The 287,161-nt window shown below is 46.5% G+C and overlaps 7 protein-coding genes, 1 non-coding gene and 1 pseudogene across 16 annotated transcripts in view; 2 read left to right on the top strand and 7 right to left on the bottom strand.

Annotated features, from left to right (window-relative positions):
• Positions 1–91,104, bottom strand: part of CRTC3 (CREB regulated transcription coactivator 3) — a 104,527-nt gene extending 13,423 nt beyond the window's left edge. The window contains exons 1-10 of the mRNA XM_070400668.1: positions 90,839–91,104; positions 79,968–80,066; positions 28,220–28,339; positions 19,304–19,365; positions 17,031–17,093; positions 14,673–14,773; positions 7,514–7,549; positions 5,030–5,115; positions 2,927–2,976; positions 1,226–1,443 (exon numbers count right to left, since the gene is read on the bottom strand). Of these exons, the coding sequence (XP_070256769.1) occupies positions 1,226–1,443; positions 2,927–2,976; positions 5,030–5,115; positions 7,514–7,549; positions 14,673–14,773; positions 17,031–17,093; positions 19,304–19,365; positions 28,220–28,339; positions 79,968–80,066; positions 90,839–90,970 (967 nt within the window). The 5' untranslated portion in view covers positions 90,971–91,104. The remainder of the gene's footprint in view (positions 1–1,225; positions 1,444–2,926; positions 2,977–5,029; positions 5,116–7,513; positions 7,550–14,672; positions 14,774–17,030; positions 17,094–19,303; positions 19,366–28,219; positions 28,340–79,967; positions 80,067–90,838) is intronic.
• Positions 91,105–93,646: 2,542 nt separating this feature from the next.
• Positions 93,647–99,014, top strand: LOC138998549 (large ribosomal subunit protein uL18-like; annotated as a pseudogene).
• A 2,299-nt stretch (positions 99,015–101,313) lies between these two features.
• Positions 101,314–202,669, bottom strand: IQGAP1 (IQ motif containing GTPase activating protein 1). The gene is made up of 38 exons (XM_070400530.1): positions 202,549–202,669; positions 200,502–200,601; positions 166,335–166,491; positions 164,686–164,763; positions 158,869–158,945; positions 151,055–151,122; positions 149,765–149,878; positions 148,804–148,982; positions 147,349–147,433; positions 144,841–145,004; positions 143,466–143,550; positions 142,117–142,280; positions 141,552–141,712; positions 140,338–140,462; positions 137,472–137,635; positions 132,405–132,495; positions 132,061–132,228; positions 131,149–131,291; positions 130,213–130,383; positions 128,747–128,830; positions 128,579–128,650; positions 128,417–128,486; positions 127,863–128,071; positions 126,357–126,512; positions 125,930–126,093; positions 124,749–124,973; positions 123,753–123,893; positions 123,577–123,661; positions 122,059–122,291; positions 120,892–121,024; positions 118,688–118,790; positions 117,380–117,515; positions 116,908–116,995; positions 113,592–113,804; positions 112,800–112,966; positions 109,977–110,099; positions 106,912–107,020; positions 101,314–103,657 (listed from the first exon to the last, which is right to left on the bottom strand). Exons 1-38 carry the CDS (start codon positions 202,601–202,603, stop codon positions 103,544–103,546), a joined length of 4,974 nt encoding a protein of 1,657 aa, XP_070256631.1. The 5' UTR covers positions 202,604–202,669; the 3' UTR covers positions 101,314–103,543.
• Positions 194,145–194,251, bottom strand: LOC138998717 (U6 spliceosomal RNA). Its single transcript, XR_011469223.1, has one exon. It is a non-coding gene; the product is annotated as a U6 spliceosomal RNA (small nuclear RNA).
• Positions 202,670–205,704: 3,035 nt separating the features above from the next.
• ZNF774 (zinc finger protein 774) lies at positions 205,705–231,075 on the bottom strand. Of its 7 annotated transcripts, none has more exons than XM_070400472.1 (6): positions 231,041–231,075; positions 228,047–228,216; positions 223,183–223,289; positions 219,849–222,369; positions 219,331–219,603; positions 205,705–207,012 (listed from the first exon to the last, which is right to left on the bottom strand). In XM_070400472.1, exons 2-4 carry the CDS (start codon positions 228,142–228,144, stop codon positions 221,150–221,152), a joined length of 1,425 nt encoding a protein of 474 aa, XP_070256573.1. In that variant the 5' UTR covers positions 228,145–228,216; positions 231,041–231,075; the 3' UTR covers positions 205,705–207,012; positions 219,331–219,603; positions 219,849–221,149. The 7 variants fall into 7 exon arrangements, with proteins under 7 accessions (XP_070256573.1, XP_070256574.1, XP_070256567.1 ...); XM_070400473.1 differs by having other exon boundaries at positions 219,331–219,436; XM_070400466.1 differs by having other exon boundaries at positions 219,331–222,369.
• Positions 231,076–242,386: 11,311 nt separating this feature from the next.
• On the top strand, positions 242,387–259,998 carry ZSCAN2 (zinc finger and SCAN domain containing 2). Of its 2 annotated transcripts, none has more exons than XM_070400356.1 (3): positions 242,387–242,490; positions 245,462–245,975; positions 257,227–259,998. In XM_070400356.1, exons 2-3 carry the CDS (start codon positions 245,573–245,575, stop codon positions 258,666–258,668), a joined length of 1,845 nt encoding a protein of 614 aa, XP_070256457.1. In that variant the 5' UTR covers positions 242,387–242,490; positions 245,462–245,572; the 3' UTR covers positions 258,669–259,998. The 2 variants fall into 2 exon arrangements, with proteins under 2 accessions (XP_070256457.1, XP_070256458.1); XM_070400357.1 differs by lacking the exon at positions 257,227–259,998 and adding an exon at positions 247,218–247,666.
• LOC138998372 (TSC22 domain family protein 1-like) lies at positions 244,425–245,072 on the bottom strand. The gene has a single exon (XM_070400465.1). It carries the CDS (start codon positions 244,890–244,892, stop codon positions 244,707–244,709), a length of 186 nt encoding a protein of 61 aa, XP_070256566.1. The 5' UTR covers positions 244,893–245,072; the 3' UTR covers positions 244,425–244,706.
• A 6,718-nt stretch (positions 259,999–266,716) lies between the features above and the next one.
• On the bottom strand, positions 266,717–281,781 carry WDR73 (WD repeat domain 73). Its single transcript, XM_070400496.1, has 8 exons — positions 281,711–281,781; positions 280,643–280,710; positions 280,304–280,392; positions 277,722–277,810; positions 277,047–277,111; positions 271,790–271,954; positions 270,876–271,241; positions 266,717–269,676 (listed from the first exon to the last, which is right to left on the bottom strand). The coding sequence occupies exons 1-8, from the start codon at positions 281,749–281,751 to the stop codon at positions 269,441–269,443; spliced, it is 1,119 nt and encodes a 372-aa protein (XP_070256597.1). The 5' UTR covers positions 281,752–281,781; the 3' UTR covers positions 266,717–269,440.
• An 875-nt stretch (positions 281,782–282,656) lies between these two features.
• NMB (neuromedin B) lies at positions 282,657–286,246 on the bottom strand. 2 transcript variants are annotated; one of them, XM_070400553.1, is made up of 3 exons: positions 286,082–286,246; positions 285,321–285,493; positions 282,657–282,929 (listed from the first exon to the last, which is right to left on the bottom strand). In XM_070400553.1, the coding sequence occupies exons 1-3, from the start codon at positions 286,239–286,241 to the stop codon at positions 282,768–282,770; spliced, it is 495 nt and encodes a 164-aa protein (XP_070256654.1). In that variant the 5' UTR covers positions 286,242–286,246; the 3' UTR covers positions 282,657–282,767. The 2 variants fall into 2 exon arrangements, with proteins under 2 accessions (XP_070256654.1, XP_070256655.1); XM_070400554.1 differs by having other exon boundaries at positions 282,825–282,934.
• Between the last annotated feature and the right edge of the window lie 915 nt (positions 286,247–287,161).

The following is a 287,161-nucleotide window of genomic DNA, read 5'->3' as shown; positions in this document are numbered from 1 at the left end:
TGACGTGACCTATGTGATCGCGAATGTCTTTTTTCATAGAGAATGAGCAGAGTCACATAAGTAAGGCAGCAGGATAAAAAAATGACCTGAAGAACCAAGAATAAAGGTGCTCGCTGAAATCCCTTCTGCAAACCTAGAGTCATGTTGCACCCCGGCAGCACGACTGCAAATCATCAGGGCCTTCCAGGGACCCTCCAGAGAGGGCCACTCTCCCGTGAGTGGTGAGCTGATCCATGTAGACACGTCCTGTTGAACCCAGAGTGGAAACCAGCAAGCACTTTCCCACAGACAGACCCTCACCGAGGACCTTCCAAAGGTCCACACAATCCTTAGGACGGTTCCTGCCTGGGCCGTACCGCACACCGAGTGTGAGAGGGAGTAGTAACACCTGTCCACACACTGACAGCGCATGTCAGGGCTCAAGCAAATGTAGTCCCATGGGTCTGAGGTGTGGACACTTACATTCATACCAGAGGCCCGATGCACGAAATTTGTGCAAGAGTAGGCCTTCCTTCCCCCAGCTGCCAGCACCAGCTTCCCTCTGGCACCCGGGACCCAGGCTTCCCTTGTAGCCCCAGCTTTATCTGGAAGGTTGTCCTGAAGGACGTCTGGTCTAATTAGCATATTACGCTTTTATTATATAGAAGATAGAAACACCCAAGTCACATTATGGGTAGCATTTTAATACAGCCACCTGCCACATCTTTTAGCCCTTCTGAAAATTTGAGCCAATTATTTGGAACTGTAGTAGATTTCTATTAAATATATGCATCTATTTAAGTATAAATATTGTCATGGTATTCACTGTAAATTTTCTAAAATTCAAAACGTTCTCTTTTGAAATCCAATGGGAAATTGGAGGAATCTAGAGATGGCTGTAATGATTACGTATCATCACGTGATATTTAATAAGAGCCACTAACACTGCTCGGCCAGCACAGACTAGAACTGACACTCATTTCTTGACTCTCAAGTCTTATTCTCCAAGTCCCCAGGATACAGGGGCTGCTGAAGACGATAAAGAAGGAGGCTGAGCAGAGCTGTTCCAGGCGTACAGTGCCCAGCAGACACTGGGCCACCAGAGCAACATGTTAGCAGGGCAAGGACCTACAAGAACAGGATGTGGTCACTCCACACTCCACTACCAGGCCACCTGGCTGGGCCCCACCTGTGAGGAAGCCACCAGTGGGCATGGGCAGGGTCCCACAGAGCAGAGGACACTTACCAGAAGAGCTTCTGATGCCCAGGTGAGTCATAGCAGCAGGAAGGTTGCCCACACTGTTCCCCATACTCATGCCACCAAAGAGGGGGTTGCCGGTGTCCAGGGAGGCCGGCAGGGGCGTCGAGTAGTGCAGGTTGGTTAAGTCTGGCAGGGACCCTCCGGTGTTCAGGGTCCCCAGAAAGGGGGAGAGGCCCATGTTTGGACTGTTGTGTGGAAAAGCGCTGAAAAAGGGAAGATAAATGTTACTTTCTAAAATCGTTAGGCTTTGGGGACTAGGACAGGTCTGATACGTTCCCTCATCAAATAAAAGCAGTCAAAGATCCAAGTCCTCGTGTAAGCTCTGCCTCCGCCTCGTCCTGAGAACTTGCCTCCATGGCTCACCCCCTCTGCAGGGCCACTCCTTACCTGCTGGGTTCGATGGAGGATGCATCTATACCCACTTTATAGTTTTCCAAGACCAGATGAAATAATTGATGTAAAAGCACTTTAGAAATTATAAAGCACCTTATAAAGGCACTGCTGTGCAATTTACACGGTTCTAAATTCTCTTTCCTACACACACACACACACACACACACACACACACACACACACAGTATCTCTGTATCAACCAGGTACCTTCCAGGTTATAGTTTTTCAAATACAGTGTGGAGGATGGCTTAAGGGAGCAGAAAGACAGCAGGGAGACCCAGTAGGAAGCTATGGCTGCTTCAGGAAGAGGCGGAAGGGAATGAATTCAATTGAGGACACTCCACTCAATACAGCATGATCAGTAGAGCATGTCCCCGGTACCAGATACTGATAATGGGGCCCCAAGAGACTTGGCCAAAGCAGGGAGATAGAGCCCAAAAGAAAATAACTTGCTTAAAATAAAATGAATAGGTAAGTAAATAAATAGAAAAAAACTTGCAATGTCATACAATCCAGTAGTACAGTGACAGAGCCTGGTAGCATAAGGCGTGGGGACAACGACCAGCAGGCTGGAGGGGGCTTCCTGGGGAAATCCGAGCTCAGTTTGAAGGCCAAAGAATTCACATGGTGAATTTATGCAGGAAAACCATTCCAGGCAAGTTCACAGCGCGGGCAAAGCAGAAAGGCGCGAAGCCACAGTGTGCCCAGGAACTCAGACACCACAGGAAGGTCAAGTTTAAGAGGGGCGGGTGCTGACGGGAGACTGCCCTACAGCAGAGAGCATATGAGGCGGAAAGCTATGCGCTGACGGCAAGAAGCCTGTGGAAGGCAGGAGGCAGGGAGAGACATGCGCAGTTGTTCTGAGGACAGTGTGGCTAAGACTCGGGGCGTGGAGGCCGGGGTGCAAGAGGCAGAGCCTGGAGGTGGAGAGGCGAGTTATGATGCGCTGAACAGTCAAAAAGGGTGCCAGGGGCCCACCGCGTGCGGCTGGTGGGTTCACCACGCCTACACGCTTCTGCTTCAAGTCGTGTGTTTACCAAGAGTCAGTTGTGTTATTCACAAACATATGTATGGCAGTTTTATTTATTACTGCAGTTATGTAATATAATTACTTTAAATAACTGAAATATTGAGTACCAAAGAGAGCTGTTGTTTTCATGAAAATCCCGTTGTTTTTCAATGTACACATAACGAGGGAAGTTTCGCAGAGTTCTGTGCCGAAGTAGCAAGATTTCCCTTTCGGGAAAACCTTGGGACAGTCCCCGAGCCATGAACAGAAAGAACATTACTTACCTGCCACCTGCAACATCACAGGATCGAGGGCGCCCCGACAGCGACTGAATCTGGGGAGAGACAGAAGCTGGGCTTACTCACTGAAAAGCCAAAATCAAGCTCTTAGAAGTGTCTTTGTAAGTATCTTGGGGCTCCAGTCAGTGCAAGCGAGAGGCAGTTAGCACCTCACACAGCGGCCCTTTAAGTTCTAACTAGACTTCTCCAGGCACAAGGGAGGCAGAACATTAACATTTTCTTAATTTGATGCTTTATTAACTTATCTTCAAGATGAATAGTATTTCCTTCAGAAAGGCCAATGTTTTATATACAGAGCTTATTATTTTCTGGTTTGTTCATCCTCACCAGAGGATATTTTTCCATTGATTTTTAGGGAGAGTAGAAGAGAGAGAGAAACATCGATGAGAGAAACACATTGATTGGTTGCCTTGTGCACGTGCCCCGATCAGGGCCCGAGGTATGTGCCCTTGACCGGAACTGAACCCAGGACCCTTTGGTCCACAGGCCGACACTCTATCCACTGAGCCAAACTGGCCAGGGCCATATAGAGCTTTTAAATAGACATTCCTTTTCCATTGGCCTGAAAGGAAAAGAATATAAAAAATAAAACAGGGTGAAGAAAGAATAAATTACTGTCATAAGAAGATATTTCAACTAGAAAATAAATTGGGGAGGGGGGCAGGGAGTTTTTGGTGTTTGTTTACTGCAGAATCCCTGGACCCAGAATGTCTGGCAAAAGGTGCTCAATCAATGTACTGTATGGTGAAAACCATGAATGAACCCATTGACGCAAGTCTTCTCCCAGAAATGATTGACGGAGGACAACAAATCCTTAAGAATTAGGGAGAGGAGTGCCTCCTCCCAGGGAGAGGCCGGGCACTCGGGAAGCAGTGGCTGCCCTGCCTTCTCTGCTGGAGGAGACGTAACTGTCCTCGGGGTAAAGCCTCCAAAAGGACTTGTGTCTCCACAGCCAAAAGGACCACGTGCGGCTGCTTATCCTCTGCTTAAGGGGATGGATTTTATTTTATTTATTTATTTTTGTTCATCCTCACCCGAGGATATATTTCCCTTGATTTTTAAGGCGAGTAGAAAAGAGAGGGAGAGACAGAGAGAAATACTGATGTGAGAGCAACACATCGATTGGTTGCCTCCTGCACGAGCCCCGACCAAGGCCCGGGCCGGGGAGGAGCCTGCAACCAAGGTACATGCCCTTGATTGCAATTGAACCCAGGACCCTTTGGTCCGCAGGCGGATGTTCTATCCACTGAGCCAAACCGGCCAGGGCAAGGAGATGAGTTTTAAATCATATCTCTCCCCCCAATGATGAAACATCAATGCATCTCACTTTTACAAAAGACCTGTCCAGCCCACGCCAATGCTGACGAGGACCTTCGTGGACGTGGCAGGAGAAAATGGAACTGGACGGAGGCAGCCTAGGCAGGCGGGCAGTCGAGTACAGAGGCCAGACGAGCAACTGCATCACTAAGGGCTGGGGGTGAACGGCTTTCTTGCAAAGGCAGCACAGCTTCCCAGGGGAAGCAGAGCCCAGCCCAGCACCGTGGGACCTCCCCCCTCCACAGCGGGAGCACGGTGGGGGGCAGCTAGCACAAGCGGACACAAATACTCATGGAAATCCTAAAACAGATGACTTGTTTACCGACTCCCTGAGGACTCAGGTCAAATGCCCTTGACTTAAAAAAGGGATATCTGGTGAAGCAGCAGCTGTGGACAGAAGCGGGTCACTGGTAGAGGGTGTTGGCCACAAAACAGCAAAGTCTGCCTATGGCTTGTAACCAGGTTTCAGCGCGTTTAGCGATAGGAATGATATATGGGGGGGCGGGGGGGAGGCTAATAGTTTGGTGTTTTTTTTTAATGAGTCCATTCACATGCAAATTAGGAAGCCAAGAGATCAGTGTACTAACTTACCAACAAAATGTGATCATTCTTACTCGAGCCATCATTCCCTAGTGTGTTCTTCCTAGCTCTGTCCCCAGAGAAATTACCTTCCTTTCCCCCATTTCCTCGTTTCCCCGCCGCAGGACGCACAGGGACCGCTGAAGGGCAAACATTCAGTGACAACAAGCACAGTGAGGACTGCTCACCCACCTCCTTGGTCTCCCACAGCTGCTTTGGCAGTGGCTTGGGAACGTTTAGCAGATTCTCTTCTTTCAATGAACCAGGGAAACACATCACTAAAGTGGGGGGAAGCACATTCATTGCGTTAGATGGCAGCCAACCCAACACTGGCCGAAGAAATGATCTTCGAGAGAAAAAATGACTTAGTTCACAAATATTCATTGTTGTTCTCAGAGAGAGACCGGAAGACAAGGGGAGGGCCAGCCCTCAGGAATGAGGGGACCTGATGCCAGGCAGGGGGTTCAACATTAGAGACACTGGTGACTGCTCGGACTGCACATGCAGTTAGGGATTGGTGACCACGTGCGCTCCACTTTGACTGTCATGGCATGACTGTCTGTTTTAGCCCCACACAGGAGACCCACAGGTAACAAACCCCAAAAAGAAGTCACTTAAAACAGGGACCAGCCCGGCCGGTGTGGCTCAGTGGTTGAGCACTGACCTATGAACCAGGAGGTCACGGTTCGATTCCTGGTCAGGGCACATGTCTGGGTTGTGGGCTGGATCTCCAACAGGGGGCAAGCAGGAGGCAGCCAATCAATGATTCTCTCTCATCATTGATGTTTCTCTTTCTCTCTCCCTCTCCCTTCCTCTCTGAAATACATATATATATAAAAAAAATAGGGACCAAAGTTTCAGAGTCAATTCTGAGAAAAAGATTTGAAAAATGAAAGAAAAATTCTACAATAAGTTTATCTTATTTTTACTAACACTCAGGATCTGACTGCATCGGTGGCCTCTCAGCATGAGTTCAGGAGGGTGGGGGCGCTGTAACAGAGCCCCATTCGGTGCCTTTACAGTCAACCTCACACCGTCAGGACAGGCCGTTCCTACCCAGATATCCAGGCTTATCACCGGTCCCAGGTCTCTCTCTTAATCAGGATACTCAAGCCACTCTCTTCTGAAGAACTCATTTTGTCCACATCCTTGTTTGATTTTCTTTTCTTCAAATGCTACCTAGTCTGATCCTTAATAGGAACGGCTTCGGAAATGTGAAGTCTACAAGGGCAGGGCCTTGATTCTATTCAGCGACGTTCGGCACAGGGAGTGCTGGAAACAGTGCCAGCTCACCCCCGGCTCTGCAGCTGACTCGCAAACTGGGCGGCAGGAATAATAGGTTTGAGAGCCTTTATAAAGCAATACAAGGAGACACTCGAGAATAAACAATCGCTCTCTGCGGCACTGATGGATGACAGGAAAAGTTTCAAGGGCTGAGTGAGGCGGCTTCATGCCTCAAGGTTACTGCTCATAAGAGGCTGGTCACAGGAATATGGCTGGGGAGACGCCAAGGCCTTAAAGGGGACTGCTTCCTTAGAGAAGTTCACTGATTTGGTCTTCATTTCCAAGATTTGTTGAGAATTCCTCAAAGGATCCATTGGGGGGATGAAAAGAAGCCTGAAGCCAATTATTTATTTGTCCTAGTGGATGTTTACTGATGTTTCAACTTTTCATGAGGTTACTCATGGCCTAAAATGGCTTGCCCAGAAAAGGACTCGATAGGATGATGGTGGAGAATTGTGCCTCTGGTGAGAGATGCGCCTCATATAGCATACTCCCGTGAGTCCTTATCTCTGCAATTTATTGTAGACCTAATTTAGTTGTTCACTTTCAGATTGCGAAAATTAAATTTCAGATGATGAAGATTTAGGGAAAAGAAAAAAGTGTCTGGCACTGAATGAATAAACGAATTGTGTCAGATCCTCACTTATCACTGGCTTTGAGCAACATTTCAGTAAATCTCCAATATCATGTGATCGGTTTTATAAATCTCAGTATCTCCTGCAATTTCATTTTGCAATCAATTTGCATTTTCCTCGCACTGCTTATTTACATGTGTCAATCACAGAGTCTCAAAACTTTATAAATGGGCAGAGACAGGCAGCTGAGGAGGGAGGAATACTGGAATAACTAATGGTGTAAGTGACCAATTCATTAATATTTTCTTTTTCCTTAAAGATTTCTTATTGATTTTTAGAGAGAGAGGAAGGGAGAGGAAGGGAGAAACATCGATGTGAGAATGAAACATCAATCAGCTGCCTCCTGCACACCCGCTACTGGGAATCCAGCCAGCAACACGGGCATGTGCCCTGATCCGGAATAGAACCGGCAACCTCTAGGTACAGGGGGAGATGCCCAACCAACTGAGCCACACTGGCCAGGGCGACCAAGTCATTAATATTTTCATGTGATGACAACCTCTGCTTCCCTGCACACCCCTGTGACTGGGACTATGGGGAATCAGATGACGCAATCTCACCATACGTTTCCTTTCTCGTGGCCTTGGTCATGGGTAGCCCTAATTTAATAGAGCATCTCAGACAACTAAACTCATTGGTAGTTGTCAGCACTTTGGGAAGTTCTGAACCATGAGCATCAATTAGTTCACATGTTGAAAGGAGGTCATGTAACTACCGTCAGCATCCCGCCCAGCCCAGTGGCAGGACCAATCCGTACCTTCCCCATGTCCATTGTTCTCGCCATCACAGAAACCTAGGGGGAAAGAAAACAAATACTTTTATGTGGCGCTTTCCTTTTCCCTTATTCATGAGTTTGTCACTCTTTCTGATTTGAAATTGAATTTTTAAAATTCTATCCATTTTGGTACATTGATTGAGGTCCAGCTAAGATACATTGGGCTTTTTGCTAAAATTAAGACAGATACGGTTAATTTAAGCCTAAAGTTGGTTCCTACCTACTTTTCTTCTCCTTTAAAATTATCTTACTCTTAAACTGTCCTGAGGGAACAATTTTCAAAATCTGAGAACCTCTATTCAGCTTACAAAATAAGGAAATTTGGATCGAAACCTCTTCCAAATGCATCGCCCACTAGGAAGGGCAGGTAATTGCTTCCCACTCACCACGCGGGCCCAGCGGAACAAACGGGAAGTTCCGTGCTGTATGTAGTTATACATATATTTCTTGCAAAGACTCAAGTTTCTTTAAAAAATAACTTATCTGAAGTCTCAGTCCAACTTAAATAGGGGATGTGATAGCTATTCACAGAAATTTAAAAATTTGACTTTAAATACATTCTAACAGAATAAAGTATTTTTTATAACATTTTGGTTCTTTTCTTTTTAAAGAAATATGTTTTATTTTTTTTTTAAAGAAAGAGTGGAAGGGAGAGGGAGAGGAACATAGAAAGATCAATGAGAAAATATCGATTGCCTGCCTCCTGCATGCCCACCACTGGTGATCAAGCCCCCAACCCAGGCACGTGCCATGACCGGGAACTGAATCGGTGACCTCTTGGTGCATGGGTCAATGCTCAACCAGTGAGCCGCTACAGCTGGGCTGAATAAAGTATTTTTAATCCATAAAATACACTGTTAATGACAAGTACAGTCTATCTAATTACTCTGGGCTAAAACCAAAGACTTGTGCCAAGAAGGTAAGATTATTATTCTCTTTAGAGACATCAATTATACCAAGTGAGTTTTCAATATAAAATCAGGAGAAATTTTAAAGTTCCAAGCCTTTCAATATAGGCTGACTTACTTAAAGTTTCAATATGTTTTTGGGTAAACTTAATCTGTAAGTTAACCAGGTTAGTCTATAAAAACATAAACTAAATATCTAACAATTATTCACTCAACATACATTAAGTTCCTACTAAATGCTAGATGTGGCAGGTGACAGAGTGCAGGGGTGAAGACAGAACATGGATACAAATTCTCAGTACAGTGAGAAGATACCCAATTTTAGCGGAGGCTGGGTGCCTGGCCAGCACCATGAGTCCCCAGGAGCAGGAAGAGGTCGATAAATGGAGCACATTCATAAAGACAGAATTTTTTTCAGGCTGATGAAAACAGAATCTAAGTCAGAGATTTAAAACTTTATGTTAATGCACATAAAGACCACTTGGGTAAGCTTTTTAAAATGCAGATTCATGAGCTCAACCCTCAAAGCTTTTTGCCTCAGAAGGTGTAAGAATGGGCCCAGGAATTTACATTTTAAAATCACTCCAGAGGACCCTCCTCAGAGGGTCCTAGCCGATGAGAGACTTAGGCTAGGCCAGTGGTCGGCAAACTGCGGCTCGCGAGCCACATGCGGCTCTTTGGCCCCTTGAGTGTGGCTCTTCCACAAAATACCGATTTCTGCGCATGGGCCACGAAGTTTCAATGGCACTGTACGTGTGCGTCCGCACGTAGTATTTTGTGGAAGAGCCACACTCAAGGGGCCAAAGAGCCGCATGTGGCTTGCGAGCCACAGTTTGACAACCACAGGGCTTCACTGTGAGTGAACACAGCTGAAGACAGGAGATGTGAACACAAGAATGTTTGGAAATGAGGTGCAGAGGCAAAGGGCCTGGCTCTGCAGGCGGCACTGTTACAAGGAGGAGAGAGGAGCTTCTGACTCACATTTTGGGGCCCTCATATTGCCAAGGGCAGGGAACGTGACCATTCTGATGGCCCGATCACAAATGAAAAGCCTCATGTTGTACAGCAGTCCAGCATTGCTTCTTTCTCATCAGAAACCCATCACGTGGGGTCTAATGAACAAGTTGACCTGTCCCTGCAACACGAGGACTCAACCTCGTGAAACGGCCTGAGTGGGGAGCAGACATTCCACGTGACAGGCCATCAGTGTCACCGCCTCTCCGTCCGACTGGAACCCAGGAAGGCTTCACGGAGGAGGTGGCACCTGAGTTAGACACTGAGGGTAACAACAAGGATGATAGTAACAGCTGCTAACAGTACTGTCCGCTATGTGCTGGGCCTTTACACAGGTGACCTCATGCCATCCTCACAGCAACTCTATGCGGCAGGTGCTAACCCCCCAGGTCGCTCTGCTAAGTAAGCTCGGGCCTAGGACTCTGGCCTGTGCGCCTTCAGAATGTCCACCGTGCTGTGCCTGAGGGGTTAGGCGTGGGAGTAAGGTGGGAAGGGATGCGCCCTGTGAAGACAGGCGGAGGAGGGGAGATGAGGTTTCGCTGAGAGAGGAGTAAGCCGGCATAAGGCGGGACACACTGGGTCTCCGCTAGAGCAGTGACGCGATTCAGCTACGCTTTCGGGAGATGGTTCTGACAGCTCAGTGTGAGAAGGACTGAAAGGCAGGGAGACCAGGTGGAAACCAAACAGCACGGTCCAGGCCGAAGGCAGGAAGTGGGGACAGAAAGGAGAGGGCAGGTGGAGGCACCACAGGGGTAGACTGAGCGCGACTTGGCTGCTGAATGGTGACAGGGGCGGGACTGAGGATATTAAGACACCACCAGGTTTTGAGTGTAGGTGACCAGAAAGGTGGAGGTGGCAGCAGCAAGCTCACATGTGACCAAAATATGCAAGCCAGGATTTCACTGCTGAATGAAAAATATCATCGGACACAACCATAAACAAAGGGCTACCAAGAAAAAGGAACAGGTTGTGATGGGATGTCTGCACAGAGAGGACACTCACGCGCATCGGCCCAGCGGGGATGGCACAGCAGGGACCGAGGCGGCATCTGTGACCCAGGAAACGTCCTGGGTCAGAGCCACGTGGTGACCTCCTCAGTGTGACCGAGCCCATGTCCCCTCTCCCGGCTCAAGCCTGACTCCCAGCACAGTCTTGATTCACCCAGTAGAGGAGCAGTTGGATGCTCTAACCAGAGGGGGTCCTTTAAGAAGCCCCTGGGGCCTCAGCCTCCTCATTCTGGGCCCTCCTGCCCTCGAGGGGACGCTTTTTGCCCCCTCTATGACCTGGGATGCTTGCCCTCTCCCTCCCGTCAGGCACAGGCTCACTTCCTTTAGGGTTATTTGCATTTAAAACTTTTCCTTAACTATGCAGGTCAAAGCGCATCGCCTGTTGAAGGCCACTGACATCTGAGCCTCTACCGGACCCAGAGGAGGAGCTCAGGGCTGCAGGCCCGGAGTTGGCCGTGCTCAGCTTCTAGAGCTCTGGGAGCAGAAGACAAGCCCCTATGCACATCGGCCTCGGCTCTAGGACTCACTGAAGGGACGCGGACCACCCTGCCTCCTTCCCAGGCCAGCCATGAGCCCCGCAGAGTGAGGGGACCGTCCTAGGCTCTGGGACAGGGCATGTCAGAGAGCCTGTAACTGTCCCCGGTGCACACGTGTGAAATAACTGAACTCCGTGTGTACGCGTGTGAAATCATAACTGAACGGCACAGGCTGCCAGGGGAAGGGTCAACATTTCCTTTTAGAGATTCTGGCTAATTAAACGAGAGCATATAAAAATCTTGTTTGATTGTATGAAAGTCTATTGCTGCAACTTATATCAACTGCTAATCACGTACGTCTAACTGTCACGACACTCAATCACCATCATGAAAATCACTACACACGTATCAGAACAATGGCTTCATTTTCGTGGGACACAAACCGCTCGTTAATGCATCCAAGTTTCTTGCTCATGGAGTTAAGCAGATGCTCCTTTTTGATCCACTCATAACAACAACAACAACGAGTGGGAACACTGATCGGAGCTACATCATTATGCTCAGGAAAGGTCCCCGGGGCAGAGCAGTTACTGTTGCTTCTGCTACGAAGCCCAATTCTGGGCTCCAATTACATTTTCCCATCACTTGCTTCATCTTTATTTGGTTGGTCCTATAATAAGAAATACCTTTTTGCAAAGCTAGTCGATATTTTTAAAATCCAAGAGGAAAAGAAAATGAAAAACTTTAATGAATTACAGGGGGAAAATGCATGAAACGATTTAAAATAGCTCCCACCAGCAAATAGAATTCTCCAGAAATAATTCCCATCCTTGGAGACTTGACTAATATTTTAAACACACTGGCTTTCCCATGTAAACACGTCCATATTTGGATGTGTTTCTGAGTTCTGCGATACTTGCAGAAGCAGCCACGCGGTTCAAGCTGGAGGGCAGCCCGCCCTCCGGGCTGTCAGATACGTGGCCCAACAATGTTTAACTGCTGAGGTGACAAGGAGCGCCCCCTGATTCTCAAGTCACCCCCGAAAGCCGGCTCTGGGATGTCTTTCTCTGCTCTTCCTGTCTGCCAGGATCAACACTTACATTCTTTTGCCTTCTCATCCATCCTCTCACCGCCTGACACCTCTCACCTCTTCCCGCTGAAGCCGCATCACTCTGAGCATAAACACTTCGCTCAATCGATCCTTTTCTTTAGTTATTTTCTTTTCTCTTTGCATGCAGCCTCACAAGGTCCCACTTAAATTACCTATGATTTCCTTGTTCTCTCTAGGCCTTAGCCCTTTCTGGAGTAAACTCTGCCAGAAGGAATGGCAGAGGCAGAAATCAGCTCTGCATTCGGGGTCCCAGGTAAAAACCCATCGGTCTGGCTCCCTCCCAGTCCAGGGGGATTAAGGTCCTGCCGCAGTCACAGGGCCCCCACTGATCGCCGGCTCTGCTTCTGCAGGGCTTTGTTTATATCTTCCCATCTCTACCCATCCTGAGCTAACCTCCCCGCCTCCCCAGGGACCTGCTTCTCTAACCCACACCCGAGTCCGACACAACCGCCACTCAGGTACCCGCTTCTCTAACCCAGTGGACGGCAAACTCATTTGTCAACAGAGCCAAATATCAACAGTACAACGACTGAAATTTCTTTTGAGAGCCAAACTTTTTCAACTGAAACTATATAGGTAGGTACATTGTTATTCACTTAATTAGGGTGCTCCTAAGCTGGCCTTTGCTAAAAACATCCTCAATCTGATGGAGGTACGTTCGCTGAGGTCGACCCCTTCCAACTCTCCCATCCACACGCGTCTTGTATACTTGTTTCGTCTGTCTCCTTTCGTTCATCCTCTCTATATGTCCAAACCATCTCCACATACCTTTCTCCATCCTCGACACTACATCTTCTTTCACTCCACAACGTTCCCTAAAATTAACTTAATAAACTTTACTTAAAGTTTTAAGTAAACTTCGCACTGTACGTGCACGCCTGCCCGTGGTATTTTGTGGAAGAGCCACACTCAAGGGGCCAAAGAGCCGCATGTGGCTCGCGAGCTGCGGTTTGCCGACCACTGCTCTAACCCACACCCGAGTCTGACATAACCGCCAGCTTTACTCTCCTGTCCGTGTATGTGTGTGGAAACTCGGCTGGATGGCCTCCGCCGATTCTAAAAGATCCTACACTTTACAAGCAACAACGGTTTAGTCACCTCTGATTGTACCAGGGAACAATGATTACTAAGGCCTATCCTACTATGTGCAAGAAAATAGGCCAGCCATGCCCTCCTCGGAAGGAACAGACCATTTAGGCTTTAGGTGTCTAAAAAGCAAAGAGCCCAGAAAAGCTTGACTAAAGATTTATTTGCCTGTTTCAAGACCAAACACGTAGTCCTTCCCGTTTGTGGACAGGAGTCGATCTGGAGTGCTGACTGGCATATGGAATGGATAAGCGGAGCCATTGTTCCTACCAGATTATAACCCCAGAGGGGCAGGCTGGCCTGTGTCTCAGCGAGCCAGACTGTTGCATGTGCAGGCTGATGCTAGCGAGTGCTCTGCACAGGTAGCCACTGTGGTTTCCCCGCACTTCCCAGCACCGAGGGCTCCTCCGGCCAGGCACAGCGCTGGAGGTAAGACCATCAAGGCGCTGACTTCAAGAAATCGACTCTGAGCACAGGAGTGACACAGGTGCCGAAAGAGCCACCCGCACGCAAGAGCTTTGGGATGTTAGGACACGGATAGTTCTGGCGGAGAGGAAGGCCAAGGCTGGCCCCACAGAAATGATGACAAAGCGGAGGGTGTTGATCAGGTAGGTCAGGAGTGAGTTATGGGAGGAAGAGATGAGAACAGAATGAAACATTAGCAGAACCCAACGTGGTCCTCACGGCTGACTTGGGGAGTGAGAACGGGGGCGGGGGGGGGGGGGGGGGGGGCAGGTCCTGGAGCTCCCGTCATTCCAGACTGAGACTGGGACTCTCCTGGAGGGAGTGGGCACGGAGGACTGTACGCAGGAGACTATGATCAGATGGGAGTTCGCTCTGGAAGCAGATGGCATGAGAAGGCTTTCCCCACTCCTGTCACTCCGGCTCTCTCCTCCACTTCACTCCCTCTGGCCAAGGGAGGCAGGACAATGGTCTACCTGGCAAAATGGGGAACAACTGAGCAGGCGATGCCCAGCCCCAGGCCAGCCCCTCTCCTCCTCGGGGCCTTCTCTGCTCAGCCTGTGCTTCAGTCTGACCCCACCCTCTCGGGGCACTCGGCTGAGACAGCGCTGCCGGGCAGTGGGCCTCATTCTGGGGTTCAGTTGTAATGGGCACGACCCACAGAGAGAATCCGCGTCCTCTTGTCACTAATAAAGACATTTAGCTCCATCTGTCACTTCTGGTTTTATTTCTCAGTTTGCTCAGATCCCAGGTGAGAAAAGAGGACCTTCAGATAAATCACGTAAAACTGGATGAGAAGTATATAGGCCTGGAAGTGAGGAGACCAGTTAGGAAGTTATGAGGAGTCCACAAGAGAATGATGAGTGTGGAGGGGAAGACAGGAAACGGAGGGCCAAGAGGTGCCGTGAGAGAGGCAGCAACCAAGCAGGTGACCTGTAAGTGCCACTCATCCACGGAGCACACACACCTTCCCCGTGCTCCTTCTCTGGAGACCACGGACGGGGAGGGCACACGCCAGGCAAGATGCCACAGGACAAGCAGAAGCAGAGCCGCTGCGGGCAGGGCCATGTGTCTTACCCATGTATGCGGCCGGCCAGGCCGACTGGCCCCCTCCTCCATAGGGGTCCTGGGGCTTGGTGCTTAGAGCACTCGTGTGAAGAGCAGAATCAGAATTGGTCCTGAGGGGGGAGGAGAGAGTCTGGCTGAAAATCCGTTTTTCCTTCGTGACAATGCAATAGTCTTCACTGAACATTACCAACGGGAGAGAAGTCAGGATGATTACTTACGATGATCCATGCAATGAGGGATCTGGACCTACCTGAAGTCCCTTACATCAATAACAGCCTCTGAAGGTCACCTACACCCCACATGACTGTCACCTGTGCTGGCATAGCTTTATACCTTGAAGCTGCTGGCACGGCTTAATGATCTACTTCAACAAGGTCTGGGGTGCACGGCTTCCTCAAGACCTGCCCATCCTTCCTCCACTAAGGAACTCCCGTCTGAAGGCTCACCTATGGCAGCGGTTCTCAGACCCTTTCAGGGACAGTGCAAGTCGAGGGACTTGCAGTTCATACTAAAATGATCTTTGCCCCTTCGCTCGTTCTGGTGAGCACAGTGGAGGGTGACAGAAGCCGCGTGACATGTGAAATCACTGCAGACTGAACGCATCAGCAGAGAACCCAGCTACTGTCAGAGGTTCATCAAAGGGATAACAATGCCACTCGTCTCAATACACTTTTTTTGTTTTGGAAAATGTCATTTTGTTTCTTAAAGAAGTATTTATGTTAACATGCGTGGGTTTATTATTTTTATTTTGCTATTTCATGACCAAGTAACACTTAAAAATCTCTCATTTTAATTTATAGTATCAATAGACAAATCCCAATAGATACACCGACACAAACAGACACTCCGTGGCTTCTAAGGTGGTAAAGGACAAAAAACTCAGGAACCGCTGACCTAGGCAGTGATGGCGAACCTATGACACGCGTGTCAGAAGTGACACGCAAACTCATTTTTTTGGTTGATTTTTCTTTGTTAAGTGGCATTTAAATATATAAATAAATATCAAAAATATAAGTCTGTTTTACTACGGTTGCAAATATCAAAAAATTTCTATATGTGACAGGCACCAGAGTTAAGTTAGGGTTTTTCAAAATGCTGACACGCCGAGCTCAAAAGGTTCGCCATCATTGAGCGTCTGGAATTCCACAGACAGCTCCAACTTCTACACAGCCTCGATGCTAAGAGGTGATTGTTGTCTCCTGCAGGGCCACGCTGTCTGCCATAAAAAGAACTTGTGGACCTCAAATCAGCCTAAAATGCTTCTCTGTGGCCTGTTCCAGGTGATGGCCTCTGTGGCCTCACTGCATGTGGCCATGTGTCCAGACCAGGGAGAGGCAGTTCAGAGCTTGCGTGTTGCAACAGGAAGAGCAGGACTCTGGCGCCAGAGGGCCCTGGGTTCAGATCCGGCTCCTTTAGAGTCACAGAGACTCAACAGAGAGTATCAGATGCAGAGACAACGGGGAAATTTTGTGTTTGTCTCTTTTGAAGATCTAATTGGCTTTATTAAGTGATTCATGAACTGGGCAGCATACCCTCTCGCAGCTAGAGGGGGCCCCCTGGGAAAATTTGAATACAGGCTGGTATTAGATGATATTAATGAGTTATTGTTCATTTGTTAAGTGAAATAATGAAACTGCGGTTACGTTTTGTTTGGTTTAAAAGGTTCTTACCAGCCTTATACTGTTAGATATATTTATAGTAAAAGATTATATCTAGCCAGCTGTGGGATGGGGGTGGGGGTCAGAGAAGAAATGGCAGAATGCTAAGGTCTGAAGCTGAAAGATGAGCACGAGGGACTTCTTATAACTCTTTTCCCTTTTGTGTATGTTTAGAAGTTTGCACTATAAAAAGTTTCGCGTTTTTTTAAATCCCAGTTTCATCACATATTAGCTAAGTGGCCTTGGACAAGTCATTAATCTCTTAGAACAGAAAAAAAACCACACAAAACCTCATTCTTATAGGACGTTATCAGGATTGACTAAAGACTTACACAGAACAGTGACCACTGGAGCCTGGCCCAAAGGGTCCTAACTGAATACATACTCCTCCCGTGTATTATCTTACTTAATCTTCATAACCATCCCTTAATGTAGGCCGCATGCCTTGTTTGCTTGGACTGTGTTAGCCTTTGAGTTTGACATGCTTGCTGTAGTCTCACCCCAGACCTCATGTTCTTAAACTGTATTAGTCTGTCCTCAGTGGACATTCAATAAATGGTGAGGGGCTGAGGTTTGTTTTCTTAACACTTCATATAAACACGAGTATGAACAGACTGGCTGGCTACTAGGCACTATACAAAGAGCATCAGGGCAATCAAACGGATTGGTTTCTTCCCAAGTTATTTCTACAAGGAAGCGATGCATGTACCTGTTAAGTGCAGCTGTCAGCCTGAACTCAGGATGCTTTTCTTCCTTCCAAGGACGCTGCTGCCTTTAGAAACCAGAATAAGATAAAAAGAAAAGGAGTTCAATCCACAAGAAGCAAAGCAGAGACTCAGACCTGGGCCTGAGAACCGACCTTTCCACTCGCCTGGCTGTGCAACCTGAGGAAGTCCCTGCAAAATGCTCGTGCTGCTCATCACGATGAAAATGAGGTCAGACTGAATGATCTCTCTGGCTCCTAGGATTTCTGATTTCTATGATCAAACTGCCCCCAACCCGTGAGAATGGGATTAGCTAGCTGGGCCTAGAGTTTAAAAAGGTGTGGGGCAAACAAACACCTTTGAAAACCTTTTTTAAAGATATACTTTTATTGCTTTAACAGAGGAAGGGAGAGGGAGAGAAAGATAGAAACATCAATGATGAGAGAGAATCATGGATTGGAGCCTCCTTCACACCTCCTACTAGGGATTCGAGCCCACAACCCAGGCATGTGCCCTGACCAGGAATCGAACCGTGATCTCCTGGTTCATAGGCTGGTGCTCACTGAGCCACGACGGCCGGGCATGAATACCTTTTGAAATAGTTCAAATCTATGATCAATTCCTCTCTAGGGGACATGAGACCTTCCTCCAGCTGTGTAAACACTCACCCCTCATCACGTGTGTGTGTGTGGGGGGGGGGGGGGGGTGCTGTGCAAGCCTGCATGCAAAAACTATGCATCCCATACAGACGGCCATAGAGAGAAATAAAACGGTTACAGTTACTCAGTTTATGAAAATATTCATCTTCTCCTAGTGCTTGGAAAGCATAAGACATTATTTCCTTGGATGTACATTTTAAAATATCAGTTTGGAGTTTATCTTTTCATGATTTTAAAATATTGTATTTGGGCCTAAGATTCTTGAGGGCAGCTGAAAACCTTCCTGGGTGGGGTCAGCAGTTGCGCACCTTCATACAGACCTTTCCCAGGTCCTGCCTACATGATCCATACAGTAAGTGCTGGTTAGTATGTGCCAGAGAATGGACGGAGAGACCTCAGCCCAGAGAACTACATGTTTTCAGCATGTATATTTCAAATGCCTCCTGAATCTGACATGATCTGAAAATGATACCATACATACAGTGGATGTAGCAGGGGTTTTTTGTGTGTTTTTTTAAAATATATTTTTATTGATTTCAGAGAAGAAGGAAGAGAGAGAAACAGAAACATCGATGATGAGAATCATCGAACAGCTGCCTCCTGCACTCCCCAAACTGGGGAATGTGGTTTTTCCAGTTAATTTCATGTTCTGTTACTCTCTATACTAAAGAGTACTCTTTCTTCTTTTTTGGTAGATACCCTCTGCATACCAAAATATTTCAAGAGCCCTAAATCAAATCCACTGTGCAAATTCCCACTTGGAAGCTTGCTGAAGCTGATGTTTCCTATGTAGCTTCCTAAGCACCCTGAGGACAGGCATTTACTTGTCCATTTCTCGAACCTTCTATCTATATATATAAAAGGCTAATATGCAAGTGTCCCCTCAGGAGTTCAACCGGGAGTTCTATTGCTCACTATGACGTGCGCTGACCATCAGGCGATGGCGCAGAATATGGTAGGCGACCAGCGGCAGCGGCGGGGTGCTGAGGGAGCGAGGAAAGGATGAGGCAGGAGTTGAGGGGGAAACCTGATTGGCCCTGATTACCGGCCAGGCCTAGGGACCCTACCCATGCATGAATTTCGTGCACCGGGCCTCTAGTATAAGAATAATAAGTCAGAGTATTCTACTGGCAAATGTATTCCAAATGTGTTTCTATTTTGTTTTAAAAGTGAAGATCTAGCCAAAACCGGTTTGGCTCAGTGGATAGAGCGTCGGCCTGTGGACTGAAGGGTCCCAGGTTCGATTCCGGTCAAGGGCATGTACCTGAGTTTCGGGCACATCCCCAGTGGGAGGTGTGCAGGAGGCAGCTGATCAATGTTTCTCTCTCATCGATGTTTCTATCTCTCTCCCTTCCTCTCTGTAAAAAATCAATAAAATATATTTTTAAAAATAAATAAATAAATAAAAGTGAAGATCTAGCTATATTTAAATAACTTGTCATTTCAGACTTTCATATCAGCCTATGATTATACATGAAAATACTTAAGTTTTATAAGAGCAAACAAGATTCTGTTTTATATTAGAAATTTCTAGAACAGCACTCAAGGTAGATAAAATAAAATGAAAGTTTCCAAAATGAACACATGCCCATCTTATCTTTAAAATAGGGTTTGCTTACCTTGGCCAACTCTCGTCCAGGGGCTGCGAGGAGTAATTGGCTCCAAAAGTGCTCCCATCAAAGTAGGATTTTTAATTAAGGAAAAATAAACTTAATGAAAAGGTGGAGCAGAAACAAGGGAGTGATGGAGAGTTACACCTCGGAGGTTCGGGCTCTTATCTCCCCCTCTCCACCCACCAGCTCTTCCTCGGGGTTCTCTTATCACTTCCCCTGGAGCGTGCACACCTAACCAGGGCCATCTTCGTGTGATTCACGTGGGTGTTTCTTGTTTTTTATGTCTGCAGGAGCTTCTGTTTTTAAGAACTCCCTCTAACCCCACCCAAACCTGGTAGGACTGTCGTTCTGCGCAGGCCTCACTGCCCCGCGGGAGGGACCCAGGCCGGGTCTTCCCAGCCAGGTGCCTGACGCTCCTGGAAACAGCAAATGGTTCAGGGATGAACTTGTGACACAAACAGGACCAAAGAGTGCTTCGAGGGGAAGAAAAAGGGGCTCCCCCCATTGAGGGGGTGAAAGCCTGTCTACGTATGACATCAGCACAGCAGTGGCACTTCACAGAGACAGTCTCAATGCTGCTGTATGAACCCCTGGGTCTAGCCTTTGGGTGACATAAGCCGATATATTTCCTTTTTCCAGTCATGGAAGATTCCTGTTACTAGTAACCATTAGCCTGTGGAGAGATGCGAACTTCCTTATGTGGTCAGGGACTCCGCTCCACAGATTCTGTTCTTCCGCGGGCCTCCCACGCCTGGAACATGCACCAGGCGTGTGGAGAAACCAGCACGCCCCTGCACCAGGCACCCGGAGTGCAGTTGAGAAATTTTGGTGAATTTAGTAACTACACCCAAAGAATAGTCTTTTAAAACATGCTTAATCGTATCACTCTCCTGCTAAAAAACCCTCAATGATTCTCTATAAGAGAAGCCATCATGCCTGGCCAGTCTTGCTCAGTGGTTGAGTGTCAACCTATGAACCAGGAGATCACGGTTCGATTCCCAGTCAGGGCACATGCCCAGGTTGTAGGCTTCATCCCCAGTGGGAGGCGTGCAGGAGGCAGCTGCTCAATGATTCTCTCTCATCATTGATGTTTCTATCTCTCTCTCCCTCTCCCTTCCTCTCTGAAATCAATAAAAACAAATATTTTTTTAAAAAACAAATAAGCCATCATGCTGGACTCAGGAGGAAATGGGACCCTTGATGGAGAAGGGAGTGACACCAGATGAGGCTGGGTCCCCCAGGTGAAGTGTGGGCACTGAGCTAATGAACTCCTAACAATGTGGTGTGAAATGTTCCTCTTGCCAGGAGAAGGGTTAGGATCACAAGTTCTACTTCCTGTGTATTAGCTTTGTCTTGTCTAGTTATCTCATTGCTTCATCTGAATTGAGTCAATAAAAGCAAACAGGTTTTCCAAGAGAGACATTTCTTCAACATTAACTATTAGGCTTAATGACACGAAGGATAGATTAGAAGAGACCACAGGAGACAGAAGAGGAAACGGTGGTAAAGAAATAAGAAGGCCCACCCGAGCCAGTCTGGCTCAGTGGCTAGAGCGTTGGTCCTCAGACTGAAGGGTCCTGGGTTCAATTCCTGTCGGATGCATGTTCCTCGGTTGCAGGCTCAATCCCCACTCCATGCAGGAGGCAACCAATCAATGTGTGTGTGTCTCTCTCTCTATACTTCCTTCCTTCTACTCTAAGAATCAATAGAAAAGTATTCTCAGGTGAGGATTAAAGTCGGAGAAAGATAAGTATCACATGATCTCACTGATATGTGGAATATAATGAACAACAGAAACTGATGAACTAAAATAGATCCAGAGACATAGAAGCATTGAACAGACCATCCAACCTCAGGGAGAAGTGGGGGTGGGAGGGTGGGGGCGCGATAGGGAGAAAGTGTGGAGGAAGGGGAGAGATCAACCAAAGGACTTGTATGCATGCATATAAGCAAAACCTATGGACACAGTCGGGGGGAGGGGAGGTGAGGGCATGTGAGGGAGGGGAGAGGAACAAGTGGGGAGAGGTCAATGGGGGAAAAAGGATTCATATGTAATACTTTAAACAATAAAGAATTATAAAAAAGGAAAAAAATAAAAAATTTTTAAAAAAGTGAAAAGAAAGTAATAATTTAAAAAAAGAAAAGAAACGAGAAGGCCCTCAGAGACGGAGCCGATCAGCATTTTAGTCGGCAGAACCATTAGGCAGCAGCTTCTGAATCTATAACCTGAGCTTATCTTTCTCTTTCCTTTAGAATCTGGTGACTATTTGTCCAGAAAAGCCTAATTTCACGAAGCAGAAGCTCACCACCTCTCAGCACCCTGAGACCCCTGAAGTCACCGAGTCCACTTATCCAGTCCTGGAAATACAAATCAGACCGCAGCGGTGTGACAGTAACACCATCATCAACCCCGGGTTATCCCAACGTGGGGGTCTAGTCAGCATCTTAGCCTTTCTGATGCTCATGTGACGGTCTATCGTGCTTAATGGAGGCACCATCCACCTGGGTGCGCCAGTTGGGAACCTCAGCCCTCCCCCCCGAATCCGTTCTCTCTCCCCCATCTCTGCCCGTCCTGTAGGGGAAAGTCCCTCTATGTTCCAGCCTCAAGCCATCCACAGGGGACTCCTACTCCTTCCCCCTGGAGGCGTGTTAGAGGGAAAGTTCTTACTCACTCTTCCCCAAAGGAAGGGGAGTAGCTCTTCTGTTGATAAGAGAAGACATCTGTTGGCGTTGGCACGTGGGTGGGGCCACCGAGCCACAGACGCTCCAAACAAGCCCCACCCTGCCTCTCAGCGGGCCTGCTGGTGGCTGGTGCAGAGCAGCGTTCTCCTTTTGGCTTCCTGTTTCCATGTGGCGAGTGCACCTGGGGCGGCTCAGGAAGTGCCCTCGGAGGCAGTGGGTGCCGTTTTCTCTCCTACCCTCTGCCACTCTGTTCTACCAGGGGCGCGTCTGGGGCGGGCCTGGGACCTCCCATGCAGCTGGTGGGATGGGAACTTGGAGTCCGCTTCATCCAAGCGCCCCCTCCCCCGCCCCATTCCACCACGATGAGGTCCAGGGGCAGGTTTAATATACAAAACTGGTCACAGCCGGGGTCCTTCCTAATTTCTCCACCCACGTGCTCACCATCACTCTACTTCCTCCTGTCCTATTCCCTCCAACGCTGACTTGCAGGACACATCTGAGAGTCAAATGTGGCGTCTTTTTGAGTCTGCCTACACGGGAACATCGTCCTGTTTCTCTTAGCGTGCGAGCGACAAATAGGTGGCAGGTAGAATTTGGAAATTGAATACTTTTGCCCTTAAATCTCTAAAAACCAGCATTTCCTTGTCCTCTGAGATGAAAATCTCTAGTGAGTGTGAGGAAAAAATTGGGTTTTGTGATCAAATAAATTTTGGAAACCCTGGGTTAAAGATAAGAATTAAAAAAAAGTTTTAATTGATTTTAGAGAGAGGAAGGGATTGGGATAGAGATAGAAACATTGATGAGAAAGAACCATCAATTGCTACCAGCCTGCAACCCACGTATATGCCGTGACCAGGAATCAAACCAGTGGCCTCCTGGTGCATGGGATGACACTCAACCACCGAACCACGCCAGCTGGGCAAAGAGGTTTCTTAACTGGCGGGTTTCTAGCGCCCTCCTACTAACTGAGGAAGAGCACAGTGTTTCTCAAAGGTAACAGACCACGTACTTCAAAGAAACAGTGTTCTATAAACCAACATCCTAAAATGTTCATCTCATTCTATGAAAAGAACCAAAGCAAGGCCCACCCCACAGAGGAGAGCCAGGTGTGAAGGCATCTCTTCCCGGCTGTTCACTCTAGTTAAGATGCAGGACATTCTCAAACCTCCTCGGGAATATAAATCAGAAATGTTCTAAACATTTGCTTTACTCTCTTTCTAAAAACACCTATTTATTTATTTATTTATTTATTGCGAATCCTCACCCGAGTATATTTTTCCATTGATTTTCAGGGAGAGTAGAAGAGAGGGAAAGACAGAGAGAAACATTAATGTGAGAGAAACACATCAATTGGCTGCCTCCTGCACGCGCCCCGACCATGGCTCAGGCCGGGGAAGGGCCTGCAACCCAGATACGTGCCTTGTCAGGAATCAAACCCGGGACCTTTTGGTCTACAGGCTGATGCTCTGTCCACTGAGCCGAACCAGCGAGGGCAAACACATCCTTTTAGAGGAAGGCAGTTGCTATAAGTCATCGTGTTTCCCTTCTTTTTCAGTGTATTACCCACAGGTCTGAGATACTATTATATCTGCTGTAAGTGTATGTTAATAGTTCAGAAATTCAACAAGGTGGCATCTGGGATACGCATTCGCTGCTGTGAGGACTGAGGAGTGAGGGGCTGCCAGAGACGAGTAGCTGCTGGGAGGGAGGAGAGCTCCTGGTTCCGAATTCTGACAACAGGTCTCGCCAGGGACCAGGCAGTGCCTCTCTCCTGCCATGACTGTGGCCCCGGCCAGAGCCTGCTGGGCAGTGCCCTGGTCTTCGCTCGTAGTGCCCACCCATGCCAACAGCCGGGCTCACGCACCAGCCTCCTCTGCGGGACGGCCGCCCACTGCAGGAGGGATCTCCATGGGCCAGAGCTCTGCTGGTGTGGCTGCCCACGCTGGGAGGAAGCTGGGATATTTGTTAAACAATGCTCGTTTCAGTTAAGAGCACCGTATCAGAGCACTGAACTGCTGCCTGGGCCAGTTTGCCTGTTCTAGAATAGCACCCAGCCAAGAAACAGCTGTGACAAGAGAATTCGGAATACAATTTTTCTTTTTGTCCTAACAAGGATTCAAACCAGTGTTAATACTTTCAAATGATAAAACTTCACTAAGGAGGTAATAGACGAGTGTCAAAGGCAACCATTTTAAGCAAATACTTTTTTTTGTTAATCCTCACCTAGGATATTTTTCCCATTGATTTTTAGAGTGAGTGGAAAGGGGGAAGGACAGGAGCGGAAGTGGGGGGGGAGAGAAACATTGATGTGAGACATCGATTCGTTGCCTCCCACATGTGGGATCAAACCTGCAACCCAAGTACGTGCCCTTGACTGGAAACCGAACCCAAGACCCTTCGGTGTGAGCAACACCAGCCAGGGCAGCAAATTCTTTCACAACCAAATGATTGCAGCCCATGAAAGGAAAGGTGGAACCACAGCCCTCTCCTTCCGGGTTCTCCTGAATGGATTAATATCTTCCTCAGAAGGTCATTTCACTTTTGTATTTAACTGGAGCTCATAGTCCCGAGATTCCTCAAAAGAGACTCACTGTTCATTAATGGGCAGGCCCATGTTTAAAGAACATTTTTTGGCCCTAGACAGTGTAGCTCAATGGATAGAGCATGAGCCTGTGGACTGAAGGGTCCTGGGTTCGATTCTAATCAAGGGCACATGCCCAGGTTGCAGGCTCAATCCCCAGTAGGGGGCGTGCAGGAGGCAGCTGATGAATGATTCTCATTCATGTTTCAATCTCTCTCTCCCTCTCCCTTCCTCTCTGAAATCAATACAAATATACATATATTTTTAAAAGAACACTCTTTGACTCAGCTGTCCAGTCCCAGGACTCCGGGTAGGTGCTTAAGAAGAGAATCAAGAGACATCGCATGATCTGTGGATCAGACTTATACGGTTTGCTGAACAACTTTCACTTATCTGTGTATGAACTGGGTTTCTGCTTTTCCTTTCCCTAGGAATTCATCTGCTCTCACAGTGACACACATATAGGGCCAAGTCATATCCTGTGCTATTTCCCCTGAAAAGAGACAAAGTCTCCTGAACACACAGAGTAGCCCCCGCTTCCGGGACTCTGCACAAGCTATCCCTCTCCGGGAACATTCCCTTCCAGCTCTTTTCCTCTCTCTGTCACTTACGACCATTTGAAATTATTTCCTTAGCCAGGTAACTGCCATAAGCGTCTATGACGCAAGCGGCAGACCTTTTTAAATTAAATTAAAAATATAGTGGCAGTGAACTGGTTAATCCTTTGTTTGCCTGTTTGCTGTCTGTCATCTCCCACAGGACAGTACACCCAAGAAGGCAGGGGCACGTCTGTCTATTCACCACTGAGTCCTGTGCTTAGAACAGTGCCTTGCACAGAGAAGCCGCTCTGTAACTAACTGTCGGATACATGAACACATTATCCTCTTACTTCTTTTTTATCCTTCAAGCCTCAGACTTTCCTTCAGGATGCCTTCTCCATCCCCCCAAGACTGGTTCAGGCTGCCCCTACGAGCTCGCACAGCCCGAGCTGCCTCACTCTAGCTCACCGCACTGTGTTGTGACACGTCCTTGCCTAGCCGCCTCTCGCACTGAACTATCAGCAATTTGAGGGTAGGGACCATATTATTTTTTATTTTTATTTATTTTTTAATCCTCACCCGAGGATATTTTTCCATTGATGTTTAGAGAGTGGAAGAGAGAGGGAAAGACAGAGAGAAACATCAATGTGAGAGAAACACATCAATTGCTTGCCTCCCACATGCCCCCAACTGGGGCCCCGGCCAGAGAGGAGCCTATAACTGAGGTACGGGCTCTTGACCAGAATCGAACCCAGGACCCTTCGGTCTGTAGGCCGGACGCTCTATCCACTGAACCAAACTGGTTAGGGGGGGACCATAGCATTTTTTACATAATATCAGCAATGTCTACAATGGTGCCTGACACTAGCATATACTTAAATCAATGGGTGAATGAACATTCCTCTCTGTGGCTTTTCTTCAACCCCCTCCTCTTCTAACTTATTCCTTTGGTTATAAGAGCTGTGAGCATGTGTATATATTTAGACTATACTTGCTGCAAAAAGGATCTGAGATAACTACACACCCGCACACACACTCAGGATATTTAGAGAGAGCACCTACATGGAAAGAGGAAATTGAGAAATCAGAAAAAGATATATTGTTAAATCAAGCGAAGAAACACTCAGAGGCTTTTGCTTGAAAATTCCAAGTGATCTGGACAATGGTTTGACGTACTGCTCCACCCACACCTGTGTGAATTAGCTGAAGAACTGCCTCCATTCTCCTTTCCCTCCTGCATTCTATGTAAAACTTATTACACATTCCAGAAAGGGATTCTCAACATCAGTTGTCATCTTCACTTTCCCTAATAATGGCCACATATCATACAAAACTAGGAGTCAGGCCCGAGCCAGTTTAGCTCAGTGGATAGAGCACCGGCCTGTGGACCAAAGGGTCCCAGGTTCGATTCTGGTCAAGGGCACGTGCCTCGGTTGTGGGCTCCTCCCTGGCCCAGGCCCTGGTCGGGGCGCATGCAGGTGGCAACCAATCGATATGTTCCTCTGGCATCGATATTTCTGTCTTTCCCTCTCTCTTCCACTCTCTCACTAAAAATCAATGGAAAAATATCCTCGGGTGAGGATTAAAAAATAAATAAAATAACGCCTTTAAAAAATAACAAAAAAACAAAAGTAGGAGTCAGAGTATCTCAGTGGACCCAATGCCATGCATGTCCCTGGGGGCAGGAGAGAGGGAGCAATAACTGTTCCCTGGGGAACATCCTTTGCTCTGAATAGATGGAAACCTGCCAGGAGCCTGAGGGCAAGGAAAGCAGCCTGTGCACCTGCAATTCGCCGACAGGGCCTGCCCTGCGTCTGGTCCTGGTCATGAGCCAGTGGATGCGTGTGGTACAGGGAGGGGCCCAGGCTGGGAGTCAGCCTGACCTGGGCTGAATCCGGGTCCCTCCAACCTCAGCAGTGGAATCTTAGGCCAGTACCTCTGGCATCCAGTTTCCTGAGTGGAAAATGGGGGTTAAAAAAACAAACGACTCAGTAAGTCTTGAGGATAAGTGACATATAAACTGCCCAGTACAGTGCCTGGCATGGGTAGGTGCTCAGTAAACATGAGTGCCCTTCCCCCCACTTCCTGGTTTTTAGGCTTCTGGAGCCAATTCTACCATCACTGCCAGGAATTCGGCTCTGCAGTCAGACTGACCCCGCCTCTGCGCCTTCCTCTACCTCGGTGTGAGGAGTGAAGGGAGAGCAAGGCCCCCCTGACATGCTCATTCTATGTCCTGGCCACAAAGTCCAGCTCGGCTCTGTGCCCCCAGAGCCCTCCGCCCAATGCTGGCTGCCCATCGGCACGCCAGCTCCAGCCCCTGATAAGGACCGGTCAAATAAAACTGTCAGGTGAGATCACAACCTCTTTATTCCTCCTTAACAGCCTAGGCCAGTGGTCGGCAAACTGTGGCTCGCGAGCCACATGCGGCTCTTTGGCCCCTTGAGTGTGGCTCTTCCACAAAACACCGACTTCTGCGCATTGGCCACGAAGTTTCAATCGCACTGTACGTGCGCGCCCGCACGTGGTATTTTGTGGAAGAGCCACACTCAAGGGGCCAAAGAGCCGCATGTGGCTCGCGAGCCGCACTTTGCCCACCAGGGGCCTAGGGGTGTGCATGACCGTACAGGAATTTTCCTAAATACTGGCTATCTATTTCAGTTGTTCTTTACTGAATTTGAAAGTCCATAAATAGAAAAGCCTATGCAATTTTGTCTGTAAATTCTAACAGCAGGTCAACATAAATAAAACTAAATCACATATCTGTTTCAGCGAGATAACTGAATCAGATTCTCTCAAAGCCGGTTCAAAGTCAGGTTTAACTCTGACGTTACTCATTTCTCCAGAAAATGCAAAGAAAGCCTTGCAATGAGGCTGCATTCCATGCTGATGTCCAGTTACTCCATGAAACAGAACCTTACTGACGCTGTGGTAAACACCTGTAACAACCTTCCCAATGGCGCAGAGGTGTTTCCAGGTTCCAAGTTACTTACTTTCATTGCCTCCATTCATCAGATAAAACGAAGATTTTGAGGCCAAAGAGGAATTGCAGGGAAGATAAATCCTGAAAACCTCCCAAACATTTCAAAATGTATACGCTCCTTAGACAGTGAGAAAGGATATTTGCCGCCCAGGCTTGTCTCCAGGCCGTCGGTGGAGGGGGTGGAAGCGGGTCCTCGACGGCCTCTCCACCAGCCCGTGGTGGCGGGTGCCCCGCACGTTATCGGCCTGATGAAAGGACGGCTGCAAAGAGAAGGGGAGAAGGTTGGCCTGTGACCATGAAACTGCCACTCACTCCCAGGAACAACAACAAGTAACAAAACAAAGGGAAAGAGTGCTTTTATAATTTTACGCTATGACTTTACCTGAGTCAAGGTAAAGAAAGTAACGTAGCACACGAAGCTGTTTCTATATAGTTGCAGAATAAGTAAAAGTAGTCTTGTCCGGACAGCGTGGCTCAATAGTTGAGCATTGACCTATGAACCAGAAGGTCACGGTTCGGTTCCCGGTCAGGGCACATACCCAGGTTTCGGGCTTGATCCCCAGTGTGGGGCGTGCAGGAGGCAGCCGATCAATGATATTCCCTCATCGATGTTTCTATCTCTCTAACCTTTTCCCTTCCTCTCTGTAATCAATAAAAACATATTTTAAAAAATAATCTTTAGTGTATGAAGATAGAGGTGAAAAAATAATATGTTAATACTAGAGGCCTGGTGCACGAATTCGTGCACAGGTGGGGTCCCTTGGCCTGGCCGGCGAGCGGGGCGATTGGGGCTGATCGGAGCATATCGGGACTGGCTGGCTGGATGATGGACCGAGGGAGATTGGCTGTGGGAGTGCACTGACCACCAGGGGGAAGCTCCTGTGTTGAATGTCTGCCCCCTAGCGGTCAGTGCGTCATCACACCAACCAGTCAACTGGTCGCAATGGTCGCTTTGGCTTTTATATACATAGATACGTTGTCGCAGTTAGGAGGTGAAGAATCAGGGGGCTATGGGTTCAGACATCAAATCCCAGAAGCGAGGAAGTACACCTGAGATGTGACAAATGTGAAATTTAAGACAGAAATAAGCTGGATACCTGCAGTATCCAGTGCCCAGGAATACAGATACAGTAACAGAAATAAAATGGGCCCGGCTGGAGCGGCTCAGTGGGCTGAGCGTCGTCCTGTGCACCCAAAGGCCGCTGGTTCGATTCCTGCTCAGGGCACATTGCTGGGTTGCAGGTTTAATTACCGGTAGGGATGGAAGGCAACCAATTGATGTTTCTTTCTCACATCGATGTGTGTGTGTGTGTGTATGTGTGTGTGTGTACCTTCCTCTCTCTAAGCATGTCCTTAGAGGGAAAACAAATAAATAAAATGGAACAGCTACAGACTGGGGACTATTTATTCTGCACAGTGACTTTATAATTTTGATTGAATTGACAATATTAAAAATTCAGACTTAGGAGCTTCTAGGAAAATCAGAACATCTTGGCCACACGGATCCCACGCGGCAATAATGGGCTGGAACAAAGTACAGTGGGGCCTTGACTTACGAGTGTCCCGACTAACAGGTTTTTCGAGATACGAGCCATCTCTCGGCCGATTTTTTTGCTTTGAGTTGCGAGCTAAAATTCGGGTTACGAGCCAGCTTCAGATACCCCACCGCTAGTTGGCGCAGCGAACGTCACAGTGAACGCCACAACATCAGCCCAGCATTCAATTTATTGTAATGGTGAAAATTGATTTGACATACGAGTAATTTGAGTTATGAGCTCCGTCACGGAACGAATTAAACTCGTAAGTCAAGGCCCCACTGTAGCTGCTCTCTGTAAGCAGGAAGCCCGCTCTTGTGCTTTACTGACTCGTGTTAGATATTTGAGTTTGTAGCTTCGGGTAAGAAGAGAAAAAAGAATACTATCTAAATACAAGTGGAAAATTTGCAACTCATGATTCCCAAAAGGCATGAATGAAAGGATAAAGACATTCAAGATAAACCCATGGTCATTAGATCCAAAATACTTTGTTAAGGGTGCCTGGGGCATATTCTTAACATTTTTGAGAATGGCAGCATAAAGCACATTTTTGGTTGTCAGAGAATGAACCCCAGGCTGAACCATTATAGCTCACATAATGAGGTGATGTGTATGCACACTGCATACACAGAGATGAATGTTTATGAAATATGTAAAAACAGACTTTTAGTGAAATTGAGTATGCAAAATAGCTTGCTTACTATGAAAGGAGTCCTGTGAGACCAACATTCTGTGTCCTCAAAAAATGTACATACAATGTCTGTAGATTCTACTACATTTTTTTAAAAATATATTTTATTGATTTTTCCACAGAGAGGAAGGGAGAGAGATAGAGAGTTAGAAACATTGAAGAGCTGCCTCCTGCACATCTCCCACTGGGGATGTGCCCGCAACCCAGGCACATGCCCCTGACCGGAATCGAACCTGGGACCCTTCAGTCTGCAGGCCGACGCTCTATCCACTGAGCCAAACCGGTTTCGGCTCTACTACATTTTGAAAATGAAATGTATTTTCATAAACACTGTCTTGATAATCATTCAAAATGTGTATACATTTGGGGGGACACCCTGTGGTGGTTTTTTAATCTTCACCTAAGATCATGCCTCCTCCACGTGCCCCGCCTGGGGATTGAACCTGCAGCCTGAGTATGTGCCTTGACTGGGAATCAAACCTTGACGTTTTGGTGTACAGGATGCTGCTCCAACTAACTGAGCCACACCGGCCAGGCCTGGAATATGTTTATATAGGGAACTTCCTTTAGCTGAGAATTGATGGCTCATTTTTCTTGATTAAACATATGGATTTTCTCATATTGGATTTGGGAATTTCTCCTGACTGGGCTGATAAAATGTCTGGGCTCATTTAGTTTGTTTCCATCTGTTTTACAATCTAAATCTATTAACTCCTAAAATAAAGAGGTCTTACTGAAGAACAACTTCTGGGCCTGGAAGAAAAATACTCATTCTGACAGGTAAGCTGGATGTGAATGACGCTGAGAAACACCTTTGTTGACCAAGAGGATGCATCGCACCACAACACACTTCATATCAGAACTTGTTTGTAAAATAGAAGCGATTGTAAGAGACAGATGACTGTTCCAGGATAAAAGACAAGTAGAAGGTTCTCAGGTAAGACAATCACATAGGCCCTGGCCAGGTAGCATCATCCCAATACGCCAAGGTTGTGGGTTCGATCCCTCGCCAGGGCACATACAACAATCAACCAATGAATGCATAAATAAGGGAAACAACAAATAGATGTTTCTCTCCCTTCTTCTCTTTCTCTCTAAAAATCAATACATTTTTAAAAGTTTTTTAAAAATCCGACTGGCGTGGCTCAGTGGTTGAGTGTCGACCTATGAACCAGGAGGTGATGGTTCGATTCCCGGTCAAGAACACATGCCCGGGTTGCGGGCCCGATCCCCAGCATGGGGCGTGCAGGAGGCAACCAGTCAATGATTCTCTCTCATCATTGAGGTTTCTATCTTTCGCTCCTTCTCCTTTCCTTTCTGAAATCAATAAAAAAATAAAAATCATATTTTCACTATAGCAACGTTAAATGTACTTGAAAATAGCATTTTCACCTAGGAGTCTTCGAGCACAACTATGACTATGCTGGGCTTCCAGAGGCCAGGCTGCAGCGGCTGAGGGTCTTTCGAAAGTTCTTGAAAAGTCTTCTAGATCTCCTACTACACTTTCCCTTTATGCATTATCCTTGCTGGCCCAAATCCTGTACTGCTTGGACTCAGTTTGGGGGCAGTAGTCTGTGCTTACATATGATATTTTCTTTTCTTCCTCAGTGGGGCCCAGCTTCAATTCTCTGCCCCCACAGCAGCTGATCTTCCAAACTATTTGTGGCTTTGGCCTTCTCAATACACAGGGACCTGCCTTGCGCATCAAACGAGTAGAGCAGTTGTCCAGTCAGGGAAGCTGGGGGCTGAAGGCGGTTTCAGAGGGAAGGAGCCCATCAAGCACTATGGTGTTTGGGACCCCAAAAAGCTAGTGACAAACAGACACATGATTCTCCATTTCCACCGACTTCTAACTTGTCTTGCTTGCTAGAGCTAAAATTCTGTTATTGGAAAGTACATTTCTTAAGTCAAGTTAAAAAAAAAAAAAAAGAGAGAGAGAAAACCCTGCGACCCTGAAGACCAAGTACAAGGTGAGACAAAAGTAGGTTTACAGTTATGAGAACATGAAGCAGAGCTTATTCTTGTATTACTATTTATGAGTGATTGTATTATTTCCTGTATGAACAACTATAAACCTACTTTTGCCCCACCCTGTACTCCATTTTTTCTGTTCCTTTTCAAATTTTATCCATAGTTTTTGTTGTTGTTTTTTACTGTAATATATATTTTTATTGATTTCAGGGAGGAAGGGAGAGGGAGAGACAGAAACATCAATGATGAGAGAGAATCATTGATTGGCTGCCTCCTGCACACCCCACACTGGGGATCGAGCCCGCAACCCGGGCATGTGCCCTGACAGGGAATCGAACAGTGACCTCCTGATTCATAGTTCATAGCTCGACGCTCAACCACTGAGCCATGCTGATTGGGCTTTTTTATCCATAGTTTTTTGTTGTTGTTGTTTTAAATATATTTTATTGATTTTTTACAGAGAGGAAGGGAGAGGGATAGAGAGTTAGAAACATCGATGAGAGGGAAACATCAATCAGCTGCCTCCTGCACACCCCCTACTGGGGATGTGCCCGCAACCAAGGTACATGCCCTTGACCAGAATCGAACCCGGGACCCTTCAGTCCGCAGGCCGACGCTCTATCCACGGAGCCAAACCGGTTAGGGCTAGCCTGAGTTTTTTATCTATAGTTTTTACATGGTTGTTCCCACAGAGAACATATATTTTTGCGATCTCTTTTTGTACTTAACGTCATTTTACAAAAAATATTCCATATGTTACATAACCCTTACAGCTATTAAGCCAGCATTTCATTTCCCATGCTTATGAGGCCCACATTCTGTGCTGCAGTTCAAAAACATGTGATTTGGAACCAAAGCAGTTCCAGTCCAGGGTCCTCCACTTACTGAGAAGTTACTTCATCTTCCTTATCCGTAAAGTGGAAATAATGCTGCTGATAATTTCCTTGCAGGCTTGCTGAGAACACTAAAGTATGTACTGCAAACGCTGCCTTCTCCCAGGGATCCTGGATGTTAATGGACCGATTTGTACCCTCCAACACCCATGGGTTGAAGCTCTAAGCTGCAATGTATTTGGATATGAGGCCTCTAAGGAGGTATCTGAGGTCGAAGTGAGGTCCTAAGGACGCATTCTAATCCAATGGGACCAGTGTCCTTATTAAGAGAAAGTGACACCAGCCCTAGCCAGTTTGGCTCAGTGGATAGAGCGTTGGCCTGTGGACCAAAGCGTCCAAGGTTCGATTCCGGTCGAGGGCAAGTACCTTGGTTGTAGGCTCCTCCCCAGCCAAACCCTGGTCAGGATGCCTGTGGGAGGCAACTAACCAATCGGATGTTTCTGTCTTTCCCTCTCTCTTCCACTCTCTCAAAAAGATCAACAGAAAAATATCCTCGGGTGAGGATTAACAAACAAAACAAAACAAATGAGGAAGTGACACCAGAGGGAAGGCCATGTAAGGACACAGCAAGGTGGCTATTTACAAGTCGGGAAGAGTCCTCACCAGAAACCAACTCCGCCAACACCTTGGTTTTTGGACTTCTAGCTTCCAGAACTATGAGAAAATAAAGTGAAGTCCCCCAGCCATGGGACTGTTAGGGCAGCCTGAGCTGACCAATACACTGGGCATTAGAAGGATAGAGGTCCAGGTGGTTGACACTGGAAGCACTTAGAGGTGAGGCCGCCCTAGACTCCTTTTGTGGACAGCAAGGGTAGCATGAACGCTAGGGGCCTCCCCAAAAGTCTCCCCCAAGGGTCGGAGACCTCAGCTAGACATCCACCTGCTGCCCACGCCAGGTCATCTGTGAAAGCTGCAGCCTGGGAAGAAAGGCTGAAAAGAACGCTGGCAGGGCCTGTGACTTTCTTTAGCCCATGGCTCATGAGCAAACGCGATGTACGTCTTGTCAAATAAAATTCTCATACTCTCCCTTCTGCCATGAGAACGCCGTCTCAAGCAACGGGTGCGCCTTCAGCCTTGGGTGTCATTCTCAATTCCTGTCTATATCTGAGTCCACGTCTGCTTCCCTCTCTCCGGTAACATTCAGGTGGCATAGGAGATGGCTGAGAACTGAACAGCTCAGGAAGGTGCTAGATGGAGTGAGCTAATGCTTGGGCCTGAGGTCTCACGCACACTCTTTTGCTCTGCAGGCTCTCCTGCGGGCCCGTGATGGTGGTTTAGTTCTGAATTTTACTCCTTAGATCTCGGTAAGCGCATGAAAGACCAGCCCCTAGTGCTGAATACACTTCTCCTGGGGGAGGTGTAGGAAGGCAGGCAGGCGCCTGGGTTCACAGGGCACTTTACTTGCATGCAGGCTCTAGTTCCTGGGGGACATCAGAGGCCCTCTCTTTCAAAAAGGGTCAGCCGGTCTCACAAAGAGACAACTGTGCCTCACGAGGGAACCCAGCTGGAGATCATTCCAGCCACAGCCAGTACCTCCTTTGGTTTTCATGATGACGGGAGGGAGTCCTGAGACCTGCCCACAACAAAGAAGAGGCCATTAACTCACTGCCTTGAGGTTAAAAGGACCGTTTAATGCTACCTTATGAATTGAGTAGAATGAATGGATTTCATAGCTTGGGGAGAGACTGTATTTTATCGCCATAAAAAAAAAAAAAAATAAAACACCTTAAAGATAAAGTCAAAATATTTTACAAAACCAGGGTCAGGCCTCCGGAGCCCTGCCAGCCCTCCCTGCCTGCGGGTCCCCACCCTCTTCCTTTGCCCTCTGCGGTGTCAGACCTGGGCAGGAGACGGTGCTTATTTACACAGGCCAGAGGGCGAGGTCTTCAGTTCACAAAACTCCCGTAAGGCTCCTAACTTCTGGGAACAAGGCAAGGTTTTCCTCCCCACAGTCTGCAAGGGCTACACTATCTTGGGGCTCGTCTTCGTCCAGTCTTGCAGGGGAATTGAAGCCTCAGAGCCAATGAATCACCTGGGTGGGTGGTTGTTTTGTTTTTAATTTATTTTTTTTTTTTTAAATATTTTATTGATTTTTTACAGAGAAGAAGGGAGAGGGACAGAGAGTTAGAAACATCGATGAGAGAGATCTACCAGCTGCCTCTTGCACGCCCCCCAGTGGGGACGTGCCCGCAACCAAGGTACATGCCCTTGACCGGAATCGAACCTGGGACCCTTGAGTCCGCAGGTCGACGCTCTATCCACTGAGCCAAACCGGTTGGGCTGTTTTTAATTTATTAATTTGAGAGAGAGAGAGGGAGAGAAGGGGGGGGGGGGGATGAAGGGAGAGAGAGAAACATTGATTCGTTGTTCCACTTATCGATGCATTCATTGCTTGATTCTTGTATGTGCCCTGATCGGGGATCGAACCCGCAACATGGGCCTATCGGAATGACGCTCTAACCAACTGAGCTGCAAGGCAGGGGCCAATGGTTTGTTGTTTGTTTTGTTTTGAAGCTTGGAGACTATGCCTTTTTTGACCAACTGAACTGGGGTGCAGTCTTCTCCGAAGGGCCAAATGAGCCCTGCTGGAAGGATGAAGGGGCTGGAAGGATGAAGGGGCTGGAAAGAGCAGAGCAGACCAGAGGAGATGCTGGCACCCAATCTTCCGACTTGAGAACTAACCTGTCACCACGTCCCTTGTGTTGCCCAGTCCAAGCCCTTACTTTAAATTGAAAGGTAAAAGGGAAGTAAAGTTAATAAGACAAACTAAGCTAAAATATTACTTTAAAAAACAATAGACAAAATGTTTTGCGTTTTTTTAAGGCAGCAAATATCCCTACACACACACACACAAAATCAACGCAATCAAAATGGTCTCAGAGGTCCAGGTTAACTCATCTGTCAAAATAAGAAAAAAACAACAAACTATAAAAAACATGCTGAGGATACAGGGTCTAGGGCAGCCATGGGCAAACTACGGCCCGCGGGCCGGATCCGGCCCGTTTGAAATGAATAAAACTAAAAAAAAAAAAGACCGTACCCTTTTATGTAATGATGTTTACTTTGAATTTATATTAGTTCACACAAACACTCCATCCATGCTTTTGTTCCGGCCCTCCGGTCCAGTTTAAGAACCCATTGTGGCCCTCGAGTCAAAAAGTTTGCCCACGGCTGGTCTAGGGTTTATGCTGGGGCTCCTGTTCAGTAAAAGGCAGATGAGAAAGTCCCTGTCCCAGGCAGGGCTCGAAAATGCTTCTCCCCAGGAGAGGTCACTATGACATCCTACTGGCCCACGGGCTGCAGCGGGGGACCTGTCACCACGCCCATGCCCAGCACTGTCTCTCTCAGCACCTGCAGCGTCTGGGACAGCAGGTTCCAATACACGTTTGGTAAATTATTATGTTTCTAAATCACTGGACTGCAAACAGTGCATGTGCCCCCAGGGGGTACACAGGATGTGAAGAGGGCAAGACGACGTGAGAAGCTGTTTCCACTTAATTTCCTGTTTTGTTTTTTAAAAAATATATTTTATTGATTTTTTACAGAGAGGAAGGGAGAGGAATAGAGAGTTAGAAACATCGGTGAGAGAGAAACATCGATCAGCTGCCTCCTGCACACCCCCTACCGGGGATGTGCCCACAACCAAGGTACAATTCCTTGACCAGAATCGAACCTGGGACCCTTCACTCCGCAGGTGGATGCTCTAGCCACTGAACTAAACCAGTTAGGACTAGTTTCCTGTTTTTTGTGTATACCACGTAATAGTAGAGTGGTACGTGTATGTAATTTATAAACAAACATACCCAGATTGGGTATACAAAACTCTTGAATGCATGATCAAAAAGTTTAAATGAGCCCTAACCGGTATGGCTCAGTGGATGGAGTGTCGGCCTGCGGACTGAAGGGTCCCAGGTTCGATTCCAGTCAAGAGCATGTATCTTGGTTGCAGGCACATCCCCAGTAGGTGGTGTGCAGGAGGCAGCTGATCGATGTTTCTCTCTCTCATCAACGTTTCTAACTCTCTATCCCTCTCCCTTCCTCTCTGCAAAAAAAATCAATAAAATATTGATTTAAAAAAAAGCTTAAATGAAAAAATATTGATAATTACTGAAATTGGTGGATAGCTAAACTTTTTCATAATAAAATGAAGAATTTCAACTTCAAATCCTCAGGGATGGGTGTGGGCATGGCAGGGGTTAATGTAGACACCAAGCCTTTAAAAATCTATTACTGCTGCCCTGGCAGGTAAGTCGGTTGGTTAGAAGGCTGTCTGGATACGCCAAGGTTGCAGGTTCAATCCCTGGTCACATACAAGAATCAGCCAATGAATGCATGAGTGGAACAATGAGTCAATGGTTCCCTTTCTCTCTCTAAATCAATTAAAAAAAAAAAAAGCCTATTACTGGCTTTCCAGAAAGTGCCACACAAGCCCCAAAAGACGTAGAAGTTTTAATTGCCCATCCCCCACCCCCACCTTCCTGCCTGTGCGCTGTGTTCCTGTGGAGAGAAAGGCCTTCTGTTGAGGTTGAGTGCAGTTCCCCTTTTAACTCTACTAATAAATCATGACTAGAGAAGCCAGCTGAGGGTAAATGAGGTCTGTCCATTTCTTTCCTCCAGAACAGCGGTTCTCAACCTGTGGGTCGCGACCCCTTTGGGGACCGAACGACCCTTTCACAGGGGTTGCCTAAGACCATCGGAAGACATATATAATCACATATTGTTTTTGTGATTAATCACTATGCTTTAACTCTGTTCAATTTGTAACAATGAAAATACATCCTGCATAGCAGATATTTACATGACGATTCATGACAGTAGCAAAATGACAGTGATGAAGTAGCAACGAAAATAATTTTAAGGTTGGGGGTCACCACAACGTGAGGAACTGTATGAAAGGGTCGCGGCATTAGGAAGGTTGAGAACCACTGCTCCAGAAGAGCTGGTTTGCTTCTCATGGTGATGACCGATAAAGGAAAGAGACTGTAAAGGGAAGAGGTGTTTTTTGTGCGCTAGGACTTTAGCAGTGACAGGCAGAAGTCGCCTGGCCTAGAGGCAGGTTAAACAGGAAAGCAACTGTCCAATAGAGTAAGGCCAAAGGTGTCCTCAGAGGTCAGAACGGTCAAGTACGTGGTTTAGGTCAAGTAGGAAAGGAGCCGAAGTGCCTGATCCCTAGTTTCAGCCCATCACCTGCCTCTTCCTCCACAGGAAATGGACTTAAGACAGAGTCACTTGTTGGCACTGACCACCCTTCCCCCTCCTTCCAGTCTTGCTGCAATCTGAGTCATACCAGACCCACCACTGCGACTGAACTTGGTAAGATCCTTCGTAAGATCCTCGCTGGGTTTACAAGAGATCTGTGAGTTGGATTTTAAAAAAAGGGTGGGGGGGGGGGGAATAGATGGAACAAAATTTTAAAATGTTGAAATTTATTGGGGGGATGGGTGAAGGTGGCCAAGAAGTACAAACTTTCCGTTTAGCCCTCGCTGGTTTGGCTCGGGGGATAGAGCATCGGCCTGCAGACTGAAGAGTTCCGGGTTCAATTCCAGTCAAGAGTACGTGCTCACGTTGCAGGCTCAATCCCCAGCAGGGGGCGTGAAGGAGGCAGCCGATAAATGATTCTCTCCCATCATTGATGTTTCTATCTCTCTCTCCCTCTCCCTTCCTCTCTGAAATCAATAAAAATATATTTTTTAAAAACACACAAAATACTTCCCGTTTTAAGATAAGTAAGTTCTAGGGATGGAGACTAAAGTTAACAATACTGTATTATATATTTGAAAGTGGCTAAAAGAGAAGATCCTAAAAGTTCTCATTCCAAGAAACAACATTTATAACTACTAGTATGTGAGGTGACGGATATTAACTAGACTTACTATGGTTATCATTTTGCAATACAATTGACACTTGAAGAACACAGGTTTGAATGCACGGGTCCACGAATACACACATTTTAAAAAATAAATACCTGTACTGTTTTTGATCCACAGTTGGGAGTCTGTGGGTGCAGAGGGCTGATTGTATGCATGGATCTACGCTGTTTTACATAGGGGACTTGAGCATCCTTGGACTTGGGTATCCAAGGATGCTTGAAACCAATCCACCATGGACACAGAGGGAGAACTTAAGCTTTTTGGAAATCAAAAGTTATTCATAGATTTTCGACTACATGGGGGTTGGTACCCCATACCCCACGTTGTCCAAGGGCTAACTGTATATACATGCAGCAAATCATTATGTTGTACAACTTAAACCAGTGGTTCTCAACCTTCCTAATGCCGAGACCCTTTAATACAGTTCCTCATGTTGTGGTGACCCCCAATTTCATTGTTACAAATTGAACATAATGAAAGCATGTGATTAATCACAAAAACAATATGTAATTATATATGTGTTTTCCGATGGTCTTAGGCGACCCCTGTGAAAGGGTCGTTCAACCCCCAAAGGGGTCGCGGTCCACAGGTTGAGAACCGCTGCCTTAAACTAATACAATGTTATATGTCAATTATATCTCTGGTAAATTAAATTGGTAAAAATTATTGAAACTGGTAATAAGTATAAAGGGGTTCATTATTCTATTCTCTACTTTTGGGTATACTTTAAATTTCTAGGTAAAAAGTTTAATATTTTTATAAATAAAATTATGACACTAATAAGTTAAGGGTGTGGGGTTTGGGTTGTTTTTTTGTTTTGTTTTGTTTTAGCTTTAACCCAATAACTTCTATAGAGAGGAAAAAAAGGATGAAGGCTAAGTTTTCTATCATACAGCCAGCAAAAATATTAAAATGCTTTTGTCTACATGACTTTACAGGACAAATAAATACCTAATTTCACAAAGGAACTAGAAAAGTATCATAGGAGAAAATGTTCTGGAGGGAATAAAATAATCTGGAATATTTAGTTAGATATAAGAGCACATGGCAATTCTAAATAAAGCATATTGAGTAAAAAAAAAAAAAGTACATCCTGTTTTTGCTTTAAAAGAGCCTCGGGTACTTTTTCATCTGGCTCCTTGCTGATGAAGAGCACACACAGTGTCGTCCGTCTGGATTCAGACAGTCACAAGAGTGAAGAACGCCCTTCCCGGTCAGCCAAGCGACTGCGCAGCATCCTCACCCAGGGCCACCCAGGGCCACGGGAGATGGGAACCACTGCTTTCCCAGGCCGGCCACTCCCTTGTCATGCAGCCCTGCTTCTGGTTTTTCCCTTAGGCTGATCTGGAAACGTCCTTGGGGGAATTGCCCAGACGAGAGGTTTCTAAAAATTCATTACTGTAAGATCATTCTCTTCCAGGAGGAAGCAATCTACCAAAAGTGGAAGAAAAGGTTCTCCTTTTGACTTAAAACTGCAAGTGAGTCTGGTTGCTTGTGTGGAGACTCCAGGTAAAGTCGGTTTGGCATTCCTTTTGTCAACCAAATGGTACGTCTGGCAGGACTCAGAAGGAGGAAGCCTTTTTTAAAAATCTGCAAGTGCCCATCTCTGCCTACAGTTGGGGAGACAAAACCAACTACTCAGCTATGCTGAGCCAGGCCCTCCTTTGAGGAGTTCTGATTGAATCCATGGTGCCTATGCAATGAAGCCTCCATAACCCCAAGAGGATAGGGTTCAACAGAGAGATATGGGGCGAATGGAGCTCTTGGAGAGGGTAGGGAAGCTCCTGTCCCTTCCCACAAACCGTCCCCTACATATGCATGTCTTCACCTGCATGCTCATCTGTATCCGTTATTCTATCTTTTTATAACACCCTGGGAAACATAAGTGTTTCCCTTAGTTCCGTGAACTCTTACAGCCAATGTACTGAATCAAGGGAGGGTCATGGGAACCTCCAGTTGCAGCCAAGTCGGACAGAAGATGTGGATAACCTGGGGACATGAACTTGAGCCTGGCATCTGAAGTATGCGTAGGACTGGGCCCTTCATCTGTGGAATCTGATGCCATTTCCTGGTAGATAGTGTCAGAACGGAGTTGAATTGTTGGAGAACTGCTTGTTGGTGTGGGGAACCCCCGCCCCCTCACCCCCACAGTGAAATTGGGTGCAGAACTAAAGGCCCACTAGGTCAGGCTGTGACTAGCGGGCCCAGGACATGCCATAGTCCCCTTCTCTGACCCAAGATCCAGGGCTGTCCACTTCCCCAGGGCTGCTGGGGAAGGAAGAAGGAGGGAGAAAAGACACACACTCACATCTCACCATTACAAAGCCAAAGTGTACTTCATAGTGGTTCGCAGACGCAGAAGAACCGAGAAACCAGACACTCAGAGCCATCGGTGACTAAGAAAATTCAGGGTCTGTCGAAACCATTATTTTTAAAGATAACCAACCAGCTTAGATCAAATTATTTTTAAAAGTAACACATTTTCATTCTTAAGTAAAAAATATAAAGATGGACAGTGAAAAGGCAACCTCAAACTCCTGTCTCCCTTCTATCTAGCTTCCGCCTCCCAATGGGTAACCAGGTTAGTTTCTTGTGTCTCCTTCCAAATCCTAGTTATGCACACACAGCAAATATAAATATATATATTACTTCGCCTCCTTTTTTACACAAACGGTAGCATACTAATACAGTCTGAACCTTACTTTTAAATTTAATTTCCATTAAGTTTCTAAAACTGATTTCAATTTCTTAGTTTTCTCTAAAACCTCAAAATATAAAAAGAGCCAAACAAAAATACTAGAAAACTCAATAAAATTATAAGTCACTGCCCAGCCAGGTGTGGCTCAGCGGCTGAGCGTCAGGAACCAAGAGATCACCAGTTCGATTCCCGGTCAGGACATATGCCAGGGTTGCAGGCTCCATTCCCAGTGTGGGCTGTGCAGGAGGCAGCCGATCAATGATTCCCTCTCATCATTGATGTTTCCATCGCTCTCTCCCTCTAATCTCCTCTTTGAAATCAATAAAAATATTTTTTTTTTTAAAAACTGTCAGAGAACATACACCAACACTATAATTGGATTACTCTCTTCTTGGCAGTTCATGTTGGCCAGTATCTCCTAGCTCTATATCCATCTCAGTATTTCTTGGTCCTAAAAGTCTAGGATCACAAGTCTTGTGCCCTCTCCATTTAACTACAGTCACCCCTCCCCCACAGAGGAGTCTGAAATATAACTTGATGCATCATTCTCCTCCTAGCCCGGCTTCATGATGGAGGAGTTGCCTCAACCACTTCCTCAACGCGCACTCACCCCTCAGTCCCCTACGCCTCTACGCCAGTGAAATTCCTACCCCCAAGATACCCATGGAGTTTCCTTGTCACTGAATCAAACTGGACTTTTTCAGCTCTTCAGGTACTTGGCCTCTCAGAAGCATCTAAATCAGTGGTTCCCAACCTCCTGTTTTTGGCTATGCCCCACCTAAGCATCTCTGACATCCTGATGCCCACCCCCCCACCCCTCCACCCCCCGTGACCTGTAATTCTAATTATTCAAAAAGTGAACTCCTATTCACATGGAGGAAGCCTGAAAGGCCATTAACTTGATCTAAACAAGTTTCCAAAGAACATGGCATCCATGAAAGAGAAAAATAAAAGAACAAAAGGACAGTTGAAGGACTGAGGAAGAAATCACTAAGAAATTGTTTAACAAAATAATAATATGAAGTGATATAAAAAAGTAGCAAATAAGGTTTCAAAACATGTCACAGAGAACTGAAATGCATAAATATGTCACAATACATATTTATAGACTATATATGAGGCCTCTAGAACCATAAGAAATACAAAAAATTCACGGTTAATAACTCATGCTCTAATTGCCCCCCTTAAACATCAAATTGCCCCCCTGTGGGGCGTGTGCCCCACGTTGGGAACCACTGATCTAAACTCATTGACAAGTCACTCTCTTGGCTTCAGTGACCCCAGGCCCTCCTGGTTTTCCTCCTGCCTCTCTGGGTGTCCTCTGCAGTCTGCTTTACAGACTCCTGCACTTCCTGGCCGTCCTTAAAATGCTGGGATTCCTCGGGGCTCTGTCATGCCACTCTATCTCCAGCCCAGATCTCTCTCCGAGCTTCAGACTTGGATATTCAACAGCCCGCTGCACAACTCCTCTAGGAACTGCCTGCAGGCATTTCAAACTCAACATGTTTAGAAGTGAACTTGTCATCTTCCTCCCAAAGCAGCCCTATCTCATGTCTTTGACGTCTCTGGGAATAACATCAGCCAAGCTTAACCCAGGAAGTTTTGGGTTATCCTTGAGCGCTCCTCCCCCACCCACTCCATCCCAAGTCTGGTCACTCCGACCTCCTAAACATTCTCAAACCCACTACTACCCTCAATTCCCTCTCTCTCCACTCCATCCAGGATTACTCCAACAGCTTTGTAATTGATCTTTTTTGTCTCAAACCTTGTTTCCTCCAACCTAGTTTCCACACTGCAATAAGAATAATCTTCCGCCCTAACCGGTCTGGCTCAGTGGATAGAGCGTCGGCCTGCGGACTGAAAGGTCCCAGGTTCGATTCCGGTCAAGGGCATGTACCTCGGTTGTGGGCACATCCCCAATAGGGGGTGTGCAGGAGGCAGCTGATCCATGTTTCTCTCTCATTGATGTTTCTAACTCTCTATCCCTCTCCCTTCCTCTCTGTAAAAAAATCAATAAAATATTTAAAAAAAAAAAAAAAGAATAATCTTCCTAAAACACGGATCTGATCACATCACTCCGATGCACAAAGCCCATTAATGACAGGATTAAAAAAAAATCTTAACAAGCTGATTTTAAAGTTCATCTGGAAAAATAAACATGCAAGAATAGCCTGGAAAAATCACTGCAAAGAAGCATGAGAATGAATTAACCCTGCCAGAATTTTGAAATGTAATATAAAGCTGTAATAATCCGTTGCAACAGTGTGGTTCTCTTGTATGAATAGACACATAAATCAAGAAAAGAGAATAGGAAGTCCCAAAACATAATCGAACATATGTGGGAATTTAGTACATGACAGAAGCAGAATGTTAAAGTAGTGGGAGGAAAGTCATTATTTCATAAACAATGTTGAGACAACTGCTTAGCAAACTGAAAAAAGCAACAACAGATCCACACTATACATCTTACACTAGCATAAACTCCTGACGGATCAAAGATTTTAAATGTAAAGATGAAGGCACACAGTATTACAAGAATAAAGAATTTTTAGCATGACAAAAATACAAGAAGCCATAAAAATATGTTTTAAAAAATTAAATGTATGCATGGAAAAAAACTCATCATGAAGTAAGTCAAGAGACAAATGGCAAATTGGGAAGATATTTCCAACTTATATCACAGAAAAAGTCTACTTTTTCTAATATGTAAACAGCTCCTAAAAAGTCAAGAAGAAAAAGATCAACTACCTCAAATAATTAAGGGCAAAAGAGATGAACAAATTGTTTGCAGTAAAGACAACAAAAATGATTCATGAACATAGAGAAAAAATGCACCTCACCCAGAATAATGGAATGCAATTTAAGACTACATAGAAATATGATTTTTTCACCTATAAGACTTACAAAGATCAGTTTGATAAACACAGTTGGGGAGGATGTGGGCAAACTTTCGTACATAGCAGGCTGGGATGTGAAATTGGTACAACTTGTACGGAAGACGAATTGACGCTATCAAAACTACGAACGCATGTACTCAGTGATCCAGCGGTTCCACTTCCAGAATTTTTCTTGCAGCTCTACCTGCATGTGTATAAAATTACAGGTGCATAGGGTTATTCACTGCAACATTGTTTGTACATTTTTTAGAAGTATGTAAGTAAATGTATGTCAATCAGGAACTAGTTGAATAAATTACGATAAATCCATACAGTAGGCTACTGTGCACTCAAAACAAAAACAAGAATAAGCATGTTCTTTGGGAGTTGATATGGAAAGATTGCCACGAGATACTAGATGAAAAAAGCAAGGTACAGAACGTGTATGGTTACCTACTTTCTGGGTAAAAGGATGGGGTCAAGTGGATTATAATATTCATATTTGTTGACACCTACATAAAATAGGCCTGAAAGAATAAACAAACATGACAACACTGGTTGTCTGTGGGGAAGAGAACTGGGTGACTAGTTCAGAGATGAAAGGGATTATTTTTCTCTGCACAGTCTTTTGATTATCTTTCATCTTGAACCACATACACAAATGTATATATACATCTATTAAACACAAATAACTAAAATTAAAGTCAAAGAGCATATTATAAAACTACAGCAACTACACTGATGTGGAAATGGACAGAGAAAAAGCTACAGCAATGGAACAAAACAAAAAAAGAACCATGTAAAAAATAAACTATTTGAGAATTGAAAAAATAGGTTGGCCACAGAGGGAAAAAAGTGGGATCTCTATTTCAAGTCTCACATCAATATTCCAAAGTAATCACTTTATTCATATTTGCTGACACCTACATAAAATAGCCCTGAAAGAATAAATAAACATGACAACACTGGTTGTCTGTGGGGAAGTATTAGAATAAAGTATGGGTTTTAAAAAAATGGTTGAATGTTTGAGAAATTTTGAAGTAATGAAGGCCATTATAAACATACTATAAATTATAACAGAAGCCATGAAAAGGCCAAGACATTTGCCTCATAAAACTCAGAGCAGAAAACTCCCCCCCAAAATACAAATTACTAAATGAGGAAAATTTATATACACACACACACACACACACACACACACACACACACACACATATGGCAGATTGTGGCAGACTCCAAGGCCTCCGCCACGGATCCCCGCTTCCTGATGTTCACGCTTCTGTAGCTCCCAGCTGCTGAGTAAGGGCAGGACTCATGACTTTCTTCTGGCCAACAGGCTAGGGCAGTGGGGTGATTCTATTTGGGTGTTTCCTTACTGGCCTGGAAGAAATCACTGCCATGACATTAGTGGCCACGCTGGAGAAGGCCACCTGGCAAGGAAGCGCAGTGGCCCAAGGAGCTGAGGGGAGCCTCTGGCAAATCCTGATTCCTCAGTCGTGCAGCCACAGGAAACACGTTCTGCCAACAGCCTGGCGGGAGCCTGAGGCCCGCACCCAGGCCTCAGCTGGTATATGGATGGCACAGCCTGGCGAGACCCGCCGGCAGAGAACCCACAAAAGCCCCAGACTTCTGACCGACAGAAATTGTCGGGTAATAAAAGTGTGCGTTGTTTTAAGCCACTAAGCTTGGGGTAACTTGTTACACAGCAATAGAAAACTAATACACGAAATACAATGTCCTTAATACCGCATGACTACATTCAAGTCAACAACGGACCCCACAGAGGAGGGTCGCCCAATGGGACTGTAAGGGAGCTGAGGAACTCCTACGCCCAGAGACGGTCCTCGGAAGGCCCTGGCAAGGGGTGCTCTTGGGCCACCTCTCGATCCACACGAACGCCTGGGGCGCTCACCTGCGGCCGGAAGCTCCCGAGACCTTCTCCAGACCCCGTGACAACAGAGCCACAGCAACGCCTTTCAGCAACAACCGCCAAGAAACTCTGAAGAAAAACGGCTTCTGACTTATTTAGATTTTGGTTAATGTGATAACTGACCACTGGACCGAGAAGCAGAAATATATAAACCAGTGATGGCGAACCTATGAACTCATTTTTTTGGTTGATTTCTCTTTGTTAAATGGCATTTAAATATATAAAATAAATATCAAAAATATAAGTCTTTGTTTTACTATGGTTGCAAAGATCAAAAAATTTCTATATGTGACACGGCACCAGAGTTGAGTTAGGGTTTTTCAAAATGCTGACACGCCGAGCTCAAAAGGTTCGCCATCACTGGTATAAACAAATGTACATCAATCCGGATGTGTGAGAGCGCCCGCCCATCCAGGTTCCACGCACGCAGGCCCCATGCACGCACTCACATACGTCCATGCCCCACGCACGCACACCACACATACTCCCATGCACTGACGTGCTCACACCCATGCCCACGCACGAAGCCCAGGAATGCACTCAGATCCACGTATGCCCTCACATACACACGCACGCGCCCACCCCCACACATGGCGATCACGCATGCCACCATACAGGCAGACCCACATATGCCCCCTTGCATGCCTCCAAATAGGTATGCACGCACATAAGCCCGCATTCACTTACGTACATTCCACCCCCATGCATGCACCGACACACGCAAGCCCCTACCGCCCGCATGTACACCTGCCCACAAACGCACGCGCAAGAGCAGGCAGGGTCCTGGGTTAAAGGTGGGGCTTAGGGTTTCACGTGGTCCCTGTGAACTGGTGAATGTAAAACGTAAGAGTAGGAATTAAAGCACATGGAGAGAACAAATAGCCCCAATGGTCAATTATCATATGAACCAAGATCTCCAACAAAGGAGGCAAGCCGGCTCTTTATCTAGTCTGTGGGGCTGGCAGTCTGTTCGTTGGAAATAGAAATAACCTCTGTTGAAGCTGAGAAGCCTAATCAAAGCTGAAGTCAGGCACTCGCATTTCAAACAGAGAATTCACGTCAGAGATCACTGCCATGATGCAGGTGTCTGTGGATGCGGGTATAAACAAGCTAAAAGCATTCGCAGGTACCATCACAGCAGCAGGCTGGACCAGTTGGGTTTGTGTGAGTGCATTCTAGGACAGCGATGGCGAACCTATGACATGTGTTTCAGAGGTGACACGCGAACTCATTTTTTTGGTTGATTTTTCTTTGTTAAATGGCACTTAAATATATAAAAGAAATATCAAAAATATAAGTCTTTGTTTTACTATGGTTGCAAATATCAAAAAATTTCTATATGTGAAACGGCACCAGGGTTAAGTTAGGGTTTTTCAAAATGCTGACACGCCGAGCTCAAAAGGTTCGCGATCACTGCTCTAGGATGTTCGCACAACCCCAAAACCGCCTAAGGACACATTTCTCAGAATGTGTTCCCATCATTAAGCAGCACATGGTTGTATATAGTTATGAGCTTTTATACGCCAAAAAGAAGATAAAGTATTCAATAAGAAAACAGGCAAACGACTTAAAAATAAAGTCTACAGAATAGGAAATACAAATGGTCAAACAAGCATAAAGAGAGGCTCGCCTGGCTGTGTGGTTCAGCGGTTGAGCTTCGACCTATGAACCAGGAGGTCAGGATTCAATTCCCCTCAGGGCGCATGCCCGGGTTGCAGACTGGATCCCCAGTAGGGGGCATGCATGAGGTAGCCGAGCAATGGTTCTCTCTCATCATTGATGGTTCTATCTCTTTCCCTCTCCCTCTCTGAAATCAATAAAAAAATATTTTTTTTAAAAAAAGAGATGCTCAACCTATCTTTTGTGTTACATCCTTAGCAATTCAGAACAGTGCCAGACACTTAGGAGCCACTCAATATTTACTTACTGAGTAAATGGATACATGCCACTCATAATGATAGAAATGCCAATTAAAGCAAGATGCCATTTTTTCCCATTAGATTGGCAAAGATTAAAAGATGTATGTAACGAATAGACATTTCACCAAAGATGACATACAAATTGCCAATAAGCACATAAAAAGGTGCTCAACATCACTAATCATTAGAGAAATGCAAACAACCACAATGAAATACCTCCTCACACACATTAGGATGGCTACTATTTAAAAAAAAACCCACAGAAAATAACAAATGTTGGAACCCTTGTGTAGTACTGGTGAGAATATAAATGGTACAGAAACAGTATGGCTGTTCTTCAAAATAGCCCTAGCCGGTTTGGCTCAGTGGAAAGAACATCAGCCCACAGGCTGAAGGGTCCCCGGTTTGATTCCCGGTCGGAGCACATGCCCAGGTTGCAGGCTCGATCCCCAGTAGGAGACATGCAGGAGGCAGCCAATCAATGATTCTCTCTTATCACTGATGTTTCTATCTCTCTCTCCCTCTCCCTTCCTTTCTGAAATCAATAAAAATATATTTAAAAAATATATATTTAAAATAGAAATACCATATGACCCAGCAATTCCTCTTCTAAATACATATTACAAAGAGTTGAAAGCAAGATTTCAAAGAAACATTTGCACACCCATGTTCATAGCAGCATTATTCATAATAGCCAAGTGACGGAAGCAACTCGAATGTCCTTTGATGAATAAATAGGTTAACAAAATGTGGTATATACATACAACAGAGTATATTCAGTCTTAAAAAAAAAAAAAGGCAATCTTGTCACATGTTAGAGCATGAATGAACTTGGAGGACATTATGCTAAGTAAAATGAGCCGGTCATAATAAGACAAATACTGTATGATTCCACTTATCTGAGGTACCTAGAGTGATCAAATTCATAAAATAGAAAGTAGAATGGTGGCTACCAGGGGCGGAGCTAGGGGGAAATGGGGAGTTGTTTAATAGAAATAGAGTTTCTGTTTTACAAGATGAAAATTATTGGAGATTGTTTGCACTCTAATGTGAATATACTTAACACTGCCCACTTAAAAATGGTAAAGATGGGAAATTTTATGGGCTGTGTTCTTTACCATAATTTTTAAAGAACAGATATATGTGTGCCATGATGAAGTTCATATGAAGAAACAGACACTCTCATAATGCTGATGGGAACAGAAAGTATAACTACTTCTATTGGGAATATCGACCTTAATTTTAAGTGCACAAACCCTCCTCCCCAGCTATTTTACTTCTAGGAACATGAACTCCAGACACCTTTACATGAATACCCACAGATATATGTAACAAGGATGTTCGCTGCAGTTTTGCTTTGTAATAGTGAGAAACGAGACATAGTCTAAATTTCCCTCAATAAGAGACTGTTAAGTGATAGGACAGCTATATAAAGGCATGCGAAGCCACCACTGAAAAGAGTATATAGCTTAACAGACCACGGACACCGCCGGCCTTTCTCCTCACTAACCCACCACTCATCCCTTTGTACTTCATTATTTATTGGATTGGTTGAACTCTTATGAGAATGGATCACTATTATAATTTTTTAAAATGCAATGATTCAGTTTATAGCCTTCTGGGTTAGCTTCTAAAAATCACGATTCTTTCCCCCAAATAATCATTATAAAGAAGTGTTAGGCCCTAGCCGGTTTGGCTCAGTGGATAGAGCATCGGTCCACGGACCGAAGGGTTCCGAGTTCGGTTCTGGTCAAGGGCATGGAAAGATGTCCACAATGCACAAGTTTTGTTTTGTTTTCCAGGGGGGAAGGTATTCATTATGGCATGATTCCATTTGTGTGCTTGCATATATACATACAGACAACTTCTGAAAGGGTGCATAAGAAACACTTAGCAGTGGGTAACTCTGGGGATTAGATTGGGTGACAGTGCAAAAAAGAGAAGGGAGATTTTGACTTTTCATTTATGTGCTTCTGAATTATTTGAGTTTTTGCAACCAACATGTATTACTTTTACATAAAAACTAATTTGGAAGAATAAGTGATCAAGCAAATAAATATTTTTCCAACAGCTTTCCACTGCCCTCAGGACAAGATCTAAATTCCTTACAAAGACAGGAAAGTCCTTCGTGATGTGGTGCCTGCTTCACCCTCTGGCCTCATCTGTCACCACCCCCACCTCACACTCAATCCATGTTCCAGTCTCACCAAACTTCCAGTTCCTCAAACAGGACACGCTTTTCTCTTGCCTCCCGGCTTTGCCAGGTGCTGTTGCTTTTGCTTGGAACACTCCCCACTCCAACCTCCAGTTAATTATTTAGCCCTCCAGCTCCAGCTCAGACACCTCTTCCTCCAGGAAGCCTTCCCGGGTGCTCCCCACCCGGTCTGGGTTAGGCACCCCTCAGGTGTGTTCCAGCTGATCTCTGAAGTCCTCTACCTATGTTTGTCAGACGGTCTGACAATGACCTGCAAATCCATCTGCCTCTCCCACTAGAATGAAGTTCCACCAAGCAGTGACCATGCCTGTCTGAGTCACTGTCCTATCTCCAGCATCGAGCATAGTGTGGGACACACAGATGATGGTCCATAAATATCTGTCCAATTAGACTTTTATTACAAAAGAAATATGACCACATTATAGATAATTCAGGAACACAGAAGGGGGAGGTAGAATTATAATCCTACCATCCAAACACTACCCTGTTTTCGTCCAGTGTTTTTGTTCCCTGGGCATGTTTTTTCATAGCTGTATTCCCAAGCTGGACATTCTGACAAGCCCCTTCTGACACAGTCATTTTGGTCGGGGAACATTTTGCACCCTGTCAAAACATGAGGCCTTTATAAGCCAAAGTAAAGATGACTGTTTTTATAATCAAGTAATGTGTACAGCAGGCCTTGGACACCGCCGGCCTTTCTCCTCCCTAACCCACCACTCATTTCTGGGGGCTTTGGCCTTGTGCTTCATTAATTACTGGATTGGCTGAACTATTATAATTTTTTAAAAAGCAATGATCTCGTTTATAGCCTTCTGGGTTCGCTTCTAAAAATGACCATTTCTTCCCCAATATAATCATCATAAAGACGTGTTAGAACATGAACATAATGTATGCATGACTGAAGAAACTGGTAGGAATTTCATTGAGGATGTCCCTAACATGGGGTGGGGTCAAGGTCAGAGATCATACTGATACTCACTATCCCTCCCAACCGTCTACAGAGAGAAGTTCAAGACTCTGAGAAGAGACCCACATAAGATACAAGTGACTTTTTTGAGCATCTCTGAGCCCTGCCTCATCCGTCATTCCCCTCCCCCCTCACCCCCCGCCTCCCGCCCAAGACGAGGGACTGCCAACAGGAGGTGACTCAGGCATGGGATCAGGTTCTATGTTTTGCTCATTACTTGATCATTTTTTAAGCCACATTAAAAGCAAAAAGAAATAGTGTCAGTGAGGCAGATCAAAGAAACCCTAGAAACAGATCAGCAACATCCAAGCGGCTGGGTGCAAATGTCAGACACCTCTAACCAGGGCATAAAAATTTCTACCTCCTTTAAATTTATTTTTATTTTTTGCTTAACATAGTAATACAAGAACTTTTCCATGTAGCTGCAGTATTTACACTCATAATTCTAAACTGTACTGAACAGATATATCACAGTTTATTCAAATCAATTATTCTATATGGTAAATAATACTGCAACATTATCAGGCCTAAAGTTTTCTCTTTTTTTTAATATATTTTATTGATTTTTTACAGAGAGGAAGGGAGAGGGATAGAGAGTTAGAAACATTGATGAGAGAAACATCAATTAGCTCCCTCCTGCACACTCCCTACTGGGGATGTGCCCGCAACCAAGGTACATGCCCTTGACTGGAATCGAACCTGGGACCCTTCAGTCCACAGGCTGACGCTCTATCCACTGAGCCAAACCGGTTAGGGCTAAAGTTTTCTTTTCATGCCTTGAATTACTTTCTACTTTAGAGTCCCCAAAGTAGAATTCATCAAAGAATATGAATATCGTAACACTTCAGACATATTCCTAAACAGCTTTCGAAAATCTGTATACCAATTTACAATATCTGTAATAATGTATACAAGAACTAATTTCATTACTCCCTCACCAACATCGAGTATTAACTCAAATATTTTCCTATTTTAATGAGTAAAATGGTTAAATTACTACTTTGGCAATCATCAACCTTTAATGCATTCACACTGTTCCAGGTACAGTGCTAGGTGCTTCATATACATTATCTCATTTAATCTTCACAGCAACCCTGTGAACTGGTACCATTATTACCCAACCTGACAGATGAGGAAACTCAAACTTAGAAAACTCAAGTTCTTGAATGCGAAGCTCATAAAGGGTGGAGGAGATTTTGAATCCAAGCTACCTAAACCCTGAATCCATATGCTGTGGTATCGCATTATTATTTCAATCCACATGTCACTCACTGCTTATAGTGACGACAAACATACTCCCATAGATTTCTTTCCTGGGTGAATTTCCTATTTCCTGGTTTCTCTATCCCTGGCAAGTCCAAAGGATCAGAGGTGGCCTTGAAGGTGGGGTTTCAGAGCCAAGGTTTTGGCAACAGGCAGGACAGGGTTTGGAATAAAAGCAGATGGGAGTGAACAAGAGAATTCTATAGTGAATGCAGGGACTAGTCCTGGGCCTGTGCTGCCTGCCTTTACTTACTGGCTGGGATGGTGAGTTCCACAGCTATCAGGGGTTAGATGTAGAACAGAGAAAATCAAAGAGGAAGATCGAGCTGCTAGCCCTCGAAACAGCTTCAGAAGTTCCTTAAATAACTATGGTGGAGCCTCAGTTCTCGACCTTAATTCAATCCAGAAGGCTGTTTGAGAAGCAATTTGTTCGAAAACCAAATCATTTTTTCCCATTAGAAATCATGTAAATTGAATTAATCCACCACAGGTCCCCAAATGATTCCGTTTTAACCTTTCTTACATACATGTCAAAGCTCTATTGTTATTCTCACAACTTTCCTTTTTACTTTGCTATCACTAACCTACCTAGGACCCAGGTGACTTACTGTGTATTTAATAACAACGAGCAGCCCGGCCAGTAACGGGTCAGTGGATGAATGTTGACCCATGAACCAAGAGGTCACTGATTCAATTCCTGGTCCAGCACATGACCGGGTTGCAGGCTCAATCCCAGAAGGGGGTGTGCAGGAGGCAGTCGATGATGTTTCTATCTCTCTAGCCCTCACCCTTCCTCTCTTTCTAAAATTCAATTTAAAAAACATATTTAATTTTTAAAAACAAACATCTTTAAAAAAATAATAATAATAATGAGCAACAAAAGCAAAAAAAACCACAAAAACATTCACAACACAATTTCCTAAGATGTTAATGCGAGGTTTAGCGGTAAACTGACTCATACTCTCGCATTCTCTCCCTTGTCTGTCACCAGAGAGACATGTGACTAACTGATCAATGACACAGGTATCAGCATGAAAGGGTTGTTGGGTTGAGAAATGAAGTTTTGTTCAACAACTGAGACATCTGCCTGTGAACAACCTGGTCGAGAACCGAACTGATCCTGATGGGAAACATTCGAGAACCGAGATTTGACTGTATCTCTTTTTCATTCTTGTGCTTGAAGGCAAGGGAGCTGCTAGCACCAGCCCTAGTGATGTCACAGGGTTAACAAGTGAAGAAATCAGGAAACGGCTTGTTTTTCTTCAAGAAATACGCTGGGTGAATTTCTTCAACAAGTTTCAACTTCTGCATTCAGAGAAAATAAGTTCTGTTCTAGTAACCCAACAACAGGAGAAGAAAAAAAATGCCGGAAGGACAGCTAGTAGTTACAAGCATGAACTCCAGAATCAAAGAGCCTGGACTTGAAGTCTGGCTCCACCGCCTGTGGCTGTGGTCTAGGGAAGTTGCTCAATCGTTCGTAGCCTCCACTGTCTCCCTGTAAACAGAGACAGTAACAGTACCTAACTCTGGGGGGTCCTGGGAAGATTAAATAAAGTATGCAAAGCACTTAGCCATAGTGTCTGATGCCTGGTGCAAATTCAGTGTATTTTCACCAATAGTGGTGGTGGAAGAAGGGGCACCAGCGCTGATACTAATGGGAGTGACCTTCTTTAGAAGGAAAGAGTAAATTTCCTTTCCCATTACATTCGGAAGCAAAGGGCAGCACGGCCAGTGTGGCTCAGTGGTTGAGTGTCAACCAATGAACCAGGAGTTCATGATTCGATTCCTGGTCAGGGCACATGCCCGGGTTGCAGGCTCCATCCCCAGTACGGGGTGTGCAGGAGGCAGCTGATCAATGATTCTCTCTCATCGTTTCTATCTCTATCTCTATGTGTGTCCATTTCTCTCTGAAATCATTAACATTTACTAAAAACAAAACAAACAAACAAACACTGCCCTGTCCAAAATAGCACAGCTCACTAACTTGCAGTGATCTTTTAAAAAAGACAAGCCCTGACCAGTTTGGCTCAGTGGATGGAGCGTCGGCCTGCGGACTGAAGGGTCCCAGGTTCGATTCCGGTCAAGGGCATGTACCTTGGCTGCGGGCACATCCCCAGTAGGGAGTGTGCAGGAGGCAGCTGATCGATGTTTCTCTCTCATCAATGTTTCTAACTCTCTATCCCTCTCCCTTCCTCTCTGTAAAAAATCAATAAAAATATATATATTTTTTTTTAAAAAAGGCAAATGTGTTGGTTAAATGGGAGGGAGTGTTCGTTGACAACTCTGTAAGCTCCACCAGCCACTTACCAGCTAATCACCTAATGTTTTTTTTGCTTCCAATCTTCTGAGCTATGCAGTGAGAGTCGCACCAAAAGAGCGACAGGGCCTATTCTGGTTCTGAAAATTCTGGTTCATCTGCCAGGACAAGTAGTCGATATGGAAAGATCCCGGTTCCAAGTCAGAGCCGTCCGTGATTGGCAGCAGCCCAGGCAAGGCTATGTTTTGTTTCCCATAAATGTGTCCCCTTTCACATTCTTCTCTCGGCTTTACTTTGAGTTACACTTTAACTCCCAAGCTGCTTCCAACCTTTTACAGGATAGTTCTGAATTAATTCACTCGAAAGCAAGCCCCCCCCCCCCCCCCAACGGTTTAGAGACCGGACAGGCACAGGCTGGTAGAAAGCATCTCTTGAGCAATTTCATAATTGACAAGGCAGCGGGTGGGTGGGAGATGCTGAGAAGAGATAAGCGCAGCTCCAAGCCAGAAGCAGGTCCCTGAGCTGCTGGGCCCGGGTGACCTGCAGACTCACTGACACAGCAACGACGGGGCACACCGCGCCGCCACGGCTGCTCTGGCTCACCCCCTCCTCACTGGCTCTGATCTTTTGAACCCTGTTTGCTTTTCTGATCTTTCCAGCTCTTTCCTTCGTTAACTGTCTCCCCTCTTCCATCCTGGCTTTAGCCTCCCAGGCTGGCCTCTGCTGCCAGTGTGGAAATCTCAGTCCAGGGGAGAGTTAACTAAGCCCATGGCAGATTTCCTAGAGAGTCAAGGGGGGGACTGAAAGCAGGATTACACCAGCAGAAGGACTTCTCCAGTAGCCGAGGGAGTGGACACACAGAACATCATCCAAGAGAAGGAACCAGGCAAAAGTCACATTGAACTGGGCACCTGGTGGCCCCACGGGACTAGAAGAAAGGCCTCTATCCAGACTGAGAAAAAGAACAAAACACGTTTCCTAACTGAAAACAAACTGATTTTGTGTGTCTATACTTGTTTAATTTGCAAACGGAGAGCAAAAGCCTGAGAAAGATGACTCTGGGTTTGAGTCCAAACTCTGTCACTTACCACTGGGGTGAGCCTGGGGACATTACTCTTTTTGTTGTTAATCTTCACCTGAGGGTATTTTCCCATTGATTTTTAGAGAGAGTAGAAGAGAGAGAGAAAGACAGAGAGAAATACCGATGTGAGAGAAACACATCAATTGGTTGCCTCCTGCAGGAGCCCTGGCCAGGGCCCAGGCCGGGGAGGAGCCTGCAACCAAGGAATCGAACCCAGGACCCTTTGGTCCACAGGACGATGCTGTATCCACTGAGCCAAGCTGGCTAGGGTAGGCACATTACTACTATTTTTAAGCATCAGTACAATGGAAATAACACTTCTCTCAGGGCTGGTGTGAGGACGAAGTGATACAGGTCCACAGAGCAGTCAGGTACTCAGTAGCTGGACTGTCTCCTCGCCCCTGGGAAGCTCCCTGGCCGGGGACTGGGAGGAAGTGCGTTCCCCTGCACTCAGCAAAGCTGGCAGGAAGAAGGTGGTTGCCGTGGTGACTGCCTCGGAAGAGGTTGCAGAAAAAAATGGGGAGGGAGAGCTTTCTGAAGTCACATCCCCGAGAGCTTGAAGGCAAAGACAGAAAAGGTCTAGGATGTTAGCTAGCAGCTAGCTCGCTATTGTCAACTTCCACGCCCGGGGAGTTCCTTGAAGCACAGACCACTGCCTTTGAATGGGGAAATCACTTTGGTGACTGGCATCAAGGCCTGTGCAGAATCATCTACAGATATTATGCTGACTCTTGGAAACTGTCCAAAGTACTCATAAACAGAGAACCAAGATGGCGGCGTAGGGAGCGGACCTGTGTGTGCTGCTCTCTCACAGCATCATTGAAACTATCAACTATGAAGTAAACAACCGCCACTCAGAACCATGGGGAAGTTGGCCCAGTGGGAGATCTACAACTGGAGGAAAAGAAAGAAGCGCAGTGAGACTGAGTGGGAGCTACGGAGGCACCAAAACCAGAGGTACGCAGTCACACGCCACGCGGGCTGCAAATGGATTCTCGGTTTTTTACGAACCCTCGAATCCTCTGGGCTTGCTCGGGGCGGGTCTCTGAGGCCCCAGATCCCACAGGGAGAGGCGGCCACGGCCTTGCAGTGGTCGGAGAGCGAGGGAAGCTCTGATACGCGGCTGCTCGCCGGCACCGGCACCGAGGGACAAGAAGTCCTGGTGTCCCGGGGAGGCAAGGGGCGCGGAGACGCCGCCATCGCTATTTCCTCCACGCTGGCGACTCCCTGTGACCCCGCCCTACCCTCAGGGCTGTGCCAGAGGCACAAGAGGGAATGACTGTGCTTTTACAAACTCTCAAATCCACTGAGCTGGTTCGGGCGGGTCTCTGAGGCCCCAGGCCCCAAGGCGAGAGATGGCACGGCCTCCCAGCGATCAGGAAGCGAGGGAGGCTCTGGCGCTCGGCTGCTCGCCGGCACTGGGGGACACAAAGTCCTGGAGTCCTGGATAGGCAAGGGGCCGCTGAGTCTCCGCCCCGGCGACTCCCTGTGACCCCGCCCTACGCAATTTACATTCCCATCTGGGCTGTGCCAGACCCACAAGTAGAAGCGCCTTTTCTTCTGCAAACTTTCAAATCCACTGAGCTGGTTCAGGCGGGATCATGAAGCACCAGACCCTACGGGGAGAGGCAGCACGGCCTTGCAGCCATCAGAAAGCGAGGGAGACTCTGTTGCACAGCTGCTCGCCGGCACTGGGGGACACAAAGCCCTGGCAGAGAGTCAAGGGGCCGCGGAGACTCAGCCAGTGCTATTTGCTCCGCCATGGCGACTCCCTGAGTCTCAGCCTTAATCAATTTACATCCCCATCCAAGCTGTGCCAGGTGCACAAAAAGACCCACCTGCGCTTTTGCAGCCTATCCCAACAAATTGCAGACTTCAACTGCTCGCAGCCATGAGAGACACACTCAAGAAGCAGACCCAGGAGAACCAGGATGGCGGCATAAGGAAGAGACCTGTGCGTGCTACCTCACACAACAACATCGAAACTACCAAATATCAGACAAACACCTATCATACAGAACCATGGGAAAGTTGGCCCAGTGGAAGCTCTACAACTGGAAGGAGAGAAAGAACATTGAGACTGAGTAGGATGTGACACCAAGTACAGAGCCCAACCCAACAAACTGCAGATTTCAACTCCTCGCATAGAAAGAAGCGCATAGAGACTGAGTAGGATGTGCTGAAGCACCAAGTACAGAGCCCATCCCAGCAGGCTGCAGATTTCAGCTCCTTGCATCTGGGAGGGACGCAATCGGGGGGCCGGCCAGGGCTGGGCCTGACTCGGCCGGCACTGTGGAACTGCTGTACCAGCAAGCGCACAGACATGCCCACTGGTCCCAGTCTCTGGTGGGGCACTGCGGGACAGCAGACAGGCAGTCTGTGCACTTGGTGGAGGGCAGGAGCGCTGGATGTGCAACCACCAGGAATGCCTGGAGATTTTGTCTAGTGGGGAGCCGCCGGCAGGGGACAGAGGGCCAAACATCCTGTTTCCCCGGTAAGGCTGGGATGGCCCCGGTGAGGTTGAAACGGTCCCGGTGTGGTAGGGACGACCCCGGTCAGGTCGAAACGGCCCCGGTGTGGTAGGGACGACCCCGGTGAGGTTGAAACAGCCCCCGTGAGGTAGGGACGACCCCAGTCAGGTCGAAACGGCCCCGGTGTGGTAGGGACGACCCCGGTGAGGTTGAAACAGCCCCCGTGAGGTTGGGACGACCCCAGTCAGGTCAAAACGGCCCCGGCGTGGTAGGGACAACCCCGGTCAGGTTGAAACGGCCCCGGTGTGGTAGGGACAACCCCGGTCAGGTTGAAACAGCCCCGGTGTGGTAGGGACAACCCCGGTGAGGTTGAAACGGCCCCCGTGAGGTAGGGACGACCCCAGTCAGGTCGAAACGGCCCCGGCGTGGTAGGGACAACCCCGGTCAGGTTGTAACGGCCCCCGTGAGGTAGGGACGACCCCAGTCAGGTCGAAACGGCCCCGGTGTGGTAGGGACGACCCCAGTGAGGTTGAAACAGCCCCCGTGAGGTAGGGACGACCCCAGTCAGGTCGAAACGGCCCCGGTGTGGTAGGGACGACCCCGGTGAGGTTGAAACAGCCCCCGTGAGGTAGGGACGACCCCAGTCAGGTCGAAACGGCCCCGGCGTGGTAGGGACAACCCCGGTCAGGTTGAAACGGCCCCCGTGAGGTAGGGACGACCCCAGTCAGGTCGAAACGGCCCCGGCATGGTAGGGACAACCCCGGTCAGGTTGAAACGGCCCCCGTGAGGTAGGGACGACCCCGGTGAGGTTGAAACAGCCCCCGTGAGGTAGGGACGACCCCAGTCAGGTCGAAACGGCCCCGGCGTGGTAGGGACAACCCCGGTCAGGTTGAAACGGCCCCCGTGAGGTAGGGACGACCCCGGTGAGGTCGAAACGGCCCCGGCGTGGTAGGGACAACCCCGGTCAGGTTGAAACGGCCCCCGTGAGGTGGGGACGACCCCAGTCAGGTCGAAACGGCCCCGGTGTGGTAGGGACGACCCCGGTGAGGTTGAAACAGCCCCCGTGAGGTAGGGACGACCCCAGTCAGGTCGAAACGGCCCCGGCGTGGTAGGGACAACCCCGGTCAGGTTGAAACGGCCCCCGTGAGGTAGGGACGACCCCAGTCAGGTCGAAACGGCCCCGGCGTGGTAGGGACAACCCCGGTCAGGTTGAAACGGCCCCCGTGAGGTAGGGACGACCCCGGTGAGGTTGAAATGGCCCTGGTGAGGCTCAGACGGCCCTGGTGAGGTTGAGACTACTCCAGTGAGGTTGGGACAAATAAAGGGGACCAGTATGGACTGATGAACAGGTGTAGATACAGAAGCAGAGCAACATTGAACAGAATGTTAAACTACAATGGGGAGCCTGGGGAGGGTTGGGGGGGGGGGATTAAGAGACCAACTGAAGGACTTGTATGCATGCATATAAGATTAACCAATGGACACAAGACACGGGGCGGGGGGGGGGGCGGGGGGTAGGGGCTGGGGGAATGTCATGGGGGGGAAAAAGGAGACATATGTAATACTCTTTGTAATACTTTAAGAAATAAAAATTATTAAAAAAAAAAAAAAAAAAAAAAAAAAACAAAGTACTCATAAACAAATACAGCTTCATTTAAAGGTTTAAAGTATAAAAACGGGCTGTTTCATAACACCGGGACCAATTCTGGCTATTGTGAAACTTTGCAGGGGGTTGGAACAAAACTCTGGCTGGTTCTACTGCCAAAAAATGTGCAAACTTAAGTTTAGTTATAGTTGGAGACAATCACTGCTTTAAATGCAGTGCCCCTCCCTCCCTCTTTTTTTTTTTTTTAATATATACTTTTATTGATTTCAGAGAGGAAGGGAGAGGGAGAGAGAGAGATAGAAACATCGATGATGAGAGAGAATCATGGATCGGCTGCCTCCTGCACGTCCCCTGCTGGGGATCGAGACCGAAACCCGGGCATGTGCCCTTGATGGGAATCGAACCTGGGACCCTTCAGTCCGCGGGCCGACCCTCTATCCACTGACTCGCCGTCCCTTTCTGACTCGGCAGTCAGAGGCTGGATTCAAGGAGAAAGGCAAGAGGACGGCTTCTTGTTGATTTATTTGAACCTAACATGGAATCCAAACTCGAGGGGACGCAGACCTGGCTCTGTCCTGCTGCTGGCTCTGCCGTCGCCACCTGTCTGCTCCCTGGGTTCCCCCTGCTCCCCGGGAAGCTGCCCTGGGTCAGGGCATCGCATCCAGTTGCTGCCCCCAGAAATGGCTATGAGGACTTTCAGCAAGAGCGTTTTCATCTAGTCAGAGAAGAATGAGTAGGATGTAACCAGACTGTCTGGATTTAGGAAGTGTTATATGAACAGCAAGCTCTAGTTCTCTAGCCCTAGATAGGGTACCTGCTAAGAGAGGGGGGAAGACGGAACCAACAATTAATTGAAGTCAAATTAGAAGGCTGGTAGGCCCTGCTTCTGGGACTTCACTCAACAGGAGAATCTGTACCAAGAACGCTGCAACATTTATTTTTGTTTTGTTTTGTTTTGTGGGGGTTTTTTGCTGTTGTTAATCCTCACCTGAGGACATTTTTTCCATGGATTTTATTTTTTAGGGAGAGTGGTAGGCCCGGCCAGCGTGGCTCAGGGGCTGGGCATCGACCTATGAACCGGGAGGTCACTGGTTCTATTCTTGGTCAGGGCACATGCCTGGGTTGCTGGATTGATCCCCAGTGTGGGGCGTGCAGGAGGCAGCTGATCAATGATTCTCTCTCATCATTGATGCTTCTATCTCTTTCCCTCTCCTTTCCTCTCTGAAATCAATAATAAATATATATATATATAGAGAGAGAGAGAGAGAGAGAGAGAGAGAAGGAGAAAGAGAGAGAGAGAAGGGGGAGAGACACAGAAAGAGAAACATCGATGTGAGAGAGACACATTGATTGGCTGCTTCCAGCATGCCCTCCGATTGGGGCCAGGGATCGAGCCTGCAACTGAGGTATGCGCCCTTTACCTCAATCGAACCCACAACCCTTCAGTCCAAGGGCCAACACTCAAACCACTGAGCCAAACCAGCAAGGGCTGCAACATTGATTGAGCAATAACTAGGTGTTGGGCATATACATGTTCTAAAGATATATGAGCACTAACTCAGTTAATCCTCACAGCTTTATATTAGGCACTAGTTAGTAGGCACATCTCACTGACGAGTGAGCTGAGGCATAGACAGGTTAAGGCTCTTGTCTCAGGTCCCAATGCTAGTTAGTGGTGACACTGGTCATCAGATCCCCAGTCTGACTCCAGGGAACACACTCTTTTTCTTTTTTAATATATTTTTATTGATTTCAGAGAGGCAGGGAAAGGGAGAGATAGAAACATCAATGAGGAGAGAGAATTATTGATCGGCTGCCTCCTGCACGCCTCCCACTAGGGATGGAGCCCACAACCTGGGCATGTGCCCTTGACTGGAATCGAACCCTGGACCCTTCAGTCCGCAGGCCGACCTTCTATCCACTGAGCCAAACCAGCCAGGGCTCCAGGGAACACACTCGTGACCCCCCAACTGATACGCCAAGGCAGAGCGTGAAAGCTGTGTGTACTGTGATGCACTGATGGGGGCTGTGGAGACGGAGGGGAGAGATTTACTGGCGCTGCTCTTTCAAAGCAAGGACTTGCGTGGTATTAAAGGTTTGAGAGGCCCCCAAACGGCTTACACGGCAGTTCTCGTGTGAGGCATCTCCACAGACTGACCCTGAATCTGGAGGGTGAAACAGGGGCACTGGTGACTCATTCAAGGGACTTTTATTATTCAGACTCACACGGGAGCTGCAACGCCCAGACCTTTGAGGCTCTGCCGAGTTGGTGGCCTGATATTATGTCACACGCTTTTCAGAAGAGCCTCCCAGGTTCTGACCAGATGAATTACGTGTCTCGAGTTCACCCCCCGCCCCCGATGTCTGAAGTCGCCCTATCATCTCCCCTCGTCAGGCCTGGGAGCTGCAGGGAAGGTGGAGTAAGCCCACAGAGGAGAAAACGTAGGCCTGATCATTTGGAGCCAAGCCCATAAATTCCAGAACTCTTTTGAAATTTCTGGTGATGTGGCCAAAGTCTGGGAAATGTTTGGGTCTACTTGACTCTGAGAAAACACACTCTCTTTCAAAAATCTGCTAAAACCAAAGCTGAGAGCCACCATCAGTGACGCAAACTGAAGGTCAGGACTAAGAGCTGTCCTAACTGAATGGTCATCCTACAGAGGCCTAGTAGTCGGTAAATATTTGTTGAATGAATAATCTGTATCCTCACTGAGTTGATCAATCAAAGATTCCAAGAACATTATCCAAAGACAAATGGCCCAGCCGAGGTAGCTCAGTGTTGAACATCGAACTATGAACCAGGAGGTCACGGTTGGATTCCTGGTCAGGGCACATGCCCGGGTTTCGGGCTCCATCCCCAGTAGGGGGCGTGCAGGAGGCAGCCGATCCATGATTCTCTCTCATCATTGATGTTTCTCTCTCTCTCCCTCTCCCTTCCTCTCTGAAATCAATAAAAATATATTCTAAAAAGAAAATAAAACAAAACACTTGGAACAGTGATGACACATGGCAGATATTCAAATGTCTGATCCATTCGTTCAACAATTATCTAATGAACTCATATTCTGGCCAGGCCCTGTTCCAGACTTCGGAAATTCACCAGTGAACCAAAGTTGCCCTTGCCCTCCTGGAGCTTAGATTTTAATGGAGACGAAATATAAATAAGATAAATAAATCGGAATATATACTATGTTGGCTAGTGAGGAGGAGAAAAATTCAGCAAGAAAGAAGGCGGAGGGGGTTGCGATTTAGAGAGGGCAGACTGCACTGATGGGAGATGTTTGAACAAAGAGCTGCGAGAAGTGAGGGGCCCATCAGATACCTGGGGAGGAGCCTTCCTGGCAGACAGGTCCTAGGAAGGGCTCAAGGGGCAGAGAGAAAGGCGAGCGCAGCTGCAGTGGAGGACACGAGGAAGGGCGCTGGACAGGTGTCGTATGGAAGAGCAGAGAGGTGACCACCTGGGGCCTTACAGGACACTGCGCCCTGGCTCTACCCTGAGTGAGATGGGTTCTGAAAAGAGAAGTGATATCATCGGGCTCATATTTTAACAGGATCACTCAGACAGCTGTGTTGACAATAGCTGAAAGGGGAGAAGGACAGGAGCCAGGAGACCAAGCAGAGGCCAGTGCAAGAATCCAGGGCAGGGATGACTGTCTGGGAGCAGGCTCAGCGGACTCTGGATATACTGTAATAGCGGACCAGGACTTCGCTGAAGGCTCAGCTGTGGGCTGTGTGAGAACAGGAGTTAAGGATGACTCCCAGGTTTTGGCCTGAGCAACTGGAAGAACGGAGTTGCCATTTGCTGAGATAAGTGTCCAGGACAGAGGCTCCCGCCTGCAGGCGCTGCCGGGCGATGAGCAATCTGGGGCACCCTGGAGTCCAACCAGCAGGGCACATGGGCAGCTGCCACCAGGAAAGTGCACTGGGCACTGTGTTTTAGGGCAGGACCCAGTCCCTGGGAGGGAGGCTGATAACAAGGCCCCGGGATCTGAGGCAGGTTACCATGGGATTCTGGCACCCAGGAACCAGACAAGAGCCCAGCTATTGGAGCTGAGGCCAAGGCCAACAATGGGGACTTGAGGCCAAACTAGAGTGTGAGGCGGCCTCGGGCCCTCTGGCTCAGATGGGGCTGTGTCCTAGAGACAGCCTGGAGGCTGGCTAGTCAGGGGCCAAGAGGCCCCCAGAGCCTGGGAAAGGCTACAACAGAAGCCAGAAACCACAGAGCCCTGACCCCATCTGCACCCGCAGCTTTATCAGGGTGATGTTGGCATAATATAGACAGGCTCTAGGCCTTTAGCATACTAGGCAGGGCCACAGGGCCAGATCACCATATGAAAAGTCCAGGCGTGCAGAAATCTGAGTCCCTCCAAGATTGGGGAAAGGCAGGTCCTGGGAGAGGAAGACCTGGGGTGCTAGTTTGCCAGGAGACTGTGACATAAAAGCAAGAAATATTGTGGGGGCCAGACGATAGCAACTGTAGCTACCACCCCCATTGTCACCAAACGGAGAGGGAGAGCTATTGCGCAAGGGGAATAGTTCAAACAGGAGAGGAGGGAGCTGCTCTCAGATTGTGATGCTGGAGCTGGTGGGATGCGTGGTTCCACGCAGAAGTGCAAGGTTAAGCAGAGATTAATTTGTGATTGGTCTCAGCAATGTCTCTTGTACTAAGTTTGTTCCCAGGATCCTAGATACTGATTAAATTGTTTTCCACACACTTTCTTTCCTAGCTTGAGTATAAGCATTCCCACCAAAATACAAAGAACTTCTTTATTTGTTTATTTATTTTAAAATATATTTTTATTGATTTCAGAGAGGAAGAGAGAGGGAGATAGATAGAAACATCAATGATGAGAGAGAATCATTGATTGGCTGCCTCCTGCACGCCCCCTACTGGGGATCAGCCCACAACCCTGGGCATGTGCCCTTGACCGGAATCGAACCTGGGACCCTTTGGTCTGCAGGCTGACGCTCTATCCACTAAACTACACCAGCTAGGGCAAAGCTCTCTATATCATTATTATTTTTTAATTTAAAGCAATACATGAGAGGTACTGCAGAGGATGAAGCCCCAGGGAAATGTGCCAGGCAGCCTTGGTCACTCACGCAGCCTCAAGGCCCCTGTGATTAAATTCTGTGCTTCAGTAAATATGCAAACTACTTTATGTCATGGACTTTAGAGTCATTCTTGAATAGTCAACACTTGGAATGTGGGATCTGCAAAGGCTGAGGATCTCCTGCAGTTAAGGTAATAAATAGTCAAGTCAAGCAGAGTCAACAATTTTGTTAGGTTAAATTATCTTTGCCAAAAAGGCCACACGTATTCATTACCTTACAAATATTTATACTCTGACTGAATAAATCTATCTATGGAAATCTATGATCAGAAACACAGATGACTCATACACCAAGGTGTTTATTATTACATTGTTCATAATAAAGAAAAACTGGAATCAACCAAAATCTCCAGCATATAGGGAGTGCTCATAAATTATAAGTCATATATAATGAAATATTATTAAGGTATTAAAATTACACTTATAAAGAATTTTAATAACATAATGACTAAAATGAAAAAGAAAACAGGATATAAATATAAAGAATGATATCCCCTGTATAAAAGTTATTTGAAAAATAACAACAAAAAATACATTAAAATGGTAATTTCTAGTTAATAAAATATGGATTATTTGCTGTCCCTTTTAATTTTATATATTTCCAAATTTTATAAGTGGGCATGAAATACTTTTATAATGAACAACAACAAATTAAGAACCAAGCTATAAACAAATACAATGTATTTTCCTGAATGTAAAAGTTTAAAAATGGAAGCAAAAAAGGAAAAAGAACACTGGAGTCAATGCTTTTCTGCTACAGTTCTTGCGTACACAACCTTTTATCAAACTTGATTATAAGCTTCTTTAATGGACATTCTCTAACTATCTCCATAATCGATTTTCAATATGGACATATCTCTAATACCTCACTCCTCACAGGCACTCCATGAATATTTATTAATGAATAAAAGTCAGGACAAGTTACAGCAGCTATTTAAAGTAACAGAAAAGTGATTTTAACAGTCAAAACAAGTGTTTTCCTGGCATCTCCTTGTTGGGACAGGATAGAAATGGCTTGGCTTTGGGGGGCTGACCCTCGGTCTGGAAAGCCACAGGAACAGAGGTATGCCACATGCAAGAGCATGAATACGTAAGAGTGTGAAAAGTACCCTCGGTGGCCCTAGCTGCTTTGGCTCAGTGGATAGAGCATTGGCCTGCAGACTGAAGGGTCCGGGTTCGATTCCAGTGAAGGGCACATGCCCAGGTTGCGGGTTGTGGGCAGCCGATCAATGATTCTCTCTCATCATTGATGTTTCTATCTCTCTTTCCCTCTCCCTACCTCTCTGAAATCAATAAAAATATATATATATATTTTTAAAATAGAGTATCCTTTGTGGCAGACAGGACAGCATCCCAAGACCAGCGATTCTCAGACTTGTTTTCTGCCCCCACACAGAACACCCAACTTTCAAATGCAAGCCCTGCATCCAACAGGTGTACCCCGGTGAGCCCATCCTGGGAGCCTAGGGCTGTCTCCTCCAAGCGCTCTCCACTCCTCAGAATGGAAGTGAATGGCACTCAGGTTGTGCTGAGGATAACTCTGACTTAGCTTTGACGACTTTCTAAAAATATATTTTCCTTATAAAAATGAGACTTATAATTTGTGCTTATTAGTAACACAAACTACCTGGGGCACTTCTAATAGAGACCCACACTCTGCTGTGGGCGACACCTTGGCTGAGAGCCACCCAGTGACAATAACACAGCAGCAAGCACTGACTGCCCCAGGCCCTGTGCTCGAGTTCACGGGCATCACCCGGCTCACCTTCACCATAACCCTGTGAAACAGATACTATTCACAGCTCTATTTCACAAATACAGAAACAGGCGTTTTTATTTTTCATTTTTTTAAGATGACAACCTTTTTTAAATTAATATATTTATTTCTATTGATTTCAGAGAGAAAGGGAGAGGGAGACAGAGAGATAGAAACATCGATGATGAGAGAGAATCACTGACCAGCTGCCTCCTGCACGACCCCACTGGGGAGGGAACCCAAAACCCGGGCATGTGCCCCTGACTGGAATCGAACCTGGGACCCTTCAGTCCACAGGCCAATGCTCGATCCACTGAGCCAATTTGGCTAGGGCCAGAAACAGATGCTTTTAGACTTAGGTAGCACACCCAGCTGGTGGCTAGAACTTAAGCCAGGATCTCGTCAAAGCCCAGGGTGTAGTTGGGGCCCTGGACATGGCAGCAGTGGCAGAAGTAATTACAGTGGCCATAGGTACAATAAGAGAAAACGCCTCTAACATGCTCACCTGTGCCAGGCACTGCTCTGAGTGTTAGACATATTAACTCATTTATTCCTCACGACAAAACTCTGATCCTGCCATCACCACCATCCTCATTTCACAGGCGAGGACACCAGCAAAGAGATGGTAAGTGATGTGCCCAAGGTCATAAGACTGGAAAGTGGCGAGGCCAGATTTGAATTCAGAGTCTGACCTTTTGGCCACCATACGATGCAGCGTTGGTACTGCCCCAAAGCTCTTACTTTCAAATAAAACATACACTGGCATGTCAGTCCTCGCGGTATTCCTTTTCAGACAGATCTTTGGTTTCATCCACAGGATGGACTTCTCAGAAGTTCCCACCTCTCCCAACTTCCTGGCTTAGAACCTTGAAATGAACGGAACATGTCAGCCTTTTAAAGCACCACTGGAGGCCCAGGCTGACCCTGACTGATGGGGAGCACATGGAAGGCGGAAGGAGAATGGCAATGTCCCGGTTCTCTCGTTCAAGTTCTCATAGAGGCAGATGTTCCTAATTCAGTGCATGGGTTGTCTACTTTTCCCTTTCATTCTGTGAGGCTTTTGTTCAACACATCTGGATAGATCCAAAGAAAGGAAACAGTACTATTCAAATATGCATTAAAAATGTGCCCTAGCCGAAGCTGGTTTGGTTCAGTGGATAGAGCGTCGGCCTGCGGACTGAAGGGTCCCAGGTTCGATTCCGGTCAAGGGCATGTACCTGGGTTGCGGGCACATCCCCAGTAGGAGATGTGCAGGAGGCAACTGATTGATGTTTCTAGCTCTCTATCTGTCTCCCTTCCTCTCTGTAAAAAATCAATAAAATATATTTTTTTAAAAAAATGTGCCCTAGCCGGTTTGGCTCAGTAGATAGAGCGTTGGCCTACGGACTGAAGGGTCCCAGGTTCGATTCCGGCCAAGGGCACATGCCTGGGGTGCGGGCTTGATCCCCAGTAGAGGATGTGCTGGAGGCAGCCGACCAATGATTCTCATTACTGATGTTTCTCTCTCTCCCTCTCCCTTCCTCTCTGAAATCAATAAAGAAATATATATTTTTTAAAAATGTGACACCCGCATTCTTGGCCACCGCTCCTCTTCTGGGATAGATGCACATTCCAAAGCTATTAAGTCAGCGCCTAACTTTCTGTGGTTCTCACTATTTCCTGAGGCAGAAGAGAAGATGCCGCTGGAAGTCAAAAATCAAAGGCAGACCAGTGAGCAAATCAAACACAGAGGTGGTAAAAAAGTCACAGCTGCAAAGTGCACGTGGTTTGGGAGGTACGAACTCCAAGACAGAATTTAGGGACGAGGTCAGAAAAATACCATTTTCTGAAAAAGAAACTAAGACATAACATAAAGCAGGTATTAGTAACGAATGAAAATCTTTCCTGGAAATGCGCGTGCTAAAGCAATGTGTAAATGTGGTCTTGTAAGTCTCATGCAGAAGCCCGAGGTCATGCCCTATCTCATTACATCTAATAGTGTTTGGATAAAAGGGTATTGTTTTGGGGCTGGCAGAGAGCATGCTGTACCCACGAGCAGGGCTGGCTAAGGTTTATGACCTTGGAAACAAAATTCCCTCTCACTTTTAAGTTTTGAGCAGATGACTATGCCACAAAAGCCACAAACGATGACGAATGGGCCTACACAAACAGAATGCAGCTAGTGGCCTGGGAAGGAATCAGTTATCTTTCCATCCTCGTTCCCTTAACTCACTCCAGCTCCCAAACCCTTTGGCCCATGCCTCCATGCCACCCATTACTCAGTTTATTAATAATAATTATCCCTATTTTATTATTTTTTTAATCCTCACCCGAGGATATTTTTTCCATTAATTTTTAGAGAGAGTAGAAGAGAGAGGGAAAGACAGAAATATTAATGTGAGAAAACACATCGATTGGTTGCCTGCTACCAGGTACATGACCTTGACTGGAATGGAACCCGGGACCCTTCGGTCCACAGGATGATGCTCTATCCACTGAGTCAAACTGGCTAGGGCTTATTATCCCTATTTCACATATAAAAAATAGGCTGAGAGATGGGAAGAATGCCCAGGTATGTCAAATAACTCCTTTTCTGCCTCTCGCACCGACACATTTCCCACAATTTTATTTGGCTACATTTTACACATTCAGAAAACCAGGCATAAAAAGTTAAGGGAAATGATTTTTTAATATTTTTTATATATATATCTACACTAATAAAAGAGAAACATGGTAATTAGCGTACGACCACTACCCTTTTCATTGGCTAATTAGCGAGATATGCAAATTAAGCACCAGCCAAGATGGCGGTTAACTGCCAACAAAGATGGCGGTTAATTTGCATATGTAGGCACAATGCAGGGAGGCAAAAGGGAAAGCACGGAAGAGGCCCCCTGGCATTGACAGTGATCAGAAACCCAGGGGGCAGCTAAGAGCGGGGGGCAGGGCAAAGGCGGCCCACAGGGCCGCCTTTGCCCTGCCCCCCAGCCATGATCAGAGAATCCTGCGCCTCTGCCGCACTGGCCAGTGATAGCGGGAAGTAGGGGTGGAGCCAGCGATGGGAGCTGGGCAGGGGCGGAGCCCAGGATGGGGGGCGGCTGCAGCTGTGGGGGTCCCCTGCCCGGGCCTAACGCCTCGGCCAGAGCTTAGGCCCGGGCAGGGGTGGCTGCAGCTGGGGGTCCCCGCTGCCCGAGCCTTACGCCTCTGGCCTGGGCAGGGGCAGAGCCCACGATCGGGGGGCAGCTGCAGCTGGGCAGGGGAGGCTGCAGCTAGGGGTCCCCGCTGCCCGGGCCTAACGCCTCGGCCAGAGGCATTAGGCCCGGGCAGGGGCGGAGCCCACGATCGGGGGGTGGCTGTAGCTGGGGGTCCCCGCTGCCCGGGCCTAATGCCTCGGCCAGAGGCGTTAGACCTGGGCAGGGGAGGCTTGAGTTGGGGGTCCCTGCTGCCCGGGCCTAACGCCTCGGCCAGAGGCATTAGGTCCGGGCAGGGGCGGAGCCCAAGATAGGTGGGCAGCTGCAGCCAGGCAGGGGCGGCTGCAGCTGGGGGTTCCCGCTGCCCAAGCCTAACGCCTCGGCCAGAGGAGTTAGGCCCGGGCAGGGGCGGAGCCCACGATCGGGGCGGCTGCAGCTGGGGGGGTCCAGGGGCAGTGCCAGCGATCATGGGGACCGGGGCAGAGTCGCTGATGGTGGGAGCTTGGGGTCCCCTGCCCAGGCCTAATGCCTTGGCCACAGGCATTAGGCCTGGGAAGGGGTGGAGCAGGAGATCCCTTGGAGAGCTGTGGGTTCCCTGCCCAGGCCTAATGCCTGGGTGAGAGGCATTAGGGCGGAGCCGGCAATCCCAGGGAGCAGGGGCCGAGTTGGTGATAGTGGGGTGCTGGGGGTCCCTTGCCCAGGCCTAATGCCTTGGCCAGAGGTGTTAGGCCTGAGCATGGGCAGAGCCAGCGATCGTGAGCAGGGGCGGCGTGGGCGATCTTAGGGAGCTGGGGGTCCCCTGTCCACCCTGATCCGGGACACCCTTCAGGGCAAACCAGCTGGCTCCCACCCGTGCACCAGGCTTCTATCCTATATAATAAAAGGGTAATGTGCACATGCAATTTTTTTTTCCAAATATATTTTATTGATTTTCTACAGAGAGGAAGGGAGAGGGATAGAGAGTTAGAAACATCGATGAGAGCGAAACTTCGATCAGCTGCCTCCTGCACACCCCCTACTGGGGATGTGTACGCAACCAGAGTACATGCCCTTGATGGGAATCGAACCTGGGACCCTTCAGTCCGCAGGCCGACGCTCTATCCAGTGAGCCAAACCCGTTAGGGCGGTAATGTGCAAATTGACCCTAACAGCAGAACGACTGGGAATGGCTGGTCACTATGACACACACTGACCACCAGGGGGCAGATGCTCAATGCAGGAGCTGCCCCCTGACAGTCAGTGCACTCCCACAGGGGGAGCTCTGCTCAGCCACAAGTCAGGCTGACAGCATCACAGTGGTGATGGTGGGAGCCTCTCCTGCCTCCTCAGCAGCTCTATGGATGTTCAACTGCAGCTTAGGCCCGCTGGCAAGTGGACATCCTCCAAGGGATGTATCACTGCCAGCTTAGGCACAATCCCCCTGGGAGCAGGCCTAAGCCAGCAGGTGGACATCCCCCGAGGGGTCCCAGACTGCGAGAGGGCACAGGCTGGGCTGAGGGACCCCCGAGTGCACAAATTTTTGTGCACCGGGCCTCTAGTGTGTGTGTGTGTGTGTGTGTGTGTGTGTATGCCTAATATGCAGATTGTCCCCTCGGGAGTTCTACTGGGAGACCAGGAGTTCGATCACTTGCTATGACATGCACTGAACACCGGGGACAGCGCGGAATGAAGGAAGGCCCCAGCCGGCAGCTGGAAGGCCCCGATCGGCCCTGATTGCCAGCCAGGCCTAGGGACTCTACCCGTGCACTAATTTCATGCACTGGGCCTCTAGTTTTTAATATTTAATAAAAGCATAAATAAATGTAAATCCTCCTAGGCCAGGAGTTCCTGACATAGGATCAAAATACATATAAAAAATGAGTGTGAAATGTTCGAAATTTTCCCCAATAAAAACTTTTTTTTAAAGAAGTAAGAACATGTGTACATGTTTATTTTTCTCAGGAGGAAGCCACAGCTTTCATAAGATTTCAAAGCAAAGGCAAGTCTCTTAGCTCTTTATTTCCTCTCATGCTTTATAGTGTTTTTCATATAGTTCTTATAAATTTCTTAAGTAAAATGTTTTGTATATATATATACATATTTTTAAACTATTATAATCTTTTCCCCTTTATGTATTATCTAACTTGCCACTGATAACATATCTAATAGTTTTTTTGTGTGTGTGTTTTAATATATTTTTATTGATTTCAGAAAGAGAGATAGAAACATCAATGATGACACAGAAACATTGATCAGCTGCCTCCTGCACGCCCCCTACTGGGGATTGAGCCCATAACCCGGGCATGTGCCCTTGACTGGAATCGAACCTGGGACCTTTCAATCAGCAGGTCAACGCTCTATCCACTGAGTCAAACTGGCTAGAGCTCTAATAGTTTTTTTTTTAATAATTTAAATTTTTTTTCAAGTGGTTGCCTTTTTTATTTAAATTTAATTATAATTAAAATTTTATCAATTATGTTCAGATTCAATTTCTCCTTTTTAATTTACTAAGCATTTCTTTGGCCTAGTATATGATCAATTTATACACACACACACACACACACACACACAGATACACACATCCGATGAATAAATAGTGAAAACAATCCAAATATGCAACAATAAGGGGGCAGTTAAGTAAACTGTGGTACATCCATGTGAAAAAATATTGTAAGTCATTAGAAATAATGTTTTTGAAGACCTTTTAAATATATAGGAAAATGTTCATGACATAAAAAAGCTACAAAACTATACATGCAGTATGATGCTGCTTTTGTTAAAACTATTGAAAGAAAAAAGCCAAAATGTGAAAAGGGGTGTTACCTGCTTTCTACAATCAGCTAGTCTCAAAATTATAATCAGGAAAAAATGCTATTTTAAAAAACTGAATTTCACTGACATATCTTTTGCCATTTATTTTTTTCTTAAAAAGAATCTTAAAAATTTAAGAGAAAAGGCAGCAAAGAAAAGCCATTGGAACTGAACTAGGAGTCAAAGAGGACTGCTAAGTTCTGGTTCTCTTACGTATTTGCTATGCAGACTCTAAGCCTCATTATATCCACTCATATAGGTGGTGGGCTTCAAGAGTTAAAACTCATAAACCCCCAGCTACAAATAAGGTGACGAAATTTTGTTAGAATGTAGCAGTCAGGCCCTAGCCAGTTTGGCTCAGTGGACAGAGTGTCGGCCTGCGAAATGAAAGGTCCCAGGTTCGATTCCAGTCAGGGGCACATGCCCGGGTTGTGGGCTCGATCCCCGGTGGGGGGCGTGTAGGAGGCAGCCAATCCATAATTCTCTCTCATCATGGATACTTCTATCTCTCTCTCCCTCTTCCTTCCTCTCTGAAATCAATAAAGATCTACTAAAAAAAAAAACACACACAACAAAACACACGAATGTATTATTAAAAAATAAAAATAAAATAAAATGTAGCAGTCAGAAATGTGTAAAGTGTGATTCATATTTTTTAGTGGTGAAATCTAAAAGGACTAGGTGGGTTATATAAAGGATATAAAAGGCTACACCTACACCCAGATAGTCCAATACAGAGAGAAGCCCCCTGTCCCCCTCTCTGTGGTTGACCTGTAGGTCACACAGCCAACAGATGCCCTGGCAGCTGGAACATACTACAGAACGGTTACCGGTTCCCTAACCAGGAGAGACAGCCCAGCAGCCCTCACAGAAGGAGGTAATGCCCACTTCCTCCTCTCTGCCTTCGATGTCCATAAGCCAGGCCCTGCCTAGAGATATGAGGGCTATGACCCAAGCCATCCTTGGCTAATGGCCTGCCCCTTGCTGAGGATTATCAGAAGGCAGCCTGAAAAGCTGGATTTGATTTACTCATCTGATTAAGTCTGTGTTCACTGATAAGGCCAATGGGTTACAGGAAAAGAATGTGCTTTTGATCCCCCATGAGGATGGGAAATTGGTCTTTAACCAATATTAAAATAGTACTATGCTTAGCAACTAATGTTGGAGTACAGACCAAATAGAATAGCAGATGTGAAAGCATTTTTGTAAGCTCCCAAGTGACCCAACATGTAAAAGGAAGAGGACTGTGTTTACATAAATAATTATAAGCAACTTAACTTGAATCAAGCTCTCTGCTTCTGTACCATGTTCATGGATTAGAACAGCGGTAGCCAACCGGTGGTCCTCACCCCTGGTGGTCCGTGAGGTCCGAAAGGTTGGCAACCACTGGATTAGAAGAGTCAGTATTATTGATATCAATTCTATCCAACCTGTTCTACAGATTCGATGCGATCCACTTAAAATCCTAGCAGACTCTTTTGTAGAAATTAATAAGCTAATTCTAAAATGTTATGGACAAGCCAAGAAACTAAAACAAGCAGGACAACTCTGAAAAAGAACCAAGTTGGAGTATTCCCAGTGCATGATGCCCAGCCTTCCTATAAAGGTACAGCAATCAAGATAGCATCGTGTTAGCAAATGACAGACACAGAGACCAATGGAACAGGAGACACAGTCAGGAAGTAGATCCACACTTACATGGTCAAGTGATTTTCAACAAAACTGTCAAGGCCATTCAATAAGGAAAGAAAAGCCTTCTCAACAAATGACGCTGGAACAAGTCAACACCCTATGCAAAAAGAGCGATCCTCAACCCATTACTTTGTCCTACATTTTAAAAAAATGACTTGAGCCCTGACCGGTTTGGCTCAGTGGATAGAGCATCGGCCTGCGGACTGTTCAATTCCAGCCAAGGGCATGTACCTTGGTTGCGGGCACATCCCCAGGACGGGGTGTGCAGGAGGCAGCTGATCGATGTTTCTCTCTCATCGATGTTTCTAACTCTCCATCCCTCGCCCTTCCTCTCTGTAAAAAAAAAATCAATAAAATATATTTTAAAAAATTTGACTTGAAATTTAAGTTTAAAACTTAAAACTACAAAACTTTTAGGAGAACACATAGGAAAAACAATTTTCTGACCCCGAGTTAAGCAAGGAATTCTTAGAAAAAACGCAAAAGGCACAAGTCCTAGAAGAACACAATGATTAATTGGACTTCATCAAAATTAAAACCATCTGCTCTGTAAGACTTTTGTTAAGAACATGAAAAGACAAGCCACAGACTGGTAGAAAATATTTGCTAAGTACATATCAGATAGAGAAATGGCATCCAAAGTATATAAAGAATTCTCATGAGAAAATGAACAACCCAATTTAAAAACTGGACAAAAGATTTGAAGAGACACTTCACCAAAGAAGATGCACGAATGGCAAAGAAGCACATAAAAAGGTGCTCAACGCTATTAATCATTAAGGAAATGCAAATTGCCCAGCCGGGTATAGCTCAGCGGTTGAGCGTAGACCCAGGAACCAAGAGGTCTCGGGTTCGATTCCTGGTCAGGGCGTATGCCCAGGTTGTGGGCTCAATCCCCAGTGGGGGGCATGCAGGAGGCAGCCAATCAATGATTCTCTCTCATCTTTGAAGTTTCTGTCTCTCTTTCCCTCTCCCTTCCTCTCTGACATCAATAAAAATACATTAAAAAAAAAAAGAAAATGCAAATTAATACCACAATGCATTAGAATGACCAACATTTTTAAAAATGAAATACCACCATCTCACACCCACTAGGATGACTACTATTAAAAAAAAACAATTCCACCCTGGCCTGTTTGGTTCAGTGGATAGAGCACTGGCCTACGAACTGAAAGTTCTCAGGTTTGATTCCGGTCAAGGGCACATGCCCGGGTTGTGGGCTTGATCCTCAGTGGGGGACGTGCAGGAGGCAGCCGACCCATGATTCTCTCTATGGATGTTTCTATCTCTCTCTCCCTCTTTCTTCCTCTCTGAAATCAATAAAAATATATATTTTTTAAAATCCCATAAAATAACGAGTGTTGGGGAGGATGTGGAAAAATTGGAACTCTTGCACACTGTTGGTGAAACTGTAAAATGGTATGGCAACTGTGGAAAACAGTGTGGGAGTTCCTCAAAAAATTAAAAATAGATTTACCATACAATCTAGAGCAGGGGTCCTCAAACTACGGCCCGCGGGCCACATGCAAATACAAATATTGTATTTGCTCTCGTTTTGTTTTTTTACTTCAAAATAAGATATGTGCGGTGTGCATAGGAATTTGTTCATAGTTTTTTTTTAAACTATAGTCCGGCCCTCCAACGGTCTGAGGGACAGTGAACTGGCCCCCTGTTTAAAAAGTTTGAGGACCCCTGATCTAGAGCAAGCCCACTTCTGGGTATCCACACAAAAGAACTGAAATCATGTTCTGGGAGAGGTATTTGCACTCCCATGTACACAGCAGCATTATTCACAATAGCCGAGCGGTGGCAGCGACCCAAACATCCATCAGTGGATGAATGGATACACAAAATGTGGTTTATACATACATTGGAGTATTATTCAGCCTTAAAAAGGAAGGGAATCCTGTCACGTGCTACAGTATGGATAAGCCTTGAGGACATTGTGCTAAGTGAAACAGCCAGTCAGAAAAAGGTAAGCACTGCATGATTTCACTTCCATGAGGTGCCCAGAGTAGTCGAATTCACAAAGACGGGAAAGTAGAATGGTGGTTGCCAGAGGCTTGGGAATGGGAGTGGGGACTTGTTGTTAAATGGATACAGTTTCAGTTCCGTGGCATAAAAAAGTTCTGGAGGTTGGTGTGCAACAATGTGAATATACGTTGTTGTTACTTTTAATTAATTTGAGAGAGAAACACTGATTTCTTGTTCCACTTATTTATGCATTCATTGGTTGATTCTTGTATGTGCCCTGACCAGGATCGAACCCACATGACGATGCTCTAACCAACCGAGCTACTGAGCCAGGATTTGTGCTGTACCTTGATTGTGGGGCTGATTATTCCACACAAAACTGTGGACCTAGCCGAAACCGGTTTGGCTCAGTGGATAGAGCGTCGGCCTGCGGACTGAAAGGTCCCAGGTTCGATTCCGGTCAAGGGCATGTGCCTGGGTTGCGGGAACATCCCCACTGGGGGGTGTGCAGGAGGCAGCTGATCGATGTTTCTAACTCTCTATCTCTCTCCCTTCCTCTCTGTGAAAAATCAATAAAATATATTTTAAAAATAAAAAAAATAAAAAAAACTGCGGACCTAAAAAAGGTCAATTGTACTGTATGTAAATTATACCTAAAATAATGTTTACTTAAAAAAAAATCACTACTTCTGGGATTCCCTTTATTCCTCAGTTTGTCAAGAATCCTAGAAAGAGGATTTAATATCAAAATAATATTTATAGGTTACAACCCATAGAATAAAATAAGAAACCCAAAAACTATATAGAGCCATTCATAATGTATACATTAAAAGTTTGATGAAAATCAAAATAAAGTATCTTCTCACAAAACATCATTTAATTACAAAGAGGAATCATAACCTTAAAATGGAGAGAAGCCTGACAAATACCACTCTCATTGAATATGGGGGGTTTTTTTAGAGAGAGAGGGAGTTGGAAAAAGATTGGCTGCCTCCTGCATGGCCCTACTGGGGATCGAGCCCATAACCCAGGCATGCGCCCTGACCGGAATCAAACCAGCTACCTTTTGGTGCATAGGAGGACATTCAATCAACTGAGCCACACTGGCCAGGGCCACCCCCTAATTATAATGAACACCATTAGTAACAGGACAAATGAAAATCACTCACTTAGTGAGATGCAAGGACATCACTTCTGTGCTACGCCTGCCAAAGATGCATAATCTGAATCTATTCACAAAAAACATCACACAAACCCCAACTAAGGGATATTCTTCAAAAGTGGCAAGGCCACAAAGGTCAAAAACAAATTGTTTCATGTCAAAATAGAAGACTGAAAAGCTGTTCCAGACGGAAGGCGACTACAGACAACAAGTACATGAGATTTTGAACCAGACCCTTTTGCTACAGAAGACAGTAATGGGACATTAGATAAAACTTAAATGGGGTTTGAGGGTCCAATGGCAACAATTCCCGCTGCTCATTTCCTGATTTTAATGGCTCTATTTTGGTTTTATGTAGGACAATGTCCTTACTTGTAGGAAATACACAGGGAAATATTTTGAGGTGATACAGCATGAGGTCAGCAACTTATTATCAAAGTAGGAAAATTATCTGTATGGTACTTCCAACTTTTCTGTAAGTTTGTGATTGTTTCAGAGTAAAAAAAGTCTTCAAGAAAGAATCCAGGGACAGTCAAGGGCTGTCACGTCATCCCATACCCCAATGCAATAGGAGAGGGACCGGACAATGAAATCTATATTCCTCTAAAATTGACAATAAAGTACCACAGATTTGGGACCTCAAAAACATCTGCCCTTGACAATGCTTTATTTTCTAAAGCATGAAATCCAGCCCAGCACAGAGACCTATGTTATTTGGATACGGAATGATCCAATAGGCCAACAGACAAGAGGTTTGACCTACAGACGTAGACCGCTAGCAGTGGCAGTATTAAAGTGAGATGCCAATGTATATTAAAGTCAAGATCCCAGTGGAATAGGTACAGATCTGTTCATACTGTACTTTTTATAATCACCGCTATATTTCAGAGTTCCTATTAGCACTCTTAAACGGAAGTCTCCAATTTAAATAATACTTCTGCATTATGGCACATCATCAAACAAGTGAACCCAGTTTTCACAAGAAAGGAAGACTACTTTTAAAATGGAGAGACATTCAGCCCTGGCCAGTTTGGCTCAGTGGATAGAACATCTTTGGACTGAAGGGTCCCAGGTTTGATTTTGGTCAATCGCACATGCCCTGGTTGTGGGCTCGATCCCCAGTAGGGGGTGTGCAGGAGGCAGCCAATCAATGCTTCTCTCTCATCACTGATGTTTCCATCTCTCTCTCCCTCTCCCTTCCTCTCTGAAGTCAATAAAAATATTTTTTAAAACAATAATAAATAAAATACACACTAGATTTCAAAGACTTAACAGGAAAAATAGAAAATGTGAAATATTTCATTAATGTTTTCATACTGACTATATGTTGAAACGATAATATTTTGAATATACTGTGTTAAATAATCTATATATGTAAAAGCCTAAGTGATTGTTATGACCGGATAACCAGGCGACCAGCTGGTAGCTATGTCACACACTGACCACCAGGGGCAGACGCTCAATGCAGGAACTGCCCCCTGGTGGTCAGTGCACTCCCACAGCCAACTTCCCACAGCCAGCCAACCGCCCACAGTCCCTCCCGCAGCCCCTCCCCGCCACTGGCCGGCCGGCCCAATCAGCTCCGATCGGGGACTTGGTGAGACTACCCTGATGGTCCCTGATCGCAGGCCAGGTCAAGGGACCCCACCTGTGCACAAATACATGCACCAGGCCTCTAGTTATTTAAATAATTTAAATAAATTTTAATCCACTTGTTATTGTTTTTAATGTGGCTACTGAAAAAACTTAAATCACATATATATGGCTTGAATTGTATTTCCACTGAACAGTACTGCCTTAGGCCATTTTTGAAATCACACACTGTTACGCAGCAGGAACTAGGGAAGAGAATAAAGATGGACTTCCCAGAAAAACACTGAACTAGATCTAGGACAGGTTTACCCTTCAAGATATAATCTTTTTAAGGATAATCTCTGGCTATCTTTTTACAGTCCACGCGGCCTGAAGAAGCAAATATCCGGGGTACCTGGAACTCCGATGCACTACTCCGCAGCTGGCTCACGTTGGGTAAGGACCCGCCATGGTACTGTGTCAGGCGCAGTTGCTGAAGCTTCTGAAACTGAACCTGGAAACAAAGAGATTTCAAAAACTTTCAGACACACACACACAAAATAGAGAGAAAAAACCCCAACTTTGAAACCTGACAGCAAAGGTCTCAAGAAAGCACCCCAGTGTGGTGTTTTGTAGAGAAATGGTTCAAGAGTGGGAAGTCTTGGTTTCAATTTCTTCTCTACTCAAACTGTTAGGTTTCCGGTGCTTTGTGGGTTTTTATTTCTCTATTTTTGGAAAGAATTTATCCATGTTCCACATGTCCTGGGTGCCATGACAGTCCTCTTGCAAGACCTTTGAGTATGTATGTGTAGGAAAGGAGGCACAATCTTTAACAGTGACAAAGAATTTCTTTTTTTTTTTTAATTTATTGATTTCAGAGAGAGGGAGAGAGATAGAAACATCAACGATGAGAGAGAATCATTGATCGGCTTCCTCCTGCACACCCCCTATTGGGGATCGAGCCCGCAACTTGGGCATGTGCCCTTGGCCGGAATCGAACCTGGGACCCTTTAGTCCACAGGCCGACACTCTGTCCACTGAGCCAAACCAGCTAGGGCAGGGAATTTTGTGAAGAAAAACTAAGCCATTGTCTAGGAGTCTGTGACATTAGCTGTCCTCCCGTCTCCATGTTCTTTTCCAGTCGTTCACCTTTATGTGTAAAGACTGCAGAGTTGTAATCATAACACAGGTACACTCTTAAGCCTTTTCTAGATTACATAATCATATTTCATGGCAACATAACACTTCTTCTGAATCATTTCCATAGGACACATTCCAAAGAGTGATTACTAAGTGTCTCTGGGTATGGGCCTTTTAATGCCTCTCAACACATACTCCCAAAATGTTTTCCCAAAGGGTATACCCATGTACATATGAGGGAACAGTTTCACCAAAAACCTCGCCAACATTGAATAAGACCGTGAATTGGGGTAAGAAAAGAGGCCGACTGAACGAACAGGTACAAGATGGCATTCCACTGTTTCGACATGCCTTTCTCCTGCCAGCTCTCCCTTGCTTCGTTTTTCAAAAGGCAATAAACTGGTTACAGTTCTTGTAAACCCCAAAGTGGTCCAATTTGGTTTTTAAGAGTTCTCTTTCTAAAATAATAAATGACCTCTGCGGTTATATAACCCTTGGCATTTATGATTCATGTTGGGAGGAAAGGGTGGATGGGAGCCCCAAGACAGATTCTGACCCTTTCATTACTCTTTCTCTTTGTTGAATTAAAAAAAATACCAGATCTGAGTCTCCACTGCCCACTTCATCTCTAACCCTCACCGCCACCACCCGGGAGGCTGCGTTTAGACCTGGAGACCCAGACTTAGGGAAGTTCAGAGGCTTATGCAAGGTCATAAAGCTACAGGAAGCCGCGCTATGGAGGTCTAACTAAAAACCCTATTCTTCCTTTTCTTTTTTTAAAATATATTTTTATTGATTTCAGGGAGGAAGGGAGAGGAAGAGAGAGACAGAAACATCGATGAGAGAGAATCACCGACCGGCTGCCTCTTGCATACTCCCCACTGAGGACCGAGCCCACAACCCAGGCATGTGCCCCTGATGGGAATCGAACTCAGGACCCTTCAGTATGCAGGCCAACACTCTATCCAGTGAGCCAAACCTGCTAGGGCAGTGGTCGGCAAACTCATTAGTCAACAGAGCCAAATATCAACAGTACAACGATTGAAATTTCTTTTGAGAGCCAAGTTTTTTAAACTTAAACCATATAGGTAGGTACATTGTTATTAACTTAATTAGGGTCCTCCTAAGGCTTAGGAAGAGCCACACTCAAGGGGCCAAAGAGCTGCATGTGGCTCGCGAGCCGCAGTTTGCCGACCACGGGGCTAGGGCAATCCATATTCTTTCTTATTTCTGCCAAATTCTTTTCTTTTCTTTCCTTTTTTTTTTTTTTTTTTTTTCATTTCTCTCTCAATGACCATACCGCTTACAAGCTTAGAGAAAAGTGAAGTTTGGTTAACCAAAAGCATTGCTGAGCCCATAAAGCCCTCTGGTTTTTTGTTTTTCCATTTATTATGAAAAGTTTCAAATATAGGTAAAATAGACATAAGCATGATGAAATCCCATCTAGCCATCTTCCAGCTTCAACAATGTTCCCAACTTATGTCTAATCTTGATCCATCTTTACCTCCTCCACTGCCCACAGCAGTCCACTAAGAGAAATCCTGGGAACAATATTCCATATTTCAAAAGATAAGGACTTGTATCTATTTGGAAGTTTTAAACCCTTTAGCAGGCTTACTTTCCTTAAGTTCTGTTTGACCTACAGAGTTTTATTTCTCAAACATACTTCCCTGGGAGACGGTTATGACCTATTAATCAAAACCCAGATCTGAGAGTCAAATGAGAGGAAGAGGACATGGTGAGCTTTCCCATCGATCAGCTGAGTTATAAGAATAAAGTCTCAGCTTTTGATCTTAACATCCTTAAAGTTCTTACCAGAAGCATTTGACTGCTCTGTCCTTGAAATTCTCTAGACAGAATTCTCACCCTTCTTGATCTAGAGCCTTTGATTCCTTCTTCCATCAATCCATCCATTTGTTCACTTACATACAAACTTTTTAAAAATAAATATATTTTGCCTTAGCTGGTTTGGCTCAGTGGATAGAGTGTCTGCCAGCGGAATGAAGGGTCCCAGGTTCGATTCCAGTCAAGGGCACATGCCCGGGTTTCGAGTTTGATCCCCAATAGGAGACGTGCAGGAGGCAGCCAATCAATGATTCTCTCTCATCATTGATGTTTTTATCTCTCGCTTCCTCCCTGAAATCAATAAAATATGTGTGTGTGTGTGTGTGTGTGTGTGTGTTTAAATATATATTGTTACTGAGAGGGAGAGAGAGAGAAACATCAATGATGAGAAAGAATCATGGACTGACTGCCTCCTGCACATCCCCCACTGGGAATCGAGCCTGCAACCCGGGCATGTGCTCTGATGGGGAATCGAACCACGGTCTCCTGGTTCATAGGTCGATGCTCAACCACTGAGCCACACCGTGTGTCAGGTGCTGTGCCAGGCACTGGCCTATGAATCTGACTATGTACCAAAGTGCCTGCCTTCAGAGTTCTCACAAAGGCTTCCACTCCGACCCCAAAGCCTTGACGCTTCAGCCAAGCTAAGTTAACATCTAGCTAGACCTCTGCCGCCTGCTGAGCTGAAGGCCCGCTCACAGTCTCCCTCATCTGCTCTCCCTCCCAAAGCGCCTATTTCTAGGGCCTTCAGAGGCCGCTGCACTAGGCTGGAAAGGGCTCTGGACTTGGAATTAGAGGACCTGACTGTGTAACCTGGAGCTACCATGCGGCTGGGCCAATTACTCTGCTGTCTATTTCACAGACGCTGTAAGGATTAAAAGAAAGAAGAGGCATGACAGTGGTATGCAAAATGTAAAGCTCTGGGCAGCTTCCCAAGATATCATTATTGCAGATATTCTCAACTACCCCTGCACCCTTGAGCAATTTTGGTATTTCCCTCTTTTGAGAGGTAGAACCACTGAACCAGAAAGAACCTTAGAGGCTGTCTGAGACACGGTCCTGACAGCTCACCGATGATGCAAATGAGAACCAAAGAATGATTAGTGTGAAGCAGAGGTCACGGACTAGCAGGCCTAGAGAGTTCTGTTTAACCCACATGACTTTGAACCACTCAAAGTTCAACATTTTAATTTTTGCCCGAGCCGGTTTAGCTCAGTGGATAGAGCGTCGGCCTGTGGACCGAAGGGTACCGGGTTCCATTCCGGTCAAGGGCACGTACCTTGGTTGCAGGCTCCCCCTGGCCCAGGCCCTGGTCAGGGCGCTTGCAGAAAGCAACCAATCGAGGTGTTTCTCTCACATCAATGTTTCTCTCTGCCTTTCCCTCTCTCTTCCACTCTCCCTAAAAATCAATGGAAAAATATCCTCAGGTGAGGATCTAAAAAATAAAATTTTAATTTTAAAAATTGGAAGACTGCATAAAAGCCTGGATTTCCAGCTTCTCACTGAGATCAGACAATACTGAACCCATATTCTTTTTTTTTTTTTTTAAGTATATTTTATTGAATTTTCACAGAGAGGAAGGGAGAGAGATAGAGAGTTAGAAACATCGATGAGAGAGAAACATCAATCAACTGCCTCCTGCACATCTCCCACTGGGGATGTGCCGGCAACCCGGCACATGCCCTTGACCGGAATCGAACCTGGGACCCTTGAGTCCGCAGGCCGACGCTCTATCCACTGAGCCAAACCGGTTTCGGCTGAACCCATATTCTTACAAGGCAAATGCATGGAGCAGAGAAGTGACCGCCCCGCCTCATTGTACCCTATTATTCCTCCTGCAGCCTGAGATCAGCTACTATTTATCATGTCATTCCTGCTCCCTCCACTCATTTCCCTCACCGGCCTTACCCTGTAACTAGAGTAAGCCACCTTTAGACTATAGTCACACTTCAGTGGCATTTCCTTCATGGTCTATAAAATGAGATCCAACCTTCACTAACGCCTTTTTGAAAAAGTATCCTAATAGTCAACACAATCCCCAACAAAATCCCAGCAGGCCTTGCTACAGAAATTGACAAGACAATTCTAAAACGTATGGATGTGCAAACAACCTAGAATAGCCTAAGCAATTTTTTAAAAGAGCAAAGTTGGAGACCTCAAGTTGTTTCATTTCAAGACTCACTATAAAGCTACAGTAATCTAGGCATTGCATTATTGTGAAAAAAAAAAGAGATAGAGAAATCAACAGAACAGAAGAGAGAGTCCAAAAATAGACTCACACATATATGGCCAGTTGATTTTTGACAAAAAGTGTCATAGCAATAGGGAAAGGAAAGTGTCTTCAACAAATGCTTCTAAAGTAGTTAATATCTAGACTTTCAGTGTGACAGCCAGTTTCAAACCCCAGCTCTACCACTTACCAGCCATGCAACCTTGCCTCTCAGGCCTTAATTTGCTCGTCTGCAAAATAAAGAACATTCTAGAAACGTATTCCATAGGGTCGTGAGGACTACACGAGATAAGGAATGTAAAGGGATCAGTACACTGCCTAGCAAAAAGATAATGTTCAATTCTTAGCCCAAACCCAGTCTTTGTAGCCTCCTCCGTCTATTTTTAATCTAAAAATAATGTTTCTTACAAATATTCAAGCCTAATTAACGTTCCGGGTTGACGTGCCGAGTTTATCCTGTGGTTTCTCAATACTACAAGTTGTCCTTCAAAGCTGAACTTCTGGAACAGGTTCCCAAGCCTGTCTCCATTTTTCTCCCATTCATTCCTCAATGCCTTACAACCTCCCTCGCAGCCAATGTAGTGGCTCTCACCAAGGTTACCGGTGACCTCTACGTGACTAGTAGACCAAAGGACATGTCCTTATCATGTTAGATCAAGTCAGCAGCACTGGGCTGGGCTTGTTGACATTCTCTCCTCTTAGCAATCACCCTCCTTGCTTTTCTGTCTAGTGGCTCTTCAGTCTTCTTTGCTGGCGCCTCCTCCTCATCCCCTTTAAATGGTGGAGCTCCTTGGGCTCCTCCTAGGCCCTCTTTGCATCTCATTCTAAAGCAGGGATCATGAACTCAAATGCCTATAGTTGCCAAGCATGGAAGATAACTAAACAAAGTGGGCTGGAATCCCTGTGAGGAACACCATAGGGAGTGGTGGGGACTGCGGCAAAGTGAAGAACTCATGCATGCCCTATCTAATAGTGGCAGCCACTATTCGGCTCCAGGTAACTGCTGCCTTGCAGAAATGTAGGATGAGTGTTGTTAGATAAATCTCATTTTTCAAGAGGCCAAAGTCCCTATTTTTTTTTTTTTGCATGTTGCTTCTTTGTTTCTTTCTTTCTTTCTTTCTTTCTTTCTTTCTTTTATTGATTTCAAAGAGTAAGGGAGGAGAGATAGAAACACCAATGATGAGAGAGAATCATTGATCGGCTGCCTCCTGCACGTCTCCCCACTGGGGACTGAACCCACAACCTGGGTATGGGCCCTCGCTGGAAACTGAACTGAGACCTCCTGGTTTATAGGTAGATACTCAATCACTGAGCCACACTAGCAGGGCCAGAGTCCATATTTTATTTTTTTTTTATTTTTTATTTTTTTTAATATATTTTATTGATTTTTTACAGAGAGGAAGGGAGAGGGATAGAGAGCTAGAAACATCGATGAGAGAGAAACATCAATCAGCTGCCTCCTGCACATCTCCCACTGGGGATGTGCCCGCAACCCAGGTACATGCCCCTGACCGGAATCGAACCCGGGACCCCCCAGTCCGCAGGCCGACGCTCTATCCACTGAGCCAAACCGGTTTCGGCCAGAGTCCATATTTTAATGTAAAATCTCAATATTCATTGTTGGCCCTAATTTTGAAAGAAAAAAACAAAACAAAAACAAAACACACACACACACACACACACACAGACACACACACACACGTGCGCGCGCGCACACACATTTGGGCACCCCAACCAAATTAAAAACATGTCAGGCGGCCAAATTAGTATTTAGGCCACCAATTTGCAAGATCTGTCCTAGAAATTCTTCCCCCGCAACTGAAGCTACTCTTGCAGCTACACACCAAAGATTCCCACGTTTATATCACCAGCCAGGACTTCCCTCCTGAGCTCCAGGACCACTTAGCTGGACCATCACTACTCACACACCTTACAGGCACCTCCAACTCAGCATCTCTCTTTTTTTATTTTTTAAAATATACTTTATCGATTTTTTGCAGCGAGGAAGGGAGAGGGATAGAGAGTTAGAAACATCGATGAGAGAGAAACATTGATCAGCTGCCTCCTGCACATCTCCTACTGGGGATGTGTCCACAACCCAGGTACATGCCCTTGACCGGAATCAAACCTGGAACCCTTCAGTCCGCAGGCCGACGCTCTATCCACTGAGCCAAACCGGTTAGGGCTCGCTCTCTTTTTTAAGAAAATATATATATTTTTTTAAATATATTTTATTGATTTTTTAGAGAGGAAGGGAGAGGGATATAGAGTAGAAACATCGATCAGCTGCCTCCTGCACACCTCCTACTGGGGATGTGCCCACAACCAAGGTACATGCCCTTGACCGGAATCGAACCTGGGACCCTTGAGTTCGCAGGCTGACGCTATCCACTGAGCCAAACCGGTTAGGGCTAAAAATTTATTTTTATTGGTTTCAGAGAGGAAGGGAGAGACAGAGAGAGAGAGAGAGAGAGAGAGAGAGAGAAACATCAATAATGAGAGAGAATCACTGATTGGCTGCCTCCTGCACATCCCCCACTGGAAACCGAGCCAGCAACCCAGGCATGTGCCTGACAGGGAATCGAACCGTGACCTTCTGGCTCATGGGTTGAAGTTCAACCACTGAGCCACACTGGCCGGGCATCAAACTCAGCATCTCTTGACACTGAGGAGTGTGCTCCCACCTTGCTTCTGCCAGTGCCCCCCCTCTTAATGGAGGAGACCCTAATATGGCTCAAGTCTGAAAGCTGGGCTCATCCTCGAGTCCTCCCTCCTCCTCACCCGCCTCGTAAATTCACTAAGGCTGTCCTTTCAACCTCCTAAGTACCAATCTGTTCACCCCTCTGCCTCCCTGTTACTACCACCCAGTCAATGCCACTGGCACACCTCCTTAGAATAGTATTACAACCTCCAGTTTCTCTGCCACCTGCTCCTCTGTTCTATCCACCATTCTGGAGCTGGAGGCATTCTTTGAAAATGCAAAGCTCCCCTGGTTCAATGACTCTCCATTGTTCTTAGGATCAAGTCCTGAATCCTGTCTTTGGTTGTATCACAGCTATAAGCAAAGAACATTACATACAGGTTTATGTTTGAACATTTTCAAGTGATATCATCAAACTCATTTAAGTGAACGCTGAAGATCTGTGAAAAATTCTGCCTTTAAAAAAGTCTGGCCCTAGCTGGTTTGGCAAAGTGGACAGAGCGTGGGACTGCGGACTGAAGGGTCCCAGGTTCAATTCTGGTCAAGGGCACATGCCCAAGTTGCAGGCTCGACCCCCAGTTGGGGGTGTGCAGGAGGCAGCCGATCAATGATTCTCACTCATCATTGATGTTTCTGTCTTACTCTCCCTCTCCCTTCCTCTCTGAAATCAATAAAAATATCTATATAATAAAAGCCTAAGTGACCGTTACGGTGGAACTACTAGTCACTATGATGCTTACTGACTACCAGGGGGCAGACACTCAGTGCAGGAGCTGCCCCTGGTGGTCAGTGCACTCCCACAGGGGGAGCACCACTCAGCCAGAAGCTGGGCTCATGGAGGCTGGTGAGCACAGCGGTGGTGGAAGGAGCCTCTCCCACCTCCGCAGCAGTGCTAAGGAGCAGCAAGCAGGCGGGCAGTAAGAAGCTAGGGGTCCCGGAATGCAAGAGGGCGCAGGCTGGGCTGAGGGACAGCCGCCCCCCCCCCCCCCAATGCACGAATTTCGTGCACCTGGCCTCTAGTATTAAAAATAAAAAACAAAAAAAAGTCTGTACCTTACTAATGGCTTCAGGGATGTTTTAAAGGGGAGTCATGAATTGGGTGAGAAACTGGATCAACTCCAGGTACACAGACACAGAGAATGCATGTATCTGTACAAACATAATTTATGTATCTAAACAACACAAAATGACACAGACCCCAGCATTAAATCCTCAGCTTCCACCCGTTCTCCTCAATGTGCTCTGAGTTTGTCAAGCTCATCGCTGAGTCCAACCAAGGTCACATGTAAATGCCTGTGGACACCAGGCAGGTAATAAAAGAATGAAGCGAGTCAGGGCATGAGAAAAAAATTTTCTGCCCTGGCCGGCTTGGCTCAGTGGATAGAGCGTCAGCCTGCAGACTGAAGGGTCCCAGGTTCGATTCCGGCCAAGGGCACATACCTGGGTTGCAGGCTCGATCCCCAGTGGGGGGCGTGCAGGAGGCAGCTGATCAATGATTCTCTCTCATCATTGATGTTTCTATCTCTCTCTCCTCCCTTCCTCTCTGAAATCAATAAAGAAATATATATTTTTAAAAATTTTTTCTTGAAATCCTCAGCCTGCTTTTATCCATATATTTCTGAGTGTGATAGAAATCTAAATATAAGCATATTTCACTTTTCCCCTAACTTCACTAAAAGGAAGCACTATCAAAAATATGATAAATGGCACCCGACTGGTGTGGTTCGGTGGTTGAGCATGAACCACTGAACCAAGAGGTCACGGTTCAATTCCTGGTCAGGGCACATGCCCAGGTTGCAGGCGATTCCCAGTGTGGGGAGTGCAGGAGGCAGCCCATCAATGATTCTCTCTCATCACTGATGTTTCTATCTCTTTCCCCCTTCTCCCTTCCTCTCTCTCTCTAAAATCAATAAAAATATATATATATTTTTTAAATATATTTTATTGATTTTTTCACAGAGAGGAAGGGAGAGAGATAGAGAGTTAGAAACATCGAGAGAGAAACATCGACCAGCTGCCTCCCGCACATCTCCCACTGGGGATGTGCCCGCAACCCAGGTACATGCCCTTGACCGGAATCGAACCTGGGACCTTTCAGTCCGCAGGCCAACGCTCTATCCACTGAGCCAAACCGGTTTCGGCAAAAATATATTTTTTAAATGTTAACTGTCAAGTGACACCTCGCCTCCGTGGGGGATCACAACAGGGAGTGGTGTGAACTGTGGCCAATTAAGAGAACTCCCGCTCCATCCGAGGGGGCAGCCACCCAGCTCCAGCCAAGAGCTGTCATCCGGGCATTGAAGAGGAATGTCTCCCATTTTAAACGTATATATAATACTACATCATCTATGTATTTATACTTAAAGAATCCTTTTATATAGAGAAATACATAAATATTTTATACAGAAATGCACAAATCCACTTTCTGGGGGAAAAAACGTTGTTTTTCTGCTAAGATCTCCCAATTAAAAAATTCCGGCAACAGATTCAGGAAGTTTTTCCCCAACTCTGTGCTGATCAAAAAAAAAAAAAAAAAAAAAGGCGACTGCAGCTCCGTGAGCTGGACCACGCACGGGTTTGCAGCTCTGCACGCAGCCCATCTTCAGGCCGCGTCCCAGCCCCAGCATCTGCATCCTCCTCCAGCCCCCCGGGGGTCCCTCCAGGTCAGCATCGGGTCCCCCCAGGCCTGAGCCTCCTCCGCCCAGTCCCGCGCGGGCCCCGCCGCCGGGCTCTCCATCCTCCCCGGCCTCCCGCAGCGGTTGCTCAATCTCGCCGGGTGTTTTCCCGCTCGCGCCTCGCTCGCTCCTCCAGGACCCCCGGGGCCCCGGCCACGCTGTGCACCTTGTCCGCCCTCGCGAAGCACCCGGGCCGAACCCACCAGGCCGGCCCAGAAGGCACCTCCGAGGAGCGGGAGGGGGAAGGCGGTACCCAGACCCCCGGAGCCCGGCCCGGCCCCGAGCGCTCCCGAGGGCGGGGGGTGGGGAGGACGACTCTCGGGCCCGCGCCCCGACGCCCCGCAGTCCCGGAGGGCTCGCCGGCGGCGGCCGCTCGGAGCGGAGAGGAGACGCACTGCGCGCCGCCGGGCAGTCTGCATTTCCTCCCGGGCCCCGGCTCACCCTCCCCGGCAGGCCGCCCGCCTCGCCCGCGCGGTCCCGGCCCATCTCCCCGCAAGCCCGGCCCCGCGACCTCCCACCTCCACGGCGCGCGGTGTCGGGAAGCGGGGAAGTGCCGAGGCCGCGGCCGCCGGCCCCGCTCCCGGGCGCCGCCCCGGCCCGACCCCGCCGCCGCCTCGGGCCCGCCACCTCCGACCCGCCGCGCGGGGCCCCCCGCGCCCGCCGCCGCCCCCGCCCGCACCGGCCCGGGCCCTCACCCGCGACAGGGTGAGGTCGGTCATGAGCTGCTCGAAGGCCCGCGTCTCCTCGGCCTGGCGCTGCGTGTGCAGCGCGATCTTCTCACTGAACTTCCGCGGGTTGGCGCTGCCCGAGCCCGGCGAAGAGGCCATAGCGCGGCCCGGCGCTGGCGGAGGGGAGACGGCGGGCGCTGGGCCCGCGGCTCGGCCCACCCGTCGGTCCGTCGGTCCGCCGGCCGCCCAAGCCGCCGCCCGAGGGCCTTCCTCCGGCGCGACCCCGCAGAGGAGCCGCCGCGGCCCCAAAGCCAGCGAGCGGCCGGGAGCGCGCGAGGTCTGCCCCGACGCGCTGGCCCCGCCCAGGCCCCGCCCCGCGTGCCCAGGCCCCGCCCCGTGTCTCCCGCTAGGCCCCGCCCCCACGCGGCAGGCCACGCCCACCGACCTTAGAAGAACCCAGGCTTCCCCAGGCTACCGACCCCGCTGCGCGCTGACCCAGAGGAAACCCCCATCAGCAAAACACACGGGCCCCACGTGCGGGAGAAGCTAGCCGGCTATTTCACTGGAAACGCTGCAGTTTGGGCGCAGCCTGGCTTCTGTATTTACGTTACCATTTTGGAACGCTTTGAACACCCGAAAGTGTGATGGTCTGCTTCATGGCGTGACTGCAGTTTGAGCAATTCTCTCCTTTAGGTCCCACACTGCGGGCCCTCCGGCTCCCAGCCCGCTCCCTCCTGCGATTCCTTTCGCTGACCGTCTGCTCAGGCCCACCCAAGTCAAAGTTACTTAATCCGGATCTTTTTTAAAAACCATCTCCTGATTTGCACGGACTTGCGACACCATCCCCGGCCCTGGTGCAACCTCTTCCCTCCTCAGCGCAGGCTCCTTTCTCTGGTTCTTTCCAAGTCTCCCTGTGGCCTCTGCAAACGCAGGCTCCAGTCAAGTGTCATCCTCACCTTTTATTTTTTTATTTTTTTAAAATATATTTTATTGATTTTTTGCAGAGAGGAAGGGAGAGGGATAGAGAGTTAGAAACATCAATGAGAGAGAAACATTGGATCAGCTGCCTCCTGCACACCCCCTACTGCGGATGTGCCCGCAACCAAGGTACATGCCCTTGACTGGAATCGAACCTGGGACCCTTCAGTCCGCAGGCTGACGCTCTATTCACTGAGCCAAACCAGCTGGGGCATCCTCACCTTTTAGAACCAGCTCTGTCGGGAATAGCAGCGGCATGCCGCCCAGTGCAGAAAGTAATATTAACAACCCACGCCCTCCACCATCACGATGAAACATATCAAAACATTTTGCTTCACTTACTTGGTATTTAGTAAAGAAATACAAAATTAGAACAACGAAAGCCCCACCCTTCATCATTCTCCGTCCTCCCTAGAGATAGTCACTGTGCTCAAGTTAGTGCATTTCAGCCCATTTCTCTTCATGTTTTTATACTTCTATTGCATCTGATGTATGGCCCTGCCCACTGCGTATGAAATGCCAAATTTTTTTTGAAATGCCGATTTTTGTTTTTAAATCTTACAGAAATGACATGCTGAATAACCTTTTGCAGCTTTTAAAAAAAATTTTATTGATTTTAGAGAGGAAGGGAGAGAGAGATAGAAGCATCAGTGATGAGAATCGTTGATCGGCTGTCTCCTGCACGCCCCCTACTGGGGATCGAGCCCACAACCCAGGCATGTGCCCTGACCAGGAATCCAACCGTGACCTCCTGGTTCCTAGGTGGACACTCAACCTCTGAGTCACACCTGCGGGACCAGCTTTTTTTTCCCTTCTTTTCTTTTCTTTTTTTGAGATTCATCTGTTGTAACTACTGTGCAGTATTTCATTATGTTTTTCACATGTCTCATATACAGCACCAAGATGGATGGTTTTAGACTTTTTAATGTGACAACATATCTCTATTAGTTAGAGTTTAGTTTTTAGTAATTATAATTGATTTCTTCTGTTTCATTTTTGCTGCTTACTGTGCTTTTTATATTTTATTTCCTGATTTCCTGTTATATTGTCTGGGTTCATTTTTAGAGAACAAAATTCATTCAACATAGTTCAAGTACAAAAAGATTATTACAGGGTATAAAATGGCTTAGGGCTTGTTGGGGGATGGGGGGACTAAAGAAGCAGACTCCAAATTAAACATTCAGGCATGACTTTGAGAGCCATCCTGCAGAACCAGGCCACCAAAAGAGCCACTGCCACCCAGCTGGCGTGGCTCAGTGGTTGAGTGTCGACCTATGAACCAGGAGGTCACGGTTTGATTCTCGGTCTCAGGGCTCATGCCCGGGTTGCGGGCTTCATCCCCAGTGTGGGGTGTGCAGGAGGCAGCCAATCAATAACTCTCTCATCATGGATGTTTCTATCTCTCTCTCCCCCTCCCTTCCTCTCTGAAATCAATAAAAAATATATTTAAAAAACACACAAAAGAGCCACTGTGTCTTCTAAAATCTGGAAGCCACCTATGGAATTGGAAAGCTGTCACTATACTTGCCATACAGCTGTTGTTATGATAAGAAGCCACTGCAGCCTGGCTGGTGTGGCTCAGTGGTTGAGTATCGACCTGTGAACCAGGAGGTCATGGTTCAATCCCCAGCCGGGGCACATGCCTGGGTTATGGGCTCCATCCCCAGTGGAGGGCATGCAGGAGGCAGCCAATCAATGATTCTCTCTCATTTTTGATGTTTCTATCTCCTTCTCCCTTCCTCTCTGAAATCAATACAAATATATCCTATATAATAAAAGGCTAATATGCAAATTGTCCCTACAGGCGGGAGTTTGACCGACCAGGAGTTAGTCGTGCGCTGACCACCGGGGGGCAGCATGGAACATGGCGGGTGTCGGCGATGTGGCACTGGCATCGGGCGGCAGTGGAGGCGGGACCACAGCGGGATGATGGAGCAGGTGAGCAGGCGTGCCAGGCCAAGGCAGGTGCAAAGGGAGGCCCTGGCCAGCAGCCGGCAGCTGCTAGGGACCCTACCCGTGCACGAATTTTGTGCACTGGGCCTCTAGTATATATCTATATAAAGTTTTACACAGCCTATAACTTTATTTATTTCTTAATTAATTTAACGTTATTTTTGCCCATCACCTTTTATCCCCTCTATGCCTTCCACCCCCTCCACCCACCCCCTCCACCCTGCAGTCACCACACTGTGAGTTGTCCATGTCCCTGAGTTCTCTCCCTTTTCCTTTGCTCAATCCATTCTACCCCCAAGAACTGTTGGCCTGCTCTCTATCTGAATCTGTCTCTAGGTTTTGCCTGGTAGATCAGTTTGTTCATTAAATCCCACATACGAGTGAAATCTTATGTCTTCCTCTGACTGGCCATCTGCACTGTCACAAAGGTTAACATTTTCTTCCTTTATTCCATTATGTAAATGTCCCACCGTTTTTTTAGCCCCTCATCTACTGATGGACGCTTGGCTGTTTCCAGATCTTGGCTTTGTGTCCTTTAAACACGTCTCCATCCACTTTTTCTTTTTTTTAAAACATATTTTATTGATTTTTACAGAGAGGAAGGGAGAGGGATAGTTAGAAACATCGATGAGAGAGAAACATCAATCAGCTGCCTCCTGCACACCCACTCCTGGGGATGTGCCTGCAACCAAGGTACATGCCCTTGACCGGAATCGAACCTGGGACCCTTCAGTCCGCAGGCCGACGCTCTATCCACTGAGCCAAACCGGTTAGGTCCATCCACTTTTTATAGATTTTCTTTTCTTTCAGGGCACAAGAGGATCTAGATTCTAGGCTCGTCACACACTTTTCTACCCAGCTCCAGAATCAGCCAGATCTCCAAGCGATCTTTGTGTTTTAGTGGGAAGGAGTGTTTGAGCACTGATTCTCTTGATTTATTATTTACATTTGTTATTTATTGATTTTGAGAAAGAGAGAGGGGGAGGAGAGAGAAAGAAACATTGACCTGTTGTTCCATCAATGTATTGAAGCATGCATTGGTTGATTCTTGCATGTGCCCTGACCAGGGACTGAACCTGCTATTTCGGCCTATGGGGACAACACTCTGAACAACTGAGCTACCTGGCCAGGTTCTCTTCATTTTTGGAAGCTAGTTCTCTCAGAGTTCTCTGTTTATGAGCAAAGTTACCCTTTAATTCCCATCTCATCATCTTTTCTGTTTCTTTTCAACACCTACCCCCAGATCTCTGTGCCTCTGTACCTACAAGAATTGGGAATGTGTTTCCCCAGAGACAAAGGCTATTAGCAAGTACAATTTTTATCAAGTGTGCTTTCTTACATATTCATAAGAAAATTATTTCCTACAATTAAAGGCTAAATAGAGAATGTCTGCAACTTTGTGGGGGTAGGGAAAGGCTTCCTAAGTAATATTAACTAGTTATTAAAAGCTTGAAGTCAGGCCCTGGCTGGTTTGGCTCAGTGGATAGAGCATCAGCCTGCGGGCTGAAGGGTCCCAGGTTCGATTCCAGTCAAGGGCACGTGCCTGGGTTGCGGGTTTGATTCCCAGAGGGGGTGTGCAGGAGGCAGCTGATCAAGGACTCTCTCTCATTGATGTTTCTGTCTCTCTCTTCCTCTCCCTTCCTCTCTGAAATCAATAAAAATATATTAATAATAAATAAAAAAGCTTGAAGTCAGGGTCTAGTCTAGCCTCTTTCTCCAGCATTTCGGAGCGTGTTCCATGGAACATGAGCTTTACAAACGCTAACAGGAGCTCCCTGAAAAGAGGACTGAGACTGCAGTCAGATACTTGTGGGGAAAGCCAGGTAACACACAGTCTAGCAGATTTCTCGACTGTGGGACTTTGTGAAGCTTTTTGTTTTTTTAAAAAATATATATATATTATTGATTTTTTTACAGAGAGGAAGGGAGAGGGATAGAGAGTGAGAAACATCGATGAGAAAGAAACATCGATCAGCTGCCTCCTGCACACTCCCTACTGGGTATGTGCCCGCAACCAAGGTACATGCCCTCGGAATCGAACCTGGGACCCTTGAGTCCGCAGGCCGACGCTCTATCCACTGAGCCAAACTGGTTAGGGCTTTCTTTTTTTTTTTTTTTTTTTAATCCTCACCTGAGCATATTTTTCCATTGATTTTTAGAGAGAGTGGAAAAGAGGGAAAGACAGAGAGAAACATTGATGTGAGAGAAACACACCGATTGGTTGCCTCCAGCCATGTGCCCTGAGCAGGGCCTGGGCAGGGAAGGAGCCTGTAACCCGGGCATGTGCCCTTGACCTGAATCAAACCCAGGACCCCTCAGTCTTCAGGCCTACGCTCTATCCACTGAGCCAAACCAGCTAGGGCTTTGCAAAGCTTTTTAATATGCTAATGTGTGTCGTGACTTGCAAATAGAATGGTGGAATACAGCACTTCCCAAACGTTCTGGTCATAGAATTCTTCCAAGGAGCATTTGCTGGCCGGGTGTTCCAATGAGATCCACTGTGCCCCCAACACCCAGTAAATCAACCTCACTTCCTAGTAAATCCCTCCAGCATTCCCTGCCGCCCCCCCCTCCCCCTCCAGCTTTCCATCCTAACCACCACTCTCCCATTCAGGTCACCAAACTCTCACTAGTTGAGACCTTAATTGGTCTCCCTGTGAGTCAGGGTCCCAGCAGGAAGCAGATGGCACACTCACACTGGTAATGCAAGGAAAGGTTAATAAAGAGATGGGCAGGGCTTGGAAGAGAATGCAGTGCCCCTGGGGTTCGGTAGAGCTGGGATCGCATAAACTGAGAGCCTGGAGGGACTGCTTACTGGCACAGGGGAGGGCGGGTGGTTGGGGAGAGCTTCCCAATTCAGGGACCTGGAGGAGTAAATCCTACCTCACCTCCTTGACCAAACCCAACCTGAAGCTGGAGGGTCACAGTGGTACAGCCCATGTGGCCATCTTCCCAGGGCACAGAGGGGACCTGGAGGGACGAATAGAAGATAGCACAGCTTATCTTTTTTTTTTTTAAATCCTCACCCGAGAATATTTTTCCCATTGATTTTTAGAGAGAGTGGGAGAGAGAGGGAAAGACAGAGAGAAACATCGATGTGAGAGAAACACATCGATTGGTTGCCTCCTGCACACACCCTGACCAGGGCCCGGCCAGGGAGGAGCCTGCAACCCCTGAGGGTAAAAGGCTCAACCAATGCATGCTTCAGGAGGAGCCTGCAACTGAGGTACGTGCCCTTGATCGGAATTGAACCCGGGACCCTTCAGTCCACAGGCCAACACTCTATCCACGGAGCCAAACCAGCTAGGGCTACTTAAGTATTAATGGTTGAAATACTATATCTGGGATTTGTCAAAATAACCCAAGGGTGTATGTGTGTGGTGGTAAAGATGAAAGTTCACCATGTGTTGATACCTGTTGAGACAGGGTAGTGAACACACAGGAGTTAATTATACTATTAACTATATGTTAGAAGTGTTTCATAATAAAAAAATTAAATATTGTAGAGCAAAAGGAACATTGAGGTATTTCTATTGCCCCAAAACATCGTTAGCACATTGGGTTGAACAAGTTGCCTGTACGTCAAAAGGTTACAAGTATAATTCATACTAAAAAATGGGCGACTTCGCCCTGACTGGTTTGGCTTAGTGGATAGAGCGTCGGCCTGCAGACTGAAGGGTCCCAGGTTTGATTCCGGTCAAGGGCATGTACCTTGGTTACGGGCACATCCCCAGTAGGGAATGTGCAGGAAGCAGCTGAATCGATGTTTCTCTCTCATTGATGTTTCTAACCCTCTATCCCTCTCCTTCTCCCTTCCTCTCTGTAAAAAAATCAATAAAATATACTTAAAAAAAAAAAAAATGGGCGACTTTGCTCTGACAAAACACTTCCCATTTCCATATGCTTGCTTACATTTACAAAAAATGAAAAATAGGAAGAGAATTGGTTATGAGCCTTATCTCATTCTAGCAAGTAGTATTATTTATTAAACCTTCATTTACCTCATTAAGAAATGCATTTCAGGCCCTTGTTGGTTTGGCTCAGTGGATAGAGCATCGGCCTGCAGACTGAAGGGTCCCGGGTTTGATCCTGGTCAAGGGCATGTTCTTGGTTGCTGGCACATCCCCAGTGCGGGGTGTGCAGGAGGCGGCTGATCGATGTTTCTCTCTCATGGATGTTTCTAACTCTCTATCCCTTTCCCTTCCTCTCTGTAAAAAATCAGTAAAATATATTTTAAAAAAAAGAGAAAGAAATGCATTTCAGACCAGAGTTAAGCTAGGCCTGCAGGTCTGTGGCAAGCCACGGCCGTGGGTCTCTCTTCTGGGGTTTGTGAAAGTTGTCAAGAATAAGGCCTACTTCAAGCGATACCAAGTGAAATTCAGAAGACGGTGAGAGGGTAAAACTGATTACTGTGCCCGGAAACGTTTGGCAATCCAGGATAAAAATAAGTACCACACGGGATGATAGTCGGCGTAACCAACAGAGATATCATCTGTCAGATCGCTTATGCCCGTATAGAAGGAGATACGATAGTTTGTGCAGTTTCTGCTCATGAACCCCCCAAGTATAATGTGAAGGTTGGCCTGACAAGTTATCCTGCAGCATACTGTACTGGCCTGCTGCTGGCCCGCGGGCTTCTCAGTAGGTTTGCATGGACAAGATCTATGAAGGCCAGGTGGAGGTGACTAGAGGTGAATACAACGTGGAAAGCATTGATGGTCAACCTGGTGCCTTCACCTGCTACTTGGATGCAGGGCTTGCCAGAAATACTACTGGAAATAAAGTTTTGGGGGCCCTGAAGGGATCTGTGGATGGAGGCCTATCTATCCCTCACAGCACCCAACGATTCCCTGGTTATGATTCAGAAAGCAAGGAATTCAATGCAGAAGTACATCGGAAGCACATCATGGGTCAGAACGTTGCAGGTTATATGCGTGATCTAATGGGAGAAGATGAAGATGCTTACAAGAAACAGTTCTCTCAATATAGAAAGAACAACATAACTCCAGACATGATGGAGGGGATGTATGAGAAAGCTCAGGCTACTATACGAGAGAATCCAGTCTATGAGAAGAAGCCTAAGAAAGAAGTTAAAAAGAAGAGGTGGAACCGTCCCAAAATGGCCTTTGCCCAGAAGATCGGGTAGCTCAGAAGAAAGCAAGCTTCCTCAGAACTCAGGAACGGGCTGCTGAGAGCTAATAAACCAAATCACAATTTTCTATGAAGATTTTCCAGAAGAGAGACAATAAACTTATTAGGCAAACAGCAAAAAAAAAAAAAAAAAAAAAATGCATTTCAAATCTTACATTTAGAATTCTTCATCAAGACAATATACTAGTATTACATGGCTTTGATCAAATGCACACTAACAATACTTATGATGCAAATATTTTTCTGGATTGAGTTAAACAGCCTTATAGTCAGAGGAAATAAAACAATTTTGTTACAGATAATTGCGACAGGATAACCAGAAATAAGACTTATGCTTCTCTTATTCTGAGAGAAGTGGGATAAAAACATGAGTTTGAAGAAAAAGAAAGATGTAGTTTTCAACTGACAAAGATCTCTGCTCACATACCTTTAAAAATGGATGGGAGTTATATGGGATTCCTTCAAAAGTGAGGTCATTTTTATCTTGAAATTCATAGTATGTTGGCAAGTACACACTTTACAGTTTAAACATTAAAAAAAAAAATTACATGTTAAAGTTAAGTGGAGCCTGGCTGGCATGGCTCAGTGGTTGAGCATTGACCTATGAACCAGGTCACGGCTTGATTCCTGGTCAGGGCACATGCCCGGGTTGCGAGCTCAATCCCCAGTGTGGCGTGTGCAGGAGGCAGCCAATCAATGATTCTCTCTCATCACTGATGTTTCTCTCTCCCTCTCCCTCTCCCTTCCTCTCTGAAATCAATAAATATATATATTAAAAGTAAATAAACAAAGGAAGGAAGGAGGGAAGGGAAAAGTTTAATGGTGGAAGTAGAGTTTTCCCAAATTCTTTTTGGGCTTAGATGTGTGAGCAGCGCTGCTGTGGCTGCCCCGCCAGGAGCAAGGGACCCCTCAGCATTCCCCGCCTTCTCATCACTCCAGGCTCCGTCTTCCCTTCCTCCTCCTCCTTTCCCTTCGCTCTAGTTTCCATATTCAACATCGTGATGCCTTGGTAAGCACCTTTCTACTCCACTGACTTCTTTGCAGGACAACGTAGAGCACAGGTTGTTAGAATGGTCTGTTCCAGGTTTCAGTAACACACCCACCAGGGAGCATCATCCCCATTTCCAAAGCAGAAAACTGAAGCTCGGGGAGTAACTTCCACCAGGGCCCATGGCTAAGGGAAGCCCAAGTTCTCAGCACCTCGCTCTTCCTCAGAGGGGTGTGGGGTCACCACCAGCCATTCACACGGACCATCACCCCCAAGTTTTCACTTATGTTTTAGAATTATTCCATTTCCCTTTATGTAAACTAGAGGCCCTGTGCATGAGATTCGTGCACTGGGGGGGGAGGGGGGGGAGCGGGGGAGGGTGTCCCTCAGCCCGGCCTGCACCCTCTCACAGTCCAGAAGTCCTCGGGGGGATGTCTCCGTGGGGAGCGGGCCTAAGCTGTCAGTGGGAGATCCTTAGTGCTGGTGGGAGAGGCTGCTGCCACCTTCACTGCGCTGGCCAGCAGTGAGCCCGGCTTTGGGCTAAGTGGGAGCGCACTGACCAAGGTCAGTTCCTGCATTGAGCGTCTGCCCACTGGTGGTCAGTGCCTGTCATAGCGACCAGTAGTTCCACCATTTGGCTGATTTGCATATTACCCTTTTTTTTATATAGGGTTGTCACTTTACATTAAATGCAGCTGCAATTTTAAACTTTCAGCCATTATCCAATCAGAACTCAGTAATGTTTGTTTTCACCACCCCCTATTTCTTTTCATGTTGAGGCTACTTTAAGCATATTACTTTATTTATTTATTTTTTAATATATTTTATTGATTTTTTACAGAGAGGAAGGGAGAGGGATAGAGAGTTAGAAACATCGATGAGAGAGAAACATCGATCAGCTGCCTCCTGCACACCCCCTCCTGGGGATGTGCCTGCAACCAAGGTACATGCCCTTGACTGGAATCGAACCTGGGACCCTTCAGTCCACAGGCTGACGCTTTATCCACTGAGCCAAACCAGTCAGGGCTTAAGCATATTACTTTAAAAAAGGCTACTCACATGTTAAAAATCTCTTTGAGCCCTAGCAGGTTTGGCTCAGTGGCTAGAGCATCAGCCTGTGAACTGAAGAGTCCTGGGTTCGATTCTGGTCAAGGGCACATGCCCAGGTTGTGGGCTTGATCCCCAGTAGGGGGCGTGCAGGAGGTAGCCAACCCACGATTCTCTCTCTTCACTGATGTTTCTATTTCTCCCTCTCCCGTCTTCTCTGAAATCAATAAAAACATATTTTAAAAAAATCTCTTTGGTAGCTGACTTGTGTTTGCTCCTTCAAAAGACTCTAAAGGGTTGTTTTCCATGATTAAGTCTCACTCTAATCAACACTCTGTTTAGCAGGAGCTGCTAACAATGAAACTGAGAAAAATAAACACAAACATGAACAAATGACCTTTTATTTCATACAAAGAGATACAAAGGCAATTGTGCACTGCCCCGATCTGCTGGGCAGTCCACATTCTTGGGAGGAAGTAAATCCACGGTAAATGTCATGATGGCTGGTGGGAGAGAAGGTCAGAGGAGGAGAGAGACCTGACAGAGACTGCAGAGCTAAGAGAGAAAGGTAATAAGAGCTGCATGGCTTCGTGTCACTTGGGTTGGTCCGGGCCTTTTCAATGCTACTAAAACCATAACTCTATATATAGCTCCCATCAAAATGCTTGAGGTGCCTTTTGTGCAATTTCGCATTGAAAGTTGCATCCAGGGAATATAATCCTTACAAATAATTGCGAAGCCATGCAACCTTACCGGAGTCGCAAGCCTGGCTCCGTGTCTCCGTGTCTCCGTGTCCGTCACGGATGTGGCCTCCGGGCCTGACAAGCGTTTGGGAGGAGTAGCCTCTTTGGAGGCAAACGGGTTGACACTTTGGTTGGTCCCAGTTTTCGAGGCGATGCTACTAGTTTAACAGCATCTTCTTTTAAACGGAGGACAATGTTTACTAAATGATTATCTTGCAAAATACAACAAAAACAAGGTCAAGGTAGTGGAATCTCCTTCCCCCGTCCCTCCCGCCTGCCTGTGGGCTGCCTGGAGGGTGTAAAGGCTCACACAGTTTACATGTGCTGGCAGGGACCTGACCCAGTAAACAGTCGATTACAAAAAAACACGGCTCCGATACTTACATCTGCAATGGGGACACGTCACATAAATCGTTATTAACAAAACTGTTTATTGGTTTTAAATATACATTGGCTAGATTTTTAAATGTTAGTTTATTTTATTAAGGTTTATGTCATGATGAAAGAAGACTGAACCGAAACATCAGCGAAAATGGAGGCTCAGTAGCATGATTTAATGTATTTTCCTGGATAAACAAATTTTCTTTAAAAAAAAAGTATATAGCTTTTTATCTAATAAAAACTTCCTAAAAATTCAATGTTCAGAATTGAATTTTTACTAAATCCAGAAAACCAGAGTTCAGAAAATAAAAGCAGTGTGGGCAGCAAGAGGAAAGAGAAAGCAGTGGGAAAAAGGAGACTGGAATATCAAGTGTGATATCGCTGGCTGGCTTTTTATTATTATTATTTTTCAGTCTATTTAAAACAGGGCGATCTCTCTGCAACCCTGCAGGTAAAAAGATCCTAGTGTTTTAGCTCTAAGAAAGCTTTAAGAGTTCAGATATACAGATAAGCCAATTAAAAAACAAACACATTTCTGTATAGTATTCTAAAGACTTTCAAGCATTATATAAAACTTTAAAATTGCTGTGACCCACATTTTAAGAAATAAGCCTACACTTTAATAAAGTACTCTGAAGATATAAAACGGTCTTGAAAAAATTACATCCTATGCCGGCTAACCCCTCCATCTGCCATAGGCACCGAGGGGACGGTCGTCCCGAATCTCATCAAATCTGCAGGCGCCTCACCCAGGAGGGACGCCCAGAACATCCTAAATTTACCTAAATAGCTGCACTTTCTCAGTGGGACTCTCCCACCCACTGACAAGAGAGTTACCCTAACAGAACTGTCAAAATTTATTTTAATGGCGAAACTTAAAAGCATGATCTCTCTTTCCTTTCCTTTTTTTTTTTTTTTTTTTTAATCTCCCTTTTCTGGAAATGCTTGCTTTGAACACAGACAGTGACTCCTATTAATGATTTCCAGCCCATAATGGGAAACAGAATGGAGGAGACCAACAGCCTCCCGTGTCCTTCAACTTCACGGACAGGACAAAAACATAAAGGAACTTCGCTTGTAAAGGACAACCTCATAGGACACATAGCCGGGCCTTTTCACTGTGTGTCTTATGTGTGTGTATGTCACTGAGGCTACGAAGCTCTCCCTTTAAATCACAAGATTTCAAATCCCACCATTAATATTGCAAATGAGACAAACACCAAAGCTTACCATAGAGTCATGCAACCTCAAAGGCCGAAACCACACGGAGATTTTAAGCAAAGTTCCCAATCTTTCGTGAGCGACAGAAGGAAATGAAGGAACAAGGAGGGTCAGACTAAGCCTGAAATTTCACTATGAAAACCAGGGCTGCCGTGTCCAGCCAGAGCGGGAGGCAGGAGGTGGCCCCGGGAGTGTAGCGGGCGCAGGCGTGCTGTGGGCTGGCCCTTTGCTTCTTTCCTCCTTCCTTCTGGGCTGGCAGCGCAGGACCCGTTACTTCCCGTAGAACTTCTTGTTGAGCAGGAAGATCAGGAGGTTGACGTTCACTTTGGCTCTGTCAAATAGCTTCATGACGGCGACGCCTTCATATTGTAGCTGCAGCAGGTCCTGTGCAGAAAGAAACGTCCTGACCGTTAATCAGGTTCGTGGGATGAGAAAAGAAAGGACGCGGCGTGGAAAGGGACCCGGAAGGAACGAAGCATTCCTCGTGTGCCGGGGTGAAACGGGCTGGGAAACCCGTTCCCACCCTCGTTCCCGCCCACAGCACAGCCACCCTGGGAGCTCGGGGAAAGCACAGGCTGGTCAGCCCAGTTCCCTGGTACGTCTGGAGTGAAGAAGGCAGGTGGCTCGTATCAAAATACACGAAACCCGCAAAGAAAAAGCATCATGTTCAGCTGTCACACACGTTCAAGCTTTACATTTCACCATCACGGGTCTCCGGTTTGGCTGAGTGAAGGTCACCCCGGAGAAGGTGAAGTCATGCCCATCCCTGGTGAAATACACTGACCACTGACACAGGACCAGGCCCGCAATGTCGCTACAGTGGCTACTAGAGTCTTCATGTCTGTTTCACAAGAAAGAGCTTATATATTGTGAAGGCCAGGGAAAAAGAGAGGACTAAATGCTTATCAGGTGTCAAACGGAGTGGATCCAGAGACATGGAAGCGTGGATCAGAGGGCGGAATCTCGGAGGGAAGGCGGGGGAGGTGGGTGGCTGGGAGGTGATCAACCAAGGACCTTGTATGCATAGATGCATGGCCCGTGGACACGGACAATGGAGCGGTAAGGGCCTGGGGCAGGGGCAGGCTACAGGGGGGTGAATGGAAGGGAAAGGGGACTGTGTAATACATTCAACAATAAAGAATTATTAAAAATAATAATAAATAAATGTTTACCAGGTGTCTACCACATGATCGACCTTGTATAAGCACGTGATGTAGTGTCTTTTTAAGTCTGACAAAAACCCCAAGTTTAAAGATGAGGCTCAGAACCAGTGAATGACCTGATCAAGAGCCCGGAGCTGGACGCTGAAGCTGGACCTGACCCGGAGCCCCTGCTTTTCCCACTGCCCTCCACTGTCCAGAACAGACTTAGGAAATCTGATTGGTCTCACCCCTCAACTTTCGAAGAGTCAAAGGGCTCGAAAGGACCCCTAAAGTTCAACCAGTTCATTTTTAAAAAAATGCTATTTTATTGATTTCAGAGCGGAAGGGAGAGGGAGAGAGAGAGAAACATCAATAAGAGAGAATCATGGATCGGCTGCCTCCTGCACACCCCCTACTGGGGATCAAGCCCACAACCTGGGCATGTGCCCTTGACCAGAATCAAACCTGGGACCCTTCAGTCCGCAGGCTGATGCTCTATTCACTGAGCCAAACCAGATCGGGCAACCAGTTCATTTTTTTGAAAAATCCTAGCAGCCTCATGAAGGCCAGGGCCCTGGTGCATCACCTGCACCTAACACACAACCTCGCGTCGGCAGTCATTCCATCGTTCATGCATTTGTACATGGAGGGATGCACTACCTGAGGCAGACTGGCCAGCCTAGAAGAATCTGGGGAAAGTGAGGGAAGGACAGGATCTGTTTGTGGAAGTACTGAGTTAGCTACGTGCATCACAAAACCGCTTCACATTTCTTCAGCCAACATGTTTTGAGGGTCTACAAGTCATTGAGAAGGAAACAAAGAAATACTGCGTGTTCCTAAGGTTCACGGTTTGGGGGTGAGAGGAAAATAAGTCAGCCCCTACAGTGCCAGAGGCTGCTCTAAAGGCTGTGGAGCAGCCCGGCCCGTGTGGCTCAATGGTTGAGGGTCGACCCAGGAACCTGGAGGTCTCGGTTTAATTCCTGATCAGGGCACATGCCCGGGTTACTGGCTCAATCCCCAGTAGGGGGCGTGCAGGAGGTAACTGATCACGGATGTTTCTCTATCATCGATGTTTCTCTCTCTCTATCCCTCTCCTTTCCTCTCTCTCTCTCAAAAAAAAAAATCTATAAACACATATTTAAAAAACAAATAGCCCTAGCTGGTTTGGCTCAGTGGATAGAGCATCAGCCTGTGGACCAAGGGATCCTGGGTTCGATTCTGGACAAGGGCATGTACCTTATTTGCAGGCTCCTCCCCGGCCCGGGCCCTGGTCGGGGCGTGTGCAGGAGGCAACCCATCGATGTGTTTCTCTCACATCGATATTTCTCTCTGTCTTTCCCTCTCCCACTCTCTCTAAAAACCAATGAAAAAATATCCTGGGGTGAGGATTTAAAAAAAAAAAATGGCATTGAAAAAGTAAGTAAACAAACAAACATACAAATGAAGCCTGTGGAGCAGATGGGAAACCACCTGTGGCTCTGCTGACCGGAGGCTTTGGGGGTGGCCCCACCATAAACGATGGAAGGAGAGCAGGAGAGAAGGGACAGCTCCCAGCCAAGGGAGAACAGCCCGTGCAAAGCCCAGAGGCACGTTCAGAGAGGAAGACCGGCAGCAGGGAGGCAGCGCGAGGAATCCGATGGGAAACGACGCTGCCCTTTGCTGTTCCCGGGAATCCTCCCAATGCCGATGTTTTTTAAGGCATAAAACTTACAGTTATTACCGAATTAAAATTAGGAATAATTAAGCTATAAAACAATTCACTGCAGCATTCTTTTTGAAATTAAAATGGGGTTCTGGCCCTAGTCAGTTTGGCTCAGTGGATAGAGCGTCGGACTGCGAACCAAAGGGTCCCAGGTTCGATTCCGGTCAAGGGCACGCACCTCGGCTGCAGGTTCCTCCCTGCCCAGGGGCATATGCAGGAGGCAACTGATCAATGTGTTTCTCTCACATCGATGTTTCTCTCCGTCTTTCCCTCTCTCTAAAAAATCAATGGAAAAATATCCTCAGGTGAGGAATAAAAATTTTTAAAAAAGGATTCCATTTACAAAGATGCAATTTACGTACATCTTGTTAGAAATATGCCTTTAAGCACCTTTACCAAATCAAAATCTTTAAAAGAGGATATAAAAAATTAAATTAAAAAAATAAAAATAAAATAGGATATCGAGCTCCTGTAAGTAGGCTTACAAGCTTGTACTGTCAAGACTTACACTTAACTTAAGCATTTTGCTCGAGTCCAAGGGGTCGGCTCCATTGAGTGGCAACACGAATGGGAGCTTCAGGGAACGTCTTTCTAAGGATCCCACATCCCAGGGCGTACGGGCCACATCACACAGAAACCAGACTCAGCGCCTCTCCCCGCAGTGCGAGCCCAGCTCACCACCACGCCCGGACCGCCTTCTCCACGTGGGCCTCCTGTCTACCAAGTCTCCGCCCCGGACGAGGACACGACCACCCCAGCCGCGGCGCTTCCAGTCCCACCTGGTGCACACCCACCTGGTAATGTAACATGAACGTCTCCATCTGAACTCCCATGAACTTGGCCTTCACTTCAAAGTCTCCCACTTCTTCTGTTGGAGCGATTTCAAAGATAACATTTTTAAACCTGTTGAAACATAACATCAGAAGGGTGTGATTTTTATGTTCTCATATTAAAATATCCTGTGAAAGGCAAAGGAGGAGATGAACAGTGACTTCCAGAGTGACAAAGGGGTACAGGTAAGGGTCCCAGGACGTCTGCAGGTGAAGCCGCGTGGGAAGGCTTTGGATTTGGAGAGAAAAGTGGCACTCCCCTCCTTGACCTCTCCAACCCCCCCTCCCTCCCCAGCTCTCTCGCTTTCTACTGAAAAAGGAGCCACTGAGGAATGCCGACAATGGCCTCTGAAGGGATGACGTCAGAGGAATGCACGTGGCCTGCCATGTGGCCACTGCCGAAACCTGGATAAAAGGAGGATCAAGAGCAAGTTGGGCCCTGACCAGTTTGGCTCAGTGGACAGAGCATCGGCCTGCGGACTCAAGGGTCCGGGGTTTGATTCCGGTCAAGGGCATGTACCTTGGTTGTGGGCACGTCCCCAGTGGGGGGTGTGCAGGGGGCAGCTGATCGATGCTTCTCTCTCATTGATGTTTCTAACTCTCTATCCCTCTCCCTTCCTCTCTGTAAAATATCAATAAAATATATTAAAAAAAAAAAAAAGAGCAAGTTGGGCTGGAAGGAGAGGATGTTAGAACGCACACATGTTGGAAGACTGGAAGACGCACCCTGGCCGGTTTGGCTCAGTGGATTGAGCATCGGCCTGCGGATTGAAGGGTCGTGGGTTTGATGGTTACGTCACCATCTCCCATTTATTTATAAAAAAAAAAAAAAGTTCCGTCATTTCGACATATGTACGTATGTGCTTTTTTTTTTTATCATTTATTTACCACAAGTAAAGGTCAGGAATTGTTATCTTTCTTTTAAATTTTTTTTACTGTTTCACTTCATGATGCTGTGTATGTGTTCCATGTGAGTGATGTAGGTGCTTATGTAGGTGGGTTCCGACTTAACGGCGAAAACCATGTTACGTCATGCCGTAGGAACGGATCTCCGGCATAACCAGAGGACCTACTGTATTGTGAACAGAGCTGAGACCATGAAAGACGCAAAGGAGGCACTGAGCCCTGGCCGGTGTGGCTCAGTGGATAGAGAGTCGGCTTTCGGACTGAAGGGTCCCGGGTTTGATTCGGGTCAAGGGCACATGCCCAGGTTGTGGGCTCGATCCCCAGTGTGGGGCATGCAGGAGGCAGCCAATCAATGAATCTCTCTCATCATTGATGTTTCTATCTCTCTCCCTGTCTCCTTTCCTCTCTGAAATCAATAAAAAATTTATTTAAGAAATACTAAGGCATTGAAAACATCTTTAAAAAAACAAAACAAAACAAAACAAGAGGCACTGAGAGGCTAAGAGAGGTCACAAAATTCAGGCCCTAAAACACATGCATTTTGCTCAAAAGGAGAGCCTCGCAGGTCATTCCTTAAAGGTATTTATTTTAGGTGACAATTTTATTTTAACTGATTTCTTTTGTTATCTGGTTTCTAGGCCCATAGTAGCAAATTAAAAAGAAGTAAGAGAGGCAAATAATGGTAGGCACTTAAACAGTCATGGGAAATGATGAAGAAATGAAGGACTTGTATGCATGCATATAAGCATAACCAATGGACACAAGACACTGGGGGTAAGGGAGGCCAGGGTAATGTCAAGGGGGGGAAAAAAAGGAGACATATGTAATACTCTTTGTAATACGTTAAGCAATAAAACAAAATTAAAAAAATATATAAAAATAAAAATAAAAAAGAGAAGAGCTGATAAACATTATGAAACGAAAAATGCATAAAGTACCCAACCAAAAAAGGCTCCCAAAAGACCAAGATCCCCAATTGAAACAATGACCAGAGAGAATCCAGACAATAAGCCACGTTTTAAACACACACACAATCAACCAGAATTCAAAGAAATGCAAAATTCTTAAATGAGATTCTTTTTTTAAACTACTAAGCTCAAAAATAGCAAAGATGATTTTAGTATTCATTGATGGAAAGGAAGTAGTGAGATAAGTGAGCACTTTCATACACAAGTGAAAAATATTTTGGCAACATATAAAAAAGTTAAAAATTTTTTCAACTAATACGAAAAACAGTATGTCAGTTCCTCAAAGAACTAACCAACAATATAACTATCTAATGATCTAGCAATCCCACTTCTGTGTATACATCCGAAAGAATTGGAAGCAGGATCTCAAAGAGGCATTTCCACCTTCATGTTCACGACAGCATTATTCACAATAGCCGAGGGGTGGGAACAACCCGAACAGCCATCGATGGATGAATGAATAAACAGAATGTGGTTTATATATACAATGGAGTGTTAGTCAGCCTTAAAGAGGAAGGAAATGTCACATGTTACAGCATGGATGACCTGTGAGGACAGCATGGTAAATGAAATAAGTCACTCACCAAAAAAAGAAAAAATAAGACAGAAAAGCAGAATGGTGGCTGCCCGGGGCTTAGAAATAGGAATAAATTATTTAATGGGTTCAGAGTCTCAGGGTTTTTTTTCTTATTGTTGTTTGTTTTTAAATATTTTTATTGGTGTTTTTTTTTTAGAGAGAGAGGGAAAGGAGAGAGGGAGAGAGAAACATCGATGTGAGAGGGGAACAGGGCCAGAGACTCAGTTTTACAAGTTGTCTTTGTTTAGAAACAGAAGAAATGAAAGAAATGGCTTCCTGTTTTAAAGAGGAAAAATTAAAATGGGATCCACACAGCAGGTGTGAAAATGTCCCGAAACAAATGTTCCACAAACAAGGAAAAGAAATACTTCCTGCTGATAAGAGACAATTAATTCTGAGTATTAGGTCTAATTCTACACATAAATACATAAAAACAGATAGAAAAATATAAAAATGATCATCCCGCGAAGAGAAGTAAAGGCAGTAATATAAAGATGTGAATGCATAAATTAAAAACAAGTAAATGCATAAATTTAAAAAATCAATGTACGAAATGAAGTTAAAAAGCAAATACTTACTGATTCACTTGCAGGTCCTCGATTTCCAGAAGAACCCCCTTTTCATGTAATCGTGCCGCCGTGTATTTCAGAGAAATCTTTTTGCTTTTCTTTCCTTTCATTTCCCTCGGCTTCTTGGAGACCCTGTAAAGATGCCATCACGTCACTTTCTATAACTATTTACTTTGATTCTGTCGGTAATTCGAAAATATGGGATCAGAAAACGAACTTCCCATCCACAAGGGGACATAACATCAACTCTAAAATGGCAAATAAATGTTAGGATTAGCCTAAGCAATATCATTACAAAACAGGGGGAAGAGTACTAAGTTGATTTTGTCTTTAATTTAAATTACACTTGAGAACACACCATGAACCTGACAGTGTCTTAATCTTTCTATGAGCACCGACCAGGAAGTGTGGGGGCTTCTAATGCCAGCTTGGGAAACATACAGACCCCAGGGGAGTCACTGTCTACACCCCTCGGCTGTGCAGGGGAGAAACAGAAACATCTCAGAATAAGTACTTTTTAAAAGAGTTTAAGCCTGGCCCTCACCGGTTTGGCTCAGTGGATAGAGCATCGGCCTGCGGACTAAAGGGTCCCAGGTTTGATTCTGGTCAAGGGCACATGCCCAGGTTGAGGGCTCGATCCCCAGTAGGGGCCGTGCAGGAGGCAGCCAATCAATGATTCTCTCTCATCATTGATGTTTCTCTCTCTCTCTCCCTCTCCCTTCCTCTTTGAAATCAATAAAATGTATATTTAAAGAAAAAAGAAGTTACTGGGATAATTGAGGCCAGAAGTGATCAGAAAAATAAGCAAAGAAAAAATAGAGACAAATGAAAATCAGGGATTTGGGACTCCAAAGGCGGTGAGGGGTGTCTCAGGAAATGGGGCAGAAATGCTGGCAGGAGTGTAAGAAATAATCCCTCTGGAAGGAAACTGAAATATCTATCAAAATTGCAACTGGACAAAACTTTTGACCCAGTAATTCCACTTCTAGGAATTTATCTTTAAAAATATGCCTTGGCCGGTTTGGCTCAGTGGATAGAGCACTGGCCTGCAGACTGAAGGGTTCCAGGTTTGATTCCAGTCAGGTCACATGTCCAGATTTCGGACTCAATTCCCAGTAGGGGGCGTGCAGGAGGCAGCCAGTAGATCAATGATTCTCTCTCATCATGGATGTTTCAATCTCTCCCTCTCCCTTCCTCTCTGAAATCAATAAAAATACATTTTTAAAAAATATGCTCACATTTGCAAAATGATATGTGTGTAAGAGGTTATTTGTTGCAGAATTTTAAAAAATAAATAACTGGAAAGAACGTAAATGCCCACCAATGGAGAATTGATTGAGCCAGTGGTTATAGCTACCTACACAATGGAATACTATACAGCCATGAAAAAGGAAATGAGAACCTGGCTGTCTTAGTGGACCTAGAAGCAATGACAACTCTGTGGCAATGCACACACTTAGTCCCTAAATATTGGTCTCTAAATTCCATTCTTCATTAAAGGGAGCCAGGGATGTTGGGAGAAAAAGCTAGTTCCCAGCCTGGGGAGGGGAAGTACAAGTTGAACCAGAAACACCTTGTGCTGTAAAGTCAGGAAGTTCTCAAGAACGATGGGGCGTGTCAGAAGGACACGGGCGCCAGCCCCGCCGGCTGGGCGAGCTGGACCTGGTGTCTGAGAGAGGAAGCTGATACGGCAGAATGAAAACAGAAGAATCTCGGCGAAGGGTCTGCGGGTCTTTACTGTTCTATTCATTCACCTTTTCTGAAGTTTGAAAATTCTTAAAATGAAAAGTTAGGAGCAAAAGAGAAACTAACCTACAAGTAGGACCTACACTGATCAGCGCGCCTCTCTGGGTTTTGAGTTTCCCTCCCCACAGAGGGTCAGGCTGGCGGTTCCGGCTGGTGCATCACACCCTCCTCAGCAGCCAGGAAAGTCAAGGCTGGGGCCCCGTCCCCAGGAGCTAGAGGGTGAGGCTGAGGAACCGCCATGTTTATTTTTTTTTTAAATATATTTTATTGATTTTTTACAGAGAGGAAGGGAGAGAGATAGAGAGTTAGAAACATCGATCAGCCGCCTCCTGCATGCCCCCCCACTGGGGATGTGCTGGCAACCCAGGTACATGCCCTTGACCGGAATTGAACCCGGGACCCTTCAGTCCGCAGGCCGACGCTCTATCCACTGAGCCAAACCGGTTTCGGCCGGAACCGCCATGTTTAATATTCCTTAGGCGATCTTGGGGCACAGATAGGGTGTGGGACCACGAGATAATCTCCGTCCTGATTCTTTAATTTCTGGGGCCAGGAAGCCATTGTGGAGCAAGAGATGCTTAGAAATAAGTACCCCACACAGTGCTTGTCTGCATCGTATAATGGCAAATGGGACTAGGAATTTACACAGATGATTAGAAGATCAGAAGCAAAATAAAGAACGAATGCAATAAAGAGGTCCAGTGTGTTCTAAGTTAAAAAATCCCCAGCCCTAGCTGGTTTGGCTCAGGGGTGGAGCGTCGGACTACAGACTGAAGGGTCCTGGCTTCGAATCTGGTCAAGGGGCACGTACCTCGGTTGTAGGCTTAATCCCCGGCCCCGATCAGGGTCTGTGTGGGAGGCAACCAATCGATGTGTCTCTCTCACATCGATGGAACTCTCTCTCCGTCTCTCCCCCTCCCTCCCGCTCTCTCTAAAAAATCAATGGGAAAATGTCCTCAGGTGAGGATTAAAAAAATAAAAATAAAAAATCCCCATGTCACTTTAGTTGCCTCTATGGCTCCGCCCCGCCCTCCACCCCCTCCACCCCCTCGCCGACATGGATAAATCTTTAAAAGACACACTCACTTGCCCCTGCTGGCCAGGTTGTCCAGGCAGGTTTTGATGTAGCTTTTGTAGTAATCCACCTGCTCTCCGTAGAACGTGGCCTTGGAGTTCAGAGCAGCGTACGTTTGCTGCAGTTTCACCAGCTCGGCCTTCCTCCTCTGCCGGTATCTCCGCTGATTCCAGATATCCTGGGACGCAAGTGTGAAAATGAGGAGAGCAATGTCGGATATCCCGTGCCCCTGGGATCACTCACGGCAGAACCCAGCCGTCCTTCACTGTGCCTCGAGTGACCACCCATTCTTAACGGGCCGCCCGCAATTCATGTTCAATAATCAACAAAGAAACTCAGATCGCATCCATTTCCCCCCAATTTGTATTTTCTAAAGGTGGGGAAATGCGTTACTTTTATGGACTTCCACGTTCTTAGAATTTACATGCAAAGCTGGTTTAAGCCTTTTAAATATGTTGTCAGAAGAAGGAGAAAAAGATAAGGAGTTGATGATCAACTCAATGTCAATTTAGGTTTCACAGAAATCAGTAGAAAGATCTGGAAACTTCCAAAGGGGTCAAAGACAAATTGAGACCTGGGACGCTCTAGCTCCGTCTTCTTCCTGTTAATTTAGGCTCTGAAATAAGTTATCAAAGGGCGGGCCAGGTCCTCGTGTTAGAAGAATCAGAAAGGATTCTTCAGGCGAGAGGATGCTGGTGTGCCCATGACCTGGAGATACGCTGTCATCTGAACAGCGACTGGCTCTTTAGAAGCCTCTGGGAGAGCGTGAGGCATGGCCAGGCCCCGCCGCCCCCGTGCAGTACCCTGGCGATGTCGTTGATCAGCTCCTGGTACCGGTTCTTCGGGTTCACGGTCCCCAGCTCCGTGAGCTTCTTCAAGCCCGCCTGGATCTTGTCCTTCTTCTCCTGCAGGCTGAGGTTGCTGTCTTCCTTGACTGATTTGGACTTTTTCATCTTGTCAGGCGTTTTGGCGTCACGGATCGCGCGTCTCTGCATGGCCCTCTGATGCTCTGCTTCCTATCCGTAAGAAGTTCCCGGTAAATGCAGTGCACCAGTCCCACACCTGAATTTACGCAGCTCTCGAGCTGCATTCTGGGAACAGGGGGGTGGGGGGGAGGGACGGACGGGGGACACACACCTAGCCGGCAGCTGACAGAGAAACTGCACGAGGCAGAGGCAGATTGCTTTACATCTTTTTTTAAAATTATATATATTTTTATTTTTTTTTAAAAATAAATTTTATTGATTTTTTACAGAGAGGACGGGAGAGAGATAGAGAGTTAGCAACATTGATGAGAGAGAAACATCGATCAGCTGCCTCCTGCACATCTCCTTCTGGGGATGTGCCCACAACCAAGGTACATGCCCTTGACCGGAATCGAACCTGGGACATTTCAGTCCACAGGCCAAAACTCTATCCACTGAGCCAAACCAGTCAGGGCTTTCATTATATTTTTAATCTTTATTCTTTTTTAATTGATTTCAGAGAGGAAGGGAGAGGGAGAGAGAGACAGAAACATCAATGATGAGAATCATTCATCAGCTGCCTCCTGAGCTTCCCCTACTGGGGATCGAGCCTGCAACCTGGGCATGTGCTCTTGACCGGAATCGAACCCGGGACCCTTCAGTCCACAGGCCTACACTCTATCAACTGGGCCAAACCGGCTAGGGCTGCTTTACATCTTTTAATCACCTGGCTTCTTAGGGCTTCTGTCCTGGACTCTTAGGTACAATTAGGAGACTGGGCTCCACTGGCTACAAAATCCCTCGTTTTTCCCCCATCACCTTTGGAGACATGGGAGCCACCTCATGTTATTTGAAACGCAGCTCGATAAATGTTGTAACTACACCAGGGCAACACCCGGGCTCAGTCCCTTCTTGCTGATTCTTTTTGCCACCTTATCGGTTCTAAATCACGCTCCGGCCTTCCCTCTGCTGTTAAACATGCTGCAAAGGCCAGGATCTTGAAAATACAAAGGCTTTCCCTTCACTCTTCTAGGTTTCCCAGTCAACACCCAATGTTTGCCCAGTATGTCCCTGCCCGACACAGGACCCACACCTGCTGTTCAATTCACTCAGCACTTTCGTCTTTAACTCTGCAAGCGGCTTCTCCATCTGCCACTCTCGTCACCAATCACCATTCCCCAAATCCTTTTCCTAATTTCCACCTCGCTCGTCTCTGCATTTTCTTCTGGCCCTGAGTAGGCGTTTGGTGCCTGCGAGTGACTGGTGGTCACTTTTCTGTAATGTCCACTCTCAATATTTCAGTGATCACCTCCGTGCTGATGGATCCCTCATCTCTGTCACCAGGGCCCCAGTGCCAGGTTCTGAGCTGCTTGTACGGAGATGCTCACGTGGGGAAGGCTTACAATCCCTCCCAAACGGGAGCGTTTCCCTTTCCCATGCTGCCTTTCCCCCGATGGCCAGGCTACTCTGCATCACACAATGCAAGGAGCACACACTCTGGAGTCAGACAGCTGGATCCCGTCTGGTTCTGCCGCTACAGGCAGACGATCGATCGTAGGCAAGTGAGTTAACCCCTCAAGTTCTCAGTTTCCTCATCTGTAAAATGAGGATAAACAGACTCCCCTCCTGGGGAAAGTGCAAGGATTCCATGGAGGGACACAGGGGAAGGCACCCCACCAGCGTCAGGTCCTCAGTAAAGAGGGGCCCCTCCCCCTACGTCTAACCTCCTTGCAGGTTAAACAGGATGCAGTTATTGGTGACGTCTCTTTGCCTCTTTCTTGTCCCTCACACACATCTATTTCTTCAGTAATCAATCACAGCAGAGAATTCATTTAAAACGGTGTTTTTTAAACAGTCCTCTGGGCACCCTGAAGGGACTCCCAGAGGTGCTACAGGGTTCCAGAAAGCGGGGCTCCCGGGCCCCATTCCTGCTGCTGTCAGAGTAGCTCCAGTTTTTCCTGCTTTATAAACTGGGCTTCCAGCCAGACCGTGTGGCTCAGCCGTTGAGCGTCAACCCAGGAACCAAGAGGTCACTGGTTTGATTCCTGGTCAGGGCATATGCCTGGGTTTCGGGCTCGATTCCCAGTAGGGGGCACTCAGGAGGCAGCCAATCAATGATGTTCCTCTCTCACCAATGTTTCTCTCTATCCTCCTCCCTTCCTCTCTCTAAAAATCAATAAGAAGACATATATAGTTTTTAAATTGTGCTTCCAAGTAAACTGTCACTTAATGGAAAGGATTCTTATGTTCAAAATCTGAAAACGAATGACTTGACCTACTTCTCTCCTTTTATGAGAACGTGAAACAGGAGCCTTAAACATGAAGTGACTCATCCACCCCTCCCCACTGCCACGCCGCCCCCACCACCGGCCTGGGACCTCCTCACACACCTACATGACTCACCACCATCTGCTCTGATTAATTTGGTACCAAATTAATCGGCACCAAACGTCCCCAAGGTTACAAAGCCTCTTCACTCCTTCTCTCTCCGGGGCCAAGTTCCTGTCCATAACTTGTCCTCAGGTTTTAGCCCTTCCTGCTCTCCTCTGCCCAGGCCTTCCTTCCAGAGATGCAGGCCTGGCCACATGACCCCGCCCTTTGTGCCTCCGTTCCCACGCTACCCCGCCTGGACTGCCCGCCCCTCTCGCCTCCATCCCATCCATCCTGAGCGTGGCTCCAGCTACACTTCTTTCTGATGCCTTGCCCCTCGCCGGTCTCTTTCCTGAACGTCTAGCGCGCTCACAGCCAGTGCTTCAGTTAATGTTTAAAGGTTCCTTCATCACTTCTGGTATATGTCTCACATCTTCCCAGCTGGATCATGAACTTGTGGAGTTCAGGAGCCACATCCTGTACTTTTATTCTATCTATAAGGCACCTAACAAAATTCTAACTGTATAATTAATACTCAGTAAGTTACTGGGCAGATGCACTGATTCTGCCTGGAGTTAAGTGAACCACACACACATACAGCATGTACGCACCAGTGAGCTGCCCCTGCCGTTAGGAGCCAACACCCTTCTCCACCAGCCTTACCCGCCACCGCCCTCTGTCCACCCCCAGGTCACCACCTCGTGTTACCTGTGTCCCCCCCCCCCCCCATCCCGGGAGCATCTCTTTGCCTTGTTAGGGTCCATGTTAAACCCCTCAGTTTTACCTGTTCGTTGGTGGCTGGTGTTTCCAGGATTTCAGTCAAGGTCTCCCCTGGCTGGAACCGGATGACGTCCACAATTAAACGCTTTGTGCTGGGAGGAAATGGAGGAAACATTTAAATATTAGCAGGTGTTCTACTTCCTCTCAGTGGACCGACGCGGCAGCGGCACAATCACCACCTCCCGGAGGCCCTGCCAGGCAGCTGCTAACACCAGGTACTCCAGACCCCAGACTGAGTCGGGCAACTCTAACAGAGCAGGTGCCGAGGCTGGGGTCTCCAAGAGGGAAACTTGAGCATCTTATTGGCAAACAAGGCAGATCCGTCCTAGGATGAGTGTAATATGCGAAGGGACCACCATGATGACTGGCTTCAAGGCCAAGGGGACCGTTTCGAGTATAAGCAAGTGGGCGTGTTCACCGGGGCCGAGGGGTCGCTGGAGTCCGTGGACTGCGTTCTTCCCACTCCCGACACTCACTTCAGTAGGATGGTCCGCGCGTCCATTTCCGCGTTCTCGTCCCCAGGCACGTCGAACTTGTTGGTCAGTGTGAGAGACACTTCCGTCTTAGCCAGCGCCTCCTTATTGGGGTCGTTTAAACTGCCAGCGCCTTCCCCTAAAGTTTTGGGAGGGTGGGAAGAATCAGTAAAGACAGGAGATATGGGAGAGGAGATAGAAACTCCCAGAAAAGATGATGCCCGTGTAAGGAGATACTTGAATAAGCCAACATGACCCTGGGGCAGGGCCACCTCTGATTAAGAAATAGAAGAAAACAGGTGATAAAGGCGGGGTCCATAGTAAACTCATTTCATAGACGTCTGACAGTCATTTCAACACCGCATTATAACCCTAACCCTAGCCCAGTGATGGCGAACCTATGACACGCGTCTCAGAGGTGACGCGCGAACTCATTTTTTTGGTTGATTTTTCTTTGTTAAATGGCATTTAAATATATAAAATAAATATCAAAAATAGAAGTCTTTGTTTTACTATGGTTGCAAAAATCAAACAATTTCTATATGTGACAGGCACCAGAGTTAAGTTAGGGTTTTTCAAAATGCTGACATGCCGAGCTCAAAAGGTTCGCCATCACTGCCCTAGCCCTAACGCTCCCCGTCCCCCCGGGGATCGGGCCTAAGCTGGCAGTCAGACATTGCTCTCGCAGTTCGGGACCCCTCGCTCCTTACCACCCGTCTGCAGCGAAGGCGGGAGAGGCTGCTGCCACCGCCGCTGCACTCGCCAGCCGTGAGCCCAGCTCAGGGCTTCTGGCTGAGTGGCACTTCCCCCTGAGGGAGCGCACTGACCACCAGGGGTCAGGTGGCTCCTGCATTGAGTGTCTGCCCCCTGGTGATCAGTGTGACTGGTTCTTCTGCCATTGGGTCAATTTGCATATCGGCCTTTTATTATATAGGATACACTTTTTTTTTTAAGAAATGAAGGTGTAGTTTTTTTTGTTTTTATTTTTTAATATATTTTTACTGATTTCAGAGAGGAAGGGAGAGGCAGAGAGAGATAGAAACATCAATGATGAAAGAGAATCATAGATCGGCTGCCTCCTGCACGCCCCCTCCTGCGGATCGAGCCTGCAACCTGGGCATGTGCCCTGGGACCTTTCACATTTAAAAGGACCCTCCCCCCTCCCCCCCCCCCGCTGGACCTCACTCCTCACAGGCAGGGATCACACGCACCTTCTTCCCTAATGTGGATTCAGAGCCTGAACAGTGCAGGTACCCATCACCACCCTCCTCTGTCGTGTCCCCTCTTCTGTCAGCGGAGTCGGAACCTTACCTATCAGGGACTCGATGGTGGGCACCTCGCCAAGGTCATCCAGCAGCTCATGGATCGGGTCATTGTGTTCCGGGGCAATGGCGTCCTGGTGATCTAGCAGGAGCTGCACGAACACCACAGGGTCAACTCAATCTACACACTCGGCCCATCAGCCCCAATCCTGCCCACACTGCCCACAGCACAAAAGAAGGTTAGATGACAAAGCTCCTACATTCAAAGGGCGGACAAGCCAATCCTCAGCAAACCTCCCCAAACAAGCAACACATAAAGCCTCACATGCAGTGCAGGGAAGGCCTGCGGAGGGGGCAGGAGCAGGGGAAGAGAGTCAAAGAGGGGAGAAGGGGACATCTGCAATACCTTCAACAACAGAGATAAATTTACCAAAACACAAAACGAACAAACAAAAAACCATATCCTTGGTGGCTCAGTGGTTGAGCATTGACCTATGAACCAGGAGGTCACGGTTCAATTCCCGGTCAGGGCACATGCCCGGGTTGTGGGCTGGATCCCCAGTGTGGGGTGTGCAGGAGGCAGCCGATCCATGATTCGCTCTCATCACTGATGTTTCTGTCCCTCTCCCCCTCTCCCTTGTGCTCTAAAATCAGTAAAAATGTATTTTTAAAAAATAGAACTTGAGTAGACAGTTCTCCAAAGAGGATATGCAAATGGTCAGTAAGCTCATAAAAAGATTTTTTTAAAAAGGCATCACACTTGGCCTCTGCTGGACGGACTTGTGATGTGTGGCGGGAAAACACTGGCACTCGCTCAGCCTTACGAGTGTGGAGGGTTTAAATGTTCCCCATGTAAGAAAGGACTAGGAAGCCCTCAGACTTCAACACCCGAGGTCATCAACGGGCCCTACGACCAGTTCAGCTCACTCACAGCCACATGTTTCCTTCCTGTTTCCTGTACACAATACCTTTAATTCAGAGAAAAGTACACCCTGGCAATGTTGTCATTGGAGGCATTCAAGCAAAGCCGTTAAGATTATTATCTCAAATGATATCCTCAGAAATGACAATGCCCGAAATTTCGTTTACATTTTATATATTTTCCCATTTCCTGTTCTATATGCCACCAAAGGAGAAAGGAAGGAATTAAAGGTATTTGGGGGGAAAGGGTGCAGCCAAGGGAAAGTAGCTCTAAGGTGACGAAGAGGAAAAAGCCGAAATTCTATTCATGTTAGAAAAATTACACAAGGAAAAAGAAGTAAAAGCCGGGGTAAAAAGAAGGAACAGAACACCAGTATGTTATCAAGTCCCCAGGTCAGCAATCCACGGAGGTTCTGGGGCCCACCATGGGGGTTCTGGTTCAGGAGGCCTGTGGGGGGCCCAGCAACTTCATTTTTTATTTTTAAATATATTTTTATTGATTTCAGAGAGGAAGGGAGAGCACGAGAGAGAAACACCAATAAGAAAGAATCACTGATTGGCTGCCTCCTGCATGCCCCCACTGGGATTCGAGCCCGCAACCCAGGCATGTGCCCTGACTGGGAATTGGACCGTGACTTCCTGGTTCACAGGTTGACACTCAACTACTGAGCCATGCCAGCTGGGCTCAGCAGCTTCATTTTTAGCATCTTATTGGCAAACTAGAGGCCTGGTACATGAGATTCATGCACTGGGGTGGTCAGGTGCGGGGGAGGTCCCTCTGCCCGGCCTGTGCCCTCTCACAGTCCCAGACCCCGCGGGGGATATCAGGCCTAAGCCGGCAGTCAGACATCCCTCTTGCAGTCCGGGACTCCTCACTCCTTACTGCCTACCTGCAGCGGAGGCATGAGAGGCTCCCGCCACCGCCACTGCACTCACCAGCCTTGAGCCCGGCTTCTGGCTGAGCGGCACTCCCCCTGTGGGAGCGCAATGACCACCGGAGGCAGCTCCTGCATGGAGCATCTGGCCCCTGGTGGTCAGTGCACGTCATAGCGACCGGTCGTTCCGCCGGTTTGTTCTATTTGCATATTAAGCTTTTATTATATAGGGTAGGATAAGGCAGATAAGTACTCTGATTCTGCTGCAGGTGGCCCGGGAGTCACTTTGAAAAGGTAGTAAATAGTTTTAAGAATAACAAACAGCAAGACAGAGGCCATGTCAGTAAGAACCATCAAGGGAAGGGAGCTATCTGGCTTCTGAGGGAGTTAAGCAGCAGCCGGGGGAGGCAATTAAGGACAGAGCAACGACATTAAGTAATCAGAGGAGAAGCCTCACCGTGTGGGTGTTGATGATTTCCCCGATGGAGATGTAGATCACGGGCTTGGTGAGGGTCACGAGGTCGGAGTACTCGTCCACATTAAACTTATCCTGCAGCTCTGGGACGTCGCAAGCAGTTTGGAAAAACCTCCTGGAGAGAAACACAAGAGCCAGACCCCAAAGGTGACACATGTGTGAGAAGCTGGCGAGAGAACATCCCACAAACCTCAGGAGCAAAGCGTTCGAGTGGAAGCCAGTCCAGACAGCGGATTCCGGAGAAAGTGCCTCGAGTTCCCTGTTCCTGGCAGCCTTGGACCGGGGGCTCTAAACACTTCGCTCCCCACCCAGGTTTAGTTCTACCCATAGGAACCGCTCAACCAAACACCTGTGCCACCAGGAGAACCAACTCTAAGTCGATGCCCTGAACTCACAACTGAATGTTTAATTTACAAATATTAAAAGTGCTCTCCAGCCCAGCTGGCGTGGCTCAGTGGATAGAGCACCAGCCTGTGGACTGCAGGGTCCCGGGTTCACATCTGGTCAAGGACACATGCCCAGGTTGCGGGCTCGATCCCCAGCAGGGGCGTGCAGGAGGCAGCCAATCCATGATTCTCTCTCATTACTGATGTTTCTCTCTCTCTCTCTCTCTCTCCCTTCTTCTCTGAAACCAAAAAAAAAAAAATTTTTTTTTTTAAAGAAGAGACAATTGAAAAGAAAAAGAGTGCAGTGATTTAAAAAAAAAAGTATTCTCTAACTCTCCTCTGGTTACAATTCCACAGTACACATTCTTAATATATATACTTTAATTGATTTCAGAGAGGAAGGGAGAGAGAGATAGAAACATCAATGATGAGAGAGAATCATTGATTGGCTGCCTCCTGTACGCCCCCCCACTGGAGATCAAGCCCACAACCCAGGCATGTGCCTTTAACCGGAATCGAACCCGGGACCCTTCACTTCACAGGCTGACGCTCTATCTACTGAGCCAAACCAGCCGGGGCAGTTACACATGTTTTAGCTCAAAAATCCTCTTCCTCACGCCCTGGAGCTCTGAGCACATCCAACACGTGTCCCACAATGTGGCCGCCCAGGGAAAACAAGGTGTGGTTTTTAGTCTTGTCTTTACCTTCAGAGATAGACACACACCTGCAGAGTCTTTCAAGTACCCGATCCGCTGCCCCTTACCTGAATTTCTGGTAGGACTGGGAGAGGTACTCGTTAATGATGCTTAAGTGAGCGTTATCTCCCAGGAACATCTTGTTGGAAGCTGCGTGCTGGAGCATCTTGGCGATGGAGCCGAGGTTGCGGCGCTGGTCGGTGGTGAGCTGGCCTCCGGCCGACAGGTCGATGATGTCAAAGGCATCCGGAGCAACAATGGCTGGATTCATGTATCGATAGTACAGCAGGTTACCAATGATCTGGGGACAGACGACCAAGAAAGATGGGTGTTACAAGCCGCTCCACCAAGGAAGCCACAAAGGACTCTATAAGCAAAGGAGACCAGAACACGCAGTCCTGTGAGGGAAAATGCACGCTACACACACGGACACGCATGCACGCATGCACACGCGCCTGCTCTCAAGGTCTGACCCTAACAGGACCCAATGTCCCTTGTTTGGGTGCAGAGCAAAAGAAAATGAGACAGAACTGAAAAGCACTACAACGGAAAGGACAGATTCAGAGGGAAATGACAGACTTCACGTCTGTGAGCGCTGCAGGGCATCCTTCACTCTCACATTATGGCAGCAAATACGGCTGCCACCCAAGCGCACTTTTCGCTTCCATGTGGGCGGACTTTCATTCGGAGAGGCTAACAAAGGCAGTTAAAATAAATCCTTAAACAGGACAGAGCGACCTGTCCGACCCACATCGTGCTCATGCGGGAGAGACGTCACAGGTAGACAAGTTCATGCCTCGGAAATTAAAGTCACTCAACACACGGCTCTTCCGCAGAAGAATTCAAGGACAGTCACAGCATTTCCCCTAGAGCCATCATTCAAAAATACAAAATTAATTCACCTGAACAGAAAGCCTAGAAGCGAGGCCTCACTGTAGGAAAGCACAAGAACTAGGAGAGAGAAGAAAAAAGCGTTCAGGTTAAAAAAAAAAAGAAGGAAAGAAAGGCGCATAGGCAAGTCAGCATTACCAGCAACAGCCTCAGCAGAAAGTTGTGCTTGGTCCCATTCACCTGGCCACCAGCAGAGGGAGCTATTTTCCAGCGAAAAGATAGGACTCAGAAATTTATCTCAAGACAGGAAGAATCCAACTGGACTTAATTGAGGCGGGCCATTCGAACGCTATAGAAACTCAAAGAGGTGTCATTGACTATTGACAATCATGTTCAAAGCCTCACAATCTGTGGCGAGCTACTGCTGAAATTCCGGCTCTCACTAACGGTCTATGGCAGGGGTGGGCAAACTTTTTGACTCGAGGGCCACAATGGGTTCTTAAACTGGACCGGAGGGCCGGAACAAAAGCATGGATGGAGTGTTTGTGTGAACTAATATAAATTCAAAGTAAACATCATTACATAAAAGGGTACGGTCTTTTTTTTTTTTTTAGTTTTATTCATTTCAAACGGGCCGGATCCGGCCCGCGGGCCGTAGTTTGCCCACAGCTGGTCTATGGTCAGGCCTCGTTGTATCACTGCTTCCTCAAAGGTCTACCAGAAGGGCCGGGCTGTGCCAGCTTCCCGAGTCTTACCTTCAGCAGCTCATCCTCACCAGCATCGGGGAACTTCTCATGTAGCGAGTCCTTCAGCACTTTGGCGATGAAGCGCATCCCGTAGCTGTGAGAGGGACACACGGTGTGAGAGTGGCCGGGGAGCAGGAGGGCACTCACGCTGGGCTCTGTCAGGGGTCACGAAGGAAGGCACTCACGGGATTTTGTCCACGGAACTGATGATGGCAGAGAGGAACTTGTCTGTCACGGCCCGCATGTTCCTGATGGAGTTGTCTAGACGTGTCTTGACCTCTTCGTGAGCCAGAGCCTGCTCGGGAGTCACGTCATAGGGGAGTTTGCTGGGAAAGCAGAAATTACCCCCAATATGGTTAGACCAGAAGCCAGGCAGTGCCTGAGGCAGAGCCACGCATTTCATGAACAGAAAGACCCGGAGAGACTAGGCAACTTGCTCGTGTTCAGTGACCTGGTAAATGATGGGGCCGGGATCTGAACTCGGGTTTTCGACTGTGAATTGGGTGCCTTGAATTATGTGCCCGGCACCATGATAGGCACTTGGGATGAATGGTGTATGGGACATGATAGCTTCTCTAACTACCTGGTGGGAGAGACAAATGGGCATTTATTTAAAACATATTGTGCTGTGTAAATGGCTACTTATTTTGTATCTACAATCTGGTAATGGATTTATTTTGTATATTGTAAAAAAAAAAAAAAAAAGAATAAAAAGAAAAAAAAAAAACACAAAACATATTGTGCTATAAGTAAGAAGCTGACCGTAGTGCTGCAGGCCCAGAGGGGCTTCTACTCAAACTGGGGGAATCCAGGAGGGCTTCCAGGAGGAAGGGGCTCGGGGAAAAAGGAAGAAGGGTCTTCTAGGAAGGAAGATCAAATGCAAAGAAAAGGAAGAGGAGAGATGAGGGCGAAGAAGCAAGCAGGGCCTGGTCACGCAGGGCCCTGTATATAATGCTAAGATTTCTGGACTTTCCTGGGAGCCAGGGAGAGCCGTTAGTAAGAACTCAGTAAATACCTGCTAAATAAATGAACGTGTTACCAGGCCAACAATTTAATAAAGAGGTTTCTAAGGAAAAACTATTTGAACAATGATTAGCTTGTAAATCAAAGGTCAACTGCTTAGAGAGAGAGAGAGAGAGAGAATGAAACACAGGACAGGAAAGGGTGTCGTGGCTACACACCTTGCCTCTCCTGTCTGAGACTCCATCTGATTAACCCACGACTTGTAGATATCCACCGGGTCGGTTTTGATGTTGAGGGATTTGTCGTCCATAATCTCCTTCACGACCGGGGCCAAGATCTGCCGCAGGGCGTTCTGACCCCGAGCGCCACGGTTGAAACTGACAACCATCTTAATAACGGTAGGGTTTCCTGTCACGATCTCTTGAATCTGGTCCACTTTTGACCTATGAAAACATCAGAAACAAACTCAGTTTAAACTACACAGAATCTATGAGCTTAACGATCCCATCTCCTGGACACACATAATTGGAAAGAAGCGGGTACTTGTTATTTCTCTACTAACACTTGTCTAAACACAGAACACCTTTCTGCTGCTGCGAACACCATCATGGGAGCGTAACCGGGTCCTTCATTAGATAGAAATGTGGAATCTTGGTGTTTGGATCAGCTTCTTAAAAATTATATTTTAAGGAACATCGGCCTGTGGACTAAAGGGTCCCGGGTTTGATTCCCGGACAGGGCACATGCCCGGGTTTCGGGCTCAGTCCCCAGTAGGGGGCGTGCAGGAGGCAGCCAATCCATGATTCTATCTCATCATTGATGTTTCTATCTCTCTCTCCCTCTCTCGTCCTCTCTGAAATCAATAAAAGTATTTTAAAAATAGTAATAAAATAAAAAATATTAAAGGTCAGTCTTTAAAAAAAATTATATTTTAATATAGAAATGTTCCTAAAATTAATTTAGCAAATTTATTACTTTATCACCTCCCTAGAATCTGCAACAACTTTTTTTTTTAAATATTTTTTTATTGATTTCAGGGAAAGGGAGAGAGAGATAGAAACATCAACAATAAGAGAGAGTCATTGATCGGCTGCCTCCCACAGGCTCCCCACTGGAGACTGAGCCCGCAACCCAGGCATGTACCCCTGACCGGAATCAAACCCTGGACCCTTCAGTCTGCAGGCTGGTGTGACTCTATCCACTGAGTCACACCAGCTAGGGCTGCAACAACACTTTATATTAGTAATTTAACAAGTAGATCCTTCTTTCGAGTAGTTCACACAAATCACAGCCTTGGCTGAGAGCATGAAGCGTACGATGCAGGCAGCCTGAATATCCAGCCTTGAGCCTCCGGTTGGGGGGGCGGGGGGAAGGGGGCATATGGGGGCGGCCTCCGTACTTGATCTCCTCCTGGAGCGCCGTCTTGAAGAGCCGCAGCAGCAGGTACTCCTCCCGCTGGTTGGAGGCGTAGTTGTAGAGGGTAAAGATCACCGAGTCCATGAACTTGGTGGACTTGTTCTGGGGCATCTGGAAAATCAGCTTGGCCAGATAGGTGGGGTTGGTCTGCAATGAAGCCAAGGGATTTAAGTCACTTCCAGATAATGTAAAGGCTGGCAAAAAATCCAAGGTTTTATAAACTCAAAGGATCAGAATGTATATCAGGAAAGAAATAAAGAAAATGTAAAGAAAAAAAAGAAAGCTAAGACAGCTCTTTGCTCACCCCTCAGTGGAAATCAGAACTAGTTCCACAGAGATCTATGGGTAAGGTTATCCTATGAAAAGAAAATTAGCTACATTTTCCAGTGCCACTTCCAGGAGCCACTCACCTGCAATAGATAAAACAGGTGCTGATAAGCTTCCAATTTCTCTCTCTTCTCCTTGCTCAAAGCCTTGAGACCTCCCTTCTGTTTATTTAGCATCATCATATCAGACAACTGTTCCTTATTTTTTTTGGTAAGTTTTTTACTGTGGGAAACCACATCCTGTAAACACAAACCAACACATAAATCAAAAAGCTTTCAGAGACCAAGCTGGGCATTGTGGGTCTTTCACGGCACTGGCGGATCCCTTCCAAGTCAGATGGAGTATCCTGTTTACAATACATCAGTCAAATACAGTCCTACTCTCATCTTCCTATAAAGAACCTGATCCATAAAAACGTCCACTGACTCAGGAAGCCAACTCCTAGGAATCTACCTGGAAGACAAAGCCTTAAATACGATAAAAGCTACATATACATCAAGACGTTCCCTGCAATGTTATCTGTAATAATAAAAACTTGTCAAATAGTTGGGGGGGAAAAAGAGGTAAATTGTAGTGTATCTTCTAATTAGTTATAACACTGCCATTAAAAATAACATTTACGCCCTAACCGGTTTGGCTCAGTGGATAGAGCGTCGGCCTGTGGACTCAAGGGTCCCGGGTTCGATTCCGGCCAAGGGCATGTACCTTGGTTGCGGGCACATCCCCAGTAGGGAGTGTGCAGGAGGCAGCTGATCGATGTTTCTCTCTCATTGATGTTTCTAACTCTCTATCCCTTTCCCTTCCTCTCTGTAAAAAATCAATAAAATATATTTAAAAAAAAATAAAATAAAATAACATTTACGACTGCCTGGCCGGCATGAGCGTCGACCTATCAACCAGGAGTTCACTGTTTGATTCCCAGTCAGGGCACAAGCCTGGGCTGTAGGCTTCATCCCCAGTGTGGGGCGTGCAGGAGGCAGCCAATCCATGATTCTCTCTCATCATTGATGTCTCTCTCTCTCTCTCTCTCTCCCCCTCTCCCTTCCTCTTTTTTTTTTTTTTTTAATATATTTTATTGATTTTTTACAGAGGGGAAGGGAGAGAGATAGAGAGTCAGAAACATCGATGAGAGAGAAACATCAACCAGCTGCCTCCTGCACACCTCCTACTGGGGATGTGCCCGCAACCAAGGCACACGCCCTTGACCGGAATTGAACCTGGGACCCTTCAGTCCGCAGGCTGACGCTCTATCCACTGAGCCAAACAGGCTAGGGCTCTCCCTTCCTCTTTGAAATCAATAAAAACATATTTTAAAAAAATAATATTATGACGTTATCACATGGAAAACATTTTATCTTCTAATATGAAGTAAAAATGTCCGATAGGAAATGATTGTGGGGCGGTGGGATTACGGGATGGTTTGTATCTTCTCTATTTTAAATGTTGCTATTAAATTACAGTATTTCATTCCCTCTGTAACTTTTTAAAAGTTTATGGCCTTCAAGGAGAAGGAAGCCGTGAGTCAGCGAGGGTGAGGCAGGGAAGCCAAAGCAGGACACGCCCCGTGGCCCCGCCAGCTCTGCGCACACCTGCAGCGTGATCTTGTTTTTCACCAGCAGTCCGATTTTGATATCCATGAGGTTGAGGTCGTTCTCCAGCTGCTGGTTGGAACGGATGAGGGTGATGACCTCCTCCCGCATCTTCATGAGATCCAGCTCCTCCTGGAAGTCCTGGTCACTCTGGTCGAGCAGGTGGACAAACTTCCGGACCACGATCATCGGCGGGTCCTCGGCATTGACTGGCGGAAAGACAGCGCGTGTCAGACGAGAACGAAGTTACCAGGACGAGTTCTCAGTCCCGAGGAATGTCAGGGTTATGGATGAGCTCTAGGCACGGGTGTTTGTTTAACTGTGAAATGAGCAAGGACAACCACGAGGCGCAGTGTCCTCGGTCACACTATCGCTATGATGTGACAGAGGCTGACACGGTGAAGAACAGGACATGCAGCCACAGGTTAGCAAAGGGGGTTAGATCGCAAGCAGCCCCCGACCCCCAGGCTTGCCTGCAGGAAAGGAAAGAGATCCGTGGAGAATACCCAGAACCTGAGGGCCTCCACGCCGCCTCCGCTGAGCCAGTTACTCACTGAGAGTCTTGTAGTCGTCGCGAGCTTTGTTTGCCCGAATAAAAGCCTGGATTTTGACAATGTCATTTATCTAAGGAACAGAGAAGAAATGCTTTTGGTCATCTGTCCACCAGAAATATCGCAAAACGGATCCCACCGGCCCTGCTTCCCAAGGGGACTTACGTGATCTCGGAAGTACTGCAGGCGATCTCTATAGCGCTTTCTCGCCTGATGCATCCTCGCCAGGGACTGGATCTGTGGACAAAGGGCCCTGGAAGTTACAAAAGTCCTTCACCTCAACACAGGTCATACTGGCACCCCACACGGAGTGACCCGCCCCGGCTACCGTACCTTCACGACTTCATCTTTATGGGAGCGCAGGTACGCTAGACGGTCCTGATAGGCCTTCTTCTGCTTGTATCCTCTCCACTGCGACTGAAACCATCAAATATTACAGTCGACACATTGTTTCCCAGGGAAGAGAGGCAATTCCAGCACCTCTCCTCGACATACTGTCCAAGTGCAATTCCTGACGAAGCTCAACAGAGGACCACGTCCTGCAGTGACTGGGGAGTGTGGGCAGAGGCTGTGCCGCCACCAGGAGAGCACAGTGGCCAGTGTCCACTTTCCTGGTGTGAGCTCAGCACGTCACACCTTTTTTTTTTTTTTTTAAATTAGGTACAGAAAGTATTTAATATATTTTATTGATTTTTTACAGAGAGGAAGGGAGAGGGATAGAGAGTTAGAAACATCGATGAGAGAGAAACATCAATCAGCTGCCTCCTGCACACCCCCTACTGGGGATGTGCCCGCAACCAAGGTACATGCCCTTGTCCGGAATCAAACCTGGGACCCTTGAGTGCACAGGCCGACACTCCATCCACTGAGCCAAACCGGTGGGCACGTCACACCTTTTAAAAGTGCCTCCAGCCCGGCCAGCGTGGCTCAGAGGTTGAGTGTCCACCTATGAACCAGGAGGTCACAGTCTGATTCCCGATCAGGGCACATGCCCGGGTTGTGGGCTCGATTCCCAGTGTGGGGCGTGGAGGGGGCAGCTGATCAATGATTCTCTCTCATCCTTGATGTTTCTCTCTCTCTCTCCCTCCCTCTTCCTTCCTGTCTGAAATCAATTAAAAATATATATATATATTTTTTAGAAAGTGCCTTGCCCTAGCCAGTTTGGCTCAGTGGATAAATCATTGGACTGCAGACTGAAGGGTCCTGGGTTCGATTCTGGTCAAGGGCATGTATCTCGGTTGCAGACACCTCCCCTGGCCCAGGCCCTGGTCGGGGCTCGTGCGGGAGGCAACCAATCGATGTGCTTCTCTCACATTGGTGTTTCTCTCTGTCTTTCCCTCTCCCTTCCACTCTCTCTAAAAATCAATGGAAAAATATCCTCTGGTGAGGATTAAAAATAAATAAATAAAGTGCCTTCACACAGAGTCTTTTATTGGATCCTTACAATAAATCAGTGAGGAAGGGAAGGTAAACATTAGTATCCCCACTCATAGAGGATGAAGCAAACTTAGAGAGGCTCACACCACCGGGCAGGGGTGAGCCCGGAGGCCCAGCTCCAACCGACTTCTCTCTGTGACATGTGCTGCCCGTCAGAAAACTGCCCTGGGCTGGCAGCTCCCCTCGAAGCACCGCGTCGGGCACACTAATGATACTGGCAGCAAAGAGGAAACGCTTATCCGAAGAAGGATGAGGCCGAGAGGCCAGGAGGAAAGCACACCCACATTCGCCCCTAAGATTGGCGGTTGCTGAGCCCTGCTCTCGGCGCCCACCCGCGGCCTGTGCACGGGGCTCTGAAATACCTGGATGCAGGTGATGGCGGGAATCTGTTTCTTCAGGAAATTCAACCTGGAGCGGAACTCCTGTCGGACGAGGTACCCGCGGCAGCACGCCTGCAGCCTGGTGATCAAGCCCTCGTTGGCCAGCCAGAGCTGCTCTCGGTTGTACGCCGTGGTCACCCCGGAGATGGAACTCTGAAAGGCACGTGGTCACAGGGAGACACACGCAGGTGAGAACGGACACACATTTTAACGGTATCGTCCGCAGCGCACAAACCAACCCTTACTGCTTTCTCGGACTGTTCTAGATCTTTGAGCAATGAGGATGGCTTCAGGTCTATTTTTCAGGGCCAGGTGGTTCTCACACCCCAACAAGCCACGGACAAAAGCAACTTGATCTCCTTTCCTCTCCTATGTACCCACTCATCTGCCCAACACTGTGCCAGGCACCGTGCGTGGGTCATTATCGACAAGAAGACAGAGGAACAGGGGCCGACAAGGGGCTGAGTGCCCAGTCCCAGAAGCCCCCTGGAACGCTGCGGTGGAGGACACACAGGGAAACGGCCAGCCTGCCTGTGACGACAGGTTAAGGTCTAACACAGCACAGTCCGGAGTGGGTGGGAGAGCCCGAAAAGAGGGTGAAAATGTAAACTGGGGGAGGTGAACAGTAGTTGCGTTTAATGAGGAGTTAGAGCAACTTTTCACTTTTCTCTTCTGGGCATCCACGTTTTCTTTAATAAGCACACAATTTGTCTGACTTAAATTCTACAAGACTGATGTTTTCCTAATTTAGGCCTTAAGTCGCTCCCCCAACCACTAGACAAATAATTACTCTAAGCCTGGTCATTACGTAGCCTCAATTTTAGGCTGAGGCTTCTGACCACAGGCCTGTTCCTCCAAACGCACGTTCAGCTCCAACACGCTTGCGCTCAGCTTCTTCCCCGAGGAAAGGCGACCTACCTGGATCTCCTCCCGCGAGAGCTGCGTGGAGTTCTGCACAAAGCCTGGGGGCTCATCCCATCCTCCTTCCTGCGTGTCCAGGTTGTGGTAATAATAATATCCGCCCTTCACCCAGTGCTTCACCCACTTGCTGTTGTTGTCGCCTGGTGGACAGTAAAGGAAAGATTAAAAGGGACCCAGAGCCACGCTCCCAACACGCATGTGTCCGATGCGACAGAATGATTCTGACCAGGTTCACCCATCTCCCTGAAGGCCATTCCAAAATCCCGCTCCTTGGATTAATGAGAGCAAAGGGGCATCCTACGTCCCTCTTACATTATGGCTTTGCGATGCCTCATTTAGCTCACTCACATCTACATTATAAAAAGAAAACACCGCCCTAGCCGGTTTGGCTCAGTGGATGGAGCATCAGCCTGAGGACTGAGGGATCCTGGTTTGATTCTGGGCAAGAGGCAGCCAATCAATGATTCTCTCTCATCATTGATGTTTCTCTCTCTCCCTCCCTCTCTGAAATCAATCAAAATATATAAATTTATTTTTAAAAAGGCCATAAAAAGGGATGAGAATCAAATCTTTATTCCCCTTCTTTTGCAGATAAACTCCTTCTATCTATCTCTAGGCTTAGATACTGTAGCAGTTACTGACACCCTAAAAAAGATGAACAAATATTTTTATCCTTTCGGCATTTTCAGAAAATGGACCTTTTTAAACATAGTTGCCCAAAAGGGGAAATTTTCCCCCCCCAAAAAATAGGGATATTATTGCCTCCTCAGGGTATTTAAAATAAGTCCAGATACTGTACTTCTACACGAAAGTTATCTTTCTCTACAGACTGCCCTTCCCTCTACCTCGCTCCCCTCATATACTCAAGCTCTCAGCTTCAGGGCACACATTTATTTCACCGTAACCCACCTGCTGCCAGCTTTTTCTTCCTGGCTTCTGCGAGGTCACTCTGGTACGTTTCACAACACTCAGGGATGACTCCGTACAGGCTGACATCCGGGGAACGAAGGGCACTCAGCGTTTTACCGACATCGCCACTCTGCACGGCCTCATTAATGGCAAAGATTCCTACGGCAACTATCGAGGAAGAGAACTGTTACCGGAACAGTTGAGGAGGCACCTCCGTTCATACACTGGTTCACCGGGCTTATGCCTCCTGGCAAGCTGTTCCCCCCACATGTGATCTGCCTGACGCGACATGGTGCACCTCGCCACCCCGCCTCCCCCGAGAGAAATAAACCAGCGATACGTACACCTCTGTGCTTCCTGGGTGTCTTTGTTGGACTGCCAGATTCCACCTTGAATTTCATCCAACCATAACACAGCGGACTCATCCTGGGTTTCCTGCACACCGTGAAAAGCAACATAATATTAAGAGCCATGAAATCAGGGCCCATGGGATGAAGGGGCTTCTGAGACTCGATTAGATATGGAGGAAGTGTCAAACACGTGAGACATATGGAATAGCCAACTGGAAGAAGCAGGAATAAAAAAACCGGTGAAGCCTGGCCGGTGTGGCTCAGCGTTTGAGCATCGACCCAGGAACCAAGAGGTTGCCAGTTCGATTCCCGGTCAGGGCACATGCCCGGGTTGTGGGCTCCATCCCTGGTGCAGGGCGTGCAAGAGGCAGCTGATCAATGATTCTCTCTAACCATTGATGTTTCCAGCTCTCTATCCTTCTCCCTTCCTCTCTAAAAAAACCAGTAAAAAGATATTTTTAAAAAACTGGTGAAAGATTACAAGAGAAATGCTTCAGATAAAGTGATAAAGATGTGAAGATGAATTCGAGTGGCTCAGGAGGTCAAAAGCAGCGAGAAGGGGCAAAAGAGCCAACTGGGAAGGAACCCAGGGAACTTGAGGACATTTCTGTCTAATCATTTCTGTCTGACCACTAGCTAACCAAGCAGAGACTTCAGTGGACACACATGATAAAGGACACATAGACTTAACAGAAGCAAAAGTCGCTAGACAAATAATGACAACAATCAGGGATAACAACAAGCCCTGAGGAGGGAGAGTGCAATCTGATTTTCAGAGCTGCCCTGTTATTTTATTAAAATGTCCAATTTTCAAAAGCTACAAGACAGTCTGGCTGGCGTGGCTCAGAGGTTGAGTGTCAACCTACGAACCAGGAAGTCACAGTTCGATTTCCGGTCAGGGCACATGCCCGGGTTGTGGGCTCGATCCCCAGTGTGGGGCGTGCAGGTGGCAGCCAATCCATGATTCTCTCTCATCATTGATGTTTCTCTCCCCCACCCCACCCCGACCTCTGAAATCAATAAAAATATATTTAAAAAAACAAAAGACCTTCTGATTTAAAAAAAAAAAAAAAACACTACAAGACATGCATAGAAACAGGAAAGCCTGGCCCAAAAAGGGGGGAAAGCTGACAACCGAAATTGTCTAAATTGATCCTGGTAGACAGAGACTTATATCAGCTATTTTAAATATGTTCAAAGAACTATAGGATATAAGAACAAGTCTCACCAAAGAGAGAATGATCAACAAAGAAATCAAAATTATTGTTTTTTTAAAGAGAAGAATCAAATGAAATTTGGGAGTTGTAAAATACAATAACTGAAATTTTAAAAAAATTCCTAGAGGGACTCAGCAAACTGGAAGATTAGTCCACTGAAATGAACCAGTCTGAGGAACAGTAAGAAAAAAGAATCAAGAAAAATGAATAAAGCCTCAGAGAACCGAGGACACCATCGATAATATCCATATATGCATAATGGGATCCCCAAGACAAGAAGAATAAGAGGGCCGAAACCGGTTTGGCTCAGTGGATAGAGCGTCGGCTTGCGGACTGAAAGGTCCCAGGTTCGATTCCGATCAAGGGCATGTACCTGGGTTGCGGGCACATCCCCAGTGGGAGATGTGCAGGAGGCAGCTGGTCGATGTTTCTCTCTCATCGATGTTTCTAACTCTCTATCTCTCTCCCTTCCTCGCTGTAAAAAATCAATAAAATATATTTTTAAAAAAAAAAGAAGAAGAAGAAGAGGCAGAAAGAATACTTGGAGGAAGTCTGAATTGACCTATAACAAATACAGAGATGGAACAACAATCAAAACATATCCTGCAAAAACAAAGCCCAAAACACAGGACCACACGGCTTCACTGGTGAATTCTACCAAACGTTTAAAGAAGCTAACACCAATCCTTTACAAACTCTTCTAAAGCAAAGAAGGAGGAGGCAAACTTCCCAATTCATTCTATGAGGTCAGTATTACCCTGATACCAAAGCTAGACCCAAAGATACTGCAAGAGAACTACAGGTCAAAGTTAAATGAAGACCTTTTGCTGGATAAATTTGGAAATCAGATTATTATTTTTAAAACCGCTTTCTAGAAGGCCCAGACATAGTTACAAGCTAAGCTGAGGCCTAAAAAAGGCTATTCCATCTAATGTGTAGTCCACCCAGCCGGACCTGGCAGCGTTAAGCAAATTCCCTCTAACACCACCCCCGTCCTCCGTAAAGTTATTCCACAGCAAACGGAAATGCTTCAAACTCTAGTCACATCCTCTAACAGTTTAACTCCCACAACCCTACCAAAAGGCTCGGAGCATGAGTGAGAGCAGGTACAAGTTAGAGCCGCAATCTAGTTTCCTTTTTTAGACATGGGACCTGGCCTAGTTTATTTTCCCAAAGTCCACTTCTCTGTCAATCAAACATAAGATTCCTTGTGGACTTATATGGCAGCAGAAACAAACATCACCACTGGGGTCTATACAGAATCACTACAGCCAGGCCCCCAGTTAGAGATTCTGAATAAGCAGAAACAAGAGTATAAATCTTAGGAATCTGCATTTTAAAAATAACTTTTCAAGTGTTGTAATGATCAGGCAAGTTTGGTAAGAACTGCCCAGCCGGCGTGGCTCAGTGGTTGAGCATCGACCTAGGAACCAGGAGGTTACAGTTCGATTCCCCGTCAGTGCACATGCCAGGGTTGTGGGCTCGATCCCCAGTAGGGGGTGTGCAGGAGGCAGCCAATCCATGATTCTCTCTCATCATTGATGTTTGTCTCTCTCTCTTCCACGCCCTTCCTCTCTGAAATCAATAAAAATCTGTTTTAAAAAAATGTTTGGGAAGAACTGATCCAAAGTTGATTATCAGAGACAGAGACCTCCATTGATAGCTTCCCCACAGCCAACTGCTTCTCACCTGAGTAACATCATTGATCCCTTTGTCTCAATTTCCTGGCTACAAAACCAGAGTTATGATTCAACCCTCACCCCAGGATCAACTGACACTCAGCATATTAATGTGCCTCTTATATGAAGCACGGTACTGGCTGCATTTATATGATCAGGACATGGTGATGTTAACTACTGTACTCTGATGACAAGGGAATCAAGGGAGATTTATCAACATCATAATATCACCCACAACTCCTCCACCCCTGACCCATGGGGGTTGGGTGTACAAAAGTTGCAATCACACAGATGCCTTGCTCTGTTTTTCTGTATTTGGATTCCCAGAAAGAATCTAACCGTCTGAATTAAGAATTTCCTTCAGCTCTTCGCTTGCTATGAGAACCTCACTGGAGGGATCTTCTAAGTTTAAAAAAAAAAAGTTGTGGTCCTCCCTACATAATTGCTGTTAGTTAGGAAGAACTTAAAAGGAGACTAATGACAATCAGAGAAACAGAGGTAACGATGCTTTCAAGCCATATCTCCATCAACTCATTAATGGAACAATAATCCAAACAACGGAGTATTATCCAACAATAAAAAGAGATAAAGTAACGCCTGCCGGTTTGGCTCAGTGGATAGAGCTTGTGGACTGAAGGGTCCCGGGTTCAATTCCAGTCAAGGGCACATGCCCGGGCTGCGGGCTCCAATAGGGGGTGTGCAGGAGGCAGCCGATGCATGATTCTCTCTCATTGATGTTTCTATCTCTTTCTCCTCTCCCTTCCTCCCTGAAATCAATAAAAATATTTTTTTTTGAAGAGAGACGAAGTACTGACACATGCTACAACTTGGATAAACCACGCTGAGTGAAAGAAGCCGGTCACAAAGACCCACATACTGCGTTATTCCATTTATACTGATCATCCAGAACAGGCAAAGAAAGTAGACTGGTAGCTGCCTGGGGCTGGAGAGATTGAGGGGAAATGAGGCGTTGCGACCATGAGTGCTGGGTTTCTTTTGGGCATGATGAAAATGTTCTAAAATTGGTTATGGTGATGTTTGCACAATTCTGTGAACAGACTAAAAACCACTGAATTGTACACTTTAAAGTGATGAGCTGTATGGTAAATAAATTATATCTCAATAAACCTGTTAAAAAAAACACACAATTCTCTGTGGCATGATGTACTAAAACTTAACATGTATCATCCTACATAGTAAAAGCCTAATATGCTAAGTGTCCAGTTGTCCGTTCAACCAATCAAAGCATAATATGCTAATGATATGCTAAGGCCGCTCAACCGCTGGCTATGACATGCACTGACCACCAGGGGGCAGATGCTCTGACCAGTAAGTTAGCTTGCTGCTGGGGTCCGGCTGATCGGGACTGAGCAAGGCGGACTGGACACGCTCTGGAGCCCTCCCGAGGTCCCTCCCTGGCTGGCCAACCTCCCGCATCCCTCCCCTGCCCCGACTGTGCACCAGTGGGGTCCCTCGGCCTGGCCTGCGCCTTCTCGCAATCCGGGACCCCTGGGGAGATGTCAAAGAGCCTGTTTCAGCCAGATCCCGCTCAATACAGGAGCTGCCCCTGGTGGTCAGTGCACTCCCACAGCAGGAGCGCCGCTCAGCCAGAAGCCGGGCTCATGGCTGACGACTGGTCATTCCACCGCTTGGTTGACTTGCATATAAGGCTTTTATTATATAGGATTAATTTTAGGAACGGAGAGGGAGAGAGAGATAAAAACATCAATGATGAGAGAGGATCATTGATCAACTGCCTCCTGCACGGCCCCTACTGGGGATTGAGCCTGCAATCTGGGCATGTGCCCTTGGCCGGAATCAAACCCGGGACCCTTCAGTCCGCAGGCCGACACTCTATCCACCAAGCCAAACCAGCTAGGGGTGACTTATGCATTTTTGGGTCTTATATTTCAATGCAGAATTTACTCAGAGACAGGGAGATGTGTTGACAAACAACAACAATAAAAAAAAAAGCCAACTGTGTAAAATAGCAAAGCTTCCAAGAGACAGAGTCTATGTCCCTCACCCCTGTGTCCCTACAGAGCTCTGAGCGTGAGGTGCCTGGGAGCAGGCCCTGAGGGGTCAGGGGAGGCGTCACTCCTGTATCTTGGTGCTTAGAGGAAGGAAGTTCCCGGAACAGAAGCGACCCTTCTGATGCCACTCACCTGGGCTTTCTCTCTCTTTGCTCGGATCAGCGTGTCTTGGTAATGCTGGGCCACTCCTGCCAGGACGCCCTCCAGTTTGGCTGCAGGAATCTGCAGGGCCTGCAGGGTCTTTTGGGCATCACCTTCGTCCAGGGCTTCGTTAATTAAGCCGATGGCTAAAATCCCTGAAGAGGAAGAAACAGAGGTCATTTCTTTAAGAAATTCCATAAACAAATCAGTCTGTAAACATGCTACGTACGCATGAATCCACCCAAGCATTGCCATGATTCAAACCATAATTTGTCATCCATAATATTGGGGAGCATGGTCTCTTTAAATTTAGTGTTTGTTTCATTCAAAATAAAGGGCCTTATACCCATATTGAAAGCTCAAGTCCTCTTGTTTTATGTGTAATTGCTCTCACTTAAAAGTGTGAAGATTTTGCCCAGCGGTGTGGCTCAGTGGTTGAGTGTCAACCTATGAACCAGGAGGTCACGTTTCGATTCCCAGTCAGGACACATGCCCAGTTTGCGGGCTCCATCCGCAGTGTGGGACATGCAGGAGGCAGCCAGTCAATGATTCTCGATCATCATTGATGTTTCTAGCTCTCTCTCCCTCTCCCTTCCTCTCTAAAATCAATAAAAATATATATATTTTTTAAAGTGTGAAGATTTTGATGAAACTGGCTTTATAGTATAGTTTTCAGGTACATTTCAAAGTGTAGCATTAACCATTCTTGACTTACAAAAAGTCAGAGTTCAAGGGATCTTAACCAGTCACCTAATTCAATATTATTGTAGGAAAAAGATGAGGCTTCGGGATCTCTTCCAAGATCACACAGCACACAAGTGGCAGACGGAGGACCCAAGCCTGGGTGCCCTGCTCCACGGCAAGGCTCTTTCCACTACATCAGTGGAATGTTTCTCACAAGGAACAGAAAGTAAACTGCAAACGTTCACTCCCATGGCATCTCAGTCAGCTGTGCTACTTCAGTAAGGACTCTATTGTGTAATCAAAACTTTGGCTGGTCTTTCTCCCTCGTTCCTGGAAAAGGGCCTCTAGACCAGGGGTTCCCAACCTTGTTTTGGCCACGCCCCACCTAAGCATCTCTGAAATCCTGACGCCCCACCCCCGTGACATATAATTCTTATTATTCAAAAAGTGGGCTCCTATTCACGTGGAGGAAGCCTCAAAGGCCATGAACTTGGCCTAAACAAGCTTCCAAAGAACATGACATCCATGAGAGAGAAAACTGAAAGAACGGAAGGACAGTGGAAGGACTGAGGAAGAAATCACTAAGAAATTGTTTTAAAAAATAATAATATGACGTTATATAAAAAATAGCAAATAAAGTTCCAAAACATAAGAACTGAAATGTATAACTATGTCACAATATATGAGGCCCCTAGAACCATACGAAATGCAAAAATTCACTGTTAATAACTCATTCTCAAATTGCCCCCCTTCAACATAAAATTGCCTCCCTGTTGGGCATGTGCCCCACGTTGGGAACCACTGCTCTGAACCCTTAGAATTTCCCAAGTGACAAAAATAATTTTGTCATTCATGGCAGGCCCTGGAACCACCCCTGAGTGTACGCTAGCCAGGTGACTTCCGGTGGGCCCTTAGGTAGTTTCAGGATGGGGGCTGGGCATGCTGGAAAGGCCAACCATGTGATTAGAAGACTGGGTGGGGCTTTGAGCCATGTGATACGTTAGCCCAGCCTCCCTACCTCCAGGGAGGGAGGAGGTCTGGAAATTAAGTTCAATTACATGGCCAATGATACAAGCATCATTTGTCTGTAAGGAAGCCCCGATAAAACTGCTGGCTCCCCGAAGCTCAGGTGAGCTTATCCGGCTGTGGCACACATCGATGTGCTGGCAGCGGGCACAGCCTGAGGACGCCCTACCTGACATCGCCCCACAGATCTCTTCCTTTGGTTGGTCCCGACTTGTATCCTTTCTAATAAAACTAGAATCATAAATATAGCACTTCCCTGAGTTCTGGGAGTCAATCTAGAATATTATTGAACCTGAGTGGGTGGAGGAAACACCTGAATTTATAGCAAGTTGTTCAGAAATGTGGTGACCTGAGAAGTCCAGGGCTCACAGCTGACGCCTGAAACGGCAGGACTGTGCCCTCAACCCATCAACACGACCCAACTCCAGGAAGCTAGTGTCAGAGCTACTTGCTATAACAGCACTTAAAAATAAAAAATCAGCCCTAGCTGGCTTGGCTCAGTGGATAGAGCGTCGGCCTGCGGACTGAAGGGTCCCAGGTTCGACTCCGATTAAGGGCACATGCTCCGGTTGTGGGCTTGATCCCCAGTAGGGGGAGCGTGCAGGAGGCAGCGGTCAATGATTCTCTCTCATCATTGATGTTTCTATCTCTCTCTCCCTCTCCCTTCCTCTCTGAAATAAATAAAAATATTTTAAAAAATAAAAAATGTTCAATTCATCTCTTGAAAAAAAATTTTATATATATATATTTTTTATTGATTTCAGAGAGGAAGGGAGAGGGATAGAGATTAGAAACATCAATGATAAGAATCATTGATCGGCTGCCTCCTGCACGCCCCCTACTGGCGACCAAGCCCACAACCCAGGCATGTGCTCCGACTGGGAATCGAACCTGGGACCCTTCAGTCCGCAGGCCGACGCTCTATCCACTGAGCCAAACCAGCTAGGACCATCTCCTGAAATTATGACCTACATACCTAATTATAGCAGTTGCCTGGTGTTTTGAAAATAATATCCAACCTTAGCTTTTGAGTTATACATATATTTCAATTTTCAAAAATCCCCCCAGCAGTCATGGTTAGAACCGGCTCATGGCATCACGCCGCCTTGCCCCGTGACACTTGGGGGGATGGGACCGGGTTACTCACTCTCGTGCTCCTCCTGCACCACCAGATTCACGTGGTCCACGCAAGCCTGGATGTCGTTCCACGTAATAAACTCGTTCTTCTCTGCATGTGCCTGGTCTTTCAGCTTCATCAGCTCATCGAGATACCTGCCCCATCCCCCAATAACAAAGGCAATGAAGTGCAACAGAATCAAAGGGACTTTCAGGATCCCTGTGGGTGACAGGAATGAGAAGACGTGGGGGGGAGGGGGGGGCCATGAGGGGGAGGGAGGGAACAGTGGGCAAAGTATCTGAGAGGTACCCCTCAGTTTGATATATTCTAGAGGCCAGCTCCGGGACTGAGTTACCTTAAAGAGAATGTGGACATGGAAGGGTATCACCTATTCTTAACAGCCTCTCAATTCCAAGTAAGACCAACTCTAGAATCAGAGAGAGGCAGCAGCTCCAAGATAAGGAAATAAGGCCACCCACCAGCTAGGAAATGTAGGGGGAATGATGTATCAACAAGTCATCATTCGGCAGCTCTTACTGAAGTACCGATTTAGGCAAGGATTTTCAATTGGGGTCAAACGTACTAAGCCAATGGTTAATGGGGAACTGCGCATGTTGCTGGTACAAAAGGTGCAAAGAGATTATGACCTGGTGAGAGATGAACACAGATATCCGCTGGAGGGATAAGCTGTCCCCTAAAGACCAATCTTAGTATTGTTAATGGCAGGACAGTAGATTTCACAGGAGTCTTGATATGAGAAAATGTGAAACACACACATTACCAGAAATGTTCAACTAAATCTCGACATGCCTTTAGACATAATTTCCAACTTACAGGAATAAGACAAGTCTTCGGAAGCAACCAGAACCGGAAGATGGGGCCTTTTATAGGACAACTGGCCCCATCTCTCTGACAAATCAGTGTCGTGAAGAAAGGGACAATTCTGGACTAAAAGCTACCCAAGGGACACAACAGACAGAGGTAACACATGGTCCCAGACCGGGTCCCGGTTTGAATAAACCAGTGGAAGAGTCTTGGGACAAGTGAGGAAGTATGAAGGTGGACTCCATTCAGAGGATGTTCCAGAATATTATGGCTTTTGTCAGGGTATATGATAAAGTATAAAATGAATAGAAATAGAAAAAAATAAAGATGATCACAGTGACTGTGAAGAAAACCAGAGCTGACGGCCGACGCACACGGAGGTTCCAGCCGTCGGAGGATCCAGTCCGCTCGGCACCCACCTCTGACAGTTCTCCTCCTCGATGTTGGTCAGGCCCGTCACGGAACTGCTCAGCTGCTTCCACACCGTGTTCATGTCTCCTGACTCCAGGGCCCTGTTGATGAGGGCCACGGACGACAGCATCTCCACTGCCACGGAGAGCTCGGGGTGGGTGAGGCTATGCTGCACAGAGCGAGAGGGGCACCGGGTGAGAGACGCGCAGGGGTACCACGGGGTCGAAGTTTCTGGTTAAAAAAACTTGGTGTCCCTAACAATGTGGGTGTTCAATTCCCTCCCACTGCTTTCTGCTTTGTTTTGTGTGCTGTTGTTTTTTTATTGTTTTAGAGAGGAAGGGAGAGGGAGAGAGAGATAGAAATATCAATGATGAGAATCATAGATCGGCTGCCTCCTGCACTCCCCGCACTGGGGATCAAGCCTGCAACCTGGACATGTGCCCTGACAGGGCACATGACAGGGAATTGAACCGTGATCTCCTGGCTCATAGGTCGACGCTCAACCCTGAGCCACGCCGGCCGGGCCCTCCCGTTGCGTTTTGCTCACAAGCAGGGCAGGCCCAGCTCACTTACTTCAGGGCTCTGCTGCTGCAGCGTGGCCAGCTCCTTCTGATAAAGATCAGCAGCAAATGGATACACCTGGGGCAGCTGGGCTTCGGGGTTCATCAGTTCCAGAACCGTCTTCTCAGCCACGCCCTTCTGGATGGCAGCGTTGATGGCCGCCACGGCTGCCAGCCCTGGCGGAGAACAGGGTCAGAAACACAGCTGCTGAGGGAGCCCGAGGGGAAGGAGAGGCCGGCTGTCACAGAGCGAAGGTGTGCTCCGCGGATGACCTGCCACCCGAAGGGGAACTCCCGTCTTCAGAAAGCGGTCTCCTTTGGATGAGGGTGAACAGTAGGTATGCGGACTGTACCGCAACAAAGCCTTCTATTAAAAGCAGCCTCCTCACCTAGACCTTCTTTCTGCTCCAAATCACCCGCAGCCAGCACTACCCTCGCCCTAAAACCTCCTCCTTTGCTGCAGCTGCCAGCAAGGCACCAGCTTCTTCAGCTGCCACTCAGCGCTCTCCACCGTCTCCCGGAGCCTGACCTTACCCCACCCAGCACCAAACACCTCCAGAAACCTGATCCCAAGCGCTGTCCTTCCAGACACCTCTCACCTTCGATCCCTCTGCTCACACTTCCTTCCCCCTGTTAACCCGTATTAGCACATTGCGGACCAGTAGTTCCATTGCTAGCTTTACCCAGTGGCCAGATAAGTTTCTACGGAACGAGTACAAAAAGCGTTTTACATAAATGTTAAAGGCACGCTTTAAAATCAAATACCCATTGCATTCTGAAGTTATTTATTACCTATTCTTACAAGCTAGTATCTTTTTAAAGTAGGATGCTCTGTAAAACACTGTGAATATGAAGCGAGAATTCTCGTAATCCGTCCGCAATGTGTTACGAGCATCCTTCTCTTTCATCCTCTAGATCAGGGGTCCTCAAACTTTTTAAACAGGGGGCCAGTTCACTGTCTCTCAGACCGTTGGAGGGCCGGACCATAGTTTAAAAAAAAACTATGAACAAATTCCTATGCACACTGCACATGTCTTATTTTGAAGTAAAGAAACAAAACGGGAACAAATACAATATTTGTATTTGCATGTGGCCTGTGGGCCGTAGTTTGAGGACCCCTGCTCTAGATCTCACCAGTCAATCCTCGACTCTCGCCCGCTGCAGGCGTTTCCCTGACCAGCCGAGGTGCTTACTCGCTGAGGGGAGCCACCGTGAGGGGAGGAACCCGACCGTCAGAGGCGCCTGGTGGTGGATTACGGCGCGGAGGATGGGGTGGCGCAAAGGGTGACCTCAAACCCCCAATGACATGAAGCCACTTCCCTCCCCTCCTCGGGAGCCGGGGAGCCCAGCCGGGGGGCTTACTTCTCTGGTACTGCTGGGCGGCACTGTTGGCGGCATCCACCGCAGCCTGGAGCTCCTCCTTCTGCAGGGCATCCGCCTGGCCACTCTGAGGAGAGCAAAGGACACTCATGTCAACAGGGCTCCGGCCTCTGTCTCCAGACCAAGTTCTCCTCCCTCCGCAGCAGTCACCGGGACAGAGCCACGGGGCCAGTGGCAGCCCGGCCACGCCGGGGGGTAGAGCGACTTTCCGGATACCAGTCCATTTAAAGAGATATTTCGTGAGAAGCATCAAAATGTCCTGAGATAAAATGGTTACAGAATCACTAGCACACGTAAGCTACTCACTCTGGCCAATACCCGCTGGGAGTTTGTAAAATGTATGAGAAAGCCCCTCATATCTGTTCTGAAACCTACCCCCCGCCCCCCAAAAAAACAAAAAAAACAGTCACACACAATCTGCTGTGCAGTGAGCAACTCCCCAGCGTTGGCCACAGGACATAGTGAGGTGCGGTTTTTTAAAGCAGAAATTCCTGAAGTGAGAGTGTAAAAAACTCAGGTTTCCCCGATGGTTTTGGTGGGGGACGAAGGGGAAGGCTTTGGGTGAAGGGGTGGTTAGATGGGGAAGGTGGGTATCACCTATTTTCAGGGGATTTACAACTCTAAAACCAAACACAGCTGAAGACAATGTGTATTTTACCGGAGGACATTTTATTTATTGATTTATTTTAAAAGACAGCTCTTTCTTTTTAAATATATCTTTATTGATTTCAGAGAGGAAGGGAGAAGGAGAGACAGAGACATCAATGATGAAAGATAATCACTGATTGGCTGCCTCCTGCACGCCCCTTACTGGGGATCAAGCCCGCAACCTGGGCATGTGGGCATGTGGGCATGTGCCCTTGGCTGGAATAGAACCCAGGACCCTTCAGTCCGCAGGCTGACGCTCTATCCACTGAGCCAAAACAGCTAGGGCTACCTGAGGACATTTCAAAACCTAATTTAACTCTGGCCAGTGTGGCTCAGTGGATAAAGCGTGGGCCTGTGGACCAAAGGGTCCCGGGTTGGATTCCAGTCAAGGGCATGTGCCTTGGTTGCAGGTTCCTCCCTGAACCAGGCCCTGGTCAGGGCTCGTGCAGGAGGCAACCAATCGATGTGTCTCTCTCACATTGATATTTCTCTCTGTCTTTCCCTCTCTCTTCCACTCTCTCTAAAAATCAATAGAAACACATCCTCGGTGAGGATTAAAAAACAACAACAAAAAATAAATAAAAACCTAAGTTATATGCAGGAGAAAAAGTTACACTAGAAAAAGATGGCCCCAAAGTGTCTTTAACACGACAGCACGGGTTCAGGCGGAGGTGCACCCACCCTGCAGGTTACACCCGGGCCTGCTCACCTGTCTCTTCTGCTGCCTGTCGCTCAGGAGCTGCTTCAGGTACCAGTCGCTGTTCTGCTGCTGCAGCCCCCGGAGGCCCAGCGCTGGGGACTGCAGAATCCGGAACAGGGCCAGGGCGCTTCCCTGATCCAAAGCCAGGTTCACGTTTGCTAACGCAGAAAACGCTGCAGAGGGGGAAGGCAAGCGCTTGAGAAAACACTATGTTCACATTAATAGCCCAGGACAGCTTTCCTTCCCCCAAACCAACCTCTCCGCTCAGATTAGGGAGCAGAATCAGGCCCCTTTGTTCTGGGCCGTCACAGCCGCCTAAGATCTGGGGACTGGAAAGAACCTTGAAGCCATCGAGTTCCCAGGGGCTCCTGCCAGGCTGCTCATCAGAGGTAACAGATTCCTGGAGCACGCAGGCCCCGGGCCTATTAAAAGCTTCCAGATGCAGACAGCCTGGCACCACTGTGGGGGCAAAGTCAGAGGCACCCATCGACACGAGTACAGGCCTAAGTTCCCTCTGAAACGCCAAGTGGTTGTTGGAGCAAACTACTAAACAGGAGACGGTCTCCCACAGAAAAGGACCACATGTTTGGACAATTTTGTTCCAAAAGTATTGTTAGGGAGAACGAAGAGGGCAGAGGGTCAAGGACATGGTGCCAGAAGATCAGACTTCGGGTAGCGAGCACACAATGGAGTATGCAGATGCCCTATGATCAAGTTGTACACCTGAAACTTATAAAACGTTATTAACCAATTGTTACCCAAAATATTTAATTATGAAATTTGAGAACTGGCCCGGCCTGAGTGGCTCAGTGGTTGAGTGTCGACCTATGAACCAGGAAGTCACGGTTAGATTCCTGTTCAGGGCACATGCCCAGGTGGCAGGCAAGATCCCTAGTAGGGGGCGTGCAGGAGGCAGCCAATCAATGATTCTCATCATTGAAGTTTCTATCTCTCTCTCTCCCTCTTCCTTCCTCTCTGAAATCAATAAAAAAAATATTTTAAAAAAAATTGTGTGGTTTAGTCTATCTGTGCTATGGGAAATTTGAAAGGCATGTATATTATGAGTTGGAATAGGTACTATGGTCAGAATTAAACTGGATCTTGAATGCCGGGTACAATTCAGATTAGAAAAGAGATAAGATATGAAGGCCTTAAGTAGGGAGATCACATGATTTTTTTTTTGAAAAAGCATTAATAATACTAATATTTATTGGGTACTTACTAAGTACCAGGCAGTTTACATACAATATCTCATCATCTGCATGATTCTATGCTCCGGGTGCCCGTTGTCACACCGCTGCTGAGGAGGACAAGAGACCAAACCCCAGGTCTGTCCAACTCAAGAGCCCGACTCTTAATGAGCCATGAAATGAACAGAATAAACACAGGAGACGACTGGGTAGATGGGTCTCCATGGAGTTGTATGCTAGGGCTCTACACTGGTCTGGCAAGTCATAAGGAATCAATGCAGGCTCTTGGAAGAGAGACAACATGAAAATAACACTTTCAAGAAATTAATTTTCTCCAAAAAGAAATTAAATTTCTCAAAAGTGTGCAACACATATGCAAATATCAATATGAATAGTACAATCTCATTTGTGTTTAAATATGTGTTTTGAAAGGGATGTGCATACAAAATCAATAGTGGTTATTTCTAGGTGACAGGGGTCTGGTTTTTTGTTTATTGTTTACCTCTAGATAACTTGTACTAGTCTCTAAAAGAAAAACAAAGCTATCACTGTGCATTACTTTAAAAATAAAAAGAATAAAATTGCTCTTCAGGGTTTTTTACATGTATAACACAGGGTGGAAGAATGAAACAAGCCAAAATGATCAGTCTAGACCAGTGGTTCCCCCCTTTTTGCCCACGCCCCACCTAAGCATCTCTAACATCCTGAATCCCACCCCTGCCACCTCCCATGGCATATAATTCTAACTATTCAAAAAGTGAACTATTCACGTGGAGGAAGCCTCAAAGGCCATGAACTTGGTCTACACAAGTTTCCAAAGAACATGGCATCCATAAAAGAGAAAGATAAAAGAACGAAAGGACAGTGGAAGGACTGAGGAAGAAATCACTAAGAAATTGTTAAGAAAATAATAATAGGAAGTGATATGAAAAAATAGCAAATAAAGTTCCAAAACATATAACAGAGAACTGAAATGCATAACTGTCACAATATATATTTATAGACTCTCTAGGAGGCCCCTAAAACCATAGAAATGCCAAAAATTCACTGTTAATAACTCATTCTCAAATTGCCCCCTGTTGGGCGTGTGCCCCACGCTGGGAACCACTGGTCTCGAAGCTACAGCGATGAGAGCGGGTGGGGTGAGGACCCGCCTGAAGACAGCGGCAGCGAACAGAAGACACGAATACAAAACACACTCACAAGCAGCAGTTCCTAAACAAGCCCACTATCGCCTACAAGAAATAAACGAAGTCATCCGACCAGAACAGATCAGCACTCGCAGTACTGCTATCCCCTCAGGTGCCCGGCTCAGGGTCACACTTACTGTTGACTTTGTTTACGTTGCCTTGAATTTCCGCTTGAGTGAGCAGCTCCTCATAAACGTCCCTCTCCCTCTCAGAGTTTTCTGTCTGAAAACGAGTTAAAAGTGTGATTAGATTAGCTCAGCTCTCTAAGGAGGCCACAGCAAGACACTGAACTCCTCCCCCACTGTAACAGAACCAAGAGCAAGGAAAGGAGGTGCCTTAAATCCGTAGTAAAGCCCTAGCCGGTTTGGCTCAGTGGATAGAGCGTCAGCCTGCAAACTGAAGGGTCCTGGGTTCGAATCTGGCCAAGGACACGTACTTCAGTTGTAGGCTCCTCCCCGGCCAAGGCCCTGGTTGGGGCGCATAAAGAAGGCAACCAATCAATGTGTTTCTCTCACATTGATGTTTTACTCTGTCTTTCCCTCTCTCTTCCACTCTCTCTAAAAATCAATGGAATCCTAGTTGGTTTGGCTCGGTGGACAGAGCATCAGCCTGTGGACTGAAAGGTCCCAGGCTCAATTTCTGGTCAAGAGCATATGCCCGGATTGTGGGCTCGATCCCCCAATCAATGATTCTTTCTCATCACTGATATTTCTTTCTCTTTCCCTCTCACTTCCTCTCTGAAATCAATAAAAATATATTTTAAAAAATAAATAAATAAATAAGTCTATAATAATAAAAGGGTAATATGCTAATTAGACCATACAGCCGAACGACCTTCCGGACATCCTTCCAGATGACCTTCTAGATGAAGCCGAGGCTGCAAGGGCCTAAGCAAGCCGCTGCGGCTGCGAGGGCTGAGCCCCTTGCACGAATTTCATGCATTGGGCCTCTAGTAAATAAATAAAAATCAATGGAAAAAATACCCCTGGGTGAGGATTTAAAAAAAAAATAGAATTAATTCAGTAGTAGAGAACAAAGTGGATTGCTACAGGACTATAACTAAAGCATAAGAAGCAGGTCCCCTTAAGGACAAGCCCTGGGTTCTCTCAGCGCCGGGCAGGCGAGAGAAGGAAGCTCCGGCGAACCTGTCCTGCCCAGTCGTGAGCACACAGCCCTGCCTCAGACTGCGCAGAACGGGCCCATCCAGGCACCAGCTCTCAGACCCTCTCATTGGTTTGCACAAAATTCAAGAAGAAAGTATAAATCAAAGTGGAATCTAAGGCCAAAAGACTACATCCTGTGTAAATCCATTTCATTTATATGGATTTCCCAGGGAAAAACTACAGTGATAAAAACAGATTGGTAGTTGACTGGGGCCAGGGGTGAGGCATGGGGGACAGACTTTTACCCTGGGGGCCTGGGAAGTTTTGGGTGATGGTTCCATAACCACATGTATTTGTCAACACTCGTCAAACCATACGCTTAAAAGGAGTGAATTTCACTATCCTGTACGTTATACCTCAATAAAATGGATTTTTAAAATCAAACGAGAAAAGAACATCAATTAGAAAGAAGAGATATTCCACTTTTACCCTGTTTCTGGCATTTGTCGTTTTGTCGTGCTTGGCCTGGTAGAGGACGTCCTGGTAGGTGGAAGCCAAGGACTCTTCAAGATTGACAAGCATGGCGTTGGGGTTTTTCAAAGCCGCAAATGTGTCAGCGGGAATTCTACGGTCCACAGCTTCGTTAATAGCGATAACGGCAGCATGTACTACAAATAGATTAAAAATACAGAACACCGAGTGATACAGAGTATAGGATATACGTTACACACACACAACCACCCTGCAGCATATTACAGAGGGGGCTTGCTTTCATAGAGAAATAACACCTGGGGTTGGAGGAGTGGCCCCCTGAGTCCTGTAAGCCCGGTCCCTTCCTTAGGATGCACAAAGCCAACGTTCTGAGCCACATTTGGGACGCTGAATTTGGAAACTCACAGGGAAAGATCCACAAGAGAGCCTTGCCAGGAGCATGTGTTAGGGAAATGCTCACCCTTCATCATCATGTAAACACCATAAAAAACAAGCACCTCAAAGAGGCACTGAAAAATGTAGACCTCACTGTTTGTATTATAATCACAATCAATCACTTATTTCCAAACAATAGCATAAAAGACTATAGCGGTGTTTAAAACTAGATCTACTCGCCCTAGCCGGTTTGGCTCAGTGGACAGAGCGTTGGCCTGCGGACTGAAGGGTCCCAGGTTTGATACTAGTCAAGGGCACGTGCCCAGGTTGTGGACTCGACCCCCAGCATGGGACATGCAGGAGGCAGTCAATCAATGGTTCTCTCTCATCATTAATGTTTCTATCTCTCCCTCTCTGAAATCAATAAAAATATATTTAAAAACAAAAAACAAACAACAAAACAACACCTAGATCTACTGACCTAAGCCTGCTAGCAAAACTCCTAATGTCCAAGACCATCATTAAAGTATCCATCACTGAAAGAGGGGGCAACAATCCCATCTGAACCCCATTTCTCTCTTACGTGCAGCTTCGTCCACGGAGAGCTCGTTGGCCAGGATGCCCCCGATCTTGCTGAAGGCAGGCATCTGGATCCCGTACTTCTCCAGCTCGATCTTCATGTTGTTGATTTCTTCTTCTGCAGGAGAGAAGTGAGACCCAGGCAGACGAGGTAAGCGCCTTTCCAAAACTCAAGAGAAGGAAACAGATCCTTCAACTACAAAAACTGGATGAGATGGACTCTACCCCTGAGGGCTGTTAAAAGGATTAATGGGACAGCATTTAACACAGTCCCCGGTACATAGCATGCGCTCAGAAGGAGTAAGCTATTATTACTATTATCAAGGGCATCAAAATTAACTACAGCATGAGAATGGCCCTGCTGAAAAGTGCTTTTCCAAACGGCTACTTATGGCATTTCCCACGATGAACCTATGAGTAGATCGGCATCAAAGGAAGCGCCACTAGAAGTGAATTAGTTCCGAGCCGGTCGGCATCTCCATTTTTACAATCAAAACCACTAGTGGCTATTAAACAATTTCGTTTCGACGGCAGGAAGCCCAGTGATAAGAAAACAACATGGAAGGTCAGGCCCTTGCCCCAGGTCTGGTGAACGACTTCCCTGGGAGGAAAACCAGCACAGATAGAAGTTTTGTTGCCGTTTTTTTTATATTCCCAGGCCTATGAGAGAATCCCCAGTTTGAAAGCTTTGAATCTGTCCTACCCCTAACCAGTATCACCTCTGATCTTTTTCTCCCCGAGCCCCCATCTCTTCAAGCATCTGACTATAGCAGATACTCAGAGTAAGGTAAATAAACTAAAATTACCCAAATACGTAAAAATTACAAAAGTGTCATCCTTGCCGCCTCTCACTCCCCCACCCTAGCTCTGCCCCCCAGGAGATGCCTGTTGGAAGGAAAGGGTTGGAGGAGTGGCTTTTTCACAGCACAGAAGCACTTAAATTTACGTGTTAATAATATATATATATATATATATATATATATATATATATATATGTATGTATATATATGGATATATATATATGCTATATATATATGCGCTAATATTATCCCCAACTTAGATATAAGAAAACCAAGACTCACAAATCATACCCAGGTCATAACTGAGAGGAAAAAGCCTGAAATCCCAATTTTAGTGTTCTTTCCTCCACTCAGAGGGGAACGCTGTTTATACTGCTTTCATCTCTGCTGCCAGATTATTTTTAAAGCCCCGTGTCATGAAGATTGGTTTTGTTGACTCTCCAGGCTATTTCCACATAAATTGAGTATTTCCTGCTGGGTTTGCAACTCCTTACCCGTGAAGTCAACCTTTCCATACAGGTCCTGAATCTGAGGAGCCAGGCCTAGTTTGAACAGGTACAAACTAGAAAACACAAATATGCAAAGAGTTAGGCCTCCAGCCATACCTGCCCCTGCTGTTCCTAAAGGGGGAAATCAGCATAAAAAACGGAAACATTCAGCCCTAGCCAGTGTGGCTCAATGGATAGAGCATTGGCCTGCGGCCTAAAGGGTTCCAGGTTCGATTCCAGTCAAGAGCACATGCCTGGGTTGCGGGTTCCGTCCCCAGTGCGGGGCGTGCAGGAGGCAGCCGATCAATGATTCTCTCTCATCATTGATATTTCTCTCTCTCTCCCCCTCTTTCCCTTCCTCTCTGAAATCAATAATTATATATATATATATATATATAGAACAGAAACATTCTGATCAGAGAATCCCAGGACACCACAATATTCCCCATTGCAGTTACCATACTTTACCTCAGAGTCTTTTTTTAGTTTTACATAATAACATTGTCCTAAAAAGTCACATAATGTAATACAAAGGACACTGGGCTGGGAATCAGTAGACACAAGTTCAAATCCAAGTTCCAGTAGGAATCTAGTATGTAATTAAATGTTAATATAAATGTTAATATAATTAATGTAAGTGAAGAATCTTCACTTTGGGTTACCTTCCTGTGATCAATGTTTGAAGTAACAAGATATTTTAGAAAAGTCTCATGAAAACGATTCAGATTAAAAAAACATTTAAACTGAATTCTTTTTTTTTTTTTTTTAAATATATTTTATTGATTTTTTACAGAGAGGAAGGGAGAGGGACAGAGAGCCAGAAACATCGATGAGAGAGAAACATCGACCAGCCGCCTCCTGCACATCTCCCACTGGGGGTGTGCCCGCAACCAACGTACATGCCCTTGACCGGAACCGAACCCGGGACCCTTCAGTCCGCAGGCCGACGCTCCATCCACTGGGCCAAACCGGTTTCGGCTTAAACTGAATTCTTATTACCAATGAAAAAGTATCAGGTAATTTAACCGTTTGAGTCCCACATAAAATAAAATTTATTTTCTCGACATAAAATAAAACAAGCGCTATCACGCTGTCTGGGTCTTTTCGTACTCATTTAGAGAAAGCGCGGTTGCGCTGTTTGGGATTCTTCGACAGTGTTTTTTCAATACCCCCTGGGACTCAAACGAATCGTATGTTTTCTCGACATAAAATCTCAGCAGCGCAATTGCGCTGCTTGGGACTCAAACGGTTAAGAGTTTTAAATAGAGTACATATATATACTTTCCTCTTAAATTAAAATCTACTAGACTCTCAGCTTCATGAAGGCAGGGATAATAAATAAAAGCCTTGTTCACCAATGTCTACTCAGAGCCTTGTATCTATATATATAGAAAGCCTAAGCAACTGGCTGACTGCTTGACCGGTAGCTATGACACACGCTGACCACCAGGGGGCAGACGTTCAACACACAGGCATGGAAGCATGGAACAGACTGATGAATCTCAGAGGGAAGGGGGAAGGAGGGAGGGCGGGAAGAGATTAACCAAAGATCTTATATGCATGCATACTAGAGGCCAGGTGCACGTATTTGTGCACCGGTGGTGGGGTCCCTCAGCCTGGCCTGCGGGGATCAGGCCGAAACCGGCAGTCCGACATCCCCCGAGGGGTCCCAGATTGTGAGAGGGCACAGGCCAGGCCGAGGGACCCCACCGGTGCACAAATCTGTGCACTGGGTCTCTAGTATATTAATAAATATCAATCAGTATCTCAGAGGGGCTGGATGAATAAATAAATAAATAAATGCCAATAAGCCCGAGTTTAAGTTAACTGGACTGTAAGGCCCCAGCACATCAGAATCAATAAATGAGAAGACATGAGAAGGACAGTTTATAGGGATGGACATGAACAAGACATTGACAGTCCAGCAATAAGGGAGGATACAGGAAGTATCTAAGAGCCCAGCTGGAGGGGCCCAGTGGTTGAGCGTAGACCTATGAATCAGGAGGTCACACGCCGAGTTGTGGGCTCAATGCCCAGCACGGGGTGTGCAAGAGGCAGCTGATCAATGATTCTCTTTCATTATTGATGTTTCTATATCTCTCTCTCCCTCTACCTTCCTCTCTGAAATCAATAAGAATATATACTTTTTAAAAAGTATCTAAGAAACAAACCACAGAAACTCAGTAAAATGGTTTGCAAATAATCTATAAACCTCAGCATTATCTAAACAGAAATATGTATAATGCATATTACATTCACAGAACTGATCAGAACTTATATTGTATAAAAAAATGTATAATCTACAAAAAAAACAACAAAAAAAACCCCCACAAATGTTCTGAACACACATTCCAATTTATGCATCCACAGTAGCTAATAATCTTCTCAGGTAAGTACAAGTATAAATCATATTATTATTAAGTGCTTTTCTTCAGAGTACAATGCTCAAGATGGAACTATATAAAGTTCCTCTCTCAGAAGATTTTGAATCTATTAAATAAATTTTCCAAACCAGAAAAGTTTCTAACTTCCTGTACATACACTGAGTGGCCAGATTATTATGACCACCCCACCAGTACAATGAAGTGAATTAGTTATGCAAATAATAATAATAATAAGACCACCCCATCTAGTACTTCATTGACACGTCCAAAAATACTGAATATTGAAAACTTCCTAAGCAAATACTCTCAAGGTTTTATTATTATTATTATTTGCATAACTAATTCACTTCATTGTACTGCTGGGGTGGTCATAATAATCTGGCCACTCAGTGTATAAAATGTTCCTTTCTATATTTTACCCACATAATATGTTCTACCTAAAGTCTGAGTTATTTTTCTCCAGGAATTTCTTCCTCTTATTCCTACTTTAAAACAGGAAAGTGAATGTCACCTTAAGAAGGCTGTGTTAGCTTTCAATGTCCTCAGCAGTAAATTAAAGGTGTTACAACAACATCACCAGCGTGTGCAAGTAGAGAAGGGAAGCCCCGGCACCATCTTTCCGTGACCTCGTTTTGAGTACTAGGAATATTTAAGGAGATGCTGAAGCTATGGGTGCAATCGTCATGGCCACCTAGTTCTTCTTGCCCCAAATCGAAAGTACTAAACCTCAAAGCTGGAGCTTCACAAATGCTACCGGTCCGCCCCCTTCCCAGGCTTTGTTCCCGCTCTCCCGCGCCCACTCTTACAAATAAGCTGTTAGGTGCCCCTGCCCATCAGCCTATAACGGAGCTCAGATCTCCTTTCCTTTCCTCTTTTCCTATTTAAGCGGTACGTTACGGCAACGGGGAGAAAGAAGCTGTGCTAGCCTGTCCGGATTCCAGTTATCTTTGCCGACAGCAGAGTAACTCTGAAGTCACTATGCTAATCTCAAAGATGATTACTAGCCCTAGCTGGTTTGACTCAGTAGATAGAGCATCAATAAATGAGAAGGTTCAATTCCAGTCAAGGGCACATGCCTGGATTGCAGACTCGATCCCCCGTAAGGAGCGAGCCAGAAGCAGCCAATCAATGATTCTCTCTCATCATTGATGTTTCTATCTCTCTCTCCCTTTCTCTCTAAAATTAATAAAATATATGTGTTTTTTAAAAGACGATTAATAAAGGCTCTGAAACTCAAACACAGCAGCTGATTAGGAAGCAGAACTTAGTACAGGCCCACGATCCCATATCTAAAATCTTTGGGCCAGATATGGATTTAGGACTTCTCAGATAGCAGAAAGGCTTACAGTGGACACAGGATTATAAAACAACCCCAGCAAACTTTGAGGCAGCCCCCGCTAAACAAATACATTACTTTTCTGCAGAGAAACATCCATATAATCATACCAAGTACATGAATTCTAAATAACCTCAATGAATTCTGATCAGATTTTGCCAACAAATGAGGTTGAACCAAAGTTAAACTTAGTTCTCAGGGCTTTTGGGGGCTTTTTCTTTTTAATTTAAGATAAAGATCTGTGGGTCTATCAGCGGTTCTCAACCTGTGGGTCGCGACCCCTGAAAATACATCCTGCATGTCAGATATTTACATGACGATTCATAACAGTAGCAAAATTACAATTATGAAGTAGCAATGAAAATAATTTTATGGTTGGGGGTCACCACAACATGAGGAACTGTATTCAAGGGTCGCGGCATTAGGAAGGTTGAGAACCACTGGATATGATCCCAAACTCAGTTCTTAGAAAGATAACATATAGAAATGTATTTGGAATAATGGAGACTGGCGGTCTTATCTGAGAGTAGAATGTAATCTACAAGAGTAATTTTTTCAGGTGACTAAATACAGTGACTATCGCTGGAATAATGCCAGTCAAGACTGAAAGGCAGGGGGAGAAAGGGAGAGGAACACAGGGACATGATGCTTCTGTTACTGTTGACCCAGAAGGGAGCGGTGCCTCGCCCAGTGGAGTGAAGAGAGGAGCCTGCCTTGAACGAGGCTGTGTTTTATGGGAAAGAGGCTCCAGGCAGGTACACACGCTTCCTACATATTATCAAGTGTTGCCAACGCCACCCTCCGGGAAAATCACTATTAAGGGAGGAAAGAAACCAGAAGCCGCCAAGCAGAACACACTGCTCTGTTTATACTTTCTAAGCACGGACTGCACACTGAAGAGAAATGGCGAACAATAGCAGACTTCCTCCCTTTCTCTTCGGACTCCGGACTCCGTCACAGTTAACTCTTCATCTCCATTTCGGAGAATCTGAGGGCCTGGGACCCAGGTCACACTGCAGGGACGAGTGGCGAAGAGCTGGCAGAGAGGAATTCGCCAGCTGGGCCTCTGTGCCTGCCAAGTTCAGGTCCCCTTCGGAGGCACAGCCTTCTCAAGGTTATCGACGGACAGACCTCGCGTAACACGAATTTAATCCGAAGAATGCATCTGGTTCTGTCTCAGACTCACACATTTCAAACTCCTACACTGTGAAAATTCCCCTCGATATCACCCATTCCTAAACATTTTAAAGAATTCTCAGGTTACCATTGTTTGTTCAACATTATGCTGTGTGCCCTGGAGGGCAGAATGCAAGGCATGACCTCTGTCCCTAAGATGCTGATAATGTAACCGAGAGAAAAGATTAAAATTATGGAGGAAATAACATATAACTAAAACAAACAAACAAACAAGCAAAAACCACAAAACTAATGAAACCAAGAAACAAACTACAGGAGTTTAGACGAAGGCATGAGCTGGAGAAATCATAAAATTTCACAGACAGTGGGAATGGAGCGAAGGCTTGACCGGCTCAGCCAAGACAAACATGAAGTCATCTGATAAAGGGCAAGTACCGCTTCCCTTGTACATTTATTTATAGGGCAGAGTCTCCCCTTGAGCCGGAGGAGGGGCAGGAGAACTTGCTATAATGTATGATTGGGATGAATTTATTGTTTACCGACTATATACGCGAGGCATCTAAGTGCTACAGACACAAAGATAAGGAAAGAATAAAGGAAACAGTTCTTGCCCCCAAGGAATCCACAAAAAACAAGTGACATATAAGAACAAATAACCAGCGTACAATGTAACAAGCGCTAGACTTGAAGGAAGAGGTTTCTACAAAGTAATGCTAGAGGAGCACAAAGCAGGGAAGTAGCTAATTCTGCCTGAAAGATAACAAGTTTTAAAAAAATGTATCAAAAAATGTATCTGAGGTGTTAGGGGGAGAAGGGCAGTCTGGCAAAGGCACAGCATGGCACAGGGGTAGGAAGACAAGCGCACAGCTGCAGAGGAGGGAATGGGTGCGGGTGAGCCTGGAACGGAGCCATCCAACATTTTATGGAGGGTCTGATATAGGCAGGGCTGTTCTGGAAAGATAGCTCTGGTGGCAGATGGACCAGGAAGAAAGAGGCTACAGAGGGAACCTTCTAGAAAGGAGGTTAATGCCTTGGTCCACAGAAGAGATTCCCTAGTCCTGAGGGATAGTCTTTCTTTTGTGGGTTTCACACTTTTGTGGGTCCTGGTGATAATCAACATCTGGCACATGTTTGATCTCAATGAAGGCAGCAGGCTACTTATTATACAATGTCAATATTATACATACAATCATGTAAATATAAGTAACATGAAGCACGCATACAGCATGCTACATAAAACGAGCAGCCCGAGCAAGAACTCTCACATGCATGTCCCATCACCTTCTCCTTTAGTCCCACAGCCACCGTGTAAATGGGGACCACTCTGAAATACTATTATAAGCACCTACTCCCATCCCATCCTAAACCCGCCTCCATATACATTGTCTCTTTCTTCCAATTTTGTACTTTGTTGATTCTAAGTCATCTTCCAAATCTATATATATATATAAAAACTTAATTCGAAAATTGTCCCCTCGGGAGTTCGACCAGGTGTTCGATCGCTTGCTATGACATGTGCTAACTACCAGGAGGCAGCACAGAATGAAGGAAGGCCCTGGCCGGCAGCCAGAAGGCCCCCGATCAGCCCTGATCACCAGCCAGGCCTAGGGACGCTACCTATGCATGAATTTCGTGCACTGAGCTTCTAGTTTACTATTAAATGGTGAAAAAAAATTTTCTTTGTTTAATTTCCTATTTATTTCTTTGGCATAAAATTTATTTAATGAACAAATGGCCTGGTGAGGACCTAAATAACTAAATAAATTATAAATCAACCATTTGATATTTCCTGGTATTATTTGAAGATGTTGACAAAATTTGATTGTACTACTAAAGAGCATCAAGACATAGTTTATTTTGTAATTCAGCTTAGCAGCTTGAAACAAAGTGATAAACAATAAAAGTTTCAAATGTATATATTTTTTGTAATTTTTGAGAAATTTTAATTAAAAAGGGACTGCATCCAGGAGGAAATGCATAGTTCACAGAAACCCCAGATCAGTAATGGAAGATTATACTATGTTTTCACACCAGAATTATCTTCTTTTATGGAAATAAATAATCCTTTCTCCCTGCCTCCTAGAAAAACACAGCTGTTTCTCACCATTTTGTTAGAATAATAGTATCCTATTCTACTTAAAAATTCTGAAGCTAATGCACAACCTTTTTCATTATCCCTTTCTCATAGACAAAAAACTACATAGTCGATTCAGATGTTATTCCTAAACTGCTTTTTAAAATTGAGATATCACTGACATACAACATTATTAGTTTCAGGTGTACAACATAATGATTTCATAGATATAATATTGAAATGATAATTAACATCTGTCACCAAAAATAGTTATAAATTTTTTTCCTTGTGATGAGAACTTTTAAGATCTACTTTCTTAGCAACTTTCAAATATACAACACGATATTATTAACTACTAGAGGCCTGGTGCATGAAATTCATGCACTCAGGGTGGAGGGGTGTCCCTCAGCCCGGCCTGTACCCTCTCACAGTCCGGGAGCCCTCAGGGGATGTCCAACTGACGGCTTAGGCCTGCTACCTGTGGGCCTAAGCCGTCAGTCGGACATCCTTAGCGTTGCCATGGAGGTGGGAGAGGGTCCCACCACCGCAGCTGCGCTCAGCAGCCGTGAACCCGGCTTCTGGCTGAGCAGCGCTCCCCCTGTGGGAGTGCACTGACCACCAGGAGGCAGCCCCTGCATTGAGCGTCTGCCCCCTGGTGGTCAGTGTGCATCATACCAATCGGTCGTTCTGCCCTTCGGTCAATTTGCTTATTAGCGTTTTATTATATAGGATAGCTACTACACTGCACATTACATCGGCGGGCCTCAATTATTCTATAACTGGAAGTTTGTACCTTTTGACCACCTTCACCCATCCTTCAACCCCCACCTCTGGCAACCACTAATCTGTTCTCTATGCACTGCTTATTTTACCAAGAAAATCTGATTACCTGAGTGCATGGATACAATAGATACATCGCGGCATGTTCTTTCGGTCATAGATATCTGTAGTTTCTGGGTAAAAAATCTGAGGAGAAATAAAAGCAGTAGAGTAAGTATCCATCCACTGGGTTTCTTTTGATCACTCACCAATCATCAATAACACAAATAAAACGTCAGACAGTTAGCAAACATTGCTGGCATCCAGCAAATCACTTCATTAGGGTGAAGAGACATTTAACTCTAAGCAGTGCAAGGAATAAAATGCTACAATACGGAATGAAAAACACTATTTGAAAAAACCTTATTTGGTCAACCCATTGAATGTCCCTGGGTATGTGAAAGTGACTTATGCACTCCAGACTCAGTCATGGGCAAATCAATCCCAAGTTCTAGTCCAGTTTACAACACGGGCTTTGCTTTGAGACAGCATAGAGGGACCTTGGAGAGTATCACGCTAAGTGAGATAAGTCAGGTGGAGAAAGACAAGTATCACATGATCTCACTCATATGTGGAATCGAAGTAAAATAAACTGATGAACGGAGTGGATCCAGAGACATGGAAGCAAGGAACAGAGTGCAGGTAGGGGAGGGGGGGTGGCTGGGCGGTAATCAACCAAAGACCTTGTATGCATACATGCATGGCCCATGGCCACAGGCAATGGGGAGGTAAGGGCCTGGGATAGGGGGCCGATGGGGGAGCGGGGGGGAAGGTGGCATATGTAATACTTTCAACAATAAAGAATTATTTTACAGGGGTAGATACAGAAGCAGAGCAACATTGAACAGAATGTTAAACTACAGTGGGAAGCCTGGGGAGGGTTGGGGGGGGATTAAGAGACCAACTGAAGGACTTATATGCATGCATATAAGATTAACCAATGGATACAAGACACGGGGCGGGGGGGGGCGGGGGGTACGGGCCGGAGGAATGTCAAGGGGGGGAAAAAAGGAGACATATGTAATACTCTTTGTAATACTTTAAGAAATAAAAATTATTAAAATATTTAAAAAAAAAAAAAGAATTATTTTAAAAAAATAAATAAAACACTGGCTTTGAAGGACTGTAATCTTCCTGGTTACTATCTGCCATGCCTAGACTGGGTAGGAATCCCACAGAACATTTACTAAGTGCTTATCGTCTGTGCAAACCACTACATTTAGACACTGAAAAAACTATCAAACATTACACTATATCGTACTGCTTGGGGGAAGTTGGGTAGACACTGAGATGAAGGAGCCAGAATAGAGGGTGTACACGTATGGGACTGTGGGTGATGGGTCGTTTTCCTTGGCAGCACTTAGCAATATCAATCAATCACTTGTGCTATCATCTGCTTGACTCCTCCACCAGCCCATAAGCCACATGAAGGCAGGGACCCGCTCCGGGCTGCTCACTGCTGTATCTTCGATGCCAAGCCCAGCGCCAAGTTCATGGAAGGAGCGCTGTACTTGACGCATTTGTGAATGAGGTGGAATAGGAACAGAGTAGCTTTAGAGTGTGAATGGCCTTGAAGTTCAAAACCTATTCTCATGGTAATGAGGCAAAACACACACACACACACACACACACACACACACACACACACACGACTCAACCTGTGATTTAGGGGGGGAAGGATTGGAGAAGTGAAAGGCTGAATTATAAGGTGATTAGAAGAATTCTGACAAGGCAGTGGGAGATGCTACAGCACTAGGTATCTATTACAGCACTTAATACATTGTGTTCAATACTTCATTTTGTTGTTGTTTTTAAATACATTTTTGTTGATTTCAGAGAGGAAGGAAGAGGGAGAGAGAGACAGAAACATCAATGATGAGAGAGAACCATTGATCAGCTGCCTCCTGCATGTTCCCCACTGGGGATGGAGCCCGCAACCCAGGCATGTGCCCTTGACCAGAATCGAACCCGGGACCCTCCAGTCTGCAGGTCAATGCTCTAACCACTGAGCAACACCGGCCAGGGCCAATTCTTTGTTTTGATGCTCGTCCCATAATCATCCTGCCTCTCCACTGGAAAGAACTGCCCCCCTCCCACACCCCTGAGAAATGGGATGTATCAGAATCATCCTTTTTGATAATTTTTCCAGCTCCACGTGATCACTTCCCAATATTGGGATGATCTCCCCTGAAAGGTGAAAATCCCAGTCGCCAGGAGCCAACCTCCCCGAAAACAGCAGAGAATACAGTTCAGAAACAGGAAAGTAAGGTTGGGTAGGTAGGACGGAATCAGATTGTGAGGCCCTGGAGAGTCAGGCAAGTCTGAACCTGATACGCAGGCCACAGAGAAGTCCTCACTTTGGAGCCAAAGAGTGAAAACAGAGCCTCAGAGCCCCGGGAAGATCTGACTGGAGACAAGACACAGGATGCAGCGAATGGCGGGGAGATGGAAGCTCAGGAGGCCGCTGGCAGGCTGTGTCAGCAGATCAAAGAGGCGCTTCCACTAAAGGAGGGAGGCTGGGGGAATCACTGCATGTAGGAGGCCAAGGGGAGGCCAAGGTTTGGAGCCCGGGTAACTGGGAAAATGATAACAAGGTCCCATTCATTACAGAGGAGGGGATGTCCACGTGCCGGAAAAGGGAGGTTTAGTTTCAGACGTGAGAAGTCTTAGGTGCTAGAAAGCTATCCGAGGAGAAATGTCCACTTGAAGATACCGTGTCTATCTTACAGCAAAGAGTCTTCAAAATAACTGAAACCGCCTGGCCGGTGTGGCTCAGTGGTTGAGCGTCGACCTATCAACCAGAAGGTCACAGTTCGATTCCTGGTCAGGACACCTGCCAGGGTTGCGGGCTCGATCACCAGCATGGGGCATGCAGGAGGCAGCCGATCAATGATTATCTCTCACCATTGATGTTTCTATCTCCTCTCTCTCCCTCTCCCTTCTCTGAAATCAATAAAAAAATATTTTAACAATAATAATAATAAAAATAACTGAACCATGAAAATGAGAGAAAGTAACTAAAATAAGGACTGCACGGTAAGGAATGCCCACTAGTAGGATATGGAAGATAGAATAGTTGAAGAAAACAGAGGACTAGTTGGGCAGATTAAAAACAATTAAAAAAAAAATCAAACTCAAAATAACAAAAGTATTTCATGGAGGAGGTGGCCAATAGTACCAACCATAATAAACAGTCAAGAAGGATAAGAACCAAAAATTGATCACAGCAAGTTTCTATAATTAACCTGTTGTACCATATAAAGAGATCAGGAAAGACATCCCAATAAATACTGAACATGTACTGCTGATCATATATCATATGTTATACCACGGCCAACAATACATGTTCAGGCTGAGTGTCTTCTGTTTACATTACTCAGAAGTCTTCTGGACCTAAATCATTAGGGGTGAACATTTCAAACCTGACAGCCCGGAAAGCCCTGCTGTCCCGGAAAGCCCTTGAGTTTCCATGTTTGTTGTCATTGTGGTCCAGGACAACACACTATTGTTAGTAAACAAAAAAGATAATAAAAGCCAATCATTAAAAAAGCATTTTAGCCCGGCCAGCATGGCTCAGTGGGTAGAGCATCAGCCTGCCGACCGAAGGGTCCCGGGTTCGATTCCGGTCAAGGGCACATACCTAGTTTGCAGGCTCCTCCAGGCCTGGGCCCTGGTCAGGGCTCGTGCAGGAGGCAACCAATCGATGTGTTTCTCTCACATCGGTGTTTCTCTCTGTCTTTCCCTCTCTCTTCCACTCTCCCTAAAAATCAATGAAGGAATATCCTCGAGAGAGGATTAACCTTCCCCCCAAAAAAATACAACAAAAAAGCATTTTATAATAAGAATACTACTCCTGCCGGAACCGGTTTGGCTCAGTGGATAGAGCGTCGGCCTGAGGACTGAAAGGTCCCAGGTTCGATTCCGGTCAAGGGCATGTACCTGGGTTGCAGACACATCCCCACTAGGACCCAGTGTGGGGTGTGCAGGAGGCAGCTGATCGATGTTTCTCTCTCATCGATGTTTCTAACTCTCTATCTCTCTCCCTTCCTCTCTGTAAAAAATCAATAAAATATATATATTTTTTAAAAAGACTACTACTCCTAGCAACAGCAAATATTAACAAGGCTCTGAGTACCATTCAAAAGAGGTTAAGTCATCTTGCCCAATAGGCACACCACACAAAAAACAGGAACAGGAAGTTACAGGTGCACAGAAAGGCCAAGTAGCTGTCAAAATTTGACGTACTGCATTTCCTGACATTGTGGGGCCTAATTCTCAAACACACCAGTGCACGGAAGACAGCTTCAGCACTCTGCTCTGAAGAAAAGAGGACAAAAACTTGCCTTCTGCGAAGACTCAGGTCTGGATTTAACTCAGTTCAACAGACAGACATGCAACAGTGAGCTCAGCACTGTGCTACCCATTTACAATTGGCTGTAGGCACTTCCTAATACTCCACATCTCCCTTTTCCCCCTTCACTTTTTGTTGTTGTTTACAAAATTTTAGCCTATAGAACAGTATAAAGAAAAAGAAAAACACAGCCCAGCCGGTGTGGCTCAGTGGTTGAGCATCGAACTATGAACCAGGGAATCAGGATTCAGTATATGCCTGGGTTGCAGGCTCCATCCCCAATAGGGGACATGCAGGAGGCAGCCAATCAATGTTTCTCTATCATCAATAAAAAATATATGTATATTTTTTAAAAAACCAACCCCTAATCCCATCACACAAAAATGAAAGCTGTATTTCCTAACAGATTTTTCCCCAAGAACATTCACTTTATTTTTACACAAAAATAGTGATCTCATCTTAGCCAGAACATAAACTCTTATAACCTTAGCCTATTATGTTATTTTTCCACTTAGCACATCCCAGACAACTTCCTTTGTCAATACAGAGTAACGTCATCCTTTTTTATGGCTGCACTGGTCTCTGTCTGCATCACAATTAATTCCCTAGTGAAGGGACATGTGGCTTGCTATCAATTTTTTCTACCATAAGCAAGGCTGAAAAATCCTTACATATACATCTTTTTATGCTTGTCTGATCATGGTGGAGGGATAACTTCCTAAAAGAATTCTTAGGTCAAAGAATTGGGTGGGGTAGTAGAGAAAGATGCCATGCCTGCAAGAATGATAATATAGCAAAGCCTTTACGAGTTCCAGTGGGACTGGGTAGCTAGAGATGGCAATTTCACTAAGAGCAGCACTAAACAGACTCCTGAGCAAAACAGTCAAGGATGGCCCGGCCAGCATGGCTCAGTGGTTGATGAACCAGGAGTTCCCAGTTCGATTCCCGGTCAGGGCACATGCCAGGGTTTCCCACTCAATCCCCAGTGGGGTTCATGCAGGAGGCAGCCAATCAATGATTCTCTCATCATTGATGTTTCAATCTCTCTCTTCCTCTTCCTTCCTCTCTGAAATCAATAAAATATTTTTTTTTAAATGACCCTTCAAACACCCTAAATTTGGTTATTCAGAAGCTGGAAGATAACATTTCTAAAATATTTCCTAAAGTCAAATTTTAATGAAACAACATTGTTAATAATAATAATTTTTAAAAACCCACTGAATTATATACTTTAAAATTCATGTGGTGTCTGGCAGAATATCATGGTATGTGAATTTTGTAAGTCGACAATTTGATATAGTCAAAGTAAATGATATCACAAGGAATTTCTCTAAGGTGGGGTGAAGCAGGGATGAGGAATATAAAACAAAAAGAACAAAACTATTTTCTAAAAGAAACAGAAGAAAGAGATCTTAAGTACTTTTTTAAAAAATCACCACAGATTCCATTGAAAATAAAGAATACTTTCATAAGTAGAGTGAGAGTCCTTATGCCAAGACAGAGCTGAGCCAGAACTATGACTATCACGTGAATTACCTTAGGCAAGCCAATCTCGTCCATGGCATTCAACCACTGAATCACATTATCCGTGTGTCGGAAGTGGAGGCCAGTCGCCTAGAACAAATAAAAGACCATTAGGCGGGGGCGAAGGGGGTCCTAATATAAGGTGACAGAAGATCGGACTTTGGGTGGTGGGCACACGGTGCCATATACAGATCCGGTAACATAGAAACCCACACCTGAAACCTATATGTTCATGCTGACCAGTGTCACCCAATCAATTTAATAAATAATTTTTTTTTAATTTAAAAAATAGACACGTTGCCAAAAGTGACACAATACTAAATAAAAATTCTCTTGCAAGTTTCCTAGACAAACTTTATAAGGTCCCCTTAAATTCAAGGTCAGTCTATAGCATTATGTTCACATTCCAATCCCAAAAAGCCCAATCCACATCTCCGCTCCTCTCATTTAAAAACTATCCGGAGAGACCCAGCCGGCATGGCTCAGGGGTTGAGTGTTGACCTATGAACCAGGAGGTCACAGTTCGATTTCAGGTCAGGGCACATGCCCGGGTTGCAGGCTCAATCCCCAGTGTGGGGTGTGTAGGAGGCAGCTGATCAATGATTCACTCTCATCATTGATGTTTCTATCTCTCTCTCCCTCTCCCTTCGTCTCTAAAATCAATAAAAATATTTTTTTTTTAAAAAAAAAAAGAAAAGATAGGTTTCTATCTGAGATCTTAATTTGGCTTTGGCTTAGGGTCTATACCTTCCTTGTTTCCCTTTAAATTTGAACATAAAAATCTCTTTTGATTGCATCTTCATCCTTAGCTCATTATTACAGTCAACTGCTCTTACATTCGCTGTTGGTTTTGCCATCTTCCACTATTTTATATGCATCCTTATTTCAAATAAGAGCTCTGAGGAAGGCTCCCCACAGAAGCTCTTAGACGACTAATTTTGGTCCTTGTCAACTGAACTAAGCAGCCTTCTTTCTCAGGGCCGTGGGCCACAGGAATCAAACCCTTTCACTTATCTCCATTTTCTGAAACTGGATCACCTTCCCACTTTGCCTTGCACTCTAATATCACAGGTCGATCTTTTTTCCCTAAAGTTGCTAATGCTTTTAATTTGCTAACAAATCTCAGGACTTGGTTAAAGTCAAAGTAGTTCCCCATGTTACTTCCGCTACCTTCTAAGAAATAAAAAATTCATCAAGGCCCTAGCCAGTTTGGCTCAGTGGATAGAGCGTCGGCCTGTGGACCGAAGGGTCCCGGGTTCAATTCCGGTCAAGGGCATGTTCCTTGGTTGCGGGCTCCTCCCCTGCCCGGGGCCTTGGTTGGGGTGCGTGCAGGAGCCACCAATCAATGTGTTTCTCTCACATCGATATTTCTCGCTGCCTTTCCCTCTCTCTTCCACTCCCTGTAAAAAATCAATGGAAAAATATCCTCAGATGAGGATTAAAAAAAAAATTTTCACAAGGACCATGATGAGACGGACCCACCATCGCAAGAAATGTATCAGAAATACAAACAGCTGAAGTTCTTCTAGTACTGTATCTTGACTTTGCACTATTTTCTCCACTTTTGTTGGAACAAACACCCTTAAACTCGTACACAGGAGAAAGTATGCTAACCTCTCTCACGTTCACGGCCGTGCTGGCGCCACGCCGGGAGGACTCACCTTGTATCTGGTCTGCTCCCGGTCGTAGATTTTCTTCAGGGACACCACTTTGGGAGAGAAGAAGTTCCCGAGTTTGGCGAGGTAGACCCCGTTCCGAAGGCCCTCCTCCAGCTCCGTGGTGGGCGGCAGGTCTTCCCCAAGGCATGCTTCCATCCACCTGCACAAAAGGGAGGGAGGACTTGAGACAAGGCAGGGAGGACTGAGCATTCCTCAGAGGATCAAGTTTAATTTCCATTCTCCTCGGATAAGCAACACTCCTTTATGATCCAAGTTCAGCGTCAACCAGGAGGTCAGGGTTCGATTCCCGGTCAGGGCACATGCCTGGGTTGTGGGCTTGATCCCCAGTGGAGGGGCGTGCAAGAGGCAGCCGATCCATGATTCTCTCTCATCATTGATGTTTCTCTCTCTCTCTCTCCCTCTCCCTGACTATCTGAAAACAATAAAAAAAATATTTTTTTTTATAAAAGATCCAATTTCACACGCCTTGTCCTGACCCAGTCAGATCTGAGGCAGGGAACTTGGAAAACTTCTGGAGCATGAATGCCACCTTCTTCTCTACCCTACTTTCCTCTCTGCCGCCCCAGAGCCAGCTGGCTCCCAGGTCCTGACTGTCCCATGCACCTCGGATCCGTTCCCTCAGTCCTTAGGTTACTCCTTAAGGACTCCTACGGAAAACCATTTGTAACCGAAGCCACCATCTCAACTGTTTTATTGCCGAAGTTCTCCTCTGGTTTTAGCATTCAGAACCCACAGTGAATTTCTAGGCTCAAGGTTTTATGGTTGTTTGGGGGTTGCCAAAATAGTCAGTTATCTTGGCTAAAACACTGAAGGTACCTCTCATGAAAGCAATAAAAATGAATTCTTCAGTGCTTTTCAGAAGGAGAAGAGGTTGTAAAGACGGAAGGAAAATTGTATTTTGTCCCTTGAACACTTCTCGCAAGATTTCAGGGAAGCCCAAGATACAACAAATCAGAGTTTAATTGCATATGTTTTCTACAAACGAAAGGTATGTAACTAAAAATCATTTAGAGCAACGATTTTAAACCATTTTTTTGAGTCACAGAACCCTCTGAACATCTAAGAAACACTATATGATTCCCAAAAATCAGTGACACCCTAGACCCGTGGTCGGCAAACTGGCTCTTTGGCCCCTTGAGTGTGGCTCTTCCTAAGCCTTAGGAGTACCCTAATTAAGTTAATAACAATGTACCTACCTATATAGTTTAAGTTTAAAAAACTTGGCTCTCAAAAGAAATTTCAATCGTTGTACTGTTGATATTTGGCTCTGTTGACTAATGAGTTTGCCAACCACTGCCCTAGACAGTTTGGCTCAGTGGATAGAGCGTTGGCCTGTGGACTGAAGGGTTCTGGGTTCGATTCCAGTCAAGGGCACATGCCCGGGTTGTGTGTCTCCCTTCCTTTCTGAAATCAATAAAAAAATATTTTTAAAAAATAATAAGCCGTAGCCGGTTTGGCTCAGTGGATGGAGCGTCGGCCTGCGGACTGGGGGGTCCCGGGTTCGATTCCAGTTGGGGGCACGTGCCTTGGTTGTGGGGTGTGCAGGAGGCAGCTGATGTATGTTTCTCTATCTCATTGATGTTTCTGGCTCTCTGTCCCTCTCCCTTCCTCTCTCTGAAAAATCAATAAAATATATTAAATAAATAAATAAATAAATAATAAGGAAAAGCAACAATTTCCGGTTTTTCTCAAGTTCTATCGAATAGTCACTCAACCTCATTTTCAAATCTGTTATACTTTTAAAGCAGCCAGCATATTGTCTGCCCCATAGTTGACTCTTAAATAAAGACTGCCTGGATATATGAATGGGCGAGAGAATTTTCTGGTCATTCTCTCAATTCAATGATAATAAATAAAATTTCCCCTTCTGACTTTTCTTTCAGGTAGAATTTAAATGTCAGGGATGAGGAGGGGGAGAAGGGGTAGGGGTGGAGGCCCACCAGGAAACAAATGAGTTTTTCAGAAGAGATGCCAGAGTCACTAAATTAGATAGCAATTTGTAACAGTTACAAAATCCAAACTCTACTTCAGGAAGAGCCTAAAGACCACAGGACGATGGGGAAAACAGTGTAGGTTATTGGTACAGAAAACGGGTGTAGTCTCAGGACAAACCTATTACAACCATCCCTCCAATATTTCACTGCTGAAAGGACACAGCAAACAGCTCCTGGCAACCCAGCCCTCGGGGGCAGTCTACCCTGTGATCTCATTGACAGGGACATTCTAGAACAGTGGTTCTCAACCTTCTGGCCCTTTAAATACAGTTCCTCATGTTGTGGTGACCCCCAACCATAAAATTATTTTCGTGGCTACTTCATAACTGTCATGTTGCTACTGTGATGAATCGTCATGTAAATATCTGATATGCAGGATGGTCTTAGGCAACCCCTGTGAAAGGGTCGTTTGACCGTCAAAGGGGTCGCGACCCACAAGTTGAGAACCGCTGTTCTAGAACAACTCAGTGTGAGCCAGCAGCAGCTCTTTGCCATGTAACAGTATGAAGAAAAAATTACTTTTCTTCTCAAAATAAGGTGAACACACAAGGAAGACGATGAATAAGCAGCACAGTATGTGTTTTTGCCTTGAATCAGAGCCAGTTACCAAAGTTGTGTGGGCTTTCCTCTTCTCTGGGATTACTACTAGATTAATATCAGCCCCAGCCGGTTTGGCTCAGTGGATAGAGCGTTGGCCTGGGAACGGAAGGGTTCTGGGTTCGATTCCGGTCAAGGGCACATGCCTGGGTTGTGGACTCGGTCCCCAGTGAGGGTGGTGCAGGAGGCAGCTGATCAAAAATTCTCTTTCATCACTGATGTTTCTCTCTCTCCCCCTCTCCCTTCCTCTCTGAAATTAATAAAAATATTTTTTTTAAATATATTTTATTGATTTTTTACAGAGAGGAAGGGAGAGAGATAGAGAGTTAGAAACATCGATGAGAGAGAAACATCGACCAGCTGCCTCCTGCACATCTCCCACTGGGAATGTGCCCGCAACCCAGGTACATGCCCTTGACCGGAATCGAACCTGGGACCTTTCAGTCCGCAGGCCGACGCTCTATCCACTGAGCCAAACCGGTTTCGGCAATAAAAATATTTTTTAAAAAAATATATATCCAAGTAAAAGCAGGGACCATGCAACATCTCCCACAATCCTCTCTGTGCTTTCCCTAGTCTGACTGCTGTAAAACAGTCCAGATTAACAGCTACACCAGGACGTTTCCTGTGACGCAGAACATCACTCAAGGGTCAGGCCAGAGGGAGAGAAGCCAACTGTGATTTGGTGAAAGGGAGAGACAGTCAGAGAGCTAGGAGAGGCAGGCAACCAGGCAATCACCAGAAAGACAAGAAGTAACAAGTGTTGGGGAGGATGTGGAGAAAAGAGAACCGCTATGCACTATTGGTGGGACTGTAAATTGGTGCAGCCACTCGGAAGGCAAGAGGGAGGGTCTTCAAAAAAATTAAAAATAGAACTGTCATAGGACCCGGCCATCCCACTTCTGGGTATACAGTCAAAGGAAGTGAAACGAAATCTGGAGATCAAAGGTAGGTGTGAACTCCCTCTTCATTGCAGCATTATTCACAACAGCCAAGATATGGAAGCAACCTAACTGTCCATCAAGATATGAATGGATAAAGGTGTTGTGTGGGGTGTGTGTGTGTGTGTGTGTGTGTGCGCGCATGTGTGTGAAACGAATATTCAGATATGAGAAAGAAAATCCTGCCATTTGTGACAACATGGATGGAACTTGAGGGCATTATGCTAAGTAAAATAAGCTTCTATGTGCAATCTACAAAACAACGCAAAAAAACCATCTCGTAGAAATAATAGAAAAGTGGTTCCAGGAATAAAAGAAATAGGGAGAGGTTGGTAGAAGAATACAAACCTCAAATACATAACACATGATGAGTACAGCTGAGAACACTGTGCTGTATAAGTGAAATCTGCTAAGAGAGTAGAATATAAATAAATGTTTTTACCAAAATAAATAAATATGTGAGGTGATGGATATGTTAATTAACTAGATGGTCCTTTCACAATGTGTACGTATAACAAGTCACGACAATGTACATTTAAAATGTCTTATAATTTTGTATGCTGATTATACCTCAATTAAGCTGAAATAAAAAATAAAATCATTGCCCTAACCGGTTTGGCTCAGTGGATAGAGCATCCTCCTGAGGACTGAAGGGTACCAGGTTCAATTCTGGCCAAGGGCACATGCCCGGGTTGTGGGCTCAATCCCTAGTAGGGGCCATGCAGGAGGCAGCCAATCAATGATTCTCTCTCAATGATGTTTCTATCTCTCTTTCTTTCTCCCTTCCTCTCTTAAATCAATAAAAAAATATACTTAAGGTGGTGGGTTTGATTCCTAGTCAGGGCACAAACCTAGGTTGAGGTTCAAATCCCCAGTCAGGGCACATGTAGGGGGCAACTGCTTGGGGTTTCTCTTTCCCTTCCTCTCTCTAGAATCAAGTTATTTTTTAATTTAAGTACAAAAAGTAATAATCCATGCATAAAAGAAAAAGCATTGGCCACACAACTTTTTACCAATTTTCATGTTTAACACTGCCTTCTATTCATAGAATCTCGCGGTTGAAAAGCTCATTAAAGATCTAGTCTCCACTCCCCTCTCACCTCCCACTCCCTCTCTCTTTAATGCCCCAATGCTCCCAAACTATCTCAGTCCATTTTGACGCCATTGCTGGGAGGTAAAGTGCACGGGGAACACTGGGGGTGGGGGGCGAAGATGAAGAAGTCGCCGGGCTGGATGGTGCAAGGCCTGTCTGTCGGACTATGAAACCTTTCTTTCAACCTAGTCATGGGGGACACTGCAGGGTTTTAAAAGGGGGGAGACCTGGGCAGGTCTGGATTTCAGAAAATCACTCTGACCACAATGTGGGAGTTTCACATTTTTCTTCAAGTACAAATGTTTCTACAGGTACAGATGTTCTAACCAATCAGTCACTTATGCCCTAGCCGGTTCGGCTCAAGTGGATAAAGCGTTGACCTGCGAACTGAAGGGTCCCAGGTTCAATTCCGGTCAAGGGCACATGCCTGGGTTGTGGGCTCCATCCCCAGTGTGGGCTGTGCGGGAGGCAGCCGATCCATGATTCTCTCTCATCATTGATGTTTCTGTCTCTCTCTCCCTCTCCCTTCCTCTCTGAAGTCAATAAAAAATATGTAAAATAAATAAATAATAAGTCACTTACAAGCAAAGTTCTGAGAATGTCATACCAAGTGGTGATATGACATCAGCACACCCACCTGTGATCAGGATGCTCGGCCACAGCCACAGCCACAACAAAACCCTCGTATTTCTCACAGTATTTCTCACAAGAGTTGAAGAAAACGGAGGGAAGAGTTCTGAGTCCTTCCTCTCAAAACAAAGGACAGAAACTTTCAACATTTTATCCTCCTCAATGGCTCATTTTCAATATAAGTAACACTAAAAATACAACCTCTAACCCCACATGGCAGATAGGAAGCTAAATGCTTCGCATGAATTATCTCACTTGATACTTGCAAAAAGCCGTAAGGGAAGTAGTGATATTGTTCTCATCTTCCCGATACGGAAACCGTGCGCTCCTAAAAGTAAAATAATCTCTCCAAAATCACCGAGCTTGTCAGTGGCTAAGCTCACTCTTTTTAAAATATATGTATTTTTTTTATTTATTTCAGAGAGGAAGGGAGAGGGAGAGATAGAAACATCAATGATGAGAATCGCTGATCGGCTGCCTTCTGCAAGCCCCACCCCACCCCCTGCCCCCTCCCCCCTCCCCCCGGCCTAGGGATCCAGCCTGTAACCCAGGAATGTGCCCTGACCAGGAATCGAATCATGACCTCCTGGTTCATAGGTCGACGCTCAACCACTGAGTCACACTGGACAGGCTAAGCTCACTCTTGAACCAAAGCCGGTGTGATTCTAAAGCCTAAACTCCAGTGCTACACTATATTGTCTCTTTAAGAAATGACAGCTACCACCTACTGAACACTCACTAACAAATGCTCAAGTTCTGAAACTGGGCTTTCTGAAGCATCCCACACCACAGTCCATGACCTCACTCACCATCCTCCTCTATCGGGCACCAAGAGACGGGCATATTAAATGTTAAACACGGGTGAAGTAGACACAATCAGTGTGAACAATGAGCGCTCGTATAAAAGCCCGTCTTTCATATAATTACATAATAATTCTCATAATTATTTTTTTATTGATTGATTTGTGAGAGAGAGAAGAAAGGGGAGGGAAAGAGAGAGAAACATCGATTTGTTGTTCCACTTAGTTATGCATTCATTGGCTGACTCTTGTATGGGCCCTGACTGGGGGGAGAACTTGCAATCCTGGCATATCAGGATGACCCTCTAATCAACTGAGCTACACAGCCAGGGCTCCATAAATAATTCTTACATCCCCTTCATATTTAGACTGCTTTTATAAAGCTGTTATATACATATTTTAAATCAATTTTCCAAAACAAATCTACTCACATCCATTCAGGAAACATTTCCTTTAATATATTTTTTATTGATTTCAGAGAGGAAGGGAGAGGGAGAGACAGATAGAAACACCAATGATGAGAGAGAATCATTGACTGGCTGCCTCCTGCACGCCACCTACTGGGGATCGAGCCCACAACCCAGGTATGTGCCCTTGACCGGAATCGAACCCGGGACCCTTCAGTCTGCAGGCCGGTGCTCTAGCCACTGAGCCAAACCAGCTAGGGCAGTTCAGGAAACATTTTTAATGGACCACTCTGAGCAGCACCTATAAAATGTGCCGAATACCTGCCCCACCTTTAAAAAGATCACCCTCTTGGGACAGAGATGCTTAACCAACTGGCTACCACAGGAGATGATAGCTGAACTGGCTTTAAGATAAACTGTAGTTAGAGGTAACAATGGGAAAAGGAGATGTTTGAGATAAAGGAAAGGGCATAAGCAAAGGGCCCAAAGGCATGGAAACAAATGGCATACTTAGGGAATGACAAAGCATGCTGCTGGAGGACTCTGTGGGGATGGAGCTGTCTGGAGCCTGGTATCTAATCTGCAGGCAACGGGAGCCATGAAAGTTTTCAAACAGAAGAATGACTTGGCCATGCCCTGGCCAGATAGCTCAGTTGGTTAGAATGTGGTCCCCATACTCCAAAGTTGCGGATTCAATCCCCGAGCAGGGCACATATAAGAATCAACCAATGAGTGCATCAATAGGTGGGACAACAAATCCATGTTTCTCTCTCCCTTCCTCCCGCTCTCTCTAAAATCAGTCAATAGCCCTGGCTGGTTTGGCTCAGTGGATGGAGCATCAGCCTGCGGACTGAAGGGTCCCGGGTTCGATTCCAGTCAAGGGCACATGCCCGGGTTGTGGGCTCGATCCCCAATGGGAGGCGTGCAGGAGGCAGCCAATCAATGATTCTCTCTTATCCTTGATGTTTCTATCTCTTTTTCCCTCTCCCTTCCTCTCTGAAATCAATAAAAATATATTTTAAAAAAGTAAAATAAAATAAAATCAGTCAATAAATAAAAATTAAATTGAAAAAAAAGAATGACTTGGCCAACTATAATTTAAAATTTTTAATTAAATAACACATTAATAAAAAGGAGTGGCTCGGTCAGAACTGAGACTTTAGAACAGTAACTAGGACGACAACATGGAAGACAAGATTCAAGAGAGAAATATTAGGCAACTATTTCAGGAATCTAGGTGAGAGAGAAGGAGGCTTTGAACTGGGGTAATGATGGAAACAGAAAGAGAAATGGTGACTAATCACAGAGGAGGAGGAGACTCTTTGCAGATCTTAGATAGCTGGGCCTGGGGGTGAGAAGGGCATGGGGAAGATGCAGCCTTTACTGACGACCGGAAAAGAACAAAAAAACAAAGTGAGCTCCTGACCTCACATTTCACTACTGACATTAAACACCAAATGGATTAGAGACTTTAAAAATAAAAAGGGAAGGAAAAAATATAGATGAATGGCTGTACAATCCTGACATGGGAAAGGCTTTTCCAAACAAAACCATGGAGGTAGAAATCACAAAGAAAATGGAAGCAATTGGCTACACAAAAAGCAGTTAAACTTCTATAAAAATCAATTTAAAAAAATCAAATCGAGCCCTAGCCGGTTTGGCTCAGTGGATAGAGCGTTGGCCTGAGGACTGAAGGGTCCCGGGTTCGATTCTGGTCAAGGGCACATACCCGGGTTGCTGGCTCAATCCGGGCGTGCAGGAGGCAGCCAATTGATGATTCTCTCTCATCATTGATGTTTCTAACTCTCCCCTCTCCCTTCCTTTCTGAAATCAATAAAAATATATATTTTTTAAATCAAACAGAGAGATAAACCAGAGGATAAATTTGTAACATGTAACAAAGGAATAATAATATCCTATAATCTTCATATTCTACATACATTTTAAATGCTTGAAATAAACAAAATAATAAATATTTCCCTAGGAAAAATGGGTTAGAAACACAAAAAGACCATAAAGGGTCAGTGCCCTGGCTGGTATGCTCAGTGGTTAGAGCATCAGCCTGTGGACCCAAGGGTCTTGGTTTCAATTCCTGGTCAAAGGCATGTAGCTGGGTTTGATCCCCAGCCCTGGTGGGGCTGAGTGAGGAGGCAACCAATCTGTGTGTCTCTCTCACACCACTCCCTTCCACTCTCTCTGAATATCAATGGGGGGAAAAATCCTCAAGTGAGGATTAACAAAAATACTAGTAAATGGTCAGTAATAACAGGAAATATTTGGAAACTCACTATTAATCAAAGAAATGCAAATGAAAGTAACAATAACACCGTTTTCAGCTATCAGACTGGCAAAGATAAAAAGGAATAATAGCAGCTTATTACCATTCCTTATGTGGGAAAACCCCACAGTCTCACAGTTCCAGAGAAAATCTGGCAGCGTGTACCACCCTCTATAGTGAATTTGCAGAAACTTCTATAAAAGGGAAAAGGTTGTTTTATTTTTAAACGATGATTTGGCAACTTGCGGCATGGATGACTAAATAAACAATGATGCCATGAAACAAGGCTGGGGACACCGGGAGAAGCAGGCCAGGATGCTAAATTCATGCCTGAAACATGTCCAGGTTGAAATGCAAGGGGGTGGTGGGGGGAGGTAGTGACATCCTGCAGGCAGTTGGAACTCTAAGTCTGAACAACTCAGGGAGACCAGGTTGGAAACCCAAGTTTGAAAAATGTGACCACGAGTGGGATGAGCTCACCAGAGACCCAGATTGCACAGAAATAGAAATGGTCAAGGACTGCGCCTCAGAACACAATGACTTTGCCCTGGCCAGTTTGGCTCAGTGGAAAGAGCGTCCACCTGCGGACTGAAGGGTCCAGGTTTGATTCCAATCAAGGGCATATGCTAGGATTGTGGGCTCAATCCCCAGTAGGGGGCGTGCAGGAGGCAGCTGACCAATGATTCTCATCATTCATGTTTCTATTTCTCTCCCTCTCCCTTCCACTCTAAAATCAATAAACATATTATTTTTTTAAAGAAAGAAAACAATGACTTTTAAGAGGCAAATACACAGAAAGAAAAGTCACTATAATAAAATGAAAACCACGAGCCCTAACCGGTTTGGCTCAGTGGATAGAGCGTCGGCCTGCGGACTGGAGGGTCCCAGGTTCGATTCCGGTCAAGGGCATGTATCTTGGTTGCGTGCACATCCTCAGTAGGGAGTGTGCAGGAGGCAGCTGATTGATGTTTCTCTCTCATCAATGTTTCTAACTCTCTATTCCTCTCCCCTCCTCTCTGCAAAAAATCAATAAAATATATTTTTTAAAAAATGAAAACCATGAGAGAATCACATGACAGCAATCAAGGAAGGAAAATTGTTCAGGAAGCTGGAAGAGGTCACCAACATCAAATGCGGTAGAGAGATGGGTGGCAAGGAGAAAAGGACATGGCGCATGAGGGAGAATGTCACCTGTGAGCCCAATGAGGGCGTCTCAGTGGAGTGAGGCGAAGGTGTCAGATTACTGTAACTAGAAAAGTGACTAGCAGTGGGGAACTAGCAAATGTAGACTTCATTTTTTTTTTTAATGTCCTTGATTCCACTTTTTTATTTTCATTGATTTCAGAGAGGAATGGAGAGGGAGAGAGAGAGAGAAACATCAATGATGAGAATCATGGATCGGTTGCCTCCTGCACGCCCCCTACTGGGGACCAAGCCCACAACAGGGGCAAGCATGTCAAACTCAAAGGCTAACACAGGCCAAATAAATGAGGCATGCGGCCCATGGGCCGCGAGTTTGACATGCTTGAGCTAGGGCAAATGTAGACTTCTTGATTTCAAGAGGTTTAAGAAGGAAAGAAAAGGTTAGTCCTTAAGAGGTGGTATGTCCAAGGGAGGAGTGTCTGTCTTAGAGTCTCTCTCTCTCTCTCCCTCTCCTAACTGAAGAAGCCTGCAAGAAAAGAACAAGTGAAGGAGGGACTAAAGACACAAGAAATAAAGAACAAAAGTAAGAGCCTACAGCCAGCGATGGTAAGGAACATGCCCACTTCTTCTTTGAGAAAAGAGGGAAGGAAATGAGAATGAGCAAGAATGCCATCAGCCAGCCAGCCTCTCTGAGCTCCGGTTTTCTGTCTGTAAACCAGGATTAGGGGCGGCACCGATTCCCATGAGATTATTGTGAAGATTAGCTGAGCTAATGCACACAAGCACCAGCAGGCTCTCGGTGATGACAGCCCTGCATCTGGGAATGTGTATGCGAGTATGTGTGTGAGCTAGCCAGGTCCCAGAAGTTAAACCTACTCCTGAGTCTAACACCCAGTAACTTGCGTAATAATACCTGTCTACCTCGTCCCGCTGATGACAATTGTCAAAGGGAGCACAGAGACTTGGCCCTACCCATTCCGCCGCTCGGGGAGACAAAGAAATGACTCTTTGGGGAACTCCACTGTGGTGAGCCCAAAGCAAGTCCAGACCCAGAGCACTTGGGGAGCAGAATCAGTGTGAATTCGGGTCTGTGAAGAGGAAACCAGCTGAACGAGTTCTGCGGAGCACATGACTTCGGCGGTTTCCCAGCTCTGCAATACGGAAGGGGAACCTGCCGATGCCGGAACTGACCACTGCAAACCACTGACATTCGGTTCCTCCAGGAGCACCACCCTGCTGCCACGCCCGGCGGGCAGGGCCAATGCCCCAAACGGCAGGGTTACTCGCTGCCAACCCCCCACCCCCAAGCTGGGCCATCTTTCCTCGCAAGTAGGACATCTAGGCATGGGAACAGCCTAGCGATTTCAGTACAGTGTGATAGGAACGTGCCTTGAGGGAAAGGAATGTGGAGTATTCAATAAAGCATTCCTGGCCATATGGAGAGGGAGGGGAATTAGGGCTGGTTTCCCAGTGAAAATGGCACCGAGGAGTGTGTGTGTGTGAGAGAGAGAGAGAGAGAGAGAGAGAGAGAGAGAGAGAGAGAGATGGAGGGAGGAGAATGTGCAGGCCCTTTGAGGGATCTGAAACAGGAATGAAATGATGGAATCTCATTTAAAGGGTCACCCCAAGCAGTATGGGTTAGGAGGAAGGACCAGTAAGAGCTGAGAAAGTACGAGCTTCAGTGATCCAGGCAAGAAATGATATGGGCTCGTTTCCCAAGCCATGTCAGCAAAATGAGGCATCTTGATAGTATCTGTTTTAAATGAAACTTCTGAGTATACCTCATACCAATGGGAACAGCTATAGTAATGAGTGAGAAACAGAAGGGAAACGTCGTTCTTCTGAAGTTAGCTTATTGAAGCGCTGTGTTTTTTGATACCTAATGCAGACCCTTCCCTGAGGAAATCATTTCACTCTTTGAATTCGATATGGTATGTCAAGTCTGCTTGCCAAAATTAAATGTCTAATTGTTATCATTAATTCTAAAGAGTCCACTGGGGTGATGGAAACTAGGCTATGATGACAGTTGCACCACCTAGTAAATTTACTAAAAATCATTAAGTTATACATGAAAAATGGGAGAATTTTATGGCGTGAAAATTATACTTCAAGGAAACTCGTTACAAGTTCCCTGGGCTAACTACTCCCAGACCGAGCCTTCAGATGCAGAGCCTAGTGAAACATTACCATGTTTGAGCTCCCTATTCATCCAGCTCTACTTTAACACATTATCATGAAGCAAGAAGGATCTTTTAACCTTAAAGGACAAAAAAATCTTCAAGCCTGGCCGGCGTGGCTCAGTGGTTGAGTGTTGACCTATGAATCAGGTTCAATTCCTAAGTTGCTGGCTCAATCACCAGTTAGGGGGCGTGCAGGAGGCAGCTGATCCATGATTCTCTCTCATCATTGATGTTTCTAGCTCTCGCTCCCTCTCCTTTCCTCTCTGAAATATACATATACATACATATGCTAGAGGCCCAGTGCACGAAATTCATGCACCCAGGGGTAGTGGGCCTAAGGCCGGCAGTCAGACATCCTTAACGCTGCCATGGAGGTGGGAGAGGCTCCCGCCACTGCCGCTGCACTCACCAGCCATAAGCCCAGCTTCTGGCTGAGCAGCGCTCCTCCTGTGAGAGTGCACTGACCACCAGGGGGCAGCTCCTGTGTTGAGCATCTGCCCCCTGGTGGTCAGTGCATGTCATAGTGACCAGTCCTTACTTTGTTCGGTCAATTTGCATATTAACCTTTTTTTAAAAAATATATTTTGTTGATTTTTTACAGAGAGGAAGGGAGAGGGACAGAGAGTTAGAAACATCGATGAGAGAGAAACATCGATCAGCTGCCTCCTGCACACTCCCCATTGGGGATGTGCCCGCAACCAAGGTACATGCCCTTGACCGGAATCGAACCTGGGACCCTTCAGTCTGCAGGATGACGCTCTATCCACTGAGCCAAACCGGTCAGGGCACATATTAACCTTTTATTATATAGTGTGTGTGTGTGTGTGTGTGTATGTATGTATGTGTGTGTGTGTGTGTATGTATATATATATATATATATATATATATATCTTCAAATTGAGTTAAACCTTGATGATAGCTAAGCCTCAGCAGCTACAGTCTAATCACTGCTGGTTGTGAGCAGCATGGGAGGAAAGAAACAGGTGCATCCTACACAAGGCGAAAGACAGGTACATATTTCTTTGCGAAAGCAGTTCTCTGGGTCACTGCCTACTGGCAGCTGCTGGAGCCCAAGGGAACAGGGAGAGCCTGTAGAGCAAGTGCTATGTCAAAAATTTCATTTTCAGATCTGGTAATTAGTAAGAACATACCGGGAGGAGGGGTTAACTGTGATACTCATCAAAGACATGGTCCTTGCCCTCTGAGGCTCACAGTACATTAAGGAAAAGTCTAAGGCACTTATATTAATAAAAAAAAAAAAAAAAAGCTATAGTAAAGGTACATTGTGGGAGGTGCTGTAGGAACAAGAGTGGGTATCTAGGTAAGCTTCCTGCAGGAGGTGCTACCTGAATTCATTTTCTTAGGTAATTCATTTACACAGGTCAAAATTCAAAAAGTACAAAAAGCTACCCAGTGAAAAGGAGGAACATTTCATGAAGTGAACAGACAAGAGTGTCATATGCTGCTGAGACGAAGAAAGAAAGTACTGAAACTTTCCAGTGGCTATAGCAATTAGGTCATGGGTGATATCAGCGAGAGAAATTTCAGTGGGGGGAAGGAAGGCTCATGAGTCACACCCACATGAGCTAAGGTAAGGAAGTGAGGGTGTAGGCAGTAAAGACAAGTTTTCCCTGAAGGAGAAAAGAAGGGACAATCATCACAGTGAGGTCTAGTATTAAGGGAGTACATCTTAAATGGGTGAGCATGTCTATGGAAAATATGTATGTAAATAGCATGTAAAAGGAAAATAGGCAAATGATAGTTAAGAAACTAATACTGAATAGGAACCCTAGAAGACAAAAAAAAAAAAAAAAGGAAAGGATCCAGACCACAGATGGAAGGCTAAGTCCTAGGAAGAAAGAGAATTCTCCCACTGCTACAGGGAAGGTCAAGATGGTATGTTCAATGAGATGGGATAAAGTTGTTAGGGAAAGAAAAACTGAGGGGTTTTGTAGAGAAAAGAGAGGTTATCAAGCTGTAAAACGGGAAGCTAGGGATGGAGATGCCTACTGACAATCAAGATTTGGCTAAAGCCCGGCCAGCATGGCTCAGAGGTTGAGCATTGACCTATGAACCAGAAGGTCACGGTTTGATTCCCAGTGAGGGTACATGCCTGGGTTGCAGGCTCTATCCCCAGTGTGGGGTGTGCAGGAGGCAGCCCATCAATAATTCTCTCTCATCATTGATGTTTCTATTTTTCTCTTCCTCTCCCTTCCTCTCTGAAAGCAATAAAAAATATATACATTAAAAAAAAAAAGATTTGGCTAAAAGTTTTGATCAGCTTCATCCATCTCAGACAATTCAAATGTTACTCTCAAAAGTCACCTCCTCGCCCTAGCCGGTTTGGCTCAGTGGGTAGAGTGTCGGCCGGTGGACTGAAGGGTCCCGGGTTCGATTCCAGTCAAGGGCATGTACCTCGGCTGCAGATTCCTCCCAAGCTGGGGCCCTGATCCGGGCATGTGCAGAAGGCAACCAATAGAAGTGTCTCTCTCACATCGATGTTTCTCTCTCTCTGTCTCTCCCCCTCCCTTCCACTCTCTCTAAAAATCAATGGAAAAATGTCCTCAGGAGAGGATTTTAAAAAAATAATTTTTTAAAAAAAGGAAAAACTCTACAAAAGACATTTTTTAAAAAGTCACCTCCTCCACGAACTCTTCCACGATCTACCATTGGAAATAGTCTCTTTTTCCTCCAAACTTCCTGTCACCTCTCCTGTGGCACTTAACGCAGTTATTTAAATACATAAGGGTGGGATCGTTTTCCGATTTACCTTTGCAGCAGGGTGCTCTACAAATAACTACTGCATGACACAAACTGTGTCTGGTCTCCATGGTCACCAAATAATAAAAGAAAGAGAAATTCCCGTAAGCTCTGGGAGGCACAATACTGACATTCTCTTCACCACCACGGCCCCCACATGACCTCCCCATGCTCTGCACCAATTCAACTGAACAACATCCCTGAGCACCTACTCCACTTTGTGGGAAAGCTCTGTGGAAGGAGGCGTGGAGACCAAGAAGTCGAAAAAGACAGTCTCAACCCTGAAGAAACGCGAGAATAAGACAAATATCTGTGTGCGTGGGCTTTCCTTCTCTCCCACACCATTTCAGCTCATCCTGCCAAACCCAGCCGTAAGGTAATCTTCCCTCATCTAAACTCTCACACATTTACAGCACGGTTCCCTTGGCATCAGTTAGACCTCTCATCCTTTGATGTTGAGTAACTTTTCAAATGGTTACGCCCCGTCTGCCCAATCCATCCGTACGCCCCCTAAGGGCAGGACTGGGTCACACTTTCACATCGTCTCCATTTCCCCAGACGGTCCTGAACATGGGGGAGCGCAGAACTGTGTGTTACCCGTTTTATTTCATTGAAAGTGTTTTCTCAAACTTCGTTAGCCCCATGTCAGAGAAAAGAAAAAAAAAAATAGAGAATGAGCAATGGAATATTATCAAGCCATTCAAAACAAAAATACTTTTTAAGGATAACACAGGAAATGAAAATAAAAATTGTTTTAAGTAACAAGAGAAAGTACTCGGGTCAGAAGATAATCTTCCGTTAACTGTTATACAGTCTACGCTTGAAAACCTGCAACATGGATTTTTCCAAAGCACTTTTGGGGACTTTTATTTTTAAGAATTTTCTTGTTGTTACAAAGTTCCTCCTCCTATTAGGCAGATTTCCCTTGCCTAGTTCTGTTCCTCTGACACCACACATGATAAATTAAATCCCTCTTCCATTTTCCAGGAATTTTTTAATAATGTGGGCACAGCCCTAGCCGGTTTGGCTCAGTGGATAGAGAGTTGGCCTGTGGACTGAAGGGTCCCAGGTTCGATTCCAGTCAAGGGCACATGCCCGGGTTGCAGGCTCGATCCCCAGTTGGGGGCATGTAGGAGATGGCCGATCAATGATTCTCTCTCATCACTGATGTTTCAATCTCTCTCTCCCACTCCCTTCCTCTCTGAAATCAATAAAAATGTATTTAAAAATAATAAATAAAAAAAGTAATAATAATGTAGGCACAAAGTTAACAGCTGAATGAATTACTATACAGGCTGACAGACTGAACTGAGATTCTGTTTCTACTAGAGGCCTGGTGCATGAGATTCTGCACTGGGGGTGGGGGGTGGGGGAAGGGGCCACTCAGCCCAGCCTGCACCCTCTCACGGTCTGGGAGCCCCGTGATCAATCACCCCACAGAGGGAGGCTCCACCCACCCGCCACAGCACGCGGGTTGGTGGCCTGGGCCTCCCTCTGTGGGGCGATCATGGGGCGATGGCCCAGCCCCCATCAATTGCATCACACCCGCCTTGGCTGGCCTGGCGCAGTGGGTGTCATAGTGTGGTCTTCTGGAGGTTGTTCTGCTATTCGGCTGTTCGGTCGATTTGCATATTACACTTTTATTATTATAGATATTCCCTCTGAATCTTGTTTCTGTGTTACATAATCTCATTCCTTTCCATTATCCCTCACCCATCAGAATGTATAGAGCCTTTATTACCCTGGTCATGCTCACCCAGCATGCTCTAGTCCTGCAGCAATAACCAACTCAACTAGTGGACCCACACCCACCTGAGGAACCACTCCCAGCCGTGGGTTTGGAAGAATCCCACCACACAGCTGCCATCCCTGCTCTAGATGATCAAGGTCCCACCAAAGGCAACTTCAGGGAGCCTCTGATCAGCACAGAGGCCAACGGAACCCTCTATCGCTTCCCTTGCTGCACTTGTTCTCCCTTTTTCTTTTCTTTTTCTTTTTTAATATATTTTTATTGATTTCAGAGAGGAAGGAAGAGGGAGAGAGAGAGAGAGAAACATCAATGATGAGAGAGAGAATCATTAGTCGGCTGCCTCCTGCAAGTCCCCCACTGGAGATCGAGCCCACAACCCGGGCATGTGCCCTTGACCGGAATCGAACCTGGGACCTTTCAGTCCGCAGGCCGACGCTCTATCCACTGAGCCAAACCGGCCAGGGCTCTCCACATTTCTGTTAATGAGTTAATACACATCTCAGATTTGTTTCATTTTCTTTTATTTTCCCATGAATGCTACTTCTCTATCCTGTACTTAGACACTCCGTTTTTTGAACCCCAAGGTAGGACTTCACATTTACCACTAGTAGACTCAAGGTATTTTGAAAGCAGAACTTGTCAGGCAGTGTATTAAATTAAACATCCCTCAAGGCCCTGGTCGGTGTGACTCAGTTGTTAGAGGGTTGGCCTGCGCACCCAAGGGCTGTGGGTTCAATTTCCAGTCAAGGGCACATAACTGGGTTTCAGGTTTGCTCCCCACTCCCAGTCGGGGTGCGTGCAGGAGGCAACCAATCTATGTATCTCTCTTACATTGATGTTTCTTTCTTTCACTCTCTCTCCCCGCCCCCTTCTCTTTTCTCCCTTCCTCCATCTCTCCCCTTCACTCTCTCTCTCTCTGAAAAGCAATGGAAAAACATCCTCAGGGGGAGATTAACCAAAAAGTAAAATAAAATAAATAAAACAAAAATAAACCCCTCAAGCAACAAGTCAAGCTCAAGTGCGATCAACACATCATTTATGCATTCGTAAGTCCCACTAAAAATGTTTCATATGAAACATGCCCTAAAGAGCTTTCTTCCAATTAAAAACCTAGCAGCACCTTTTTCTATTGAGATAAAATTCATGTAACAAATTTGCACCATTTTTAAGTGTGAAACGCAGTGGTGTTTCGTATATTCACAAAGTTGTGCAACCACCATGACTATCTAATTCCAGGAGATTTTCACCGCCGGAAGAAGAAACCCCACCCCCACTTACAGCCACTCCCCATCCTGCAGCTCTTTTTGAATATGGGTTATTATTCAGCTGGCGATAAGCTTTAATTACATTACAATCTAGTCCACATTCACCCAACCTGCCTGCAAAAGTATTACAGGCCATACTTTCAAAGGCCCTACTGAAATCTAGACATTACTGTGTTCCTCTGAGTCACCAATCCGGTGACCCTGTCCAAAGGGAAATGATGTTGCTATGACAAAGCCTTTACAGGGAGTCCTGGTTGACCCCTACACATCACTTCTCTTCCCACTCAATGCCCATAAGCCGTCCATTTCATCATATGCCATGAAATTTTGCCAGAGACTAGTTCACTAGACTAAAATCTGTCATTATCTTCTTTTCCTTTTTTTTTTAAATTTTGTTTTATTACTTAAAATATTACAAAGAGTAGTACATATGTCTCCTTTTTTTTCCCCTGCTTGATCTTCCCCCGGCCTCCCATACCTCCTCTTCTTTTCCTTTTTAATAATTAGTACATTTATACCCCCCCCCCACACACACACACACACACTTTTTAAAAAAAATGTATTCCTGTTCTTCACAATGCCTTTAAGATCCTGCAACAGTTTGGCAATTATACCTGTACAATTAGTACAATAATGGCTTTAATTTAAGCTCTAGAAGCCAAGAATATAAGAACTCAATGGAGAATGGAAAGAAACTACAAATAAAACATAAAACAGGTGAGAACTGGCCATGAACATGTCCCAAATTCTTACTGGAAATAGTCCCTCAAATCCATTACGCTGACGAGAAAAGTATTTCCCAAACCAGGGTACCCTGGAACACCAGTCCTAAGAAAGATGACCTGTGAGAATGAGTCTGACACACCCCTCTTCCTTGGAGACTCAGAAAACTTGCAGCCTACGATAAAGAATCTAAATTTCCACAGGTTAAGCAATCTGTTTAACTGGGCTTAATCCGGTATTTCTGAAACTTATTTGACCACTAAATCCTTTCTTCCCTTATGTCAAACCCTCAGTAATAGAATACACATCAAAAAGAGGGATGCAGAAAGTAAGCCACACAGTATTCAAATCCCAACCCAAAGAATGGATTCTGTTAACTTGGCCAGCCTGTTCATCTCTTCACAGTACACATGTGCAAGCAGTTCATCTAAAACCTGCTGCCTTCCTAACCAGTATAACTCAGGTGGTCAGAGCATCGTCCCACTATGCCAAGATTTCCGGTTCGGTCCTGCTCAGGGCACATGCAGGAAGCAACAAATAAAAGCATAAATGAGTGGAAGACAAAATCAGTGTTTCTCTCTCTCCCTCCCTTACTCTCTCTCTCTCTAAAATCAATCAATAAAAATAAATAGCCAGGCCAGTGTGGCTCAGTGGTTGAGCATCAATCTTTGAATCAGGAGGTCACAGTTCCATTCCCAGTCAGGGCACATGCCAGGGTTTCGGGCTCCATCCCCAGTGGGAGGCGTGCAGGAGGCACTCGATCAATGATTCTCTCTCATTCTTGATGTTTCTCTCTCTCTCACCCTCTCCCTTCCTCTCTGAAATCAATAAAAATATTTTTTAAAGTTTTTTTTAATAATTTCTTGGAAACCTGTTCTCTCAATGCCAACTTCATTATATACTATTAAGCTTTGTAACATCACAATACATCTTGCTTGAAAGCACTCTGGAAAATTCTAGTCAGTTTCTCTAAAAGGAAATGTATGCCATATGTTTCAAAAATCTCTACAATTGCAGCTGCCTTGTCCTGAAAAGAATTAAGATCTCAATTCATAGACTAGAGAATATGGCAAACTCAGAGCACATTCATAGGAGAGCTAATGCTCATCATTTAAGATATTATCCAAATCTCATATGGGGGGGCGGAGGGGAGAGAGAAAGCAGGATCTCTACTTCACTCCTCGCACCAACATAAATTCCAAATGGATCAAATGTTGAAACTCTTTATATACTAAAAATACTAGAAGAAAGTACAGGGGAATGTTTTTGTAAAGTCTCGGTATAGAGAAGAACTCTCTACAAGTAACATAGAGCCCAAAAGCTCAAAATAACCAAGAGCTTTAAAATTCTAAACTATTTCAAAACTTTAAAGGCAAAAGTTAAAGAACAAACTGGAACAATTATCTACTACGCATACGGCATCCGAGGGGTCAGCATCCTCCAGAGATTGAGACCCCTTACAAATCAGTAAGAAAAGACCCCTTTTTCTATGTGCGCCAAGGGCTCTGCCGAAACAATGGACAGAGAAGGAACTACAGATGGCTTTTCATCACATGTGAAGAGGCTCTGCTTCGCTCAGAATTCAACCATCTGAAAGTAAAACTTCCCCGGAATACTACTTTCACCTATAAAATTCACAAATATATTTTTTTTAAATATATTTTATTGACTTTTTACAGAGAGGAAGGGAGAGAGATAGAGAGTTAGAAACATCGATGAGAGAGAAACATCGATCAGCTGCCTCCTGCACACCCCCTACTGGGGATGTGCCCACAACCCAGGTACATGCCCCTGACCGGAATCGAATCTGGGACCTTTCAGTCCGCAGGCCGACGCTCTATCCACTGAGCCAAACCGGCTTCGGCACACAAACATTTTTTTAAAAAAACTAATACTCTTAAGTTGATGAGATGATGGAGAAAGCAGCCCTCATTTATTACTGAGGAACGTGCCAACTCATACAACCTCCACAGACGCTACTTTTGCCCCATTCCCTCCGTTTATACTTCAGTTCCTCCTGCTTCAGTTTCTAGGAACACTCATTAATCCTATTCAAAAAAATACTTGTCGTTTTCTATGTTGCTAATTAATGGCCTTTAACAACAGACTGACGCTTTCTATTTATATCACAATAACAGTATTTGCTTCTTCTCCAAAGTCTCACACTTTTTTCTGAAAACCGGCGTTCTCTTGGTCCCCAAGCATCTGTCCTAACAGAAGCCACGCCCTGGGCTGGCAGCGGCCTTTCTAACGCTCCCTTCTGCTTTTCGTTATGATTTCCAATGAGTCAACAGGAAGGTATTCTGAGCAAAGAAGAAATAGAGGCTTTCAGACAGGCCTTCCCTCCACCCACAACACCAAAAAATACAGATCTCGCCAAACGGTCCAAGGCAATTTCCAATCCAATTTGCCGCTCCTGTCTGCATGCGGTCATTATTACACACACACACACACACACACACACACACACCAAAAAAAAAAAAAACAAAAACAGAAAAAAACAAAACACAAGCAATTGGGAAGAAGGAAAGCTTTTCTTTTTTTCTTTTTCTCCTAAATTCTCACCCGAGGATATTTTTCCATTGATTTTTAGGGAGAGTGGAAGAGAGAGGAAAAGACACAGAGAAACATCGATGTGAGAGAAACACATCGATTGGTTGTCTCCTGCACGTGCCCCGACCAGGGCCCTGGCTGGGGAGGAGCCTGCAACCGAGGTACGTGCCCTTGACCGGAATCAAACCCAGGCCCTTCGGTCCGCAGGCCAACGCTCCATGCACTGAGCCAAACTGGGTAGGGCAAGAAGGAAAGCCTTTCTAACTGAATCAAAAGCAGGTACCAGGTTATGAGAAAGAAAACCAATCAGGAACTCTGCAGCCCGCCCCTTCCTCCCCCCCAGTCACTGTATGTAACTACATAACCTCTACTGCATCCACTTCCCCTTCCATGGAGACCGTCTGGGTGAGCAGAAGCTACGTCAACAACGTGAAATATACACATTCATCAGAGGCCAATTACCGTGTTTCTAGACGCCCATAGAAATCACTTAGATTTTACGTTAGCTGTATTTCTTATAAGCATGGATGCACAAATCTTTCACCAATCAACAAACACTGAACCAAGCCAAGACCGGTTTGGCTCAGTGGATAGAGCGTCGGCCTGCGGACTCAGGGGTCCCGGGTTCGATTCCGGTCGGGGGCGTGTACCTGGGTTGCGGGCACATCCCCAGTGGGAGATGTGCAGGAGGCAGCTGATCGATGTTTCTCTCTCATCGATGTTTCTGGCTCTCTGTCTCTCTCCCTTCCTCTCTGTAAAAAAATCAATAAAATATATTTAAAGAAAAAAAAAAACAACAAAAAAAAACAAACACTGAACCAAGACTCAGGTAAGCCTATCGCTCTCTTTAGCTCTGAGTGAATTAAAAAAAAAAAGTATATATGACAAAGTCCAACAATCTAGTTAGACACAAAGACACAGAAATCGGAGACTCGGCCTCACACAGTCGGAGTGGCAGGTGGAAGACTGTCAGTGCCCACAGAGGTGACAGCACTGGGCACTGGTGTCACACAGAGCTGGGCTTGAATCCCACAGGTAGTTCTATGATCTTGAGACAACGTGATACAAACTCATTTTTTTTCCCTCTTTAAAATAAAAATAATGCCGCCTGGCCAGAGTGGCTCAGTAGTTGAGTGTCAACCTACCAGGTATGAACCTATGAACCAGGAGTTCATGGTTCGATTCCTGATCAGGGCACACGCCCAGGTTGCAGGATCCATGCCCAGTGTGGGGCGTGCAGGAGGCAGCCGATCAATGACTCTCTCTCATCATTGATATTTCTCTCTCCCTCTCCCTTCCTCTCTGAAATCAATACAAATATATTAAAAATAAAAGAGAGATGATCCTTACTGAAAAAGAGCAGATTGTTCCTAAGCCAGAAGAGGAGGTTGCACAGGAAAGAAAAAAAAAAGACAGCCCAGAAGAAACTGAAGAAATGAAAACTTAAAATAAATAAAAATAACGCCCCTCTCCCGGTAATGCTGCATGTAAATTACTACATCATCATTCTGTTCATCACTGGTGGTTACTGCTGCTGTCATTATTATTTTTAGAAGCAGATGTAGTGCCGACGAGGGCTGTGGAGTCCTCGCCAAACCTGAAATCTGGATCAACCACTTACTAGCCGGGCGCGTCCGCTTCTCTGAGCTTTGCTTTCTTTTCTGTTAAATGCAGATAAGAATAAGCACCTCCCAGAACTTCAAGAATAGCTCATTAGACGGTGCGTATCCAGTGCCTAGCACATAAGAAGTGCTTAATAAATGACATGGGCGATAACAATGCTGAAGACAGGGAGGAGAATAGTGACATTGGTGCAAATGGCAGGATTGGGTTTTTGGATGGGGGGGGCAGGGGGACTTTTTGGCTTACTTGAAGTATGAAGGTTTCTAAAATAAAATGCCTTATTGAAAAATAAAGTAATTTTTCCCAACATATAATTATAAGCAAAAATTAAAAAAAAAAAAAACACGCTCAAGCTTAAGCAATTAAACTCTCTTTAAAATAAACCATTAACCAGATCTTTCATTTGTATGTTGAAGAGTCTTTGATTCACACGCTGTGAAAGCAAGGGTATCAATCAGATTACCAGGGGCTCTTCCAGAAGAAAAATCAAGACGCAGAGCCCTGATTTGGTCAGGTAGGCAACGGGACCTCACAGCAGAAGTGTCGCTCCCCTCAGCTTGCTCAAAGATAGTCGCTAGGCAACCAAGCCACACATTAAATAAACAGCCCCAATAATATGAATCACTTCCGGATGGTCTCACTTTGCCTACCAGCACTTTCTTACACAAATACTTCCTATGAAAGGGTTTCTTTAGCAGCCACAGCTGGAAACAACCAGGAGTCCATCGAATACCACACAGCTTTAAAATGTTCAAATCAGTTTCTACTACCAACAGGTAAGGAGAATTGTTTCACTGTGAAGCAGAAGGAATTCTGCAGAAATCAGAGGCAGCTCACTATGCAAAGCCAGAAAATTCAGTTCCTAGAACATGCCAACTTAGGCCCTAAAATCTTTTTTCTTTTTTTTTTTTTCTATAATTTCATTTACACTATTGTTGCTCTGACCTCTAAGAACAGAAGGAAATATACGCCAAATTAGGTCAAATTAATGATCCGCTTAGCCTAGTCAGACTTGCCCAACTTTGACTGGTGAACAATTCAGACACTCAACCTGGCCAGTTAACAATGGTTTCCTGTAGTCATATCCACCCGAGACTTAGTGAAAATATTAAGTCCAATTCTCTTGGCTACCATCTCCTTTTTTCCACCTAAAAGGGATCCTTTGTGTCACATTATTCTTCATGAACTAATCAGAGACCATGTGATTTATTATCAAGAGCAGAGAGGAGCCCTAGCCAGTTTGGCTCAGTGGATAGAGCATCAGCCTGCAGACTGAAGGGTCCCGGGTTCGATTCCAGTCAAAGGCACATGCCTGGGTTGCGGGCTCAATTCCCAGTAGGGGACGTGCAGGAGGCAGCCAATCAATGATTCTCTCTCATCGTTGATGTTTCTATCTCTCTCTACCTCTCCCTTCCTCTCTGAAATCAATAAAAATATATTTAAAATTAAAAAAAAGAGCAGAGAGGAAAAAGGAGTTAATAGTTCAAAATGAAAATTGCAATACCACATGGCTTAGCAACTACCATTAACCAAACCAATGGAAAAAATCAAGATGGTAGAAAATCAAGTCAGTGAGGCAGAAGATATATGCGAGACATCTAGAATGCTGATTCAACCAAGATAAACAAAATGAAGAACAGCCATAAAACAGACTGTGCAGATCTAGCCAACCAAAGGCACCCCCAAGACAGAACTAATGAATCAGAACCAAATCAAGGTATAATAGACCATTTCCTAGAGCTAAAATAAACAAACAAAAAAGATATCATAAACCCAGAAGAGTCTCATTACCAGCAGAATTACTAAGCTGACATCAACTCTAAGATGTAAGGTGGGGAAACCTCAAGAAATAAGAATTTCACAAGTTTCAAGTCATGAAAAGGTGTAAAAAGAAGTTACTTGTCATGAAGTTAAAATCAAGCTCCCTTCAGCCCTGGCCGGCGTGGCTCAGTTGGTTGGGTGTCATCCGTGCACCAAGGGGACACCAGCCCAAGTTTCGGGTTTGGTCCCTGATCCAGATGCATTTGTGTGGGAGGCAACCAATCCATGTTTCTCTCTCACATCAATGTTTCTCTCTCTCTCCCTTTCCCTCTAAAATCAATAAAAACATATTTTTTTTAATCCTCACCTGAGGACTTTTTTTTTTTTCATTGATTTTTCAGAGAGAGGGAAAGACAGAGAGAAACACCGATGTGAGAGAAACACATCGATTGGTTGCCTCCTGCACGAGCCCTGACCAAGGCGTGGGCCGTGGAGAAGCCTACAACCAAGGTACGTGCCCTTAGCTGGAATCGAACCTGGGACCCTTTGGTCTGCATGCCGACGCTCTATCCACTGAGCCAAATCGGCTAGGGCTAAAAACGTATTTTTTAATAAAATCATGCTAGCTTCAGATATTACTTCTCAATAAGTACAAGAAAATTAAATCATATCTATTTTCTCAGAAAAAATGAAATATAGTTCACCATAACAGAATAAAAAGCCTAGAACTATATGTAATCTAACATCTGAGAAAGCAGACATCAACTGTTAATAGGTAGTAATAACATTGTTTTTAAAATGATATCAGAGTAATTTAGAAACACCACGAATTTTAAAGACTTAGATTCTTAAAAAACATTAAATCACTAAATCAGGGAAAAGATAACAGAATATAAAACTTCAAATTTTAGCAGGGCTGTAGAGAAGTTAAGCTATCTAAGCTTTGATTAACATTTAAGTGACAAAATTTAAAACTGTACAATGAGCCCTAACCGGTTTGGCTCAGTGGATAAGTCGGCCTGCGGACTGAAGGGTCCCAGGTTCGATTCCGGTCAAGGGCATGAACCTTGGTTGCAGGCACATCCCCAGTGGGAGATGTGCAGGAGGCGGCTGACCAATGTTTCTCTCTCATCGATGTTTCTGACTCTTTATCCCTCTCCCTTCCTCTCTGTAAAAAATCAATAAAAACAAAACAAAACTGAACAGTGAAATAACAAAGAAAGTGGAAAATTAAGGGAAATATTGGTAGCAAATATGACAGAAGGTTGACGTTCAGATTCTTTTTGGAAACTGAGGTATAACTGACATATAACATTGTATTAGTTTAAGAGTTATAACATGCTTTCCTGCTGATAGGGCTCGCAAACATGGTGAACGTTCCTAAAACCCGGCGAACTTTCTGTGAGAAGGTGGCAAGCATCAGCCCCACAAAGTAACACAGTACAAGAAGGGCAAGGATTCTGTCTGTGTGCGCAGGGAAAGGGGCGTTGTGACAGGAGGCAGAGCGGCCACGGTGGGCAGACTAAGTTGATTTTCCGAAAAAAGGCTAAAAAAACAAAGAAGGCCGAAACCGGTTTGGCTCAGTGGATAGAGCGTCGGCCTGCGGACTGAAGGGTCCCAGGTTCGATTCCGGTCAAGGGCATGTACCTGGGTTGCGGGCACAACCCCTGTAGGAGGTGTGCAGGAGGCAGCTGATTGATGTTTCTCTCTCATCGATGTTTCTAACTCTCTATCTCTCTCTCTTCCTCTCTGTAAAAAATCAATAAAATATATTAAAAAAACAAAAAAACAAAGAAGATTGTGCCGAGGCTTAAATGCGTTGAGCTCAACTGCAGATCTAAGAGAATGCTGGCTATGAAGAGATGCAAGCATTCTGAACTGGGAGGAGATAAGAGAAAGGGTCTAGTGATCCAGTTCTAAGCTTCATACTTTGTTTTATTATTATGACAGTAAAATCTTGATATGTTCACTTCAAAAAAAAAAAGAGGTACAACATAATGATTATATATTTGTGTCTATTATAAAATGATCCCCACAGTAAGTCTAGTTAACACACATCCCCGTACATGGTTACAAAGAAAATACGTTTCCTGTGATGAGTCGATAAGATCTACTATCTTAGCCACTTTCAAAAATGCAATACAGTATTATTAACTGTAGGACATCCATATTATAAGGGTACTCACAAAAGTTAACATCATAACCCCAGAAGATATACAACCTAAAATAAAACTGGTAAACAAATATGTAGGGAAATATTTAACCTTTCCAGCAATCAAAGCAATATAATATTAAACCGGAATAAATAAAGTATGAGCATTATGTACCCATTGAAAATAGTAATTAAATGGCACTATAGCCATTTTAAAAATCTAAATTCATAATTACAATCTAAAAATTATGTTAGACAGCTTGGCCGGGGTTGCTCCGTGGTTGAACATCGATCTATGAACCAGGAGGTCACACTTCGATTGCCTCAGGGCACATGCCCAGGTTGCAAGGCTCGATCCCCAGTGGGGGGCATGCAGGAGGCAGCCAACTTATGATTCTCTCTCATCATTGATGTTTCTAGCTCTCTCTCCCTCTCCCTTCCTCTCTGAAATCAATAAAAACATATATTTAAAATAAAAATAAAATAATAAATAAATTAAAATTGTTAGACAGTATTTCCCTTTTCTTCATTCCTTTTTTCTTTATTTTAAAATTCATGATCATTGTAAAAAGCAATTTAAATATACAGAAGGGCATTAAATAAAAAGGGAACAGTCCTCTCATACCATCCACCTCTATCCTACTTCCTAGAGAGTAGCCTCTGTTTCTGGAGTTCCTTTTTAAGACAAGCACTTAAGTCTGAAGTGGAAAAACTAGGTCTACCAAACTTTAGGACCTTGAAAGTACCCAGAAAAGTTTATTAATACTTCATCATCTTTACAGTAAATTGGCTTTGCCATCAAGGACCAGGATAAAGAACAGATTAAGTGAATGCCGCCTGTACTTAGACACTGTGCCAGGCACTTCACGCTCACAGCAGCTCCTAAGATATATGGTAGATCATTTTGCAAAGGACAAATTTAGGCTCACTCCCTGAGGTTAAAGCAACTTGCAAAAGCAGACTCAGAACTCACACCTGCCCAAACTGAAAGTCCTCCTTCTTTTCACTTCGTGTATCACTGAAGCCAAGATTTTCAAAGACGTTTTCATCAGACTTTTTCCAGTTCTGTTTTACTTGATATTTGGTATTTTGAGATTATAGTCATATGACTTTTCTTAGTAATAATGATAGCTACTAACTAGCTGACTGCCGAATATTTACCAGATTACTTGTCACATTTTTTTTAGGGGCCATGCTAATCTTCTCTGTATCGTTCCAATTTTAGTATATGTGCTGCAGAAGCGAGCACCACATTTTTTTTTTAACTAGAGGAAGGGAGGAGATAGAAACAACAATGATGAGAGAGAATCATGGATCGGCTGCCTCCTGCACGCCCCACACCAGGGATTGAGTCTGCAACCCAGGCATGTGCCCTTGTCCGGAATCGAACCTGGAACCCTTCAGTCCGCAGGCTGACGCTCTATCCACTGAGCCAAACCGGCTAGGGCCTCTTCACATTTCTTAATTATAAATTTGCTAACAGTCTCAGCTACACAGTTGGGTAAAAAGCTTTACGGGCCACACTAGGAACTAACCTCCCACTTATAACATTGTTACTATATGGAAAGTAACTATTGTTACCACTCTCAATTTGAATCACTTTATAACAGATACACTTCTATTTCAAGGCAATCCACTTCTTACCAGGAGTCTGTGGCATGCAGCTGCACTAGGTTTCGGAAAAGAGATCAGAGGTTTTCATTTATGTCACCATTTTAAAAGAGAGTTAAGAATAAATCCCACACCACACTTCCTCCCTTGATAATTCTGAACACATGACTGCATCCAGCTGGCTGTCCCAACGTGCCACCAAGCAGCCATATGCTAGGTAGCCCCCTAATCACACTGGGTCTCCCGAGGAGATTAGACTAGTTTTCTCATCTGCTAAAGAAGAGCTTGAGTCACCTCCTAAAAATGATCCCCCTCGATCGTTAAGTGATAATCCTCCACTGGAAAATTCTAGAAGCCGGTGGGCAAGCTGTTCTTCCTAGTTACCTCACCTATCCATTTCATTTTCTTGCCTCTTCCATGTCTTTAACGTCTGTTTTCAGGATCACGGTGGGCCAGCCTGGACCTATCCAGATGTTACTGAAATTCAGATCCCAGTTAGGGGAGAGGAGAGCTGAAGAGTTCATCCCAGAAAAAGGTCGATGCCAACCACCAAGACCCATGCACAGAAGAGAATTTCTTCTCAAGACCTGATTTCCTTCCAAGAAACTTTTCAACTCCCCTAAATGACAGAAGGTAAAGTGCCTCTATCTAGTGCGACTGTCGTGGTTTCTGACTGTCTCTAACCAGCCACAGCCCTTACTTTCCCTTCCATAAGGGGGTGTGCCCTACTCCTTGAGCTGGGGCATGGACACTGAGCAGGAGGAAGGTGGCTCGTGACAGTCCTGAAAAGGCACACCAGCAAGCCTCTGAAAGAAGGAATCCTAAATGTGAACTGGGAGAGTGCTGGAAATAACCTGGAACTAACCTTCTTCCTGTGACCTTTAACCTAACTGAATTTAAAATATATATATATTTTTTATGTACTTCAGAATGGAAGGGGGGGAGAGAGAGAGAAACATCAATGATGAGCCCAGCTGGCATGGCTCAGTGGTTGAGCGTCGACCTATGAACCAGGAGGTCACGGTTCGATTCCCAGTCAGGGCACACGCCCAGGTTGTGGGCTCCATCCCCAGTGTGGGGTGTGCAGAAGGCAACGGATCCATGATTCTCTTTCATCATTGATGTTTCTCTCTCTCTCTCTCTCTCTCTCTCTCTCTCTCTCTCTCTCTCTCTCCCCCCTTCTCCTTTCCTCTCTGAAATCCATAAAAATATATTTGAAAAAAGAAACATCAATGATGAGAAAGAATCATTGATTGGCTGCCTCACTGAGCCAGGACGGCCGGGCCTGAATTTAATCCCATTTCCAGTACTACTCTCTTTATCTTCAGATTGCCCTACCTGATATGTTCTCTTCCTTTTTTTTCCACCTGATCTATTTTTGTCACCTGATCTATTTTTTCTGATCTATTACTTCTTCCTGTGCAAGACCTCACATATTTAAATCTCACCACCGTCCCTTGAGTGACAATGCTGTGCATTCCTACTGCTCCTTAGCCAAAACAAATGAAAAGCCCAATTAGAACAGGCAAAAGGATAAAAATAAACCTGCATTTAAGCATACACATGTAATTTCAGATGGCTCCCTTGATAAAGTCCTTGATCTGCTCTGTAGCCCTAGCAAAAAGCCCGATATCCTTAGATAATATTTCATGAGAGCAATAACTTAACTTCTACATTGAAGCTACTCCCCAAAGAATAAAGAAAGCAGAAGCTCTGCATTTTCTATTTCCCAGCCACCCCAGTGCATACTTTTGTGGAATCACCCCTAAATTTTCCCAGTTAACTTTTTGGGGAAACACAAACCCACACCCACAGCCCTCTCTCGTTTCTCTGCACACGCTCTTACTTACACACACTGTCTCCACAGTCACAGTCACTCTCCTCTCCTTCCACTGAAGAGCTCTGTTGCAGGTACAAGGAAAACGGCGTGCCCTGCGATACACAATGGGGCCACTGTCCTGCAAGGTGGAGCCTCGAGTGGGAGGAGCGGCGGTCTTATAAATAGAACTAAAGAGGGGGACCTTTTCTCCCCTGGATCTCTCTGATCTTTCTTCCTGGCCTTGGAACCGGTGTAAATTCCAGACCCTGGCGGCTCTTCCAGTTTGGGAGGGGTGGAGGTTACAAAGGAAGCAGGATGGGGCCAATCCAAAAAGGGCTTGTGCTTGAGGGGAAAGAGAGGCCCTCGCAGCACAGAAGGGGCAGCCCAGCTCTCCAGGTTAAGAGATACAACTGGGCCCTCGCCGGTTTGGCTCAGGGGATAGAGCATCGGCCTGCGGACTAAAGGGTCCCAGGTTCAATTCCGACCAAGGGCACATGACCGGCTCAAAGGCTCCATTCTTCCCCCCTCCCCCACCATAGGGGGCATGCAGGAGGCCGCCGGTCAATGATTCTCTCTCATCATTGATGTTTCTATCTCTATCCCTCTCCCTTCCTCTCTGAAATCAATTAAAAAATAAATCTATAATAATAAGAGCATAATATGCTAATTAGACCGGACATCCTTCCGGACAAAGCCTGGGCTGTGAGGGAAGCCCAGGTCCCGGGAGCCAGAGGGAAGCTGGTGCCAGCAACCCGGGGAATGAAGGCCTACTCTTGCACGAATTTCGTGCATTGGGGCCTCTAGTAAATAAATAAAAGAGACACAGCTGGAGCTGGAGTCCCAAGCGCATAAGGAAGAGCATGTGATCTGCCCGCGGGGCACCTCAAACACAGCAGGTGGCCGGCCGGGAGGGATCCAGTCCTCTGTTCTCAGCAGGACATTCCAGGCTTCTTTCCCTAACCTTGACTTGTTGTAAAATCTAAATAGGGGCTTCCAACGTTGATTTCCTAATCAAATCTTTAAACAAAAAATTCACCACGTCCACGTTTTATATGATTGCCTCCATAAAAAAAAACAAAAAAAAAAACCAGCATGCCCAGCCAGCAGTGGCTCAGTGGTTGAACATCGACCTAGGAACCAGGAGGTCATGGTTTGATTCCCGGTCAGGGCACATGTCCAGGTTGTGGGCTTGATCCCCAGTAGGGGGCGTGCAGGAGGCAGCCGATCAATGATTCTCATCATTGATATTTCTATCCCTCTCTCTCCCTCTCCCTTCCTCTCTGAAATCAATTAAAAATATTTTTTTTTTAAAATTAAATAAAACCAAGCACATTTCACAATGCCTGGCCAGCAGGCAGTGTGTACCGGGGCATGTAACTGCCACTATTATGTCCTCTCTTATAGCCAAAGCATAAAAAATGAAGACTGTCACAAACATCTCACTAAGTATGCAAAAACACCCAACTAAAAAAACACCCCAGGTGATCATGCCCCCTGAAGGGATTTTAAAGAAAATGGGCTACCTTCCTATACTGGAAAAAACACCCGACAAATGAAATACCTTGCTAGGGCAGCAACTGAAGAAGGAAATGTGATTATAAAAGCATCATTCTATTCAGGCTATGATATCCCAGCATAGGCAGACTTCATATATACATACATATATTTATCTATCTAACTATCTATCATCTATCTATCTATTTATTTATTTAATTGATCTCAGAGAGGAAAGGAAAGGGCGAGAGAGAAACAATGATGAGAGAGAATCATTGATCGGCTGCCTCCTGCACACCGCCTACAGTGGATCGAGCCCACAACCCGGGCATGTGCCCTAACAGGGCATCGAACCACGATCTCTTGGTTTATAGGTCGATGCTCAACCACTGAGCCACAATGGCCGGGCAAGCAGCCTTCTAAAAACATTTTAAATCTTGTTTCTCAATGCAGGGGGACCATCAGAACCACTAGAAGCATTGTGTCTGACCTCCCAGCCCAGGTCTAACTGAACCAGAATCTCTGTGGTAAGGTCTGGATATCTGTATTTTTGGGAAGTTTCCTAGGTGATTCTAATGCCCACACCTAGTTAAGAACCACTCAATAAAATGATGACAATTATTCTTCCATCAAGAAAACTACACATAGACCATGAAAGCTCTAGTCTCAGTTTCCTCATTCAAATGAGATGGTTGAACTAGATTAGTGGTGGCAAGGGGGTGTCAGCCAAGATACCCTGTGTAACAAGGAACTTTTACTGTCAAACCCAATATTAAAACAAAAGCAGAGCCCTGGCCCGTAAGTCAGTTGGTGAGAGTGTTGTCCCAATGCGCCAAGGTTGCAGGTTTCACCCCCAATCAGGACCAGAATCAACCAATGAATGTATAAATGAGTGGAAAACAAATCGATGTGTCTGTCTGTCTGTCTCAAAAAGTCAATACATTTAAAAATAAAACAGCCCTAGCTGGTTTAGCTCAGTGGATGGTATATTAGCCTGCGACTGAAGGGTCCCGGGTTCGATTCCAGTCAAAAGCACATGCCCGGGTTGTGGGCTCGATCCCCAGTGTGGGGCGTGCAGGAGGCAACCAATCAATGATTCTCTCTCATTGCTGATGTTTCTATTTCACTCCCTCTCCCTTCCTCTCTAAAATCAGTAAAAATATATTTTAAAAAATAAATAAAACAAAAAACAGAACTGCTTTGGATGCAGGAAGGAAGGTGAGTTGAGGCTCCGTCTGCCTGTCCATCCCCAGCTCATCTCAACGGAATCAACAAGGCTTCACAGAGCACAACCTGGTCTCTCAGACCAGCTGCAGCTCCCAAACCCTCTGACCTTCCAAAGCTAGAGCCAGTCCACAGCTGGAGGAGCAGAGGACTGCATCTTCTTGTTCAAGAAGTCCTTACAGACTTTGTATAGGAAACCAACCCCTTTTATAATAACACACTCCTCTGGTGTCTAACCTTCCATTTAGAAAAACAATTCTCCCCACCTCAATCATCGCTAATCCCACAGTCTCCCGGAAGAGCTTGAAGCTCCGAAAAAAAGCCTGCATTCAGGAGGACACACCAAATGCATGTTAGTGGCAGCCCCAGGGACAGGACGAAGGGGAAACAGGACCAGGAAGGGGCACAAAGGGAACACCGCCGTGTCTTTTTGAGAGGAAAGAGAAAGATCTGAAAGGGCTAACATTTGTTCCTGCTGAAATACATGCATGTTTGCTGTACTGTCCTTGGACTTTCCTATAGCGTTTTTTTATATTTTCAGAATTAAAAATAAACAAAAAATCTTGTTTATTAGTCACACTTCAAACATCCATGATTTTCATTAGCCTATGCATCACGAATACCTGTCATTATATCCCTTGCTGGCCTTTTCCGCCAAAGCTCACTTATAGGATACCTGATCTGTAATTACATCTCTCTGCCCCGGGTAATTCAAAGGAACAGGGCGCCGGGACAAAAGGAACGAACAACGGATAGCAAATCGAGACTCTAAGAATATGGCCACAAAAGGCTTTGGACATCTGATGAAGCAAAAGAGCAGCTGTACATTCGCTTCACAAAGGATGCAGAGGACGCTGCCTGTGGTAAGCTGTCTCTGAGGACTGCCCAATGGATGGGCCTATACTCGCAGCGCTGCCAAGGAGAGAAGGAACCCAACTCGTAGATAAATCAAAACGAAGAACTGGTGAGACATTAACGCCCAAGAACTTCTAATCCTAACAATGCTCTTTCTCCCCCTGAGTTGGGAGTGCCTCACACAGGCCCCCTGGGCATAAATCAGAACAACACAAACTTGGACACTTTTCAGTATACAAAAAACGTCCACCATACGTCATACTTTAAACAATAAAGAATTTAAAATTTTTTTTTTAAAATGTCCATCAGTGTTTCATGAATAAACTACCACCAAGGTTACTTGCTCCCAGGAATAAACACCCTAACTATACTTATTCCTTCAAACCACCGGCCTCCCGCAGACACAGCTACAACATAGTGAAAGAGACCTTTATCTGCGGTCACATCCCATCGGCTCTCTCCTCCCAATCTCTTTTTCCGGCCAGCCCATCTTTACCTCTTGGCTTCTTCCAAGTGACAAAGGTATTCATAAGCCACATTCTGCCGCCTCCTTTCATCCATCTCCTCCGCAGTGAGTCTCTCATTATCCAGGACAGCTGAAACATGAAAGAATCCGTAACCTCTCTGAGCGATAAGAAGACGCCACATCATCACATTCCTGCTTGTCACTTAGTCAGGGTAACCTGTGGTCGTGGGGCCGGACAGGTGTACTAGAATGACTTTCCTAAAACAGGACTATACCTATCTTACCCTTTTTTTACAAAAAAAAAAAAGTATGATCATACGAACATGCACTATAGTTTAGCATAACTTGAAAAATAGTAAGTTGACATTTGGGGCCAAATCTGTCCTCGTCCATCCGCCAGACTTTTTCTAAATGGAGCTGAAAATGTCGTTCCCCTCTTGTATTAATAACCAAAGCCAGCCCTAACCGGTTTGGCTCAGTGGATAGAGCGTCAGCCTGCGGACTGAAAGGTCCCAGGTTCGATTCTGGTCAAGGGCATGTACCTTGGTTGCGGGCACATCCCTAGTTTGGGGTGTGCAGGAGGCAGCTGATCGATGTTTCTAACTCTCTATCCCTCTCCCTTCCTCTCTGTAAAAAAATCAATAAAATATATTTAAAAAAATAAAAATAAAATAACCAAAGCCAGCAGTCCAGTCATTGAGAGCAAAGTGGAAGTCATGGGGCTGAGCCTTTTACATGCAGTCTCTCATTGAAGCCCCACAGCAATCCTGTGATGATCGCGCCCATTTTACAGATGAGGAAACTGAGGCAGGGTGACCTCCGCCCCATGCCTAACATGTGGTGGGGCCTGACTTCAAACCCAGGCGGTCTATCTCACCAGCCCGCGTGTGAGCTTAACCTCGAAGCAATTCACCTCTTGCTTGGGCGCCCAGGGTCTGGAATAAATTCCTAACTCCTGGGGGTGGCATTCAAGGCCTTGCCCAACTTGCTCCAACTACTTTGGGAAATTCTCCTCCCCGCTCCCTGTCCTTCCTCCCACCACCGTGCACTCCACGCTGTTCCGTATCTTAGTTTATGCTCTTCCCTCTTCAGGCCACGTCTGTTGCCCCATCAAACTTGACAGCACACCTGGAGGCTCTGTTCCAATGTCACTACCTACCCCCCCTCCCCCTTCCCCAGGCTGATCCCCACCCAGGCTCCTCTTCATGCCTGGTGTGTCCACGCATCTTTTATCTTTATGACACCTTATTATCACGGGGTGGTACACCTGTCCGTCTCTCTGATTAAAACGTTCTCTGAAGGCAGGGACCGGCTCTGGCCTTTAATGTCACAAAGGTGACACAATGCCTCCTGTTTAACGGGGGATGCGGAAAATTACCTTAAAAACTCAACATTGCTCCCAGAGCATAAAGTGAAATCGAAAACCTCAAGACTCCCAAGGATTCCCTGCCTGGGCCGGAGGGAGCTATCCCGCCTGCCGTGCAATGACGTCCCAGGGGCAGCTACAGAAAATGAGGAAGTCCGAGGGTTTTCTGGTTTTATTGCTTTTGAAATCCTGACGGAGGAACCGAGCTGGAGAAAGCTGAAGTGACTCGCCCAGGGCCGCACCTCTCGGCTCGCCCGGCACCGGGCAGGTCTGGACCCGGGGTCCCCCTCGCCCGCAGCACTCACTCGGGCAGCAGCTCCCCAGGAAGAACGAGCAGAGCCCGGTCTCGTCCCCGGGACACGCCCTGCTCGGTCCTCCTGCCACCTCACCCTCCTAGGCCGTCCCCTCAATCTCGGCCGAGCGGGGAGGCAGGCGGGCGGCGCGGGGGGAGGCCCTCCAGCCGCAGCGCGCGGGCGACGGCGGGGAAGCCGCCTGGGTCCGCCCCCCCCAACCCCCGCCGCCGCCTCGGAAACCGAGGGGCGCGGGCTGGGAGCCCCGCCGCCCGCACCCCTCCCGCCCACCGCTCCGGCTCTTCCGGGTCCGAGCGGCCCGCAGCCGCCCTGCCCCACCCGCCCGGCCGAGCCCCCGGGAAAACGGCGTCTGGGAAGGCAGAGAGCCAGCCCCCAGCCCCCCACGGAGCCCCGCACTCACAGCCATAGTGCGGCCGGAACACGCTCATCCCGTCAACCTCCTCCGTGGCGGACATGGCGGCCGAGCCCAGGTCTCTGCTGAGGAAGCGGTGAGACCTTAGAGGCGCGGGCGTCGGTGTCTGCAGCTCCTGCAGAGTGCGCGGGCTGCCCTGCCCTCAGGCCCCGCCCTGTCCCCGAGGCCCCGCCCTGTCCCCGAGGCCCCGCCCCTGAGGCCCCGCCCTGGTCCCCTGAGGCCCCCGCCCTGTCCCCGAGGCCCCGCCCTGTCCCCGAGGCCCCGCCCCTGAGGCCCCGCCCTGGTCCCCTGAGGCCCCGCCCCAGCGGCCGCACCCTGCCGCGCCGTCGGGAGCGGGCGGAAGTGGGCGGGGCATTGACAGGCTTTCCCGCCCCCCAGCTCCGCCCATGCCCCGCCCCGCGCCCTCTACGGCCCGGCGAGAGGCGGAAGAAAGTGGGCGGAGCCCGCCCGCCAGTCAGTCTCGCCAGCAGCTCGGCTCGCCCAGGAAAGCCCGCCCCGCCCTGAGCCCTACCCTCTGAGGCCGGCATCTCACCCGCATCTCGGACAAAATGATGCCATTGGCGGCTTGGAATACAAAAGGTGGGGTCCGTCCCTCCCCCGCCTGCCGAGCTAAAACTCTGCACCTACGGCCTCTGAGGAGGGCGCCCTGTGCAATGGCCCCGGGTGTGCTTATCGGACGCAAGGAGAACCCAACTGCCGGGAGGGATGGACTTCAGGGTCTGGCGGTCCGGCCTGTTCTCTCCTAGGTTCCCCGGGGGGCATCCGATTGGAACTGCTTGACCCTCCTAATATTTGAGAAGTGGATGCTAAAGCAGGAGAGCTGTATTTGTCCCAACTTACTTCCCTGACACCCCTTGCCACTGACCTTTGCAAGTTCTTCTTTTTAAGTGACTTTTGCCCCTTTTAGGGCTCTTTCCCTTGCAGCTTGTGCGCTGCCCTTAAAATAATTGTTATTCGATGGATTTCTGTCCTCAGGCCTCTTCCGTTTTTCTCTTTGTCCATCTTTCTGAGTAACTTTACCCGTGCTTACCTTAAACTGCTGAAGAGCCCTAATATATATACATATTATGTACTAGCTGTACCCGGCCACGCGTTGCTGTGGCTCAGTCTGGTTAAATGGAAAAGAAAGAAAAGAGAAAGCGCACGTTTCTGATATGTTTAATTTCACAATGCTTGTGGGTATGCAATATTTTTTGTCGTTCCATGGTCTGTGCAGATATAGAGATTGTCTGGTTTGCCGACTCTAGAACACGCAACATATAATTGTCCCTGTGAGAAGCAATCCGTGTCTAGATCTAAACCGCACAATTCTAAAGATTAGCCCTGAGCTTTGAATTGCAATCTCTTACATTGAAATGGCATATCCGTTGGAATCATAGGAATGCGAGGAATGAGGACATCTTCACCTTTGAAAGGTCCTGTCAAGATTGTTGCTTCTACGACCTTGCAAAGCTTTGGCTGGTTGATATTTCACAACATGATAATTGGCACGCCGATTTTCAATTGCAGTACGTGCAGTGGCATCCCTGGCAGATCGAGTGAATTCAAAAATTCTGTTGGATAATTAACCGCTTCATCTGCTTCCACAACAGTGTCGAGGGACTTGTATGTGACTGCCTCGCTTTGAGTGTTAGACTGAATAATATTAAGTTCATAGACGTCTTTGTTCTTGGCCACAAGAATAGCTCGTTCACTCAGCCAATCGTGATTCTTATAATTGGTTTGAATATTGGGAAATACTTTTTCAACCAATTCTTCTTTTGACGTCACTAAATTGCAGAAGTTATGAGGCAATGAAATTCGTCCTGAAGTCAGATCAACCGGCACCTTTCCGTTCCCAATGAACTCTATGGTAAACGACACAGCTCAATTCCAACGCAATGTCACACGAAATAATTAAATCAAAATGAAAATAAATCGAAATCTATGAAAATTCAATTTAAAAATGCAATCGGAAACATTGAAATGGAATCGTAAAATATTTAGTATAGCGTGTGTTGCTTTTACGTCCAACAGACAACACTGTTTTTCAAAAAAAGCATGTTTTTACCTGTCACAGATGTGACATCTATATAATAGGTATATAAAAACACGCAAGTATTCGAATGCAATGTTGTGTCAAAATTTCAAAGCAATCGATGAAGAACTTTCAGAGATTTAAGATTTTGAACATTTACATTTTTATTTATATAGATATACTAGAGGCCTGATGCACGAAATTCATGCAAGAGTAGGCCTTCCTTCCCCCAGCTGCCAGCACTGGCTTCCCTCTGGCCACTGGCAGGCACCTGGGACCAGGCTTCCCTCGCAGCCAGGGCTTCGTCTGGAAGGTCATCCAGAAGGACATCCAGAATGATGTCTGGTCTAATTAGCATTTACACTTTTATTTATTTATTTATTTATTTATTTATTTATTTATCTTCAGATCCTCGAGAATCCCCAATTCAGTGTTTGGGCTGTGTAATGGACATTTTCACCTGTGAATTCCACAGATACTTCAAATTTAACCTGTCTGACCCTGTAGCTGACCCTGCTACTGCTAGACTATTAATAGAAATGCTCAATTAAGTCTAGCATATTTTACCAATCACTTTTCAGAAACTTGTAATAATTTTTGGTCACATTCACAAACTTACTTCATTCAGCATCTTCAAATACTTAAAATCATGTCTATAGACTTACTAGATTTTCTTTTTACTTTCTTCAATTGTCTGACCTAGAACCTTTGCAATGCCTGGTAATCTTTATAAATCAGATAAACTGACAAATATAATGAACCTTAAGTTCTCTTAGTTGGCCCACTTCCATATATAAGTTTAGCAAAACTTGAACTCAAAATCTTAGGTCTAAGATTAACTCAAATATATATTGAAAATAAGCGTTATAAGATTGTTACTCTAATAAGACATTTTTAAGCTTTGTAAGTGCATAAAATGTGAAATGTGCACATATTTATTCTTAACCCCAACATATTAATCCCATAGCTTTTACCCCATTAACCTTAATTCTAAAGATTCTCTAAGTTGGAAAAAAAAATATTATCTAAGTTGAAAGACACAGAGCTTCCGGAAGTTTCCAACTGAATTAAATAAGGTTATTTTTTAAATATATTTTTATTGATTTCAGAGAGGAAGGGAGAGGAAGAGAGAGAGAGAGAGAAACATCAATGATGAGAGAGAATCATTGACCGACTGCCTACTGCATGCATGCTACTGGGGATTGAGCCTGCAGTCCAGGCATGTGCCCTTGGCTGGAATCGAACCTGGGACCCTTCAGTCCGCAGGACAACGCTCTATCCACTGAGCCAAACCGCCTAGAGCAGGTTATTTTTTATTAGAGGTTTCTACAGACATGAGTCCTGGAGCTGTGGCCTTTCAGAGCCATTCTTTTCACTGTGCCAATTATGATTTTGATCCCTTTTTACATTATGTCATGGACTTAAAACTCATTATATCATCCTCTGACTACTCTTAGAAACCTGCAAGACCTACCTACCCAGGTTATCTTTGATTTTTCTATTTCTTGGCTTTTAAGATACGTACCTATGTTTTTATTTCAATTCTAAAGATCTTGGTAATATATGCTATCCAAATAAGCAAATGTATTTTCTCTCTAATGATAAAGGTTATGAACCTAGTGGGCTCTTGCTTGCTTTCTTATTCCTAGGACTATACAATTCTAACAGGTATTTAAATCAATGTCCCATTGAGTTTCAGATATCTCACAGAGCTTTATCTGATGATCACAAATTAAGTCCTTCTTTATAACTATAATAAGTGTACAGAGGTTTTACCAAGCTAAGTGTTTTGTTATTTATTTTCTTATCTAAGCCTCATAATAATCCTACAAAGTAATCACTATTATTATGTCCAATATACAGAAGAGGCAATGGAGAAGTAGCTTAACTGAAGCCACACAGTAAGAGGCAGAGCTGGAACTCAATCCCAGGTCTATCTAATGACAAAGCCCACATATCTAGTCAACAAAAAATCATTCAGAGAAATACACATTAAGACCATAACTGACCACTTACCACTTCTTCCCTGTCAGAATAGCAATGTTTTGGGGTGTGTGTGTGTGTGTGTGTGTTTAATTGATACTATTGGAAAAGGGGTGAAAAATCAACCACTTTCATGTCCTGCTTATGAGCTGTAAATTGGCACAGTCTTTTTTTATTAAATATATTTTATTGACTTTTTACAGAGAGGAAGGGAGAGGGATAGAGAGTTAGAAACATCGATGAGAGAGAATCATTGATCAGCTGCCTCCTGCACACCCCCTACTGGAGATGTGCCCGCAACCAAGGTACATGCCCGTGACTGGGATCGAACCTGGGACCCTTCAGTCCGCAGGCTGACGTTCTATCCACTGAGCCAAACCGGTTAGGGCAGCACAGTCTTTCTGAAGTCCAACTTGGTATCATTCAGTTCTCCTTCAAACAAGGAATTCCACCTGTTGGAATAGATCATAACGACATTATTTTTCATTGTGAAAAGAATTAGTGATGAAGGCACTCATTGGAAATGTCTGAAATGCCCATCACTAGGTTTTTAAACTAATGGTACCTCCACACAGTGGAATGCTGTACAGCCACAACAGTGTGATGTGTGGTTCGGGTAAGCCATGCTGGCGGTAAAGAATAGAGACCCACTTGTTTTATCTCTAAAGGAAAAAAAGGCCAGAAGAGAGGCATTTATAATAAATACTAGAGGCCCTTCGGCCTGGCCTCCCCTCCTCCCCGCCTCCTCCTTCCCTCGCTCCCTCAGCGCCCTGACACTGGTAGCCCGCCATGTTCTGCGCCACCCCCTATTGGTCAGGGCACGTCATAGCGAGCAATTGAACTCCCGGTATCCCAGTCAAACTCCCGAGGGGACACTTTGCTTATTAGCCTTTTATATATATAGATATACATGGACTGAACCTAGAGCTGGAAAAAACAGGGCTAATGGAAGATTGAAGGCATGGGATTTATTTGTTTGTCCCTCTGTGCATCTCTGCTTCTCCATGGGTCTGCTCTACCCTCTTCTCTTTGACAACCAGCTTCCTCCATTCTAGTTTTTTATGCTCTCTCATATCTCCAGCTTCTATTTGACTTGCCATGGTCTCAATTCAGCATCAGCTCCATTGAGGGTAATCTCAGTGGCCCAATTCCGTAACAAGTGTCATATGATTGACCCAGCTCATTTTTTCACTCCATGGTTATGTCTCTGACTCAGATACCAATCTTTGGGTCAAATACCAATCCTTTTTAGTACAATTAACTGTGGTCAGGGGATACAGCCAGGTAAGGACAGAAAACTATGAGCCCCCTGAGTATTATTTCTAGGCAAACAATGATCAGTATTTCTAATATGATGGTTAAGTAAAAATAACAAATTACGAACTAATAAATAGATTGTGATACCATTTTTGCTCTAAAAGTATATAGACATACACGTGCATATGAACAGGGGGGAAAAAACTTGAAGCAATATATTCACAGTGGTTTCTTGAGGTGGTAAATTTAAAGTGGATTTGTGTAGGACTTGTTTATTTACTTATTTGTACTTATCAAGTTTTCCACAATGAGCTGCTTGAAATACTATTTGTCAGTAAGTATGAAGTTAGTAAATATGAAGCGAATAAATGAAATTAAATGACAAGAATGAGCTGCATGGTCATTTTGGGAGATGGAATTGGTTCATGACCTCAAGAATTTACAAGACTCATGGGAATGGAGCAATATGAACAGGATAGCTTCAGATAAGCATCATAATAGAGATTTCTCTGGGCCTGGAGTACCTTTTAGCCTCTTATCTGTTTGGGAAATTCCTACTAACTTGCCAGGACCAACTCAAATGTCACCTTCTCCTCCAGGCTAAATTAATCACTTCCTTGTTTATTTCCCAGGAACACTTTATTTTATTTTTTATCCCCAGGAGCACTTTAAAATATATATATATATCCCAGCTGGCATGGTTCAGTGGTTGAGGGTCGATCTATGAACCTGGAGGTCACGGTTCAATTACCAGTCAGGACACATGTCTCCCTTGCAGGAGGAAGCCAATCAATGATTCTCTCTCATCATTGATATTTCTTTCTATCTCTCCCTCTCCTTTCCTCTTTGAAATCAATAAAAAAATATTTTTAAAAACTATTTATTGATGAGAGGGGGAGGGGAAGAGAGAGAGAAAGAAGGGGAGAGGGAGAGAGAGAGAACACCAATTTGTTGTTCCACTTATTTGTGCATTCATTGGTTGACTCTTGCACATGCCCTGACCAGGGATAGAACCTGCAGCCTTGGTGTATTGGGCCGAGGCTCTAACCAACTGTGCTATGCAGCCAGGACACTAGGAGCACTTTAAAAACCATTTGTCTTGCCGAAACCGGTTTGGCTCAGTGGATGGAGCATCGGCCTGCGGACTGGGGGATCCCGGGTTCGATTCCGGTCAAGGGCATGTACCTGGGTTGCGGGCACATACCCAGTGGGAGATGTGCAGGAGGCAGCTGATCTATGTTTCTCTCTCATCGATGTTTCTGGCTCTCTATCTCTCTCCCTTCCTCTCTGTGAGAAATCAATGAAGTATATTTTAAAAAAAAATTAAAAAAAAACACTTGTCTTCAAAAATACGTCCTAAGTTTTTTTCACATTGTAATACTTCAGAATCAGGATAGGTCTTACAATCAGTATTAAAGGGAATTAACCAGATACCAGGTAGACAGAGAAGTCAATGGAAAAATAACATAACCGTAATTGCTTGCAGATGTGTCCCTTTAAATTCTCAGTAAAGGTCAAAAGACTTTCTGAGCTAGAATTGATGACAGATTCACATTTCAGGAATGACTGTGTGGATCTAAATAGAGTTAGACTCTTCCCAAAAAGCTTGGCTCCAACATTGATTTAGAGAAGAGGCTAGTAATTCCCGTGATACATTTATGTTGTTATCTATCAGACAACATATGTTTTAAAAACATATACATTTCGTAAGATATTCTTTAAAAAAAAATTTTATATATATATAAAATATTATATATATATATAATTTTATATATATATATATAAAATTTTATATATATATAAAATATTATATATATAAAATTTTATATATATATATAAAATTATATATATATATATATATAAAAATTTTATATATATATATATATATATTTTAGAGAAAGGAAAGGAGAGGGATAGAGAGTTAGAAACATCCACGGAAGAGGGACATCATCAATTGGCTGCCTCCTGCACTCCCCCTCCTGGGGATTGAGAGGTAAGTGCCCTTGACCAGAATTGAACCTGGGACCCTTCAGTCCACAGGCCGATGCTCTATCCACTGAGCCGAACCAGCTACAGCTGGTAAGGTATTCTTAATGTCCCAAAAAGCTGTTGGAAGTTGATGGTGCATCCCACAATCAAAGGTGTCTTCAAGGAAGTGTATGACCTTAAATGGCTCTATTATAGCACTTAGCTCACTGAATTACAATCAGTTACTTACCTGTCCATCTTCCTTTTTTAAAAAATATGTATTTTTACTGATTTTCAGAGAGGAAGGGAGAGGGAGAGAGAGATTAAAAACATCAGTGATGAGAGAGAATCATTGATCGGCTACCTCCTACATGCCCCACACTGGGGATGGAGACCGCAACCCATACATATGCCCTGACCCAGAATCCAACAGTGACCTTCTGGGTTGATGTTCAACTACTGAGCCAAGCTGGCCAGGCTTCCCGGACAGACCACTAAACACCTCAAAGACAGAAAAATGCGTAAATACACTCAGTGTGAATAGTTAACAAGTGTAACATCCTTCCTGTTAGATTTTTAAGATTTGCTTTTCATATCGTTTATGTAGGAATTTTCCAGAAGGATGGGGTCCATAGGACCCCTTTTATAAATGAGAAAACAAGCACACAGAGGTTTGGTATTTTGCTCACGTCATAAGATTTAGCGTTAGGAATCAGAGAGCGGGTCTTTCTGATTCTAAAATCTCTGGCATATCACTAACATCACATCCCAGTTTATAGAATAGATTATCACTGAGAAGGTATTCATTCACTTCCTGCACATGCCAAATGGTCTCTGAAAACCCTTCAGCAAACATGTATGAACACCCGTGTCCTGGTCTAAAGACAACTGACAGCAGAGACCTAGAAGATGTGGCAGGAAGCCAGGAAGTCAGCCCAGGATGAAGTCAGGGCTTTGGTTTCTGGGCTGGGGTTAGAACGGGCCACAAGACACTGCAGCAGACTCACAGTTAAAGACAAAGGATGAATATAAGGACCCATCAAGAGACACAGTTAGAACCATAAGCCAGATCCAAGTATGCAGAAAAGAGAAGCAGGTGGGGCAAAGACCACCAGATTCCTCCACAAGACCGATCCTGAGATGGGCGGCATGCATTTAAAAATCTATAGACTGACAATGGGTTACTAGCCACAGTAGCTAACCTGTACTTAGCACACAAATGACAGATTCAGAGCAAAAGCCATGCTTGGTAATAAAAGCAAGCTTCTGGCTTCAGGATCCCTAGAATTGTCTCCTGAAGAATCAGATGGGCAGCTAACACAGGTGGGATGGACCTGCCATCCTGGCTGCAGGCAGAAAAGCCAAACATTTGCAGACTGGGACCTCATTGTGGACAAAGAAGCTAGTATCTGGGGCAGAAGGCAGGGTCATACCGGGAGAAGCAGCAGGAAGGGAAAGTTGACGCCAGAGCCCATGTCAGGGTCTTAAATTCTACATTAAGGACATTCAACTCTCTTCTAATAGGAAACTAAGTTTTTAAAAGCAGGGAGGGATATAATTTGACTCAACAAAAATGTATGAAATGTTTGCACTAGGTACGAACAAGGGCATAAAGTTGAGTTAAACATAGTCCCTGCCCTTTAGACAAGTACACGAATGACTTTACAAGATGAAATTAAAAGTAAGTGTAATGCAAGATGTAGAAAGGGTTACAGAGACCCAAAAGAGGTGCCGCCCTACCTGGTTTGGCTCAGTGGATAGAGCCTCAGCCTGCAGACTGAAGGGTCTCAGGTTCGATTCCTGTCAACGGTACATGCCTAGGTTGTGGGCTCAATCCCCAGTAGGGGGTGTTCAGGAGGCAGCGGGTGAATGATTCTCATCATTGATGTTTCTATTTCTCTCTCCCTCTCCTTTCCTCTCTGAAATCAATAAATATATTTTTTTAAGAAAGAGAGAAACATCCCATCTGCCTGATGGAAGATATCTGGACTATTTCATGGAGAGGGAGGGTTTTAAAGGGCTTTGAAGAATGAGTACTTTATGAACTAGAATTCCCTGAACCGGCCACATGGACAACCAATACCGTTGTTTTTGTTTTTGTTTTTTAAGATTTTTTTTAAAAAATATATTTTATTGATTTTTCACAGAGAGGAAGGGAGAGAGAGAGAGAGCTAGAAACATCGATGAGAGAGAAACATCGATCAGCTGCCTCCCGCACATCTCCACTGGGGATGTGCCCGCAACCCAGGTACATGCCCTTGACCGGAATCGAACCTGGGAGCCCTCAGTCCGCAGGCCGACGCTCTATCCACTGAGCCAAACCGGTCTCGGCACCAATACCCTTGTAAAAAGTTGTGCAACTTCCCTGCTAATCAGAGAGATGCATATTAAAACCACAATGCAATGTCATTCATACCCATCAGATCAGAAACATTTTAAAGTCTGATGAAATAAGGAGTTGGCAAGGAAGAATAGTGAAGGGAATACCTACTGTGAGAATGGAAACCAGTACAACCACTTGGGAGAATAATTTGAAAATATCTAGTTAAAGATGCACTTAACCTATGACTTCAGAATTCCATTCTCAGGTGTACATACCCAGAGACTCCTACACATGCATGCAAGCAGACATAGAATGGCATCGCAGCAATGCCTGTGACAGCAAAAACCAGAAGTGATCTAAATAGCCATCAGCAAAAAAACAGGTAAGCCCTAGGGTTTGGTTCAGTGGATAGAGCATCAGCCCGCAGACCAAAGGGTCCCAGGTTTGATTCCGGTCAAGGGCACATGCCCAGGGTTGCGGACTCGATCCCCAGTAGGGGGGCGTGCAGGAGGCAGTCAATCAAGTATTCTCTCTCATCATTGATGTTTCTCTCTCTCCCTCTCTCTGAAATCAATAAAAATATATTTTAAAAAAACAGGTAAATTGTGGTGTGATTATATAGTGAATATTAAAGCATGGAAATAAATGAAGGACAATTACATTGAATATGGTATTGAGGAAGGAAAGTATAAAATACTTGCCTTGATACCCATTTGCAGACAGTTTAAACAAATTTATGCAAAGCAGTATTATACATTACTTAGGGATCTATATCAATATTTGCATATAAATATATAGAGAGAGGAAGCATAAATAAATGTAAAGTCATAGGAGTGAGAAATACCAAATTCAGGAGAGTGCAATAAGGGTTGGGGAAGGGGCTGTAATTGAGGAAAGAGTCACAGGAACCTTTAAATGTGCTTTTTCTTTCATGTTTTATTAAAGTGTAGTTGACAACCTTTTATTCTTTATTTTTAAAATATATTTGTATTGATTTCAGAGAGGAAGGAAGAGGGAGAGAGAGAGAAACATCGATGATGAGAGAGAATCATCAATCGGCTGCTGCCTGCATGCTCCACACTTGGGACTGAATCCCCAACCCGTGCATGTGCCCTGACCAGGAATCGAACCATGACTTCCTGGCTCATAGATCGATGCTCAACCACTGAACCATGCCAGCCGGGCCAACATTTTATTTATTTATTTATTTATTTATTTATTTATTTATTTTTAATCCTCACCCGAGGATATTTTTCCATTGATTTTTGGAGAGAGTGTAAGAGAGAGGGTAAGACAGAGAGAAACATTGATGCGAGAGAAACACATCGATTGGTTGCCTCCTTCATGCACCCTGTCCAGGGCCCAGGCCAGGGAGGAGCCTGCAACCCAATGGAGGTACCTGCCCTTGACTGGAATTGAACCCAGGACCCTTCAGTCCACAGGCCGACGCTCTATCCACTGAGCCAAACCGGCGAGGGCCAAAATTTTATTTCTTAAGCTGTGTGGTAGATACAGGGTTGCTCTTTGCACTCCCCTTTATACCTTCCGTATGTCTTACAGATTGAATTTTTTCAAATAGAGTGGAAACCTGTTCAGTAGGGAAAATTGAGGCAGAAAGTCATTTTTGAGAAGAAACTGTGCTGTGTTGAGGGAACATGTGTCAGTACTCTGCTTGGCAGGGTAAAGGGTATTTGTGTCATCAGAACAGCAGTAACGGGCATTTTATATCAAACTCTCGCTTATACAACATCCTGCGCTTGATAAATTACTTTCACACACGCTAACTCATTTGATTCTCAACTTGAGTATTCTCTCTTTATATACACAGAAAGGTTAGGTGATATATTTCCATTTTTGTTATAGAAAATGTTTAAAAAGATATGTAATAAATGGTGGTGGTTATCTCTGCAAGGTGGAATAATAGGTGAATTTTTTTGTTTGCTTAATTGTATTTTTGTGATATTTCTAAAATGAACATGTATTATGTATGAACTAAAAAAGTAATAAAGAAGTAAGGGAGCCCTAGCTGGTTTGGCTCAGTGGATAGAGTGTCAACCTGCAGGCTGAAGGATCCCGGGTTTGATTCCGGCTAAGGGCACATGCCCGGGTTGCAGGCTCCATCCCAAGTAGGGGGTATGCAGGAGGCCGCCAGTCAATGATTTTCTTTCATCATTGATGCTTCTCTCTCTCTCTCTCTCTCTCTCTCTCTCTCTCTCTCTCTCTCTCTCCTCAGTGGATAGAGCATTAGCCTGCAGACTGAAGGGTCCTGGGTTTTCCCTGCTTTGATTCTCTCTCTCTCTTTCTCTCTCTCTCTCTTTCCCTCTCCCTTTCTCTCTGAAATCAGTAAAAATACATTTTTAAAAAGAAGAAGAAGCCCTAACCGGTTTGGCTCAGTGGACAGAGTGTTAGCCTATGGACTCAAGGGTCCCAGGTTTGATTCCGGCAAAGGGCATGTTCCTTGGTTGCAGGCACATACCCAGTGGGGAGTGTGCAGGAGGCAGCTGATCCGACGTTTCTCTCTCATCCATGTTTCTAACTCTCTGTCCCTCTCCCTTCCTCTCTGTAAAAAAATCAATAAAATATATTTTAAATAAATAAATAAAATAAAAAAGAAGTGAGGGAAAGGGAAGGGAACAGGAAATAAAGCAAGTGACTTCCTTAAAGCCAAATAATAAAGTTTTTGGATTCTCTCCCATCATTGATGTTTCTCTCTCCCTCTCTCCCTCTCCCTCCCTCTCTGAAATCAATAAAAATATATTTTTCTTAAAAAAGAAAGAAGCTAACATATGAAAAAAAACATTCAACTTCACTGCTAATCAAAGAAAAGCAAATGAGAACAATCTGTAAAAATCCTGTCTCTTAAGTGAGCAGAACTGTTTTTCGGGAATGAGGGTGTGGGGACGCTGGTGCGCCTCTGTGGCTGGGAGCATGGCAAATTGGTACGGTTGGCTCAGAAAGAGATTTAGCAAGAAGTAACGTAACGAGAGCTGTGAAAATGTTCACAGCCTGTAGAAATCATCTAAATGGTGGAAACATTTTTTTCTGGGAGGAAAAAAGAAGGTTTGCACAAGAGGACTATTGATGTAGCAGGGCCTCTTGCCTTCAGACGGAAGGTCCGAGCGTGGCTGGTTATAGACGCGTGGGCCTATAGTTTCCTGGACGTTATTCGTACTCCATGAGGGGAGGGTTTGTTTTCCAGCCGAAGGAAAAATGAGAAAGTGTGATTGAGAAAGAATGGGGAGGACTGGCCTAGTACTTGTCCGGGCCCAGGCCCTTGGACTGTCCCTCCTTTATTTTTATTCTCAGTATAACTCAACTTTATGAGATTTGAGTGGAAAAGGTGAGTGTCTGCTCGAGTGTTCTGTTTTCTTATTTGCTTTTTTTTCTTGTGAAATATCTTCTAAACCAAAAGGATATAAATAATGCAAATTAATTTAAATTTTAAAAATTTTAAACTCTGGCCCTAACCGGTTTGGCTCAGTGGATAGAGCATTGGCCTGCAGACTGAAGGGTCCCAGGTTCGATTCCGGTCAAGGGCATGTACCTTGGTTGCGGGCACATCCCCAGTGGGAGGTGTGCAGGAGGCAGCTGATGGATGTTTCTCTCCCATCGACGTTTCTAACTCTCTATCCCTCTCCCTTCCTCTCTGTAAAAAATCAATAAAATATATTTTAAAAAATATTTTAAACTCTGTGTACTCAGTACCCAGCTTAAGAAATAGAAACTTGCCGCAGCCGGTTTGGCTCAGTGGATGGAGCGTCGGCCTGCGGACTGAAGGGTCCCAGGTTTGATTCCGGTCAAGGGCATTTACCTGGGTTGCGGGCACATCCCCAGTGGGAGATGTGCAGGAGGCAGCTGATCAATGTTTCTCTCTCATCGATGTTTCTAACTTTATCTTTCTCCCGTCCTCTCTGTAAAAAATCAATAATAAAATATATATTAAAAAAAAAAAGAAATAGAAACTTAGTATTCTTCTTCCTCATTTTAGTCAACCTCTACCCTGGCTTTGATAAACCCTTTGCTTTTGTTTTTTCTTTCTTTCTCCCTTTCTTTTCTTTTTTTTTTTTTTTTTCTTTAGGGAGAGAGAACATCAATTTGTTGTTCTACTTATTTATGCATTCATTGGATGATGCTTGTATGAGCCCTGACCAGGGATAGAACCCGCAACCCTGGCATATCGAGATGACGCTCTAACCAACTGAGCTAACCAGCCAGGGTGGATCTTGTTTTTAGATTTGGTTCTTTATCCTAAAAGCTGTCAATTTAAAGCATTTTGGTGATATGATTCGATTTAAGGTTTTTAAAAGATCACTCTGACTTCTCTGAGAAGAAATTAGCAAACATAATATCTGGGGTATCAGTAGGAGGCTATTTCAGGGACTTAGAGATGGTGGTCATTTGGGACTAGAGAATGGCCTTGGAGATGGAGAGACTGGTAGATGGTTCTGAGAGGAGCCTGAGAGGTAAAGTTGACAGGGCCTGGAGATGACGTGGGTTTTAAAGTGGAGAGAGGCCCTAGCCGGGTTGCTCAGTGGATAGAGGATCAGCCTGCAGACTGAAGGGTCTTGGGTTTGATTCCAGTCAAGGGCACATGCCCGGGTTGCAGACTCGATCCCCAGTAGGAGGCATGTAGGAGGCAGCTGATCAATGAGCCTCATCATTGATGTTTCTATCTCTCCTTCTTCCTTCCTCTCTGAAATCAATAAAAGTTTTAAAAAATATTTCTTGGCAGAACCCTGAGCTTTAAAAAGAAAAATCAAAAATCAATGGAATGAAGGAGAGAGGAGGTGTGGAGCATGTACAAAGAGCTAATGGCCCGTCACAGGGTAGCAACAAAGGGAAAATACGGTGTGGACGAAAGTGGCCACATGCTGACCTGACAAGCTCAGGAGAGGCCTGCATGGCGGTCTTGCAAACTCAGAGACCTAAAGTCACCACAAAGGATGGTCTGAAATTAAACTTTAACTAAAGCAGTGATGGTGGGTAGTTACTTCCTGGGCTGGTATCTTCCCTGACAAGGTCAACCTTTACCTTAACTGAGCCTATCTGTCTTTTTGCATCAATGATAACATACCTTTGACATGTCTGGGTAACTTGTAACTTCCCTTTTTCTGGAGTCCCTGGGGCACGACCAAATGTGCTGGGCGCCAGGACAGATACCACAGATTCCTTCATTGCTATGTTAATTGATCCTACACCCACCTAAGTATGTGTCCATCATTTTACTTTTTATCCAATCCCAGGGGTTTCCCTGCTTTGCTTTATCCCTCCTCCTTAATCTATCACCAATGAATTTCATGTAACTCACCTATGTCCCTCCTTTGATTGCCATGTATAAATACAGATGTAACCCGCTATTCTCCAGAGCATTATCTCAATTCCTTGAGGTTCTGCTTCCCGGCATATGTCCACAGTTTGGCTCAAATAAACTCACAAAATTCTTTACAGGTTTCAATGGTTTTTTTTTTTTTTTTTTACGCGTTAACAATGCAAAGTCAGTTACCTTGACTCTCACCAATACATTGAGGGATTCCCTGCTCATGGCTGGAGGGTGGGGGAGAGGTGGCAGAGCCCCAAAGCAAGGCCCACGTCGCCCTGCAAGAGCTCATGTTATGGGAGAGACATTTCTGTAGATGTACAGCGTGAAAAACAAGGTGAGAGAAAAAGACGCAATTTATGTTACAAGCCAGTGACCTGTGTCTGTTCAATACTGTTAGGAAGTCGGAATAGGAGCGGCTGGAGCCTGGGGGTCTTGAGTTTGGAGAGAATGTGCTAACTCTGCTGGCAGTGACTAGGTTGCCAGCCAGCCTCCTCTCCTCCAAGAACTGGGGGAGGGCTCAGGAGAGGGAGATGGAGAGGGAGCCAGGCTACAGACCACCTGCTTTTCTCTCTCAGAGCGTGACGGTGCGCATATGGAAGAGCCTGCTCGCCATGTTGGCCGGGGTCTGTGAGAGCCCCCAATTATTTATTTATGTATTTATTATTTATTTTATTTCAGAGAGGGGAAAGGAAAGGGAGAGATAGAAACATCAATGATGAGAGAAAGAATCATTGATTGGTTGCCTCCTGCACGCCCCACAATGGGGATCGAGCCCACAACCTGGGCTTCTGCCCAGACTGGGAATTGAACCGTGACCTCCTGGTTCATAGGTCGACACTTAACCACTGAGCCACGCCGGCTGGGCTGGCTCTCCCTCTTGTGGGACACTCTTCCAGGACACTTTACGTTAATCCAGTGAAAAACTGTCAGAATGTCTCTTCTGAGGGATATCATACTCAACTCTGCAGTCTCATATTCCATGTCCTACCCCTGGCCAAAACACTCCCACCCCCGTAGAGATGGTACTCCTGGAGTTCACATATATTACCCCTAGAGTTTTCGTTTTGTTAATCCTCACCCAAGGATATTTTTCCATTGATTGTCAGAGAGAGTGGAAGAGAGAGAAACACATCGATTGGTTGCCTCCTGCATGAGCCTGACTGGGGCTTGGGCCGGGGAGGAGCCTGCAACCAAGGTACGTGCCCTTGACCAGAATCAAACCCGGGACCCTTTGGTCTGCAGGCCAATGCTCTACCCACTGAGCAAACCGGCTCGGGCTATACCTAGAGGTTCTGATTCAGTAGGTCTGGGGTGAGGACTTTGCATTTCTAACAAGTTCCCAGATGCTAATGCTACTGATCTGGGTTTACATTTTGCAACCACTGCACTGAATGAACCAGATTGTTTTTTCCTGGTCAATTATCTGACTTTCCTGACAAAGAAAGAGCTTAGGTTATCAGCAATATTATCAGTCTGTCCCCCATGAGTTAAAGCCCTCAGGGGGCATTCCATAGAACGGAAGGGGACAAACTAGTATTCCAAGGCTGATGTAGTAATTTAGTCTGAGTAACACAGGAAGGCTTTTAAGAAAACCTTCAGGCACCGACTTTTCCCTCTCGAGCAGTGGTTCTCAACCATCCTAATGCCGCGACCCTTTAATACAGTTCCTCATGTTGTGGTGACCCCCAATTTCATTGTTACAAATGGAACATAATTAAAGCATAGTGATTAATCACAAAAACAATATGTAATTATATATGTGTTTCCCGATGGTCTTAGGTGACCCCTGTGAAAGGGTCGTTCGACCCCCAAAGTGGTCGCGACCCACAGGTTGAGAACCGCTGCTCTAGAGTATTAAACACCCAAGACACGCCCTCTTTAGCCCCTTGCATCTGCCCTTACCTGTCCACTCTTACTCCTCCAGGACCAAGGACCCCCAGCCCAGAATCCTGTAAAGCTCCCGGGAACTTGGACTCCACGCCTCCATCATTTCCAAATGCAGAGCGGTCTGATGGATATAATACGAGACACTGACAAACCCCAGGGCTGGTCGGTTCCGTGTTGCTGACAGGAGACCTGCAGCCAAAAATCTGGCTCTTCTGTTAACTACGTGACCCACAGCGAGTGGTTTGGTATTTTTCAGGCCTTAGGTTTTCAACACGTGAAAAAAGAAGTCTGTCATCAGGAGAGAAAATGAGACAGACATCTGGAGAAATATTATCCAGAGGTCCTTGGAAAAAAAGACATTTGCAACAATACTGTAGGGATATTACACTTTATGGTTTAACAACGAAGTGCTCGCGTGCGTGCGTGCGTGCGTGCGTGCAAGCTCTCACAACCACCTTGTGAGGCAGGGAAGGTAGGGCCTGACCAAAGGCAGAAGTCTGGCCAAGGTTAAGTGTCAGGGCCAAACAGCTCACCTTCTCAGCGAAGTCAGTGTTCTTGCCAACACTGCTTTCCTCGGTGCGTTCCAATTAAATACGGGACTGGACCAGTGTGTAAAATGAATGACCCCAAGAAGGTCAGAGAGCTGCAGTAACTTTAAAAGGCAAAGGAGCCAGCGGATTCGAAAACAGGAGCCGTTTCCTGCAGCTGGATGCCGGGAAGGGTCCCTGTAGCATTGCTCAGTCGTCTCAGGAATCTTTTTTTTTTGTCTCAGGAATCTTGTTTCCACAACGTGACAGTCCTCTTCCAGGCTTGTCCCTGGATCTTTCTGTGCCTCAGATGGCAGCAAACGGCCCATGGGAGCACCTCAGGCACTGCTGCTGTACAGAAAGCTTCTGAAATTCTTTCAGCCTCTTAGTCACAAGACCGCAAACATCCTCTGAGACTAAATTCTGCCTCGTCATGGCAATGAGACATCTGGTGACGAATGCCTGCATAGCACTGGCTTGGGAGAGTGTTTTCTGTTTTATGAAATCTGGGCGCTCACACCCCAAACCTAATTGCTTGCGAGCCCTCGGCTCGCAGGCCTGCCCGAATAAATGCCTTCCTGCGTAATAAGGCTGATAAAAGCAACCAGCTCGGCACGGAGTGTCTTTTAAGGGGCAGGCACAATATGGAGGGCTTTATATAAGATCTCAAGTATTCATCATTTTCATGATAACGTGACCATTTTGTTACAAGGAGCCTACTTTGTGCCAGGCACTGTACTAGGTGGCTTACATGAGACCTTCAGGTCACCTTTATTTCACTTCTCTTATAGTAACCAGGCAGCAACCATTCAATTTATATTTCCCTAAGAATCCATCAAAAACATTGAAGGAATGCCTTTTGTGTTCAAACATTGTTTGAAGCCTATAGGTTTATCCTTACCATTAAAACATAAAAAAAATAAAGAGAGGGAACAGATTAGGGCCCAACTTGAACCACTGGTGCCCAGGTTCCTAGTTGGGGTACTTGAAGATAGTTTTCTCTATTGGGGTACTTAAAGATTAAAATTTGGCCCTGGCCGGTTTGGCTCAATGGATAGAGCGTCTGCCTGTAGACTGAAGGGTCGCAGGTTCAATTCCGGTCAAGGGCGCATGCCTGGGTTGCAGGCTCGATCCCCAGTGGGGGGACATGCAGGAGGCAGCCAATCAATGATTCTCTGATCATTGATGTTTCTCTCTCTCTCTCTCTCTCTCTCTCTCCCTCTCCCTTTCTCTCTGAAGTCAATAGAAATATATATATATTTTTAAATTTTTTGGAAGGGAGCAGCAAAACCACTAAAGATTATTTCCTAAATCAAATGAGTGTTTTGATGGCATAAAAGGTGTGCTTTCTGACGGAAGCTCTTGTCACATTTACTACAGTGGAAAGGTTTCTCTCCTGTGTGTGTTCTCTGGTGTGTCAGGAAGTGGGAACGCTGATTGAAGGTTTTGCCACACTCGGGGCACGGATACGGCCTCTCTCCTAAGTGGATCCGCTGATGGGTCACGAAGTGGGAGCTCTGATTGAAGCTCTTCCCGCACTCGCCACACCGGTAGGGTCTCTCCCCCGTGTGGATCCGCTGGTGCTTCACGAGGGCAGAGCTGTCGGCGAACCCTTTGCCACAGCCGTCACACTTAAAAGGCCGCTCGCCGGTGTGGGTCCTCTGGTGGGTGACCAGATGGGAGCTCTGGCTGAAGCTCTTGGGGCAGGAGGGGCAGCTGAATGGCCTCTCTCCCGAGTGCGTGCTCAGGTGCGCCACGAAATGGGAACTGTCCGTGAAGCCCTTCCCGCACTCGGGGCACTGAAAGGGCCGCTCCCCCGTGTGGGTTCGCCGGTGCTTGATCAGATCCGAGCTCTGGCTGAAACGCTCCCCGCAGTCATCGCACCGGTAAGGCTTCACTCCTGTGTGGGTCCGCTGGTGGGTGATGAAATTGGAGCTTCGGCTGAAGCTTTTGTGACATTGGAGGCACGTGTAGGGCTTCTCTCCCGTGTGGGTTCTTTGGTGCATGATGAGGTGTGGCTTCCGCCCAAAAGTCTTCCCACACTCTGGGCACGCATAGGGCCTCTCGCCCGTGTGGGTCCTCTGATGTTTGATGAGTGTTGAGCTGTCGCCGAATTTTTTCTCACACCCACTGCACTGGTAGGGTCTCTCTCCTGTGTGTGTTCTGCGATGGGTGACGAGGTCTGAACTCTGCTTGAAGCCTTTCCCACACTCAGTGCATTTATAAGGCCTCTCGCCGGTGTGGGTTCTTAGGTGTCTGATGAGATAGGAGCTCTGGTTAAAGGTTTTCCCACATTCTGCACACACCGGCTTCTTTCCTGCACATCCATCCAGGAGCTTGTTTAAATCCTTGTCCCGATGGCCCTCCCCTGGAAGGGTTCCAGGTTCTAATTCAAGGCCCCTCTCCCAGCTTCCTCCCCAGCTAGGAGTCTGATAAACATCTTTACTGGCCCCTTCTGAGGATGTTCTGCTTTGTTCTGCTGTTTCAGAAACATCCTGATGGAGTTTTTCCAGCTGATTCTCCAAGTCTGAAAAATTAACAGAAGTGACTGAGAATAAAGTTGTCAGGAACGTACATCAGAAGGCAGCAAGAAAGACTAAAATTAGTGTTTTTGCAACAGACTATACTTAATTTGACTACTTTGGTTTTCACTCTGTGAAAAGTTTATTGATGTTCATTGAGCTCACAGAAAACATGAATTCCTAAACTGTTTTTATTTTAAGACTAGAGGCCCGGTGCACAAAATTCGTGCAGGGGGAGGCATGTCCCTCAGCCCAGCCTGCACCCTTTCCAATCTGGGACCCCTTGAGGGATGTCCGACTGCCCGTTTAGGCCCGATCCCAGTGGACTGCTGGCTCCCAACTGCTCATCTGCCTGCCTGCCTGAACACCCCCTAACCACTCCCCTGCCAGCCTGATTGATGCCTAACCGCTCCCTTGCCAGCCCAATTGCCCCTAACTGCCCTCCCCTGCCGGTTTGGTCGCCCCTAACTGTCTTCCCCTGCAGTCCTGGTCGCCCCCAACTGTCCTCCCCTGCTGGCCATCTTGTGTGTTGGAGTGATGGTCAATTTGCATATTACCTCTTTATTATATAAGATGACCAGATAAATCTTGAGATGACCTTTACATCCTTCAAGAGTAAGCCACATGTAGTCAAAATTAGGCAACTCCTTTCAAAGATGTCATAGTGGAAACGAAAGTGAAATGCTTACTTTAAAAGAGACTTTATTTGGTTAATTCGTGACTGCCCAAGAACTCAAATTCAAACTTCTGATGGGAAGAACAAAACTCCAGGGCAGCATTTCACATTCTTCTCCCACCAAGTAACACTCACATCTCACCTGAGTGACTTTCCCTTAGGATCTCTCTTGCCTCAAAATGTTGGAGTGGTAGAAGCCATGACTCGTTTTTCTGTTCCAGCTGGGAGATGACACTTGGTCTAGAAATCCTACACAGGAAGATGAACAGAGAATGTTGATCTGAGCCAATCACACAAGGCCTGGCCAAAACGTAAGCCCTCCTCCTTCCCTAGGTAGAAGGGGACATCCAGAGAAACGCTCATGTTTAAAAGGGCAACCACGATAAAGTGATAAAAGAGGGTGATCGCCCCAAGAGGCTGAGGAAAAGCCCTTTTCCTCCCATTAAAAAACAAAACAAAAAACCAGCAGAATCTCAGAGGGAAGGCAGGGGAGGATGTGTGGGTGGGAGGTAATCAACCAAAGACTGTGTATGCATATATGCATAACCCATGGATGCAGACAGTGGGGTGGTGAGGGCCTGGAGTGGGGGGTGAGGGCGCTGGTGGGGGTGGATGGAGGATAAAAGGGGACATATGTAATACTTTCAACAATAAATCTTTTTTAAAAAATCAGACATAGGTCATTGAAACTCTAGGGTAAGTACAATAACTCATCTCTGAAGGCACAAGGCTAAACCCCTGTGGAAAGATAATTTTATCAGAAACAAAGCCGCCATGACCTCACCCTTAGAGAGAATCAAGGAAGTTAACTATAATATTGGCCTTTAAATTTTTCCCAGAAGGACAGCAATAGATAGAGCTATGAGAAAAAGACAAACACTTGTAAGAAAAAAAATAATGAACATAGGCAATTCACAAAAGAAAGAAAAGTAGCCTATAAATATATGGAAAATCTTACACTTACTATTAACCAAAGAAATTTAAATTAAAATGATTGTCCGGCCTCTGTGGCTCAGTGGTTGAGCATCGACCCATGAAACAAAAGGTCACTGGTTCGATTCCCAGTCAGGGCACATGCCCAGGTTTTGGGCTTGATCCCCAGTAGGGGGTGTGCAGGAGGCAGCCAATTGATGATGTTTCTCTCTCATCGATGTTGCTATCTCTGTGTCCCTCTCCCTTCCTCTCTCTAAAACCAATTTAAAAAACATATTTTAAAAAATTAAAACGCCCTAACCGGTTTGGCTCAGTGGATAGAGCGTCGGCCTGCGGAGTGAAAGGTCCCAGGTTCGATTCCGGTCAACCTTGGTTGCAGGTACATACCCAGTGGGAGGTGTGCAGGAGGCAGCTGATTGATGTTTCTCTCTCATCGATGTTTCTAACTCTCTATCCCTCTCCCTTCCTCTGTGTAAAAAATCAATAAAATATATTTAAAAAATAATTAAAACAATGATACATTTAGGCAATAAGGGTAGAGGTGATGAGTGCAAACTCAAGAGTCATATTGCCTGAGTTTTAATCCTAACCCCGTCTCTTACTAGCTGTGTGACCTCAGGAAAGTTACTTCAACTCTCTGTGCCGATGTCTTTATCTATAAATTAAGGATAATGATAAGGTCTACTTTATAGAGTTATGAGGATTAAGTGATAAGTCCTCAATAAATGTTAGCTATCACTATTAATTAACCCACACTGTTAAAATATAATATCTATGATGATGGTAGACTATGAAGAAATGGAATAAATAAATTGATTTAATCTTTTTAGAAGGCATTTGGCAAAAATATCAAATACCCGAGAAATGTACCTATTTTTGGACCCAGCAATTCTAATTCTGGGAATTGTAAGAAAATGAAAAAATAAAAGTTGTGCAAAAGACATATTAGCTACTTATTAACTAGTTATACTTCAATAAAGAAGACTATAAAAAAGGACAATTAGCTAAGAGTTGTTTATCACAATACTGGTGAGAATCTGGAAATGACATAAATCAATTAAATGTCCCACAACAAAGGCATACGAAAGGCATATTTGAGCCATACGAAACTGCCATTTATTTTTTAAAAATACGTTTTTATTGATTTTTAGAGAGATGAAGGGAGAGCGATAGAGAGACAGAAACATCAATGAGAGAGAAACATCATCCACCAGCTGCCTCCTGCACGCCCCCTACTGGGGATTGTTAGAGTCTCCAAGAAGGATCGCATGAGGCCAAAAGGAATAAAGAATGAACTTATTAGGTCATCTGGAAAACCAGACGGGTTGGGCCCAAAAATGGTGCCAGCACCCAGGAACAGGGAGTCAGAGATTTTAAAGGACTCTAGAACCTAGAGCAGTGATGGCGAACCTATGACACGCGTGTCAGGAGTGACACGCGAACTCATTTTTTGGTTGATTTTTCTTTGTTAAATGGCATTTAAATATATAAAATAAATATCAAAAATACAAGTCTTTGTTTTACTACGGTTGCAAAGATCAAAAAATTTCTATATGTGACACGGCACCAGAGTTAAGTTAGGGTTTTTCAAAATGCTGACACGCTGAGCTCAAAAGGTTCGCCATCACTGACCTAGAGTCTAGATGGGCTTTTTCCAGGTGGAGAATTCTCTGGGCAGGTCCAGAGGGGAAGGATAATGGTCTTAGCAAGTGGAATGTGATCTAAGCAAAGGGGAATGTCGGTGGTAAAATGGTCTAAAGGTCAATTCCCAGCCCTAGCTGATTTGACTCAGTAGATGGAGCGTCGGCCTGCACACTGAAGGTCCAGGGTTCGATTCCAGTCAGAGAAATGTACCTGAAATGCCTGGGTTGGGGGCTCAATCCCCAGGAGGGAATGTGCAGGAGGTAGCCAATGGATGATCCCCTCTCATTATTGATGTTTCTATCTCTCTCTCCCTCTCCCTTCCTCTCTGAAATCAATGAAAATAAAAAATTAAAAATTAAAAAATAATAAATAAATAAAAATAAAGGTCAATTCCCAGGTGAGGGGGTATACATTTAATTACTTAATCAGACCTAACAGGGATTGAGTCCACAACCCGTGATCATCGGGAATCAAGCCTATTACCTCTTTTTTTTTTTTTTTTAATATATTTTATTGATTTTTTACAGAGAGGAAGGGAGAAGGATAGAGAGTTAGAAACATCGATGAGAGAGAAACATCAATCAACTGCCTCCTGCACACCCCCTACTGGGGATGTGCCCGAAACCAAGGTACATGCCCTTGACCGGAATCGAACCTGGGACCCTTATGTCTGCAGGCCGACGCTCTATCCACTGAGCCAAACCGGCCAGGGCAAACCTATTACCTCTTGATTCCTGGGTTGATGCTCAACCACTGAGCCACACAGGCGAGGCTCTTTTTTTTTTTTAAATTAAATATTTTTTTAAAATCTTTATTGTTGAAAGTATTACATATGTCCCTCTTCTTTTTCCCCCATTGACCCTGTCTAGCCCACCTCTGTCCCCTACCCCAGGCCTTCACCATCCCTGTATCCATGGGTTACGCATATATGCATACAAGCTCTTTAATCACTTACCACCCACCCACCCTCCCCCCACCTTTCGAAACTGCCATTTTATAAGTAAAAAATGGTCAAATATATAGTTCAATCTAATTCAAATTATTGTACTCACATGACAGAATACTAAATGGTTATTTTAAGTGGTACAGAGGAAGATATTGTTGTCAAAATATATTCATAATATAATGTATAAGAAAGTAGAATGGCCCAGCTGGCATGGCTCAGTGATTGAGTGTTGACCTATGAACCAGGAGGTCATGGTTCGATTCCTGGTCAGGGCACATGCCCGGGTTGTGGGCCCAATCCCCATTGTGGGGCGTGCAGGAGACAACCGATCAATGATTCTCTCTCATCATTGATGTTTCTACCTCCCTCTCCCTCACCCTCCTTCTCTGAAATCAATAAAAATATATTTTAAAGAAAGAAAATAGGATGTACAACTGAATATACAGTATGATCCCAATTTTTCTTTTGTTTTTGTATCATTTTCTAATTCTATATGTACTTGTTTTTTTAATTGTATAAGTATGTATGTGTATTATGCTTTTAATTTTATATATGGAGGCACAGTAACTTTTTAGTGGTGGAATGGATAACTTTTGTTTTCATTTTGCATGTTTTTTTTTCTTCAACGAGTATATATTACTTGTATGTACATATTCCCCATTTTCCACAAAGACCTGATTTTTTTTTTAATATGTTTTATTGATTTTTTTACAGAGAGGAGGGGAGAAGGATAGAGAGTTAGAAACATCGATGAGAGAGAGAGAAACATTGATCAACTGCCTCCTGCATACCCCCTACTGGGGATGTTGCCTGCAACCAAGGTACATGCCCTTGACCGGAATCGAACCTGGGACCTTTCAGTCCGCAGGCCGACGCTCTGTCCACTGAGCCAAACCGGTTAGGGCACAAAGACCTGATTTGTACTCTCACCTCTGGCACTTACCTTTGAGTCCCAGTGTCCTGGGCTGGAAAAGGTAGAAGATCATACATGCACCAAAAGGTTATGGTGAGATATTAACAAGATAATAAATACCAAAGACATCTGCCAACCATAAAGTGCATAAAAATGGAAGTCCTCCTTTCTCTGCCAGGAAGGCAACAGTTATTCTCACAGGGAACTGGAGCTCTAAGAGGCCAGCATCCCTAGAGACCATTTAGACCTCGGCCCTTTTAAAATATAGGACTTAAATCTAAAGGAGAGTAGCATCCTGCCCGGCTGGGTATGGCTCAGAGGTTAAGCGTCCACCCAGGAACCCAAAGGTCACTGGTTCGTTTCCCGGTCAGAGCACATACCCAGGTTGTGGGCTTGATCCCCAATAGGGGGCGTGCAGGAGGCAGTCAGTGGATGATGTTTCTCTCTCATCATTGATGTTTCCCTCTCTCTCTCATTTCTCTCTCTCTCTCTCACTCTCCCTTCCTCCCTCTCTAAAAATCAATAAAAACATATTAAGAGTAAATAAATAAAGGAGAGTAGCATCCTTACCTTTTGAGAGCCCATTCTTCTAACGGCGCTGGGTCGTATCCCTGAAGAGGATTCTCTAAGTAGCTTCCCTTCTTCCCTGAAGTCCCCAGCCACATCATTGAGGGTCATCAGGTCCTAAAGCAACAGACCTCTTTATGCATCCATAGCTCTCAGGATATCCTCAGCATGGTCTGAAAAGCAAAAAACAGCTACTCAAACCAAGGCCCTCCCCCACCCCACCCCGACTAGACTAGCTCTCAGGTAAATTCTGTCCACCATAGAAGGTTTGGTTTCTTTATTTCTATTTCTATTTATTTATTTTTTATTTTTATTTATTTATTTTGCACCTCACATCCCAATAAAATATTTATGACTTCAAGAAATAAATCTTTAAAAAAGAGAGAAAAGAGAGTCTCTATTGCTTTCCCCTGAAGGTCAGGTCCGTGGTAACTTGAGTGTCTGTGGCTGCAGGGCGGCCAGGGAGGGAGAGGGGCCAGGTGGGAGGCACCCTGCCACAGCCCAGAGGGCCACCTCCTCCCAACTCTCAGGGCCCAGGGGCTGTCTCCATGGACGGGTGGCAGGGCAGCCCAGGAGCGAGGCTGGGTGTTCTCATTCTATTTTCACATAATCCTACCCTTGGCCAACTTTCCCATCACTAGAGAGGATTGGGCCTCCTCGAAACACATGAACAGAACCCTGTCTTTGGACACACTAACTTTTTAAAAAAATATATTTTATTGATTTATTTACAGAGAGGAAGGAAGAGGGATAGAGAATTAGAAACATCGATGAGAGAGAAACATCGATCAGCTGCCTCCTGCACACCCTCACTGGGGATGTGCCCGCAACCAAGGTACATGCACTTGACTGGAATTGAACCTGGGACCCTTCAGTCTGCAGGCTGACACTCTATCCACTGAGCCAAACTGGTTAGGGCCTAACTTTTTTTTTTTTTTTAACATCTATATATATAAAAGCCTAAGCAACTATTAGGACTGGCCGACCAAATGGTCGCTATGACATGCACTGACCACCAGGGGGCAGACACTCAATTGATGTTTCTATATCTCTGTCCCTTATCATTGATCTGAAATCAATAAAAATATATTTTAAAATAAATAAAATAATAAAATAAAAAGATGGATAAGCTGTAAAATCAAGTGAACTTCAATGGGGATAAGTACATAATTACCCTAACCACTGTGCTTAAAAACAATCATTAATACATTCATAAAATTGATGGCAATATCAAGAAAAAAATATTTGGGGGGAGATGGCCAGATTACTGGATGGATCAGTAATTTCTTCATTAAGTAATATATTGTAAGGCACTGGGAGTCACAAAGAAATAGGATAGATTCCCTCTCTTTAAAGAGTTTCCAACAGCCTTCCCAGTACGGCTCAGTGGTCGAGCACTGACCTATGAATCAAGAGGTCACCAGATCAATTCCCAGTCAGGGCACATGCCCAGGTTTGGGTCTCCATCCTCGGTGGGGGGGGCATACAGGAGGCAGCCCATCCCTGTTTCTATCTCTCTATTCCTCTCTCTATAAAATCAATAAAAACACACATATATATTTAATTATTCTTATATTTTATTGATTTCAGAGAGGAAGGGAGAGGGAGAGAGAGATAGAAACATCAATGATGAAAGAGAACCATTGATCAGCTGCCTCCTGCACGCCCCACCACTGGGGATGGAGCCCACAACCCGGGCATGTGCCCTTGACCGGAATCGAACCTGGGACCCTTCAGTCCTCAGGCCGACCTTTATCCACTGGGCAAAACCAGCCAGGGCCATATATATTTTTGAAAAGTTTTCAACAGTCCTAGCCAGTTTGGCTCGGTGGATAGAGAGTCGGCCTTCGGACTAAAGGGTTTCAGGTTCAATTCCGAGCACATGCCAGGGTTGTGGGCTCAATTCCCAGTGGGGGGCGTGCAGGAGGCAGCCGATCAATGATTCTCTCTCATCACTGATGTTTCTATCTCCCCCTCTTCCTTCCTCTCTGAAATCAATAAAAATATATTTGAAAAAAATAAAAAGTTTCCAACAGAAACAAACACAAGTCAGCCACTGAACCTGCTACAAAATATTCTGTGTTTCAGAATTCAGGATGGACCAGATGGGGGGTGAAGAAGTTTTTACTCTTTCCCATCTTCATCTCCCCAATCAAAGCACCTAGAACTAGGATATGCGATACACACACGCACACTTTTCATGGAAACATGTAACCCTTTACAGCCTCTGCTATTGGTCACGGATAAAGTCCCAAGTTCTTAAAGGACCTAAAAACCGTAGGAATACATTTCACCTCTCTGGCTTAAACCCTTCACGAGCAAAAATAACGTCACTGGGGAGTGAGAACCGTGCTGAGTTTGGAGCAAGCATTTTATTTCTGCGTCCATCACCAAGCCCCACAGCAGCGCCCCCTGCAGGAGCCGGCGGGAGCGGCGACGGGGTGCCCAGCCGCGGGGACGGAGACCCTGCCTCCCGCGCTGTCTCCGGGGCCGGTGACCTCAGAGGCCCCCGAGCGCCAGGTGCGGTGCCCGCGTGCCTTTGTGCGAAGCAGCGGTTTGTCGCTGGATTTATTAATAGGAACATGACGGCCCGGGCAGGGCCGCCACCCATGCTCCCCCCTCGCCGTGCCGCAGGCCCAGCCGGGGTGCTGCGGTCAGGGGGTCACAAAGCCAGGCTGCCACCCGGGACCACCCTCGAGGAGCAAGAAAATGGATACGAGGGTTGCCATCTCGACGACGGCACAGAAAACCGCAGCTCCCGGCCCCCGCTGCTCAGCAGACCCGCGGGCTCCGCGGGGCGAGCGCGGGGACCGGGCAGAGTCGGCGTCGGGGCGGCAAGGCGAGCCCTCTCGGCGCTCCTCCGCAGCGCCTGGCTGCGGCCGCGTTCTCCGCTCCGGGACCCACTCACCGCCCCGGGGCCCCGCCGGGGACGGAGCGGGAAGGAGAGTCCGCCGCCGCCGAGCCGCGCCCGGCCCGCCACACCCAGCGCGTCCCTACCAGACTCCGACCAGGGGTGCGTGACAGGACTGTGGAGACACAGGTGGGACTCGGCGCTCCGCAGCCAGCCGCCGGAAAACACCGCCCATGGCCTCTTGCCATTGGCTTCTCAGTTTCCGTCACGAGACATTTCCCCTACCCGTAGGCTGATCGGGCTGTCGGTCACCGCGGCGCCTTCTGGGAAATGTAGTCCTGCGCAAACACTTGCAAGGATTTGGAGTCCGGGACGCCCAGTTCGGAACGGTGACAAGTACTAAACACAATCCCCCAGCTACCCGACTGCGGGAACCGCGTCTCCGGAGCTGAGAGGGGGGGGTTAAAAACTGTGTCCCCAGAGAGGGATCTGCAGATGCGGACCCCCCCGGCCTCACCGGCCAACGGCGGAGCAGCCGGGTACCCACCGCGCCGTCTCCCGCGCTCTGGCACCCAGCCCCTCCCAGGGCGCGGAGCAGCCCGCCGCTGGACCGCGCTGCGCATCCTCCTCTGGCCACCCGTCCGCCCCACCCCGCCGCAGCCGGGGACCGAATGACGTCTGCCGCCGCTGGATTCCAGGCCAACTCAGACTAAGCATAAGAAACCCCAAGCCGAAAGAAGCCGTTAGTGTAAGACTGCTATGCTTCTTGCCATTAACATCACAATTCCCAGGCTATCCTCCTTCCATTGATTCTTACCCCTGTCCGTAGCCAGAGGAGGCAGGCGAAGGAATCCGGTATTAGGGAACCGTGTTCTTGCTGTGCCTGGAGTCCTGGTGCTTCAACTCTCTAATCTTCCCAGTGTGCCATCCCCAAGCAGGGGGCTCCCTGCCGTCTACTTCTGCAACGCTCAGGCTGGACATGAGCATCTACCACAGGCACCTGTCCAGCCAGCACAGCTCCCACCCCGGCTCCACCCGCCTTTCTCTCTCCTCCGGTTTCTTGTCCTGGTTTCTGCCACCTGTGCGGCCTGGGGAGTGGCGAGGAGATGGGAAGGACCAGGGAGGGACAGAACCTCTGGTCGTCCATGCCCTGGGCTGCCCGGCTTGGAGCAGAGTCTGCCCTCTCCTGTTCTTCCTGGAGGCCTGCCCACTTCCCTTGTAGAGAAACGTTCACATCGCTAGGGCAATGGTTTGATTTCACAAATGTGTTGAGTCAACTGAGAACTTATTACTGGAAATGAATGAAAATGGTGTTTGCCTTCCAGGGACTCCCCATCGAGTCACGTGCTCCCTAAGTTTTAAGGTCTTGAGAAGAAGCTACGTTGGGGAAAACAAACAAACCAAAGACTACAGTGTATGGATCCCACCTTGTTTTATTGGAAATTTGGGGACATAAATGAATGTATTTATTTATGTTTTCTAAGCAAAAGAAGTGACTTTAGCTTTCTTTCTTTTTAAAAGAAAAAGTTTGTTCAGTCGGGTGTAGCTCAGCGGTTGAGCATCGACCCGGGAACCAGGAGGTCACCGGTTCCATGACCAGGTTGTGGGCTCCAGCCCCAGTGTGGGTGTGCAGGAGGCAGCCCATCAGTGATTCTGTCATCATTGATGTTTCTATCTCTCGCTCCCTCTCCCTTCCTCCCTGAAATCAATCAATGAAAATATTCTTTAAAAAAGCCTAACCGGTTTGGCTCAGTGGATAGAGCGTCGGCCTGCGGACTGAAGGGTCCCAGGTTCGATTCCGGTCAAGGGCATGTTCCTTGGTTGCGGGCACATCCCCAGTAGAGGGTGTGCAGGAGGCGACTGATTGATGTTTTTCTCTCATTGATGTTTCTAACTCTCCCTCTCCCTTCCTCTCTGTAAAAAAATCAATAATATATATATATATATATATATATATAGAAAGAAAGCTAAAGTTACTTCTTTATATATATATAAAGCAAAGAAAGAGTTTATTAGGCCATTGCTAGCAAAAAGAAAAAGAAGGAGGAGGAGGAGGAGGAGACTGTATTGGGGTACAGAGTCAAAAACCATCAGCAGCATGGCTAGGTAGTAAACACAACATGTCCCAAATCTAGCTTTTCTTGATGATTCATAATTATGAACTGTCAGTCCTGTCCTAACTCTTCCAAAAAAATTCAGTTTAACCTTGAAAATAAATTGTTTACAGAATGAATCCAGACCATGACCTATTACTCATGCCTTGAATATGGGCAATGCTTAAAGATAATGTTTTATATCTGCATGACTTTCATGCAGATATAAAATAAACATATGTCAAAGATTTTTTTAACTCATTAATTGGTTATCATCAGGGAACCAGTAAGATATTACTTACTAATTCACAGGAGAATTCAAAGAAGTATACACACTACGTAGGCAGATAAGAAATGCTAAAATGAATTTACAAATAGAGGCAAGTGTATCTATTCCAAGAGCAACAATCAATTGTATCCCACAACTAATTTGCATTTCTATAGACAAGGATCATTTGCATTAATATTGGTTTTCTACAACTTACAGAGTTGTAAAATAGGTCGCAGACAACAAAAGATAACCTGAAAGGGTTCTCTAGATACCACATCCATAACCTTTTTGTTGTTGTTCATTTCAAAGTCTTTCACTTTTTCCTAACAGTGACCACTGGAGGAAAAGACCAGGAAATTTGAATATATAAAAATTAAAAACATGTGCATGATTGCATATGTATGTTTAAATTCTTTGATATGTGCTCTTAAGATCTGTGCCTTTCATTGTGTATAATTGTACCTCAATTTAAATAACTTAATCTTTAAAAATCACAAATTGAAAACTTGTAGACATTAAAATAACCATTACACTGAGAAAATATTGGTAACAAACACAAAAGACATAGATCAGTCTCTTCAATAAATAAAGGGCTCACAAGAATCAATTTTTTAAATGTATTTTTTATTGATTTTAGAGAGGAAGGGAGAGGGAGAGAGAGAAACATCAATGATGAGAGAGAATCATTGATTGGCTGCCTCTTGCACGCCCCCCACTGGGTATCGAGCCTGCAACCCGGACATGTGCCTTTCACCGGAATCGAATGCAGGACCTTTCAGTTTGCAGGCCGACGCTCTAGCCGCTGAGCCAAACGAGCTAGGGTACAAGGGCCTGGCCAAGTAGCTCAGTTGGTTAGATCAGTGTCCCAACATGCCAAAGTTGTGGGTCCCATCCCTGGTCAGCGCGTATACAGGAGGCAACTAATGAATGCACAAATAAGTGGAACAACAAATTGATGCTTTTCTCTCTCTCTCTTTCAAAACCAATCAATAAATAAATACAAAAATTAATACCCCCAATAAGTGAATAAACAAAAGATACTAACAGAAAGTTTATAGAAGCAGAAATATAATTTTAAACTATTCATACTAGTAATGAGTTGCAAATTTAAAAAAAAAATTCTTTTTCGTCCCCATCTGCTGAGGGTGATCCAGTGATGGCAATAAGAGACAAAATGAGCCCTGACTGGTTTGGCTCAGTGGATAGAGCATCAGCCTGCGGACTAAAGGGTCCTGGGTTCGATTCCAGTCAAGGGCATATACCTTGGTTGAGGCCTATCCCCAGTAGGAGGTGTGCAGGAGGCAGCTGATCGATGTTTCTTTCTCATTGATATTTCTAATTCTCTATCCCTCTCCCTTCCTCTCTGTAAAAAAAGAAACAAAATGATATCAGAAGGACTAGACCCAGATCTTTGTGAGGTGCCAGATGCTCCAGTGCCTGATTCTAAGGTGAAAAAATACAGCAGGAAGTTCAGATAATGATTCTTCTTTTAGTGTCTACACTTAGTTTTGATAACAATCACATATAGGCATGTGTAGGTGTGCTTTTACATTCTATCAGAAAGAGAGCCTGAACTTGAACCCTTAGTCAATAAAAGCATCAGCCCAGCCAGCTGGCGTGGCTCAGTGGTTGAGCATCGATCTATGAACCAGAAGGTTCAATTCCCAGTCAGGGCACATGTCTGGGTCGCGGGCTCAGTCCCCAGTGTGGGGCAGCCGATCAATGAATCGCTCTCACCGTTGATGTTCCTATCTCTCTCCCTCTCCCTTTCTCTCTGAAATTAATAAAAATTTTAAAAATTTTAAAATAAAGCATCAAATGGCCAAATATTTACCACCAACCTTCCTCTGTGTTAAAATAATAATAATAGTAATAATAATAATAATAGCCCCGACCAGTTTTCTCAATAGTGAGAGCATTGGCTTTTGGACCTAAGGGTCACAGGTTCGATTCCTAATTGTGTACCTGGGTTGCAGGTTCTATCCCCTGTGCCCCAACTGGTATCGTGTGGGGGAAGAAACCAATCAATGTGTCTCTCTCACATCAATGCTTCTCTCTCTCCCCTCCTCCTCCCTCCATTCCACTCTCTCTCTCTCTTAAAAAAAAATCAATGGAAAAAATATCCTCAGGTGAGGATTAAAAAATTTTAAGAACAACAATAAAGCATTTATAACCTGCACACCCCGCCCCAATTTTTTTCACTTATTCAATGATCAGAGATTTTTACAAATTGTTTTAATTACTTTTCATAAGGATGCAGTAAGTTAAGCTTCTGTATCCTGCTTGCTGCTGGCCGTGATATAGTAGGCAGATGGACAGGCATGAGCAGCGTAGGAACCACAGGCTGATGCTGTGGGAATGAAATCTTTCCTCCCAGGCGTCTTAACAGCCGCCCTACAGCGTCACATTGATTTGAATGTGCATCGAGTGACACCTTGTGGCAACTGAGAGCAATTGCAGAGACAGCCACTGTCCAGAGTTTAAGACGCTGCTTTGGGCTTTCCCCCCACAGGTGTAAGTGTCCACAGGGCTGCTGTGTGTTACATAAACTCCAGGGTCCTGGCAGTCCGGGAGAAGGGGGAGGTCCACAAAGGAGGTTAATGGCTAATCCAGTAGAGACTAGAGGTAGTTTTAGTTTCCTTTATTTTGGAAAATAATTTAGCCCTAGCCAGTTTGGCTCAGTGGATAGAGCATCGGCCTGCAGACTGAAGGGTGCCAGGTTCAATTCTGGTCAAGGGCACATACCTGGGTTGTGGTCTCTATCCCCTGTAGGGGGCATGCAGGAGGCAGCCAATCAATTATCCTCTCTCATCATTGATGTTTCTGTCTCTCTCTCTCCCTCTCCCTTTCTCTCTGAAATCAATAAAAATATATTTTTTTTAAAAAGAAAATAATTTAAAGGCATCCTGATGTTGTGGTACTGTTCAGATTGGCCACACTCATGCATAGAAAAAAGAATAAAAGGAATTTCACCACAACGGTATTAGAGGTTATATTTGGGTATTGAGATTATACATAGATTTTTGTTATCTTTTTAAAGGTTTCTGTATTTTCCGTAATTTCAACAACATCATCACCTTGCTTTTTGTTTTTGTTTTTGTTAGGTCTGATATAATAATTGAATCGACACACCCTCCCCTGGGGGCTGACCTTTAGACCACGTCACAACCGACATTTCCTTTTGCTTAGACCACATTCCACTTGCTAAGATCACATTCCACTTGCTAAGACCCTTATCTTTCCCCTCAGGACCCGCCCAGAGAATTTTCCGCCCAGAAAAAGCCTGCCTAGAGTCCTTTAAAATCACTGACTCCCTATCCCTGGGTGATGGCACCATTTGGAGGCTTATCCATCTGGTTTTCCAGATGACCTAATAAGTGCATAATTCTTTACCCCTTTTGGCCTCATGTGTTCCTCCTTTGGCGACCCTAACAGTTTTGTGTGCACATTTTAAAAAAATATATTTTTTATTGATTTCAGAGAGGAAGGGAGAGGGAGAGAGAGAGAGAAATAGAAACATCAACAATGAGAGAGAATCATGGATCAGCTGCCTCCTGCACGCCCCCTACTGGGGATCAAGCCCACAACCCGGGCATGTGCCCTGTCTGGGAATCGAACCATGACCTCCTGGTTCATAGGTCGACGCTCAACCACTGAGCCACGCCAGCCGGGCCTCTCACACTAATTTGGACCTTGCTGTTTTTACCCTTTTGAAGACCTTTCTATGTGAGCATATAGAGATCAACCTCACCTTTAAAAAGCTAATAGAATTCCAAGGGTAGGTGTTCCAAACATTATCTACTAGTATATTTGCTTTGATTTGCATTTTCACAATTATTTGTGTGGTTGAGCTTTTTCCCCTCTGTCTCTCTCTGTCTCTCTCTCTCCACCTCTCTCTTTGACCTGCTTATTCTTTTTTTTAAAAAATATATTTTATTGATTTTTTACAGAGAGGAAGGGAGAGGGATAGAGAGTTAGAAACATCAATGAGAGAGAACATTGATCAGCTGCCTCCTGCACACCTCCCACTGGGGATGAGCCTGCAACCCAGGTACATGCCCTTGACCGGAATCGAACCTGGGACCTTTCAGTCCACAGGCCGACGCTGTATCCACTGAGCCAAACCGGTTAGGGCTGACCTGCTTATTCTTATCCTTTGTTAGGGAACTCGAAGCCTCTTTTTCATGCCAAGTGAATTGCAAGCTTTTACTGGAGGTTGCAAGATTATTTTTTTCTCTTTCCAATAGTCAGCTAACTACTCTAGTGATAACTTTCTTCCTATGAACTAAGCAGCCTAGCGAGTGTGTGTGTGTGTGTGTGTGTGTGTGCGCGCGCGCACGAGATATTGTGTGTGTATGCAGGTATTTAAATTTCTTCCTTCTTTTTCTTCCTATCTCTGTAATTAGTTTTCATTTGTGATAGCTTGGGGGATATTTCTTTCTAGAGCAAAATCCCCTCTGAAACACACCCTGTCTCAAGCCACCCCGTGCTGCTGATGCCTCTGTGTCTTGGCAGCACCCCCTCACACTGGGGCTGCCTCCTGAGTCATTCCTTCCATCCCAGAGCACCCCTGCGTCTTCCCAGAAATATCCTGAATGGAGCTGTTCAGAATAGGCCATGGGAACTGGCCGGAGGCTGTAAATCCATCCTCCTCCTTCTTCTTGGCAAGATGGGGCTAGAGAAGCCCAGGCCAGCACAAGACACGGGAGAAAGGGAAAAGCCAGCATCTCTGGAGGAGCAACACAAGGTCCAAGGGCCTCCCTCTGCTACACTAAATACACACCATTCATTTAAAAAAAAAAAAAAAAGGCGCCCTGACCGGTTTGGCTCAGTGGATAGAGCGTCGGCCTGCCGACTCAAGGGTCCCAGGTTCGATTCCGGTCAAGGGCATGTACCTTGGTTGTGGGCACATCCCCAGTAGGGGGTGTGCAGGAGGAAGCTGATCGATGTTTCTCTCTCATCGATGTTTCTAACTCTCTATCTCTCTCCCTTCCTCTCTGTAAAAAATCAATAAAAATATATTTTAAAAAAATAAAAATAAAATCCTGTTTTAGCTTCTTTTTACGTGGGGTGGGCCTACCAAATGCTCTTTCCCTGAATTGAGCTCTGAGAGGAAGGCGGGCAGACAGAGATGGCTATTTGCACCAGGGCCCACGGAAGGGCAGGCTGGACTGTTTCTGCTACGAGATTTTAAAAAATGTGTATTTTTATTAATTGCAGAGAGGAGCCGAAACCGGTTTGGCTCAGTGGATAGAGCGTCGGCCTGCGGACTGAAAGGTCCCAGGTTCGATTCCGGTCAAGGGCATGTACCTGGGTTGCGGGCACATCCCCAGTGGGAGATGTGCAGGAGGCAGCTGGTTGATGTTCCTCTCTCATCGATGTTTCTAACTCTCTATCTCTCTCTCCCTTCCTCTCTGTAAAAAATCAATAAAATATATTTTTAAAAAAAAATTGCAGAGAGGAAGGGAGAGGGAGAGAGAGATAGAAACAGCAATGATGAGAGAGAATCATGGATCGGCTGCCTCATGCACGCCCCCATGGGGGGAATCGAGCACATAACCCAGGCATGTGCCCTTGACCGGAATCGAACCTGGGACCCTTCAGTCCACAGGCCGATGCTCTATCCACTGAGCCAAACTGGCCGGGGCTGCTGTAAGATTTTTGCTGTGGTTCTTGGGGCCTTACTCTGTTTCCCGGTTCTCAACTTCTCAAGCCTGATCCTTCAGCTCCCATGTACTTTGTGAGTTCCCTGATATTCTTTTACTTAAGTTAGTCAGAGTAGTTCTCTGAAGCTTTTTTTTTTTTTTTTTTAATATATTTTATTGATTTTTTCACAGAGAGGAAGGGAGAGAGACAGAGAGTCAGAAACATCGATGAGAGAGAAACACTGATCAGCTGCCTCCTGCACATCTCCCACTGGGGATGTGCCCGCAACCCAGGCACATGCCCCTGACCGGAATCGAACCCGGGACCCCTCAGTCCACAGGCCGACGCTCCATCCACTGAGCCAAACCGGTTTCGGCAGCTTTTTTTAAAAAATATTTTTTTATTGATTTCAGAGAGGAAGGAAGAGGGAGAGAGAGATAGAAACATCCACGATGAGAGAGAATCATTGATCGGCTGCCTCCTGCAAGTCCCCCACTGGGGATCAAGCCCACAACCCAGGCATATGCCCTTGACCGGAATCAAACCTGGGATCCTTCAGTCCACAGGCTGACACTTTATCCACTGAGCCAAACCGGCTAGGGCAGGTCTCTGAAGCTTTTAAGCATGACTACTCCCTGGCCGAACAGAGCCTCTGTCACCCTGTGGTTTGGTGAAAGGAATCAATTGCAGGAGGAGTCCCACCCCGAGAGTGGGGCTGTGGTCCTAGGCTTGCTCACTGTCTTAGGCTGGTCGTAGGGCTCTGGCTTGGTGTGGGGAAGCCCGGGACTTGGTTGGAAAGTCTGGAAGGAGGATTCTCCGAAAGGTCGGGGGCCTCTAGGGGGGCCTTGCCGAAGGCGGCAGTTCCTGCCTTGACTTTTCCAAACAAGTCCGAGCCCCCGGGTGTTTTGCTGGAATTTCTGTGTTTAATCTTTAGACCCAACCGTGTAGAAGCATGTGCTTTCTCTAGGATACTCACCCTGCTGGTTGTGTCTAGAGATTAATTTGAGTTCAAGCTGTTGTCACAATAAAAGCCTAAGGAGGCAGGCGAACGGGGCTGTCCAGTTCCTCTAGCCAGGCAGTCCCTTAGCCCTCTCTTTCACAGAAATGTGTGTCAGGGTAATCCATTCATCCGTCGCTTAGGGTCTGCTGGTCAGTCCCTGCAGTTTGGGGACAAGGTTATGCTAGAAATTGGTCTTAACTGTGTCTTACTGTCTATCTAAACCTGGGACAGTTGACATTGGCCAGGACCAACTTCCTGGAGAATCAGGCACAGGGCAGATGGCTGACTTCAGAATTTTCCTGTAACAAGATAGTGTCAGTGTCTCGTGGTCTAAGGTTGGCTTAGGATAGATAGATAAAAGCAAAGGTAAGTGAACTCTTAGGCTGCTGGAAAGTGTCAGCTATCTCCCCACCCCAACCCTAACCAAACATATCTTGTCTCTTGTGTAAATTTACATCTCTAGTGAGGATGGAAAAGTGGAGAAACTAATCTTTAGTAGTACATGATTATCTCCTGGAATTATCATCCTCAAACAGTTTGGACATCTTGCACTCTAGGAATGCTGACTACCGAGAGGTGCTGGGGGAGGTGGGGTTGGGCAATTCTGCCTTCAAGCACTTAGTGCAGTTCTCAGGCTAGCCTGGAGGTGGCGCTGTTTGCACGTGGTCACTTTGGGCTAATAAATCAAGACACCAAGAGGGGACAGTAAGATTTAACCGTGGAACCTTGCTTTGCATGTTTATACTTGGATGAAAGGGCTTATAATTAGTGAAAAATGAGTGAAACTCAAATAATCTTTGGAGTGGGGCAGAGAACTTTCTAAGAATCACAGAAAACTCAGAAGCTATAAAAAGACCAGTCTGACAAAATTGACATCATAAAAATGTCAGTTATATATTTTAAAAAATAGCAAAAAGCAAACAAAATATTGAGAAAAACAGCAGCAATTTTTGTGGCAAAGGAATCACTATATTTAAAAAATATTTAAAATAAATAAATAAATAAATATTTAATGGTTTAATTGATTTCAGAGAGAGGAAGGGACAGAGAAAGATAGAAACATCAACGATAACGATAAGAGAGAAATATGGATGGGCTGCCTCCTGCACAACCCTTACTGGGGATGGAGCCTGCAACCCAGGCATGTGCCCTGACGGGGAATCCAACCCTGACCTCCTGGTTTATGGGTCTACACTCAGCCACTGAGCCAAACCAGCGGGGCCAAAGGAATCATTTTCTTAACATCCAAAGAGCTCTTATGGATAAATACAATTTAAAAAGCGTGAAGACTATAGGAACAATCGGTTCATAGAAAATGAGATTAAAAACGCCAATAAACATAAAACCTTTATCAAACATTCACGAAATGAAAATTAAATTTCCATTAAATGAAATTTAAATGAAAACTAAAACAACAAATGAAGTCATTTGTGTGTGCCTCCAAGTAATTGCTCTGTACAAACACGCACGACTGTTCCATCTATCACAGATCTTTAAGAGTGTCTTTCTCTCCGTCTTTATATTTCCCCTTGGACTTCCAGGCAGCTTCTTACTTGTTATACAGCCTCCGCTTATCCTCAAGCCTTATCTTCTAGCTCGCCAAGCGTGGGGACACCAGGATAGAGGTCCACCTCCCGTAGACAGCAGGGAGACCTGGAAAGGTGTGCTGAGCGCGGTGTCTCTGGGGGTTTGCTGATGGAAATAGAGGAAAGAATGGGAGTTCCTGGCAGAAGAGACAGGACAGGGCATTCTAGACACAGGAATGCCACTTGCAAAAACAAAGGTGTAGCCCTAGCTGGTTTGGCTCAGTGGATAGAGCGTGGGCCTGCGGACCAAAGGGTAGCGGGTCCGATTCCAGTCAAGGGCACATGCCCAGGGTTGCAGGCTCAATCCCCAGTGGGGGGCATGCAGGAGGTAGCCGATCAGTAATTCTCATCATTGATGTTTCTATCTTTCTCTCCCTCTCTGAAATCAATAAAAATATATGTTAAAAAAAAGGTGTATGCACCAGCCAGGTGCACCTTCAAGTTGAGGGAGGGGTGCTGGGCTCTGGCGACATGCATTCCTCCTCCAGGGCTGCTTTTGACCGTCCAGGGGCTTAACCACAGCTGGAAAGGACTTTCAAATCCCTTCATCTAACTTTCACTTTTTATAGACAAATATAGGGAAGCTTCAAAGAGGTGTAATGACCTGTTCCAGGTGACAGCTCTGGCCAACATTGCAGTCCTGAGGGCCAGCCCGCGGATTTTCTGCCTCTGGCCCTCGAGCGCCGCCCAGACTCTCAACCCCAAACGCCTCTCCCAGGCCTGCAGCCTGGGTGGTCTGGGTGGGTGGACTACATCTCCCACAATGCCTTCGGCCTAGCCTCCTTCCCGCCGCCGGCTGGACACCGTATCTACCAATAGGAAAGCAGAGTTTCAGGGGCCGTTCTAGGTAGCCAATGAGAGCGGTTGGGGGCGGGCCTCTACCGTCCATTGTTCTCGGTGCCCCTCGGGCCGGAGCCGTCGCGACTCCCGGGGCCGGGCCGTGCCCCGGGCGCTTGTGCGCACAAAGCCGCCGCCGGAGCAGGATCTGGTCCCCGGGGAGGTGAGCCCGGAGAGACAGGCCTGGAGCCTCGCGGCCCAGGAGGGTAGCGCGAGGCGTGGGAATAACGGGCCTGGAGCCAGGGCTGGCAGCCTGCTGGGGGAGGGGCGTGGGGGGCGCTCTCCGCGGACACGGGGGTCTCGGTTTACGCGTTGGTCCGCCCGGCGAACCACGCGGACTCTTCTCCCTGCAGCGAGCTCCCCGCATATCCATCCGGGACGCAGGGTTTGGACTGGATGCGCACTGGCCGCCGTCCCGCGCAGCGCCTCGGTTTGCACGTGGGGAAACTGAGCCCAGAGGGGGCGTGGCTTGGCCCGGGTCCCAAGCCGACTTGGCTTATTAGGAGCAGTTTCCCCGGGTTTCTGAGTAAGAGTCCTGTTACCCCGTTTCTTCTAGTCCTTGTATATACACATTGGGAACTTCGGTTTTCCCACTAGCATTCCTATTTTTTAAAAAAAAAGCTTTTCCTTTTGGGGGAGGTGGTGTTATCTGAGTATGATATATTGTTCTTTTTTTAAATATTTTTTTATTGATTTTTTTACAGAGAGGAAGGGAGAGAGAGAGTTAGAAACATCGATGAGAGAGAAACATCAATCAGCTGCCTCCTGCACATCTCCTACTGGGGATGTGCCCGCAACCCAGGTACATGCCCTTGACCGGAATGGAACCTGGGACCTTTCAGTCCGCAGGCCGACGCTCTACCCACTGAGCCAAACCGGTTTCGGCAATATATTGGTTTTTAAAAATAAATTTTCATTGCTTTTATGGTCTTTAAATATTTTGTAGTTTCACTGCTCTCAACATCTTGTAGAATTTCCGTCCAGCTTTTTTTTTTAGTCTTGTGTGTGTTCATTTTTAAAGGGAATTGGGGTCATACTATAACTGTAGTTTTAATGCCTTGCTAAAAAAAAAAAAGAAACCTCACAAAAATTTAAAAAAAAAAAAAAAAGCCTTGCTGGTTTTGTCTTTATCCCTAATTTTCATATTGCGGATATCTTAAATCTTTAATGATTAATAATCTTTGTCAGCATACTTTAAAAAATACTTTAAAATACATACAGCAGGGTGCACAAATTTCATATTTATGCTTTTGTGCAGCCATCATCAAATCAAGATAACAGAACATTCCCTGCACCCCAAAAGAGGCTCCTTTGAGCTCCTTCTCAGTCAGTACCTCCCAAAGGTAGCCATTATAACATCAGCATCGTTTTTAATACATTTTACTGTATGGATGTGCCATAATTTATTAACCATACCCTGACTGCTGGATTTTTAATGTGTCCATTTTTTAATTTTTATTTTTTTGCAATTAGAATGCTGTGATTGGATGTCCTTGCAAATAAAATTCTCTTTACAAAGAGTTATTCTAAAAGAAAAATTCCTGAGGGGCCAAGACTAGATTGAAGAGTCTGAACATTTAGAACTTCGTGAAAAAAAAACTTTTTTAAATCCTCCCGAGGATATATTTCCATTGATTTTTTTAGAGAGAGTGGAAGAGAGAAGGAAAGACAGAGAGAAACATCGATTGGTTGCCTCCTGCACACGCCGAGACCAGGGCCCGGGCCAGGGAGGAGCCTGCAACCGAGGTACATGCCCTTGACTGGAATCAAACCCGGGACCCTTCGGTCCGTAGGCCAATGCTCTATCCGCTGAGCCAAACTGGCTAGGGCAAAACTTCATACTTTTTTATTTTATTTTATTGTTTTTTTACAGAGAGGAAGGGAGAGGGATAGAGAGTTAGAAACATCGATGAGAGAGAAACATCGATCAGCTGCCTCCTGCACACCCCCTACTGGGGATATGCCCGCAACCAAGGTACATGCCCTTGACCGGAATCGAACCTGGGACCCTTGAGTCCGCAGGCCGACGCTCTATCCACTGAGCCAAACCGGTTAGGGCAAAAACTTCATACTTTTAAATATGGTAATAATGCAGTTGAGATATTGTCTTCCTTCTAGTGAGGCTCAGTCTCTCTCTCTTTTTTTTTTTTTCTTCAAGCCAAAAGCACATGGGTGTTTAATACTGGGAAAAAGAGATGATGGCATATTATCAGTCTCACGTCTCTTGCAGCGAGCAATGAAATGGGTGGTTGTGGAGGTGGATTCCCCTAGTACATCATCTCGGGTCTGTTGAGTTCAGACAGCAGCAGCCAGTTCTGCAGGGGGCATAGGAGGCTATGCAGTTGGTCCTGAGCCCTGGGAGGCTGGCTGGGCTGGGGGCTATGTGGTCCCCTGCGGCTGTGTGGTGGCAGGGCGGGGGGAGCCAGTCTGCAGCTGGGCCTGAAACTGCTCAGGACTGGCCAGTGTCTTCAGCAAATTGTTTTCCTGCTCCAGCTGGGAATTTTTCTCTATTAGTTCTTTGATTTGCTCTTTGAGGACCTCCACTTCCTCTCTAACCGCATACATCAAATGGCTTTTCACCAGATCCAGAGCTTGCTCGATTTTGTTGTCAATAGCTACCACACTTGCACCAGAGGAGGTTTATGGAAGTCAGACCCCGTCCCTGGAGCTGCCTGTCCCCGAGGCTCAGTCTCTTGACATCTGAGCCATTGCTAATCCTTAAGATGTCCCCGTAAAATAAGGATGATATTATTATCTCTGCTTCGTGGTGGTCAGTGAGGTTGATTTGAGTGTGCGAGGTCAAGGTCACTTACTCTGCAGCCAGTCTGAACTGACTTAGGGCAGGATAACTCAGGCCTGGATTCTTGCCAGGGCTTTGGACTTCTGACACTCATGCTTCGGTCTTTTGGAAAGAAAAATGCTGCATATTTTGTGTTTATGCTTCTTCTTAACTTCTCTCGCCATAGAGAAAGAGAGAGGTTTTCAGGAATAAGCCATTTTGCCTTTAAGAGGGACAGGAAACTTGTTGATTTGCGGACGTAAGAATTGCTTGGTGGCCTGACCTGGGCTGCTGTGAGTTAGATCATTTTGGGACCGTTTACTGACTGATCCTGGTTCTCTTTCTCATTTCTCAGCCGGGCTACTTGTTGAAATTCGAGGAGGAACGTGTCTTCTCAGAGAGCTTGGCTGGATAAGACTGAAGTTTAAGGCTAGAAGCCTGCGCGATTGTCCCGGGAACGTGGGTGATGGCTGCAGAGGTGCCCAGAGTAGCCACTCCCCTGAGCCCCTTGGCCCAGGTACCTCAAGAGGAAGAAGAACAGGAGGCAGAGGTCACCACCATGATCGTGGAGGACGACTCTTGGGTACAGGAAGCTGTGCTGCAGGAGGATGGCCCCGAGTCCGAGCCCTTTCCCCAGAACGCTGGCAAGGGCAGCCCCGGAGAGGAGGTGGCTGGAGGGCCGCAGGGTGCGCTGGGCCGCCTCCGAGAGCTCTGTCGGCGCTGGCTGAGGCCAGAGGTGCACACCAAGGAGCAGATGCTGACCGTGATGCCCAGGGAGATCCAGGCCTGGCTGCAAGAACATAGGCCCGAAAGCAGCGAGGAAACAGTGGCCCTGATGGAAGACTTGACCCAGACCCTTCGGGACAGTGGTGAGATGCTGAAACTCATAGGGAGAAGGTGGGGGCCCCCTCTGAGGTCGAGGAGGTCAAGGTGGGATCCAGGACAAAGTTGGGGACAGCCCCATGTCTCTGTGCTGTCTGTGGAAAATCAAAACGTTGTCACTTTATTTTATTTATTTTGGTTTTTGTTAATCTCATCCGAGGATATTTTTTCTATTGATTTTTATTTTTATTTTTTAAAATATATTTTATTAATTTTTTACAGAGAGGAGGAGAGAGAGATAGAGAGTTAGAAACACCAATGAGAGAGAAACATCGATCAGCCACCTCCTGCACACTCCCTACTGGGGATGTGCCAGAAACCAAGGTACATGCCCTTGACCAGAATCGAACCTGGGACCCTTGAGTTCACAGGCCGATGCTCTATCCACTGAGCCAAAGCGGTTAGGGCTCTATTGATTTTTAGAGAGAGTGGAAGGGAGAGGGAGAGACAGAGAGAAACATTGATGTGAGAGAGACACATCGAATGGTTGCCTCCTGCAAGCATCCTGCCCAGGGCTGGGGAACCTGGCATTGACCCATCCCTTTTTGTGGGCCAGACAGTCTGCTACCAAGGTACATACGTGCCCTTGACTGGAATCGAACCTGGGACCCTTCAGTCTGCTGGCCGACGCTCTATCCACTGAGCCAAACCAGCCAGGGCACATTGTTACTTTTTAATTTTTTAAAATATATCTTTATTGATTTCACATAGTCAGGGAGAGGGAGAAAGATAGAAACATCAATGATGAGAGAGAATCATTGATCGGCTGCCTCCTGCATGTCCTCCACTGGGGGTCAAGCCCACAACCTGGGCATGTGTCCTTGACTGGAATCGAACCTGTGACCCTTCAGTCCGCAGGCCGACGCTCTGGTCTACTGAGCCAAACCAGCCAGGGCACATTGTCATTTTTTTTTTTTTTTTTTTTAGCCTACAGCACCCAGACATTGTCACTTTTTTAAAGTCCTTGGGTGCAGTGAAAGTTCCAGAATTTCAGTGCGGAACTGAGTATTCTTGGAACTGTATGTGCGTAGCAAGCCTGGTTTTTACTTCTGTGTTGATTCTGAGTGGTTGGGAAGCTGAAGGACGCTTGGGGGAGGGGCTGGTGAGCCTATAAATCACTCCTTGGAACCTTCACTTGGTTGTGCAATGAACATCCGAATGTGTGACGTTCCAGCAGCTAGAAAAACAAATCCTAGTTTTAAAAAGTGATTATTTTTTATGAATCCAAGATGAATGGCGAGCAAACCAGGGGCTTTTCTGTGGCACAGAGTCACGCTGGGCTCTCATAAGAGGAATTACAAACGTGAGTTCATTGCAACCGTTAATGTATTTGTCTCCTGACTCTGCCGCCGCCGCCCTGCTCCTCACTTGTCAACTGGACTCCCTTGATCTCCAGACATTTACTTCCCATCCGTGGGTGCCCCCAGCACTGCTTCAGGGCCCACGGGAGACAGCTCCCGTGTGTGATGAGAACTGCAGGAGGAGGGGCGAGGCCAGCGAGGCTTTCTGGAGGAGGTGGCACCTGAGCAGGAGTTGCAGGCTGGGGTCGAATTTGGAGAGGCACAGGGCAGGTGGAGGGTGGCATCCGAGAGGAGCTGTGCGAAGCAGAGGCTCGGAAGGGTGGACCGGCGTGGCATAGTTCAGGTGACAGTGAGAAAGGCGGGCTGATGAGAGTGGAAAGGGTGTGTTTTGGAAGTGGTAGGAAGTAGGGTGTGGGGGAAGGGTGGGCGGAGGCTTGGCCTCCGCAGGTTCTTGAAGTGGGGCCCCAGGGGCAGGGGAGGAAGCCGAGTTTGGCAACAGGATGTGGGTTTGATTAGCGCAGGGAGAGGCTGGAGGCAGGAGAGCAGCCAGGAAGCCACTGAGACATCAGGTGTACAGGGGTCAGGCCCAGATGGGGACAGTAGGGAGGGTGGGGAGACACACGTGTGAGAAAGAACCCGGTAACCATAGCTGGCATTGATCCATCCCTCTTTGTGGGCCAGACAGTGTGCGTGGCATCTACTATGCAAAACTCAACGGGAACTTGACCACCTTGGGGGCAAGCGAGGTCATTACCACTGCACGACCTGTGAGTTCAGTGAGAGAAGTTCACTGAATCCCGTGATGCCGTGCAGCTAGTGCGAGGCCGAGGTGGGAACTCATGGGTCTGAGCATCTCGTCTGTGATGCAAAGTGATAGTTCCCTGTGGGGTGCTGGCAGAGGGGATGCAGGCGGCACTGAGCCAAAGGTGACCAACCAGGGGTGTGTGGTCTGGAGGACTCAGGACTGGGAAGAGGAGAAAGGACAGAGGTGGTGACAACCTTCAGGGACTGGGGAGATAGGAGGAAAGCCATCTTTTGGAGAAAGGGACTGCCGTTGAGGGTCCACGGTGAGCCTGGTCCTGCGGCGGGCATCTTACATGTCCCTCTCACTAACATGCTACAGGCGAGGTCATGGGAGTCCAGCAAGGTCAGCCCTTACTCGAGGTCACACAGCGGGTAAGTGCAGGAGCCAGGATGGAAACTCCAGTCTGTTCGCTTCCACAGGTGTTGGGTAGATCCTAGGTTGCATCTAAAGCAAAGTACCTGATTTTCTTTGGTCTTGAAAAGTAGCTTTTGCCCTGACCGGTTTGGCTCAGTGGATGGAGCATCGGCCTGCAGACTGAAGGGTGCCAGGTTTGATTCTGGTCAAGGGCATGTACCTTGGTTGCGGGCACATCCCCAGTAGGGGGTGTGCAGGAGGCAGCTGATCGATGTTTCTCTCTCATCGATGTTTCTAACTCTCTGTCTCTCCCTTCCTCTCTGTAAAAAATCAATAAAATATTAAAAAAGTAGCTTTTAATTTTACTCCTCCTATTAAAAAAGAAAAAGACAAAGACCTCTCATCCTATTTATTTAATATATTTTTACTGATTTGAGAGAGGAAGGGAAAGGCAGCAAGAGAGAGAAACATCAATGATGAGAGAGAATCATGGATCGGCTGCCTCCTGCACGCCCCACACTGGGGATCGAGCCTGCAACCCGGGCATGTGCCCTTGACCGGGAATCGAACCGTGACATCCTGGTTCCTAGGTCAGTGCTCAGCCAGTGAGCCATGTTGGCCAGCTCATCCTTGGTTTACCTGCCTCCTGACGGATGGGACAGTTTGGAATGAACTTTAGGATGTTAGGCAGATACTGCAGGGAGGCCAGAGGGGCTGGGGGCTGAGGAGAGGCCTCAGGGTTGTGGTTTGGTTGGGGAAGTCACAGAGCAGGAGGTTAGGTCTCAGCAGGTGCCTCAGGCGATGATAGGCACCCACTGCACCAGCCCTCCCCACCTGGCTTCCTGCTTCCTGCCATCATCTCTCCTGGGACTCCCAGATGTGTTTGTCAGTCCTCTGCCTTCTGCCTTTGAGATCATCTTTGTTGGTCTTTGTTTAACAAATGCTCCTGGCCTTCCTCATGATTACGCAGAGGAACCTCTGCAATCATCTGCATCCCTTCTGGAACATTTACTCAACGTGAGACCTCCACTCTGCCCGGCCCGGGACCTTTGGACGCACTTACCCAGGATGGTGGTTTAATGTGGACTCGCAGGCATGTATCCCACTATCGCAGTTGAGATTGGACCTGTACTGAAAGCTCCTCTCTCTCAGTGAGTGTTTCCCACCTGTTAGTCCTGAGCCCTGAGTCAGGCTCTTAGTATTTCTCCGAACTCTTGCAGGAGCCTCCAGAGGGAACCTGCTTCTCTCCCCTTCATTACAGCCGCTCCACTCCTACCTGAGTGATCGGTCATTCTTCTGCTTAAAAGTCTTTTTTTTTTTTAATATAGAGGAAGAGAGATAGAAACATTAATGATGTGAAAGAATCATTGTTCAGCTGCCTCCTCCACTCCCCTTACTGGGGATTGAGCCTGCAACCTGGGCATGTGCCCTGGAGCGGAATCGAACCCAGGACCCTTCAGTCCGCAGGCCGATGCTCTATCCACTGAGCAACACCGGCTTGGGCTCCTGCTTAAAAGTCTTCATGAGTTTCCCAGTGTCTCCAAATCAAGTGTGACCTTGTTCTGCTTGGAGCCCGGGACCTCTGAGACCTGGCCCTGCAGCCAGTTTTCCCAGGTCCCCTTGCCGCAGCTCCTGCCCCATCCAGACCTGGTCTTGATGTTTCTCGAACAGGCCTGTGCTTTCTAGCGTTCACCTGTGCTCCTGAATTCTGACTTGGAATGCTTTGGTCCTGTCCCTGCGAGTGAACATCCCGGTTGTCGTTGGAGTGTGCACCCGTGGAGACCGGCTCCATCAAAGCTGGCCTTACTTCTGGTCTCTCTTCCCTGTTCCCGGCTCCACCCACCCGGGGGCCTCTCGGATCAACCCTGCTCAGATCAGAGAAAACTGAAGTTTTCTCTCCAGTGCATTTTGATTCTTCTTCTCTTTTGGCGTTTTATCACATTCCATCTTATTTTCTGTTTCTGTGAATACGTGTCTCATTTTTTTCTAGGAACCTATAAAATCCCAGAAGGCAAGGAACCTGTCTTTCTTTTCTTCTTCTATCTATAGAGAAATGGAGATTGTCAACTTCACACCTACTCTTTTCCAACAAGTGAGCCAAAGAGTGCCGGCTGACCTCTCCAGCCATCCCCCGCATCGCCCGGCTTCCTGTGGGCACTGCTTTGAGCCTGCAGCCCCAGCAAAGTGCTCCCTCCAGGACGACAAATGAACAAAAAATACTCATTTTACTTAACAAGAAGGGGAGTGGAGAGGGTTGGAGGGTTGGGAAGGTGTATGTGTTTTTAAAGCTATGATTCTCAGCTTCAAAACAAAATCACTTGGAATTCACTGAAGTATCTGAAATGTATACCATACAGAACTCTTAGATGCAGTGTTATAATGTAAAATGTTTGGCAGTCATTCACTTACCCTGATAAGAGAGCTCATTGCTGTTTTTATCAGTGGTTAGTCTTTCAAGCAGCCAGAGTTCAGGTGGAACAATGTTCCCAGTCACTCAGGTGCGATCAGGTTCCTGCCAGGCTTTGGTCAGGTTCGCACCAGGCTTTTCAGGGCAGCGCTCCTATGGGGAGAGCCCAAGTCAGAGTGGGAGAAGCTGAGGTGGACACAAGCTGTACTGAACCTCTTCTGTATTTTATTTTATTTTTCATTTCAATTTATTTATTTATTTATTTAACTTATTTTATTATTTTATTTTATTTTGTTTATTTTATTTTATTTTATTTTATTATTTTATATTTTATTTATTTTATTTAATTTCTTTTATTTAATTTTATTATTTATTTTATTTTGTTTATTTTATTTATTTTATTTTATTATTTTATATTTTATTTATTTTATTTAATTTCTTTTATTTTATTTAATTTTATTATTTATTTTATTTTATTTTGTTTATTTTATTTTATTATTTTATTTTATTTTATTTTATATAGTTTTATTGATTTCAGAGAGGAAGGGAGAGGGAGAGAGAGATAGAAACACCAATGATGAAAGAGAATCATTGATTGTCTGCCTCCTGCACGCCCCACATTGGGGATCGAGTCTGCAGCCCGGGCATGTGCCCTGACCAGAAATCGAACCATGACCTCCTGGTTGATGGGTTAATGCTCAACCACTGAGCCACATCGGCTGGGCACACTTCTGTATTTTAGACCAATGCCTCTGACCACCGTCACCATCAGGTTTTGAGTGTTTTGAGCCTGACCCACACTAAAGCACCACAGTTAGTGACCAATTCCATTGTTATAAATAAATTAGAGGCCCGGTGTGTGAAGTTCATGCACAGATAAGGTCCCTAGGCCTGGCTGGTGATCAGGACCAATCTGTGGGGTGATCGGGGGGGCTCCCACTGGCACCCACCTTGGCTGGCCTGACACCCCCACATGCCACCAGTCACCTCCCTCTGCGGGCGACAGGCAGGTGATCAGGGGGGCACCCACCTTGGCTGGCCTGGGGCCTGTGGGTCAGGGGCAGCTCCTGCGTTGAGCGTCTGCCCCCTGGTGGTCAGTGCACATCATAGCGACCCGTCGTTCGGTTGATTTGCATATTAAGCTTTTATTATATAGGATGACAGTAAATTCAGGTTTATCCCCATATTGACATCAGTTTTCCTCACACTCATTCTGATATGCTTTCTAGCATGGGAGGGAAAGAGGAGGCCTCTGGCCAGGCAGGGGGCCACACATAGCCCTGTGAACAGCCACAGGAGTGTAATGTGCATGGGAGTCGAGAGTGTGGGTCGAAGATTGGAAAATGCAAGAATGACCGGTTTAGACTGACCCATAAAGGAAGAGGTCCTATGGCAATTCAAGAACCATTCAGCCCTAGCTGGTATGGCTCAGTGGATAGAGTGTTAGCCTGCGTACTGAAGGATCCGAGGTGCAATTCTAGTCAAGGGCACATGCCGGGGTTGCAGGCTTGATTCCCAGTAGGGGGAGTGCAGGAGGCAGCTGATCCATGACTCTCTCTCATCATTGATGTTTCTCTCTCTCTCCCTCTCCCTCTTCCTCTCCCTTCCTCTTTGAAATCACTTTTAAAAATTAAATAAATAAATAAATGCTACCCTTTGAGCTTCCAAGTATTTATTATGGACCAGAGGCCTGGTACACGAATTTGTGCACCAGTGGGGTCCCTCAGCTTGGCCTGCGGAATTGGGCCGAAACTGGCTCTCCGACATCCCCGGAGGTGTCCTGAATTGCGAGAGGGCACAGGCCAGGCCAGTTGACCTCACCGGTGCAAGATCAGGGCTGGGGAGAGACCCGGGAGGTTGGCCAGCTGGGGAGGGCTCCAGGGCGTGTTGGGCCCATCTCCCTCAGTCCTGTTCGGCTGGACCCCAGCAGCAAGCTAACCTACCGGTTGGAGTGTCTTCCCCCTGGTGGTCAGTGCACGTCATAGCAAGCAGTTGAGCAGCCTTAGCATATCATTAGCATATTACACTTTGGTTGAACAGCTGACCAGTCAACCGGACACTTAGCATATTAGGCTTTTATTATATAGGTTTATATAGGATAAGGCAATCAACGAACATATCTTGTATTCCATCTTCTTTCCCCTCAACCCCAATTTTGATTAGAGTATCATTTCTACATCTCTGCATAACAATTATATTCTGTTTTAACACCCTAATTGCCATGGCTCTTGTAGACTTCTGTTCTAAAGTTATATGTATCAGATGTTCATCCCCAATCTTTGTGCTAGAGTTCCCTTTATCTCTTGGTTGAGTGAAATTCATCTCCTAATAGTTTCCTCTGGAAGGGCTCATGGGACCAGTAGTCCATGAAATTGTGTATATTCAAAGCCGTTTGCCTGTCAGCTTTATACTTGAAGGACAGCCCTGTTGAACATAACATCCTTGGCATGCATTTCTTTTCTTACATAACTGGCAGCTGCTGCTGCACTCTCTGCCGGCATTGAGTGTTACTGCAGAGAAATCTGAGACCCGTTGGTTTTCCTCCCCCATGAGTGGTTTGATCTTTTTCCTTGTTACCCTTTGTCTCATTATGAACCACCCTGGGTTAGTTTTCCTTGGCACACACAATGCCTTTCAAGAGTTCTTATATCTTCATAGGTTAAGCTGTTTGTTCTGTTCCTGTGGTTTAGTTTTTTGAGAATTCCAGTTATATTTATTGATTCTCCTTTGTCTAACTTCTGTCTCTATCATTCTCTTTGATCCTTCTTACCTCTTCCTTTGTTTCCATTTTATTTCACTGCTCTTCTCATTTCATTCCTCCTCCATGTCTGTGCTTTCCCTGGTGCCTGTATTCCTTTGTGTTTCTTCCTATTTGTGTTCATTTCTCGGGATTTTCCCCTCCTTTCCAACTCACGTTTCATTGTTTCGCTGTCTTTTCCTCAAATTCTCCTTTAAGATCTTTCTGCACAGAGGTGGTTGCTTCCTTTAACTTTTTTTTTTTTTTTTTTTTAGTATATATTTTTATTGATCTCAGAGAGGAAAGAGAGGGAGAGAGAGAGATAGAAACATCAATGATGAGAGAGAATCACTGATTGTCTGTCTTCTGCACATCCCCTACTGGGGATTGAGCCACAACCCAGCTATGTGCCCTTGACCAGAATCAAACCCGTGACTCTTCAGTCCGCAGGCTGACATTCTAACCCAGCCGTGGGCAAACTACGGCCCACAGGCTGGATCCGGCCCGTTTGAAATGAATAAAACTAAAAAAAAAAAAGACCGTACCCTTTTATGTAATGATGTTTACTTTGAATTTATATTAGTTCACACAAACACTCCATCCATGCTTTTGTTCCAGCCCTCCGGTCCAGTTTAAGAACCCATTGTGGCCCTCGAGTCAAAAAGTTTGCCCACCCCTGTTCTAGCCCCTGAGCCAAACTGGCTAGGGCTTTAACTTTTTTTCTGGATGAAAAATTGCTACTTTTTTCCATAATAACAACTCCCATGACTACTGCCCGAGAGTCAGAGGCGCTGTCCTCAGGTGGCCATTCTGTGTGATCCTGGTTGCAGCCTCACTTCCTTTTCTTGTCTGAACCCAAGAGGCCAGCCTTGCCTATCCCAGCCCCAGAGGCAGGGTTGCCTAGAAGGCAAGTCCTTACCTTCAGAAAGAGCTTTTCTGCCCGAGCTGTTGGGGATCTCTTTCACCTGGGTGCTGGCCCTCTCCTCACACTGCTCTCCATGCTTGTCCTCCCTCTCCCTCCCTCACTGGCTTCTGCACAGTCTCCGCTATTTTGGAAAATATGCACGCCCTTCCTGACATATTACATATATTAGTGTCTGCAAATTAATCCTCTTCCTAATCTCACTGAAATGAAGCTTGAGTGTTTGTTTTCCCTGTTCCTTCTGAGATCATCCTAGGACAGTGATGGCGAACCTATGACACGCGTATCAGAGGTGACACGCGAACTCATTTTTTTTTGGTTGATTTTTCTTTGTTAAATGGCATTTAAATATATAAAATAAATATCAAAAATATAAGTCTTGGTTTTACTATGGTTGCAAATATCAAAAAATTTCTATATGTGACACGGCACCAGAGTTAAGTTAGGGTTTTCAAGATGCTGACACGCCGAGCTCAAAAGGTTCGCCATCACTGTCCTAGAACATACCAGGGCTTCAGATGTTAAGGCAGCGAAGCCTTTAATAGCGAATGTTCCTACTCAGAAGAGAACAGTTAGTAAAGTCATAAAAAAATGTTTTTGGTTGTGTGAGCTTGTAGAAGATAAACTGGGGCCTCAACCTGGAGGCCCTGTTTTATAGCAAATCTCTGGGTTGAAACTTGCAAAACACTGTTGCAGGAAGTTGAGGAACCAGAGACCTACTGGCCCTGGCCAGGTGGGAACCAGTATTGTGCCCATCATGCCTACACCTGTACTCTGGAGATCGAGGGGACGTGGGACAGAGGGCAATCATACGTACTCACAGATTACCAGCAGTGTATGTCAGTGTGAGCACGAATTGTAATTATATGCCTATTTGCAGGTTTAAATATAATTTTATATTGACTAAAGGCATGAGTGGAACCCAGGTTCTACCTAAAGGATACATGTCAAATTTAATCATGTGCATAAATGGAAATTTACATTAAGTCATAGCAACTAATCACTGAATTGAGCATTACTGTACATGTAGTTTATTAGCTTTAATAATGGAAATGTCACTAGGACTTTGTGATTATTTTGCTAATCGTCTTCCCTGCTATGGATAAATTTTCTTTTCTTTTTTTAAAATATATTTTTTATTGATTTCAGAGAAGAAGGGAGAGGGGGAGAGAGAGAGAGAGAAACATCAATGATGAGTGAGAATCATTGATCAGCTGCTTCCTGCACACCCAGTACTAGGGATCGAGCCTGCAACCCGGACATGTGCCCTGACCGGGAATCAAACAGTGACCTCCTGGTTCATAGGTCGACGCTCAACCACTGATCCACACCGGCTGGGCTAGATTTGCTTTTCTAAGTGGGGTCTGATGTTAGGTCTTAGAAATACTCAGGCAATGGTCTTTATCAATAAACCATTGATTTATTTCTAAATGTGCTACAGAATTAAAAAAAAAAAAAAGAACTGAAGACACCTTATAGAAATCGTGCACAGGGAAATTATAGTAAAAAAGAACATAATGGGAGGGAAAAATGAAAGAACACACACTGCACGCTGTAAAGCCATCCAGTGTTCCTGCTCTGAGTTTTTGGCTCCAAGTTTCCAAGCGGGCAACGCAAAGACAAAGCCACAACCTGGGGAGTGAGGCCGACACAAGTTGGTTGCTCAGGAGAGCAGCGTTTCGGTAGTTTGGTCCAAGGCAGATTTCCTCCTTGGGCTCATCAAGAGGACATCGTGTGTTACAAACAATGTCATCGGCCACTTCCTGGCAGCGTTAATGTTTCTGACAGCCCTTAAGTACTAATGACACTTCATATCATGTTTGTCACAAATCAGCCAGAGCCATTACACCAACACACAGTTCACTGCGCGGGTTCCCGGGGGAGTCGGAACAGTGTGGCTGAGGCTCACAGCTTTCTGCTGCTCGGGCTTAATCCTGGGATAGATTCATGAGAGTCTCTAGTCTCAGGAAGGGCTTGCATATTCTTCCAGAAATCCTCCCTGGTGATTTCTTTCGCCCAAATGCTTGGTAAGTACTGGGTAGTAGAGGGTTTGACAAGGTTCTGGAAGGTAGGTATCTTGTATTGCAGATGGGAAATACATGTATAGGCGCACTCTGCAGATAAAGTTAAGGGCTTTGTAAACTGCCCCCTTACTAGTTTACAGCCATCTGGAGGATTACCAGACCCCTGGTTGCAGGGGTCCTGTCGTCTTGTCTGTGTCCTACATGCCAACTAAGATTATAAACATGAGACATATTTTAATGCATGAGATTATTATGTAAGCTCCTTTTGAAAGGTGAGTCAGCTTTAGGGAAATTTCTGTGATGCCAATAAAAAAAATTCATCAAATTTAATTGAGCACCTACTAAGCACCAGGCATCATGGTGTGCATCGGGGGTCATGTACCCCATTACTTTCCCTCGATTAGGATCTTCAAATTTCTACTTGCCCTCATTTCCCAGCGGCGAAACGAGTAGAGACAGAACCCACAGCTTTAAGACTTAGAAATTCTGGGTGATTACCAGGAAGTTTGAGGCCTGGTAACTAGATAACCAGTTAGAAGAAAATAAACCTGGTTTTTAAAAGTCTTCGGGATTCTTTAGCCTCTTTATTTTCATTAGAAGTTGAAATTTTAAAAATTTCCCCCTTGGTCTCCTTTTCTCATCACAGGGAATTGAGTATAAATTGTATGTTTTTTCTTCATCATTTCAGATTTTGAGATCCCGAGTGAAAACGGGGAGAACTCTAATCAAGACATATTTGAGGACATGGAATCACATGGGCTCTTCTCAGAAACACCTGAAGGGGAAGGTGTTCAGCAGTCTGATTGGGAAAGTGACCTTGAGAGAGACTGTGGCTCCAGGGGTCCCCGGGGAAAGGCCTCAAGTGAAGACCACAGGGAAGTGCCATCCCAGAGCAGGGAAGCTGGACAGCTCATTGGCCTTCAGGGCACCTACCTGGGTGAGAAGCCCTACGAATGTCCCCAGTGCGGGAAAACCTTCAGTCGGAAATCCCACCTCATCACGCACGAGCGGACCCACACGGGAGAGAAATACTACAAATGCGACGAATGTGGAAAAAGCTTTAGTGATGGTTCCAACTTTAGTAGACACCAAACGACTCACACCGGGGAGAAACCTTATAAATGCAGGGATTGTGGGAAAAGCTTTAGCCGGAGCGCAAACCTCATAACCCACCAGAGGATCCACACGGGCGAGAAACCCTTCCAGTGTGCCGAGTGTGGCAAGAGTTTCAGCAGGAGCCCCAACCTCATCGCTCACCAGCGAACCCACACGGGAGAGAAACCATACTCGTGCCCTGAGTGTGGCAAGAGCTTCGGCAACCGGTCCAGCCTTAATACGCATCAGGGAATCCACACTGGAGAAAAGCCCTACGAATGTAAAGAATGTGGCGAGAGCTTTAGTTACAACTCCAACCTGATCAGACACCAGAGGATCCACACCGGGGAGAAACCATACAAATGCCCTGACTGTGGGCAGAGGTTCAGTCAGAGCTCAGCCCTCATCACCCACCGGAGAACTCACACAGGAGAGAAGCCCTATCAGTGTGGCGAGTGTGGGAAAAGCTTCAGCCGCAGCTCCAACCTGGCCACGCACCGCAGAACCCACCTGGTGGAGAAGCCCTACAAATGCGGGGAGTGTGGGAAGAGCTTCAGCCAGAGCTCGAGCCTGATCGCGCACCAGGGGATGCACACGGGCGAGAAGCCCTACGAGTGCCTGACCTGCGGGGAGAGCTTCAGCTGGAGCTCCAACCTCATCAAGCACCAGAGGATCCACACGGGCGAGAAACCCTACAAATGCGGCGAGTGTGGGAAGTGCTTCAGCCAGCGCTCCCAGCTGGTGGTGCACCAGCGGACCCACACGGGCGAGAAGCCCTACGAATGTCTCATGTGTGGCAAGAGCTTCAGCCGGGGCTCCATCCTGGTCATGCACCAGAGAGCCCACTTGGGGGACAAGCCCTACAGGTGCCCTGAATGTGGGAAGGGCTTTAGCTGGAATTCAGTTCTCATTATACACCAACGAATCCACACAGGGGAGAAGCCCTACAAATGCCCTGAGTGTGGCAAAGGCTTCAGCAATAGCTCCAATTTCATTACACATCAGAGAACTCACACGAAAGAGAAACTTTATTAACATGGCGAAAAGGAAAAGTGGAAAAGGGGCCAGCCCAGGAGAGGGAATTGTCCCACTGCGCCCAAGCAAGGCTGTCTCAATAGAAGAGCCGTTCTTCCTGAATGGTCTTTGGGGATTTGTGCCAGAATCTCACCACCACTCATCCTCATTCCTAGGATCCCATCATCTTAGTGGTCGGAGCCAAACCTCAAAAACAGTGTAGGACTGGAAGGTCGGGAAGTTGGGTCTTTTTCTGTTTCGTTTCATGGCTTGATTGACTTTCTCTCTCCTGATCCCTCTGTGCCCCAGTTTCCTCTTTGGTAGACGGGGGAGTGTTCCTCCACGTGGAACGGAAGACAGCATGGCCCACATCCCGCGGAGTCCTCAGAGAAATACTGGAAATCTATTGGTGCAGCCTGGTTATTGTACTGCCCCTTTGTTAGGCTGAGGCGCCCTCAGCCCCAGCTGCTAGCATTCCAGGCCCCTTGCCCACGACACCACCATTTCCTCCTGGCTCTGTCCTGGGCTTTGATTTCAGGTCAAGGTGGAGCAGTTTCTGTAATCCTGAGTCATCACATGAAGGAAAAGTCCTCTCTTGAAAGTGTCAGGAGCACTGAGACACCGTGTATGTCCTGGAACCAGCGTCCCAGTAGCCTTTCGATTGTAAGAGTGGAACGGGGCCTGCTAGGGAGGTATAAAATGAGATTTACATCTTTGCTCTGTCTCCGCTATTGTCTGGTGGTGAGTCAGCTGCCAGGGGGAGCGCTCTAGTTTTTGTGGGGCTTCGTTTTTGGAGTGTGAAGGCGGAGACTCCCAGCTGTCCACCCTGGTGGGTGGCAGTTTCTCTCTCACCAGGTTCAGGGAGGCAGCCCTGCACGCTGCAGGGTGGGCCTGTGTCTACCCCACAGACACAAAGCTCCGCAATCATTACTCTGTGCGCCTGTCAGTTCCTCATTCTTACGTTTTTTTTATTTTCTACCCGCAGAGCTAGAATTCTGCCCAGCAGCTTTTGTACACTAAGAATGTTATTTTGAAGGAAGTGTTGGTTTTGAGGACACGTCATCTGTCCCCTGGAGAGATCTGGGCTTGAGTCAGGAGTTGTCCTACAGAGGTGCCTTTGCTTTTAGGGTGCCACCAGGGCTTTGTTCTTGGGTCCCTGAGCCTTGAAACAGTAAAGATGGGTGATAGCAGGTGAAGGGGTTTGTTACGAGAAAAGGAGAGTAGAGAGGGCGTTTCTGGGAAATGTGAATCCACCTCCTGTGCATGGGGCCTGCTCTCGGAATGGGCCTTGGTCCTCATAGGATGGATGCTCAATGTTGCCTAATAAAGCAGAGTCCCATTCTCTTCCTGACTCTGACTTGTAATGTGTGTCAAAAACCTGAACTTGACTGTCATTAGGAAACCCACACCTCACTGCCCACCATCCCGCCTCCTGCCCCAAGCTGAAAATGGTCCAAGACCTTCAGGAAGTACAAATCAGTTGCTTTGCCCTAACCGGTTTGGCTCAGTAGATAGAGCGTTGGCCTGCGGACTGAAGGGTCCCGGGTTCGATTCCGGTCAAGGGCATGAACCTTGGTTTCGGGCACATCCCCAATCAGTGTTTCTAACTCTCTATCCCTCTCCCTTCCTCTCTCTAAAAAATCAAGAAAATATATATTTTTTAAAAATCAGTTGCTTCAAAGAGCACACCTTTAGGTGAACTTAGATCTGTGTGCTTGACCAGTGCACACACCTTCCCAGAGTCCTTTGCCACTCTGTACCCTATCTGTCAACCAAGACTTGGAGCTGTAGCTTTGGCTAAGGAGCCAGATGGCCTCCTGAATCATCTCTATCCAGAATCCCTGACTTGTTAAACCAACCACATTAGTGTTAAAATCCGCATCATTAACTCCATCCCTGCTAGGTACTGGGGAAGGTTGCGAACAGGAAGTCCCATGACCTGGCTTCATCAAGTTTTACTAGAAGAAAGATCCCCTCCACCTCCTCCGTGAGGCCTTCCCTGCACTTTCTGGCAGGCCTGACCCTGCCTACCATACCCCTACCCTCTCCAACTTCAGTGCCTGTGACCTATTACATCTCTCTTTTCCCCCAAATTTTTAAAATTGATTTTAGAGAGAGACGGAAAAACATTGATTTGTTCCGCCTAGTCATGCATTTATTGGTTGATTTTTGTATGTGCCTGACCAGGGATCAAACCCACAACCTTGGCGTATCAGGATGATGCTCTAACAAACTGAGCTACCCGGCTACATCTCTCTCTTACATAATTCTGCCGCCTCCCTCTTCTATTTTTTTAAAAAATATATTTTATTGATTTTTTACAGAGAGGAAGGGAGAGGGATAGAGAGTTAGAAACATCGATGAGAGAGAAACATTGATCAGCTGCCTCCTGCACATCTACTGGGGATGTGCCCGCAACCCAGGTACATGCCCTTGACCGGAATCGAACCTGGGACCTTTCAGTCCTCAGGCCGACGCTCTATCCACTGAGCCAAACCAGTTTCGGCAACCTCTTCTATTTTTTATGTTCACACCCATACTGAGGTCTCCAGCACCCAGCTCAGGGCCTGGAATACGATAAGAACTCAGTAAATTTTTGCCAACTGAGTTCTCTTCATGGAGATATATGGGGTGTCCCAAAAAACTATACACACTTTAACAGCTGATAACTCAATTTTCACTCCTTTTCAGGTTTAACGGACACTGACTTTATAATCATTCAAAATATGTATATATTTTGGGGGGGACACCCTGTATATATAAAATGCAAGAGGCAGGTGGAGTTCAAAATTCTGGCCTGAAAAATGATTAGATTTTCTACACTTTGGTAAGACAATACATGTAAGTTTTAACTTCAGTGCTCACAAAAGTTGCGATCTATTGCTATTGGTGAGACAAATCTGAAGACATTTATAAAAACCAACCAGCTTGTATCCTAATGAAAACTTTATATTTTTGAAATGTCACTGAGCCTTAAAAGCCATTGAAAAACCAGTGGCGTGGTGGATAGAATCGAGGGAGCTGGACAGACCTGGTTTTAGACACACCTGGGCCACTAACCACACGTTCTCATCAGAGATTTTACCATTCCAGGCAAGTCATAATGAGACTTCCCTTTTTTCCCCCCATGGAATTTTACTTCCTTTTGGGTTGTATTTATAGTTTACATAAGCCATAATAGGTTATATAGTTACACAATTTATGGAGTGGTTACTCTGCACAGGCTCTGTGCTAAGATCTTGACATGCATGTCTCAGTTTAAAAAAAATAAAAATTAAAAAAAAAATATATATATATATATAATTGATTTCAGAGCATGAAGGGAGAGGGAGAGAGATAGAAACATCAATGATGAGAGAGAAAATCATTGATTGACTGCCTCCTGTAGACCCCTACTGGGGATGGAACCCACAACCCGGGCATGTGCCCTTGACTGGAATCGAACCCAGGACCATTCAGTCTGCAGGCCGACACTCTATCCACCAAACCAGCTAGGGCAGCGGTTCTCAACCTGTGGGTCTCGACCCCTTTGGGGGTCGAACAACCCTTTCACAGGGGTCGCCTAAAACCATCGGAAAACATACATAATTACATATTGTTTTTGTGATTAATCACTATGCTTTAATTATGTTCAATTTGTAACCATGAAAATACATCCTGCATATCAGATATTTACATTCCGATTCAAAACAGTAGCAAAATTACAGTTATGAAGTAGCAATGAAAATAATTTTATGGTTGGGGGTCACCACAACATGAGGAACTGTATTAAAGGGTTGAGAACCCTTAGGGAGGTTGAGAACCACTGAGCTAGGGCAATGACAACAACCCTATGACAGGTCTCTATCCCCACTCCCCAGCTGAGGAAGTGGGACTGGACTCAGGAAAGGTTAATAAGTGACTTACCTAGCACCTGCTACCCAACCACTCTAGTCCTGAAGATGGTTAATGGTTAACTCCATTGCATTATCAAAGCCAGGAGCAATATCTATGGAACAGATTGAGAAAACAAAACGTCAAAAACAATGTATTGGTTACATGGTTTGAGCCTTTTCCCTGGCTAGTATCAAAATGATCCAGAACTGTAATTGGTCCTTCCTTGCATGTGACTAGTGGCTGCTCTTTCCATCCCTTTATCCACGGATGGGGTTCCTGTCTCATAACCAAGGTGTTTAGCTGGGCCCAGTATACTGGGTTTGCTGCACCCACCGTGTCCCAGAAGCCTCTGGAGTTTTTCTTTTTGTTTTTTTGAGCGAAAGTAAAGGTAAAGGTTTATTACAGAAAAGCTTCCTGCCGCAGGGAGGAGACCCAAGCGGGTTGCCTGGCCCTGGAGTTCTTCAAATTCAAATCTTGCTGCCTGGGAACTATTTCAAATTTTTGGACAGAATATTAGTCTTTCCTTTTTTCACCCTCTTTACTTGATAAAATAGCCAAAGGCTATAGAGCAGTGGTTCTCAACCTTCTGGCCCTTTAAATACAGTTACTCATGTTGTGACCCAACCATAAAATTATTTTCGTTGCTACTGCATAACTGTAATGTTGCTACTGTTATGAATCGTCATGTAAATATCTGATATGCAGGATGGTCTTAGGCGACCTCTGTGAAAGGGTCGTTCGACCGCCAAAGGGGTCGCGACCCACAGGTTGAGAACCGCTGCTATAAAGGAAGTAGAAGTAGCATTGTATGGATGGTCAGACTTTGAGACAAGATTTCAGAACCTGGTGGAGAGCAGGGCTGGTGGTTCATTCCCTTTGGCTTTCCACCCAGTCACTGGTACCAATGAGCTCATGCCTCTGACATCAGCAGGGACTGTGGCTCCAGAGCCCACCTGCCCCTGGCTCCCTCTCTCCTCCTCCCTCTTCCCTAGTACCAACTGAGAATTTTCCATCTGTTCACAGGCCCAAGGCAGCTGGAGAACTGCTACACGAAGAAGGGTCTGGCTCCAAGGAAACATTTGCCTGAGCCCCTCCTGGCTCACAGGCCTGGCAGCCACAGCATCTCTGCTGTTTGTTTACTCTGTTGGTGTCTGAGGGAGGGATGCCTTGCCAGGAGGCCTCAGGCGGTGGCACATCTTGGCAAATGCACCACAGCTGAGTTCTGGTCCCAGCCTTTCTGATGCAGTGCACTCAGGTGACTAGAACTCGGGTGCTAAGCCTCTGTTAACAATTTCCAAGACCAGATAGATTCTGGAACCCTAATGATTATCGACAGTGGAGGGATCTCCAATACTAAGCCACCTGCCGAGGTCCCCTTGCTCCTGGTCTCCGGTGACTGAAATGGTGGCTTTGTGATCAGATAGTGGTTGATCCAACATGTGATGAAAGAAAGGGGTCAAGTGAGGGACAGGTAGACACCAGCCATGAACCCCATCACTTCAAAGTCCTACTTCTCTTCCCTGCTCCCAGTGCTGTCTGCTCAGTGCCCAAGGTTCCCTCCTTAACCTTCCAGGTTTCCCTGCTGAACACGCCCCTTTTGCAGCTAGGTTAGTGTCACTGGTTAGGTTGGAGTTAAATGAATGATCCAGCCCTAGCCGGTTTGGCTCAGTGGATAGAGCATCGGCCCGCAGACTGAAAGGTCCCAGGTTCGATTCCAGTCAAAGGCACATACTCGGGTTGTGGGCTTGATCCCCAGTGTGGGGCATGCAGGAGGCAGCCGATCCATGATTCTCTCTCATCATTGATGTTTCTATCTCTCTCTGCCTCTCCCTTCCTCTCTGAAATCAATCAATCAATAAAAAAGAATGATCTAGTAGACCTAGGAAACATTAACCTCCACTCATTACCTGTGGCTGTAATTGAGTTCCTAGAGAATATGCCTATTTCCTTCATCTCAAAATCCTCTCTCCTTATGCACGGCTTATAGACCCCTCTGTGCATTACTTTTCTAAATATATCAATGAGCCCTAGCCGGTTTGGCTCAGAGGATAGAGCGTTGGCCTGTGGACTGAAGGGTCTGAGGTTCGATTCCGGTAAAGGGCACATTCCTCTATGGCCTTTGGCTATTTTATCAAGTAAAGAGGGTGAAAAAAGGGAAGCCCGGGCATGTGCCCTGACTGGGAATTGAACCGTGACTTCCTGATTCATAGGTCTATGCTCAACCATGAGCCACACCAGCTGGGCTCATCTGCAAAATCGATGACAGTACTTGCTCTTCCCATTCCGGAAGGCTGCGGGGAAAAGGTCAGTCACTCTGTATGGCAGTGGACATGGACATCCTACTCTCTGTGATAATATTGGTAACTCTGACCGACGTGGGGCCTGCTTTCACCAAAGAATTTTCTGTCTAGCTTTCTGAGACAAACTGTCCTCTGAGGAACCAGGAAGGCTGCTACTGGAAAAGCATCCCGCGTATGTAGACTATTGGGGGTCCGTTAGTCCCAGGCTTTGGGACGCAGCTCAAGGACATGCATGCCTGTCTTCTTCCTTGAAGTTCTGGGTGTGGTGCAATGGTGAAGGTGATAGGAGTTGTGTTCGGGGCTAACCCTTTTCAGGCTTGATTTCACTGCCAGTCAGAGTTCCATGTGCTCAGAAGCTCCCTGAGTTACGGGAATGGGCAATGAACTTGGATTAGTTTTCAATTTTCTTTTTTAACAGTGGAACCTCTTTTGAAGTGCAATCTTACAGTAACAGAAAACATGTGGCAGCAGAGGTGACCAGACCCGGGCTGGGGCTCTGCCCACCTAGCAGTCCCCGAGGCAGCCCTGAGGCACTTCTAGGCCGGCCCAGGGAGTGGTTTGAAAGCCAGGGTGCGTGTGCCGAATGTGCTGGCCAGAATTTTCACAGTGGCCCTCTCAGAACCACTGCTCTTAAGGTCAGAAGTCTCCCTGGCCCAGACTCAGTGCTGGACTGGGGACTCTGGAGAGCCCCCCGTTACCATGTCCCACCTCAGGCTTCCCCTCCTGTGGGGAGGATCACCACTTCATCCACTTTCAACTGAATTTTGAACCTTTCATCTGTTAAACAGGGAGTGAGCCCTACACTGCAGGACTCATTGTCAAGATCTAAACCATCCTATATAATAAAAGGATAATATGCAAATCGACCAAACAGTGGAACAACCGGTTGCCATGACGTGCACTGACCACCAGGGGGCAGGTGCTCAATGCAGGAGCTGCCCCCCTGGTGGTAAGTGTGCTCCCACAGGGGGAGCAACACTCAGCCAGAAGCCGGGCTCATGGCTGGCGAGCACATAGGTGGCAGCGCTAAGGCTGTCCCACGGCCATCAGTCGGACATCCCCCCAGGGCTCCCCCACTACCAGAGGGGCAGGCTGGGCTGAGGGGGGCCTCCCCCAGTGCACGAATTTTGTGCTGGGGCCTTCAGTATAAAATAGGTAAAGTAGGTGCTCAATGAGTGTAGTTTCCTGCTCCCCCCACCCCGCCAAAGCTAACCGTCTTCCCTCCAGGCTCTCCCAGCTGCCTCCACTGTTTCTCTCCTCCCACTTGCAGCGCACACACCTCACTGAGCACCTACCACACTCGCTGGGGTATTTGCGCTGCTCACAGCAGGTCTGGGGAAATGCATCCATCCTGCTGCACCGCAGTCCAGGCCCTAAGAGAACGGTGCTTGCTGGCCTCGCTGCGGTCGCTCCACAGCTGATGGCTGCGCGCTAGCGCCGGCGGGGTCCCCCTGCCTCTCCCAGGGCTGTGCTCACAGACGTGAGGGAGTGGGGGTGCGGGGTGTCGGGCGAGGACTGAGGGGGTGACGCATCACCACAGAGGACACCCAGGACGGAGAAGTGCTTTCTCTTGTGGCGAAATAACTGGGTCTCAGCTCCACACGAGCGGCCTCGGCCGAGCCGCCGGCTGGGTGACCGCCGGTGTGACGCGGTCAGCAGTGGCTCGCGGGGATACACACCCGCCTTCGCGGCCAGGGACACTTTGGAAAGGACCCCCTCTCCGAGCCGCGGGCCGGTAGGGTGAGAGGCTGCCGGCTCCCCGAATTTCCGCTCAGTCACTTCCCGCTGCGGCTCCGAACCCCGACTTCACTTTGTGGGAAAGTCCCACCCCTCGGCAGTGATTCGTCCGGAACAAAATACGCGCCTAAGCCATCTCCGAACTTTATTGGCTACCGCTGCCGTCAGTCTGTGGGCACAAGCGGAGACTTATGGGAAATGAAGTCCGGCGAAGCTCGAACCCTCCTGGGGCTGGCGTTTTCGCTCCTGGTGTTTGGTGGGCGTCCGAGGGCCCAGATTTGGGGTCTGGACCAGGGTCCGAGTGCAGTGTGAGGCCAGACCTCCTGCAGTCGCAGGGCCTTGGCGGACGGAGCGGCTTGGGTCGCCCTTGCCGGGTGGGCGTGGCCGGGCCGAGATTCTGGGTCCGGATGTGGGTCCAGGACCGGCGAGCGGACCGGGGGCAGGATGCGTCGTCATGCCGGCGGCACCCTTTCCCCCACCGCCCTCCGGGGACGACCTCGCCCCCCCACCAGGGTGGCCCGCGGAGCAGCGTAAGTCAGGCTCTGCAGGCCTGTCGCCCAGCCCACGGTCCAAGGGCAGAGCCACTGTCCCAGTTCTTGCCATAAACCAGCTGTGAGACCTTGGGCGAGTTTAAGCCCCAACTGCCTCAGCTTTGAGTCGAAGCCGGAATGTCTTAACTTTCCTTCCAACTCTAACACCCTGTGAACCTGTTTTCATTATCTTTGCTCTTAAAGGCTGTAACCTTAACCACGGTAAACCTTCCTGTTTGGGAGAGCTATGGTGCCAGGACTGAGGAATCCTGAACGGGGCGCCCAAAGCTGAGAACTCAGCCAGATGCGAGGCAGCTCAGCAGTTGGAGCATTTGAATCTGAAGGGCCAGCCACCTCCACCCGGTGCTGCTCTCCAAGGTGCTGCTACGTTGGGCGCCCTCTGTGCTTCCCCTGCACATTCACTTTGCAACACTGGTGACCAGTGACTGGGGAGGGTGAGTTTATTGTCCCTATTATCTCTGCAGCCCATCCTTTCTCCGGCATGGATAACTGGCATTTTCTCAAATTGCTATGCAAACACAGCTCCATATGCCTTTACATTCCAACCAGATCACCTGCCTTTGCCCCTCCTATCAAACTTGTGGAGCTGCCTCCCCAAGTGACAGAGGGAGGGCCAGACTCCACGGGCACCAAGACACGGGGAGGGAAGAAGAGGAAGGCTCTTTCTTCACCTCAATCCTGTGGGATGACTGACACTGGCGCCTTTCACTAGGGTTCACTCTGTAATGTATGTCTCTGGTGCTAGTTCTACTGAGTGGCTCCCCTCTGACGATGGCTTCCCAACGAGGTAAAGGAAGAGGTCTCGACTTCAGAGCACGGTCATAAGGTTCTTCTCTGAGCCGAACAATGGCTGTAGCTGGAGACCAACAAATCCGGGCTCCTCGAGTACAAGGAGAGCTTTGAATAGTGACGCTGGAAGAAGATTCTCACTGGGAGCAGGAAATTTCCCTTCAAGGGAGTGGCCCCAGACCAATGCTTTTGGCATTTCCATTCTCAAGAAGCATCAGCACCCCAGGAGACTCTCATCCATCTCCGGGAGCTCTGTCGCCAGGGGCTGAGACCAGAGAAATGTACGAAAGAGCAGATCCTGGAGTTGCTAGTCCTGGAAGAGTACCTGTCCTGCCCCAGGGGACCCAGATCTGGGTGAGACAAAACACCCAGAAAGTGGCGAGGAGGCAGTGGCTGGAGGACTTGCAGAACCCGGAAGATGGGGGCTGCAGGTGAGATATGGAACCGAGTTCTGACTAGTCAAAATAGAGGAATGTGAGAGACAGAGCCACCCGAGTTGCCAGCAGGGAGGGGGATGTGCAGTACTTCGCTGTTTGTGTCAAAGTGGAATTTGCTTATTCCCTGGAACTACAGTTTGCCTCCCAAGTTCACACGGACTCTTCAGAGAATGCACAGCCCTGGTTGCTCTGAGCTGTCCCTGTCGTTAAATGAGTGGGGATCGAGCCCACAACCCAGGCATGTGCCCTTGGCCGGAATCAAACCTGGGACCCTTCAGTCCGCAGGCCGATGCTCTATCCATTGAGCCAAACTGGCTAGGGCTAAATGAAAACTTCTTAAAATGCTGAGCACCACGCTGATCAAGGAGGAGCTGTCATCCAGCAGCAGCCTGAATCACAGGGCTTCACTGGTCTTTACTGACATGATTGAACCTTTGGGTCCTATTGCAAAGTAGCTGTATTGTTGGATGGATCTCTGAGTTTTGCTTAGGGGTTGACAGGAGCAGCCCCAAGAGAGCTGGTGGGCAGGTTGCAGTGGGCCTGGGCCCCAGACCTGTGTCTCTGAAGCCTTCCACACATGCACACTCTGATCTGACTCCAACACAAGTGTCTTAATTGCTATGTTATATCAGCCTCCCAACTGTACAAAGTGCCGGGCGCCAGAGCTTACATGGGGGTGGGGCTGTAAAGTCAGGACACGGGAATGACTGTGCATGGTCAGCACTGCTCTTGAGAAGGCCCCCCCACCGTCCATTAGGTCAGGAAGGCGTCTCTCGTGCCAAAACCCGTGGGATTGACACCTGCTGGAAGCAGCAGGATCCTGTCGCCCACAACTGTCTGACCTAAGAGTAGCCACCAACTCTCTATCCTGCATCCTACCTGGTATTTTCCCATATATTTCTTCTAACTTCCCCAACAACCGCGAGGTAGTAACTACTCTTCTCATTTTACCAATAAAGACACTGAGGCTAAGAGAGGCTGCTTCACTGGCCCAAGGCCACTCCGCTGGTAACAGGGACTGTGGTCACTTGAGTCCTAAATCAGTGCCCTTGTTGTACGTACAGCAGCTCCTCTTCCAGGGGCCCGGCAGGAAGACGCTGGTGTCAGCGGGAGGCACGGAGGTCCACCCAGTCCCACACGTGCACAGAGGCATCACTTGCTGCCGACAACAAAGTCCTTGGCTTGCGGGGGTGCCAGGTGTGGGTGGTGACCAGCGGAGCAGCGCCTGTCCCATGGTCACCTAGGAAGACGTGACCTCTGTGAGTGAAGAGTGGTTCTATGTGGCCCTCCATTCCATCCTGAGATGTGACATCATAGACCTGGACTGTCCCATCAAAACCTGAGGAAGAACGAGAAATGAGAAGACCAACAATGAATCTCTAAAATAATTTTTAAACTTGCTCTATGGCACCAAAACAGACTATGAGATGAGGAACCTAATAGTAAACAAGATACTTAATGGCCGACCAAGGGCGTGGAACATCTGACCACATGCCGGCAGCTGCGAACTCCACGGGGCACGTGACGACGAGAATCTGTAATATATCATGTGCCAGGCCTGAGGCTCATCCTTTAATTCTCACAACTGTATGAAGTAGGTACTAATACTTACCCCAGGAAACTGAGGCTTAAGACTTTTCTAAACCTTTCCTCTTGCCTCAAATTCTAATCCATCTGGGTCTCAGTAGATGGCCTCATCTCCACACTGATGGAGAAAATAGAAGCCGCTAGGAACATTCTCATGTTCCCCCCACGACCTAGCTCCATCTGCTGTCTTCTTGTTAAAAGCCAGTCTCTTCCCCCACACTTGGTTCTTGCACTCTTTCTGGATCCTGCCATTATCAATGATCCTTTCTTGCTCTCTCAACCTCTTCCTCTCTCAATGGATCCTTCCCATTGGCCTTTATTATTATTTTAAAAAATATTTTTATTGATTTCAGAGAGGAAGGGAGATAGAAACATCAATGATGAGAATCACTAACCAGCTGCCTCCTGCATGCCCCCTACTGGGGATCAAGCCCACAACGCAGGCATATGCCCTTGATCGGAATCAAGCCCGAGACCCTTCAGTCCACAGGCTGATGCTCTATCCACTGGGCAAAACTGGCTAGGGCCTTCCCATTGGCCTTTAGATACTCTCACTAAATATCTTCTTTCAACTAGATACTGCCAGGCCAGGAGCCTGCTGACCTAGGGGCTTGCTATAATTCAAAAAGCAACTAGACTGAGAAGCACCCTTGGAATCCTATGGCCTCTTTCTGGTCGAGCCCCATGGCTGTCCTAGTGTCTTACTATCTGCAGGCTCTCGACCAACCTCAGAAATGAATTCCTGCTAGGATGGGAAAGCCCTGTTCCCACTGTATGGAAGTTGAGTAGCCAGTTGGGGAAGAGCCTGCCCCTGAGGAACCTGGAGAGTTAATTGGGAGATTCTCGGTGAGTGACTTTAACTTTTGGTGCCAGAGGCTCCTTCCTGAGCACTCGATAGTCCCTTGGAAGAGAAAGCTCAAACAACAGATGCAAAATCCTGCTCAGCGGTACCTGAGATGGCCAAGCAGCTGTCCAGGCCTGGAGCCCAGGTCACTCGCAGCAGCTCTGGGTCAGGGCTGGGTGCGGACACTGGGCACCGCACTGAGCGCACAGGATGGCAGAGGTCCCGAGGGTCAAGAAGACAGAGCAGCCCATCTGAGCATAGGCTGGCAATGTTGGGCCCAGGGCCCTGGCCCTGGCCCCTGACTTCTGCACACCACCTCCCTCCACCAGACCCGGGGCTGGGGCTGACATTCTCTGCCGGCGCCCACTTCTGGCGGGTGTCAACGAGCCCCAGCCGGCCCGAGGTGCAGCAGAAGGCAAAGGTGTCTGCATCCAGGACCTGCAGGCTACTCAGCTCCTCACTGTCACTGACACCTGGAAGACAGAGGGCGAAGGAGAAAAGCTGCTGGAGTCACATGGGTCTGGCAATCTGGCAGGGCTGGCTGGTCACAAGTCCCTTCCTCTGGGAATCATCCCCAATACCAGCAGAATAAACCACATCTCCCCTCTCCTGTTCATTTTTTTTAAAAATATATTTTTACTGATTTCAGAGAGGAAGGGAGGAGAGAGAGAAACATCAATAATGAGAGAGAATCATTAATTGGCTGCCTCCTGCATGTCCCCCACTGGGAATCAAGCCTGCAACCCAGGCATGTGCCCCCGACCGTAATTGAACCCAGGACCCTCCAGTCCGCAGGCCAACGCTCTATTCACTGAGCCAAACTGGCTGGAGCTCTCCTGTTCATTTTGCCATTCTATCCACTGGTGGGTGCTGGTCCCAGGAATGCCTCCTCCAATCCTAGAACAGGAGCCCCTAGAGGTCGGGGCTTGCCTTTCATTCGTCTTGTGTCCCTGACATTTGGCACACAGGGTTGGATTCAGTTCTAACGCGGCAGCCTAGGGGCAAACAGCGCTGTCCGTACCTGAGGTGTATGTGACCTTCTGGGATTCCAGATCCACAACCTTCAGGCCGCTGAGCCGCGCCCCGTGGAGGACTCCAGGTGCCACTGACGAGAAGATGGCGGTCCTCGGCCAGAGACTCCCCTCTTTCTCATGCACAGCAATGGTGCGGACAGCTTCAATGACATCTAGGGGCAAGTGGAAGAGGTGAAAGTCCAGCATGTTAGTGAAGATTTGAAACATAACCTGGTGCAAGCCGGCCAGCGGTCTTCCCCTGCACAGCTAGAAGGTCAAGGAAGAAAGGGAACTGACAGCTGGCTAGAGAGGATGTGGCATCATAAACACTCTGTGTTATATTTACATTTTGAAACTGTCAGAAGCACTTTAATTTCTTTTTTAAAATATATTTTTATTGATTTCAGAGAGGAAGGGAGAAGGAGAGATAGAAACATCAATGATAAGAGAGAATCATTGATCGGCTGCCTCCTGCACGCCCCCTACTGAGGATCGAACAAGCAACCCGGGCATGTGCCCTTGACCGGAATCGAACCCAGGACCCTTCAGTCCACAGGCCGATGCTCTATTCACTGAGCCAAACCGGCTAGGGCGCACTTTAATTTCTTTATAAATTGTCTTATGAACTGTTTTGCAAATGGGAGATAATGAATCTCAGACGCCATCTCAAAAGCCCCCAAAGCAGTTCTGGCTTTTTATACTTTTGTGGAGTACAAAAAAAGGAAAGAATCCACTGATGGTGTCATTTACACTTTAAGTGAAAAAAATAACAGGAACAGAATTCATGAACTACCATTATTTCTTCAAGAACTTATTATACAACCTCAGCACTTTGCTGAAACCTTGCAGGTAAAGGTCACAAGGCAAATGTCATTGTCTTCAAACACAAACTGGACAAGAAAGTCCATGTCCTTTTTACACTGAACAAGAAAGACAGCTGACCTCAAGTTGAATCAAATTTTAGTTTTGTTTGTCTCAGCCTGCTTCGTGGACAGGCAGGCTCTCGTCTCTGCATCTGCAACTGAGGCTTCTCTTAACAGGAGCCATTTATGACATGGTTCAGAACAAGCTGTCTACTGCACAAACTTACTTAAAGGAGACGCATTTCCTGCTCCAAGAGGGGACTCATTATTTGGTTCCCACAATCCCTGAAGAAAAGGGAGACGTATGTATTGTTTAAATTCTGAAGGACGTAAAAGTCAGCCCGTGAATAGAACAGATGAGGAACATGAACTAACATGACTTACGCAGCAGCAAGCACGTGAGCAAGGCCCCTCCGGACGGTTCACAAGCCAGGAGCGCACAGTAGGACCGGGGTGGGCTGAGCGAGAATGCCGAGGACCTGAGTGCCTACTGCTCCCCAAGCCCGGGGGCTCTCAGAGCCCTGAATCCAGACTTGCTCACCTCACCTGCTACAGGAGCTGCGGAGGTTCACGCAGACAACAGCGGAGCCTCATGACCAGAGTCTGTGTCGGGGAGAGCCAATGAGGCTGTAATCCAAACCGGCCCCAGCAGAGCTTCCCGACTCTCCCAGGCCACCCTGAGCAGCTCCCTCTTCCCTTTCCACAGACTCCGAGGAGCCTGTACCAGGCTCCCAGGACCTGCTGCTCTGCGCCAGGGGATGGCTCTCACGAGTGATTTGTCTCCTGATGGGGGGTGGGGAGGGGGGAAGGAGGAGGCCGAGGGGAAGCCTTCAAAGACATATTTCAAAGAGGCAGTGGAAAACAAAGCCTTTGGAGCCTGGTGATGAGAGAGCTGCTCTACAATCACAGTGGAAACGCAGGCTTCCTCCTCCTCTCGGGAATCCACACCACACGGACCAAACCAGCCCCGAACTGCAAAGAGAAACCGCTACAAAGCAAAGCAAAAGACACAGGCAGGCATCTCACAGAACTTGGAGACGAAAGAAAGATGGTTATGTCTGAAGATTAAACCCACACAGAGCAGGTCAGAGCAGAGGCAGCCACATCCTTCAGGAGTCAGAATGGTGCCCAGACCGCATGACAGCGCATGCATGAACAGCTCGGAAGTGGGAGCCACGGGAAGGGCTGCCCAGCCAAGGGGTCAAAGAAAATGCTGAGGTCTGTCCGGGGCAGAGGGCGCCACACCAGACTGAATATCTAACTTCAAAGGGGAAGCAGCAGGTGACATTCAGCTGAGACCTTTGGATATTTATTTATCCAGCTCAGTGGTTCCCCAGCTCTAGAGCTGAGAGGTGGCCTCGGGCACTGTCCAGGGGCTTGGACGGCAGGAGCCTGGGCAGCTGCCTTCACAAGTTTCATACTTTCTGCCTGAGAGCCACGAACACACACTCGGGAAGCCTCTGAGCTGATTCCTCTGGTGACGGTTACCTTTATCATGACACCTCTGACCGGATTAGGTCTTCCACAAGCAAGAAGAAGGACCTGAAATATTCCATATTTAAGGGATACTTATTTTTTCATTACCTATAATAATAAAAGCATAATATGCTAATTAGATCGGACGTCCTTTGGGAGGAAGCTGGGGCTACAAGGGAAGCCCGGGTCCCGGGTAACTGTCGGCAGCCAGAGGGAAGCCTGGGTCCTGGGTGCCTGCTGGCAGTTGGAAGGAAGCCCGAGTCCCGGGTGCCAGAGGGAAGCTGGTACCTGCAGCCGGGAAAAGGAAGGCCTACCCTTGCACAAATTTCATGCATCGGGCCTCTAGTAAACTAATAAAATTGCATTCTGGTTTATATGGCAGTCACGTGAGTCTGATGAGTGCTTCTGCTCCTATAAACAGATTGGAATTATTTTAGACGTGCTGACAAAATCAGGTTTGAGACACCAAAGCTGTGGGTCAAGACTGGATCCTGGAAAATTCACCCAAATAACACTATGCTTTTAAGTTTCCAGGTAAACAGCTGGCCAGCCTTCCCCAGGCTCCAGAATATTCTGCACTAATATCTAGGGAAGATAACTCTTATCTGATTTCCTAATTCTACACGAGTATCAGAGCAGTCTGGGCTCATCAGCTCCCCTGGGCCTGGGCTACAGGTTCTACAAGGCACCTGGTACCCCAGGCACTGGCAGGACAAAAGGCGCCTCCTAATGGTTGGTAATACTCCGGTCTCTCTCATCTTTAAACCACTTCGGCCCCTCACAGTCTACTTTTGGGCAAACTACAAGTTACTGGCATAAGGGCAGATATAAAGATCAATGGAACAGAACTGACAGTCCAGAAGTAAATGCTTAGATTATGGTCAATTGATTTTCAATGAAGGCACTAAGGCAAATCAATGGAGAAAGGTTAGGCATTTTGACAAATGGTGATGGAACAATGGGATATCCACATGCAAAAAGATCAACTGAGATCCTTACCTCACACCATACACAAAAGTTAACTCGAAAGAGATCATAGATTTAAATATTGAAGAGAAAAAAAACAGAACTTCCTTTTGGGAAAAATAAAACATGGGAAAATTTATGAGTTAAATAAAGATTTCTTAGATATGACATGAAAAGCATAGTCCCTAACAAAAAAGTGATAAATTAGACCTCATCAAAATCTAACACTTTTATGTTTCAAAGGACACTATTAAGAAAACAAATATGGCCCTAACCGATTTGGCTCAGTGGACAGAATCGGCCTGCAGTTGGAAGGGTCCCAGGTTCAATTCTGGTCCAGGGCCAACGCCCGGGTTGCAGGCTCTATCCCCAGCAGAGGCAGCCAACCAACGATTCTCTCTCATTGATGTTTCTACCTCTCTCTCCCTCTCCCTTTCTCTCTGACATTAATAAAAATATTTATTAAAAAAACAACAACAGTAGCCCTAGCCATTTTGGCTCAGTGGATAGAGCGTTAGCCTGCGGACTGAAGGGTCCCAGGTTCGATTCCAGCCAAGGGCACATGCCTGGGTTTCAGGCTCGATCCCCAGTAGGGGGCATGCAGGAGGCAACCAATCAATGATTCTCTCTCATCATTGATGTTTTTCTCTCTCCCTCTCCCTTCCTCTCTGAAATCAATAAAAATATAAACAAAACAAAAAACAACAGCAATCATAACTATAAGCACGTGACACAAACACCTGGAAGCAACAAGAAATGACAAAAAATAAACAATAAAGGAAGGTGCATAGGGTCAGTGACCTCAAAGCAAAAGAGCACAACCACCGCCTCTCTGAACACCTGCGGCCAGTTTCTGGGAAGCATCCAAGTGAGCGTGGGGACCCTCTGGCAGGCACAGAATCACACAGGCAAAGGGGCAGTTCCAAGAGCGACAGCCTGTGCGTCTGAGGCACACTTCCACGCTGGCCAAGGATGCTCTAAGTGAAGGGGGAAGGAAGGGCTGCATCAGGGCTGCAGGCTCTGACACCTGGAATGCACAGAGCCGCCCTCCACTCCCAGAAGGAGCGGGGGCAGAGTGACTCCTCTGAGGGAGATGGGTCAGCCCAGCTTCTGGCCCACTCCATTTTCCTTCCCTGCGGCTACCAGGCTGGGCAGAGAGAGGTGACCGCCTGCTGCCTCCTCCTCCTCCTCCAAGAGGTGAGCTCACCTGAGTGGCCAAAGCTCTCTCCTAGCCTCTGCCACTGGACCTGCCTGGGGGAGGGGAAGCTCACTCTGTGCTCCGCCCAAGACTGGGTTGGTAACCTCAGCTCCTGAAGCAAGTTACAGGAAGCTCCATTTGGGGCTGTGTGCCATGCTGTAGTTGCTAACTTGTCTACGCCTGCATTAAAGTAGACACTGAATTTTATTTTACTTATTTTTAAAAATATATATATTTTATTGATTTTTTACAGAGAAGAAGGGAGAGGGATAGAGAGTTAGAAACATCGATGAGAGAGAAACATCGATCAGCTGCCTCGTGCACATCCCAGTAGGGGATGCCCTTGACCGGAATCGAACCTGGGACCTTTCAGTCCGCAGGCCGACACTCTATCCACTGAGCCAAACCGGTTACGGCGACACTGAATTTTAATTCCCACCTGGCTCGGCGTCTACTTCTTTAAAAAAAAAAAAAAAAAATTTTTTTTATTGATTTCAGAGAGGAAGGGAGAAGGAGAGAGAGAGAGAAACATCAATGATGAGAGAGAATCATTGATCGGCTGCCTCCTGCACGCCCCCTACTGGGGATTTGAGCCCACAACCCGGGCATGTGCCCTTATCAGGAATTGAACCGTGACCTCCTGGCTCATAGGTCGATGCTCAATCACTTAGCCACGCTGGCCAGGCCTGAGTCTATTGCTTAATTGACTCGGATTAGGGGATGGAGGTATGTGTCAACCCGCACCATGTCAAATTCACTCACCACTGTCCTCTGCGATCTGCCACACCTGCAGGTAACAACCTGGAAGGCCACTGGTCACCAGCAACCTATTTAGGAGGGATAGGAGCTCTCAGTTCAGACAGTGAGCTCACCCACATCCCCCCCAGCCTTTCCGCTCTCCAGCCCACTCAGCTTGAGATTCCTACACGCCCACCCTCAGGAAAGCTCAGGTTCCGTTACCCTCATTTAACAGAGGCAGAGCAGGCTCGCTCCACTTTAGGGACAGGCCCACGGCCATGAGCGTCACGGGACTGAGCCCAGGCTTCCATGTGGCATCAAGTGTCCCAGACAGGACACCAGCATGGAGCCTGAACACACAGCCGACCCAGACTCTCAGCATCTGCCAATGGAGCCATTCGCCCCCGCCACCCACCATCAGCTCTCTGAGAAACCAAGAGCATCTTTCTACTCTCTATCTATTTGGAGCAGCTCTGGAGATCCGTGGGTTGTAGTCATTGAAAGGTCTGCAGAGGGACCATGAAGCCGCCAGACAATAGGTTCTTTGTATCCCAGATTTCTATGTGTGTGCGTGCTCGCTCACATGTATCCAGGTGCTCAGGGGTTAGGGGAGGCGCGGTGATAAAGAGGCAGAATACCCTTGACATTTCCAGCCACTCCATCCTGAATGGAGGGTCTGAGTAACAGAGCTGACCATACCTGGTGTCTGGCACGTGCTTCAGATCAAAGATAGACCTGTCTGAAAATCCTCCGTGGCATACCTTGAAATCTCTTTCTGGGAATAAGCCCTGAAATACGGAAGGGTGGCCAATCAGATAGAGCCTGCTCTCCAAAGGGACCTCTCAGACTCGCTCTAGGTAAGAAGCCCGATACCAGCCTGGCAGGAGGCCACGGAGGCAGCTCTGCTGGCAACAGTTACTCCTCCCTGCAGGGCCTTGTGTGCTGCTATTTGTCCCTTGTCTCAGCTGCTTACATGGACAGCTTCCTTTCTTTCCTGCACGTCCAAAACCCTTCTGCTACCCTTTCCCCAACCCCTTTTGTCCTAACACAAGTGTTACATTCCCGGCCTTCTTAGGGGAGTCACAAGGTTTAACAGCTTCATCAAAAAAAGCTAGAGCCCTGGCTGGGTAGCTCAGTTGGTTAAAGCATCATCCCAATGTGCCGAGGTTGCGAGTTCAATCCCTGGTCAGAGCACATATAAGAATCAATCAGCCCTAGCTGGTTTGGCTCAGTGGATAGAGCGTTGGCCTGTGGATGGAAGGGTCCCGGGTTTGATTCCGGTCAAGGGCACATTCCTGGGTTGTGGGCTTGGTCCCCAGTGTGGGGCAGGAGGCAGCCGATCCATGATTTTCTCTTATCATTGATGTTTCTCTCTCTTTCCCTTTCCCTTCCTCTCTGAAATCAATAAAAATACATAAAAAAAAGTCAACCAATGAGTGTATCAGTAAGTGAAACAACAAATCGATGTTTCTCTCTCTCCCTTCCTCTCTAAAATTAAATTTTTTAAAAAATACATTTTTATCAATTTCAGAGAAGAAGGGAGAGGGAGAGAAAGATAGAAACATCAATGATGAGAGAGAATCATTGATTAGCTGCCTCATACACACCCCACACTGGGGATCGAGTCTGCAACTGGGCATATGCCCTAACCATATGCTAGCTGGCCTAAAATTAATTTTTTAAAAAAGGTGGAAGGTATCAGCCAACTAACATATCTCCATTTCTCATGCCACCTTCCATTGGAAATCAAGTGAGTTCTTCTAGTAATAAAAATATAACAACTACCAATTATCCAGCATTTACCGTATCAGGCACTGTGTTTAGAGGTTTACATACTTTATCACATTGAATTCTAGAAGTAGGTACTATAATTAACCCTACTCTAAAATGTCAAAAATAGCCCTGGCCGGTGTGCCTCAGTGGCTAGAGCATCAGCCTGAGGACTGAAGGGTCCCGGATTCAATTCTGGTTCAGGGCACATGCCTGGGTTCTGGGTTCAATTCCCAGGTAGCCAATCAACGAATCTCTCTCATCATTGATGATTCTACCTCTCTCTCCCTCTCCCTTCCTCTCTCTGAAATCAATAAAAAATAAAATAAAACAACAACAAACACTATCCTTAAAAAAAAAAAATGTCAAAAGTAAGGCCTGGGGAATTTAAACAATTTTTGAAGATCACAGAGGGGATTATGTTGTGAATTTGAACCTAAGTCTGTCTACCAGTCCATGCTCTTAGCTACTGGACTACTATCTCCATGTGTGGAACTGGAGGCAGGGAAAAAGGAAGTGGCACAAGAGGAAAACCCAGGGGTGAGGTGGGAGGTAAATCAGGTCTCTCATAAAGGCCTGGTCTGGGGAGCTCCTGGCTCAAGCCTGAGTGGTGGGGTGGGGAGATCAAGAGTGCTAGGTTGGAAATCTCCTCCAGGGCAACACCAGGCGGCTACCAACTCTTTTCTTTTGTCATATTTTCTTCTCTTGGCTTCTGAAACACTGACCTTTTCTGAGACTCCTCCTACTTTACAGATTATTCCTTCCTAGTATTCCTTGTGAGTGCATTTTCCTCTGCCCATTCCTTAAATGTATCCTTTGAAGTTCTGTCTTTAGCCACCCTCTCCTCTTATTTCTTACTAAACGCGTGGTGCATAAAATTTGTGCACTCTCTCCTCTTATTTCTTACTAAACGCGTGGTGCATAAAATTCGTGCACTCAGTCCAGGAGCCCTTGAGGGATGTCTCACATCCTTAGCGCTGCTGGAGGTGGAGAGGCTCCCGCCACAACTGCGCTCACCAGCCATGAGCCCAGCTTCTGGCTGAGCAGCGCGCTCCCTATGGGAGCACACTGACCACCTGGGGGCAGCTCCTGCATTGAGCATCTGCCCACTGGTGGTCAGTATGCGTCATAGCGACCAGTTGTTCAGCTGTTTGGTCGATTTGCATATTAGCCTTTTATTGTATAGGATACATTACACACATTCATTCTTAACCATTCTAAGGGTTTCATCCACCCTGTATATCCTAATGGCTCCAGGTATCTAATTTTGATAAACTAAAATGGACTTCTTCCTCTAGTAACCCTCTGTAATCACGGGAGGTTTCTTAGTACTTATCTATGTGCATATTTGCCTCCCTCTATTAGACTAGAAGGGCATGCCCAGGGTTTTTCTCTCTCTTGCTCTCTTTCTTGTATCCAGGACAATAGCTGGTAGACAACAGGAGCTCCATAAAGGTTTAATAAATGACTAAAAGTAGACACATATACTCAGCATTTATATTTCAAATTACCTGGTTTTCTTTTACAGAAAGTCGGGGGGGTAACGTCAGGTGAAGAATTTCATTTTTTTTCAACTTTTCATAGCCAGCAACAAAAACTCCTGGAAAAAAGAAGCGGACGTAGCTGTGACAAACTGCTAGAAAGACTGTGGACCATGGCTGGCTCTAGAAACTCCGCCAAACCCATTGATACTCAGCCTTGTACTGGGGGATGGAAGAGATCTAGAACTCAGTAAGCGCTGATGGAGCACAAAATTGCCACAAGTGAGCAAGGGGCCCTCAGAAAAGTGGGCTGGGTCCCTCTGGGCTGAGCTCTGGAGTCCCAGCCTGAGTGGGATTCCATCTCCTCACCTTTGTCACCAATCCATTCAAGGACGCGAGTGGCTCCTGGGAGGTCGAATGCGTGGAAATCCTGGTACCTGCAGGACAGGGACACAATGTCACACGGTGCCTGGCACTTGGCAGCTGTCCAAAGAACTCTGAGAGGCATCACGGTTTGGTGGCTGGAGGCCCAGGCTCTGGAGTCAGGCAAACCTGGAATCAAGTCTTGTTACACATTCTGCTCCCTGTGTGACGGGAACCAGGCCAGTCACAATAACCCTGAGCCCCGGGCCACATCTGTAACACGGACCTCCCAGAGAACCCAGCCTTCGCCGGGTTGATGTGAAGAATCCATGAGACAGCCTAGCCTGTGGTTGGCAAACTGCGGCTCGCGAGCCACATGCGGCTTTTTGGCCTCTTGAGTGTAGCTCTTCCACAAAATACCACATGTGGGCGCGCACATAGAGTGCAATTGAAACTTCGTGGCCCGTGCGCAGAAGTTGGTTTTCGGCCTGCGGGAGTCTATTTTGAAGTACTGTTGATATTTGGCTCTGTTGACTAATGAGTTTGCCGACCACTGGAGCCGGTTTGGCTCAGTGGACAGAGCGTGGGTCTGCGGACTGAAGGGTCCTGGGTTCCATTCTGGTCAAGGGCACATGCCCAGGTTGTGGGCTCGATCCCCAGTAGGGGGTATGCAGAAGGCAGCCGATCAATGATTCTCTCTCATCGTTGGTGTTTCCATCTCTCCCTCTCCCTCTGCCTTCCTCTCTGAAATCAATAAAAAAAAATATTTAAAAAAATCCATGAGACAATTAATCGGGTTCAATTCAGAGGCTGGTGCAAAATAATTGGTCACTTATTACCCTGCACAACTCTGTTCTTACTAGTGCCTCACAACTTGCGCCCGCAGGGATGTGCCATCTCCCAGAAGCGGGATCCGAGGCCCAGACGGAGTCCTCGTGCGGTCCCGCCCGCCCCACCCCGCCCGCGGGCATCACCCGCCCGGCCCAGACCTGGATTCCCCACGCGATGCGCCTCGCGCCCGCCCGCCCCGCCAGCTCAGACCCGAAAGCCCGGTCCCAGGTCCACACGACGTACAAGCGCAAGGATTCCACCAGCCAGTCCTCTGCGGACTCCATGGCAACTGTCGCTCAGGTAGCACACTTCCGCCACCCCACTTCCGCCTCAGAACCTTCCGGGCGGGAGGGGCCTTCTCGCGAGGAGAGGGCGCGACCCGCTCCGACGCAGGGGGCGTGGCTTCACGCCAGGGGCGGGGCTAGAGTAGCCTGAGCGCCGCCACTGACACAGCTGTACCCTTCCTCTGCTAGGTTAGGGCTTCTCCCGGCAAAAGTATGTAGAATCAGGGATTCCCGGGATATCAGCTCCGGCCAGGGCTTGAGGGACCAAATACGGTTCGTTTTACGACCGGGTATTTGCAGATCAGAGGGCCAAGGCCAGATGAGATACAGGACGGCCGGTTAAATTTGAATTTTAGGTAAACAACGGAACGTTTTTTCTTGTAAGTATGTCCATGCAATATTAGGCCATCTTATACGAAAAAAAGGATTGCTTAACTGAAATTCGAATTTAACTGGGTGTCCTTTATGTTTTGCTAACTTTGGCAATCCTACGGAAAGCCAGAGAAGAGTGAGAGAGGACAGCAGGGTCTGGATCCCAGCTGGCCGGCACCCTTGTGGGCGCTGGGGGCTCCCCTCAGAGCTTGGCGTGAGCATGAAATGAACGGGGTAAGCAAAGCCCCGGGTAATGTAGGTATAGTGTAGGCAGCTGCCTTTTATGGGCGAGGAAACCTGAGAGACTTGCTTGTGCCAGTAGGTGGCAGAGAGGAGAGAACCAATTGCCTGGCACAGGACCTGGTGTACAGCACGTGTGGAGTACCTGTTTGCTGAATGAGCTAGTGAGGTGTCCTGAGTCAGTGCCAGGCTGGTACCATGGAGTGTTCTGGGCATTTTGGAGCCAACCCCATCTCCAGCCCCCTTCCCCCGACCCCATCCCCTCAAACACACTGGAAGGAGAGGACCAGACATTCTATGTAAAGAGCAGGGTTTTATTCACAACTTCAACAGGGAAGCAAGAAATACAGCAGGAACGTAAGTTGTGTCTGCACTGGTGATATTCCTGGTGACCCAGCCAGAAATCACAGTAATGGAGTAACAGAGATTTGAGCCCAGAATTTACATCCAGATGGGGCCACTACCAGGGTCCCCTTCAGCACCTTCCCGGGGTGCGCACAGTCTAAGCCACGTTGTGTCTTCCTCATTAATGGCATCACTTCTGCAGCGTTTGCACCAGCAGCCTCCTATACTGAAGGGGAACACAGAAGAGCTGACCTGGGCACAGGGAGCCAATAACAGGGCATTCTGCCATTCCTAAGTGCTAGGCATCCACAGAGTCAGACAGGGACAGACTCTCGTCTGAGGCAGGCAGCCCCCACCCCCCCTCCCCCCAGCACCAGAAGAAGGGTGATTTTCTCACATTAACAGCCCAAACCTCAGAGTGGTCATGACATTCTCGGGAGACCATGGAAGTAACTTCCAAGTAGGGTGGCTGGTCCTCTGCCAGTGTTAGCGTTTTCACTCCCTGACACCTCACTTCTGAAGCCCGTCCCCAGGGCTAGGTACTGCTTCCTCTGAGATTCTCTAGTTGGTCTGCTTGTTTCAGGCTGCCTGCCCCCCCCCCCCCCCAGAGGTAACATTGTCTCCCTTCAGAGTAGCCAGCCCTTTCATCAGCCCTTTCATCCGAGGTCCCCAGGGGCAGGTGGTTCTGTGCATCAGGAGAGTCACAGCTGCACCTGCTCTAGGGCATGCCCCTCCCTTCTTTCAAAATGTACACTTTATACGCTAGGCACAGTGGGGGATTCAAAGGTGAGCCAGGCCCAGCCAGTGTGGCTCAGTGGTTGAGTGTCAACTTATGAACCAGGAGGTCACAGTTCGATTCCTTGTCAGGGTTGCGGACTCAATCCCCAGTGTGGGTAGTGCAGGAGGCAGCCGATCAATGATTCTCTCTCATCATTGATGCTTCTATCTCTCCCTCCCTCTCCCTCCCTCTCTGAAATCAATAAAAATATATTAAAAACAAAGGTGAGTCAGCAACAGGTGCTGCCAGGGATCTCAGACCATCTAGCTCCCATTTACTAAGCGTTTTCTATGTGCCTGGCGTCATGCTGAGCAAATGATACGGTCTCATTTAACGGGAAATGGCACTGTTATTCCCATATTATGGGTGAGAAAGATGAGGCTTAGAGAGGTTAAGTGACATTTCTAAGGTCACACAGCTACTAAGAGCTAGGTTTTGAATCTAGCACACTGTCACCAGAACCCACCCCTACCAATCACTCTGCCTTCCACACACAGCACACCGTACCCGGGAAGGTGGTGTGGGACAGGGACCACCCTGGGGGCAGGGAATGGCTACAGACTAAGGCTGGCTTGGTCAACCAAAGGTGATTCTAACCCCCACTCATTTCCCTTTGCTAGAGCACCCGTGGCAATGTCTGAAGGCATTTTTGGTTACCACAGTTGGGGAGGTGGGGGGTGCTCTGGTGGACAGAGACCAGGGATGCTGCTTAACTTCCTGTGATGCACAGGACAGCCCCCCCCAGCCCAGACATTCTGTCAAGAGTGTGCTGAGGCGCCCTAACCGGTTTGGCTCAGTGGATAGAGCGTCGGCCTGTGGACTCAAGGGTCCCAGGTTCGATTCCAGTCAAGGGCATGTACCTTGGTTGCGGGCACATCCCCAGTAGGGAGTGTGCAGGAGGCAGCTGATCGATGTTTCTCTCGCATCGATGTTTCTAACTCTCTATCCCTCTCCCTTCCTCTCTGTAAAAATTCAATAAAATATATTAAAAAAAAAAAAAAAAGAGTGTGCTGAGGCCGAGAAGCCCTGCCATAGGCACTGAGGCAGGAGACAGTCTGGGAAGAGCACTGGTCAAGGTGAACAAGGTCAGACTCTGTCTCGGCTGCTGACTGAGTCTTATCTCCCCCTCTGGGGCCTCAGTGTCCCAACTCTAACCACAAGCATATTCAGGCCACAGCAAGGGTGGACAGGTGGGGTGGGGATATGTCTGTCTGGACTGTGGGCGGAAGGTCCAGCTGCAAGAGGCTGGATAATCCTAGGCTGTGACCTCAGACTGGGCAATCAGAGGGGAAACTTCTCCCCCTACTTCTTATTCCCTGGGGTTTGCTGGGAAGGTCAGCTTCCTTTCTCTCTCTCTTTTTCTTCTTTATTATTTAGCTTCCTTTCTTATTTTAAAATTTTTTCCTTTCTTTTGATTTCTTCACCTTCTTTTATTTCTTTTTCTTCTAAAAAACATTTTTATTGACTTCAGAGAGGAAGGGAGAGAGATAGAAACATCAATGATGAGAGAGAATCATTGATCGGCTGCCTCCTGCACGCCCCCACTGGGGATTGATCCTGCAACCCAGGCATGTGCTCTTGACTGGAATTGAACCCAGGAACCTTCAGTCCGCAGGCCAATACTCTATCTACTGAGCCAAACCAGCTAGGGTGTCACCTTCCTTTCTTTGGAATCCTCTCCCTTTGAGCTCTGGATCACAAAGAGAGCCTGGAATCCCTGGATTTCTGGGGCCCATCACACCTGGTTGGGTAGGCACACCCTAATCCCAAGGCTGGACCCAGGGGCAGCCCTGACTACGCCTTTCCTGGGCCAGTGCGGGGGGGCCTGGCTCACCTGGGTGTGAGGTGCTGGGCCACCGGGGCTCATGCCCAGAGCTTTCTTCAGCAGGAGGATCCTAAGCAGATCATGACTCAGCTGCAGTCTCTGGTCCCCCAGAGAGGCGTGGGGACCTGTCTCCAGGAGGGATGAGCCGGGGGGCTCCAGACTCTTCTTGCCCATGAAGTGACCTAGAAAAGAGGTTCCGATAAAAAAAAAAAAGAAAAGAAAAAAAAAGAGGTGCCTCGACACAAGGAAGTCAGGGAGCAAGGATCCTACCACAGTGGGGAAGCTCCCATCCCTCCCACCTTTTAGTTCTCATGATAGGAATAGACTCCTCACCAAGGCGCCGTAAAGACCCTTGTGGTGGCAAAGCCTGTGTCTCAACTTTTCCTGAACAGGTGGAGGGGGTGGAGAGGATGGCGCAGCTAGAAGGTGGGATGGGCCAGGGCCAGGGCCAGCTCTGCCAGTTGTGCCGCCTGCTTGGAAGTGGACAATGAGGAGGTTTCTGGACGGAGGAGGTGCAGGGAGAGGACAGAAGTTAGCAGAGTTGGAGGTCTTGTTAAAAGAAGAAGAAGGGGCAGAGCTCTGAGGCAGATGAGCACCCAGCTCAGCCACTCTCTCACCTGCCTGGGTTCAAGTTCCCCATCTGAATTAGAGGAGCTCCAGGGTCCCCACCAGCCCAGGCACTGATGTCTGTGGCTGCGGGGCGCCCAGAGAAGGAAAAGGGGATGAGAGCATGCTGGTGAGGGGCGCTTGCCCGGGTCCCAGGGACTCACCGGTGGCCCAGAGGTTGCCCCGCGGGTGCACGCGGATTTTGCCGGCGGCCCGGCTGCGGGGCTCCCGGAGGTCCCAGCTGAGTGAGGCGGCGCTGGCAGCGAGCAGAGCGAAGAGCAGGACGCCGCCGAGCCAGCGAGCGCCCCCCGCCCGCAGGGCCATCGTGGCCTGGCCGCGGCGGAGCTGCAAGCTTTCACCGCCGCTCCAGCCTCCCGGCGCCTTCCCAGCTTTTAAACCGGCGCCCCTGGGGGCGGAGCCTGCCTGACCCGCCCCCCAGTGCCCGCCCCGCCCCGTCAGCCCTGCTCCCAGGTCTAGGTCAGGGGCCCCCACAACCTGCACACCCGCACTCCCGCCCCAGGGGCCTCCGCTTCCTCGTGCTAAGGACCTGGCCCTCCCTCTCCACTCCCACCCGCTTTCGCCCAACGAGGGATGGAGGGATGGTTTCACCTCTAAGCCCCCCTTCATGAGGGCAAAACTGGGGCGAGGATGCCGCCTCCCTTGTTGCAAAGGCGTTAGCGCCCCGCAAAGTGCCAGGTACTAGAGGAGCTCCCTTCCCCCGGGGCTCTGTCCGCTCACTCGCCAGAAACCACAGCAGGCGCCTGGGATGGGGAAGTCGAACGGCGGTGGGATAAGGGGACGCCTCCCCCCCCCCCCGCCCCCCCGCCCCCGGCCCCCCACCTCCCCTGCTGCGGAGAGCCTGGCCATCAGTTGGGCAGGAGGCGGCAGATCTCCGGGTCAGGGGAGTGAGCACCGGACTAGGAGCCCATATACCAGCCGGGTGACGTCCTGGAACTTCACTGTCTTCAACTACAAGGTGGGAATAACTACACTGCCCCGTTTTTGATCCTTTTACAGTTTTTAGCGGTTTTCGGTTTTCGTGTGGCCGAAAGCAGCAGTCCTATAGCACTGCCCGCTCCCGCTCTGCCCTGCCCCCTCACAAGGAGAGGGCCAGTGGTTCTAGGAAGGAACTTCTGGGTCCGTGGCATCGCTTTATGAGCAAAGAAGCTGCGCTCCAGGAAAAGACACTTGCTTTGGCTTAAATGTTTACTACACAATAATGTTCAGAGCCCTATGCTGGGCAC

This window comes from Myotis yumanensis, unplaced genomic scaffold, assembly GCF_028538775.1.
Source record: "Myotis yumanensis isolate MYYU_CA2020_CCGP unplaced genomic scaffold, mMyoYum1.0.hap1 SCAF_20, whole genome shotgun sequence".
NCBI lineage: Eukaryota > Metazoa > Chordata > Mammalia > Chiroptera > Vespertilionidae > Myotis > Myotis yumanensis.
This window is presented reverse-complemented; position numbering and strand designations above follow the sequence as displayed.

What these genes read in the sequence shown, in the direction of transcription:
- IQGAP1 (XM_070400530.1), bottom strand. Translation starts at nt 202,603, where the DNA reads ATGTCCGCCACGGAGGAGGTTGACGGGATGAGCGTGTTCCGGCCGCAC. An exon ending in CACTTGGAAGAAGCCAAGAG is followed by an intron (nt 166,492 to 200,501) that starts GTAAAGATGGGC and finishes CCTTTTGTGCAG; the next exon opens with GTGGATGGAAGCATGCCTTG. An exon ending in TGCAGTACTTCCGAGATCAC is followed by an intron (nt 128,487 to 128,578) that starts GTAAGTCCCCTT and finishes TCTGTTCCTTAG; the next exon opens with ATAAATGACATTGTCAAAAT.
- ZNF774 (XM_070400466.1), bottom strand. Translation starts at nt 228,144, where the DNA reads ATGATGTGGCTGGGGACTTCAGGGAAGAAGGGAAGCTACTTAGAGAAT. An exon ending in GAAGAATGGGCTCTCAAAAG is followed by an intron (nt 223,290 to 228,046) that starts GTAAGGATGCTA and finishes CTTCCTGTGTAG; the next exon opens with GATTTCTAGACCAAGTGTCA. An exon ending in CCTAAGGGAAAGTCACTCAG is followed by an intron (nt 222,370 to 223,182) that starts GTGAGATGTGAG and finishes TTAATTTTTCAG; the next exon opens with ACTTGGAGAATCAGCTGGAA.
- LOC138998372 (XM_070400465.1), bottom strand. Translation starts at nt 244,892, where the DNA reads ATGTATGCGGTTAGAGAGGAAGTGGAGGTCCTCAAAGAGCAAATCAAA.
- ZSCAN2 (XM_070400356.1), top strand. Translation starts at nt 245,573, where the DNA reads ATGGCTGCAGAGGTGCCCAGAGTAGCCACTCCCCTGAGCCCCTTGGCC. An exon ending in CCAGACCCTTCGGGACAGTG is followed by an intron (nt 245,976 to 257,226) that starts GTGAGATGCTGA and finishes TCATCATTTCAG; the next exon opens with ATTTTGAGATCCCGAGTGAA.
- WDR73 (XM_070400496.1), bottom strand. Translation starts at nt 281,751, where the DNA reads ATGGAGTCCGCAGAGGACTGGCTGGTGGAATCCTTGCGCTT. An exon ending in AAGCACGTGCCAGACACCAG is followed by an intron (nt 277,112 to 277,721) that starts GTATGGTCAGCT and finishes CCTCCTAAATAG; the next exon opens with GTTGCTGGTGACCAGTGGCC. An exon ending in GCAGATCGCAGAGGACAGTG is followed by an intron (nt 271,955 to 277,046) that starts GTGAGTGAATTT and finishes ACTTGCCCCTAG; the next exon opens with ATGTCATTGAAGCTGTCCGC.
- NMB (XM_070400553.1), bottom strand. Translation starts at nt 286,241, where the DNA reads ATGGCCCTGCGGGCGGGGGGCGCTCGCTGGCTCGGCGGCGTCCTGCTC. An exon ending in GGGCAACCTCTGGGCCACCG is followed by an intron (nt 285,494 to 286,081) that starts GTGAGTCCCTGG and finishes CCTCTTTTCTAG; the next exon opens with GTCACTTCATGGGCAAGAAG. An exon ending in GCCCAGCACCTCACACCCAG is followed by an intron (nt 282,930 to 285,320) that starts GTGAGCCAGGCC and finishes CCTTCAGTATAG; the next exon opens with GAGGCTGCTGGTGCAAACGC.